Source organism: Cucurbitaria berberidis (genome assembly GCF_010015615.1).
Source record: "Cucurbitaria berberidis CBS 394.84 unplaced genomic scaffold K460scaffold_2, whole genome shotgun sequence".
Taxonomy (NCBI): domain Eukaryota; kingdom Fungi; phylum Ascomycota; class Dothideomycetes; order Pleosporales; family Cucurbitariaceae; genus Cucurbitaria; species Cucurbitaria berberidis.
The window spans coordinates 3196-256038 of record NW_024468936.1 but is presented as its reverse complement, the minus strand read 5'-3'; the positions used below and the strand labels follow the sequence as shown (position 1 = coordinate 256038).

At 48.9% G+C, this 252843-nt stretch overlaps 100 protein-coding genes across 100 annotated transcripts in view; 52 read left to right on the top strand and 48 right to left on the bottom strand.

The window, feature by feature from the left end:
* K460DRAFT_276176 (uncharacterized protein) overlaps positions 1-346 on the bottom strand; it is a gene marked incomplete at both ends in the record, with an annotated part of 438 nt that extends 92 nt beyond the window's left edge. Inside the window, 2 exons of the mRNA XM_040928093.1 lie at positions 1-70; positions 143-346. The exon at positions 1-70 is cut by the window's left edge and continues 92 nt beyond it. Of these exons, the coding sequence (XP_040789515.1) occupies positions 1-70; positions 143-346 (274 nt within the window). The remainder of the gene's footprint in view (positions 71-142) is intronic.
* Positions 347-1368: 1022 nt separating this feature from the next.
* Positions 1369-2630, top strand: K460DRAFT_275762 (porphobilinogen deaminase; the record flags this gene model as incomplete). The annotated part of the gene is made up of 2 exons (XM_040928066.1): positions 1369-1705; positions 1771-2630. The coding sequence occupies 2 exons, from the start codon at positions 1369-1371 to the stop codon at positions 2628-2630; spliced, it is 1197 nt and encodes a 398-aa protein (XP_040789514.1).
* A 4373-nt stretch (positions 2631-7003) lies between these two features.
* K460DRAFT_363071 (uncharacterized protein) lies at positions 7004-7689 on the bottom strand. Its single transcript, XM_040932752.1, has 2 exons — positions 7409-7689; positions 7004-7348 (listed from the first exon to the last, which is right to left on the bottom strand). Exons 1-2 carry the CDS (start codon positions 7635-7637, stop codon positions 7110-7112), a joined length of 468 nt encoding a protein of 155 aa, XP_040789513.1. The 5' UTR covers positions 7638-7689; the 3' UTR covers positions 7004-7109.
* Positions 7690-10305: 2616 nt separating this feature from the next.
* K460DRAFT_329789 (uncharacterized protein) lies at positions 10306-11155 on the bottom strand. Its single transcript, XM_040930755.1, has 2 exons — positions 11071-11155; positions 10306-11022 (listed from the first exon to the last, which is right to left on the bottom strand). The coding sequence occupies exon 2, from the start codon at positions 10960-10962 to the stop codon at positions 10603-10605; it is 360 nt and encodes a 119-aa protein (XP_040789512.1). The 5' UTR covers positions 10963-11022; positions 11071-11155; the 3' UTR covers positions 10306-10602.
* Positions 11156-13217: 2062 nt separating this feature from the next.
* K460DRAFT_50669 (acetoacetate-CoA ligase) lies at positions 13218-15702 on the top strand. Its single transcript, XM_040938471.1, has 3 exons — positions 13218-13615; positions 13666-15398; positions 15448-15702. The coding sequence occupies exons 1-3, from the start codon at positions 13391-13393 to the stop codon at positions 15557-15559; spliced, it is 2070 nt and encodes a 689-aa protein (XP_040789511.1). The 5' UTR covers positions 13218-13390; the 3' UTR covers positions 15560-15702.
* Positions 15703-15845: 143 nt separating this feature from the next.
* On the bottom strand, positions 15846-16496 carry K460DRAFT_402312 (uncharacterized protein; the record flags this gene model as incomplete). Its single annotated transcript, XM_040936516.1, has 1 exon — positions 15846-16496. The coding sequence occupies one exon, from the start codon at positions 16494-16496 to the stop codon at positions 15846-15848; it is 651 nt and encodes a 216-aa protein (XP_040789510.1).
* A 208-nt stretch (positions 16497-16704) lies between these two features.
* On the top strand, positions 16705-20460 carry K460DRAFT_413762 (uncharacterized protein). The gene is made up of 2 exons (XM_040937625.1): positions 16705-16924; positions 16985-20460. Exon 2 carries the CDS (start codon positions 17029-17031, stop codon positions 20236-20238), a length of 3210 nt encoding a protein of 1069 aa, XP_040789509.1. The 5' UTR covers positions 16705-16924; positions 16985-17028; the 3' UTR covers positions 20239-20460.
* A 363-nt stretch (positions 20461-20823) lies between these two features.
* K460DRAFT_392412 (uncharacterized protein) lies at positions 20824-22493 on the top strand (the record flags this gene model as incomplete). The annotated part of the gene is made up of 3 exons (XM_040935887.1): positions 20824-20975; positions 21132-21159; positions 21210-22493. 3 exons carry the CDS (start codon positions 20824-20826, stop codon positions 22491-22493), a joined length of 1464 nt encoding a protein of 487 aa, XP_040789508.1.
* A 681-nt stretch (positions 22494-23174) lies between these two features.
* K460DRAFT_276085 (trafficking protein particle complex subunit 5) lies at positions 23175-23924 on the top strand (the record flags this gene model as incomplete). The annotated part of the gene is made up of 2 exons (XM_040928088.1): positions 23175-23359; positions 23453-23924. 2 exons carry the CDS (start codon positions 23175-23177, stop codon positions 23922-23924), a joined length of 657 nt encoding a protein of 218 aa, XP_040789507.1.
* Positions 23925-24410: 486 nt separating this feature from the next.
* On the top strand, positions 24411-25287 carry K460DRAFT_50612 (thioredoxin-domain-containing protein). The gene has a single exon (XM_040938470.1). It carries the CDS (start codon positions 24549-24551, stop codon positions 25023-25025), a length of 477 nt encoding a protein of 158 aa, XP_040789506.1. The 5' UTR covers positions 24411-24548; the 3' UTR covers positions 25026-25287.
* A 99-nt stretch (positions 25288-25386) lies between these two features.
* On the top strand, positions 25387-26528 carry K460DRAFT_278290 (disulfide isomerase; the record flags this gene model as incomplete). Its single annotated transcript, XM_040928240.1, has 2 exons — positions 25387-25903; positions 25960-26528. The coding sequence occupies 2 exons, from the start codon at positions 25387-25389 to the stop codon at positions 26526-26528; spliced, it is 1086 nt and encodes a 361-aa protein (XP_040789505.1).
* A 347-nt stretch (positions 26529-26875) lies between these two features.
* K460DRAFT_374116 (uncharacterized protein) lies at positions 26876-27218 on the bottom strand (the record flags this gene model as incomplete). The annotated part of the gene is made up of 3 exons (XM_040934642.1): positions 26876-26961; positions 27009-27123; positions 27171-27218. The coding sequence occupies 3 exons, from the start codon at positions 27216-27218 to the stop codon at positions 26876-26878; spliced, it is 249 nt and encodes an 82-aa protein (XP_040789504.1).
* A 313-nt stretch (positions 27219-27531) lies between these two features.
* On the top strand, positions 27532-28824 carry K460DRAFT_276995 (Ebp2-domain-containing protein; the record flags this gene model as incomplete). The annotated part of the gene is made up of 2 exons (XM_040928157.1): positions 27532-28474; positions 28526-28824. The coding sequence occupies 2 exons, from the start codon at positions 27532-27534 to the stop codon at positions 28822-28824; spliced, it is 1242 nt and encodes a 413-aa protein (XP_040789503.1).
* A 528-nt stretch (positions 28825-29352) lies between these two features.
* Positions 29353-30132, top strand: K460DRAFT_352135 (uncharacterized protein; the record flags this gene model as incomplete). Its single annotated transcript, XM_040931622.1, has 1 exon — positions 29353-30132. One exon carries the CDS (start codon positions 29353-29355, stop codon positions 30130-30132), a length of 780 nt encoding a protein of 259 aa, XP_040789502.1.
* A 288-nt stretch (positions 30133-30420) lies between these two features.
* Positions 30421-31840, bottom strand: K460DRAFT_352134 (MFS general substrate transporter; the record flags this gene model as incomplete). The annotated part of the gene is made up of 2 exons (XM_040931621.1): positions 30421-31583; positions 31642-31840. 2 exons carry the CDS (start codon positions 31838-31840, stop codon positions 30421-30423), a joined length of 1362 nt encoding a protein of 453 aa, XP_040789501.1.
* Positions 31841-33531: 1691 nt separating this feature from the next.
* K460DRAFT_425545 (uncharacterized protein) lies at positions 33532-34796 on the bottom strand (the record flags this gene model as incomplete). Its single annotated transcript, XM_040938233.1, has 2 exons — positions 33532-33603; positions 33666-34796. 2 exons carry the CDS (start codon positions 34794-34796, stop codon positions 33532-33534), a joined length of 1203 nt encoding a protein of 400 aa, XP_040789500.1.
* Positions 34797-36055: 1259 nt separating this feature from the next.
* Positions 36056-37196, top strand: K460DRAFT_402301 (oxidoreductase; the record flags this gene model as incomplete). Its single annotated transcript, XM_040936515.1, has 3 exons — positions 36056-36220; positions 36272-36448; positions 36501-37196. The coding sequence occupies 3 exons, from the start codon at positions 36056-36058 to the stop codon at positions 37194-37196; spliced, it is 1038 nt and encodes a 345-aa protein (XP_040789499.1).
* Positions 37197-37518: 322 nt separating this feature from the next.
* Positions 37519-45784, bottom strand: K460DRAFT_50558 (nonribosomal peptide synthetase 7). The gene is made up of 2 exons (XM_040938469.1): positions 45411-45784; positions 37519-45345 (listed from the first exon to the last, which is right to left on the bottom strand). Exon 2 carries the CDS (start codon positions 45304-45306, stop codon positions 37702-37704), a length of 7605 nt encoding a protein of 2534 aa, XP_040789498.1. The 5' UTR covers positions 45307-45345; positions 45411-45784; the 3' UTR covers positions 37519-37701.
* A 208-nt stretch (positions 45785-45992) lies between these two features.
* K460DRAFT_363059 (l-allo-threonine aldolase) lies at positions 45993-47831 on the top strand. Its single transcript, XM_040932751.1, has one exon. It carries the CDS (start codon positions 46260-46262, stop codon positions 47529-47531), a length of 1272 nt encoding a protein of 423 aa, XP_040789497.1. The 5' UTR covers positions 45993-46259; the 3' UTR covers positions 47532-47831.
* Positions 47832-48103: 272 nt separating this feature from the next.
* Positions 48104-51473, top strand: K460DRAFT_50530 (uncharacterized protein). The gene is made up of 3 exons (XM_040938466.1): positions 48104-48314; positions 48391-50193; positions 50263-51473. Exons 1-3 carry the CDS (start codon positions 48206-48208, stop codon positions 51324-51326), a joined length of 2976 nt encoding a protein of 991 aa, XP_040789496.1. The 5' UTR covers positions 48104-48205; the 3' UTR covers positions 51327-51473.
* Positions 51474-51606: 133 nt separating this feature from the next.
* Positions 51607-52384, bottom strand: K460DRAFT_50539 (uncharacterized protein). Its single transcript, XM_040938468.1, has 2 exons — positions 51758-52384; positions 51607-51706 (listed from the first exon to the last, which is right to left on the bottom strand). Exons 1-2 carry the CDS (start codon positions 52256-52258, stop codon positions 51674-51676), a joined length of 534 nt encoding a protein of 177 aa, XP_040789495.1. The 5' UTR covers positions 52259-52384; the 3' UTR covers positions 51607-51673.
* K460DRAFT_50538 (uncharacterized protein) lies at positions 52385-53188 on the bottom strand. The gene is made up of 2 exons (XM_040938467.1): positions 52953-53188; positions 52385-52899 (listed from the first exon to the last, which is right to left on the bottom strand). The coding sequence occupies exon 2, from the start codon at positions 52896-52898 to the stop codon at positions 52512-52514; it is 387 nt and encodes a 128-aa protein (XP_040789494.1). The 5' UTR covers position 52899; positions 52953-53188; the 3' UTR covers positions 52385-52511.
* Positions 53189-54491: 1303 nt separating this feature from the next.
* K460DRAFT_352127 (uncharacterized protein) lies at positions 54492-54923 on the bottom strand (the record flags this gene model as incomplete). The annotated part of the gene is made up of 3 exons (XM_040931620.1): positions 54492-54724; positions 54774-54854; positions 54902-54923. The coding sequence occupies 3 exons, from the start codon at positions 54921-54923 to the stop codon at positions 54492-54494; spliced, it is 336 nt and encodes a 111-aa protein (XP_040789493.1).
* A 2806-nt stretch (positions 54924-57729) lies between these two features.
* On the top strand, positions 57730-59452 carry K460DRAFT_374109 (general substrate transporter; the record flags this gene model as incomplete). The annotated part of the gene is made up of 3 exons (XM_040934641.1): positions 57730-57917; positions 57971-59192; positions 59246-59452. The coding sequence occupies 3 exons, from the start codon at positions 57730-57732 to the stop codon at positions 59450-59452; spliced, it is 1617 nt and encodes a 538-aa protein (XP_040789492.1).
* Positions 59453-59771: 319 nt separating this feature from the next.
* K460DRAFT_303901 (GMC oxidoreductase) lies at positions 59772-62365 on the bottom strand. Its single transcript, XM_040929963.1, has 3 exons — positions 61943-62365; positions 61526-61886; positions 59772-61473 (listed from the first exon to the last, which is right to left on the bottom strand). Exons 1-3 carry the CDS (start codon positions 62106-62108, stop codon positions 60147-60149), a joined length of 1854 nt encoding a protein of 617 aa, XP_040789491.1. The 5' UTR covers positions 62109-62365; the 3' UTR covers positions 59772-60146.
* Positions 62366-64259: 1894 nt separating this feature from the next.
* Positions 64260-65085, top strand: K460DRAFT_329752 (uncharacterized protein; the record flags this gene model as incomplete). The annotated part of the gene is made up of 3 exons (XM_040930754.1): positions 64260-64449; positions 64514-64888; positions 64960-65085. Exons 1-3 carry the CDS (start codon positions 64279-64281, stop codon positions 65083-65085), a joined length of 672 nt encoding a protein of 223 aa, XP_040789490.1. The 5' UTR covers positions 64260-64278.
* A 632-nt stretch (positions 65086-65717) lies between these two features.
* On the bottom strand, positions 65718-67015 carry K460DRAFT_303898 (uncharacterized protein). The gene is made up of 2 exons (XM_040929962.1): positions 66709-67015; positions 65718-66631 (listed from the first exon to the last, which is right to left on the bottom strand). Exons 1-2 carry the CDS (start codon positions 66899-66901, stop codon positions 66033-66035), a joined length of 792 nt encoding a protein of 263 aa, XP_040789489.1. The 5' UTR covers positions 66902-67015; the 3' UTR covers positions 65718-66032.
* A 1369-nt stretch (positions 67016-68384) lies between these two features.
* Positions 68385-69473, top strand: K460DRAFT_402291 (uncharacterized protein; the record flags this gene model as incomplete). The annotated part of the gene is made up of 1 exon (XM_040936514.1): positions 68385-69473. One exon carries the CDS (start codon positions 68385-68387, stop codon positions 69471-69473), a length of 1089 nt encoding a protein of 362 aa, XP_040789488.1.
* A 454-nt stretch (positions 69474-69927) lies between these two features.
* On the bottom strand, positions 69928-71159 carry K460DRAFT_275386 (uncharacterized protein; the record flags this gene model as incomplete). The annotated part of the gene is made up of 2 exons (XM_040928039.1): positions 69928-70846; positions 70942-71159. The coding sequence occupies 2 exons, from the start codon at positions 71157-71159 to the stop codon at positions 69928-69930; spliced, it is 1137 nt and encodes a 378-aa protein (XP_040789487.1).
* Positions 71160-71626: 467 nt separating this feature from the next.
* Positions 71627-72647, top strand: K460DRAFT_413745 (uncharacterized protein; the record flags this gene model as incomplete). Its single annotated transcript, XM_040937624.1, has 2 exons — positions 71627-71764; positions 71817-72647. The coding sequence occupies 2 exons, from the start codon at positions 71627-71629 to the stop codon at positions 72645-72647; spliced, it is 969 nt and encodes a 322-aa protein (XP_040789486.1).
* Positions 72648-72757: 110 nt separating this feature from the next.
* K460DRAFT_363051 (terpenoid synthase) lies at positions 72758-74997 on the bottom strand. Its single transcript, XM_040932750.1, has 3 exons — positions 74025-74997; positions 73648-73974; positions 72758-73588 (listed from the first exon to the last, which is right to left on the bottom strand). The coding sequence occupies exons 1-3, from the start codon at positions 74618-74620 to the stop codon at positions 73186-73188; spliced, it is 1326 nt and encodes a 441-aa protein (XP_040789485.1). The 5' UTR covers positions 74621-74997; the 3' UTR covers positions 72758-73185.
* A 575-nt stretch (positions 74998-75572) lies between these two features.
* K460DRAFT_329736 (uncharacterized protein) lies at positions 75573-79819 on the bottom strand. Its single transcript, XM_040930753.1, has 5 exons — positions 79291-79819; positions 79047-79234; positions 76156-78995; positions 75871-76105; positions 75573-75821 (listed from the first exon to the last, which is right to left on the bottom strand). The coding sequence occupies exons 1-5, from the start codon at positions 79362-79364 to the stop codon at positions 75772-75774; spliced, it is 3387 nt and encodes a 1128-aa protein (XP_040789484.1). The 5' UTR covers positions 79365-79819; the 3' UTR covers positions 75573-75771.
* Positions 79820-80664: 845 nt separating this feature from the next.
* Positions 80665-81414, top strand: K460DRAFT_281105 (uncharacterized protein; the record flags this gene model as incomplete). Its single annotated transcript, XM_040928464.1, has 3 exons — positions 80665-81050; positions 81171-81270; positions 81364-81414. The coding sequence occupies 3 exons, from the start codon at positions 80665-80667 to the stop codon at positions 81412-81414; spliced, it is 537 nt and encodes a 178-aa protein (XP_040789483.1).
* A 1187-nt stretch (positions 81415-82601) lies between these two features.
* K460DRAFT_239852 (uncharacterized protein) lies at positions 82602-83612 on the bottom strand (the record flags this gene model as incomplete). The annotated part of the gene is made up of 1 exon (XM_040927308.1): positions 82602-83612. A coding segment is annotated over one exon (1011 nt), but the record flags the coding sequence as incomplete, so codon positions are not given.
* Positions 83613-85903: 2291 nt separating this feature from the next.
* On the bottom strand, positions 85904-87477 carry K460DRAFT_303875 (WD repeat-containing protein-like protein). The gene is made up of 2 exons (XM_040929961.1): positions 87269-87477; positions 85904-87215 (listed from the first exon to the last, which is right to left on the bottom strand). The coding sequence occupies exons 1-2, from the start codon at positions 87365-87367 to the stop codon at positions 86202-86204; spliced, it is 1113 nt and encodes a 370-aa protein (XP_040789481.1). The 5' UTR covers positions 87368-87477; the 3' UTR covers positions 85904-86201.
* A 47-nt stretch (positions 87478-87524) lies between these two features.
* On the top strand, positions 87525-89330 carry K460DRAFT_363044 (mitochondrial carrier). Its single transcript, XM_040932749.1, has 5 exons — positions 87525-87799; positions 87862-87936; positions 87988-88117; positions 88171-88788; positions 88839-89330. Exons 1-5 carry the CDS (start codon positions 87783-87785, stop codon positions 88929-88931), a joined length of 933 nt encoding a protein of 310 aa, XP_040789480.1. The 5' UTR covers positions 87525-87782; the 3' UTR covers positions 88932-89330.
* K460DRAFT_50375 (Las1-domain-containing protein) lies at positions 89186-91568 on the bottom strand. Its single transcript, XM_040938465.1, has 3 exons — positions 91012-91568; positions 90768-90913; positions 89186-90585 (listed from the first exon to the last, which is right to left on the bottom strand). The coding sequence occupies exons 1-3, from the start codon at positions 91126-91128 to the stop codon at positions 89538-89540; spliced, it is 1311 nt and encodes a 436-aa protein (XP_040789479.1). The 5' UTR covers positions 91129-91568; the 3' UTR covers positions 89186-89537.
* Positions 91569-92355: 787 nt separating this feature from the next.
* Positions 92356-93396, bottom strand: K460DRAFT_277728 (uncharacterized protein; the record flags this gene model as incomplete). Its single annotated transcript, XM_040928199.1, has 1 exon — positions 92356-93396. One exon carries the CDS (start codon positions 93394-93396, stop codon positions 92356-92358), a length of 1041 nt encoding a protein of 346 aa, XP_040789478.1.
* A 4340-nt stretch (positions 93397-97736) lies between these two features.
* K460DRAFT_352111 (uncharacterized protein) lies at positions 97737-98039 on the bottom strand (the record flags this gene model as incomplete). The annotated part of the gene is made up of 1 exon (XM_040931619.1): positions 97737-98039. One exon carries the CDS (start codon positions 98037-98039, stop codon positions 97737-97739), a length of 303 nt encoding a protein of 100 aa, XP_040789477.1.
* A 6055-nt stretch (positions 98040-104094) lies between these two features.
* Positions 104095-106355, bottom strand: K460DRAFT_402279 (kinase-like protein; the record flags this gene model as incomplete). The annotated part of the gene is made up of 3 exons (XM_040936513.1): positions 104095-105163; positions 105213-105284; positions 105574-106355. The coding sequence occupies 3 exons, from the start codon at positions 106353-106355 to the stop codon at positions 104095-104097; spliced, it is 1923 nt and encodes a 640-aa protein (XP_040789476.1).
* Positions 106356-106767: 412 nt separating this feature from the next.
* K460DRAFT_281112 (acyl-CoA N-acyltransferase) lies at positions 106768-107583 on the top strand (the record flags this gene model as incomplete). The annotated part of the gene is made up of 2 exons (XM_040928466.1): positions 106768-106884; positions 106936-107583. 2 exons carry the CDS (start codon positions 106768-106770, stop codon positions 107581-107583), a joined length of 765 nt encoding a protein of 254 aa, XP_040789475.1.
* Positions 107584-107661: 78 nt separating this feature from the next.
* Positions 107662-109160, bottom strand: K460DRAFT_352109 (uncharacterized protein; the record flags this gene model as incomplete). The annotated part of the gene is made up of 2 exons (XM_040931618.1): positions 107662-109020; positions 109071-109160. 2 exons carry the CDS (start codon positions 109158-109160, stop codon positions 107662-107664), a joined length of 1449 nt encoding a protein of 482 aa, XP_040789474.1.
* Positions 109161-109434: 274 nt separating this feature from the next.
* Positions 109435-110627, bottom strand: K460DRAFT_363035 (RTA1 like protein). The gene is made up of 3 exons (XM_040932748.1): positions 110496-110627; positions 110201-110443; positions 109435-110059 (listed from the first exon to the last, which is right to left on the bottom strand). Exons 1-3 carry the CDS (start codon positions 110569-110571, stop codon positions 109605-109607), a joined length of 774 nt encoding a protein of 257 aa, XP_040789473.1. The 5' UTR covers positions 110572-110627; the 3' UTR covers positions 109435-109604.
* A 106-nt stretch (positions 110628-110733) lies between these two features.
* Positions 110734-113448, top strand: K460DRAFT_383460 (SecY protein; the record flags this gene model as incomplete). The annotated part of the gene is made up of 3 exons (XM_040935453.1): positions 110734-111172; positions 112001-113001; positions 113049-113448. Exons 1-3 carry the CDS (start codon positions 111101-111103, stop codon positions 113446-113448), a joined length of 1473 nt encoding a protein of 490 aa, XP_040789472.1. The 5' UTR covers positions 110734-111100.
* A 323-nt stretch (positions 113449-113771) lies between these two features.
* Positions 113772-115403, top strand: K460DRAFT_363032 (kinase-like protein). Its single transcript, XM_040932747.1, has 4 exons — positions 113772-113908; positions 113939-113941; positions 113962-114736; positions 114788-115403. The coding sequence occupies exons 3-4, from the start codon at positions 113974-113976 to the stop codon at positions 114907-114909; spliced, it is 885 nt and encodes a 294-aa protein (XP_040789471.1). The 5' UTR covers positions 113772-113908; positions 113939-113941; positions 113962-113973; the 3' UTR covers positions 114910-115403.
* Positions 115404-116782: 1379 nt separating this feature from the next.
* On the top strand, positions 116783-117334 carry K460DRAFT_248635 (uncharacterized protein; the record flags this gene model as incomplete). Its single annotated transcript, XM_040927367.1, has 1 exon — positions 116783-117334. A coding segment is annotated over one exon (552 nt), but the record flags the coding sequence as incomplete, so codon positions are not given.
* A 306-nt stretch (positions 117335-117640) lies between these two features.
* K460DRAFT_50128 (uncharacterized protein) lies at positions 117641-118954 on the bottom strand. Its single transcript, XM_040938464.1, has 8 exons — positions 118856-118954; positions 118704-118802; positions 118555-118650; positions 118406-118501; positions 118226-118348; positions 118013-118171; positions 117852-117962; positions 117641-117793 (listed from the first exon to the last, which is right to left on the bottom strand). The coding sequence occupies exons 1-8, from the start codon at positions 118916-118918 to the stop codon at positions 117734-117736; spliced, it is 807 nt and encodes a 268-aa protein (XP_040789469.1). The 5' UTR covers positions 118919-118954; the 3' UTR covers positions 117641-117733.
* Positions 118955-119651: 697 nt separating this feature from the next.
* Positions 119652-122461, bottom strand: K460DRAFT_50029 (uncharacterized protein). Its single transcript, XM_040938463.1, has 3 exons — positions 122201-122461; positions 122000-122143; positions 119652-121950 (listed from the first exon to the last, which is right to left on the bottom strand). The coding sequence occupies exons 1-3, from the start codon at positions 122304-122306 to the stop codon at positions 120065-120067; spliced, it is 2136 nt and encodes a 711-aa protein (XP_040789468.1). The 5' UTR covers positions 122307-122461; the 3' UTR covers positions 119652-120064.
* Positions 122462-125282: 2821 nt separating this feature from the next.
* Positions 125283-126827, top strand: K460DRAFT_279078 (protein kinase; the record flags this gene model as incomplete). Its single annotated transcript, XM_040928303.1, has 5 exons — positions 125283-125593; positions 125664-125995; positions 126045-126337; positions 126384-126543; positions 126589-126827. The coding sequence occupies 5 exons, from the start codon at positions 125283-125285 to the stop codon at positions 126825-126827; spliced, it is 1335 nt and encodes a 444-aa protein (XP_040789467.1).
* A 918-nt stretch (positions 126828-127745) lies between these two features.
* On the top strand, positions 127746-129406 carry K460DRAFT_278163 (Myo-inositol-1-phosphate synthase; the record flags this gene model as incomplete). Its single annotated transcript, XM_040928229.1, has 2 exons — positions 127746-128446; positions 128497-129406. 2 exons carry the CDS (start codon positions 127746-127748, stop codon positions 129404-129406), a joined length of 1611 nt encoding a protein of 536 aa, XP_040789466.1.
* Positions 129407-129649: 243 nt separating this feature from the next.
* On the top strand, positions 129650-131765 carry K460DRAFT_49741 (uncharacterized protein). The gene is made up of 4 exons (XM_040938462.1): positions 129650-130020; positions 130068-130578; positions 130646-131205; positions 131295-131765. Exons 1-4 carry the CDS (start codon positions 129892-129894, stop codon positions 131523-131525), a joined length of 1431 nt encoding a protein of 476 aa, XP_040789465.1. The 5' UTR covers positions 129650-129891; the 3' UTR covers positions 131526-131765.
* Positions 131766-132019: 254 nt separating this feature from the next.
* K460DRAFT_277742 (kinetochore protein Mis13) lies at positions 132020-133800 on the bottom strand (the record flags this gene model as incomplete). Its single annotated transcript, XM_040928202.1, has 4 exons — positions 132020-132524; positions 132575-132669; positions 132722-132954; positions 133053-133800. 4 exons carry the CDS (start codon positions 133798-133800, stop codon positions 132020-132022), a joined length of 1581 nt encoding a protein of 526 aa, XP_040789464.1.
* A 400-nt stretch (positions 133801-134200) lies between these two features.
* On the bottom strand, positions 134201-138379 carry K460DRAFT_392378 (uncharacterized protein). Its single transcript, XM_040935886.1, has 6 exons — positions 137778-138379; positions 137677-137721; positions 136929-137577; positions 135427-136875; positions 134624-135375; positions 134201-134572 (listed from the first exon to the last, which is right to left on the bottom strand). The coding sequence occupies exons 1-6, from the start codon at positions 137967-137969 to the stop codon at positions 134405-134407; spliced, it is 3255 nt and encodes a 1084-aa protein (XP_040789463.1). The 5' UTR covers positions 137970-138379; the 3' UTR covers positions 134201-134404.
* Positions 138380-140612: 2233 nt separating this feature from the next.
* On the bottom strand, positions 140613-141829 carry K460DRAFT_374084 (G protein alpha subunit; the record flags this gene model as incomplete). The annotated part of the gene is made up of 4 exons (XM_040934640.1): positions 140613-140656; positions 140709-141265; positions 141316-141658; positions 141712-141829. The coding sequence occupies 4 exons, from the start codon at positions 141827-141829 to the stop codon at positions 140613-140615; spliced, it is 1062 nt and encodes a 353-aa protein (XP_040789462.1).
* Positions 141704-142524, bottom strand: K460DRAFT_49718 (uncharacterized protein). The gene has a single exon (XM_040938461.1). It carries the CDS (start codon positions 142478-142480, stop codon positions 141863-141865), a length of 618 nt encoding a protein of 205 aa, XP_040789461.1. The 5' UTR covers positions 142481-142524; the 3' UTR covers positions 141704-141862.
* A 925-nt stretch (positions 142525-143449) lies between these two features.
* Positions 143450-144215, bottom strand: K460DRAFT_49714 (uncharacterized protein). Its single transcript, XM_040938460.1, has one exon. The coding sequence runs from the start codon at positions 144050-144052 to the stop codon at positions 143537-143539; it is 516 nt and encodes a 171-aa protein (XP_040789460.1). The 5' UTR covers positions 144053-144215; the 3' UTR covers positions 143450-143536.
* Positions 144216-145041: 826 nt separating this feature from the next.
* Positions 145042-147367, top strand: K460DRAFT_352097 (uncharacterized protein; the record flags this gene model as incomplete). The annotated part of the gene is made up of 2 exons (XM_040931617.1): positions 145042-145057; positions 145167-147367. 2 exons carry the CDS (start codon positions 145042-145044, stop codon positions 147365-147367), a joined length of 2217 nt encoding a protein of 738 aa, XP_040789459.1.
* A 1073-nt stretch (positions 147368-148440) lies between these two features.
* On the top strand, positions 148441-151070 carry K460DRAFT_303827 (transketolase). Its single transcript, XM_040929960.1, has 5 exons — positions 148441-148502; positions 148646-148788; positions 148968-149052; positions 149114-150769; positions 150822-151070. The coding sequence occupies exons 1-5, from the start codon at positions 148449-148451 to the stop codon at positions 150936-150938; spliced, it is 2055 nt and encodes a 684-aa protein (XP_040789458.1). The 5' UTR covers positions 148441-148448; the 3' UTR covers positions 150939-151070.
* Positions 151071-151280: 210 nt separating this feature from the next.
* Positions 151281-152268, top strand: K460DRAFT_280264 (uncharacterized protein; the record flags this gene model as incomplete). The annotated part of the gene is made up of 2 exons (XM_040928393.1): positions 151281-151790; positions 151864-152268. The coding sequence occupies 2 exons, from the start codon at positions 151281-151283 to the stop codon at positions 152266-152268; spliced, it is 915 nt and encodes a 304-aa protein (XP_040789457.1).
* A 519-nt stretch (positions 152269-152787) lies between these two features.
* Positions 152788-153867, top strand: K460DRAFT_352094 (S-adenosyl-L-methionine-dependent methyltransferase; the record flags this gene model as incomplete). The annotated part of the gene is made up of 1 exon (XM_040931616.1): positions 152788-153867. One exon carries the CDS (start codon positions 152788-152790, stop codon positions 153865-153867), a length of 1080 nt encoding a protein of 359 aa, XP_040789456.1.
* A 398-nt stretch (positions 153868-154265) lies between these two features.
* On the top strand, positions 154266-157819 carry K460DRAFT_392372 (uncharacterized protein). Its single transcript, XM_040935885.1, has 2 exons — positions 154266-156988; positions 157035-157819. The coding sequence occupies exons 1-2, from the start codon at positions 154646-154648 to the stop codon at positions 157680-157682; spliced, it is 2991 nt and encodes a 996-aa protein (XP_040789455.1). The 5' UTR covers positions 154266-154645; the 3' UTR covers positions 157683-157819.
* Positions 157820-158071: 252 nt separating this feature from the next.
* K460DRAFT_329668 (uncharacterized protein) lies at positions 158072-158740 on the top strand (the record flags this gene model as incomplete). Its single annotated transcript, XM_040930752.1, has 1 exon — positions 158072-158740. One exon carries the CDS (start codon positions 158072-158074, stop codon positions 158738-158740), a length of 669 nt encoding a protein of 222 aa, XP_040789454.1.
* K460DRAFT_329666 (uncharacterized protein) lies at positions 158675-159715 on the bottom strand (the record flags this gene model as incomplete). The annotated part of the gene is made up of 1 exon (XM_040930751.1): positions 158675-159715. The coding sequence occupies one exon, from the start codon at positions 159713-159715 to the stop codon at positions 158675-158677; it is 1041 nt and encodes a 346-aa protein (XP_040789453.1).
* Positions 159716-160057: 342 nt separating this feature from the next.
* Positions 160058-160477, bottom strand: K460DRAFT_402258 (uncharacterized protein; the record flags this gene model as incomplete). The annotated part of the gene is made up of 1 exon (XM_040936512.1): positions 160058-160477. One exon carries the CDS (start codon positions 160475-160477, stop codon positions 160058-160060), a length of 420 nt encoding a protein of 139 aa, XP_040789452.1.
* Positions 160478-160976: 499 nt separating this feature from the next.
* K460DRAFT_303807 (putative serine/threonine protein kinase) lies at positions 160977-162612 on the bottom strand. Its single transcript, XM_040929959.1, has 4 exons — positions 162451-162612; positions 162110-162399; positions 161847-162058; positions 160977-161764 (listed from the first exon to the last, which is right to left on the bottom strand). Exons 1-4 carry the CDS (start codon positions 162540-162542, stop codon positions 161417-161419), a joined length of 942 nt encoding a protein of 313 aa, XP_040789451.1. The 5' UTR covers positions 162543-162612; the 3' UTR covers positions 160977-161416.
* A 1000-nt stretch (positions 162613-163612) lies between these two features.
* Positions 163613-164055, top strand: K460DRAFT_303804 (uncharacterized protein). The gene is made up of 2 exons (XM_040929958.1): positions 163613-163806; positions 163860-164055. Exons 1-2 carry the CDS (start codon positions 163625-163627, stop codon positions 163966-163968), a joined length of 291 nt encoding a protein of 96 aa, XP_040789450.1. The 5' UTR covers positions 163613-163624; the 3' UTR covers positions 163969-164055.
* An 800-nt stretch (positions 164056-164855) lies between these two features.
* Positions 164856-165920, bottom strand: K460DRAFT_49567 (uncharacterized protein). Its single transcript, XM_040938459.1, has 2 exons — positions 165144-165920; positions 164856-165085 (listed from the first exon to the last, which is right to left on the bottom strand). Exons 1-2 carry the CDS (start codon positions 165483-165485, stop codon positions 164957-164959), a joined length of 471 nt encoding a protein of 156 aa, XP_040789449.1. The 5' UTR covers positions 165486-165920; the 3' UTR covers positions 164856-164956.
* A 1139-nt stretch (positions 165921-167059) lies between these two features.
* K460DRAFT_278146 (uncharacterized protein) lies at positions 167060-169714 on the bottom strand (the record flags this gene model as incomplete). The annotated part of the gene is made up of 5 exons (XM_040928227.1): positions 167060-167591; positions 167639-168359; positions 168465-168677; positions 168739-169328; positions 169380-169714. 5 exons carry the CDS (start codon positions 169712-169714, stop codon positions 167060-167062), a joined length of 2391 nt encoding a protein of 796 aa, XP_040789448.1.
* A 1351-nt stretch (positions 169715-171065) lies between these two features.
* K460DRAFT_329648 (protein elicitor peat 2) lies at positions 171066-172270 on the bottom strand. The gene is made up of 2 exons (XM_040930750.1): positions 171912-172270; positions 171066-171795 (listed from the first exon to the last, which is right to left on the bottom strand). Exons 1-2 carry the CDS (start codon positions 172230-172232, stop codon positions 171274-171276), a joined length of 843 nt encoding a protein of 280 aa, XP_040789447.1. The 5' UTR covers positions 172233-172270; the 3' UTR covers positions 171066-171273.
* Positions 172271-172676: 406 nt separating this feature from the next.
* K460DRAFT_374074 (eukaryotic translation initiation factor 4E type 3-A) lies at positions 172677-173911 on the bottom strand (the record flags this gene model as incomplete). Its single annotated transcript, XM_040934639.1, has 2 exons — positions 172677-172891; positions 172981-173911. 2 exons carry the CDS (start codon positions 173909-173911, stop codon positions 172677-172679), a joined length of 1146 nt encoding a protein of 381 aa, XP_040789446.1.
* Positions 173912-174011: 100 nt separating this feature from the next.
* K460DRAFT_49535 (uncharacterized protein) lies at positions 174012-174585 on the bottom strand. Its single transcript, XM_040938458.1, has one exon. The coding sequence runs from the start codon at positions 174451-174453 to the stop codon at positions 174112-174114; it is 342 nt and encodes a 113-aa protein (XP_040789445.1). The 5' UTR covers positions 174454-174585; the 3' UTR covers positions 174012-174111.
* A 542-nt stretch (positions 174586-175127) lies between these two features.
* On the top strand, positions 175128-175831 carry K460DRAFT_278184 (uncharacterized protein; the record flags this gene model as incomplete). Its single annotated transcript, XM_040928232.1, has 2 exons — positions 175128-175604; positions 175655-175831. The coding sequence occupies 2 exons, from the start codon at positions 175128-175130 to the stop codon at positions 175829-175831; spliced, it is 654 nt and encodes a 217-aa protein (XP_040789444.1).
* Positions 175832-176028: 197 nt separating this feature from the next.
* Positions 176029-176820, bottom strand: K460DRAFT_413709 (DUF1264-domain-containing protein; the record flags this gene model as incomplete). The annotated part of the gene is made up of 3 exons (XM_040937623.1): positions 176029-176453; positions 176506-176680; positions 176731-176820. 3 exons carry the CDS (start codon positions 176818-176820, stop codon positions 176029-176031), a joined length of 690 nt encoding a protein of 229 aa, XP_040789443.1.
* A 466-nt stretch (positions 176821-177286) lies between these two features.
* K460DRAFT_425495 (uncharacterized protein) lies at positions 177287-178688 on the top strand. Its single transcript, XM_040938232.1, has 3 exons — positions 177287-177617; positions 177676-178036; positions 178066-178688. The coding sequence occupies exons 1-3, from the start codon at positions 177345-177347 to the stop codon at positions 178239-178241; spliced, it is 810 nt and encodes a 269-aa protein (XP_040789442.1). The 5' UTR covers positions 177287-177344; the 3' UTR covers positions 178242-178688.
* Position 178689: 1 nt separating this feature from the next.
* K460DRAFT_49520 (uncharacterized protein) lies at positions 178690-179973 on the top strand. Its single transcript, XM_040938457.1, has one exon. The coding sequence runs from the start codon at positions 179089-179091 to the stop codon at positions 179731-179733; it is 645 nt and encodes a 214-aa protein (XP_040789441.1). The 5' UTR covers positions 178690-179088; the 3' UTR covers positions 179734-179973.
* Positions 179974-181431: 1458 nt separating this feature from the next.
* On the top strand, positions 181432-183598 carry K460DRAFT_392362 (cytochrome P450; the record flags this gene model as incomplete). Its single annotated transcript, XM_040935884.1, has 8 exons — positions 181432-181768; positions 181822-181913; positions 181966-182198; positions 182250-182633; positions 182689-183100; positions 183169-183204; positions 183254-183403; positions 183563-183598. Exons 1-8 carry the CDS (start codon positions 181480-181482, stop codon positions 183596-183598), a joined length of 1632 nt encoding a protein of 543 aa, XP_040789440.1. The 5' UTR covers positions 181432-181479.
* A 373-nt stretch (positions 183599-183971) lies between these two features.
* On the top strand, positions 183972-185876 carry K460DRAFT_402246 (cytochrome P450; the record flags this gene model as incomplete). Its single annotated transcript, XM_040936511.1, has 8 exons — positions 183972-184182; positions 184238-184422; positions 184472-184593; positions 184639-184870; positions 184919-184995; positions 185064-185141; positions 185194-185707; positions 185760-185876. The coding sequence occupies 8 exons, from the start codon at positions 183972-183974 to the stop codon at positions 185874-185876; spliced, it is 1536 nt and encodes a 511-aa protein (XP_040789439.1).
* Positions 185550-187508, bottom strand: K460DRAFT_383438 (putative FAD-binding oxidoreductase). The gene is made up of 2 exons (XM_040935452.1): positions 187279-187508; positions 185550-187229 (listed from the first exon to the last, which is right to left on the bottom strand). The coding sequence occupies exons 1-2, from the start codon at positions 187431-187433 to the stop codon at positions 185924-185926; spliced, it is 1461 nt and encodes a 486-aa protein (XP_040789438.1). The 5' UTR covers positions 187434-187508; the 3' UTR covers positions 185550-185923.
* Positions 187509-187812: 304 nt separating this feature from the next.
* On the top strand, positions 187813-189362 carry K460DRAFT_303780 (short chain dehydrogenase/reductase SDR). The gene is made up of 2 exons (XM_040929957.1): positions 187813-188668; positions 188717-189362. The coding sequence occupies exons 1-2, from the start codon at positions 188036-188038 to the stop codon at positions 189068-189070; spliced, it is 987 nt and encodes a 328-aa protein (XP_040789437.1). The 5' UTR covers positions 187813-188035; the 3' UTR covers positions 189071-189362.
* K460DRAFT_425483 (prenyltransferase) lies at positions 189236-190494 on the top strand (the record flags this gene model as incomplete). The annotated part of the gene is given in 4 exon segments (XM_040938231.1): positions 189236-189341; positions 189392-189515; positions 189529-189583; positions 189625-190494. 4 exon segments carry the CDS (start codon positions 189236-189238, stop codon positions 190306-190308), a joined length of 969 nt encoding a protein of 322 aa, XP_040789436.1. The 3' UTR covers positions 190309-190494.
* Positions 190495-190581: 87 nt separating this feature from the next.
* On the bottom strand, positions 190582-192098 carry K460DRAFT_277609 (FAD-binding domain-containing protein; the record flags this gene model as incomplete). The annotated part of the gene is made up of 5 exons (XM_040928188.1): positions 190582-190862; positions 190908-191113; positions 191171-191501; positions 191557-191647; positions 191703-192098. Coding segments are annotated over 5 exons (1305 nt in total), but the record flags the coding sequence as incomplete, so codon positions are not given.
* A 1216-nt stretch (positions 192099-193314) lies between these two features.
* Positions 193315-194620, top strand: K460DRAFT_402241 (uncharacterized protein; the record flags this gene model as incomplete). Its single annotated transcript, XM_040936510.1, has 5 exons — positions 193315-193503; positions 193557-193664; positions 193722-194116; positions 194168-194244; positions 194295-194620. The coding sequence occupies 5 exons, from the start codon at positions 193315-193317 to the stop codon at positions 194618-194620; spliced, it is 1095 nt and encodes a 364-aa protein (XP_040789434.1).
* Positions 194621-197410: 2790 nt separating this feature from the next.
* On the top strand, positions 197411-201107 carry K460DRAFT_49388 (uncharacterized protein). The gene is made up of 4 exons (XM_040938456.1): positions 197411-197530; positions 197592-197996; positions 198633-198785; positions 198834-201107. Exons 1-4 carry the CDS (start codon positions 197503-197505, stop codon positions 200798-200800), a joined length of 2553 nt encoding a protein of 850 aa, XP_040789433.1. The 5' UTR covers positions 197411-197502; the 3' UTR covers positions 200801-201107.
* Positions 201108-201389: 282 nt separating this feature from the next.
* K460DRAFT_392356 (kinase-like protein) lies at positions 201390-204165 on the bottom strand (the record flags this gene model as incomplete). Its single annotated transcript, XM_040935883.1, has 6 exons — positions 201390-201854; positions 201908-202366; positions 202423-202611; positions 202667-203506; positions 203569-203898; positions 204055-204165. 6 exons carry the CDS (start codon positions 204163-204165, stop codon positions 201414-201416), a joined length of 2370 nt encoding a protein of 789 aa, XP_040789432.1. The 3' UTR covers positions 201390-201413.
* Positions 204166-205054: 889 nt separating this feature from the next.
* K460DRAFT_280504 (uncharacterized protein) lies at positions 205055-206458 on the top strand (the record flags this gene model as incomplete). The annotated part of the gene is made up of 7 exons (XM_040928408.1): positions 205055-205204; positions 205254-205397; positions 205447-205602; positions 205652-205762; positions 205812-205988; positions 206035-206189; positions 206239-206458. 7 exons carry the CDS (start codon positions 205055-205057, stop codon positions 206456-206458), a joined length of 1113 nt encoding a protein of 370 aa, XP_040789431.1.
* A 248-nt stretch (positions 206459-206706) lies between these two features.
* Positions 206707-208450, top strand: K460DRAFT_362997 (ATP-NAD kinase). Its single transcript, XM_040932746.1, has 4 exons — positions 206707-206806; positions 206863-206928; positions 206979-207569; positions 207617-208450. The coding sequence occupies exons 1-4, from the start codon at positions 206753-206755 to the stop codon at positions 208397-208399; spliced, it is 1494 nt and encodes a 497-aa protein (XP_040789430.1). The 5' UTR covers positions 206707-206752; the 3' UTR covers positions 208400-208450.
* A 598-nt stretch (positions 208451-209048) lies between these two features.
* K460DRAFT_303759 (kinase-like protein) lies at positions 209049-212601 on the top strand. The gene is made up of 6 exons (XM_040929956.1): positions 209049-209530; positions 209583-209747; positions 209793-211601; positions 211653-211798; positions 211856-212048; positions 212097-212601. The coding sequence occupies exons 1-6, from the start codon at positions 209126-209128 to the stop codon at positions 212532-212534; spliced, it is 3156 nt and encodes a 1051-aa protein (XP_040789429.1). The 5' UTR covers positions 209049-209125; the 3' UTR covers positions 212535-212601.
* A 13-nt stretch (positions 212602-212614) lies between these two features.
* On the bottom strand, positions 212615-214470 carry K460DRAFT_49333 (uncharacterized protein). Its single transcript, XM_040938455.1, has 5 exons — positions 214161-214470; positions 214021-214111; positions 213214-213970; positions 212992-213165; positions 212615-212932 (listed from the first exon to the last, which is right to left on the bottom strand). The coding sequence occupies exons 1-5, from the start codon at positions 214276-214278 to the stop codon at positions 212696-212698; spliced, it is 1377 nt and encodes a 458-aa protein (XP_040789428.1). The 5' UTR covers positions 214279-214470; the 3' UTR covers positions 212615-212695.
* A 153-nt stretch (positions 214471-214623) lies between these two features.
* On the bottom strand, positions 214624-215006 carry K460DRAFT_402234 (uncharacterized protein; the record flags this gene model as incomplete). The annotated part of the gene is made up of 4 exons (XM_040936509.1): positions 214624-214675; positions 214729-214739; positions 214787-214834; positions 214887-215006. The coding sequence occupies 4 exons, from the start codon at positions 215004-215006 to the stop codon at positions 214624-214626; spliced, it is 231 nt and encodes a 76-aa protein (XP_040789427.1).
* A 412-nt stretch (positions 215007-215418) lies between these two features.
* K460DRAFT_254644 (uncharacterized protein) lies at positions 215419-215687 on the top strand (the record flags this gene model as incomplete). The annotated part of the gene is made up of 2 exons (XM_040927409.1): positions 215419-215496; positions 215577-215687. Coding segments are annotated over 2 exons (189 nt in total), but the record flags the coding sequence as incomplete, so codon positions are not given.
* On the top strand, positions 215476-217869 carry K460DRAFT_362993 (uncharacterized protein). The gene is made up of 9 exons (XM_040932745.1): positions 215476-215496; positions 215577-215682; positions 215744-215876; positions 215930-216168; positions 216220-216245; positions 216296-216354; positions 216416-216968; positions 217020-217108; positions 217167-217869. The coding sequence occupies exons 2-9, from the start codon at positions 215679-215681 to the stop codon at positions 217621-217623; spliced, it is 1560 nt and encodes a 519-aa protein (XP_040789425.1). The 5' UTR covers positions 215476-215496; positions 215577-215678; the 3' UTR covers positions 217624-217869.
* Positions 217870-218157: 288 nt separating this feature from the next.
* K460DRAFT_362992 (alpha/beta-hydrolase) lies at positions 218158-219694 on the top strand. Its single transcript, XM_040932744.1, has 2 exons — positions 218158-218702; positions 218885-219694. Exons 1-2 carry the CDS (start codon positions 218216-218218, stop codon positions 219637-219639), a joined length of 1242 nt encoding a protein of 413 aa, XP_040789424.1. The 5' UTR covers positions 218158-218215; the 3' UTR covers positions 219640-219694.
* Positions 219695-220385: 691 nt separating this feature from the next.
* Positions 220386-220982, bottom strand: K460DRAFT_392349 (uncharacterized protein; the record flags this gene model as incomplete). The annotated part of the gene is made up of 2 exons (XM_040935882.1): positions 220386-220805; positions 220863-220982. The coding sequence occupies 2 exons, from the start codon at positions 220980-220982 to the stop codon at positions 220386-220388; spliced, it is 540 nt and encodes a 179-aa protein (XP_040789423.1).
* A 970-nt stretch (positions 220983-221952) lies between these two features.
* Positions 221953-223402, top strand: K460DRAFT_425448 (S-adenosyl-L-methionine-dependent methyltransferase; the record flags this gene model as incomplete). The annotated part of the gene is made up of 5 exons (XM_040938230.1): positions 221953-222017; positions 222084-222194; positions 222266-222513; positions 222596-222734; positions 222793-223402. The coding sequence occupies 5 exons, from the start codon at positions 221953-221955 to the stop codon at positions 223034-223036; spliced, it is 807 nt and encodes a 268-aa protein (XP_040789422.1). The 3' UTR covers positions 223037-223402.
* Positions 223232-224236, top strand: K460DRAFT_329598 (phosphatases II; the record flags this gene model as incomplete). Its single annotated transcript, XM_040930749.1, has 2 exons — positions 223232-223296; positions 223358-224236. The coding sequence occupies 2 exons, from the start codon at positions 223232-223234 to the stop codon at positions 223962-223964; spliced, it is 672 nt and encodes a 223-aa protein (XP_040789421.1). The 3' UTR covers positions 223965-224236.
* Positions 224237-224528: 292 nt separating this feature from the next.
* On the top strand, positions 224529-225489 carry K460DRAFT_402229 (uncharacterized protein; the record flags this gene model as incomplete). The annotated part of the gene is made up of 7 exons (XM_040936508.1): positions 224529-224558; positions 224608-224661; positions 224744-224839; positions 224888-225067; positions 225116-225160; positions 225214-225316; positions 225377-225489. The coding sequence occupies 7 exons, from the start codon at positions 224529-224531 to the stop codon at positions 225487-225489; spliced, it is 621 nt and encodes a 206-aa protein (XP_040789420.1).
* A 3866-nt stretch (positions 225490-229355) lies between these two features.
* K460DRAFT_303737 (uncharacterized protein) lies at positions 229356-231353 on the top strand. Its single transcript, XM_040929955.1, has 2 exons — positions 229356-229910; positions 230019-231353. The coding sequence occupies exons 1-2, from the start codon at positions 229650-229652 to the stop codon at positions 231201-231203; spliced, it is 1446 nt and encodes a 481-aa protein (XP_040789419.1). The 5' UTR covers positions 229356-229649; the 3' UTR covers positions 231204-231353.
* Positions 231343-232978, bottom strand: K460DRAFT_362988 (pseudouridine synthase). Its single transcript, XM_040932743.1, has one exon. The coding sequence runs from the start codon at positions 232743-232745 to the stop codon at positions 231411-231413; it is 1335 nt and encodes a 444-aa protein (XP_040789418.1). The 5' UTR covers positions 232746-232978; the 3' UTR covers positions 231343-231410.
* A 299-nt stretch (positions 232979-233277) lies between these two features.
* Positions 233278-234384, top strand: K460DRAFT_277811 (DnaJ-domain-containing protein; the record flags this gene model as incomplete). The annotated part of the gene is made up of 1 exon (XM_040928206.1): positions 233278-234384. One exon carries the CDS (start codon positions 233278-233280, stop codon positions 234382-234384), a length of 1107 nt encoding a protein of 368 aa, XP_040789417.1.
* A 114-nt stretch (positions 234385-234498) lies between these two features.
* K460DRAFT_425442 (uncharacterized protein) lies at positions 234499-236781 on the bottom strand (the record flags this gene model as incomplete). Its single annotated transcript, XM_040938229.1, has 7 exons — positions 234499-235194; positions 235236-235513; positions 235568-235652; positions 235705-235832; positions 235943-236404; positions 236471-236544; positions 236595-236781. The coding sequence occupies 7 exons, from the start codon at positions 236779-236781 to the stop codon at positions 234510-234512; spliced, it is 1899 nt and encodes a 632-aa protein (XP_040789416.1). The 3' UTR covers positions 234499-234509.
* Positions 236782-252843: the final 16062 nt, after the last annotated feature.

Sequence of the window (252843 nt, the reverse complement as noted above, 5' to 3'; positions counted from 1 at the left end):
CGTCGCCGCCATCCTTTGCGTGAGACTTGTTGGTGGACTGGTTGTTGGGGTTGCTACCAGTGGGATGGACCTAAGACAGGCTTATCAGTACACGGCTCGTCGTACACATAGCTCACAACATGGGTAGATAGACATCACTTACACCTTCGGGCAGAGCCTCTTCGAGGCCCTTGGGCGCAGCGTCCTGGACCTTGTTGGGGACCGCAGACTCCCCCGTGGCATGGGACTTGCCCTGTCCGTACTCGTTGGATGAGGCCATTCTGATGGATGTAGTAGTCGACTGGAAGATTCGCGTCTGTTGGATGAGGGGGCGTGTGATGGTTCGTAGTTTGAGAGCAACAGGCATGTTGAGTTTAGTTATAGACTTTTGTCAGTAGGCTGAGAGAGGTGAATTTATGTACGCGTCTGTGACTCGTAGATAGTTTGCTGACGCCTTCGATACTACCATGTATCAGAGCGCGTCATTGCCACGTCGTTGACGGCTGCCTTGTGAGAGCATGTACTCCGGATTGCGCGGTATGGTAATGCGCGTGAAATGGGGTCTGTCTCTACTCGTCGTCTTGTGAGTGGTCAGACTACTATCGTGTCGTCACGTTCGTTGCCAAGCATGACCACTCGATATCCCCGCGGCGATCATCAAGCCACCTTACACAAACATAGCGTGGATGGCGAAACTAGCTGGCCTGGCGTTAGGCCTCCAGACGAGCGGGATGCGGGTTGGTTGCGTAGTCGTTGGCGGAAAGTTCATCCGAGTCGGTCTTCGATGACACCGAATGTCCGCCATGTCCGTTTGCATTAGAGTTGAAGTCTGGCATCTGGTCTCAGTTGGACTTCATCCACCAAGAAGCTTGCTGCAGTTTGGATGGTACGACTATCAGCAGTGTTTCAATCACGGCATATCGAACATGCGTACAGGATCAACCGTCTGTCACAAACCGGAACGCTCACACGATGACTTTCCCCGTCTCATAATAGTTGCTCAAGCAACATAAAATATAGGATCAAGATCTGTCGGCGTATCGAGTAGCGACTAGAAAAGGATGTCATGCCGACGTGATTCCCTGACGAGTTGAAGATGTCAACAACGCGAGCGAGACAGGGCCTTGCGATTAGAACACGGGGATTTCCAAGGTTCTTTGTTTGAAAGTAGATTCAACGCTAGAGCGGATCCTGCTGTTCTATAATCTGCTGGTGAAGGAGCGAAGGTATTGAGAGAAACTGTGGAAAATGGCATTCGGGAGAGATGAAGTTGGTGGCACGTGTTCGTACCTGACGCTAGTGAAGTTCCTCGGCGTGACGCCATGCCCCGCGAACAACCCACCAAAGCCCTCCAGAACTTGCACCAAACTAGTGTACACTATACATAACATGGCTTCAGCAACGGCAACCGACCTTCAAGCGCCGCCTGGTCCTTCGCCTCAAGCCGCAAATACCTCGACGAGCACGCAATTTCCTCCTGTCAACATCGGCACTCGCAACTCGGTACTCGCTCAGATCCAAGCTCGGGCAGTCGAGAAAGCTTTGAAGGATGCATACCCAGACCGAACGTACAACATATGTCCCGTCGTAGTGCAGGGGGATAGGGACAAGATCACGCCATTGCAGCAATTGAGCCAGGGCGAGAATGCGAAGAGCTTGTGGACGGGTGAATTGGAGAGCATGCTCGAGGCCGGAGACTTGGACATTATTGTACACTGTCTGAAAGGTACTTGTCCCTCATATGCCTATTATTTGGCAATCCTCATCAGCAGCGGTTAATCAATGGTATAGACATGCCCACCCAACTCCCAGAACATCTCGAACTCGGCGCCATCCTCGAACGCGAAGACCCCCGCGACGCCCTGCTTATTTCGCCCCGTCTCCCAAAAGACACGACACTAGCGTCACTACCGCAAGGTGCTACGATAGGTACCTCGTCGGTTCGTCGCGCCGCTACCTTGCGGAAGTTTTTCCCCCACCTGAAATTTGCCGACCTGAGGGGCAATGTTGGCACAAGGCTAGCAAAGCTCGATGCTGAAGACTCACAATACTCCGCAATTATACTGGCGGCTGCTGGTCTGAAGAGGATGGGTCTCGAAAGCAGAATCAGTCAGTATTTGAGCAGCACAAATGGTGGCATGCTGCACGCAGTCGGCCAGGGCGCCCTTGCAATTGAGATTAGGAAGAATGACCCAGTCATGAAGGAGATTCTTGAAAAGGTCCGGTGCGAGCGAACAACAAGAGCATGCTCAGCCGAGCGAGCGCTGCTACGCACACTCGAGGGTGGCTGCAGTGTACCCATCGGTGTCGAGACATCGTGGCGAGGTGGCAAGGGCCTAGCAATCGGCGCACAGCCAGCAAGAGACTACGACAAGCATGGCAACGCCATCGAAGAATCAGAACCTGACATCGACGATCAAGAGCTAGTGCTAAGGGCTCTAGTTGTGAGTGTTGATGGCACAGAATCAGTCGAGTACGAGGCTGCACGCAAGGTTCGATCAGCAGAAGAGGCAGAAACCATGGGCCGAGAAATAGCCAAGATTCTGATCGAGAAAGGTGCGGACAAAATATTGGAGAAGATCACCGTGGAGAAGCAGTGGGCTGCGAAGAAGCAATTGGAAGCGATTCAAGCCGCTGCAAGTGCCTCATAGCGCTTGAGGTTGGATAGCACCTCTTAGTTGTATAGGGATCGTGTTTTCCCACGCTACCCCTGACACATCGCAATGTCATAGCCGCATGCAAGGTTAGGTGACGATGTCTACTCGCTGTATCAGTGCTACGGTGAGTAGGCGTTAGCTGTCAGCTGTGAAGGATGCATACTCATTATACTTTGGAGATAGCAAAATCCAACTTTGACGCTAGAAAAACCTATTTGCCTTTTCAAAACTAAGTCTCAGGAGGTCCCTATACTACAACAAGTCAAGCTTCAAGCCTCCAAAATGTGCCGTATCCGTATCCGCATATACACGCAATGCAGCTGCGTCGCTAGTACGCGAGATTTCCCTTGCAGACACTGGCAGACAGGAACGCCTTTACAGATGTGCCCGCATTTCACATGGACCAGGGCCGAAACAAGAGCACCGGGGATGTGTGGGCTGCATAGGCTGAGCGGGTTGAGTCGCGATGAAGGGTACTGGTCAGGACACTGAAAGCTGCGCTGTCGAGTGGAATTGGAAGATGGGGGCGCTGACTCTAGTATCTGGGGAGGAGATGGGGTGAAAGCGGTGGGAACTGGAATACTCAGTGTGGGGCAATATTGAAGTGTCATGTTGGTGAGTGGTATGTGTGACTGTGTTCGTATCACCACGCTACCTGAGGAAGTGAGGAGATTCACTTGAACGCGCTGTATAGCCTCTATGCTCTACATAACAGCTGTCGGTGTATGCCAACAGTCGATTCCATTTCAGTCTAATTTCGTGAAGGGAGGAATTGAGGCAATACTGAAGAGAAAAGATCTTGATGCTACGTACGAGGTGTACTCCCCGCTATGACTAGTGGTGGTCAACCGCTTCCATGTCACGATGACTGTTGGCAAAGGGTGAATATACTCCAGCTCCCCATGTCACGATGACTGTTGGCAAAAAGTGAATATAAACCAACTCTCCATGTCTTTCACGTTTAGAATGTCCCACATCCTTCCTCTCTTCCTCCTCTTAAACACATATACAAGCTCCATACCAGCAAAGCCTCATACAAAGCATAAAACATTTCCTCTTCCACACCAAGCAACCTCGTACCACCGACAAAAAACCACAATCTCCCGATAACGGCGATTCCTACAATGTGCCTAGTCGTATGGATGCAATACCGTGATTGCAACTGCGAGGTTCCAAGGACGAGGCAAGAGCGTCGCTGCCGCCGTATCGACGCCGATGTTCCCGTGTCACAATGTCCATTTCGCGCCGAACAAAAGCGCCATGTGAGACACCCTGATATATGCGGTACTTGTAGGGAAGCAGGCGGACACGGTGATGAAGGGTATGGGCCAGGACGGAGAGAATGAATAGTGGCAGCGTATGAAGCGAGGAAGGGAAATGATGGGTAAAGGAGGTTGGCGATGATTGAAATTTCGTATGACCAACTCAACGGTTTTTCCATGGTGTGGCAATAAGTACACTTTCACAGGTTAAAATCTTCTAATCGAAGAACTATATCCTATCTACTCTGATGTGACCTACAGCAACTTCCACTCCCGCGACTGAGACACTAGCTTGCGTTCGCCTGTCGAAAGCCAGGCCAGCAACGAGAGCGAGTACAGCTTATGGGCGTCCGCATGTTTGGCTTGTGGTACATCCGCGTGCGAGAAGAAAGTTTAATCCAAATTTTACTAAAATTAACTAACGAGGCGGTTCATGGGGGTGTGTGACTTCAAGAATGACAGATCAGCAGAGACGTAGAATTGAATTGACTAGTAGTGTAATATTCGAGCTACGGCGACCATGATCTTCAATAGGTCGGACAGCATCGCAAGAGGGCGCCATAAAAACGGGATATACGTCTCAATCGTGTTGGGCTGACGAGTTGAAAGCTTCAGGGCGTTGAAATTACACGTGCCGCAAGAGTTGGTCGATATAACTTCAATGCTAACATCATTCAAGTAGTCGTTTGGGTTCTGGTAGATCATCTGAGTTGGAACCTAGATTGGAGTCAAGGTAGTAGCCTCTTCTTGAAGTCACTGCTCCTCATTATGATAGCCCATACCATCCAACACATTCTCTAAATCGCGCTATGCTTTATTCTTCGGCCTTTTAGACTCAACCCCACTACCAAGAAGTTTGAATTGTATCAAAAGTAACACCGCAACAAGAGGGTTAAAGAAGTATATTAGTACTAAAGCAGGACGTCTCAACAACCTTATCTAGAGCCTTTTTTTTATTCTCTTGTACGCAGCTTTCACAACGACTTCAAGCAGTTTCATAATGCCTATCGCAATTCATCCATTACTTCATGCACATATATCAGCCGAAGGACAGATAGAAAACCTCGCCACCAAGCAAGTAGGCAAGAACAATGCCACCAAGGATTTGTGTCCCTATACTAACAACATTCACATAAGAGGCGAGAATATTCCAATAGGCTTCGAAGACTAACCCGAGACTGGAATTCCTCCTTTCTCCTCTTATAAGTGGACACTATCTCGAGCTGAACTCACTCCATGAAGTCGTCGAACTAGATCCGGGGTATATCACTGGTTTCTAGAAACAGGACGTCGCATCTGTTGATACAAAGGCCTGCTACGGAAGGTGAGGTGTATGCTAGACTAAAAGTCTATTGTTCGCAAGAAACCTTCGCGATGAGTAGCTCAGGTAAAACGACTGAGTACTGCCCTGTCCTCATCCTTTATGCATATCGAGGTCACTAGGGGACACTCCACGCTGGAGGTACTCGAAGGTGGTGGGACGACGTCGCTCGAGCAGCTTCGCTACAGCATTACAGCTTGACGTGATAGATTTCAGAAGCCGTAGGCACTACGTTCGTACGAAGGATATTCCGTACCCCTTTCCCAGGATACGACCAAGGCCCTAGCTAAGAGTAGCGATTACGTGGAGTTGTTGTACGACGTACGGCCAGGAGAGGAGTAGTCTCGTCAGCTACATGCTTCGTGAAGTCGGTGACCATTTTATTCTCCTGGTATTGACGAGTTATGACCACCGAGCAGCAACTTTGGGTTGACCAGGTAGAATTGCTTGACTTTCAACTCCGACATCGAGCTGTGGTCATTACAGCACCGTCATCTAGGACTCGCAATATGTGTCCGGTGGCCTATTACGCGTTTCACCGGCCTAGAAGAGCCACAAGATTAGCAAAAGGTGTCTTGGGAATAGTCTATTGTTCTCTTACTCAAGATCGCACATCGTACTGTGTTACTGGTGCTAAACACACCGACGACGTCAACTCGCCACGCGATTTGGTCGCTTTCTCCGCGCCCTACAACTGTTCGATGGGGACGATGGTCGATTATTGGCTTGTTGATGTCTCATGTGCCGTACTGAGACATGAGAGAACGACCATGGCACGGTTAACGCGACGCTTTCCATTTAGAGGCCGACGAGACCGAGCGAGGTGTCAAGAGGGCTCAGGTAGCCCGTTCTTCGTCGACATTCGAGGTGCGCACTCTCAGGGCGTTGTTGCGCAGTGAGCGACTCGTCGGGCTATAATCGTTGGTTAGCATTCCACCTTGAAGCTAGTACCGTGGTACTGGAGTGTTATACCAAGTGCCCAGTGTGTACACGGTCCCTTACAAACACTGGCCTCTTCTCCTCTTGCATATTTGCATGGTGACATCCCTGGTGTGTTCGAAGACACGGCTAGAAGATGTACGTAGTGTCTTGTTATTTGACGAGATGCGATACGAAGATGCCTCGGTCGTAGGGCTCGAAGCGATCGTGTAGTCTTCAACGTCGGCGTGCGCTTGTGCGATGAGGCGAGGCAATGCTCTGGGTCGAGGAGCAGTTCATGGTTGAGATCCAGCAGATGTTCTACGTCAGCCTTTTGTGGCAACTGAATGGGTGTGTTGCAGAGCAGTAGTCTCTAACTATTGCTCTGCGAAGGAGCGGAGGGTGCGTAGCAGCTCCTGACATTTGACGAGCTGTTGTCTGAGGGATAGCAAAGATGAAGTCTCATGACATCGACTGTAGGGAGAGAGAAGACAGCTTTGCCTGTCAGGGCTTCGCTGAGTTGAGTCCTGGGCCAAGGACTCGATTTGCGAGGAATGTAGGAGCGACACGCGTGCCAGATTTGCACAAACATAATTCAGCATGCGCTGAGAATGGTCCTAAGACAGTACAGAGAGAAAAGAGCGCGCAGATTCTCTCAGTGTGAGGAGGCTAAGGGGCTGTTGCCTGGGGGTAGCGCGAGAACTATGTGGCACGGTCGAGTGAAGGGGGCAGTCCTGCCTTTCAGCCTCGTACAAGCACAAACTGAGGGACCAAGCACGCGGTATTAAGCAATTTCCGGGTCATGCAAGGCTAAATTGTAGCACAGCACGCGAAAAAGTCCAATGTAACGTTGATAGCAATAAATTGTTCCTACATATGAAATACAGCCCCCGTCTGCATTCCTCACACTGATAGCGATAAACGCCTTTTCCTACACCTATACCTCAAAAACACACTTGGTTATTATCGAAATCAGTTTTCGACGTTCGCGGCCCCCTCTGTCGTCGCGTTGCTCGCGTTTTCCTGCGCTTCCACGACCGCTTCGCATGTGTACTCAGTGGCAAACAGAGCACGCGCTCCATCGTTCTCGCAAATACAAAGAATGAGTAAGGATAACCTGATAACTATGGTGCTTTCCAAACTATGCGCTTCTTCGGTAGAGGCAGGTGGCGTATTGTTAAGCTCTCGCACGGTGTAGTCGTACGGGTAAGCTGGGGACGATAAAAGTAAACAATCTACACTCAAGGTCAAAAGGCGTAGGAGATAGTCACCTTCTAGGTCGTATTCATCCACATTAAATGTATCGGTTGGTATCCACGCTCCCATCGAAACGACCTCGAGGTCTTGGAGGTCAATTTTCAAGTCGCTACCCTCGGCGTTATCCCCCATGTAGTCAGGTGTCAGACAGGATAGGAAGTGGCCACCATGGCTGACGTGCTCAGCTAATGCTGTGATTACAATCCCCCCCTGTTCGGGTGTAGATGAGGATTTCGAGGCCATGAAGGAACAAGTGATGGAAAATTTGCCCGAAATGTGTGAGACTGAACCAACTACAGAGTACATGGACCTATTCGTTACTTATAATCTTAGACTTTCTGTCGCACAAGAAGCATGCGTCCATCTGCTCATCCCATGGCGACGACAGATCAACGCGAGAGCAACTGTGATGGGAAGCTGGGGTATCGCGCAGCATTCGCAAACGATCGGGCCTTTTGCTTGGACCGTCACAGACAGCTAAGCGACCATGTAGAGCGTGAATTGCAAGCTGTACACAGCCCACACTGGTAAGCCATCGAAAGTGGTGTGGCCTATAACGGCCCGCTTGGATGTGGAACATATCCACGAGCCGTATGCCGAATCGACCATGACTCATCGAAGTTTCAGGGCCGATGATGGGGAAGATCGGCCTACATCGGTAGGGGATGAGTTCCCGGCCTGCCATACGCTCCGTTGGGAGATGCAGATGCACCAACATGACCATGGATGGAATCCAGTGCATCCATGCCCAGGCCCCATGGTCCAGACTCCGATCCCACTTTCACGCACATCTTGTTGACCGGCTTAGGACCCAGCACAGGGTTTGGTAGACCTATCACGCGTATGTGAGACTGCGGCCACGATCCGGTTGGAACCTCACGGACCGGGCTGAGCAAGGCAGCCAGGTCCCCTCCTGATAGGGAAGGAGCTGGGAGTGTGCCCGCATCCCCGGCGGAAGCTTGTGTCCGTCCCAGCTGTCAGGAGATGTAACCGCGAGGTTCGCCACGCTGTATTGTGTCTAGCCCTCGTAACCCCATGTGTCTCTTTTGTGACTATAATGCCGTTTCACAGGCTAGACTACCGGGTACCGCCAAGTATCCCGAACCACATGTCAGGGGCGAAGCCGCGAGACATTTCGGCTGCTCAAGATCCGCACTGCCTGTACTGGAAGCGGTGAAGGTCGTCCTGGCTCGTTACGTCCATCTACAGCCTCCCGCCCCCCCGCTTCTGTGTTCCGATGTCAGTTTAGTTGACAAAGTCACACCGCCCTAATGTAGGCGAGGTTCGATACCACTGGGATATGGGGGTGGGGTCCAAGGCCAGCCAAGACTGACCTAGCAGTATTGACGGTCGTTAGATATTCAATACCAGTTATCGGGCCTTTGGCAAGGGCATGCGGGTAGGACCCGAGGAGCAAGATCGACACGAAGGCGCGGCCCATTAACCAAATCCCATGCACCCGCTTGCCGCGCCATGGTGGTCGCCGCTACCAGATCGTGGTGGCTTCTTTGGCGAGCAGTCAATCCCACAAAAGCGTGTCGGTTCAGGTGCCCTATGCTTTATCGCTCTTTTGGAGCGCTTTGGAGGTGATAGCTAGCACTATGGCTCGACTGCCTCTGCCTGGGATGTCGTATAACCCCTATGCTTGTAGCTTCCTCTCATAGCGAAGTGGTGTCGTGAGAATTTAAGATTGCGCAGCTTGAAGATGGTGCGAAACGGGTCAGCCAGGTGAGGGTGGAATTTCCCCAAGACCAAGAAGAGTGGATTACCCGGACCCCCTGTTGGCGTGGTGGTGGGATCCTGGTGGTAGTCTCCCTGGGAGTGCACTTCGCGTAGAGACCGCTAAATTCGGGAAATGAGTGGCCTTTGGGCTCGGGTTTGCGCGTCGTGTTTGATATCTACTCGGCACGACAGACTAACTTACCCTGGATCTGTTTGACGGGCTTATTTGTAGCGAAGCGCTCCACCTGCGTTGTTGTTGCTGGTTCAGCAGCTTTGTCAGCTCATTGGCTAGCGGTGGGACAGCGAAGAACGATTCAGCCCTATCACTCCGCGAACTATATACATGTCTGAAACGACACATTCGCTCACCCTAGCAAAATCAGCGGCCTCGTTTTCTCGATGTGTTTTCGTCATTGTTTTACTGTGACAGAGATGTTCCGTGCATCATTACTCGAGAATTGTTGACGTGATAGGAGGCGCGCTACCAACGGCGCAGCCCGGAGATTGTGGGTATTCAGATCCTGATCCCTGCAACCACGGAAGACTCCAAGACCGAGCTGTCAGGCAATAGGATGAGCTGAAGCCTGCTCCCCACTTGGGCCCAGGTTTCCCTGTTGAAGGACGAAGTAGCGTCTAGTTACAGTATCGAGTCGTCCCTTGCATCTAATATGTAGCATAGCGGATGTAAACCCGGAGCCGTCACGACCACCAACGCCTCCACATGCAGTTGTAATTAAACAACGCATTTTGGGTCGTGGAGGGTGGTGGTTGAGAGGACGCTCGCAATAGCTTACCCCTGCATATTTCGACGACGCTTCGACGACGCTAAAGCCTGCATACTGGAAGAAACAGTTGTGGGTCGCAGAACAGGCATGGATATTCCCGTGGACCTGGCTCTCATGGGTTCATAGAAACGATCTGCGGTGGGTTCGAACTTCGCCCCCCTTGGTACTCTGCCATTTGCTTGAAGTAGCCAGGTGCAGTTCCACGTAGGCACATCGACGATCCGGCCGTATGGGACGCGGATACGGGAGAATTTCCACTTCTACAACCGTGGTGAGTACATTATTCGCCTACGATTTATCTGCAAGCCATCACTAGAGGAGGCCGCAAGTCGCGCCGAAGCGAGAGCCCAGCAGAGGGGTAAGACGACGGGGAGGGCGCAAAGGAACCACGATGCTGGAACGAAGGAGACGGTCTGGCTCGGAGGAGCAGACAGGAAGGATTGTATTGGTTTCGAGAAGCGAATGGCGAACGATCGTCATTAGAAGTTTGCAAATTAGTAACAAAAGTAACAGTAGGAAGTAATATACAGGTTTAGCGTTGAAATGCACCGTGCCGAGTACCTAACAGGGACATGATTGGAGAGACGAAGAAATTATTGAAATCGACCTGCAAGCGGTGAAGCTATGTAGCGATCTGCACTTGCTTTTCTCGGAGTGAAGGAAATGCTAGGTCAGGACGCCTTACTGCAAGGCCCACACACTTATCGCCGATTCGGGGTTGTCACTGTCGCTTTGTTGGCTGATTGTTCTACAATAGCTTCGAGCTCGCGAGAGATATCCACCATATCGGCCCGTATCATGTGTCCGCAAGTGCAGCCGCCAGAGGCGGATGTACCAACGCGGAAGTCCTGCGAAAAGCCCGCCGGTGGCATACACTCGAGTCGCTGTAAAGGCTTTGAACCTTCAGGTTTGGGGTGGGTTGGGGCCAGTTGGAGGATGGCAGAGTGGTAAGGACAGTTGACATTGAGAGGGGTTGAATGGATCGTGTTTGTTGGTGAAACGACCAGCCCTTGATTGAGGTACTTGATGGAAAGACTGTCGTGCGGATTTTGATGATTCATGGTACCAGATAAAGGGTATAGTGATGCTAAGTGTGAGCACTTCTGTTCCGCTTCTGAAATCTAAGCCTTAGTCCACGAAGTGCCGATCAAAAGAATATGCCCACTTACATCGTAAAATACAACTTATATTGGAAGTATCGGTTTCGGAGAGTTTATGAGCAATACTCTAAGCTAGTGAATGGAAGAAGCAGTGTATAGAGGATGGAATAACATTCAAGTGTCAGCAGAAGGTGTACCTTTATAGAGCTCTCTAAGTTAGAAGACAAGAGTCCTTCCTAGTAAGAACGTCGCTTTTGCTGCAAGCTGGTCGATTTCCAGTCTAGTATTCCCCCAAGGCAGCGCCTGAGGCGGCGGGCCGGACGGAAACGAACGTTTGGCGTAGCTAGCGTGATAATTGAAGCGCCGATTCCACTTTTTGGTGCTGAAATTTGTTCTAAGATGGGATCGGCTCCCAAGTAGAGGCATAGGTGCATAGTGCTCAGCTCCATTGTGTGGATCTGACGTATCGCGGGCTTTGACGGCTTCGCGGGTGTCGGATGCTGCCGTGTACATCAGATGCCATAAGGAGAAATTTCTACAGTACCCTAAGCAATCAAAGTTTAATGATGTGAAAGATTGCCGGCACGGTTCTTGTTGTATGTACTGTCCAAGCCACATGCAGGGCCCTACGTCGACTGATGCCAGTCAGCAGTAGTGTGGAGAATCTGAGAGCGATTCACTGGTTGGAATACCGTTCGCCGATTTTCAGGCTTGTTTATTGTTACACAAGGTCGAAACACAAGTTCGAGACTCTAATACCGATTCGGTACTCGATGTCAGGATTTACTCTAGTTTGAAATGAACCATTATCAGATGAGAAGACGCACGCGCTAGGAAGCATGCTACACAGAAGCGAGGGTGTCAGCTTCCATACTACTGGAAACCTGGAGTAGGTGCCTGCTGGGGTTCGGGCCCACATGTCCTAGTTGATATTCTCATATCTGTACACCGCTTCATCCGACTGTCGATCGGACCCCCTTTTGCAAGCTGATCATGCGAATCGCGCAGGCTCACTGAAGCCCAGTACGTCTTTGAGTATCTCAACGCCTCGACAAGTCGTCAATGTCTGAGCACTGACTTACTCAGAGACTCGTTAGTCTGGGTCCATATTGGCGAAATGGCCGGGCAACAGTGCACTCGGAGTCGTAGAGCTAGCCAATAGAGCTTTGACTTCAATCGTTGAGGCGCGTACATGTAGACCAGCACGAACCAGTACCTGAAACATGATGGCTCAGTCGTAGAGCCATGTTGGAGATGATAAGACCATCAATGATGAGACGGCTACAGAGCGGAGACCAGGGGAACCAGGCCGGGGCACGAGAACTCAGAAACCGGTTTGTGCAAGGCCCGTGTCTTTACGAATTTGGTGATGGAGCGGGGATGGTCGTAGGCGACCACCAACTGTCGCGGCACCACCAACACCGTTGGCGGGATGAAACGGCGCAGAGCTCCCCTTGTCCGTGCAAGGTTAAGCCTGCGTCGCTTGGAAATGTCCTTTAGACCGTGCGAGCGAGATGAATTCGATGGGGGCGGATGAGCGATGGTGATGAAAGGCATGGTCCGCAAGCAGGCAAAAGGCAAAAGGGCAACGGCCGTGCTGGATGCATGTTAGGGGCTCTACAGCCCCTGGCGTCCTTCTATCTGTCAGCCAAGCCGTCTATGTCCCCCCGAGCGCGTTCGTTGAACGGTCGTGGCACTATGGCAAGGCGTCGGAGGCGGTAAAACCCTGTCGCCATGTGGGCAACCTTGCAAGGGCGCCACACCGATCTGTGTCGCAAGCGCAGCAGGGTCCTACGGATTTAGATTACGTTCTTTCCAAGGGTCAAATCATTTGACGTGGAATTCTGAACTCGTCCAAGTTGGTGCTCGTGACTGTATCCTATTCCATCCACCGGTCCCAGTCCCAACGTACCCTGCTACAGCACGGCGAGGAAGCAAAGGGGTTGACGAGATGGAGAAAACGATCGACAATCCTTTACCTAAACAGCTCGGGAAGAGACCTTGACGAGAAGGGTAAAGTCTGTTTCGCTGTAGAAGTTTCATCGTCTCCTCGTTATTGCAGACTGAGTCAGCGTCTGTTGCCGACTATCACGACAAGCGAAGGCTGTCATGGCCGAAGTGTGAACAAGAACAAGTTTGGATACACCTTTCGTCGTTCGAACGATGACTTTCAACGATATGTCGTCGGAGCGGGGACCCGAGCCGTTTTCGAGGGGCGGAAGAGCCCGCGTGGATCGAACCGAGGAAGCGATCATTACAGGGATGCCAAAAAAACAGTTGACGCCTGCGATAGCCGTCGTAACTCAACAACACGACTGTTCCAGCCTGTAGAACCTCATCTGCTCTTTTGCGCATTGTGAATAAACGCGGATTGTTCACGCTAGACGACATGAATGGGATCAATGACGCGTCGACGAGCTCCAAGCTCCTTTGGAGACATTCCTCTCCACAGTCTACGCCGATGTACCAGTTCCTCCAATTGATAAACCAGACTTATGGACAGCAGCTCTCGACCTACCAAGACTTGCACAAATGGAGTATCGATAATATTGACGACTTCTGGCTAAGAACTTGGGACTTTGTCGGCATCAGGCACCAAGGGGTTCCATTGTCGGTCAATAGTACCGCTCCAGGCACTCGATGATGTGTGCTGACGAGGCGTAGGCTGTCGACGCTGATGCGCCCATGTTCCCTCGTCCCGCCTTCTTCCCTGGAGCAACATTGAACTTTGCGGAGAACCTACTCTTCCCTACTCAACAAGTCGATGCCGATTCTCCCGCCGTCATCGCCGTAACCGAAACCACACGCGAAACAGTGACATGGAGAGAGCTGCGGGAAAGAGTCAGGCTGTGCCAGACAGGAATGATAGCGTTGGGGTTCAAAGAGGGCGATCGAGTCGCAGGATATGTCGCCAACCATACAAACGCACTGGTAGCCATGTTGGCGGCTACTTCGTTGGGAGGAATATGGACTGCTGTCAGTCCAGATACTGGTGTACATGCGGTACTGGAACGTCTGCGACAGATTGAGCCCATAATCCTTTTCGCGGACAATGCAGCGTACTACAACGGCCGAAGTCATCCCGTTTTGCCCAAGGTCAATGACATCGCTAGTGAACTCCCATCCCTACAAGCAGTTGTAGTCTTGCCTACTGTAGCTTCAGTAGAGTTTGATGTCAATTCCTTGACAGTACCCTCCGGGAAGGCTTTCCACTATGCTACTTTTACGTCTTTGAGCCCGGGATCCGAGCTTATCTTCAAGCAACTTGAGCCAGATCATCCAGTCTATATCCTCTACTCGAGCGGGACCACTGGCGCACCAAAATGCATCGTCCACGGCGCCATTGGCACCTTGCTTCAGCACAAGAAGGAACATATCATTCACTCCTCAATCACGCCCCGCTCAAGACTTTTCTACTTCACTACGTGCTCCTGGATGATGTGGCATTGGCTCGTATCAGGCCTGGCCTCGGGCGCAACTCTAGTGCTCTACGACGGTTCGCCCTTCCGCTACATCGATAAGACCGATCCCTCAACATCAGTTCCAGACGATCTTGCTATGCATCGTCTAATTGAAGAGTTCGGTGTAACCCATTTCGGCACTTCCGCAAAGTATCTCTCCATACTAGAGCAAAAGTCTGTCGACCCTAAAGCTGCGGGACTGAAACTGGATGGGCTAGAAGCGATTTACTCCACGGGCTCACCGCTCGCTCCGTCAACCTTCTCCTACGTCTACTCCGTCTTTCCATCAAGAATCAACCTCGCCAGCATTACAGGTGGCACCGATATAATTTCTCTTTTCGGTGCCTCAAATCCCCTTCTTCCTGTCTATGAAGGCGAGATTCAGGGACCTGGTCTCGGCATGGCCATCGCAGCTTACGACTACACGGGTACCGACATCTCGTCCACGGGTGAGCCCGGTGATCTGGTGTGTACAAAACCGTTTATATGTCAGCCAGTAGCATTCTGGGGCTTACAGGGCGAGACAAAATACCAAAAGTCTTACTTCGACAAGTTTGTGAATGCAAAGAACCAACCCATATGGCATCATGGCGATTTTGTGCGCTTCAACCCAGAGACTGGTGGGCTGTGGATGCTTGGGCGCAGTGATGGCATCCTCAAGCCTGCTGGTGTTCGCTTTGGGTCTGCGGAGATCTACAATGTGGTCCTCGAGCACTTCCCAGAGGATGTCGCTGACGCGTTGTGTATTGGCCGAAGACAAGAAACGGACACAGATGAAACAGTCATTCTTTTCTTGAAGATGGAAAATGGCCATAAATTCACATCTGAGCTCGTTGATAAGATCAAGGTGACGATCAAGACGGCGCTCAGTGCACGGCATGTACCAAGCGTGATAGATGAGTGCCCTGAGATTCCAGTCACTACGAATGGAAAGAAGTGAGTTGTACTATTTCGGCAAGGTGGCCTTCAAACTAACAGTACACAGGATAGAAGGAGCAGTCAAGCAAATATTATGTGGTATGAATGTCAAAACGAGCGCCAGCGTCGCAAATGCGGAATGTCTGGACTGGTATCGAGCATGGGCGAGGACGCATTGAGCTGTACAATCTAATCACCACCGAGTTGATGGAAGGCCTGTGAGGCTGATCGAAAATCTTAAGCGCCCCTTTCACTTGCACTTGAGTTCAAGTCAAAACTTGACTCACCCGGAGACCTCAAGCAGATGGGTATCCGACGGTCGACTTCTTTCAGTATCACTGAGATGTACCAGAACAACGATATCGCTTGATCTTGAAGACCTCAGAGGCTGGAGATATATCAGATCATAACCAATGTCTGAAGGTATACAAGCAAATCTTCCTCAGTGGGAAATACGAACTCGCGCTACTTCTTCTTCCCCTTCTTCGCCTCCTTGATAGTGAACGCCGGTGCTGGCAGCAACTTTTTCAACTCCGCCTCCAGTTTCTTCAGTTTCTTCTCTCGTTCTTTCATCTCAGACTTCAAGTCTTCGTCTTCCTTCTTCACTTTGTGCACCTCTTCCTTAAGATGTTCGATTTTTGCGTTCTTCTCAGCGCAGAGCCTCTCGTACTTTTCCTCTGGGGTCTCTCCTTCGAGTTGTGTTACCTTCTGACGTAGGGTGTCGATCTCCATTTTGTGTTTCTCGTTCTCCTGAGCAAAAACCCGGCTGATATCCATGCAGTGGGGACAGTTGGACGACGGATTCTGCTCGCAACATCCGAGTGAGCGGCCAAGGGTGGCGCACAATGCGCACTGCCCTTTGGTCTCGCCATCGTGGGCTTCGCTGGGCGGGATGACGAGCGGATTGTGGTCGTCGCTGACCGTGTCTGCTAAAGTATTTTCATTTGACGAATGGGGATGCTCTTGGTTGTTCTCAGAAGATGTGTGGCTCGAGATCACATCTTCTCGAAATGTGTTTGTGAAGACGACCCTCGCGTTCTGCGGCATGAAGGTTGCGGCAGTAGCGCGAAGACGCGAGTCTGCGTCACCGATTGAAGTCTTTGATTTGTGCGACATCTTTTGCAATCGGAAGACTTCGTTGTGATTGGGACTTGAATTTTGCATGATAGAGGCAGAATGATTGAGTGGGTGTCACTTTGCCAAGGTGAAAGCGCTTGTTTGCTTTGGCGGCACCCTGCATGAAGCTCGGCCCATCAAATGGCTCACCGTGTATACACAGCAAATCTCTCACCTCATCATACGAAAACAACGATAACCTAATTTAGCCCCAGGTCTACAGGGCGTTGGAACCCGCGTTATTACAGGCGCTGTAGAGCTTTGGCATGCTCCCATAGCAACGCCCACGTCAGAGCTACACCGGAACATCATATGAACATCAAATACGTTCTCCTCCACTTTCCTACCACCACTACCACCAGGAAAGCGCGCTCAACAATACACGGTTCAGCCTCAACGATCAAGTCGCTATTGTGTATAGGATATCTGTAAGTCCTAACAGTCTATCGACTGTCACACTATGGGTATTGACCTCTCCTCTACTATAGTATCGAGCTCGACACTCCCCGATATACGCGCATATCTGTTCCCCATGAGCGGACACACCAACTCCGCGATGAGTGAAGATAATTCTAACGAGAATCCACCCGGCGCTCTTCAGGATGATCAAGAAAATTCAGATCATGTTGAAAAATACAACACTAGCTCCATTGTACAAGAGTATGATGACTGGGGCGGACCCATCGACAATACAGGCACGGCCTATACGGAAATGGGCGACAGGGAATATATAAACAAAGTTAAGCAGTTGCTGCAGGGCCAAATTGCCCGGGCCACTTCCCAGGGCAAATCCACAGTCCTATCTGAACTGAACGAACTCTCCGACTCCATAAAATTAGATTCGATGGAGAGTGTGATGACTACTTTTCTCATTTACTTCGCGCGAAAGCTTCGAAGCCCAGAGGATGATATTCAAGATCACGACATAGTCATGTTTTTACTTGACCTGTTCGACGATATGCTAGTGAACCTAGGGGTGCTCAAGATGACGAAGGCTTTGTCCGTAATGGAGAACGCACTTTATCACCCAGCCGGGGGTGTAAGGACGAAAGCCGCTGTGGTACTTGAGAAGTGGCGCGACTTGATAAACGGCCAACTTGCGAGCGATGAGGCTACTGAATATTCCAACGGCAACGTTGTCACTGACAATCCAGATGTCTCTCCATACTCAGAAGACTCCAATCTTTCGAAGACCGCGGAATCCCACTCACCAAGGCCAACCAAGATAGTCGATATCAATGATTTCCGAGACCAAATTTGTCGGGCGTTACCTCGATTGGATGTGATTAAAGCAGAACCAATCTTACCCCAACTGATGCTCCTCCTAGAAACCGCCATTTTCAATCCTCCAGAAGCTGTTATGTTTGGATTTCTACATATACTTCGGCGAGCAATCGAGCTTGGCAGGGATATCACTGGAAGTTTGCCTCGAGGTGCTGTATGGATTCTCAATGTGCTCGATCAGATGCCGATAAATGAAGAAGTGCTCAAGGCGACCTGCATCCTGACTGCTCTCGAGAGTGTACAAAATCATTCACACGCCGATGTACAAACAAGCGTAAATCAACTCGTCAACAAATGGCGCATGTTGATGAACTGTCAGGAAGTGGGTCATGAAACTGAGCTATCCCCAGTGCTACGAGCATTCTCACTCAAATTCACGGACAGTATACAGTCACTCACTGTGAAAAAGATAGCTTCGATCAAGACCCACCCGGAACCACCTACATTGCGTCCAAGACTGCTCACAGATCATACTGATTTTGAAGATACAACTGTAGATTTTAGAACAATCCCAGGAGATGCTCACACATTCAGTGCTGCTGGAGCAAGAAAACCAAACAAGCTCAATAAGAAGGCTGCTAAGGGGCGCTCAACTGCAGACACGTCGGCGGAATTACCGCGTGCTTCAGCCCAAAACCGTTACACCGAAGACCCAGTCGCTTCTCGTGGAATTCAGGCGAAGCATACCTCAGCTACCAGATCTTTTACGGCGACTCGTCCTCTTGCCAAACATCCTTCGACTTGTCAAGTGCCGGCTGCGGAACGAAGTCCTCCGTCAGACTCCACAACTTTCACTCTGCCAATATTCGTCCCCGAGTTTCCATGTTGCGCCGAGGCAATAGCAGCAGGCCCCATTGCCAAGTCTACCCGCAACGCTTTGAAGAGTAGTCATGAAACAAGTGGCTTTGATGGTTTTCTTGTTTATGTACAGGATACTATCAACTTAGGCCAGCCAGCCACGCAGAAGCTTGAAGAAGAACTGAAGGCTTTTCATTCCTTGGTCGGTTCTGCGGCTGATGAGCTCATCAGGGTCGCTCAAAGCACGCTGAAGACTAAGACCTTGAAGCTTACCATGGGAAACGAAATCGACCGCCTTGAGCAAGAGGGTGTGAATTTGAGTATTGATATGGAATACGTCAACGAAGCTCAGACAGAGACAAATCGAAAACTTTCCAAACTCCGACGAAAGTTCGCAGGAATAGGCGAACAGTTACAGAAGGAGGAAATTGATCTCCAGCATCGCCGAGGCGCGATTGCTGTTGATTTGTTTCTAGCGTTGAAAACCTTATGGAAGAGCAGCTGTGTCAACCTCGAGGAAACGATGAAATTGAGATCAATGCTGCTTGAGAAGAATGCCCGGATCAGCAACCTGCTTTCTACAGAAATGGCTATGGCTGCAAGTGGTGATGGCTTGAAGAAAGAGATGAAAGCCCTCCAATCCCATGTCCTCGAGATAGAGATCGGGAATAAGAAGGCTTTAGAAAAAATCGAGACCCAGAAACGCGATCTAGACAAAGGATACTATGACAACGTGCAGAAGTTGGTCGATGCTCGAGTGGGCGACGAGAAAACGAGGCTATCGGAGCGGCTCGCTGAGGCACATGTCGCAGTGAAGCAGCGTGATAAGTTGACCCTGAAGATTGAAGAGCTCCAACCAAAGATCGCTGATTTAGAACGGGAGATGGAACGCTCGAGCGTGGCAAAGGCAGGATTGGAAACCAAGTACACGCACCTAAAATTTGAGGCCGACGTAGTCAAAGAGGGCTACGACCAGCTCACAAAACACAACGCAGAACTTCAGATGGAAATATCCGATCTTCGAGGAGACGTTGTACGATTGACAGAAGAGCGGGACAACCTGCTCGCCGAACGCGCATCGGCGCAGAACACACGCAACACCTCACAGGCCATGGTCCATCCGCCAGCTGCACTTGCTATCACTTCTACACCAACGAGTAGGTATCAGAACGAGCACGAACATCTGAGTGGCTTGATCGGAGTCTGGCAGAATACATTAGATACCGTAATCTCCGACTTATCCAAGACGCATGCGGAGAAGGATGCGCTTGATTCCAAGATTCAAGACATTGAGCGCCAGCTCCAGGAGGTCAAGCCTACACGGAAGTCAGCCCCCCCTACCGGTGCAAAGGTCAAGTCCAACTCTCTGGATGTAGGCCTGGGGTCTTCAACTAAGAAAGGCCGCCCTTTAGTCTCCAAGGAGGTTCTGCCATCAACTGCTCAGTCTGGAATATTCGCAGCCCGAATGAGTCGTGTTAGCGCCGGGCCTTTCCCCGCTCTCGGTGCCCCAGCTGCACCTACTTTGAAGAGCTTTGCTGAGGCGGCTGCCGGGAAGGTTCTCCGCGTTGTCGAAGTACCGAAGGCTGACAAGGGAAAACGACCGCGCCCTTCAGCGATCGAGGCTTTGGCCAGCGAAAATTCTGAGCACACTGAGGGTTAAGGAGAGGAATGACAGGTCGTGGGCTGTGGAAATGAGAGAAGGGCAATACAAATAGGAGCTAGGTTGTGTGGGTGTAGTGTGTGCCCCTTATGCGCAAGATACCCCTCAAAATTGTACTGGGTGGTGGCGTTGGATCTCGGATTTTAACCTTGCAATTTTCTACTTCTTCACATTCTAGCCTGTCTCTCGCAGCACCCATGTTAATAGTTAGGTAGTGACCCCAATCCTCTTTATCGTCACCTTCAGCTGACACTAATAAACGGTTAGCCTCCATCTCAGCTTTTCTCTCAGCTCCTGTGGACTCTCATCCCACTACCTCGCTCTTGACACTGGTCATCTTGATCCCCTTGGAAGGTGCCGTCCCTTCATATCTTGCACCTAAAGAAGCTGAACTACGCAACATCTCGGGGTCCTGATTGAGTGTTCGGAGGTACTGATGTTGATAGGGCGTCAGGTGAGAGAAGCGGCCGCCTTAAGTGTTCTCTATGAGCTGCCCAATGGATGTATATCGCTGTAGCGAGGCTGGGATTCATTTGAGTAAGGTATATATGATCAAGCGGTATGAGAGGTCTCGGGTGAGTTCGAATGGTAACCAACGCTTCAATGAGCCCTACAGACTGGGAGATTGGCTGGTTTATTCAAGAGCCATGGTTAGACTTCTTATACGCACCAACGTCTTTGACAGAATTAGACCGATATAAGATGAAAAAGAGAAACAAAATTAAGGAGCGACAACTGTAGGTAACGGAAGCCCGTGCGTCGCGTCATCCGCCAAAAGTGGAAGGAACGCGAAGGTATGATGTTTAGGTCTCGTGCGGCTTCACTTCACCAACGTCCGATGAGTAGCAAACACCTCGTCTGTCCCCGCTTTCACATCTGGATGACGACAATAGCAACAACGACCTCGTCCCTACGGTCAAGGTACACTAAGTTAGGGCTGAAATGGACGAGCTTGTACTGATCAGAAGTAGATGAGTATCGACATTGACGCCGCTTTGGCGCGTCTAAGCGACGAGTTCCAGGACCGGCTGAATGACATTCAGAAGGAGTATCTTACTAAGCTCAATGAAGTTGCCAGCGAAGCTCGGGCAGCACAGTCGAATATTCAAGAAGCCACAACGAGGGACAAGCTAGAAGCGACCATTACGACCTTGACACAAGAGCGAGACGAATGGAAAGCCAATGCTGAGATCCAAGAAGGACACATCATCGAGCTTACATTGCGTCACAACGAGAGTCTTGCAGCCCAGAAGAAACATTTGGAGGGGTATGTACACAGACTGGAGGAACTAGAGCAGAAGAAGGACCGCTTGTTGTCTAGGGTCGTCGAGACGGGCAAAACCGCATACACCACGGAGCAAGCGAGTCTTGCACTTGAAAAGAAGAATGACTGCCTGAATGCGCGTATCGAGAAGGTGGAAGCAGCACTGAGTAGGGAGAGACAGCTGAAAGTAAAGTATTGGGAATCATTGATGAATGCTACACACACGTCAAAATTGACCATTGCATCCCTGGAAGAGGAGGTTAGGCGTTTACTTAAAACTGTGGAGGTTACTGAAGAGACATGCATGAGGACAGTGATGGTTGAGAGGGCAACCAAACAGCCCTGGCTCGAAGCGTGGAAGACAGAGCGAGAGACCTCGGAAAGCCTGCGCTGTTTCCTGCGTACAGAGGTGTCTGGCAAGGCACATATGCGGGACCACGCAACCAACGCAAAGTTCGGCATATTCGTTGTCCCTATCACCCTGCTAATTCGCAAGGAGGATTTCGAACACGTCCACCGCGAGTCAGGGTGGATGGATTGGCAGGATCGTCAGAATGCCGAGTTTCGCGATTGGTATGACGAAGAGAAGGGGGCCGTCATCGAAGAAGAGGAGGACTCTGACTGGGGAGATTGGGACAATGAGCATCGCATGAAGGACTACCGGGCTGAGCCTGGAGAATGTGAAGAGGCAGCTGAAGAAAATGAAAAAGAAGCCGGAGCTTACGAAGACGAATACTGCGGACAATCGGAAGAGGAACAAGACGGGTCTGATTATGAGCGGGGTAATTCAGAATCGAACGACTGGGATGTTACAGAAGCTCGAAGGCCACCCCCAAAGGAGCAACAAAAGGCAACCATTATCGGTCGCAGGTGGGCGGTGGGTGATGCTGTACTCCTTTCGACAGGAGTAGCGAGTACCGGACAGTGCTCTATGGGAGGCTTAAAGAAGTTTGCTCGTGGAGCACAAGAGAGCTACAACGCCTACTGTTGAGAAGATCATACCTCTCCTTCTGCTGTTTCATGGGAAATGACATTGCGGGGAGACCCACCTTCAATAATGACGATATACAATGTACCGCGCATTGAGAGCATCTCAACGGTGGACGAAACGTATCTGAGTTGCTCCTAGATAGATAGTGAAAAAACTCGAACTGAACGGTGCAATGAATTTCCTTCTAATGACGCGTCTTCCTTGGGATGATCTGATATTCAATCAGATCTAGAGTGTCGCATCTTGCGTGATCAAAAGAGCACGCTGGAAGCTTCAGACAGCCCCATACTGGAGCCGCTCAGGTTCAGTGAGTCTGGTGAAATTGTTTAGGTCCGATTGTAACCATATATTCATGGAAATGTCCGAAGAAGTAAGAGAGGCACGCGTCAACAGTCTGTCATTTGGCGGCGTCGTGATGCATGACATGTCGTCCCTTTTCTTGGCGGCCATCAACTCCGACGCACGCACCGAGGACCCACCAGACGAGGCCGTAGAGCCCCAACCATGTCGAACATTCTGCCCCTACACTCCTCTTCCTACTATCCGACGCGCCAGTCATCCCTCTCGTCGTCTGTAAATTCCCAGAACACGACATCTACGGCTTCATCCACGTCTACAATTCGGCCGCAATCGCAAGCGCAACAATCGCAACTCCAGGTAGCACGAGGGCAGCGCATAACGATGAGCGGGAACTCAAGTCAAGGTCCCGGCCTGCGGTATCCATCGAACAAGAAGACCATATACGATAGAAACTTGAACCGGAGTAAGAATGCGGAGCTCAGTAGAGCGGCATTTGCGTACTTGTTCATCGAGATGATTGCGTATGCGCAAAAGGGAGCAAAGGATGTGGGAGATTTGGAGCAGAGGTATGCCATTCTTCGCAGCAATTGGCGCTTAGCTATACAATGCGCAGTTCTGCAAATATGGAGTGGTAAAATAGTGCTAACGAAGCTACACAGACTGAACACCCAAGGCTACCCTATCGGTCTCCGCCTCCTCGACCTTCTCCTCTCGCGCTCCTCCAACCCCCTCGCCAGCATCCGCCCCACGCGCATCCTCCCGCTCCTACAATGGATCGCGCAAACCCTCTACCGGCACCTGTTCGGGCGGCCCGCTGACGCCCTGGAACGCTCGGGCTCCGACCCCGGCCAGTACATGCTGTTCGACAACGAGCCCATGGTCAATCAGTATATAAGCTTACCGAAGGAGCTGAGCAGTTTGAATTGTGCCGCGTTTGTGGCAGGCGTCATTGAAGGCACATGTGATGGTGCAGGGTTTCCGACCGAGGGGGTTACTGCGCATAATGTTGGGGAGCAGGACGAGGGGAAGGATGACAAGGGCATGTGGCCTGGGAAGACGGTGTTCTTGATCAAGTTTAAGCCTGAGGTGCTGGAGAGAGAGGAGCTGCTTTCAAGGGGTGGTGGATCTTAGCGGTCAACAGGCGTTAAGATTTCACAGGAAGGCAGTACGAGTTGACACAATGGGTACATGCATAGCGAGGCGTCTAGGACTCAGTTGCATTTGCAGGTGTTCAGTATGAGAGCATGAATACGAGTTGCTTAATGAATTCCAAATCAAGATCGCCGGCTCCGTCCGAAACTCTCCTCATCTCTTTGTTCCGAACGCTCGACGGACTTTAAGATGTAGAACACATGCGGGCCCCGCGGCTTGCTGAGTACTGAAGCATACCTTTGGCCTCCTATCACCGACCACCGCATGTAGCAAGCGCGCTCCCACGTGACCACGCCACAGATTACAAATGCAGGCTGGCGAGATCATTCCGAGCCTCGCGCTGAGGCATCATGGGTAGATTCCACAATATGGCACCAGATGGAAGCAAGATATAAGATTACGCTCTCGCCATACACATTGGCCGCCATTGGAATTCTGAACGGCATCACCTACTCACCCGAACGCACAGCCTCCCCGCCGTATCACAGCTGCAAACGCTAGCCTTCCAACGCAACCTCAAATTTATACGGAGCATATCCTATCCTAAGATCACTAGAAGACACGCAGTTGTTCCCACGATCGATCGACAAATCAGCTACAATCATGCCGACAGAAATCTCTGCCCCGCTGCACTTTCGCACCCTCCTCAACGCCCACACATATCTCATCGCAGACTTCTACGCGACATGGTGTCCACCATGCAAACAAATCGCGCCAATATACGACCAACTCTCCACCTCGTACTCTGCTGCTGGGAAATTCGCGTTCGTAAAAGTCAACGTGGATGAGCAAAGAGAAATCGCCGCACAGCATGGCGTTACTGCCATGCCAACCTTCCTAGTCTTTAAGGATGGAAAGAAGGTTGAGGAGATTAGAGGCGCAGATCCGAGGAAGCTGAAGGCTGCCGTGGAGAAGGCTTCGGAGGCGCTGAAAAGCGCACAGACTACGCTACCTGCGAAGCCAAAGCAGGCTGATGAGCCCAAGGTAGCGGACGAGAAGAAGCAGGATTGGGATGAGAAGACTGTTAGTGGGGGTTATGGGATGACTGGAGGGAATGAATGGAAGATGTCGCTGCATTAGAGATGTCGGGTTGTGTATTGCTCGTTTATGGCGCGGATTGATGGAGTTAACGGGATTTCGATACCCTGAATTCATGTCTTTTTCAAATACGCGTTCTGCCACATTCATTGATGTTACTCTTACATGTTACTTCGATTTGTGATCAACATTTTCGTCCTTTATTGGTCCTGCAGTAATGCTAATTTTGCGCTGATGGAAGCAACAATCCTGAGCGCTACGTCATTGGTCTGTTGTGGACACGTTCACGACTAGCGCTAAGTCTGTTCGCCGCCGTGTCGAAGCTCATCCTCCAACCCTCTATTTCTCTAAAATTCTTACCAGAGGCTTCATTCGTTTTTGAACGCTCCAAAACATCACCAATATGCTGTTCAGCCGCTTAATACCCGCAGCAGTAGCGCTACTTCCCGCCCTTACGTCCGCTTCCTCCGTCCTCGACCTCGAGCCCGCCAACTTCGACGATGTAGTCCTCAAGTCTGGCAAGCCCGCCCTCGTAGAATTCTTCGCCCCCTGGTGTGGCCACTGCAAGAACCTTGCACCCGTCTGGGAAGAGCTTGCCACCGTCTTCCAACACGCTTCAGACAAGGTCTCAGTCGCGAAGGTCGATGCGGATAACCACAAGTCATTGGGCCAGAGATATGGAGTCTCAGGCTTCCCAACGTTGAAGTGGTTCGATGGCAAGAGTGATAAGCCGGTTGATTATAATGGAGGACGGGACCTAGAGAGCTTGACCAAGTTCATCACTGAGAAGACGAGCTTAAAGCCGAAGGTCAAGGGCAAGTTGCCGAGTCAAGTAGTGTATTTGACCGATTCGAGCTTCAAGGAGAAGGTTGGAAAGGATCAGGATGTACTTGTTGCGTTTACCGCGCCGTGGTGTGGACGTGTGTTCCCCCCGCATCCCAATCGTGGAATAACTTGGATTGCTAATTATACGTAGACTGCAAGACTCTCGCCCCCATCTGGGAAGCCCTCGCCAACGACTTCGCCACCGAGCCCTCAGTCCTCATCGCCAAAGTCGATGCCGAAGCCGAGAACTCCAAAGCCCTAGCTCAAGAGCAAGGCGTTTCATCTTACCCCACCATCAAGTACTTCAAGAAAGGTTCTTCTGAGCCCCTTCCTTACAAGGGCGCCCGCGATGAGAAGGACTTTGTTGAATTTTTGAACACGAATGCTGGTACACACCGCGCCGTTGGCGGCGGTCTCGACGCCACTGGTGGCACCATCGAAGCCTTCAACACCGTCATCGAGAAGTTCCAGGGTGCATATGGAGATGGCGTGGAGGAGGCCCAGAAAATCGCTGCGGGATTGCAGGACAAGTACGCTCAGTACTACGTCAAGGTGTTCCAGAAGATTGGCGCGAACAAGGGATATGCGGAGAAAGAGCTCAAGCGCCTACAGGGACTGATTAGCAAGGGCAACTTGGCACAAGAAAAGCTAGATGATCTGGCCAGCAGGAGTAACATCCTCAGGAAGTTCTTGGGCATCGAGGAGAAGACCGAGTTGTAGGCAACTCGACTTCCCGGGACTGAAACAGCAATTAGAGGAGGATGCCATTACGACTATTACTTGGTATACTATGGCTATTAGGATGAAAAGCATGGCACTTGCGGGTAGCTCATGTAAATTCATGAAAATGACACGGTCGGCGTTAGCGTTATGATCAATTCTAGTCATTCCCCACAGCTTTCAATGCCTTCTATAACAATAACATCATGAACGCCAGTACTGAAAATCGCTGGAAATCGCCTATGACGCGCCGCATTAACTATGTGAGTTTCAGAGGTAGATATAAAACGTAAACGACAAGTCCTCTGCATGATTCCTCAAGTAGGTAGACATCTCGTGACTGCTCTTTACTTCTCTGACCCCGAGCCTTTGGTGCCGTCTCCAGTTTGCATCGCCGCTTCAAGATTATCCAACCGCCGTGACATATCGTCCACTATAATCATTAGCACCCCACTTCCAGGCAGCAAACTTCATACTCACTCTTGGCGAGCAGATCGCCGCTGATAGTTGAGAACTTGGTGTTCAATTGGTTGAGCAAGTCGTCAACAACGGCTGCAAGCTCTCCCGAGCTGTCAGCATTGTTTGAATGCAGAGACTGTTATTGCTTTAGTGGTGCTTGAAGAAAGCATCGAGGAAGCGTACGTTGGTGTCGCTCGATGCGCGATCTGCAGATTGCTGCGGAGTCGCCATGTTTGGCAGGTTGCGAGACGGTCGATGTTCCAAAGTGTCAGAGCTGAGGGGGGCTTGACAGATCTACCGCGTCTCTGTACAGTACCAAGGTACGCGGTGTTCGAAAGTGAATGCTAAGATACCTAGCATGCACGTGTTGGTGGGCCGCGGCTTGTTGCCCATTTCGCGGGCGGTCAGCCACTAGCGTCGACGCTAAATGTTTTCTCGGCCAAGATTTCGACCTTCGCGATAATTTTTGGGTAGCTCCGACGTCCTATCCTTTGCATTACAGCAACACCTTTGCCCTGATTTTTGTTTTCCGAATCAAGCAAATATGGCTAAAACCAAGCTCAAGACTGCGCTGGACAGCGAAAAAGGCCGAAACATCAAGCTTGAGAAGCAGCGCAAGAAGGAGAAAGAGGCCAGGAAACGGAAAGAGAATCGACAGGCAGAGAACTCGCAGACAGCTGGAAGTGACGCTGAAGAGGACGGAGGCGTCCCAGTTCCCTTGGACGAGGTAGAGGTGAAGCTCAACGGCAAGACGAAGAAGTCGAAGAAGAACAGTCCGATCAAACCTGCGCCGGCCGTAGACCCAGAGTGGGAGACGGACGGAAGTGAGGGCGAGGGTGACAGCGATGACGATGACGACGCGCCGGAGAGGCCTGTGCTAAACCTTTCGCACCTCGAGGATAGCGAAAGCGATATCAGTGGTGATGACGACGAAGACGAGGATGCAGAGGACGGCGAGGGAGAAGACGAGGACGACATCCCGCTCTCAGACCTCGAGTCAGTAGCCTCACAAGACAAGGGCGACATAATTCCCCACCAGCGCTTAACCATCAACAACACCGCCGCCCTTACTGCCGCGCTACACCGCATACAACTCCCCTACTCCAAGCTCGCCTTCTCAGAATACCAGTCCGTCACCTCCCATGAGCTCGTTGAAATCGAAGACGTCGAAGACGACCTCAGCCGCGAGCTCGCGTTCTACAAGCAATGTCTATCCGCGGTCAAGGATGCACGAGGCAGGTTAAAGAAGGAGGGCGTGTCGTTCTCGCGACCGGCAGATTATTTCGCGGAGATGGTGAAGAGCGATGAGCACATGGGCAAGATCAAACAGAAGTTGATTGATACGGCGGCAGGAAAGAAGGCCGCCGCAGAGGCGAGGAAGCAGAGAGACTTGAAGAAATTTGGAAAGCAGGTCCAGGTTGCGAAGCTGCAGGAGCGCGCGAAGGAGAAGAAGGACACCATTGAGAAGATCAACACGTTGAAGAGGAGTATGTATCCCGTGTCTCATATTTGGGTAATGCTTGCTAACCGATTTTCAGAGCGACAGGGCGCAGACATCACCGCCACCAACGAGGAAGATATCTTCGACGTCGCCGTCAACAACGATGACTCTAAGCCCTCTGACCGCGGACGTGGCGCTGACGGCAAGGCCTTCAACAACAAGCGCTCGAAGAAGGACGAAAAGTATGGCTTTGGTGGCAAGAAACGGCACGCAAAGAGCAACGATGCGCAGTCTAGCGCTGATGGCAGAGGCTACTCAGCCAAGAGGATGAAGGGCAAGGCTACCGGCGGTGCTAGCAAACGGCCAGGAAAAGCTAGGCGGGCGAAGACGCACTAAACGCGTGATAGTGCACGGTGACTCAGGAACGTGGTGCTTTCGCGTGGTGCTTTGGCGTTCTATAGGAGGATAAAAGCATGAATGTATATCGCAGGAAGTGGGATTTGATGTGGCCTTCAGAGATACCAATGTACATTTGTATAAAAGACGCTGAAGTCCTCCAGTACCCTTCTCCTGACTACGCTTCGCCAATCCTTCGGTCTGCCGGGTCGTGCAACCACTCAGATATAACAGCGTCACATGTTATCGAGCCTTCAGGAGGCCTTTACTCCATGTGCAACGGTAAACTAACGGATGAACTAGTAGCGTGGGGGCATTCGCGTCAACCCGACATTCACTTCGAAGAGAGCGAAATCGAGCCCGACGTCACCGTGCAAACGCTCCTAGGCTGCAGTGCCCTCCGTATACTTAAACTCCCCCTTCCCACGTCTATAACCGCTCCACCAACCGACCTGAGTATCCTCAAGCACATCCAAACCACACGCTATCGACCACCTCTCAACTCACCGACGATCTCCAGCCCCCACAATGGGCGAGCGAATCCACTTCGAAGAGCTCGCGTTGTCGCCCACGGGCAAAGTAAACGCAGGACCTCTCACTACCTATCTCAAGCCCAAAGACGCCTTCACGCCCCCTCCCTGCACTCCAGACACAATCTTCTACCTCGCCACGATCGCGCCACACACAGACTCATACCTCCTGCAAGGCCCGGTGAAGAAATTCGCTCACCTGCTCCCTCAAATACAGGACATAGTCTCCAATTCCCCCTCCGCAATCGACAAGTTGGCCTCGCTCCAGGAAATGGAGGAAGACATCTGGGGGGAAGTGGAGAAAAATGCGCAATTCGAACAAGATGGGTTTGAGCGCTTCGTTGTCGAGGGGCAGAGGGGCGTATATACAGTGCTCGAAGTCTTGAGAGAGAGGAACGAGGAAGTGAAGAATGTGCTCCCTGCCGCTATATACACGGTTATCGCAGCTGGGCCTCTGACCACTCCCTCGTCTTACACTTCCGCAGCAGTGGCTGGGACGCCATCTGGGTATGCGGCTATGACGCGCTTGGTTGGCAGTTTTGTGGACCGTGGGGCGGCACAAACGGCTGCGAGGCACATCATGCTGCAGTTGGTTGATGGCGTGGCGGGTGTGACGCGCACTGAGACGTGGGGGGCAGGCGGTAAGGGCGGGGGACTGTTGATGGCGATGTGTCCGGGAAAGATGTGGGAGGTCAAGGTTGTGTATGAGGATCAGGCGCTGAGGAGGGCGAGGGAGGGCTTGGATATGGAGGGTGAGAAGGTGGGATGGAGGGTCTGAAGGGCGGTTGTGTGCTTGGGGAGGAGGAAGAGATGCAATTGAGACCCTAACCTCCAAGTGTAGGACCATGCAAGATTCATAGAAGGCTTGCAGGAAAGACATTGAGGGGTCATCCCAAAGAATTCTGGTATGTAGAATTGATTGATTGATTGGCATATCAGAATTGTTGACAAATTTTAGAGGACCTCTGGAGTCGGGGCTTTCTCGTATCAAAGTCTATCTATTTACAATTGCTTTCCAGTTTGACATAACTTTTGTTTTGACTCCAAGAAAAGTACTCCCAGATCCTCACAACAAGTGATACCACAAGGTGTTCATCCCGCTCACCAGGGACGTCAGACCAGAGAAGACGATGAGTGCGCCAAACCCGCTTCCATAGCCCCCAATAGCCTCTCCTTTCCATGGCATCCCGTCAATGAGCGCCTCACTTAGAGGACCGGAGATGATGTTCCCAATACCTCTACCAACACAGAGTAGAGAGTAACACATCAAGGTATCGACATAGCCGAATCCTCTTTCTTCACCTCTCCTAGCAGTTTCTCTCATGACTGCTGGCCACACAGCTGGGAAGCAGCCAGAGAACAGACCGAAGAAGATACAAAAGAGGTACAAGACGGAAAGGTGGACTGCCAAGCCCCAAAAGAGGAAGACAGCAATGGTTGCGCCAAAGGCAGAGATGAAGATACAAGTTCGAGAATTCCACCGGTCCGTGAAGTGGCCCATGATGATAAGGCCCATCATCGCGCTGAGATTCAACAGCATAAGCGATAGAGTCGCTAACCAGGTGGATGCGCCAAAGACTTCGCGGGTGAAGGTGGGCAGGTAGATACCAGGGAGATAGTAGCCTGCGCCCTGGAAGAGGTTCGCAATCGAATTGAGGATGAAGAAGCGTGAACGGACAGCTCGCAGGTTCCAGAACGGCTTCTTCTCAGTGGCAGACGGCGGCAGTCTAGGCCTCACAAAGTACGCTAACGGAATGCCGATGACGAAGAGTATGCCCGCCCAGATGCGCATGGTGGTTCGGAATCCAACATTGTAAAGGAGCGCGTTGAAGATGAGAGGAAGAAACAGGCCCCCTAGACCAGCTCCGCTCCCAATGATCCCAAAGGCCAAGCCCTTGCGTTTGTCGAACCACTGGTCAGCAAACACAAGGAGCGGACAGAAGGCAAAGCTCCCACAAACTCCTAGTAGGACACCTTGTGTTCCAATGAGCTGTGTTATGGTCGTGCAGAAGGAGCTCGCGATGTTGGATACAAAAGCACCCAGAAGTCCTCCAGTTGCAAACCATCGAGCCCACTCAGGCTTCCGCCTGGCAAGATGAACGGTGACCGGCAAACAGATGAAGATGAGGCCCTGGTTCAGGACGCCAATGACTGCGATATTTGAGGAACCCGCAAACGGCTCATTGGTGCTGTAGAAGTCTTGAAAACGGCCGAATGAGAAACTGAATCCTGCATGTTTTCATGAGTATGAGAAGCTATTGACTAAGAATGTTCAGGTGGAACTTACCGATGGTTAAGACCTCAACAACGAAGGCGGCGGCTAGATACAGCCATGCAGCCCTTCCTCTATCGACCGGTGGCAGACCAGGATAAAGATCGATAATATTTGGGAGCGGCTTGACCGATTGCTCTTTGGATTCGGATAGAGTAGACACGTCTTGAGGCTGTAATTTTTCGACGTCTGTCGCAGATGTGCTCGCAGTCATCTTGAAGCTCGCTGTAGTAGATACCTAATTCAAGTTGAGCAGATGAAGACTGACCGGTATCTAGTTTTCAGATAGTTCCTTTGTATGGGTGGTACGCCCTACCGAGCTTGGCGGTCATTCGTGCGTGATCTGGTTGTCTTGCACGCCCTGTCGGGCTTGGCAACAATCGCTACGCGGTTTAAGTTGGACCTACACGCCTCACGTCAGACCTATCTGCAAACGACCGAGCTTGGCAATAATTCCGGTCAGAGTTCACGCTAGAAAGGAGCGAAATGGCGTGCCTATGGAATACAGGGTCTTCAAACGCTAAGTCGCTTTGTTGCTGAAGTTGCGCCAATTATTCCTCACGATGCAGTCCTACGGTTGCTTACATGCGACGGGGCGTATGGAGGCTCTGGACAAATGCATCTAGTGCAATGTCTCGAGCATAAAGAACTCGGACCGATTCCAGTGAAGAAGCCTAGAGAACGCCATGTCACGCCCGCATACCGATCTTCAGTCTAAATGCTTACTCTGCGTACAACTCCTTGTTCGACTGCGTAGCACCGCATGAAACGTCGTCATACCTACCATGGTTAGTAATTGCTGCCTTGTCACCGCCTATTGCTCTCTCCGAATGGTGATACGCGTGACGTGCAGATATGTAAGAGGATGACAGGCGCCTGGAGCAACGATGATGGTGCAGAGATATTAGTAGAAGAGAATGTTGATGATACTGATAATAATGATGTCTATCTTGTAGGCGCGCCAAGACGGGAACTGTGGATCGACCCGTAGGCATCGTCTTCGGGGAAGCCAGGAAAAGGCAGGTACTAAGGATGCCGCAGCCAGCGCTACTTAGCTTGATGTGCGGAGCAGACTCCGATAGCGCCAAGACGGGAAGTGTGGATAGACCCGTAGCATCACCGTCGGGGACGCCGGGAAGAGGCAAGTGCGCTGGCTGAAACGGTTGGTCGAGCACAAGGCTGACGCTCCTTCGCTCGATGTTGAAGACAATGCTGATAGCGCCAAGACGGAAACTGTAGATAGACCTATAGCATCGCCCTTATTAACGCCGAGAAGAGGCGGGTGAACGGGCTATAAACCCAGCAGTTGTGCATAAGGCTGCCGCAGCTAACGCAACTAAGTTATAAAGTTAATGAGAAAATAAGAGCGGCTCACGCTACACAGACCACCATTGTATAGAAAACAGTCGAGGGTTCGGCCGCGCACTTTACGCCAGCCCATGGTCCCCCCTTGTACATTGCTACGTCCCAATGTAATGTTATGAACGCCACGGATGATCAAGAGCGGTCAACTTTGCTGTACGGATGAGATGTCACCACTTAGGCAGTGGCGGCTTATGGTCATCTGCCCATTTGTTTCAATGCGTGATAGGGAGTAAGTTTCCCGTGCTCGACACTTCATCAGATTGCAAGGTATCGTAGACTTTCTAGTTGCTATGCTTCTTTTGACTCTGGGAATGTAATTATCTATAAATATAATTGCTGCTATAGAGCCTCCATCACGGAATTGAAAGTAAATACGTAATACGGTTAAACTTTTGTATTGTTAGAGGTTGGAAACTCTAATTTTTAATGTTACATGGGCTGCGCGGAATTATTCGCATCTAAAGCTATACTCTTTTTCTAAGAATTTCTATGACTTGCTTGACTTCCTTACGAAGTTCCTTCGTCTGTAACCCAACTGTCTCATCCAAAACACCGCTTTTTATCATTGGCGAAGATTCTTGCGCAGACAGAGATCTCCCTTCTCCACTGAGCCTGCACAGAGATGAGCTTTGATTTCTCTGCGAGTTTGTTCGCTGAATATTTGTGACCCTCACGTCCGGTGGGAGGTCCAGCAAATCTTCGGCACTTCCCAGTGATTCGAGAAGCATGGAAACAGCGTTCTTTACAAGTTCCCCTTGGGAACACAGGGAAACCTGGTGTAGTTGATTTAGGCGCAGACCACGATACGAGCGAAACTCTGCAGATCCATTCAATGATTTATGCGTAGTAGTGGGACCTCGCGAAAGTGACTCTGCCAGGTGTCTGAAAATAACCGAGTAGATCCGGTTTAGCGTCATGAAGCAAGAGAGGACAAGTAACACCGTTGGCGTCCCTAGCGCGGAGATAGTGCTTCCCTGCCGCGATTTATTGCTGGGTGAGAGGATTGTGCGAAATGAATGGGAGAAGAACAGAGCATCTCCGATTGGATAATCAGAGATCGCTTCATCTGATAGCCTGGACAGTTGCTGCTCGTAGGGAGACATCTCAGCAAGGAGGTTGGTGAGATCTACCAGGGGATCCGAGCGCTCTTTGGCCAGAATATCGTCGAGCCGTACACCGCGATCCCCGGGGAGCATATCCACCGCCCACGTACTTGGAGGTGAAGAAGACGTTTCTCGTGCTTCTGTCCGCGTACTGCCGTCGGGAGTATGAGTGGAATGCGGGTTGATCGTAAGGGTGTGTCTAGGCGCTGGGGGATCGATGCCATCCATGAATAATGACTCATTCCAGGGGTACTGTTGGAAAACCGCTTCTTGAGAACAATCTTCCCAAGTGTCTGGCACGATCCCCGTGGACACTGATTGGCTGCTCTGTGGTCTGCACTCGTCCAGGCTGAAGACATGCGATGCGTCCTGAATCGATGCTGATAGGAAAGATGGATCAGCGTCCGAGGTCTCCGCGCCTGAGCTGGAGGAGAAAGGGGAGCAGAGAGCAAAAAGATTCGTCCCGGGGATCGTCAGCTCCATATTCAGGTCCTTTCCCTGGAGTACTCCGTCAGGCGACGCTTTTGCGGTTGTGGGCCGTTGCGTTCGGGATCGAGTACGGAAGACACAGGATTCTGCGACCTTCGCCTTCACACATCGTTGACAAGGTGCGGTCGGCTCAGGGTCAAATGACGGGAGGCATCGTAGCTTCTGGCCCCTGCAGCGTTCGCACGAGGCACGCAGTCGATTAGTGCTGGACATGCTTACCTTCGGACAAATGTCTTTCAAGACCTGGCTGGGTTCTTTCTATATTATCGCCAGGATTAAGCTAGATCTTGTACGTATTAGCGGAGTTTTACAACTCTGGAAGACCCCTCGTGTTCGCCTAGAGGTTAAAGGTCAATGCGTATGGTGCCAATAGGCGTCCCCTGCATTTTGGACGCCTTACGATGCTTAAACTGGAAACTTACTGTGTAGTACCATTTCCCTTAAATGGAAAGCCGGCGGTTCTTCACTTTCACGCCCAGTTCTTATTAGTGATCTGCTTATAGAGTAATTTTGGGTATCATTTCATTGTCAGTGTTAACAAAGGAAGATGCCTTTTCTAAGTAGTACAGTCTATGCTTATATGTGAAAAATTGCTGTGTGGAACAAATGATGAGTGCAGTCGTTTTAGGAAGCTATACCTACTTCGGTTAGGTAGTTTAGAGACATGCATGTCCATATCCTTGCTATTCTTGGCTCCGCTGCCTCTTACCAGCCCTGCTTCTCATCTAGATACCACGCAGGAGGATTCACTAACTATATCATGCGGCTTACGCACATGTGCATATCTAGGATGCTGCCTTGTAGCCGACTTGGCTGCTGTCTGAGCCCCTCCACTTAGCCCTATAGGATCACGGGTTAATTGTCGATTGTCTTAAAGGCGGCTGGTTCCGAGGTTGTTTCTTGAGAAAATCCTCTCCCGAGGAGAAGTGTCAGACGGCAGAATGTACCCGCAGAGTTGCGTAGTATCCGGCTTACTTTGATAGAGAGGTTTTGCGGGTAGAGTCAAGTCTGATAGGTGCACGAAGTAAGCACGCAAGATCAAGCTTCCAGAGGCAAATACTAACACTTCTCGTAGGTCGAATATATCTACTAAAGTAAATCTACTAGGTTATATCTAGCGGATCCGGCACCGGAATTCCGAACGTCGTACATATCGGAAGTCCACATTGCCTAACCAGTCATCTACCACCGAATTTTCCTTGCTGATGACCTTTGAATCGGGAGGCCGAAGTCTCACTTCAGCATGATTGTACCAATGCAACTAGTTCGGCTTTTTGCTGTTAGCGACGATTCCAATCAGATGCGCTGAGAGTTCAATCCCGGGGGGATTTTTCCAGAGTATCCCGTTTGTGATGATGCGCTCGGATATTCCTATAAAATTCTCCAAGAGTTCAATAGAGCTATTAATACCTTTAGTTATTGCTTTAAAGCTGTACACTCTAGCAGCCGTCTTCGAACTCCAGCTTTTTACTATGTCGCTTGTCAAAACCCTCGACTTCGATCTGTTCACCAACGGCACGGAGACCCAACGGAAACAATTGGGCACCGACCTCGCCGACGGTTTTGTTTCCGCAGGCTTTGTGAAACTCATCAATCACGGTATTCCAGAAGAGGTTGTTGATAATGCCTTCCGATTAGTAAGCACATGAGCCGATGACCACAATGACACGCGTTGACGGAAGAACAAGTCCAAGCAGTTCTTCGAACTCCCAAAGGCTGCAAAGGCCGCAGTTGGGCACGTTCCGGGACCAAAGCCTCAGCGGGGTTGGAGTGCCGTTTACGCTGAGAGAGTAGGAGGCAGCCGTTTGGATAATTTGGAAAGGAGCGGCGGCGAAACCGCTATAGATGAGTTGTTGGACGAGAAGGTATTACGAACACTTTCTTGATTCTTTGATGTAGATACTGAGTTACGCGCAGGAACATTTCGACTGGGGTCCTCGCGAAGACCAAGAGTTTCCAAACCCTTGGCCCGACAAGGACTTCCCCGAGTTTCGCCCTTTCATGGAAGAGTATTTTGAGACCTGCCACGATATAAGCATCAAAATCATGGAAGCCCTCGAGGTTGGTCTGAAGATACCACCGGGTTCTCTTGTCAACCGATGCCTCCCCGCGCATAGTGAAGCTCGTGTACTCCACTACCCACCCGTAGATGTCGAGGTACTCAGGGGTGGCAAGACAAGGCGCATTTGGCCCCACACTGACTTTGGAATCATTACTCTCCTCTTCCAAGATACAGTTGGAGGTCTTGAGCTGGAAGACCGCTCAGTCCCGGGCACTTTCGCACCGGTCGTGGCGCAGCCGAAGGGAATGCCTTCCGAACTGGTCGTCAATACTAGCGAGACCTTGCAGCGTCTGACAAACGATTACATCAGAGCAGGACTGCACCAGGTCAACATTCCAGCTCCTTCGAAAGAGTCCAAAAAGACGACTTTGGATCCTCGCTACTCGATCGCGTTCTTCTTCAAGGCGAGCCGCGAGGTGAACGTTGGCCCATTGAAGCACTTCGTGACAGAGGAGCGCCCTACCACTTACAAGGATATGACTGCTCTCGATTTCAACAGAGAGAGGAACGCGACTGTGTTCAAAAGCGCAAAAGCTGGGAAAGTCTATTGAGTGTGTGAGACCGGCTGAAATCGCCGTGGGGAAATCCTACATAGTAGATAGTGTTATCCACATCTTTCAGGTAGCAAATGAAAGTAGTGCACGGCGTTTGTGCTTTAATTGAAGCACTTGTCACCCTGACACGCTCCATTCCACCATCGCCATTTGATACCTACTTTCATCCAGAGTGATAGCCATGGATTTGATTGTTCTCGACTCCCAGTTCCCTATTACACCGCCTCTCCTTCCTCCGCCGGCAGTGCATGCGCCGCCAGGGTTGAAAACATGACGTTGCAGCACGGCAATATTTGTCTGCTTCAGTTATTAGCAGACCCCTCCACGCTTCTGGGATATTTCAGTCATGGTCCTTAAGCGCGCTTATATAATTTCACCACGATCTGATCACTATCTAGAAGCACACCAAAGCAGGAACATTTAAAGAACTACCCCAGTTCATATAAGATAACCTAGATAAAGTTGCTGAGATCTACTGAAGCCAAGGAAACCAAAAGTAAAACTAAGGAAAACTACCGGATTCCCGTACAGTATTAATGCGGGCCACATACTTCTGTGCTGCCTGCTCGTCAATCACCGGCACAGGGTAATCCTCACCACCAAGAACATCCCTACCAACCATTGGCCCCGTAACGAATGCAGCAGCACTCTTTGCATCGTTGACGCCATCTATCAATGCTATAATGCGCGCCAGTGAGCTTTTCGGATGAGTCGCAACATATACAAATGCGCGTTCACGCCATGTAACAAAATCCACAATCTGCTGCTGAGTACTAGCGGCACCCATCAGCCCCCAGAAGTCGTTGAAACTCAGTGGACGCGAGTTAGCAAAGTCGTAGTCCTTGCCGATGCGGGCCAAGTCGCGTGTCATGAGAGTAACAATCGTGTTAGCGAGATAATCCACTGGCAGGACGGCTGCGAGATCGGCGTCCAGCGAAGGGAAAGAACCCATTTCAAGACACCCGGAGATGAAATTGTGCATGAAGTCGCCGCGTTCAAGCCTGAAACAGCCACTGCTAGTCGAGGCTGTGACAAATGGTAAGCGGTAGACAGATGCCTTCGCGCCGCGCCAACGTGCCGCTGCTACCATGCGTTCCGCCGTGTACTTTGAGGTTGCGTAGCCATACTCGCCATCCCCCTCTATAAGCTCGATACCCATATACTTGGGTAACGTGGACATGGTAGAGATGACATGAATGGTTTTGTCTCGGCCTTGAGAGGCTAAACGCAGAACCTCGTGGGTACTCACGATGTTGGGACCAAGATAATCGTTCAGCGGACGAACCCAGTCGACAAGACCACCCGAGTGACAAATGCTGTCCACGCTGTCTGCCAAGTCCTCGAACTTTTCTTCTGATAAGCCGAGGAGTGGCTGGGTCAAGTCGCCAACGACAGCGTGGAGTAGCGGTTCGTATTCCGGCTTCCAAAGGTGTTGGCCAATAAAGGTATCCAATAGACGTTGTCTGGCCATCTGGGTAGACTCAGCGCGTACTAAACAATGTACAGATACGCCCAATTCTAGTAATCTTCCTGCAATGAATGCACCAACGAAGCCAGTAGCACCTGTGACAAAAGCTGTCCCGGGGGTCTCAGTGTTCTGCGTGGATCGGAAGTGGATGGCGGGATCCAAGTAGCCCTTTTTGATCGCAGCTACGTCAATCATGCTTGCCGCCGATTCGGATTCCACGGAGGTTAGAGACGTTGAGGGTTCACTACCACTTACGTCTTCTGAATCTGCCATGTCCTCTTGGAGGCTGGCCACGAGAAACTGGCTGAGCGCCCTGAGGTTCGGGTACTGGAACGCAAATCTTGCACTCAGCTTCAGATCTGTCAACTTCGCTAGCTGGTTTCGCACCAGGACTGCTGTTAAAGAGTCAATGCCAATGTCTTGTAATGCTTGGTCTGGATCCACATCGTCCGGTTTCGCAAAAGCCAATGCCTTTGCAACTGTTGCCCGTACCATTCGCAGCACTATTACAGGGTGTTCTCGGACTACAGAATGCCTTAGCATTTCACGGAGATCCTGCTCATTGGACTCGGGCTCGCTAAGTTGTACTTTGACGCCGCTCTGGCCTAGGAGCGAGCTACAAAGGGTTGGAACTTGCTGGTCGTTATTGGAGAGGAAAGTGTGTAATCGATTCGGGTCCAGCACAGCAGCCACCGTAAGTGCCCGACCGCTGCGTACAGCATTTTCTGTAAGCTCTAGGCCCTCGTCCGGATCAAGCAAGCCAAAGCCCATTCGTGTCCAACGCGCAAGATTTGCTCCACTCAATCTTCCTGCCATTCCTCCACCGCCCCAGGGACCATAAGCGATTGAGGATGCCGGCAGGCCTTGTGCGTGACGTAAATGTGCAAGTGCGTCGAGAAACGTGTTGGCAGCTGCATAATTTGCTTGGCCTGGTGTGCCAATGATACCTGATACAGATGAGAACATGAGGAATATGTCCAAGTCCATCCCTTGCGTGAGCCGGTGTAGATTCCAAGCACCATGTACCTTGGGTGCAAGAACTCGGGCGAACCGTTCCGTTGTCAAAACTTGGAGAGCTCCATCATCCAGCAAGCCAGCGGTATGAATCACTCCTCGGAGAGGTCGTTCCTTTGAAAACATAGACATGACTTCCTTGAGGCTGCTGAAGTCGGCTATGTCACAAGCAATCACATCGACCCTGAAACCGACTCTAGCAAGCTCTTCCACGAATGTGTCCGCACCTGGCGTATTCATCCCCTGACGAGAAAGTAGTATCAACTCACGCACGTTGTGTGTGATGGCAAGCCACATGGCAACACGCCGTCCTAGATCCCCAAGACCTCCAGTGATTACGACTGCTCCATCTGAACGGAGCAACTGTTCTTTTTCGAACAATTTTGTATGCAGTGCAGGTGCATACTGTAAACGAGGCACTAGGATAATTCCTTGGCGAACCGCGCATTCCGGCTCTTGGTGCAGTGATAAAGCTGAGATGAGGCCGGGCTGGCTCATATCCAGATTGTCCAAGTCAATCAAGCGTAGGTCTAACTCCGGATGCTCGTTCCGAGCGGTTCGTATAAGACCCCATAGAGGAGCTGACTGCAGTCCCACAAGCTGGGCATCGTCAGAGCCTGTACCGATTGCGTTATGTGTGATCCACACTAGAGAGGGGGCAGAGTGTGAATTGGTGGCCAGTTGCAAATGTGAGACAGCTTCCATCGTCAGTTCATGTACTTGGTCGGCTTCACCGTCAGTCTCCCAGAAACACAGGAGACCATCCAAGTCATGACAACTGTCAGGATACTCGGATTTTTCAACCCAACGCACTCGAATACCGGCCTGCAAGAGAATCGTCATTATTTGGTTTGATGATACCGTGCTTTCGGCTTGACGAAGGAGCCCCCATGTGCCGGTCGAGGCAGAAGCCGTAGTACTATTGGTATTGTACTGTTGCCAACATATTTCGAGCTCGGAAGCCTCTGTCGTGGATTTATGACTGGCAGTTGTATCGGCTCTGTCACGCTGCTCGCGATGCTGCTCTCCCTGGTCGAGGTTGTTCTTGCGTAGTGGCGGGAATCGCTCCCTCTGGAAGGCATACGTAGGCAATTCCACACGCTGGCAGCGGCCAAAGGAGTTCAGATAACCAGCCCAATCGACATGTATGTGGCGCACATGCAGATCAGTCAGGCTACGCTGTATCTTTGATACATCATTTTTGCCATGGATGAGCGACGGGATCCAGCTGACGGACGCTTCGCTTTCAAGGCATGCTGCTCCCATGCCAGACAATACGGGCCGGGGACCGAGCTCGAGGAAAACGGATACGCCCTGCTGATGTAGCGTTTGAATACCATCAGTAAAGCGAACTGCTTGGCGTGCTTGATGGATCCAGTACTCTGGTGTTTCTAGCTGGCCTGACTCGGAAAGTTTACCGGTTAGGGTGCTGACTATGGGCAGTAGTGGATTGTTGAATGTCATCGTCTGCGCCACCGATTGAAAAGCAGACAAGATAGTGTCCATATGATGCGAGTGGAACGCATGCGATACGTCGAGCATCTTCGTCTTTCGACCATGGGTGGCGAAATCCGAAGCCAGCTTCATGATAGCATCAGCATCGCCCGATGCTATGGTTTGCATGGGCGTATTTCGACCCGCGATGTCGACCTGGCCTGCTAGGCCTACTGATTCTATTGCCTCTTCCACCTCTTCGGCGCTAGCCTCTAATGAAACCATCCTGCCATGAACCGGCACGGCCTGCATCAACCGGCCACGGGCTGCAACCAAGCGACAGGCATCTGAGAGACTCAAAATGCCAGCAATGTGTGCTACCACCAGCTCACCAACGCTATGACCCAAAAGTATATCCGGATGTACTCCCCAGCTCGTCCATAGCTGGTATAGAGCTACCTCGAGAGAGAACAGAGCTGGCTGCGCATAGTCAGTGCGTTGCAATAGTGCACCAGCATCACTACCAGGTGCAGAATGCATGACATCGATCAGTGGCGTCTCAAGCTCTGAGAAATTTGCAGCAATCTCGTCAAGCGCAGTGCGGAAGACTGGGTACACTTCGTAAAGGTCTTTACCCATGCCGCAGGCTTGGCTACCCTGGCCGGTGAAAAGCATGGCTAGGCGCGGCTTTGGACTACCAAGAGTGCTTGCCGGCAACACTCGCGATGTTGAGTGCAGTTCCTCGATCAGCGCGTCCTCGTTCTTTGCCCATATGACATGACGTTTTGCAAACATGGTCCGAGTTGTAGCCAGCGAGAATGCGATGTCACTTAGACGATTGCCATAAGGCCTTCCCATGCCCTGGATATAGCATTTGAGTCTCTCAGCCTGCTGGATTAAGGCGACATGAGTGCGGCCCGACAAGAGGAAAGGGAGCTCGACGTCAAGAGACGAAAGAGACGACTGCGACGTCGCCGTGGCTTCGATATTGCTTTCGTTGATTTCCGGGATTGGCGTTGGAGGTTCCTCCAGAATGACATGGCTGTTCGTTCCCGAGATCCCAAATGCAGATACGCCTGCTCGCCTCGGTCGGTCGACTCTGGAAGTCCAAGGCTGAGATTTTTGCACAAGCGCCATTTGAGCACCTTTCCAGTTTACAGCTGGAGTTGGCTCTTTGGCATGCAGCGTTCGTGGTAGTTTGTTATTCTCCATGGCCAAGGCGACTTTGATTACTCCAGCAAGACCAGCCGCCGCTTGCGTATGCCCAAGATTCGATTTCGAGGAACCGACCCAGAGTGGATCCGCGTCGTCTGAACGGCTGCCGCCAAAGACACCTGCCAGGGCTACACCTTCGATAGGGTCGCCTAGCCTTGTGCCGGTGCCGTGGGCCTCCACATAGTCGATTTGGTTCGTTGTGAGTTGTGATGCAGCAAGCGCAGTTTGAATAAGCCGCTGTTGGGCCTTTCCACTTGGCACTGTCAGTCCGGCAGCCCTTCGACCTCCATGATTGACGGCTGTTCCGCGTAGAACCGCATGGATTCGATCTTCATCACGGATCGCGTCGCTAAGCCGCTTCAGCACAACCACGGTACATCCTTCGGCCCAACCAGTGCCAGTGTTATCCGCTGCAAATGCCCGACACCTCCCATCCGTAGACATGCCGTTGAGCCGACTGAACTCAACATGCATGGCTGGGCTAAGCAGTAGACTGATACCTCCGCTAACGGCTAGATCACACTCCCCCTGACGCAAAGCATTACATGCCAGATGTGTCGTGACCAGCGACGAGGAGCATGCAGTATCTACTGTCATGTTCGGTCCTTCGAGTCCAAATGCATACGAAACGCGGCCTGACAAGGTGCTTCCAGCGGATCCCGTAATAGCATACCCGTCGAGTTCTCCTAAGCTTGGTGTAGAGGAAGAATGCGCCGAGATGGTGCAGACACCCATGTACACACCTGTGTTACTGCCGAGAAGCTTTTCGGTGGTGTAGCCAGCCCGCTCCAGTCCCTCCCAACAGGTCTCAAGTCCGATGCGCTGCGACGGATCCATGGCTCGTGCCTCCCGTGGCGATATGCCAAAGAACGAGGCGTCGAAGTCGTCCACAGAGTCGAGAAATCCACCTCGTCGACAATATGACTTGCCTTTTGCGTTCGAGTCGGCATCGTATATGGCTTCAGTATCCCACCGATCTTTTGGAACGTTCGTAATAACATCAGCACCACGTTCAAGCAAATCCCAGTATTCGCTCGGATTGGTAACGCCACCCGGCAGGCGGCACGCCATAGACACTATAGCTATGCCCTCATTGTCTGATACACGACCCTTGAAGGGAATGGGCTCTGGACCAATCACCTGGGCGCCATGTAGAAATTTTGTCAGTGCTTTGATGGTGTAGTGCTCAAAAAAGATGGCTGGGGTCAACGGGCGACCAAGAAGTTGCTCCAACTCTGTCTGCACTTTAATCACTCGTATCGAGTCGCCACCAATCTCGAAGAAGTTATCGTCCGTTCCAATGCGATTGTGGCCTAGGATCTTTGACCAAATGAGGCGAATACTGCTTTCTAAAACCGTCTCTGGCTCTGGCTTCGGCTCTGCCGAGGTCGGCTCCATCACTGCTGTTGGATTTGGCAAGGCTTTGCGGTCGATCTTTCTATTTGGTGTCATCGGAAACGCGTCTAGCTCAACGAAGAAAGCGGGCATCATGTAGTGCGGTAGCCGTGACTTTAGCCATGGGCGTAACGCGCCGTCAATCGTCAGTAAACTCGTCGCTTGCCCGTTTGTTGGCACGCTTTGATTTCGCACGCAGAAAGCGACAAGCCTACCGTCTCGGGCGACTACAACGGCCTCTGCGATGTCGTCGTGGTCGGTGATGGCAGCTTCAATGTCGCCCACCTCGATCCTGAATCCTCGAATCTTCACTTGGCCATCTGTGCGGCCTAGCACGCGGAGGCTTTCTGGCGTATCAAAACACGCAAGATCACCTGTGCGATACATCAGGCCCTCGTGGAATAGGTTGTCGATGAAGCGAGACTGGGTGGTATCAGGCTTCTTGTAATAGCCCCTAGCCAGGCTGGCGCCACCTATGTATAATTCGCCCTCTGCTCCGATGGGCACTGGTGATAGACCATCGTCCAGCACATACATCCGATAGTTGTTGATGGGCCTTCCTATCACGATAGCCTGGTCTGGGCACACCTGCCACACAGTCGCCCATACGGTCGCCTCTGTCGGCCCGTAAACATTCCAAACCGAATCTGCGCACGGAAGCAACCGCTCGGCGAGCCGCCGGGGTAGTGCCTCTCCACCACATATAATCTTGGATAAGTGGGCTTCATCCTCCCAACCCACATCAAGCAGCATTTGCCACGTGGCCGGAGTGGCTTGCATGATGGTAATCCTGTAGCGCTGGAGTAGGCGCAGCAACGCGCGTGGATCCCTCGTTTCTTCCACCTGGGCCACAACCGTTGTTGCCCCACATATCAGTGGTAAGAAGAGTTCCAGCATGGCGATATCGAAAGAGACTGTAGTAACCGCTAGTAGTCGATCGGTTTCGCTACATCCCGGCTCGCGCTTCATTCCGAATAGCAAGTTGCACAGCGCTCCGTGGCTGATCTCTACCCCTTTCGGTAGTCCAGTCGAACCGGATGTGTATATTACATAGGCGAGATCTCCTGGCCTTGTATCGACGTTAAGATCGTATGAATCGGCGGGGGAGTCCGAAAAGTTTTGTCCAACAGCCTCGACGTTTAGAGAAAAGCCATTCCAGAATGACATGGCGGCCTGTGTCGTGTTGTCTACAACAATGATCTTTGGCTCCGCGTCCTCCAGCATATGGTGGATACGATCCTGGGGAAATGATGGGTCGATAGGAACATATGCCGCGCCCACTTTCAATACAGCTAGTAGCATGACGACGAGTTGGACAGATCGTTCCAGGACAACCGCAACGAGATCACCATGCTCGATACCACGCTGTCTAAGTACGCAGGCATAACGATTCGCAAGGATGTTAAGCTCTCTATAGGTCAACTCTTGATCGGCGCAGATAACGGCCAGTTTATCCGCATGTGTTGCTGTAGCTTGCTGTATGAGATTATGTAGGCAATGGCCCAGAGTTGTGGTGTCGTCGGTGGCATTGTACGGCCCGGTAACATCCTGCTGAATCGCGGTCTCGAGACTTGTGCTCATTTTGTGATTCGCTGAACTCCTGATTCTTTTTGCCTTTTTCTTTTCTAAGGTATTAGTAGTGACTCGCCTGGATATAACAACACTAGCAACCAGGATGCACTCACAATGTTCACGCTCTAAAAACACGGATCAACGCGCGTTGATCTATCTGAGTGCTTGCTTGAACGCTAGCTATTTCAAAGTAAATGCAAAAGCGTCTTGATCTTTGGTACCTGGGATTTCACAAGGGATGATGACTACTCATCAAGGAGATCCGAATATAGAAACAGACTTTCCTTTCGGAAATACACTGCACAATCAGCAACGTTTCTTCGAAATCTCACAAAGCAATGTCAAATTCCGAGTCGGGCTAAGCTTAGCACAAGAATATGCTCCGATACCTAATGATGATTGGGAACGAAGACTGCTGTTCCGATGGATCACCATGGTGCAATTCTGCTGAACGAAACGCAATTCAGGTGGTCCAGCATTACCTGAAGCTCACAGGTCAGACTCTGTGATCCGAGGACAAAAGTTTAATGATGAATGATACTGTCAGCTTATTTTCAACACAGCTTCCGTGCAAGCTAGTGCTGTCTTACGAATTGCATTTCTGTACGAAGCCGCGTTAGCAAGAGAGTAACGTGCCTGTCTCAGCAACAGGCAGCAGCTTACAGTTCACTCATCCGTCTACCTTGCAGAGATGACTGTAGTCGAATGACAGCAGCCGATGACGTTTGGGCGTCTCGGAAGCCGACTCCCCGTAAAGGAAACGCATTTTCCGATATCCGAGTTTAGAGCTCTAGACTTCTCCGAATAACAGAATTCCAGTCTCTATTCACCGTTAGCTTCATCCCCAAAAGTTGCAGGCGTTTGAACACAGATGATAAATCAATATGATCCCGTGAATGTTGTAAACCTCATCCCAGAATTTTCAACTGGTTTACATCATATCTTTCATCAAGCATCCCATCATGGCGCCAGGAGTCACATATGCCAGTCTTCCGGCTAACGGTTCGTTCGATACGACGGCTGACACTGAGAAACCTCAATTTGTTGCAACTGCAACCCCTGTCGATGCTATTGAGAGCATCAAGCTTGGGCTCCAGATTCAACGTCATGAGCAGAATGGAACAACTGCCAAATCTCTGGATGTTACCAATAGTGCTTGGACACATAGTCGCGAGAGTTCCAACAATTTCATCTCGGATTTCTACACCAAGCCAACACTGCCTATGCTCGAAGCCATTGTCCGGACCACACTCGGCGATGGCGACAACGACGAAGATGCGGCGACCAATGCTCTTCAAGAGTACGTCGCTGATCTCATGGGTCACGAAAGCGCTCTGCTTGTGCCCACCGGTACCATGGGCAACCAAGTCTCTTTGCGCACCGCGTTAGGCAATCCACCGCACTCGATCCTCGTCGACTATCGAGGGCATATCATTCACTTCGAAGGCGGCGGTCCATCCGCCATCTGTGGTACTCTGATCCGCACTGTCGTCCCCGCCAACGGGCACCACCTTACCCTGTCAGATGTCCAAAAGTTCAGCACCGTACGCAATACTATGTACGACTGCCCGACTCGGGTCATTGCCCTGGAGAACCCTATGGAGGGCCGCATCCTGCCATTGGCTGATATCCAGGCGATTTCGACATGGGCGCGAGCGCAGAACCCGCCAATCCACATGCACCTTGATGGTGCGCGACTCTGGGAGGCAGTGGCCGCAGGAGCATGCACACTGCGGGAAATCGGCGCGTGCTTTGACAGCATTCAAATGTGCTTCACCAAGGGCCTCGGGGCACCGCTTGGTAGCATTGTTGTTGGGAGCAGCGTCTTCATCCAGCGGGCGAAATGGAGTCGTAAGATGCTTGGAGGTGGTACGCGCTCTTCGGGAGTGATTGCTGGTCCGGCACGACTAGCGATTGACGACGTGCTTTTTGGTGGGAAGATGAAGAGGGCACAGGAGAAGGCGCGGCGGGCGTCCGAGTTATGGGTCGAGCTGGGCGGTAAGCTGTTGGAGCGTACCGAGACCAACATGGTTTGGGTGGACTTGGAGGGATCAGGTATCGACGCGAAATGGTTCTACCCCATGGCGAAGAATGATTTTGGTCTGAATATAGGAGGCGTCATACCCCAGCGGATAGTCTTTCATTACCAGATCTCGGATGAGGCGTTTGCGAGGCTTTGCGATTTCTTCCGCAAGGCTCTGGGTACAGAAGCTCAGGATACTAATTCTTATTAATAAGAGTTACTATACGTGTTCCACAAGCCGCAACTGGGACAAGTCGTGAACGATAGGGCCTCTTGGTCAAGAACAGCTCGTCAGCGTCCACAGCATAATTATACATACTCTCGCTGATAAGCTTTCTGTCTCCCCTACGAAGGTGCAGCTGCACAACCTAACACGACGCTGAGACACACACATGGAGCAGGATGATGAGTGAAGTTGATGACGTCTGCTGTGCTTACGGCAGTCGAGGTCTCTGCTGGCGAGCCATTGGTTGGATTGCCTCTGCTGGGCCACGCGCTGGGTGCACGAGCTGATGACACGCGCGGGTACATGGCTTTTCCTCGCCTCTCGGGTAATAAGCAGCGAATCGTGTGTGATAGAAGACGTTGGGTGGAGGCAGGTCGGTGGAGTCGGTGTGGTGAACGGGAACCCCCGCAAGCAAGCTCGTGACCCGCGGCTTCGTCGAGCGAGCGAGCCTCATCAGCAGTAGCAGAATCCGCGACTAGCGAATACCACAATCGCCGAGTCATACTCAAACGCAAACTACCTTCCTCTAGCCGTTACTGCGCTCGGCCCCGTTACGTATAGTACATGCAGGTACTCCAAGCGCGCAGAGTCGAGGAACTGTTCCGAATCGTGGTTTAAGAAAGCAGCGTCCCGGCTTGCGACGGCTCTATTCACTCACCATGTCGACGAACGGCAGCAATGCTTCTCCACAACCGCGGTCCCAAGCCGGCCAGCACACGCGCACATACCAGGCGTGCATCCCATGTCGCAGGCGCAAAGTGCGATGCGGTACGTAGCCGCCAATGTCTACAACACGTATAGTGTGCATGGGACACCTTCACTGACTTGATACCTCGCCCTCTAGACCTAGGCCCCGTCGATCATCCACACGAGCCCCCCTGCGTTCGTTGCCGTCGTGAGAGCAAAGAATGCTTCTTCTCAGCCACGCGCCGCAAGAGAAAGGCAGACGGCGAAGACGAGTTTGACGAAGTCGACGAGTTCGAAGTCCGCAATGGCAGGAAGCGACAGCGCTCAGACGACCCTCGTCCAGAACCCCTCAACATCACCACGGCCAACAGCGCAGCAGCAGCACCAGCCTACATATCCCAGCCGTTGACACCAGGCGGCTCCATTGGCCGCTACGAGCCTCTGCGACGACCAAACACGTCGAGTGACCGCCAGCCTCGACCCAACGATGAAGAGGACGAGAAGGTGAACAATGAGACGGTAGCAACGCTGCAGACGGGCGAGGTGTACAGTGGACACGATGCTTTGAACCTGCTATTCGAGGCCGCGGGCATGAATGGCCACGTCAGGACGGGCAGCACCTCGAGCATGCAGCGCCCGACCCTAGGCAGCACACCCGGCTCGCAGACCAACTTCGCCAGTCCCCAGCTGAACGCGACACACGTACGAAGCGCTTCGCGCACTGCAGCTGAGCCGTCGGTCGATCCAGCGATTCAGCAGCCCATGATACCAGACCCGCCAAACGAGGCAGCCTTCGCTGATGCCGTCAGGGCCTGGTCCAAGTTCCGCTTTGTGCGCGCAGGATGGCTGACTGCCAAAGAGGCCATTGCCTATATCGACTATTTCTACGCCTTCCTGTCTCCCCTGACGCCAATCGTTGTGCCAGACTACCGCGACCATGCATTCCACGCGAAGCTATTGAAGGAGGAGCCAATGCTGGTGATAACATTGCTTACCATCTCCGCCAGGTATTCGCAGCCCAGCGGATCAAGTGGCATCGGTGCGACATCCCGTGCCTACCTGATCCACGAGAAGCTATGGAAGTATCTCCAGGGGATGATAGAGCGCATGATATTCGGACAAGAGCAATTTGGCGGAGGCTTCTGTGGTGCGGGGCAGCAGCCAGGATCCGACGTCAATCCACTTTCTCGCAAAGGTTTGCGCACGCTCGGTACCGTCGAGAGTCTCATGTTGCTCACTGAGTGGCATCCACGTGCGCTGCACTTTCCGCCTGGCGACGATGACGACGAACTGGTTCTGCCTGACGACCCATATGAGACCGGACCAAAGGCCGACATGTACAAGGGTGTAGGCGACAAGCGCATCGATAGCTGGCTGGAGCCGTGTTGGCGAAGCGATCGCATGTGCTGGATGCTGCTTGGAAACGCAATGACGCTTGCCTTTGAAATCGGTGTCTTCGATGAGACGAGCGAGACTGAATTTGAAGAAGCCAACCAACACCTTTCCCATGCCACCGTCAAGGCGTACTACCGACGAAAGAACCACCTAAGAGATCTTCTCATCATCTACGTCACGCAAACAAGCGGTAGACTTGGACTGACATCCATGCTGCCCAAGATTGAACGCGACGAGAGCGTTCTTGGAGGGCCCACGCCTCTGGAGCTATACCAAGAGCGAATCAGCCGCATCAAGGCCCCTCCGCCACAGTTTGGCATGCGCTCAGATGGACAGCGCCTACCCCTCGAGTCTATTGCCACGCAAGAGCGGCATGCTGTGCAGGATCTGGTGCTAGACTTTTGGCAACGCATTGCCAAGGTCATGGAGATAGGTAACCTGAAGTTGTTCTCGAATCGGCGGAAGACGAGGGAGTTGCTGAAGAGTGGGACCTATGAGGCCATGTTGAAGTCCTTCCAAGGGCCGTTGACCGAGTGGAAGGCTTGCTTTGAGCGCGCTCCGCAAGGTATGATCACTCTCCCCACCCTGCTACTTGTTTTTTGCGTGTTGTCTCTAACATGTTGACGCGGGACAGTCCCAACACAACTTCGCCACGTGCTTATCATCGAATTCGAATACACACGCGTATACCTCAACAGCCTCGCCCTCCAGGCCGTCGTAGAACGCTGCACACACAACACGCCGCTGCAGACACATGCCCAACCTAACGGCCTCAACGGGCGCGCCGCCAACGGAAACGACGACGGTGGTGCCATTCCCTTTAGCACGCTGGTAAAGTGGTATGCCAACGACAGACACTACATCAACGAGGTCATCGACGCATCGCGCACTGTTCTAAAAGTAGCCGTCGACGGTCTCCACCCTGGCGGGTATCTACGACATGCGCCTGTACGGACCTTCTTCCGAATCGTCTCCGTCGCCATCATTCTCTTGAAAACGTTTGCGCTGGGTGCAACGGAGGAAGATGTAGCCGTCAGCCTAGGTCTGCTGAGCGATTCCGTCGATGCCCTACGAACCAGTATCGTCGACGACGTGCACGTCGGCAACCGGTTCGCAGATCTCGTTGAAACGCTTACACATCGGATTCGCAGCCGCTTCGTGCGTCTCGCCGCCAACGGGTCATCCGGTATCTCACGCGCGGGTAGTAGGAGTCCGATCCCCGCGCCTCATATGCCTCCTCCCGCGCCCCTAGGTCAGGCAAGCGCGCACCTAGCCCCACCGTTCATGGGCGCTGGCGCCCCGTTCCAAGGTACGGGCAACAGTGTGCCTGGGAGCCCTAGTCTAGGCCTCACAACAAGCGGGCGCGCCACTCCGCTTTGGGGCATATCGGCAGAACCATACGATCCGAATTCAAACAGCATCTCCATCATGCCGCCGCCGGGCAATTACGCCAACTTCCCCACTGGTAATAATTCTACTTCGAACAGCAATAACGGTACCAATTGGAGTCAATGGGCAAATAGCGGTGCTACCTGGGGCGCAGGCCAAGATCAAGATTGGCTTGCCTTGCCGTTAGATCCGCTGCTTGATCAGTGGGGTGCGGAAATCAATCAAACGGCCATGGGGCCGGATATTGGCGGGATGGACATGTTGGATATCTTACTGAATATGGGTGGACCGCCGGGAAACACGTCGTAATGAAACGGGGGGAAAAGTTCTTGTTAGTCTGGATGTGAAGTTGAATTTTCGATACCCAGTCACCTTGGCTTCGGCTTGACTTTGTTGATATATGACGCTTGGTTAGTATGCATTGCGAAAGGGAAAAAAGTACGGCGTTGCTTTTGCATTTTTAGTTCGCTCGATGTATTCGACATACGTCTACTATGGAGAATGAACTGTGTTCAGTAAAGGCTATGAGCCAGTGCATGATATCGCGCCGACTCTTAGCTGTGAGATTCACATGGTGAGTAGTTCTGTATCATGTACCATATTGTTCTGCTGACGATCTCCATCTAGCGCATCGCAGTTCCTACTCTTCCGACCATCTAGCATTTGAAGATACAAGTCATATCGGAAAGCTGAATTATTGTTAGTGTCAGAGCTAATAGCGAGCAACAAGGCAGACTTACGCGGTAGTGTACGCCGTGCTCCGGAATGCAGACCAAGTCAGGCTTCGTCCAGGGGTTCCAACTGCACAGACCGAACGCATGACCATCATCCTTGGTGTTTGTGGCCCACCAGCCGCCATTGAAGGCAAAGTAGACCTGCTTGTCGTCATTGCTGTAAGCCAGGCGAAAGTCTCCCATGCCCAATAGCCTGATGGCTCCTTGATCGATACGGCCGACGCCGTTGGGGTACATTACCGCGGTCTTGCGGTCATTGTCTTCAATGCTGTAGAGCATCCCAAGCATCTGGCTGTGCCATCCCTGTTCGGGAGTGTGGATGCATTGATTGCTAAGCTGCATTTTGAAGCTGCAATAGCCATGCGCGTAGGGAACAGCTGAAGTGTCACCGCCGACTGGAGAGACCTGCCCGACTGGGACGAGGTCAAGTGCACTAGAGATTGTGCGGGCTTGGACGTGCTTGCTGTTCTCTGTCGTGTGCGGACCACATTGGAGGGTGCAGTCCATCTCCTGAGACTAGCTTTCGTTAGCTAAGTTGAAAGAGAGCGACATTGATCGATCACTTACCCGAGACTGAGAATGGCCAGGCGAACCACATGCCAACGTATCCGACGACCAGCGACCGGCCGTGCAGGTAAATGCGTTCTTCTTGTCAGGCGACTGCTCACCAGTCCATGTAACATCACCATAGACGTCTGTGTTCTGTCAGTACATCGCACATGAGGTTGTCGAGTTTATCCACGCTCCGGTACCACCACGTTCACTTACAGCTCACAGCACCGTTCTGGAAGCTTGCCCAAAGGTCCTTGCCCAGTCCAGTAATACGCCACCTACCATGGTCCACGGTGACAGGAAGACCGTCTGCAGGTTCGAATATGACCTTGCCAGCATTGTCGAGGAAGGAGGGAATCGAGATTGATGTGGTAGTCTCCGATTCGACACACTGCTGATAGACACGAGCGTGAAACTGGCAACGACCAGTTGCGAAGTCGGCAGTCTTCGTGGTAGAGGTCAAGGACTCAGCTACAAGAGGCGAGATACCTTGAGCGGGTGCTTGGTGGTTGGAAGGAGCGCCTGGGGCGGGAATTGCAAGAGTCGCTGGTAGGAGGCTGGCGGTAGCCAGAGTGACGAGCTTGGTGAGCATCATGCTACTGATGTCAGTGTTGTTCGTGGAATATTTGTGCAGCAATGGTTGACCTACGTCCTACTGCGGTACACGGTTGCACTTCTAGGTCGTTGAGATGGAGTGAGAGTTTGAAGAGAGGAGGCAATGGAGGGGGCAGCTTTAATTTGAGAGGCACAGCGAGGAGAAGAAAAGTGACGGAGTCTCAAGGTGGGAGAAGTAAGAAGTGGGGAAATAACAGCGCTTTGCACTGGTGGAGGAAGTCACGACCAAAAGGGAAGTCGCAGCTCACCCCACATGCTGAAACCCGAAGCGCCACCTTTATGCTCACAGAGCCAAAGTATGTTGCTACTCAACGTCCATCTATCAAGACTAGTTCCGTGGCAGTTCACCTGCTCGAACTGTCTTTCCGAAAGGTCCAAACAACCTGGCCACTTTCATCTGGACTTCCGCATGTAGCTCATCTAGCATACCAGCGCCACGGACATAGGCCGGTGAGATGACCTCCCAATCCAAGCCATCTAGCCGGAGAACTACGATGAAGTTGTACGATGCCAGTTTGTCCTGCTACTCTATCTCCTGCGGTGGATCCACCTGTTCGGGAAAGCCAGTTCCCATGTCGATGGCTTGACCTACATTACCTTGATAACTTTGCCCAGGATTGGGGAAATAAGGCCCTGGCTGAAATAGTGCATTTAACAGGACGGGGTCTGTTTCCAGGCATGCTGTTTGACCTGATCAATTTCATCAGCAGCAAAGGTGATGGCGTGGACAGTGAACAAGTCGAGCGGTCGATCAGAGTTTTGGCTGTGGTGAATGAGGAAAGCAATATTCGCTACAACCCTGTGGTAAATCTCTGCCTATGCGTCAGATATTATAAGGGAGATTCCATTACAGATTGTGCGGTAGAGCCAGGGATCTTGTTGAAGCTCTGGGAATGCTGAAGCTAAGAAGTAACGAATACGCTTGTGGAGGGCTTCTAGGTTGGCCATCGTTGAAAGTAGTGCAATAGTCGTTTGAGACAGAATGGTAGAGGTTTCTTCAAAGTAGCCGTGCACTTTATAAACCCTAACAGAGACCACAGAAACGTCAAGTTCACATGGAAAAAGCCGCTGATACACACGTCTAACGGGAGCAATTGCGATAAAGCGTGTGACAAGCTCATTCCAACGGTGGTGAATATGTTTGTTCTCATCATCATATCTGGATGTTAAAGAAATTAGAGACGTAGAACCACCTCTCTTGTCTAGCCAGCAATTCCTGGTCCCTGCCGTAACGAAGCTCCATGTTTATCGCGATGAACGGAGACACCTTTTCCCCATGATAGTTTGTTTAATGCTGACGACGTGCAGATAGGACGTGTCATCATCACTGTTAGTATTGATACTCATGACTATGACAAGGTAAATTTTCTTTTCAATAGCCTCGTGGTTCTATGGGACTCAGGGCCTGATGCCAAACCCATCAGCTGTTACTGAAACCCCATATTCTGACCAAAGTTCCCTTCTCGCACATAGACAACCACCCACCTCCATTTGTCAATCGACACACCTGCCTCAACGTTTTTGAGCATTCTGGGTCTTGGTCACTTTCCAACGAAACGCCGAGATGTGTTGCTCATTTGAGCCCAGGGACTTTGCCGCGGATCGCGTCTGCTGATGCTTTTAGCAACAAGTCTAGGACATTTTTCCGCTCTCCCTGTAGTCCTTCTACCACAATCCCGTTGGCGTACAGTAGGACTAGCTTCCAGCCACGGTAGTGAACATCGGGAGTTCTGGAAAGAACAAGGTGGAGGTGATTGCTGTTGATCGAGCTGCCGTATTGATGAATGATCAGAAAGGTGAGATTGGCTAAGCGTAGTCAGATAGAAGGGTATGGAATACTGTAACGGTGTCCTACCTGCGAGTTGATTTTGATCGCCATAGAGCTTTCCAAGCAAACTTATCATCAAAGTTCTCAGCGATTCGGCATCCGTGATCACTGTTGATAGTGAGTGTATGTTTTGCTTAAACCATTATGAGACTTACTGAGATCAACCTTCGGTGCCATCTTAGAGACTCTTTGTTGAACGAGTTGGTTGTCAAGTGTTGTGGAAAGATTGTAAGGTGGTTGTTGTTGCGGGGTTAAGTATCGAAAATGGACGAGTGGCTTGGGAAGTGAAGGTGAAGGTGACCTCCCTAAAGCCGACAACCGGAATCACTCGCGCTGTGGGATCTCATTTTCACTCCTTCCTTCGGGTTCCTAACTTGCCCCTCGCGCTCTTAGTGTGAGCGGGAATTTTGCACCTAGAGTGCAGCCAAAAGCAATTCAGTACCGCCTGCTGTAACAACCCACACCAACACACAGATCTTGAGGAGTAGCTGTTGAAGAAAGAAAGGCGGCCCTTGTTGCAGTGTTGCTACTTGTGACACCAGATTCAGTGAACAGGCACAGGTTCCGTATCAACTCACATATGATATGCGATCGTCGAGGTTGTAGGTGACCCTGCGCAGATATACTAACCATTCTTCATGCTTGAAGTCAACGATCCTCGTCTGTGGTGAGCACCTCACCTGCTTCATATAGAAAGCTAAAGCCCAGATGGACACTGCAAGTCAAGTTCGTACAACATATGGTGCAATCAAGTAGTCGTTCCTGGCAGTCATTATATTGGAAGGGAAAGCCGTAGGGCATATCCTAGTAAAGATCGAATCCCTGAAGGCGCAGTTGGACTAATAGGATGTGCTTCTAGCCACTTCACGCGACGAGGGTATCAGGAAATGCCCAATGATAGTTACATCCGATGAGTTCCGTACGTCCACGACGACTATGACCCGATACTGAGCTATCCTGAGTCCTCTCATCATCGATGTAGTCATGTGACATCGCGAGCGGAGTGATTTAGCCTAATTGGATGTGGCAAAGATCGCTAGTTCAATAATACCATGTGGCGTAGCACTAGACGGCGGCTTGGTCGATGTTGGAGTTATCGCTCCAAAGATTCCCCCTAGATAGCGGAGAACATGCTCGGGGTGGCGGCGCGACGGGCCATCGTGTGGGGATATCGCGGGGTGCTACGCATGATGGAAGTTGAAGACCAGAGCCAACACAGGCACACTACTGTGGTCGCCGCTGGCATACGTTTCTGATTCGGGACACTTCTCGCTGGTCAGCCAAAGCGAGTTGTTTATGAATAGTTTGTAAGACTGACGGATTTGCGAGATCATCATGAGAGCGGATCGCGCAATGTATTCAGGCATACTCGATAGGCAGCCCAAAGTATTGAGATCATTACTGGCCACGACAATCTCTATGCGTCCCAATCATTATTGCGCGATGAGTGAGCGTGCCAGGACAAGCGAAAAACCGGGATACCGAAGATACAAGGTATGCGATAGGGCGCTGAGTAGCCGGGGAATAGCCCGAGGCTGCCACCCTTCGTGTTGAACGCTGATGAAGCAATTGCTGCATCAGTCTTCCATCATAGCTCTTCCGTATCCAATCTTGAGAATGATCGTCAAAGGCTCCAGAGCTCGCCCGTGAAGATATTTTGCGAGATAATGCTGATCCAACGCATATGTCCAACAGCTGCAATTATTTAACCGGTCTGAATTGAGACAAGGCTGCAGCATCCATAGTTGCTCGAGTGATCCAGAACTGAGGCGGGATGTTGGAATTGGCACAAAGGAATGGAACAGCCACCCGGCCAAGCGAGGCTGCCAACTCGTAAACTGCCTGGTCAACGCCCCGGTGGCGCTGACAAGAGATGCATCGTGCATAACGCATCATTCTGGAAGATGACAGTGGGCTAGGATGAGTCGGCCAATGGCATTTGCGGAGTCCCCATGGGCAGCCATTGCATCGCGAACGAGTCTGGGGAACAGCGCGTCAACAGCTCGAGGGAATATCGTACTGCCGGCGGTCAACGCAACAAGCGGCATAAGGCATTCAAGTAGGGCGTGGGACAGCAGAGGCAAAGCTGGAGGGCCGTCTGATGGGGTAGCAAGCAAGTGTGAGGGTCGTCTAGGCAGTAATAGGCTAGTGCCGGGGAGTGCTAAGCTTTAGATCCTCCACGTGATGCGGCTAACCGGAAGTCCACCAACCACCTCTTAGGTACACCATGGGGACCATGGAGAAGCGCTTGTCAATTCCGCACCGTCGGTTGCTGGGCATATGAGCTTTAGAGTAAGGGGTTAGACGCTGGTTAATCTATTCAGCCGTAGCTCAACGTCTCTTTTCCCCATGATCAACGCCTTCCAGAACGTCCAACGGAAAGGTCATTTATGCGATTCAGCCGGACGGCCACCAGTTGGATGCTTGCCTGTACGATGCGAAACCCGGGTGACGGGTCTGGTGCGTTATCTGTACGCGCCTATTTCATCAATCCTGAAAGTACAGATTAGCACCAGAAGGACATGTTAAGAGACTCGGTGCTTTGAGCATAGGCTGCCGCTGGCTGCTCCAATTCCACATGCCGAGCCCGACCAACGCGTAGTAAAGCTTTGATATGGCCAGCCAAGAGATCGATCATACAACGGTTTAAGCTATTTTGCCGTACAATATACCCCATACGGCGTTTCATCCGCGCAAAGTGCCTCCGAGGACACGACTTGACGGGCATTTAGCCGGTCCGCTGGACCGCTGATCTGGGACCAAGGATCATTCGCACACAGTAGACGACTCAGGATGCATATATATGAAGCACCAACATGATCAATCTATCCCAGCTCAGCTGCAATTAACGCAACCCAGCACGACTCCAGCTTATATACCCTGCGGCTCCGGACCGTGGTTTGGTTTTACTTTTCGAAACCAATCCACACTCCTTTCTCCCTTCCATCTGACAAGGGTCTACGGCCGTCAACTGTTGGACACCATGGGTCTCTACCAAAAGTTCACGCCCAAGATAGGCGCCGTTGCGAAGAACAAGGCGGATGTGGAGGTCGCTCAGGCTGAGGCTCCTCACCTGCAGTATGTCAATTGGCGATCCGACCCCGGGCTAAGGAAGTTGTACTTCTGGGCCTTCATCATCTGTATCGCCTCTGCCACTACGGGTTACGATGGGTATGTAAAACAATTCTGAAATGCTCGATCGGGCAAACACTAACAAATCATAGTTCCATGCTGAATAATCTCCGTATTCTCGACCGTTGGACGCACTATTTTCACGACCCCAAGGAGTCCACTCTTGGTCTCTTGACTGCCCTTTACTCGATTGGTTCTATTGCTTCGCTTCCTGTCACTCCCTTCATCGCCGATCACTTTGGACGTAAATCCGCCATTGCGCTTGGGTGTGTTATCATGATTGTCGGTGCCGCCATTCAGGGTGCTGCGAAGAATCTCGGCTACTTCATGGGCGGTCGCTTCTTGATGGGTTTCGGAAACTCGCTCGCCCAGCTTTCATCGCCTCTCCTACTTACTGAGCTTTGCCATCCCCAGCATCGTGCTCGTGTTACCGCCGTCTACAACTGTCTTTGGAACGTCGGTGCCATTATCTGTACGTGGTTGACCTTCGGTACCAAGCGCATCGAAAGCGACTGGTGCTGGCGCATTCCCGCCCTCACCCAGGCTGCTCCTTCAATCATCCAGTTGACCTTCATCTGGTTCATCCCTGAGTCGCCTCGTTGGTTGATCTCAAAGGAGCGAAACGAGGAGGCACTCAATATCCTCGGAAAGTATCACGCCAATGGTGACATCAACAACGCCACCGTACAGTTCGAATACGCTGAAATCAAGGAGACTCTCCGTCTCGAGTTTCAGTACCAGAAGAATTCCTCCTACCTCGACTTCTTCAAGACCAAGGGCAACAGGTACAGGCTTATGCTCCTCGCCTCTCTAGGTCTCTTTTCCCAATGGTCTGGCAACGGTCTTGTCTCCTACTATGCTACCGATGTCTACAAGAGCATTGGCATCACCGATGGCGATACCCAGCTCGGTCTCAACGGAGGTCTTACCATTCTCTCGCTCATCGTCTCCGTATCCTGTGCTCTGCTCGTTGATCGTGTCGGTCGTCGCCCACTCTTTATCCTAGCCACAGCCTCCATGTGCGTTACGTTCATCGTCTGGACAATCGCCTCATCGCAGCAAGAGGCGAAGCAGAGCAAATCCGCAGGCCAGGCCGTCATTGCTATGATTTGGATCTTCTCCGTCGCTTACGCGTTGGCTTGGTCTGGTCTGCTTGTCGCCTATACTGTCGAGATCTTACCCTTCAAGATTCGTGCCAAGGGTCTCATGATCATGAACTTCTTCATTCAGGTTGCCTTGACCATCAACCAATACGTCAACCCCTACGGCTTCCAGTACTTGCATCCCGCCTGGAAGTTTTATACCATCTACGCTGTAAGTCACACTGTGCTGTTTTCTTCCGATGGCTATATACTAACGTCAACTAGTGCTGGATCTTCCTCGAACTTATCTTTGTCACCGTATTCTACGTCGAGACTCGCGGCCCCACCCTTGAAGAAGTTGCTAAGATCTTCGATGGCGATGAGGCTGAAGTTGCTCATGTCGACCTCGAAACTGTTGAAGCGTCCGTCATGAGCTCTGGTTACGAAAAGAATGAAAATGTCCGAGTGGAGCAGATCAGCAGGTCTTCTTAGACCTGACTGATTAGTCTTGTATGTATCAGGATTCATCATAGATGGGGGTATACCGATGGTGGATTTTGCATGTCTCGGAGTCGATCAATCGTTTGTTTGCGATTTCAAGCATGCACATGTCAATTCTACGTCCTAGCGAAATAATATTTGATACCCACTTCAACTCTCATGTATGTGTGTCCACCATGGTAATTGATCATGTTCACCAATCCACTTCAAAGATACCCTGGCGTAGATCTCAGTTCAGAAACACAAAAGGACTGAATTGAGACTGCAAGTGGAAAGGGAGATTCGAGCACTCCATATAGTAACTTCGATTGCAGAGTTATCGACGCTGATATTGGATGTATCTATAAAGGGCCTAAACGATTCCTAATCCGGTATGCGCTAAAATAGCGTGTCGTTCATCTCGTAACTGACACCTTCTCTGACCTCAAGCCTTTCTCGATATCTTCAGATTTCCCTCTTCATCGCGATCGAAACGCATAGTCCCATTTGTATACTATAATGCGCATATCTCCCCTTTATGCTTCAACGCGAAAGTGAATGAATTATAGCCATCGTCAGCATGCGATTTCACGAAGCCTCAAAGGCTCACGAACGAATCGATATAATTATTGGATTACCACTATATATCGGCTGAGGATTGAAGTATGTACTGTAATGTATGGAGAACAGCAATGTCGTGTACGCTCTACCATCTATTCTTGATGATGTGAGCGGCCTTCTCACCCACGGCATACATAGTCGACTGAATATGCTGGGCTGGGATGAGGGGCAAGATGGAGGCGTCGACGATAGATAATCGGTTGACACCGTAAAACAAGAGCTCATTAGACACACAGCCGCCTAGGTCTTCCGGCATCATGGCACAGGAGCCACTGGGATGAGCAAGAGTTGGCCAAACGCTTCCTAACTCAACGGACTTCTTGATAATATCCTCGTCGCTCGTGTACTGGGGTCCAGGAGTCCTCTCAACGAGCGAGTACTTCTTGAGCTCTGGACGCGCCCAGACTGTTCGGATGTATCGGACGCATGATGCCAGGACAGATTTGTCAATTGGGTTGCTTAGGGCGTTGTAGAAAATCCTTGGTGGGCCTTGAGGGTTAGTGGGGTTGATCGTGATGCTGCCGCGCGAAAGCGGCTTCTGGTGGGCAACGAGAACAAACGAGCCTGCTGCTGGAACTGGGTATTCGACAACACCAGCTTCGTCATTTTGATATAGATCGGCGAGGACTTTCCGCTGCGCTCGGACACCCTTGAGCAGCGTCTTGCTGTTCTTATAGATGGCTGGCAGATAAGCATCCTTCTTGAGGTCAAGAACTTGTTTGGCAAGGCCGCGGTAATTCTTGGGGTCGACCTGGGGCAGCGGGATGAAGGCTAAGCTATTTCCTCGGGCCTGCGTCAGCGGGCCGGTCTTAGATGTGCGGTGTTGCTCCCAGGCCGATGCATTGAACGTCGCGTTGGAGCTCAGAGTGCCTGGGTTCGGAAAGCTCATGTTAGAGATATTGAACGCAATAGTCGTGTACGGGTGGTCCTGGAAGTTCGCTCCTACACCGTCATTTTCAAGCTTGACCTTGATACCAGCAGCTTGGAGGACAGATTTGGGTCCGATACCGCTGAGTTGAAGGAGCTTGGGTGTGTTCACAGCACCGGCTGCCAGAACTACCTCTTTCCTTGCATACACCGTCGTGGACTTGCCAGTTTTCTTGTCAGTCACCTTGACACCCTTGGCAGTGAGTTCCCGGCCACTTTCGAAGACTAGCTCAGTAGCCACCGTTTCTGTCCAGAGCTTGAGATTCGATCGCGTAGAGACAGGGTCGTAGTAGGAGTTTCGTGCATGGGACCTTTCGCCTGTCTTGGGATTCATCGTATTCGGGAACCACGACGCACCGTAGGCCTCTCCATTGTTACCGTCGCGGGGCATATGCGCACCTGCGCCCTTGAAAGCCTTGAAGTAGTCCTTCACGTCCGGGAACTGGAAGTCTGAGATGCCAACCTTCAATGGACCTTTTCCATAACTAGTGGCGGTGAGTCAGCAACTTGTGTTAGCATACAGGACGATCAACATACGCTTCAGGATCCCAGGTAATACCAAACTCTTCAGCAGTTTCTTTTGGAGGCGGGATAAACTCTGTGCCCTTCTTGAAGAACGGGTACATTCCTTCCCACCCCCATCCGTCGTTACCGAGAGCTTCCCAGGCGTTATAGTCTGCAGCAGAGCCACGATCATACACCATGCCGTTTACGACAGAGCCACCGCCCAGTACCTGAGCTACACGAGTGTTCCATGTTTTATTTCCGAGCTCAGGCTCGGGATCTGAGACATAGTTGGGCCAAAGGAGAGAGGTATTCAGCGGATATGTTGCGCCGAATGGGAGACGAATGTTGGGATTATCATCCGCGCGACCAGCTTCGATGACAAGAACAGTCTCTACAACAACTTTCTTAGTATGTGTAAACGAAAGCAGGGCTCTAGTGTTTGCTTACTGTTCTTGTCCTCTGTCAGTCTGTTTGCGACAATAAGACCCGTGACACCACCTCCAACAATCACGTAGTCATATGTGTCTACCTCACCACTCGACTGGTTGCCATTGGGGAGAGCTGCAGTCAACCCCAACAAAGTAGCAACGGCTAGACTCCTGCATGAATGCATCCTGGCGCCACGACTTCGAAAATAGAACAGTGCAAAGGAGCGACAATGTCAACGAGCGTGATGCCCACCTGTAGAACAGGATTTCACGGACTTTTAAGCAGGTTCAATGAGCGTTCGCCGTTCTCCAAAAGGGATGCCTGAGTCGTGTATACATGCAGAATCGCCTCACCGTTGCTGGCAAGCCTCGGCGATAAAGCCCCGGTGCTTGCAATTCTGGCAACGCCCGCGAGACATAGTAGGGCCGGACCTGCAGTAAGTGGCAAAGCGTTGCGAGCCGTCTGGGTGGAGTTGCGATATTGGACGACATGGGGTGGCTCCACATTACGGCTCGGCGCTCCGTCGATAGCGTGCTGTGCCACCCCGTTGGTCTGTTCTAGTTGCCGTCCCGCATCCTTTCGATACAAACGACATGACGCGTTTGAGGGCACACTTCCTATGCGCGGAATTGCGAGGCCATAGCACATCGACTAGCTGTTGCAGGTAGCGCAAACTTTTCGGATCCTTTGCATCGGCAGCATGTGTCGACAGGTAACCAAGTCACGTTTCACCACTTTCCGGGCTTCCGGGACTTTGCGAGCTCTACCGTAGCGTCTAACCCCGGCTTCTGAAATTGAATCTCAACGGCCGGGAAATTGACACGGTTCCTTCATCCCACTTGCTCATCAAGCGAGATGCATCTACAAAATTGCGCGTGATTAGCTGTCTGCAGAGATATTGCGGCGTAGTCGCTGGATAGGGAATGGTGAGGCATTTTGTACAAAGGACTCATTATTCTCCCTAAAACTTCGAAAAAGACGAATCCCTTGTTAAATCTCTAACAGATGACAAAGTCTTGACAGCAGGCTTTCTTACTACGCCCATCTATGCGGCGAGCCATTTCACCTTCTCCAAAGCTCGCACGGTTGGATCTTCACCGTCAGTGTGGGACGATTCGTCATTCGTCATTCGTTAGTCGTCAGGCTCGCTACCCGGCCCCGCGTGCTATCTGCCCAAGATTCTCGTATCGGCAAGAAAATGCTGGTCGTTCACAATCTCGTTTTAGGTACGGGGGCGCGGGAGAGCTTCCAGACGCCGCTTGGGTATGGGGCAGGTCCCCGAGGCTTGAGTATACAGAAAACTGTCGTCAGTGACTCAAGTCAAACTCGTGGGTATCTCGATGGTGTGCAGTTGCTAAAGCTGCTCCTCAACTAGTGGAAGCATTACTCAATATTTCGACCCGCCTTCCTACCAAAAGTCGAGTTCACGGGCACTCGAGGCAATTAGTTCCGAGTGAAGGACTGGAGCAATGCAATCGATCGATGCTCACATTTTCCCTTGATTGGCTATTATCTAGATATGCAATCCTTCCCCGATTTCGACAGTCTGACGGCATGCCAAACACGTGCATCTAAAGCCCTAGGAACTTGGGAACGTGGTCCTGACAAACGCGCGTTTGTCAAAACTCGCTTGGGAGGATCTTGTGGAATATGTGTTCGAATCGGACCGACAAGGGGCGAAATATCTGCGTTTGGCGCACCGTACAATGTCAACTTACTCAACATGTGATTCATACTTTTGCCAAACAAATCAGCCAAGCATTAAGATAGTTCTTGTACTTCCGCCTCATCTTGAGCATAGGGGGGTGCCAGTGAGACCTATGAGCTTCACACCTTCATTTTTCTAGCTCTCTTTCTAAGCAGTTGAGTCTCAAATTGTCCAGTTTTTCCAAAGTCAGCAGTTGTGGCACAGTAAGGCGTACCTCGTATGATGCAACTATCCGTAAGGGGACGCACTGCCGCGGTAATTTCTACCCTAATGTTACGTACCGCCTGCCAAGTAACTCCCACCCGCCGGCACAACCGTTCTGTACTTGTAATCGGAAGCGGGATATACAAAGCTCCTTGGAATACATAGCACAGCATGCTAAACGTAAAACAACTAGCTACTAACACTAACGCAGGTGTTCGAAACAGAAATCCTCCTCCCCTGCTTGGATGCCGTCTTGGCTCACCAGTCTTCTTTGTCGACCGTGAGAAAGGGCAGGAAAAGTTGGACAATGCTCCGGCCTGACGGGAAGGAGCGTATAGAGGATATGAGTGGGAGAGAGATGTACAATGCGTCCGACTCCGTCTGAACTGTCTTGAATATTGTCGATTTTACATCTACATTTTGTCTGCCATAGTGGGTTCCCATGATGGTGGATACACAGCAGCAAGAATGGCCTAATCGCAGATTGGAGATATTGGTTCCCACGACCATACTTTGCGTACTCAGTACCCTGGTCTTAGTATGGAGAGTAGTGTATGGGTTGAAGAACAAGCGGAAGTTGCTGGTGTGCGATTATCTTTTGATCATCGCAGCTGTAAGTTCTCATCTGGGAAGTTACGAATTTTGGGGGCCAGATACTGACAGTTGACTCCTTGCAGATGATGAACATCACGACCAACGGCCTCCGCTTCAAAACCACACACCACGGTCAAGGCCGTCACATCAAGGATCCATCCATCTCCAAACCTCACGACCTCCTACAGTACAGCTACTATCTCTGGATTGGCCAAGTCATCAATCTGATGGCAGTCGCAGTGCTGAAGTTCTCCGTCTGCGCATACCTTCTTGCCCTAAAATTCTCTCGCCTTTACTTGGGAATAATATGGACATCGATACTCATGGTCACTGTATTCAATCTCACCATACCGATCATGAGCGTGTTTTGCCGCGTCCCATTCGAGGCGAATTGGAACAAGGGCATCAAAGGGAAATGCTTTATGAAAGTGCCAGGGCTCGGTATTGCTTACTCACAGGTTCGTACCAATGCAATCTCTGCCTTTCCACTTCGAAGGTGCATCTTGCTAACACAAATCTGAAACTGCAGGGAATATCCAACATCCTCACAGACGTAGTCTACGTCGTAGCACCCCTCATCTACCTAAACACTATTCGGCTAGCACGACGCACACAATGGGGTCTACGAGTCGTATTCTGCCTGGGTTTAGTGTAAGTTTGAGTGCACGCTTCCCAGATGCTTAACCCCTTACGAAACTCCGGATGTGACGCTAACTATTTTTCACCAGAGTCACAGTATGCTCCATCGTCAAGACGATTGAAACGAGCGCGCTACTGAAAACCCGCGATCCCACCTGGGACGGCAACAAACTCACCATCTGGTCCGCAACCGAACTCTCCGTCGGTGTGCTAATCGCCTCCTTACCCCCTCTGCGCAAGCAATTCGACGACCTCTTCAGAAAGATCCTGCCCTCAACAATCATGGGCTCCAAGTCGAGAACGAAAGGTGGTAGCAGGGGTGGGATACCAATGTACAATATCAGCAAGCAGTTTACGATTGGAACTAAACCGAATGGTGGGCGGACGAGGGATGATGATGAAGATAGCGAGCGACATATTCTCGGAGCCGGAGAGCCGGAGAGGAAGAGCGCACGGTAGTGCATACTGTGAGCAGCGAAGATAGGGATAGTACAGTGCAGATACCGAGTCCAACGTACAGAGCGTATGGAAGTCCCCATTAGCTTTCTAGCTTTGTATATTGACTGTACTTCTGAAAAGATCCTCAAAAAAGTTGAAAGATGAATATAATTCGAATAGATGAAAGATTCAGAAAGAATTTAACTCAATGCCAAGGTGTTAATTAACAGTCATGTCTTGATATTTGATCCATATGTATCAATGACTGCAAGGTGAGATGTTGCTAACTGTTGCAGAGCAGGATTTCCATGTGTACACAAACGCCACTCCGCAAATGCAAGTGGAATGTTTCAGAGCAGCCCCATTCGCCTATAACAATGCTGAAACGCCCAAGTACCGCCAGAGTGCCGAAGAGGAAAAGGTAGGGTATCTCAAGAAGCAATAAAGATGAAAAGAGAGAGAGCGAGAGAGAGAGAGAGAGCTGCGGGGTATTCCAAAGCGGCGTCACACATTTGCCACAGTCATTCACTTCCTCGCGGGCGGTGCCAGCGTGGCAACATTAGAGCTCACGGGGTCGTCCTTGAGCATCGCCTTCACACGGTCAATCCGGCTGACCGCCTTCTCTAACCTGTCCAACCTCCCCATCTTTTCCCTATCCCGTCTCTCCAGCAGTTCTACCCTCTCCTCCAACTTCGCCCTCGCCCTACGCTCGTCCGCCACCATCTCGTTCGCCTGCGAGAAGAGTTGGACGGAGAGCTCTTCAATCTCTGAGTCTACGTTTTGGATGCGAGCTTCGGCTTTGACGCGACGGGCGCGCTCGCGCTCGAGTTCGTTGAGGAGCGCCGTGTCGGCGGGTGCAGGTGGGAGAATGGATGGGTCTTTGGATAGTTGCGGTGGAGGGGGCGGGGAAGAGGTGGAGTTGTTAGGGGAACCACGGCGCGCGGTTAGGAAGGAGAAGCGTGAATGTTTTGCGACTGTAGCGCCTGCGGTTGCTGGGCGAGGTTGCTCGTCGGAGTGTTGTAACGGGTCGAGGGAGTCGGAGGTATTGGAGCGAGGAAGCCGGTCTCTGCTCTGGGCCACCCGTAGACTGCGAAGCTGGTCCTCGTAATCGGCGCATTTGTCCACTACGCTCGGTCAGCATGCTTTGTCTCTTTGAACCGCGTCGAGACATGTGTCGCGTGCATGGCGCCGGGGTCCTTACCAGCAGCGGTCGCCTTCTCCTTTAGCCACTCCATCTGCGCCTCCAACTCTGCTATTCTCCTCCTCGCGCCCTCAATCTGCTCTATATCCACCTGCACGCTGGTACCGCATGAGGGGCAGTTTGTGGTGGTGTTCGCCACATGTTTGGTGGGTATCGAGGGCGCGGGCGGTGGAAGCTCGACGATGGCGGCCATATTCTCGATGTTATCGCGCTTCTCTGGTGTTTTCGCGGTTTACTTGTCGTGTCAGGGCCCTCACCCATACGTTGAAGAATAAGGACAGTTTGTGGGGTCCACGTTCGAGGTCTGGACAGGGAGTTGTCGGGCGCTTGCCAGGGTTTCAGGATGTCGATCAGATCCCTGCGCCAGGGTCCAGGTAGCGCTAACTCTATTTCAGCCGCAAACACGCTCACGTGCCGTAGCCTTCACTCAGAGAGTTTGCCCTACTCAGGAGATATAACATCACGCCGTATGAACTCATGCTCGGGCTGAAATGCCGATGGTATCGTCTGCTTTATCAGATCGAAAGGTCACCTAGCCCTATCATGCTTACGCTTACGCTTACGCTATCGAGAGCACGTTTTCCATACGGCGCCTCCAATCAAGCGCGGCGAATATTATAAGCAAATCATGCGCACCAACCAAGCTGAGCATATACACGGTTAGTAATCATTGAGGACTTGCGCTATAGTCTCTTGCAAAATCCTATGGCTCGTTGGTATGATCACATGCTGAAGACCAAATATCGAATGTGGGAATTTAGATGTATTTTCGAACGAGCGCCCCACTCAACAGCTAGCGATAGTCAGTAATGAAGAGCATCACATAGCACATTCCTACGTCGATGCCACACATGATCGGAAATATCGCGGCCCTTGAACGGCCGGGTACCTGCATTAGTGGCCGGCGCTAACCAAACCCTGGTTGGCATAGGCAATGCTGTCCTTCATCCCAGGCCTAGTGAAGCTGTAGGATCAAATAGGGCATAATTTCTGAGTCAAAGATATACCGAGTGCATAGGATCAAGGCTCTCTACTATGTGCTGAGGTGTACCTCATCGTAGAAAAGTGCGATTTCCAGGGGGGGATTTTTTTTTTTTTGCAGAAGCAGTAGAACACGACGATGAGTATTCTCCCATGTAATTGGGGCAGGATCGTGGTATAGTGGCCGTCTGAAACCCATCTCTGCTGTTGTCGGCGAAGAGACTATTTGTCGTGGTTATTCTTTCCAACCTCGAACCATTTTACACCAATGGGCCTCGCGGGAGCCTTTGCTGAATCCAATGAGGCCAGTGTTTTGACTGTTGTCCCAAGCTTCAAAAACCTGCAATATCGTAATGTGCTCCAAACAAAGTCTTGCTTGCCAGTAATGGTTACTAATACTTGAACATGTGACCCAACTCTGACAGCGAATAGAATGCCATTAGATACATACCTGCCTATGTGATGTTTGTATAAAACTTCCCATCCTACAAGACCAGTACAGCGTACATACCCACCCATACCCTACGTCTACACCTTACACCGCGATGACCCTTTGAGCACCTCCCGCCCTCATCATCAGATGTAAACCTCTTGACAGCTTAACAACACATGTAAATACTCCAAATCCCACCAACATAAAGTAAGCTACCACTGGATAACCACCGCGTTGTAAACCGTTGCTAACGAGTACTAGAATGGTCAATAAATGGTGTAGTCAGAAGGGCTGGGTAGAGTGGCAGGGGAGGCAGTACCAGGAGGAGATGAGAAAAGCTGCAAGTGTCGCAGCCGAGCAAGCAGAGTACCAACGCTTCTGTGATTTCGCCGGTAACAACTGCCCAGCCGGCCAGTACCGGAACCTTTCCGGTAGCCATTTCGAGGTGACATACAACGCCAACTCCGAGGTGAAGTTTGCTTGCCTCACGCGTTCCGAGGCAAGGTCCCCGGGTTGGGAGTGGCTACCAATGTTTCCTGTCGGCAACGATGGGGACTTTTACGCCTGGCAGGGCCGCCCGGAAGAGGAAGCCGATTACGTGTTGGTGGTAAAGGTAGATGTGGGCTACGACGAGGTGCGATACGTGCACAGCGCCAGCCTCGGCCAGTGGATGTGGACGGTCCAGAACAGGCCGGCTTGGCTCGTCAAAATCAATAACACGGTTATGTATGGTGCTCCTATCCCGGGGCCATGCTGGTACGATCGTAGTCGTGCTACCTTCGTGCACCGTAATGGTGCCTGGGAGCACGTGACTCTCAAGCTGGTGGAAGAACTGGGCCTCGATTATCGCCCGTCTTTCGCTCCTGGGCAACCCCCAGTTGTTGCACCTCAGCCCCTGGCGCTAGACTTGGGCGTCCAGGCCCCCGCCCAGAATGAGGATATCGCTCCTCCACCCTCTTTGCCCAGCTCCGTCAACCAAGACGGGGAATTCTTGCAGGATCGACCTCCTGCGGTTGGTGACGAGCAGCAACTCTTTGGAGATTTCTGGCCTGGGTCTAGCACCGCCCAGGAGCCCACCGAGTGGTTGCCGGAATTTGTGCCTGAATCTCCCTCTATGTTTCCAGCGGAGACCGCTGGCCCTCCGCCGCAGGCCAATGCGGAATTACAGCTGCAGCCCAGTGAATATATGCAGCTGAATGCGCAAGAGCAATGGTTTGGCGGCCCCGAGGCCCCTACTACGGGGGACCCAGATATTGGCTCGGAGGAGTGGATAGATGAGATTTTCCGGCAGATGGAAATTGACAATCAGGACCCCAACGAGCGCTCCGCAGACGTGTCTGGGAGCTTGTAGGCCTGTCCTCTAGTTACTGTACATCCAATCGTCTTACATATTTTTGTTGACTTTCTTCCGCTCATGGCTGGTTTTGGGATCGGCGTTCGGCGTTCTGATTTCACGGTTCACGGCATAGCTGCCTATGTTGCGGTGGCTGAGAACTACTCCTGTTTCTAATTCAGGTCTTGCTGATGAGTCGAGGGGGTCTGTGGCATCTTACAGGATCGTAATTTCTCAATAAGATGAAGATCTTCCTGAAACCATGCACATGTATATAGGACAGCGACAAAAATGTTACATGCATCCCGTCAACTCGCTTCCAGGAAAGTGGGGATGCTTCCCTATCTCATGTTAGAAATTATGCGTACCCTTTGACCTTAAGCATCAGCTGTCATAGTAAGGATCGACACGACATTTTGGAAGAAGAATTTGATTGAGGATATGTCTGCCTCCTCGGGATCGATCGTATTACTCAGTATCTCCAAAAACACAGCAATCGATCGTAGAAGCTCGTAGTGAGAAACGTCCGCTGGCCCTTGGCGTTCAGGTCCGGTTGGCAATCGCTGCCATAGTTCATGCTGGTGTGTTCTTCAAACTTTGCCAGCACTTCGATTTTCCAATCTGTCGTGGCGGTTCGGAATAGCCTAACAATGCGAGCCCCAGCATGCATACAGCTGACTAGAACAAGTATGTCCTCTGGTGGTGGCTCAGATCTCCATTTCTCCACGCCGTGGTGAGCTGGTAGCGCCGGTTTCCTCTCTAGCAACTTCAATCGCCACACGCCGCCACCGAGGTTGGTCTCTGCGTGAACTTGCCGACGGCCCGAGGTAGACACATAAATGAGCCGAAGATGATCGTCGTAGCTGCCTGTAAGCATCAAGACGCCTTCGGGACTCAGATGTATCGGTAGGATGGCAGTCACGCCTGCGCCATGAATCTTCGTATCGGCCCAGGACACGCTATTTGCAGACCCTTCAGCCAATTCAGTGAACCGAAGCGCACTGTCATCACCCCCAGACAACAGCCCTGACCCGTCTGGAAGGAACGCGACAGTCCAGGCCTCAAGGTCATGGCGAACAACGTCCATATGGGACGGTGCATCCGTCTTCTCTTCGGAGTCTATTATGCCAAGACATACTTGCCCACTCGAGAGCGACATCGCAACCATGAAGGATTCCGGATGCCATGTAAATGCGGTGATAAGGACGTCCTCTGGAAAATACTGGAGGGTCTTGAGATGACTAATTTTGGGATCGCGCTGCCAAGGTTCGAGTGCATAGATGCCAATCGAACCTGTTGACGTGGCGACGGCGAAGTTGGAGCTCGGGACTTGGGTCAAGAAATGGATGTCTAGAATGGCAGAAGGTGTCGAAAGATTCTGGATGATATCGCTGTGTGGCGTCAGCTTCGCCGACTTGACTTGTGCCAGATTTGTTGCCATTCAATTCCTGGTGTTTGTACCGATAAGCCATCACTAACGACTTACACATTGTCACCAACAATCCTCACCAAGATCAAGCTGCCATTGCGCTGTTGGCTTTGGTTCTGCACAGCATGAGCGCCGTCAGAAGGCTCCTGTTCGTCGCCCTGCTTCTGCAGATTGTAGGTGCCGATGACGGCATACTGCGGGTTGAGAGGGAAAAACTCGATGCAGCTAGGAGGTAGGTCGAGCTTAAAAGACACGAGAGACTGTATCGATGCCATATTGGAGATGGTGCACGGGCATGGGCGTGGTGTTTGGAGAATTGCGTTCGCTTAGTTTGGTTAGTGTTTCCATGACTAAGCTGCTCCCGACCAAGCTGCTCCTTCTCCAACAACACTCTTCACTTCCACACTCCTAACTTGATGAACGCATGCTTTTGACATGCGATCGCTTTGTATGCAATTATCCAATCGTGCCCTGATTGCCTTGGCCTAGTGCTGGCCCGTCGAGTTGATGCCTTACTAACCCCTGCATCGCCACTCTGCTGCCTACGCTAACTCCCAAAACGGTCAACAGCTGACAGCGCGACATTCACGTTCGATTCCTATTAAAGCTGCCCAAGACGCGTTCTTTTCGTGTATCTTCCTCACCAAACGCGTCTAGACCTTTCTGTCATTCACACCAGATTTCTGTTTCGTTCACACAAAACATCACTCGGCTCCAATTGACCACAGACGATCAGACGACAATGTCAGACATGGCAGTCGACCAGGAGACGTTCGCGTCTGGACGCTACTCGAAGCGCAAGAGGACGCAAGTGACGTATTCTCTCGCCGAACTTGACGTCTCAGACTCTGAATCCGACTACGATGCTCCACAGTCCAAGGTTCGATGAATTGTTGTGCTACTAAATGTACGCACGCACTGACCGACTGTAGAAACACAAGGCCCAGATCAATTCCAGGCCTCTCCCGAAGCGCAAGATCTTCCCGTTCATGCAACTCCCCGCCGAAATTCGCAACATGATCTATTCCTACGCCCTCACCGACCCCTCGGGCATCAACTTCGTCGCAACAACCAAGCACAAGCGCCGCACCGTCGAACGTGTCTCTGAAGAAACGCAGTCCGGATTGTCGAGGGGCTGGTACCGCAGGGGCCGTATAAACGACCAAGTGCGAGCCCAGTACAAAGAGCCCGTCTCCCTGGTACCATCGTTGTTGGCGGTGAGCGCGCAAGTCTACTTTGAAGCCCAGGACGTTCTGTATGGAAACGAGTTTGTGTTTGCCGACACAAGCGCGCTGTACTCCTTCCTCATCAACCTTGGCCCCAGTGGCGCAAAGCGCCTCAAGACGCTGCGCTTGCTCGGCTGGTCGTACGGTCGCGCTTCAAAAGCGTACAACAATGCGTGTTTCGCCGTTCTCGTGTGGGCTACAAACATCACTGCTTTTCACGTTGACGCTTTCCATGGATGGTTCCGTAGTATCCAAACCGGCGCCGATCGAATCTACCGTGACGCGTTCCCGTGGTTAGAGGCCATGGGTAGGGAAGCAGGAAAGGCGGATGCTGCTGTCGACGTGTTGAGAATCAACGCCAGGATATTGAGGACGTGGCAGTGCAACGGTACGAGCCAGCTCGTGACGGATGAGCAGAGGTACGCCGAGTTCAAAGCCATGTTGAGTAAGCTGCTAGCTGGGCACCAGAAGAGAGTCATGGCAAAACCGTCTAAGAAGCGGAAGGTGTCGAAGGATGTGGAGGCGAATGAGGAGTGAGTTGGACGACAAACGATTGTGGTAGACGGGGCCTGACGATAATGAGGGATGATGATGACGCTCGTACAACGACTGGGATGACATTTCTGGCACCGCCCGCCATTACGCCTCCATTTCCCTTTTTTGGTGCACTTCGCAACTACATGGACTAGCTTGCGAGGTATATACAATAATCTTCTTTCTTCGACTTGTCCGCGTCCTTTTTCTATAGCATTCGGCGTTGTATTGTCCGCAGAAAGCGAAGGGACATAAATACATGAATTTGGATAACCCAGCTTTGAGCTTCTGGCTTGACTTGAGCGTAGGCTCATTTCCTCGAGGAAGAGAGGTAAAGAAGTGTACAATCAATCAAATCAATCAGATCATAAATCGTCAGCCATCCTGCACATGACATGTAAACAATCCATAACGGGCCCCTGAGAAGAGGCATGCACCGATACACCTAGCAGAAAACCCACGCTATGCGAAGCCCAGCAAATCAATCCTCTAAAATTTGTTGAAAATTCATCCATCCATTCATTCATTCACCCTCCTCCTGTCACCTCAACACCAACCTCCCAAGCATAGCCCTCAACGCCTCAGCCCCCTCGCGCCCATCGTCCCCCAACCCCAGCGCAACACTCTGAATATGCTCGCCCGTCTTGCCCCTCAGCTCCTCAATAACGCGCGCACTATACTCGAAGCTGCCCTTGCTCTCCATGTACCTCAGGGCATACTTTTTCACTTCTTCATCGGTGGTCTTCTGCTTGAGGATGTTGATGAGGATTTGATTCGAGGGGTCGGCGCGGATGGCGTGGATGACGGGGAAGCTGAATTTGCCCTCTGTCAGGTCTTCGCAGAGGCCTTTGAGGGTTTGGAGTTCCGAGGTCGGGGAGAGGTTGAGGTGGTCGTCGAGGATCTGGAAGAGGAGGCCTATTGTGGAGACGAGCGGGGTGCAGTCTCTGTTTGTTCCGTGTTAGAGGGTTGAGGTGGGCATGTGTGGGTTGGAGGAGGGACGTACACATCTACTGCGCTCTCAGCCTGCATGAGTTTGATTGCCAGCCTGAATAAGCCGCCCGTCTTGTTTCCCACCATTTCTAGATAATCCGCCTCACTGGGACACGTCAGGCTATCCCGCCAATATAAATCCATGCCCTGCCCGCGATGCAAGTTGAGCAGCTCCTCGGTAAAGATGGTGATCAACGTAGGATTGTTCATGCGTAGGAGGTCTTGCAGCGCTTTAAAGTATACGTAATTCGCAGAGTTTATCGTTTGTGGAGTGCCGAAGATGGAGTGTGCGACTGGGATGCCGCGCCGGAGTAGGGACGAGTCTTCTACGTCGTCGACACTATCACATGTTAGCACATGCACGTCAGAGATGGAGAGATGGATACGTACAGCAAACTCGCCGTATGCAGCATCCCCACCACGCCTGTAATAACGTCTAACCGTCCCGGTGGTACCTTTAACCACAGATTAAACGCGGCAATACACTGACTGCGTATATCTTTCCCCGGGTGTCCCCACAGATAATCGTAGGGCCCCAGTAATATCCGCTCCTTCTCTTGTGTCCACGCCACGCCATTCCCATAGATAAGATCTTCGCCTACGCCTTTTGTGGGGTCCGAGGGCGGGGAGAGGGGCGTCGGGTAGGACGTCGAGACGTCGAGATTCGCCCGGGCTCCAGGGGATGGAGCAGTGTTCGTTTGCGTGTCCATGGCCCGGGGACTGCTCAGGGGTTGCGCAGTCATGGATTGCGTTCGGTCGAGGCTGTTCTGCGGCGTGTGGTGTGGTTGAATATGCGCATTCAGCGGTTCCGCAGAATGGCTCGTCTTGCTCTTCTTGCTCTGGCCCAGCCAATCGATCTCGCTCAGCGGTCGGAGCACGCTGCTCTGGTGTTTGACGCTATTCCCGTTGAGATTCAGTATGCCGCTCGAGCTGGTGCGGGGTGGTATGGCGTTGGGCGAGGCGAAGGGGTGGTGCGTAGAAGGCATCGAGACAGCTGCACAGCCCTACTCTGCTGCCTGGAGGGCGCAAGACCGAAGCTCGTGACAATAGTGGCGGAGGCTGCGGGGAACTAGGTATGGGACGCGTTTCAGTGCGGGATGCGATGCGAGGATGTGCTCGGCCGTGTGGAGGAGCTTGGTGTTGGGGTCTGGAGGATTGTGGAGCTTCTTCGGGAGGCGCGTATCTTGCCGGCGACAAGGTGGGTAGTTAAGGTAGAGGTCAGGAGAGGAAAAGACACAGGCTAAAACACAAACGGGTCGAGGCAATGCTGGCTACAGTGTTAGAGGTTATGTAGACTGTACGTACACAAGTAGCGCATAGCGACTACGTGCCACTACAGACAGCTCCATCGCCAGAGCTCTGCCCGATAGCATCCGTGTATGACGCCAGGCGTCGCTTAATTTCTAGCATCCACCTGCAAGCTCCATGTCGCTAGCCTCTTCCAACCCACTATTGCACAGGTCACGACGCGACCCAAGGCCAGCCATCTTGTCCAACATTGGGGATAAACGTGGGCTGATGTGCATAACTCGCCCGCTTCGGGACTACCCGACCAGCCTCGTCTTCCCCCTCTTCTCCCAATCCATCCTATACGAAGGACAATTAATGACTCGACCAGGGTGGCATGGACAGGTCGACTATACCAAAGACAGCCGCAACCAACGTCATCATTATCCGCCGTATCATTCGACGACGTGTGCAAGCATGCCATTTCATATTAATAAAATCACAATTCAGGGAATCTCAGACGGGGCTTGGCCATGTGTGCGATCGATTTTCCCTATTGCACTGCACGCCTCTCCAACTGGCACGTCTCCTGCCCAGCATTAGACTAGATTATTATACAGTTTGAATATACCAGAGCCACCAGCTCAGTTTCTTTCCTTCCAAAGGGGGTATGAGAAGTAGCAAACGCCGCCACAAGAAAAGAAGATCAGAAAAAAAAAGAGGGTAAAGTATGCCAAAGAGTGGTAGCAAGCCTGCTCTTCAAAGCCAGTTTGTATCCAACGCAAGGAAAGGTAATGCAGTAGTAGTCGTACATCATCAGAAGGGAAGCTGCCCACGGTTGGGTGTGTGGAAGACGCAATGAAAATGGCTGTTGCGATCGCAAAGTGAAATCAAGTCTTGTACGGGTAGATTACAACGCTTGGTTGTACGCAAGCCAGGCATCGTGAGCTTCTCGGAGAACTGCTTGCCAATTAGTAAGGCAAACGTGTGGGGGGTACGTGAGACTGACTCTGCAGAACCTGAGCTTGCGCTATATACGTCTCACAAGCGCACTGCAATGTGCGTCCATCAATGAAATCGAGCACCACACTGTTGGGTAGTTCCTGGCGATCCTGATCAGGAGGGTACGGTGTCCGGAAGTCGCTGAGATGAAAGCGCTTAACGATGCCCTTCTCGTTGGACTTTGAAGGACTGAGGACGAGGTTGCCCAGCGTGTCGATTTCGACCCATCTGCGTTTCCAGAGCTGCGATATCGTCAGTAAAAACAACGGCACTGTCAGCGACATAGACTCACTAAGGTATCCGGGAACTGGATATTCAAGTCCCCAACATGAACAGGTGAGGGAGGCTCCCTTAGAGATGCGAGCGAGGTAGAGCGGCCATCATGCTCAGGTAGGTTCAGGTTGCTGCTCGAGTTCTTCCACGGCATCGACGACATGGACGAAGACATGCGCTTAAACATCTTGCTCGTTCGGGATTCCTTCTTCTCCTTCTTGTCCTCTCGCTTATCATCACCCTCCTGGCTGTGGATAGACTTTGATTCGCTCATCCGGCGGCTGAAAGCTTTCCAGGTGCTATCAGAAGATGTCCGCGAGTTGCTCTGGTCGCGCGAGTGTGATGAAGAGGGCGCCTTCGGAGAAACTGGCTCCGGCCTGCCACGAGTAGGGCTTTTTGGTGTCCAAGTCGGCTTCTGATGGTCGATGATCAAGGGGCTTGCGTGAAGGTCTAATGGTGTGTTCTCAGTCGGCATGGCTAGCGCAGGCTGCTTTGTACGCTCATCGCGAACAATGCGAGCAGTAACCTGCACAGACTCAGGCTTCTCGGCGTCTCGCTGTACGTTGTACAAGTTCGCCTTGACTGGCTGTGGCTTTGCGTCGGGCGTTGTCACAGGAGATGTATTCAAAAATGAGGGGCTTCCAAGACGACTGATCGGCCGTCCAGTTGGCGACGTCTCTACTGGCGTTGTTGCGAAGAAGGAAGACTTGCGTTGGGCAACGGTAGATCTTGGAGTATCCAGAGTAGCACCAGCAGGACTCCCAGCTGACGCCGACTCCCGATTGGACTTTTCGGCGAGGGCTTTGATCCTCTGTGAAATACCAGACGAGACATTGATCTTCTTAGCCGCGGGGGCTGTATCGTTGGTGGAACGGGGCGGCCACACTCCGGACGCTTTGCGTGGTAACTGTTTAGGCGACAGCCGGTCAACTCCTTCGTACGTCTGCGAAGCTGACCGGGCAGGGGAAGGCATCTCGTTGGTAGACGGCTTCCGTGAGAATAGAGGCGTAATCGGTGATTTGGATACCATCATAGGCTTAGCTTCTTGTACCGTAGCGCTTTGCAACTCTTCCATGAATGAATCATCCGATAGATACTCCGTCTCCGAATTCTCTGCACTGACGTGAAGATGGTCAAGCATCACCCTGCGCTTGTCTTTGGACTCGTACCAGCTCTGTCTTTTGGACTCGGGCATGAGAACTGACTCTCGATTGCGCCGCTTCACTTGCGCCTCCTCTGGCTGAGAAGCGTCGATGGAGGGCATGAAAATCATAGACTCTCGTTTCGAGCGTCGCCGAGAGGGTGCGTGATCCTCTTTAACTGGTATGGCAAGGCTCGTTGGCTCATTCTCTTGAAACGGATCAGCTAGGGATAGTTGGTCTACAGGTCTCGGTTCTTGGCCGGGCACTTCTATTGAAGGAACAGGAGTCCTGCATTCGGGGACAACGGTAGGAGTACTATCGACTGATTGCTCCTCGTCGACAAGGTCTGGGTTTTGGGTGTCCTGGAGCTCTCCAGGTTTCGGTGGGTCTTCGACAACAGAGTTTTCAGCGTCCGACATGGACGATGCTCGAGTGGAAGGCGCACCAGAAGATCCTTGCGTTTGTGCGGATATAGGAGAAGACACCGAGGCAGTCGAGTTAAGATCGTCCGTGTCGGTCTGGCTACCGGCAAACACAAGGCCAGCACTGTTGGGGCCCAACGAAGAAGAAAACGAAGCCTCTTCGTCTGCGTTGAAGTCCTCTTTGTCTTCAGTGGTGGACAGGCCTTCTCCAGACTCTGTGGCCACCTCCGAAGCTGAAGCTTCAGCTGGTGCACTAATGGTCTCTTTAGCATCGGTCTCTGCCAGTGGTGTTTCGGCCAAAACCGCAGCTTCTTCTTCCTTCTTCACCTGTCGATCAATTTGCGCCTTCTGTTGCTTCTTGCGCAATTCCAACGCCTTCATTAGCCTCGTCTTCTCCTGTGGCATGCCCATCGATCTGTAGTGGCTACTAGAAGATACCGGCATCGACCTCACGCTAGCAGGGCTTCTCGAGTGGAATCCGGGTGAAATGGGAGAACGTGGCATTTCGGGCGTTGTTGGAATGGGAGGTGGAGGTGGGATCGCAATGGTGGGGACGGCGCTCGAACTCCTCGCCTTTGGCACTTTCTGCTCCATGGCCTTTCGCGTGGCAGAACGAAGGCCAGCCGGCAAAGATGACTTCGGTCTGGCCACGTCTTGCGAGCTGTTCCCTGAGGTTGAAGGTCTTCGACCATCCAGCGACGGGCGTGGTCTCGGTCCTAGCTTGACTTTTGGTTTTGTAAACTCGGCGTAGTAGTGTTCGTATAGTTCGTCGTAGTTGGGTCGCGCCGTCTGTGACGAGAGTCGCGGTTCTGGGCCACCTTCGAACAGCTTGTCGTAACTCTTCAGGGTTTCCTGGAGCTCCATTAGATCAGGCTCGGGCGATGTTGGCGCCTCAGTCACCGTTTCTACAGTAACATGAGAGATCTCTGGCGCAGTTTTGGATTCGATGACCTTCTCCAGTATGACGGGAACCGATTCCGACGTGTGAGATGCCACCGAGGCTTGTCTCAGCGGCTCCTCCTCATTGCTCGTGGCGGGCTCCTGTATAGTTGGTATGGCGGACGTCTTTTCTTCTCCATTAGGCTGGCTTCCCTCTTCGGCCGCCTCCTGGATCCAACTGAGCTTCTGCTGTCGCGAGGACCCGCTGGAGGAGGAGCTGGAGGGCGCAGCGGTGTGCAGTGTGCAGGCGGAGGTAAGGGCGGGATCGCTAAGCTCCTCGGGCGTGGAGATGGAAAGGACGACGTCGCAGGGCGCGAACTTTTCGGTCACGGTGATGAAGTGGACGGCAACACGGGCTAGAAGATGTGTCAGCAGTGTCGTGTCTTGCAGGTGGCTGTCGAGCATACCTTGGAGGAGCCGCGAGGTTCCCTCTGGAACATATTTGACCAAGACCTTGCGCCGCCTGTACAGCAAGAGCCCGTATAGCGGCGAGGTTTCTTCATACGAGGCCACGGCGGCGCGCGCCTCTCCTGCTCCACCCGTTCCCCGGGTGAGCACCTCGACCGAATCCCTAGACGTGTACCGAAGTAGGAACCTGTAGGCAGTATATGAGCATGGTTGTCCAAAATTGCGGAGAGATTGGAAGCGTACCATCCACCCGCCTCGGCCAGGGCACCCTGGTAGGCCTGTGTTACCTCGACATTATCGAGCCCGTTGAGAGACATTCTCGTACGTCCGGCGTCAGTCGAGGGCAGCCGGATGTGTGCAGACTCTCAGAGCCGTGCGTGTCTGCGGAAGAGACTGGTCGTCGTCGCGGACGGCGGATCGAATAGTAGGAGGTCAATGCTGAGCCAGGGGTTGGCTGAAGGCCAGGGATCCGGGGGATGAATTCGTGGCGGCGCGTCAAACGTGGATAGTGTGGGCCATTGGCTCTGCGCTGGGCAGTGAGGCAGAGGTCGACTTCACCGCGACATGTATCGTACAGGGCAATGCACCAGCACCTAGTATGCGACGGAAGGGAGGGGAGGATTGCACAATGGTGGTGGAGGCGTTGGAGGAGGTGTTTCAGATCACGAAGCGACGACAGGGGAGCCGAGCCCTAGGCGGCTTCTCCACTCTATGCCTGCTGCGACGATGAGCCAGCATGAAGCCCTGGAGGCATCTCGAGGTTATATGTCTATGAAGCTGTGAAGCTGTGAAGCTGGGTTGCACCTAAGCACGCCCGCTACTACTTCAGTACCATGGTCGGGATAGTGACATGGACCTCTCGCACGCTTCGACGACGCGCCCCACAGTAGACGCAGGAACACTGCACGAGGTAGATCCTGCGGCATGCAGAGTAATGGCGAAGCTAGAACATGGGAATGGATGCTCGCGCATGATTATCTGGTGGTCTGCATTCCAGTCTCTTTGTCGCTAACTAGACAAACAAACAAACAAATAATCACATGGAGTGACGAGCCAAGTCGATTGCTTTCCTGGTACACTACCTGCTCGACAACGTCACTCCCGTCAACCATACCAAACCAAACAGCAGCCCTGTTAGCTGATTACACATCCCATCCCACTTCCAAACAGCTCAGCTCAGCCATTACGAAGTAAATAAAATATGACGTCGAAGCGTTGAAGCGTTGAAACCCAAACACCGCCAGAGGTACGGGTAAAGGCCCATCGCAACTCGCATGCATACTGCCCCGCCCTCGTCGAGATAACCCCAGGAAACTTCTCCTCCCCTTGCAGCATGCATTGGACGACCCGCAACGTCTCCCAACACCGAGCCAGACAGACGCTCTCACGGCATGCAAGTCCCAAATCAGCGTAGTCGGTCGGTAGCGGCCGCTCTCACGTCTGTCCAGCACACAGTCTAATGACGTCTCCACTCTCTCACACGAGGGAAACTACTCAGCACTCGACATCCCCACTCCGCACTCAAACTCGCATTGAACAAGACACGAAATTCAATCCAGTCTCGCAATTCAAAAGACATCTCCAGAAGGTCGAAAATTAATAGACAACTTCACAATCATGACATCACTCCCCGCTATCAGCAGTCTACCACACTCTCCAGACTCTGAACTCACACACGCCCTGGACCTTCTCTTCGAGCCATCACCGCAATTAAATGCCCTCACTCTCCCCGTGCTACGTTCAACCACGTTTCCCGACTATGAAACACTCATAGTCGCCATCAATGCTCTGTTGAGTTCCTTGGCCATGTCTGAAGATCCAGATGATGTGGAGAAGCTCTCAGAGATTTTATGCTCTCATCCAAGACTAGGAGAGAAGAAGGTGGAGAGCGAGCAGAGTCGGAAAGAGCAGGCGCAGCTGCAATCTGGTGGCGAGGAGGAGAAGGAGAAGTTGGCGAAGCTGAACAAGGAGTACGAGGAGGCGTTTCCCGGCTTGAGATATGTGTGAGTGCTCTCTTCTGTCTAGCGTGAATAGGATGTCCGATGCCTTTATCTTCATTTGCGTTTAAGGACATTTTTCTTCCGATGGCCAGACCGATTTGGTGATTATACTAACAACTGCAGTGTCTTTGTAAACGGTCGTCCGCGACCCGCCATCATGGAGAACCTACGCGCTCGTATTGACCGCGGCGACATCAAAGCCGAGCGTCAAGAGGCCATCCAGGTACGTTACGCTCAGCAACTTCGTCTCCCATGTAGTGCTCCAAACTTCTCAAGCAAGACTGGTCCGCAGAAGCTACACCACTAACGCTTACAGGCCATGTGCGACATCGCAGTAGACAGAGCATCCAAGCTCCAATCAAGATGATCATATCTTACACCGTTTACGCAATGTTCACTTTATCAGCCCTGTCAAAACGCACATCAAATCACCTCCAAGCTCACCTCTACCGCTGCGAGTCATCAAGTTTAGCGCTCCAAGTCGCCTGGTTGTACATGGAATGGTAATCCCTCACACTCGCTTCGTTCAGCCCCTTCCCACTCTAAAGCATACTCGCCCACCTCAATATATACCATAAATAAAGTAGATAAGGGACAAGAACATGCTTCCGAATACTAAACTTCATCACTACACAGTTTACTACGTCGTAGCCGTCGGAAAAGCAAACCGCAGCAAGTAGTGACTTAGAGTCTGTCTTGATGGAATCGTTCTTGAATGTGGAATTGCTACCTTTCCCTATAAAATTTTGCCCTCGAGTTAGATTTTGGTATTGTACACATCATCTTCAACCAAACACAGGTATATTCCTTATGCGTCGAGCCAGTCAGATGGCCCACATAACAGCTAGCTCCAGTGCCATGCATGCAAGTATTCAGACCACCCCACCCCAATGCCACAAGCTTTTCCCAAGAAGACTTTTCAGAGGGATAAAAGAAGACACCAGCCCACCGCCCCAGATGACAAAAATGCTACTAATTTTACACTACAGCAACGAGATAAAACCTGCCTTTTTTGTTTTTTTCCAACCCTAACACCTGACCAAAGGTACTCAAGTAGTAAAGCATCTACTCTCCAAACCGCACAAATATAATCTCCCTCTATCTACGCTTTTCCCGCTGGGTAGTTGCTTCGTCCTCAAACTCATTTAGACTAGAATTCGAATTGGAATGTTTACGTAGTGTGGGAGCGTCTACCGCTGTGAAGTTCGGCGACGTAGATGGTAATGTTGATGTTGTTGATGAGATAGAGGGCGCAGAAGTGAAGCTTGGTGATGTTTTTGTTGATGCTGATAATGCTGATGCTGATGCTAGGGCCGTAGAAGAAGTAAAGTTCGGCGATAATGACGAGGATGATGTGAAGTTTGGCGATGGTGATGAAGATGTGGCTAAGATAAAGTTCGAATTCGGTGATATAAATTGCGTCGGTATTTGAGGCCGGAAATTGGGCGACGTGGCGAACGAGTCTGTCCGTTTCGATGTGGTGGGAGCTGCGGTTGCTAACAAGGTCGCCAAGTCTGGTGATGCTGATGATGCCGGCTCTTGTGCGAATGTACTGGGCCAAACGGCGTCAACGCCTTCGCTACCTTGGTCGTAGTCGCCAAACACTGCCTCCTCTGGGTCAAGGGCGTTCAGGTCTGAATACGCGCTTTGTGGCGGTGTCTCGACGGCCTGTGTGGTGCCAGTCTGCACTGTCGTCGAAGAGGTGACTGTGACTGTAGAGGGGGAGAAGGGGTTGGCATTTACTTCTTCGTCGAATGGATACGACGGCACTTCATCCTCTTCGTCGTCGTCGAGATGTGCATACGGATCCGGAATCTCGTCGTCGACATCAAAGGCGTCGTAGTTGGATAGACCAAGTGGAGACGGTGGTAAAGGAAGGTAGTCCCTCCTCGGTAGTTGAGCACGCGGCGGTGAGTGTGCGTAGGCTTCGTTTGGCGAGCGATACTCCGAGGCCTCTTCGTCGGCAATACCTCGTGGTGGCGAAGGTGCAGTGGGTGATGGACTCCTAGATGTAGACGGAGAGCTGGTTGGGGATCCAGAGATGACGAAATGACCTCCTGTCCGAATGGCAGCAGCTGGGGGAACGGAATGCGTCTGTGACAAGACAGGTCGCGTGTACGTGTCTACGCTACCATGCTCGAACTCCAACCTCGCCAACTCAAGCTCCTCTTGCTCCCGCTCTTGCTCGACGAGTACCCGTCCATGCCCGTCCTCGACTTCTCTAGCCGAGACGGCTCGTCTCCGTATACGGTTCAAAATGGCAGCTTTCCTTAGGAGGTTACGTCCAAGGGCTTTCTGCTTGGCCCATACTGCAATCTTGGAGCTCCCTCGGTCGACAATGTTGGTAGCTGGGTGGGAGAACTGTGGTGACAAGCGAGAAGTGATGAGGAACAGTCTTAGTCTGCGCTTCTTCTTCTGTAGGCAAGAGTGCTCGCCATCTATGTCTGCTGCTGCCCGACTGCGCTTTTTTGGCCTGGATGGAGGCGGTTGGGGCAGGAAGGTAAGCCCCATTTCGGGCTGTGGTGGTATACTGAATGCCAGGGTAGTCTGTGCCGGGCTTGGAATCGCGAATGGAAAAGTCCAGACTGCTGCTGATGATGCGTGCTCGAGGTCGGCTTGCATCATCCTCCGTTGCCCAGCTTCATGTGTTGCATTCGAGAAATGGAGCTGACACGATTCGGCATTTCTAATCTAACACCTGTTCGCAGTGGTGCTCGACGACGTTGTTCGACTGGTGGATGTTCCAAGAAGCCAGAAATCTCGCGGATTGGGCCAAGTTGTACTACTATACACTACTAGATTCGACCGATTTTAGCTTGGGTGCTTTTCATCCAATGTCGCCGTCCCTGAGGCATCACGAGACCATTTCCGAGGGCCCGAAAGCGGATGCGTGCCGGATTGATTTCTCCCAGTTATCGTGATCGGAACTCCAGCGCTTCACCGATGAAACGACCGTACGCAGTCGAAGAAAACAAGCTGTCAGAGCACAGAATCGAGTGAAGGAGAGGGGCCTAATAATATCGCCAGACTGCACCAGCCGTACAGATGACCCGACGCTTTGGGCACGATGCGGAGAAGAATCCTTGTCGCCCCAGACTGCGCCCACCCACACCGCGCCCAATGCCTCGTTAGTCTAGAAGACCGTCTCGACAACATTACTGGACAACGTGTGAACAGCCCGCAAGCCACCGCGTCCAGACACTCATCGTTGCTGAAGTGAGCACTGAAAACTCTGACATGCTCAAGGGGGTGGGGTGGGTTTGTGAGGCTACAGGACAGCGACATGACGGAGGAGGAGGCAATGCAACGACGTTTTCGTCGATGAGCAGGGGACGAAAAAGGAGCACGAGTCGCAGAAAGTCTCCTGCAAATCATCTTCAATCGTGAGGCTCGAGGCTCCCGCCCGCGAAACCCGGCTTGCGATCAGCCAATATCTTGCCCATCTCGTCCAACGACCGTCCTGGAATTTCATGCCATCTTGTCATTTCAAATACAGACTTTTCAGCCAAAAGGGTCATGGGCTTCAACAGTTTGCCTTGGAATGTCATTACTCGCTCCTCTGCCGCCTGACACGATGGAGACAACGCGCGTGCGAGGTGTATAGCGAACAGGAACAGCAGGAACGAGACCCAGTTTTGATCCTCGAGCACTATCCAGGGCCTAGCCGCCGACGATCCGACAGTCCTGGGTTGGGATGCATGTCGTGATCGGTCTTCCCCTCAGCTCTAGATGCGAAGACTGAAATCGACGCTTCATTTTGCTCTCAAAAGGCCCATTCTAGGCGAATGTATTCAGGGGCACGGAGCTGTGACTAAACCCCTCTTCTAGTTTTGCCACACCATCGATACGAGGCCCTGCCAGCTGTCCCTCACTCAGTAAAGTGATCAAGCTTCATGAAATATGCATCTCAGACGCATTCCATCTAGTCCGTTTCCCAACGTCTCGTCCCGCCACGCCGGCAATTGTCAAAACGCGCCTTGACGAATCAGCCCTGCCTACAAGCGAAGGAATACGATGCTGGGCAGCATTGCCAGACTGACAACTAACTAACCATCAATGTCAAAACTTTCTTTCACAGTGTACGACGACGAGTAGCAATCCTTTACGTTTCTGCGCACCCGAAGGCTGCAAACTCCACCTCACACTGCATGTCCACTGCGTTATGCACTCTGCACTCCGCACTTTGAACCCAACACCACGCTTCGTCACGTCAATGGCTGGCGTAACGCGTATCCTCTCCTCCGCATTCTGCGTTCTGCAACCGGTCACGAGTCAGAGGTAGTCAGTCACAGTCAGCGTCCAGGTCGCATGTCGGCGACCTCCATCGCCTTCCCTGGGCTCACTTATCACAAACGCCCATGTTGATGGGGGGCCAAGTTCAACCCCTAAGCGGCTTCGCAGGACGGCGACAACGCTACATCCATAGCGCCATGCATGCAATCGTGAGGCTCAGTCTCACGCCCCATGAAAATTCCCTCGTCTCCCCTGCCGCGCGAGAAAAAGCAAACTGGCGGAGCAAAACGCCCCCTTCCTGCAGGGAGGAAAAAGTACCGCAGTGAGTCTCCAGTGACGTTGCTGGTAAACGTAATGGGTATTTATACAAGAAAGCTCATTCGATCGAATGGATGGATATGCGTGAAAATGGGCTGCTTTGAGGATGCATGCGATTCTGGCCCCGTTGCGAGAGGTTTATTGTAGTAGCAAGCTTGCGAAATGGCCAAGTCGAAATGCGCGCCAGAAGAGGAAGGTAGATCCAATCCCCGCAGCAGTGGCGGAAAACTTTACAGTATCTCAAAGTGGAAGTCTTGCACAAACGAGATTCTCATGTCACACTTGGCATCACGGAACGGTTACTAGTTGTCTGATTCAAATTGAATTCTCATCTATTTGTGATAAATGTTGAAATGCGCCCATTGGCGTAGGCTGACTTTGCGTCCTGATATGTGAGGCATTTCGCACTAAAACCAACATGTTTCTGCATGCATGCCCCCCCTTATCCTGGCGAGCCAGGTCCCTAGAGTCTACAGTATGGGAGGGCGTCGTTGATCCAGATAGAGATGTTGACAGCCGCTACCTGCTCTTTTCTGGAACGCTTCTGCTACAGAAAAACGTAAAATTTGCTCTCATTCGGTCATCGTTGTCCTTCACGCTTTCTCACATCATCAAGTCCGGATCCGGCTGCCACAGCAAAAGATCCTTATCCGCGGTCGCTATCAGATTCGTCCTAGGATTCACCCCCACAATCGCGCTCTTCCCTTGTCCAGGTAATTTCTCCATGGGCTCGAGAATGTTGTTCGGCGCTGGTGCCTTTGCAATGTGCCACACCAAAAGACCGTCGTCGCCGCTACCGCCGAGGAGGTACTGGCCATCCTGCGTGACGCACACGTCTCCCTGCCCATTTGCGGGTGTATTGCCATTGGCCGTGCCATTGCTGTGATTAGAAGATGCGCCGGGTGCGAGACGACCAGAGGATCCGGCTTTACGGTAGCAGAAATGCTGGATATCGCCCGAGAAGGCGTCGAGCACAAAGTGGCCGGCACCGTTTGTGGCGATGATCAAGTTCTTGCCGTCATTGGTAAACTCAATCTTTGTCCAATCGCCCTTCTGTGACCCGAGGAAGCGTTGCTCCAGCTCGAGCAGGTCGAAGTGGGCAAACGGCGGCTTGTCGTAGTTTCGTATGTCGTAAAGTAAAACGGAGTGTGTTTGTGGTGAAGCGATTGCTATGACGGTCGCCGAAGGATCATAGGCTGCGAGATACGGCGCGTGCAGATTAAGCAGGCCATGGTAACTCGGACTGGACAGATTCCACAGCTTCACGGTGTTGTCTTTGGAGCAGCTCATGAAGGTATCTGAGCTCGGACACAGCTGTATGCTCGTCACGGTATCGGTATGCCCCTTGAAATACCGTATGTAGCTGTTGTCATGCGTACTGAGGAAGCGAATCGTGTCGTCGACCTTGGTGGAGGCGTAGATGATGCTCTGCGCATGGTGGCTAAAGCGGGCGAGATGCACGCCGTACTTTTGCGATTTGAGCTCTTTGGCATGCTTGCCTTCTTTGCAGTTGTAGATTTGGAGAGTGTCGTCGTCGCGGGCTACAATGGCGAGCTCGCCCGTGTCGTCAAAGTCAAGCGAGGTCACCGAGGTGCCTTGGGAGCTGGGCTTGAAGCGCTGTACAATGTGTGAGCCTTGTCTATCGAGGCCAACGGCGCAGGGCGTCTCACTCTTTGAGGCCGGAAGCTGGTGATGACGTCGCTAACTTTCTGCGTCGGAGGCCCTGCGGGCGGAGGAGGAGCCCCAGGCGTCGCTGACCCAGGCGCCATGGCAGATGTGAACTCTACGTCTCTTCGGCAGTGTTCGGCTGCATCTCCACTTCGCTTAGACCGCCTCCAATTGCAGTTGAGGTGATTCCACGCGCAGTTGTCAAAACATATAAGCCGGTGGAATGCGCGAAAAGCTCCTTTGAGACAGCTCGAACCCTGCAGCTTTCGGGCTTGGCGGCCATCTCCGTTCTCGGAACCGACACCGGATAATCAGCTCCAGCATCATCATCACCGACTTTTTTCTAGAAAAGGAGTAGAACGTCAGCATCGCCGCCTCGGTCTCGTCTCCTTTGGGGCAACTTTCTCTTCTTGGTCCATGACAGCGCGGTAGCAACACTACACAGCCAAGAGTGAAGAGCCAGGATTCCCCAGCTTTCTTCCACTCCGGGCGGCTGTCGCAAAAAAAAAAGTGAACATGTCCACAACAATTGGGTAGGTGCTTTTTAGGTCAGTCGAGCGTCTTTGACACGTGTACTAACAGGCGACGCGATTAGATCTTTCATTGCTGGCGGCATAGCAGCATGCGGTGCTGTGACGGTTACCCACGGATTCGAAACGGTCAAGATCCGGTGCGCGAGTCTCCAAGGCATGCGTAAAACAGCTCGTTGACGAATGCTCAGATTACAGTTGCAGGGAGAGCTTCAGTCAAGGAAGGACGCTCCGCGGTTATACAGAGGCGTCTTCCATGGCGTAGGCGTCATCTTGAAGAATGAAGGACCAAAGGGTTTACTGCGTGGTCTGGGATGCGCCGTACGACTTCCAATTCCCCTCTGCCTTGTCACTTGGAATACTAACGCGCCCAGTACATCTACCAAATGACGCTCAACGGTTGCCGTCTCGGCTTCTACGAGCCTCTTCGCAAGACCCTCACCAACGCCATATACAAAGACGCCGCAGTTCAATCCTTTGGCATAAACCTATTCTCCGGCGCAGCATCAGGCATCCTCGGAGCCGCAGCTGGCTCGCCCTTTTTCCTCGTGAAAACGCGCCTACAATCCTTTTCCCCCTTTCTCCCCGTGGGAACCCAACACCACTACAAAAATGCTGTGGACGGCATGCGGCAAATATATACGTCAGAAGGAATCAAAGGCCTATACAGGGGCGTAGGCCCAGCCATGGTACGAACGGGCTTCGGTAGCTCAGTGCAGCTCCCAACGTATTTCTTTGCGAAAAGGCGACTAGTCAAGCACTTTGGTATGGAGGAGGGCATGCCATTACACATTGCCAGTAGTACGGCAAGCGGCTTTGTGGTATGCTGCGTTATGCATCCTCCCGACACGGTCATGTCGCGCATGTACAACCAAACGGGCAATCTCTACACGTCCGCCTTTGACTGCTTATACCGGACGGTCAAGACAGAGGGCATTTTGGCTGTGTACAAGGGTTATTTCGCGCATCTTGCGAGGATCCTGCCGCATACGGTAAGTTCTGCATTCGTCATCAAGAGAGGACGTTTGCTGATTTGACTTAGATTCTCACCCTTACTCTCGCCGAGCAAACGATTAAGATGATGCGCAAAGTAGAAGACCGGATACTGTCCCCAGAGACCAAGGCGAAGATATGACAAGAATGATCTGGTTTGAACGTAACATTTCCACACTGTACAATTTCCTCCATATTGGCTAGCATAGCGCACGACGTTCGGCGAAGACGGCTCGGATTCTTGCTTCCTTTAGGGTCATTGGAGCTTGGGGGCTTAGAAAAGATGGTCTATCTGTGGGTCGGGTGTTTTGGACAAAAAGCTTGGGATCATGGTCCGCTTGGGATTGGTTTACCTACTACGCCTGCTAGAGCTATTTTCCACGGCGTCTGTACGAAGGTCTCATAAGGCTAGTCCGTCAGAACGCTGTACTGTATGATTAGTGTAGGAACTTGGTTCTCGGCTTCAGGACGCTTCACTACCTACAGCACGCAAATGATTTGAATAACATATGTAATCAACTGCGTAGAAGTTTACTCGCGATATGTCTCGTGATAATAAGCTGGAATGACGGGAAAACTTACTACCACCAGTGCAGCGCGCACCTCATGTCCCTCGAGTAGAGATAAGATGATTGGGAGAAACTGCAAACGTGTATAACATGGCATTCACAACAGATGAATCCGTAGCGAAAGGATAAAGCACCGCAATTTAAGTCCCTGATATAATTCTCCTCTAAGCTGAGAGCCATTATTCATCCTCTTCCCACCCCTCCGGCACCCACCCAATCGGTCTCGGCCTCCACATACCCAGCGCTTTCCTCGGTCCCTTGATCTTTTCTCTAGGGGCCGCTCCTACTCCTTCTATCCCCACATTCTTCACCGCCAAGTCCTCTCCACTTACCACCACCTTGCCATCAACATCCATCTCGTCCCCGCCCTCATTCGCAGCAGCGTGCAAGATAGCGCGCCACTGCTGCGCATGCGGGACATGCCCGCTTTCCAGCAATTTCTCCGCAGTCCTGACGTTCCAGTACGTTGGCGCTGAAAAAAGGTGCGTGAGCGTGTCTTCGAGGCCGCTGCCGCTACGGCGAGATGCCCAGTCAGGTGAAGTGAGGATCTGCACGGTCCACGCGGAGAGCCCTTCTCTCACGGGATCGAGGTCCGGATGCACTGTATTGCGTGCGGCGGAGGGGGCGTTCATTGCGCTCATTAGGTGGTCGAGGAGCGTGGGCAGGGGTAGGTTGGCTGAGGCGCAGAACGTGAGGAGGAAGGGCGACCAGATGAGGAATGCGCCGGACATGCTGGACCCGAGCTTCTTGTCTGTAGGGAGCATCATTTTGTCTTCTACTAGCAGGTGCAGTAAGAGGCGTTGTGTCTGAGTCGACGGGGTGGATGTGCTGCTTGGTGCGAAGCGGAGGTTATACGTCGATAAAGCGTTAGATGCTGCGTTTGCATCCTTCTTTCGGGTTTTGATTTCGTTCTTCCGCTCTTTCACATAGGTTTTTAATATGGTGTTGAGTTTTTCCTTGACTAGCTCTTGAGGCTCTGCTTCGTCGGCGTCCGCTTTAGCAAGAGAGAAGGCATGGTCGAGCTGGCTCCAGTACCATTCCCACAGCCACTCTAGGCTGTCTTTGGCTGCGCGTTTTAGCTCGGCGAGCGAGGGCATGTGACGATGGACGATGCGATGCCGTGTTTCCAGAAGGCCGAGGGGGAGTTGGAGGGACTTTCCGGGTGGGAACCACGCGGGGCGGTCGCGGGTCAGTTCGATTTGGGTGTCTGCTAGCCCGGTGACAAATCTGGGAGAGGTTAATTGAGGACTTCTACACGGTTCTGGGGATGAATTGAGAAATCGATTTTGTGGAGGACACAGAGAAGAAGAGAATAACGATGATTAAAACGAAACAAGATGCAGAGAAGAGAAGCAAGATATCAATGTGAAGTTGGAGATGAGACCACGAGAATGGGAAAAGCAGCCTACCTTGAGATGGCAGTAGCATACAGCAACCGCAAAGCATTATGCTTCAACTCTGCCCTCTCATCTTGAAGAAGAACATCGACAATATCGGCCGTGGACTCGAGCAGCAGCGGCAGGCCATCTGGTTTGCGTAGCCGCCATGCAAACACCTAACCTGATATCAGCGTACAGAGCCCATGCGTCATCTACCCCCGAGACACACAACAACTCCCAGACCACCAACACGAAGGGATGTATATCAGCTTACCTTGTTCGCCGCGCTCTCCCGTTTACTTGTCTCGGGACTGTACAAGTCCTGCCGCAACTGCAGCAGCTCTAGCCTGTTGCGCCATGCGGTGACGACGAAGTGAGTATGAGACTCCATACTCAGTACTCCGTTAAGCTATCGATATGTGCACCAATGTACTACTCAATTAAGCTATCGATATGTGTGAACCAATATAATTCAGCCTGCGATTGGCCAAAGGCGCGATGCGTTCCTCCGAAGCGTGAGAGGACCGTAAGCACGTGTCTACGCGCCTCCAAAGAAAATTATTCTCGAATTTCCCGATAAGGTCCTTATCGATAGGTACGCTCGATACGCGCGCGCCCCGAAATTCACTGTCTCCACCTCAGACCTCAGGCGGCCGGCCAGTACTAGTGACGTACACCATCCATACCACACCACGCCTAACCGACCCCGCTTGCTCAGCTAGGTCCTCAATTCACCCGCCGTCTTTCCCGTACCCTTCTCATCTCGCCCTTTTAAAAGCCTTGTTATGCGCTAGGGCTGAGTCCCGTCGTTGTAGCGTGGCAGCCATCCCTAGCCCATCCAGCCCAGCCCAGAGCCCAGCTAGCCAGCTAGCTAGTAGCCCAGCTTATTAGCCAGCCTCGGTAATAAGCAAAGCAAGCCATTCTGCCCGTCGTCTTGCACTAAAAGGACATTGTACCACAATTCATTTCATGGAAGGTGCCGCGAGCTGGGAGGGGGGAGGGGACCTGTGCAGGTGCCGCTGCTTGTTTGCCGGTGCGAGCGTTCGGCCGGACTATCTTTGGACGAGCGAGGCGGCGAGAAGATGGGGCAAGGGGTGGGGTGGGGTGGTAAGGCCGGTGAACGGACTGCTGCTGCCTCGACTTACCTACGTGGACTGCGCTGCGCAATGACGCCGAGGGAATAGAGTTTTGCGGTTAGGTGGTGTTTCGGGTCTTTTGTTGGTACGCTATTTACCTTGCTACGGCGATGCGATGCGCCGAGGCTGGCGAGCATGGTTCATCCCATATTAGTCAGAAAGAGGGTAAGATGGTTGCGGATGCATGTTGGTGAGACGGCTGATTTGTATGGTAGTTGGGATGTGGTGCAGGTGAGACGTGTCACGGCTTTGGGAAGGAGAGAAAGTAAAGATCACATAGTTATGATGTATTATTATCATGTATGACTCATGCCCTGTTGACGCTGTAGCTAGCCAGCATCTGTCCTCTTCTGCCATCGAAGGCTGGGTATACGCAAATCTTTCCGCAATCGAAACGCCACGCTATGCAAAAAATAATGAAAAATCGAACAAGAGAACACATGGCGTTTTCAAAACACATGCTTGAAACGAGCTCCACACTTTCATAGCCACCCGTATCCCAACCCAGTTTCCCGCACTGGCATGGCAGGCTGCTTTAGCTGATGAAACCACCACTCCTTCGACACCGCCTCGTCGTCGTCGAAGAAGAAGCTCTGACCCTCCATACTGCCGGGTGTTTGCGTCTTGACACGAACGGGCATCTGGAGTTGCTGAGCCTGTTGATTGGCTAGCGGAAGAGGCGGTGAGGGTTCCTCGACGCTCGCCTCTGAGCTTGCGTCGTCTGCTTCATCTTCCCCCTCTTCGTCTTCAGGTGGTTGCCAGGTCTCTTCCAGTTTCAGACCCTTGCCCGTAGCTTCACCGAGACCGCCCCAGAACAATGATGGTTCGGGTGTGTCGTAGAGACCTAGTGCTACAAGCTTCTCGCCGTCGTCGTCCTCCATCTCTTCGTCTTGTCCAGTGGGGTGTTGAATAGGCAGGAAATCTGTGGATCCATTTTGTGAGTCCATGTGCGCTTGTGCTTGAATTTTTTGAGCCCATTGTTGTAGATACCAAGGTAGTGGCTCGGTGGTAGGAGTGTTAAGAACTGAGTAGACATCGCCTGGTGTCTGCTGAGAAACGCTCTGCCAGCTGTAGTCGGACTCATCAGAGTCTCTGTGCATTCCATACGCATTTGGGTAGGCTGGTGTCGTCTCGAACATGGAGTTGCGTGTAGAATGCAAGTGGTGTTCAGAGTCATGGACAGAATTCCGTGGAGAGGCTGAGTATTGTTGTGACCAATCGAAGTAACTTGTTGATTGGGGAGCCTGGAACCGTGTTGACGAGGGATGCCAACTCATGGGCCTGCTCGGCTGTGGACGCTCTTCAATCACCTCCTCAGGTGCGACGCCGAACATCATCTTGAAGTGGTCGTCCAAGGTAGCATATAGCTTGGTTTCAGTTGTCGTCTTTCTCCGCTCCATGGTTCGTGGACTGTTTTGATGGCTCCGGGGCTTTTCAACGCGGGATGGACGGCCTGCTGGCTGACTGCCTGAGCTGCGAGAGGTGCGTCGTTGGAGCTGTGAGGGATGCATGAGGCTGGACATGTTGGTGAGATCGTATGGTTGTGAAGTGCGTGTCATGAGCAGTGGAGGTGAGGGACTATATGTCCAAACGGTTTGTGTGAGTAAAGTACCAGGCGGCTATATCGATCACAAACGGCCTTGTCTGACTTGGAGGGGGGGCATGTGCTTAGGTATATGGAGCGCCAAGAAATATAGACATATTAGGAAGGGTGGATGGGGAAATTGAGAAAGACGAGCTCGCGGCAAGAGTCATGGTACAAGGAATGCCAGGGTAGGCTAACGAAACTCGAAAAGAGCTAATTGCGGAATAGAAGCAACAAGGAACGGAAAGGTTCTAATACGGGGCCCACCAAGGGATGGCGCGGTAGGGAGCGCTGTGACTAGGGCGAGTGGCACAGCTGGAACGATCAACGACAGCATGGGATGCAGAATGTGAAAAGGACGCCAGGAATGACCTAATCACAGGACCAGCAGGCAGACAGTCGAGGCGGGTACCGATGTATCATGGCGCAACGGAGCACATCCGTTGCAGGAGACGTCGAGACAGCAGCCAGGCAAGGGAATGTAGCATGCCCGCAGCGATGATGGGAGAATGCGTAGTGCGACTAGGCTCCGGGCACGACTAAACAACTTTGCCAGTGCGACTCAGCTGGGCTCGGTGCCAGGGGTTGGAGCATCGTGTGCATGGGGCGGTGGCCCTCCAGGCGGTCAACTAGCCCTGACGATGGGATGGATGTTGGACGAAGGAAGAAGGACGGTGCATAGCGGACGCCAGCACTTTTGGCGGCGTCATGTTTTAGGGCCTGTTCGGTGCCCTCCATTTTAAATAGTAAGTTCAAGCCTATTTTAAGCATAGTATTAAGCTAAAAGCGGCTAATAGTGCATATAATAGTTTAGCCTAAATAAAATTAAAATTAAAAAGCTTATTTAGCGCTTAAAAATATTAATTTTATTTTATAGTACTTTATACTTTTTTATAGTACGCATTATTAACTTTATTATTATTAATATAAAACTATTAATATTTATTTTAAATTTTATTTTGCAGTATATTGCATTAAAAATATTATTTATATTATTATTACTAAGCCTGCAATTTTCTTATAAGCCTGTTTTTTTTATAATGCTGCAATTGCTACAGTTATTATTATTATTATTATTATTATTATTATTATTATAATATTATAGTCTAGCGACGCTGCAATTATATTAAATAAAAATAATAAAATTAGCTTTTATAAATATTTTAATTAATAAAATTGTATACAGCTATTACGCAGACTTTAAGTATAAAAAAAAAATATAAAAATATACTAAATATAAAGTATTTTATATTATTTTAGCAATTATTATTATTATTGTTTTAAACTATAAATTAAAGCATAATACTATTAAAAAAAATTAAAAAGTCTAGTTTAAACTTACAGATTAATCTAGCTTTAGTATTAATAAAAATAGTATTATTATTAGCAATTTAATTGCTTTAAAAATATATTTTAATACTTATTTAAAAGCGCGTAAATTTAAGCACTAATTTATAAAAAATATTAAATAATTCTGCTAGTTGTTTAATAAAATGCTTGCTACTAAATAAAATATTATAATAATTAAAAAAGCGTTTTAAAATTTAAATAAAAATAAAGCAATATTATTAATTAAGCGCAATTTAATTTTTTAATTAAAATTTTAATTATTAATAATAAATAAAAGTAATAGCTCTATATTTTCGCAAAAAAAACCTGCAATTTAATTAGTATTTAAAATAATTAAAAAAGCAAAAAAATTTATATTAACTAACTATTTTAGTTATTATATTTTTGCAATTATATTTTAACTTAAAGCCTTTATTAATACTATAAAATAAAATTATTAATAAAAAGCAATTTAAATATTTTTATAGTATTTTTTAGTACTTAATATAAAGCTGCAGAACGCCTTAATAAATATATTTTTAAATAAATTTTTTATTAAAACGTTTATAATTTAAATACTAAAAATAAAAAAATAATAAGTATAAAAGCAGCTGCTTAAATAGCTAGGCAAGTTAAATAATATAGTTAATTTTAACGCTATAATAAAGCATTATATATAAAAAGGTAATAGCAATTTAGTTAAAAAAGTTTAAATAGTTAATAATAAAAAAATTAATTAAAATATTAATTTTTTAAAGTATAAAGTATACTAAAATATTTAATAAATAGTAGTACTAAAACTATACTAATTAGCAAATATTAAGCTGTAATTAGCTTTATAATTAGCTATAAATAGCTGTAAAAGGCGTAACTAATATAATAGTACTATTTAGTAATTATTTAAAATAGCTATATTTTAAATATAAAATAGCTTTAATATAAATATAAGCTAAATTTGCAGTTTGCAATAGTTAATTTTATAAAGCAGCTAGTATAGCAGGTAATTATAAGCAATTGCTATATAAAACTATATATTTAAATATAGCGCTAGGCCTAAACAAGTAATATATAATATTTTAATTTTAATATTTTAAATTTTAACTTTTTTAAATACTGCATTTTTTCTACTATAATACTATATTTAATTTTATAAATTGTGCCTTATTGCCTTGCAATATTTTTTTTATAGTAAATTTATAATTTTTTTTTTTTAGCTACTTATACTATTATTAATAATACTTATATTAAAGCAATTTTTTATTTTATACTACTTTAAATTAATATTTTTATGCGTATACTATTTTAGCTACTTAAAATTTTTATTAACTAAATAATACTTATTAATAAAATTATAAATAGTAGTAAAACTGTATACAAATTTAACCTGCGTTTTAATAAAAAATTTATATAAGTAATTAAAAATATACTAGCAATATTTAAAAATACTAAAAAATTTTTTTACTATATTTTAAAAGCTTAAATAACAGTAATTAAATAATTTAAACTTAGTTTTAGGCTAGCAATTAATTTTTTTAATTTTTTATAAATAATAATAAATTTTATAGTATAGCAAAAGCATTAGGTTGCTATTAGCATAGCTTATATTTACTAAAAAATATTATCCTTTTAATACTTTAAATTTTTAAAATTTTATATTTTAAAAAATTCTATTATTATATATAGAGCCTTCCTACTTTACTAATAAGTAAGTAAAATTTATATTAAAGTTAATAATAGCAAGTATATTTTAAATTAAATTACTATAATAATTATAAAAGTGCTGCTGCTTTATTACTAAAATATATAAGTAAAAATAAGTACTATTTAAAGCTTTAATATAATTTTTAAAAGCTAGCTAATATTTTAAATTATTATATATTATAGTTAAAATTTTATTTAACGCTAGTAATATAAGCTTAAAATATAGTTTAAGCAGCACTTAAAAAATTTTATAAAATTTTTTATTTATTATAAGTAAAACTGTACTATATAGCAAAATTAATAAATAATTTATTTTAATATAGTATTAAGCAATTGCTTGCACTTATATTTAGTATTTTACTATTTAATTTTATAGCCGCAAATATAAAAAAAAGTAAAAAATTTTTTTTTAATTAATATATTACTATTGCGTACTAACTATAGTTTACGTAAATTATAAATAAAATTATTAAATATTTATTAATGCAGTTAATTTTTAGTATATAATTATAGTAAATTACTTAAATAATTAGTAACTTATTAATTACTGCAATAGTAATTAAAAAACTAAAAATTAATACTAAATAGTTAATAATAATTTTTGTTGTAAAAAGCAATAACTGCAATAATAATAATAATTATACTAGTAAAAGTAATAATAATAATATTATTAATAATAGTTATTATTGCAATTATATAAAATTTAATAATAATAATTTAAATTTAGTAGTTAAGAGCAAAATATTAAAAAAAAACTTTTAAAAAAGCTTAAAAAAGTAAAAAATAAATTTTATAAATACTAGTAAAAATATAAAATTATATAATATTACTAGCAAATTTCTACTTTTATTTATGCTTATTAAAACTAATAAAATACTAAATAAAACGCTATTTTTAACTCCATTTCACCCCACCTGCCAAATCCGGCCAATCTGGTTAGGTCAGCCCAGGTCACCGAACAGGCCCTTAGCCGCGTCAGCGAGAGGCATAATTAGTGGAAGAAGGCCGGCAAGGCCGTAGGCTGGAGAGTGGGCCAAGCCAGTTGTATGGCACCCAGCGTGATACAGGAGGGGATTGGCCGGTGGGTGGTGGTAGTGGTGCAGGTGCATATCGAGGCAGAGATGCGTGTTCGGCGCCGTCATCCATGGACATGGACAGACGACAGACAGATCAGGGGCGGATGGGGGTCAGGCTTGGGGGTGGTGCAGTAGTTTCGGAAAGACGAGAGTGAAGGAGTGGAGAGACGAGCTAAGGCTGCTGCGCTACGACATTCCCTTCACCACTCTCGACGCCAGCGCCAGCCAACCAGCGGCCCCAACGCGAGTGAATTGCTCCACCGCGCCCACCACCACCACTACCCAGCACCTCCTCCTTGGTTGCGCGTGCCGCCGCCGGCAAACCAAGCTGCTGGCCCATGGGCACCCAAGCGCGATCTGGGGTGGGCGCTGCTCCACAGCCTTCATTGGCCTCTCCTACGCGACCGTCTTCCAGAAACCGACATGCGGCCAGCTGCCCCCTGCCAGCTGCCCGTCTGCAGCGGGGACAGCCCATGACATGGGACTTTGCATCAGACATCTGCATCGCTAGCTGAGGTCACACAGCCAACGGCGGGACAGCTCACGCACCGAGATTGCAGCAGCAAGCAGTCAGCGCATAGCCTTCACCCGGCACACGCATCCCCATCAGCCTCGCACCTCACACACACACACACTCTCTCAAGCCAGCCCAACAAAGCCTGAGAAACTGTCTGAGCCCACCGGACGCGAGCAGCCGCCTGCCTATCGGTCGCCCCCTTGGCGTGGGAGCGTGTGCCATCACTATGGATTGCGCCTAACAAGTGGGTTTATAGGAATCCGGCCAGTCGAGCAGGCATCCTTGTCTTAGTTAGGCACCGCTGAGGGAAAAGCAAGCACACACAGTAGTAGCCTTTAACCACCGCCGCAGTCGACCGAGGCATGCCTTGAAACCGCCTACTATGCAAGCAAGCAAGCAAAGCTGCTAACGTTGAACGTCGGGCTTAGACAACCGAGCCACCGACCTAGGGATACGGGAACGCCTCGGACCAAGTCAGAACTCAAAACAAGCCCCGAATCACCAAGTAATATTGTCAAGCATACGCTGTGGCAGACCTACGCGCGTCCCTTGTGTGGCACGTCATTCCGGCCGTGAGATCGTCCCTCACTCTTGGCCACGCACCCGTGGTTGTAAATGCACACTCTGTGAAAGTGCTGCGCATTGACTGGGTTATACTGATGATAGGATATCATGTCTGTGCACTCTTCAACTTGCTAGGCAGTGGATCCGATCATCACGAAGAAAGTGTTGGATGCAACCAAGGCTATGGGCAGGTCTGGCTGCGCCTTTGACAAAGCGGCTTGCCTGTTGAGGGCCTCATAATCAATCAGGCCTGCCGCTACCATCGCCCGATATTCGCAGGAAGGCTGTCCCAACCGTGATGATGACGGTTGAGAAATAGTCCAGCTACACAAGCCGCCTACCATGGCTTCCCTGTCGTCGACCCCACGGTGACCAGACCCAAGCGGCAATACCGTTCGATAACGAGAAATCCCCGTGGCGTGGCTGATGAGGTGCAGCCGAAGCGCCGAGAACCCTGGCTTCGTCCCGCTTTAAAGATCGACATCAGTCCAACGCGGGCGCAAGGATGCTTTTGGTGCTTCAAACGAGCTGGCCCATGTCAGGGGGCTGGTGTCTTGTCGCCAAAACGGGTGTCTGAAAACTACAATGGTGGCGCCTTACATGGGTAGCCTTCATGAATGCACCCAAAAATGCATCCTTAACGTCCACTTGGCTTGCAGCAGAACGCCATGCACTACTTTTCTTGTGTGCCGGTTTCCCTCTTCCTGCTGCTGCTGACGCATCCCAATCACGGATCAGAATACTGCATCTGGATACGGAGGCGGGACTTGGTTCTCCATCAAACGAGCCTTTGCAATATCGTATATCAGTCACCAACCAAGTGTGGTGTCTATAGGGCGCTCTAGCGGTGGGCGTGGGTGGACTGAAATTGTGACTAGTTCAAGTCGTCTGGGACGAATGAATACTCTGTATCCGTAATTCAGCGCACGGCATGACTGCAGCAGCCACCTCGGTTGCTTCACGGAAAATTGCATCGCAGCCCGTACGACTTTTGTGCATCACGAGACGAAAAATGTACAAAGTAAGCGCCAACCTGTCAACCTTGTCGAAACCATCCTGCACACTTTTCGCTCGATCATCTCCACACATCCTGCGAACGGCATTAGATCGCGGTGATGGATGCTGACCCGCAACTTGTTGCAGGCCGTCAGCTGGGAACAACAAACTCTCATCACCTGGGCACAATAACATTACATACAACCATTGCACCTTTGGAAACCCGTGCCTGCTAGCCGGGTGCTGTGCTTTGGTCATTCGTCTCATCAATCGAGATTGTGAAGCCGTGGTTTCCAGCAGCCTATTTCAGAATTCGTTGATTACGCCGCTCGGACTCGCTCCGTAGGACGAGACGCGGGGCTTGCTTGCACTTTCAAGCGCCTCCATCCTGGCCAAGCGCTGTCCACCTCTAACAGCCTCAACCGGCAATCTGCGACACGGGAAAGAAACCCTTGAATGACGTATGCTTCGACGGCCCACGAGAGGTGTGGGTCTCAAACGTGGCGATGCATCGTGGACAGACTGTTGGCAAAACAAACGTCGGGATAAGCGGCACCGTCCACGCTAGCTAGGAAACGAGAATGGTTCCGGTTCGCTATCCCTTGAGGTTGATTCGGTCATCTCCACACCTGGCCTGGCGAGCAAATATTCTTTCACCAGGAGAGGACGCTGATCATCCAATCCTCGGTCAAATATTTCTATGCCTTCGTCAATCACAGTCTCTGCAAGGGTGGTAAAAGGTCGGAAGCGATGCAAAGCTATTGACTATTGATGCCGCCCACCTCCGTACTTTGCCCGGTAGCACAACCCTGACCAAACACGAAGCGCGAGTGAACAAGTCGCATGAAAGGGATTTGGTGGGCTAGCTGCATTATTTGTGGGTGACGACGATCTCTAGCAAGGAGTTGACGAGCCTGCTCGTGATGCATGTTCTAGACTTTCCTTGGGCGACGTAAAACACACCTAAATTTCTTGCGGGCACCGCGGCATTTACCCTTGATGCGAGTACTAGCCTCGCAGGGACTCACCCGTTCAACGTGAGTCGCCCTTGGCCAATCGCAAGTACCTCCTGAACGCCTCGATCAGCACCTATACTGGACCATCGGTGAGCCTCTTCACCACTACGAGACGACGATTTTGTGCGTATGCAACCATGTATATTTCCCGGTCGCAAGTGCTTTTTTTGTACGCCGAAGACAGGAGTCTTGCCTGTCTGAGACCTCATTTCGGCGCGTGCTAGTAATCTCGACGGAGAAATCATCAACCACATGTCTTTACCCATCCCTGATATAACCCATGGACATGGTGCAGGATAGCAATCCCACAAAACTGATTGCGAACAGTGGAGGCTAGGGTGTGACCATCCGTCCAGTCAAACTACACCTTGCTAACCACAGCGGCATCTCGCTCGCTTCGGCGTGTATCCTGCATCTTGCAGAGCCTTACGCATAGCATGTCTCAATAGTCCTGCTTTCATATTGGACCTCCCGCCACCCGTCTCGATACTGACATGGTAGCCATGGGTACACAGTACACGTAGTGATTTTCGCTTCACGTGGAGTCTCGAGATGGTGGAGCTTTCTCTTCCGTGCTGCAAGGCCAACCTCCCGAGTAGAGCAGCTGAGGCAATTTTGCATCCTTCGCGGCCGCCTCCATTCGACTAGGAGCAGGCCGTGACTCAGTCTCACGCGCAGCGCAGAGCAAGTTGTTTGTTTTCCCTCCTGCCGCTTCGCGGTGATCTGTCTACTTGTCGCACCTGTTTCGATACCTGCCTGCGTCCGCCTTCAACGCCGCCTAAGCTCGCCATCCTGGATGCGACACGAGGTCACCAGGGCGAACGATGGTTTTAGGCAGGTCATCGCGATTCACGGCAGGATGGAGGCGCTTCCTGATGCAAATTTGGTCGGCATCGCAGCTAATATAGGTACAGTAGAGCGGGTTCCTCGATCAGCACCCTGATTATCCGAGGCCCACCACCTCAGCTACATTGTGCTTACCTGTTACAGTTACAGCACCGGTCTGACGCTTGTAATACTAGATGCCAATGCGGAAATCGTACTCCGCTTTGGGCCTTTTAATGTCAAACTTTGCCTTGGCCCTAGTCAAGATCCTATACGGCAGTCACCTTTTGACTGTAAGACAAGCCTTGGTGCCCGCTGGTCATGCAACCTACGCCGTTACATTAGACGATGTGTCATGTCAAAAAGCAATCCTAGGCTCGGTGCTACTAAGCGACGGCGGCTGACATGGGCAGGTCTTTCGTATTGCCGACTACGCCCCTTGACCAACAAATGGGGCGCTTACGGACGGCAACGTCCTTCGGCTCATCAAATGTATGACGGTCGGAGTCTATCCGGCATGCACTTCTAAACCTTCCCGCTCACAGATTACTAAATCGCGAATCGTCTCACTCTCGACAGCCTCTAGGCTAAATCATCACCGACCACGGGCTGACGCGGCGATCCCGTCTCGTCCACCACTCAGCGACAACCCGAAGTACCTTCTTTATTCGCCTGCGTTTATGCGCAGAAGCAGTCACACGTGCATGGTGCTGAAATGCGGGACCCCAGCATATTATTGAACGCCTATTTTTGGCTGAGACAAGATCTGATCTCTGCGTAAAGTGCATGCACGACTCTCCCGTTGTATGTTATTGCCCGGCCAGCCGCTGTTACACCTCTCAGCCTGTCCGATGACCATGGGCAGCTCTCTGTCGTCAACATGCCGAAGCACCACGTCGACGCGGATATATGCTCCGCCAAACGCTTCGCATTGTTACCCCTCCTTTGACCAAGCAGCTCACCGGGATCAACGGCACCCATCAGGACCTGGATCCCGTCTCAAAACAGACCGCCAGCGACGACAGACAGGACATGCACGACACGACAAGGTTGCTGGCTTGCTTCCTTAGAACCGTTTCACTCTGGATCTACCTTTCCTTTTTCTTCCGCTTTTCCCGCTCGCATGCTTGCACTCAACACGCATGCTTGCTGCCCGATCCCCTCGCGCCTAGTCACCGTCTGGCGCGTCGCCTTGTATGCATCCCAAGTGATTAGCGCCAAGTTTAATCACAGTGCATCTGGGTAAGTTCAGATGGTTCTGAGCAAAAGGCTGCAGGCGCCGCCATCATACCAGGAGCCTAGACCATACCGACCATATCCGAACCTCTTTCGCTTTTCGTCGATGGATCAGCAGCGTCTTCGCATCAACACATCCCCGTAAGGTTTTCGGTCGCATTCGCTTCAGTTTCTTCCGAAGGAAAACGCCGTATGACATGGGACTTCCGGGGTACAGCTTACCGTTGATCGTCGCTTTAGCCTGCGTCCACCATACGCGCACTTGCACCAACAAATTCTTTTGATGTAACTTCCTGCTTGTCTCGGAGATGATTTCATTATTCCGTCCCAGTTCTATAACCTCGCTCATCAACTTGATTTACCCGCAGGCCATCGATGCAGGCTAAGACGATCACCGCTCGATCGAAAGGCTGAGGAGACTTGTCCAAGCAAGTCGCTTGCTTGCCCAGCTCCGAACGGTCAACGCCGAGCACACAGCCGCGACAGTAGCCCGTTGGCAAGATCGGATGTAAACCCTCCCAACCACTACACGCGTCTTCTCGTCGGGCTAGATGTATGCGGCTTGGTGATCGAGGTAGTCACATAGATGGCGAACAGATACTGCCTTGTCATTACGATCCGCTGATATAGTCCTAGTGGCGATAGAACACCCGACATGGCATTACAAGATGCAAACGCCTTTAGTCTAGTCGCACATGGACAGATCATCATGTAGACATTTCTCATCCATCCACTCGAAAACACACGTCTACCATTTTGCCTGAAACCAAGCTCGCCGATCATCGTTCTTTCAATCCTAACGGTGGTCGTGGAAAATTACAAAATGTGAGATATACGTAGACATCACACCACGGCAGCAGTTTGTTCCGCTTAGCTACCGCGGACGATACGATACGATGCATGCGATGCAATGCATGAAGATGTCATCGAACGGAATAGGTAAACGCAGGACTGTCGATCATGACGAAAGGCACGCCGCGGGGCGAGCGGGACGTTCTGCGATCTCGGCTCACAAATGACGCTGTTGGGTGGCCTCGTAAATGCTTACTTGGGGGCAAATTTTTGCACGAGTGGGGTGTGTGCTTTCGCTTGCAAGTTCTGTGTTGGGTATGGTTGTGCGTGCATGGATAGTGAGTCGGTTGGTACGGCGAAGCGCGAGGGAAGTTGTCATGTGAAAGATATATTCATAGACTATCTTGCTCGTGGAAAGCCGCGGGTGGATATGCCATGGAACGTGGACGTGTATACATGTATCTAATGGCATGACTGCTTGCGAACCCAATCATGTCGTCTTATATACGTGTTCCCAGTGCAAATATTAGAACAAGGAAAGAAACAATGGCGTAAGCTCTATCAGTTGTCCCTTGCTTTCAATCTTATATGGTCAAATCCACGAATCCCTTGCCCTCTCTCGGTAGTATATGCCACCGAGACCCCGTTTCGCAGATCGGGAATGAAATCATGTAAAAGAAGGCCCCGTAAGATGATGATCGCGGCAGACATACTGGCAACAAAGAGATTTGTATGGTTCGTAAATGCAATCTAGATGTCCGTGTGGGTTCGTTTGATGGCTCGGGAATACTGACATAAGTTTCCAGAACTGTGAATACTACATTTTTCAGGGATACCAGTTTTATGCTTGTCTCTACATCATCCACGGCCGCGGCTAGATTGTCATGGTTCTCTTTCCATTGTGTATGGGCAGCCCAGAAGTCTTTGGTCGCTCCGTTCCTGCTGGCTCCTTTGTAAAGCGTCTCGCATTCCGCCTTGACCTCATCAAAGCTGATGAATAGAGTGCTAAGAGGCTCTTTCATCCCAGAGTAGCCACTGTGTTTCGCAGAAATCAAGTTCAAGTTCAAATCAAGCAGTATATAAGTCCAATCATGGTGATATGCTGGATGAAAGCGATGTGCTTCAACCCAAGGGTCCCAGAGATATGGAGATTGTCTGAGGATTTCCTGTTCGAACCAGAGGAGTCCGCTAATGAGCGGCTGGCCCACACAGCAAATAAGCTGCTTTTCACGAGGCTCGCGAAGAAAAACGCTGCAGTCGGAAAGTCGATCTACAACTTGCTGTGCTGAGGGACGGCGAAGTCGATTCGGATCCAGCATTGATGGGATGTATTCACGCAAGAACATAAGTTTGCTGTGGAATAATTGCAGCAACGGTTTGAGTGGCAACGGCTCGAGCCAAGACGCTGCTGCTTCTGGGTTCCGAGCAAAACTGGACTGACCGGTTCCGGTCTGTCTCCAGTGCTCCTTTACTTCAGAGAGACTGTGACCGTGGATACCAGATAACATTTCATAAAGGACGCATCCAAGGGAGAAGATGTCGCTGGCTCTATTGCGAGGCTCGAATGCCAGCACTTCTGGAGGAGAATAACGAACAGTCCAAGCACTCGGGCGGCCCGTGGTGGTCGAGATCGAGTCATCAGAGAAGTCGAGGCTAAGCCTGTTAGTTATTGTGTGCTTAGTCACCCGTGCATTGTGTTCACCTGAACCCGAAGTCGGTAAGTAGGATATTGTCTCCATGTATGAGGACATTTTGTGGTTTGAGATCTTCGTGTCTGGAGTATGTTAGCACGGAAAAAAAGGTGTTTTTACTCCAATCGTAGGTACGGGTTGATAGTGGCTTTGATGAATGCCGGTTCAATGTAATAATGTGGAGCACTCACCGGATTTTCTTCTGATGCAAATAATTCCTGACAATATGAGTGGTCAGCTGCTGGCACTTGAAGAAGCGATAATAGATTCCCACATGATCCTTGAATCCCCTTGAAGGCGATTGTTACTGTCTATGGGATTACGAGTGTATAAAAGTGCGACATGAGAAAAGCTGTACTCTTTCTCACTTACAAGGCGTTGCACAAACAATGAATCCCTCTGTATAGCATGTTTCTTTGCTCGGCTCCGAGTTCGCTATCCAAGAATGTCGCCAGATCCATATCTGCGACGGGAGTAGAGAGTATGTTTACGGAGTCCAAGTCTGTATAACTCCCAAGTAAACGGACACAATGCCAATGGTCTACTTGGCGCATGACTTTGACCTCACGAGCAAATGCGGCCATTATCTGCTTCTGAACGTGGAGCGGTTTGGGTCTTGCGATCCTCTTCCGCACGCATGTGGTTGGTATTGGCTTGGTTGGTACCGTAACCAATTCCACAAACCCAAAAGCGCCCTCGCCTAGAATACGCCCCCCCGGAATAAGATCATCGCCGTCATCGAGAGCAGCGTGAAATGGGATTGGTGTTGGACTAGGGTCTTCTGTGCCAAATCTCGTTGCAACTGCATCAATGAACTCCTGCTGTAGCCGTAGAAATTCTTTCTCTTCTAGAGGCTTACTGAAAAGCCTGCGAACTGTGTGCTTTGGTAGTGGAAGCCATAGGTCTGTAATTCCATGTCTCTTCATTTCTGCTCGTACGCTTTCTTCTCCATTGCCCATCTTTGCGAAGATGCGGTCCATCTCTTTCTCCAACATTGAGTTCCATCGATCTTCGAAGGATGTTTGCTGATCATGCTCAAGGGATGTGAAAGCTGAAGCCGAAGTTGCAGCTCGGAAACTCTCATCGGCGACACCTGGCACCTCTGGTCGTTGAGGATATCTCGAGTCTTCCTGATTCCCTTCCGGACGTGACATCGTTTGAAGAGCCAGGGGTACCCACGTAGAAGGGTTCTGCAATGGCGAGACGGAGATGCTGGTAGATGAGCTGGAGGCAACAACATCGTGATCAGGCTGAGGCTGAGCATGCGGGCAGGCCAAGCTACGTTCATGGGATTGGTGAAGGTCAATCAATGGTCGCTTGGGCTTACCGCTTTCGGTCACACCTACACCTGCCCCACTTAGTCATCTTATCTTCACCCAGAAAGCCGACCGGCCTCACAAGAGCCATGATCCTCCCCGCGTGCACAATGGCGGAAACTAGATGCTCTCGTGCTTCAATCCTATCCCCACGACCCTCAAGATTCTTCCCGCCGTGAACGTGCATCGAACGGACGAGCATCTTCAAACAACCTACACTCCATCTCAACACTATCACAACGGACTCAACATGGCGATCCAAGTAACCCGCATGGCAGAAGCCGACATTGACGGCGCAATCGACACCATACAACAAGCCTTCGCAAATGACCCATACAACAATTGGGTGTACCCCGACCGGTCAAAAGTAAACTACACTCCACACCCCCATCTCCATCAGATCCTAACACCACCACAGGTCTCTCTGACACGAAACCGGGTGTCTCTCACGCTCCGCTGCCGCTGGGGCATCCAACATGGCCTCTTCCACGTCGCGCGCGACCCCTCCAGCCCCTCCAAGATCCTCGGCTGCGCAATGTGGCTCCCGCCTCACGCTCCCCGCGAGCCCGAATCCTGGTCCCTATACCTCTCCTACTGGTGGCTGTGGGCGAATCAAATTCGCATGAACCTGTGGTACGGGCGCGGCGGACTCAGCACACAGAGATACTGGATATGGAAAGCGCGACAAGCAGAAGCGCAGGAGGAGTTGTGGGTCGAGGAGAAGGGGTATTACTTTTGTAATATTGTTACAGTGTTGCCCGAGGCGCAAGGGGAGGGTGTGGGGAGAGCGCTGATGGAGGAGGTGTTGCGTATGGCGGATAGGGATGGTGTGGCGTGTTATTTGGAGAGCAGCAGGGATGTGCCAAATGTTGCGATATATGAGAAATTTGGGTTTAGGCTGGTGAAGGAGATGGAGTGTCGAGATGGGGAGGGGGAGAAGGATGCTGTGATGCTCTATTGTATGACAAGAGAGCCTGGAAGGACTCAAGATAGTGGGATAGGGAAGGCGGGAGGGAAGACAAGCGCAACGGAAACAGCTGGAACGACGCCCGAGATTGGGCAGTGAGTTGGCACGAAGAGCACTCCGAATGCATACAAATGAGGATGTATAGTGAGGCCAAAGGCCTTGAATTTCAAACTGGTATCATACGCTCAGGTCCAGGAGTTGCTCAAACTCCCACTCCCCAGCTCTCCTCGGCCCATCATCCCAATCCATACCGTCCCAATCCTCAAATACACTTCTCGCCGCCTCTTCCCGCCCCACACTCTCCAACGTCTCAACAATCTTCTCCGCCCCCTTAATCGCCTCCACCGTCTGCGCATCGCCCTTCGACCTTACCACCCGCCCAATAGCCTCTACCACTCTTGTAACACGACTTCCAATCCACCACCCCCTCGGAAACAAGCCCGCAAGCGCAAACCACCACGCCGTTAGCGTCAGCGCTCTCGGCTCCCTTGTCTTCACTAGGTCCAAAAAGTCTGGCATGAGGAAGGATGTCAATACGAAGATGCGGACGCGGAAGTCTTGATTTAGATGGTAATAGTATAAGCTGAGGAAGATTGGGGAGAGGGCTTGGAAAACGGGGACGAGGGCGTTACGGTGCATATCTATGGGTCCTGTGGTAGTGGGGCTGACGAGGCTTTCGAGTACTACCATCAAGCGCGGTGGTAGGAAAAGAGGGGTTGAAGGTGTAGAACGTCGTTGGTATGTTGGAGGTGGGTTTGGATGGTCTGGCGTCGTGCCTATGCGTCCGACGAGCGTGCAAAGGTTTGGATCCTCTACGCTACTATGGACGGTTGGTGGTGGTGGCGGCGGTAGTGTACGCAGCTCGCGGCAGAAGAGCGGGTATACGGAGAGTTTTTCGATGCCCTGTCCCCAGCGGAGAGAAGCGAGGAAGGTCAGGCCTTCGTTAGTCTTCAACACGCTGTACAGCCACTGCAAATGCTCCTCGTCACTGTCCTCGAGCCCAGGTGGCGGAATCAGGGCAGAGAGAAACATGCCAGTCACCAAGATCGACTCATAGTTCTCCGCCGTGATATTTTGTAGTGCTTTAGTGTATCCTTGAAAGGTCTTCTGGCGGTACACTAATGTCTGCCTCTCCATCTGCTTTGATGGGCGAAGCATGTTGCTGTGCGAGGCTGCGATACTTAGGATTGCATGGAGGAGATACGGGTGCGAAAGTGAGGCTTGTGGGACGAAGTCGCGGTGGATTGTATGTACAGCCGCATCTTCGCGGATGGCAAAAATCTCCCACGATGATGATCTGTAATGGTGAAGTAAATCATGGTCCAGGGGGGACAACTGGCCCGATGAAGCAAATGCTGGTGGTACAAGCCAGGTAGGTATTTGCATCAATGCGTCGTTGAAGTTAACTTCCTCAGAGTCCTGGTTGGGCGATGAAGTCGATGAGGGTGACCTTGAAGCTGAAGATGAATTCTGAGGGTATTCGCAGCTCAACTTCCTCGTTGAGCAGTACCCGCAAGTAGGCTGTATCTCATCGCACTGTCATCATGTCACTATAAACCCTCAAGTATTTTTCAGGCGACAGATACCTTGACCTTCTTCGTCTTGCACCTCAGGCAGCCACCCCTCGATTTTCTGTGGGCTTTCTTCGGTACGAAACCAGAGCTGAGGCGCGGCATATCGACTCGTTTATAGCACTTCCTGGAGTCCTTCGCATCAATACCAGGAGAAGGTGGGGAACTGTGGTAAGGCGTCCACGGTTCCAAAAGGAAATGCTTGGCGGGCTGACACTATGGTGACCCTAGATAACAATAGATGATGTCACCATCTAATTGCGCTATCGCGTACTTTTTGTGCCTTTACGAGTGCGCAATGTTGGGTTTAAGAAGCAGATCCTCTTAAATAAATGGTCAACTTTAGTCTCGCAAGGTTTGCCGATTGTGGTATGCTTACGCGTTGGTTTTTACAGAACCGATACGGCCCACGAACGTATCGTTGCAATATTGGTGGTTCTTCCGGACGTAAACCCTTTATATAAGTTGGTAAAATCTAAAGTCGTACATGAAGCCCAGCGCTAACTCCTCCGAGATGCCTAACAATATGCAAGGCGGAATATAGATCCATCATTTGGTCTGTACAAAGCCCGTCTCTCCATCAGACGACGCTTCCTGCGTGCCCTTCCCCTCGACCACGTACTTGCTGGGCTGCAATACCAACAGAAGCACTAGAACCAGGAACATCGGCACTGAATCGAAGACATACAGAGTCCACTCATGGCTTATCAGATAGCTCGCATTACCCATGGCGTACTCGATAAGCCGAAAGGTACAGCGCAATAATATGAGTGCGCTAACGCTATACAGTGTGTAGAGCATCTTCCTCCAGTTGCCAGTAGAAGAGGACTCTGAGCTTGTTGTGTAGGGGGCGTTTCTGGCACTGTGATTCATGCGGATATGGAAGTCGACGGCAGCGATGAGGAAGATGATGAACGTAGCGACTTGTAGTGCTAGACCGGCAATCACGATTTTCTCGCCAGCGAGGGCGAGGGCAAGTTGCATTGTGCCCATGATGCTTGCGCCTATCACGTTATTAGCACATGTCCAAACTTGGGTCGGGTATTCCCGAAGTATTTCGCGTCACTTTCGAACGCCAACTGCACTCCGAAAGCTTCGCGAAGTCCTCCAGAAATAGCCGTTCTCCTGGATTATTGAGCACGTACCTAGGCCTTGGAGGATCAAAGTAGCAACATCCGCAGCCACGAATATCCTTGTATACCACCTCGACGGAATGAGGCTCACACCTTCACCGCCAGAAGCTCTGATAGTTCGACCGAGTATCATGTATATGGTAGCAGCCAAAAATAGTGGGCCAACCAGCAGCTGGACTCCTTGGACGATGAACGGGGCCCATGATTCATTGTTGAAATGCGAACCGATGCGCGCGCCAAAGCCGCCTACTTCGCCTGAGATCGCGTATTAGCTCACTTTCAAAGCTTGCCTTGACGAACAACGTACACAAAGCCCCTATAACTACGAAAATGATGATGCGGTCTTTGAGCCGAAGGAACTGATACAGGTGGAGGTTCGCCATGATGAGGAAGAGGATAAGGGCGATGATGGCACCGACGAGAGAAGGCACGTAGCGGTACATCTTCCAGTCGAACTGCGGAGAGCTGGGTGGATTGGCCATGGTGATGGATGAAAAGTGGTGTGAACTGGTCTATGTTGTTCTCAGGGTATATATGCTGACGGTAGCAAGGACTCTAGTGAAATTCAAATGGACAGAAAAGAAATTTGTGGTTTGATGGGATGACAAGATGGATGGAGGCCATGCTAAATACTTGTATGCTGTGAGACATTCTAGTTTCGCATTCGGTAGAGGCCTTCAACGCTTCAGTGGCTTCAAAGGGCTGTGTATATGCGAGCTTGTTAGCCTAGCCCTACCTAAAGCATCGCATCGTGAATACTGTGGACCCCTGCATCGACGCTAATTATCGCATTCGCGAATATTGTGGGCCTTCGCATTCGTGTAGCTGACCAATGAAACCATCGCACCCCTAGCCACTGGTGTAACAAGTCCATAGATGACGTTCTATACTATATTATAAGACCGCGAGTGAATGAGACGGGTGCTGAGCCATGGGCAAGGCTCTATACTGTATCGAATTGGTGTTGAGGCGGTGCCCGGCGAAGTAAGAGATTGTAAGACGTGTTACTAGACCTCAAGTGAGCTCGACGTATAGGGCTGTGAAGAGGCGGAGAATCATTCAGACTCCCCGGAAGAACAAGTCGCGGACTGCAGCTACTGTATATACCCTTTTACCGAAGAGGTGGGGTGTGTAGCTATACAAAAGGCCGGATATCTTGACATCAGGTTTTGGGGCTGATCGCGCAGTAACCGTATAGTGAAGCTGGAATACTTTCGAGAGTTCATTTGTCATTCTCTGCCGACAGCTGAAAGGCCCATAAACATATCCAGCTATAGCTTTGCAGGCCAACAGTCGCGTCTTCAGTTTTCGAAAGTTGCTGAGTAGCCGTAGCTGTAGACCTCCGCGGGCAACGACGTGGCTCGCGCTCGAGCTTCGGATGATGCAGTGAAGAGTATATGAACGCGTTCAGGAAGGCAGCAGCGAGAGCGAACATATACGTCGTCCCCAAGGCGTCGATTCGGTCAATACAGCGTGGCCACAGTGAGTTTTGGAAGCAGAGAGATAGCTCAGGGATGAAGCTACCGTCGCTTGGCGCGCACGGACAAAATCTGCCTCGTCGACACGTTGCGAGAAAGTGAAAGCTGCCCCCTCTCCATCTCCCATCATCATCAGGTTCGCCAACGACCACTCCTTCTTCACTTCTCTTTGTCCTTTTCTTCTCTGCGGACCATAGATCGCAATCATGAGCGGCCGTAAGTCATCTGTCGCGCGCAATTGCGCCGCAACACCCAGTCGCGAATTATTGAGACACCAGCAGCGCAACACAGCTAACATGAATTGCTGGTAGTACGGTTCCTTGACCTCGTCAAGCCCTTCGTCCCTCTCGTCCCCGAGATCCAGCTCCCAGAAAGCAAGGTCCCCTTCAACAACCGGCTAGTATGGACGGGCCTCACGCTCCTCGTCTTTCTGGTGATGAGCCAGATGCCTCTATACGGCATTGTGTCGTCTGATACTTCGGATCCGCTCTACTGGCTGCGAATGATGATGGCGAGTAACAGGGGAACGCTGATGGAACTGGGTATTACGCCCATCATTTCCTCCGGCATGGTCTTCCAGCTCCTTGCTGGTACCCACCTGATCGACGTCAACTTGGACCTCAAGTCGGATCGCGAGCTCTACCAGACTGCCCAGAAGCTTCTTGCCATTCTCCTGTCCTTCGGCCAGGCTGTCGTCTATGTCATCTCCGGCCTCTACGGACAGCCATCGGACCTAGGCGCCGGTATCTGCGTCCTCCTCGTCATCCAGCTCATCATTGCCGGTTTGATCGTCATTCTCCTCGATGAGCTCCTCCAGAAGGGCTATGGTCTTGGCAGCGGTATCTCTCTCTTCATTGCTACCAACATCTGCGAGTCCATCATGTGGAAGGCTTTCTCTCCTACTACTATCAACACTGGCCGTGGTCCCGAATTCGAGGGTGCCATCATTGCCCTTGTCCACCTCCTCTTCACCTGGGACAACAAGACTGTCGCGCTCAAGGAGGCTTTCTACCGCCAGAACCTCCCCAACGTCATGAACTTGATCTCCACTGTCATCGTCTTCGGCGCTGTCATCTACCTCCAGGGGTTCCGTGTCGAGATCCCGGTCAAGTCCGCCCGCCAGCGTGGTGTCCGCGGCTCGTACCCCGTCCGTCTGTTCTATACGTCTAATATGCCTATCATGCTGCAGTCGGCCCTGTCGTCCAACGTCTTCTTGATCAGCCAGATGCTCTATAGCCGCTTCTCTGACAACCTTCTTGTCAAGCTTCTCGGTGTCTGGGAGCCCAAGGAGGGATCTGCTCAGCTTTTCGCTACTTCCGGTGTTGCTTACTACATGTACGTTTGAACCGTAAATACAACCCTGCAATTACTAACATTCCTAGGTCCCCCCCTCTCAGCATCACTGAGGCCCTCTCCGACCCTCTCAAGACCGCCGTCTTCATCGTATACATGCTCGTCGCTTGCGCCGTTTTCTCCAAGACTTGGATCGAAGTCTCTGGTTCTTCTCCTCGTGACGTTGCCAAGCAGCTCAAGGAACAAGGTCTCGTAATGGCTGGTCACCGTGAGGAGTCCATGTACAAGGAGCTCAAGCGCGTCATCCCCACGGCGGCTGCTTTCGGTGGTGCTTGCATTGGTGCTCTCTCTGTTGGTAGTGATCTCCTCGGCGCTTTGGGCAGTGGAACTGGTATTCTCTTGGCTGTGACGATCATTTACGGTTACTTTGAAATCGCCGCTAAGGAGGGCGATATGGCGGGTCTCAAGGGAATGGTCATGGGAGGATAAATGACTAGAGACTTGGCGGGACCACGTTTAGGTGTGTAGTTGTGTTATTTTTTATCAGTAAGGGTAGTATGATGGTTCTGGCCGTTGGTTCTGGCCAGAGTGCCTCACAGCACTTGTAAAATATGAATCGAGAATGAAAAGTACGCGAATGTGTTCTAACAGTATCTACTGGGTGACCCACATAGGGCTTTGCATTGCCACCACGAATGCTAGGTCGTGATGAGTTTCGTTCTATCGATGCGTGAGTGTGGGTGCCGCCGCCAAGAATAAGGTGCACGGTCTCTAGTAACCGGAGATGCCACCCAACTGATTGTTAGGTAGAACCCGCCCTATGTTCACTGCTGCGCGCACCCGCCTGACCAATCTGCCCCCACAACGCGCCCTGAGCTTCCAGCGGGCGCACAGCTTCGAGGGGGGAAAGCAGGACGAGCTAGTCCCTTTGCCGCAAGGTGCTTTCTGCCGTAAGTATGCCTCGACAACGCAAGATGTGTCCAACAAAGTCACACAGCTCAGGACCAGCCCTCAATGGCCACTTCTCTCCCACCTGGCATCAACTCAACCAATATTGTAGGCTTCGGAACAACCGGTGTCGTTGCCGTCATTCCTTGTACTCGAAGAGTTATCAAGTTTCCACACTGCGAGCCCGATGCCCGCGCCCGATGTGAAGTCGAAGTTAAGGTCTACGAACGACTTGAACAGACGCGTAGGGAATCATGCTCAACAATATTACGATACCACGGCCATTGTGAGCAAGGAATAGTTTTGGAATACGCTGAGAATGGGCCATTGAGAGAGCACCTGCGCACTGCGAATACACCAAGCAAGACACTACTTCTACGCTGGGCTCGGCAAGCAGCAGAAGCATTAGTATTCTGCCATGCTAATGCTATTCTTCATGGGGACATCAACTGCAGCAATTTCTTCCTTGACGGAGAGCAGAACCTCAAGCTGGGGGATTTTGCTGGATCATCGATTGATGACTCTCCTGCAACTATCTGCTACAGCACGACCCATCAGCTTCCTACCTTGGATTTCTCATCTGAATCAGAAGCCGTCATCATTACAAAAGAGACTGAGATATTCGCCTTCGGCTCCGCCCTATATGAAATGATGACAGGCCGCCCACCATATGAAGACAAGTCCGATTCTGAAGTGGAGCGTTTATTCTTTTTAAAGGACTTCCCAAAAATCTGCGATGCTACCATGTTGGGACCTGTAATAACGAGGTGCTGGAATCTGGAATTCAGTTCTATGGACGAGGTATTAGCAAGCATTAAACAACACGAAGGTATGCGAGCCTCATCACTTGCCATGAGTGCAGATTGATTAACAGAACTAGATCAATTGCGCGGACCACACAATAGGCTACAAACTCTCCTTCTTTTTATTCAGAAATGGGGCCATGTCCTACTCTTAATAGTAGTTAAGCGCCTTAAGCAGTTGAAGTATCGGCTGTCTTGAGTTAGGGTACATTTGCTTCTTCTTTGTAAGTTGTGCTTACCGCATCTTGGTCATGCTCCTGGAACCTTTGAAGACCCAAATTGCCATGGGATTCGGTTGACTGGAGCACACATAGGGTCTCCGTCCTGGGCCTTTTTGCATGGTATATCCTTCTCTTTGCGGATGTGGTGCTTTGGATCCTGCTTACATCCTCTGTAAGTGACGGAATATTCGTAGTAATCACACATTGTCTTCTTTAACCGTTTTGTTAGAGAGCATTCTCGGAGAGGAGTTGAGTTAACGCGCCTAGCAATAGATGCAGCACGGACGCGAAGACAGTGAAGGACCAAGATGAGAAGGGATAGGACAAGTGTATCAGCAACTTGAGTGTGGTGTGTAGACGGCGATACGGTCCGTCGATGGGCTGCAGAAGAGGGCAGATAGAGGTGTTAGAGAGGCGTCAGTGAATGTTCGAAATTGGCACGGTCGTATTGTGTTCTCTAGTGCTGAGGGTCACTTCAATTTTATATTTGTTCCCCTCGTATTACAGCCTGTTACGCTGGAAACATGCCGCAGCTGATGCTCAGTATGCAGCAGGGATAGATGCAGCACCGGCCGGTGAACAGGGAGTAGGAGCGGAGTGACGTCTAGGCAACCATCTCCAACATACGCCAGTGTTCAGGCATTCATTGCGGTTGTATTTAGAACACCTAGCTGCATATCACGCGGGCCGGGATCGACGTGATACCATGCGATAGGTTCGGGAGGGACGAATTTGGGGAGGCTGGTTAGTCGGCAAGCCATCTGCAGATTACAACGGAGTTTGACAATGGCATCCACGACTTCCTCACCTACATGGCGCCGTCGACGCTCACCACCCCGGCAAACGCCCTGTCCCTACGACTCTCCGCGTCCACTTCTCGCAGCCGACTACGACGGCAATGACAAGGCTTGGCTGCGGGGCCAGCCAACGACACTGCACGACTCCAATGCAAGCGGCCAGCAACGGAAGCTTTTTAACTTTCTACCTGCCCAACCTCATCTCCTGCAAACAGCCTCTACTCGACAAACGTGTCGAGCCTCGAGGGTTGCGGCGTTTGCATCAGGTCTTCATGCATCCTGGGCTCTGAGGGCCGTATCAGCAAGCCTTAAGAGGACCCAAACCACGAAAACTGTATACAGCTCCACTCTTCTGTAAATGCTAGTCTACTTTGGCTATACACCGACTCTAGCGTAGTAGATGGGGTCAAGATCGCACAAGAAAGAAAGTTGCATCGTACACAGCCCCCGCGTTCCACACCCCACTTCAGGCATCCCAGCAACTGAACAGATTTGCGCGCCTCGGCCTATGGAAGAGCTATCTTCACTGGCAATACTTTCCGATGATGCACGTCTTTTCTCAAATGCAAAACGATATCTACAAAGGGGATTCATCTTCTAAGACCAGAGAAAGGAAGCCCCGCAGAAACCTGTTGCCACATCTTCGACATCTTGGAATCTGACAGTCCAGTTTGTGTCTTTTTACGCCCGGCATGGAACCGTGTAGGCGAACCTCACAGGAACCCGCGATTATCGATCGCGGAAAATCCTAGTGCCGAATCCACACGACGTAGTCTTGCCCTCTATGCAATGCTGTTGATATTCGAGGCATGAGGTAAGCGCTACTGCTGAGTGTAAGCCTGTGGCGTTGAAGTTTATGATATAAAGCGTGAGGCGCGGGATTCAGCCCTGAAAAGCTGCTCACACCCAGAGGTCTTCATTTCCGACTAAATCAATATCTAATAGATAACCACCACGGTCCATTATGGCTTTCAACCCATTGGCGAATGCACCGAAGCAAGCCATAGCCCTTCTTCAAGGACAAGGCAAAGTCTCCATCTACGAAGAAACGGGCGGGAAGGTCACATCTGAGTTTGCAGCACACAATCTCACCCTGCTATCACCAATCCCCTCAGGCTCCATTATCCACGATAATGCCTGTGGCTCCGGGACTGTATCACGGCACATCCTGTCTGCCAGCCCGCCACCAGAAGTAAAAATCCACGCCACGGATATGGACCAAGTATTCATCGACGTGCTCCAATCCGACGTACTCAAAAACGGCTGGCCCATTGAAGTCTTGAACGAGAGATCCGAAAGCCTGTTATCCTTTTACGACGACTACTTCACGCACTCGATAACGAACATCGCCATCTTCTTCACCAGCTCCGGCGGCCTTGACGGCACAAGAGAAATCTACCGCACGCTCCAGCCCGGTGGCACCGCAGTCGTAAATTGCTGGGAAGCCGTCACATGGCTTCTCCCCATTAAACTCGTGCACGACGCTACACGCCCGGGGAAACCGTTTTTCGCACCCCCGTTGCAGTGGAGCGACGGGAAGCAGATCCAAAAGATCATGGCGGATGCTGGATTCAAGAAGGAGAATACGCGGGTAGAGCGGAGTGAGGCGTGGGCCAAAACGACGGATTTGCGGGATTGGGCAGAGAAGACGTGGGCTTTTCTGGCTGGGATGGGGGGCTGGCATGCGGGGGATGAGGACAAGTGGGATGAAGCGGTCGATCTGCTGGTTCAGCATTTGCTGGCCCATCCAGATACTAAGATTGTGGGTGAGGAGGTTTGGATGAGGGCTAGTCAGTGGATAGTAATTGCTACGAAGTAGTGCACAGAGCAGAAAGTGCACTCAGCAGTTATCGACGCCTGTTGTCTTCATTGAAAGCCACTACGTTCTTTCAAGTTCTGTAAAGCTTCCAGGCTCATCAGTAATTAGATTAATCGGATCGTTTCCGCATCTTACAACCATACACACGTTCCATTCCATCTCGCCCTCATTTTCTCAGAATCCCACTTAAGCGCAGGTGACAGCGTGCAGACTCGGCGATGGAGGAGGCGGACTGGGTGAAGGTGTCTGTACAAGAGTTAAGCAGGCGTAGAAGAACATTCAAGTGCATATTAAATAAACTTACAGGCGTACGCGCTCCGTCACCCTCTCCAAATCGAACTAGGAATTCGTTCCACTCATGCTCGAGCGTAGAATGCCTACTTGGCGACGAAGGGGGTGGACTAGGGGGAGGCTGCTACAATATCTCTATTAGCACAATACGAATGGGGTTATGAATACACGTACGGGAGTTCCAGCACCACCTCCCTCGCCCAACCGCACGATATCCTCTAGATCGGGCATAGTAGGCTGTGGAATCTTGACAGGAGGGATTGCAGGCGACGGAATGGGTTCGGATTGCTGCGTCGTTGCGAACCTACGTGGTGATGGAGGCGGTGGTGAAGGCTAGAAGTAATACATCAGCTTTCTGACCCCTGAGTAGGTGTAAGGCTGACATACAGGAGGACTAGGGGTGCCGCCACCACTGATCCGCGTGGCCAGGTTGTTGTACAGATCAGTAGAAATAGCTCTCAGACTCGACTCAGCATTGAACCTCTTTGGGGACGGAGTTGGTGGCGAGGGCTAGAAGGAGTATATCAGCTTTTTGACTCTGTTGGAGAGGGACGTGGAGAGGCGTACAGGAGGGCTGGGAGAACCACCACCACTAATCCGCATGGTCGGGTTGTTCAGTCTCGTGACATTGAATCTGCGTGGGGATGGAGGTGGTGGTGAAGGCTAGAAGCAGCAAATTAACATCTTGAGTATAGAGGATAAACGGAGAGACGTACAGGAGGACTGGGGGAGCCACCGCTAAGCTGCGTAGACAAGTTGTTCAGTCTCGACTCCGTGTTAAACCTACGCGGAGACGGCGGAGGTGGGGACGGCTAGAAATCGCCTATTAGCTCTTCATCCGAAGAGAAAATATAGGCAGACGTACAGGGGGACTGGGACTTCCACCACCACGGATCCGCGTGGTCTCGTTGTTTAGTCTCGACTCCACGTTGCACCTTCTCGGGGATGGAGGAGGCGGTGAGGGCTGGCAGTCGCGTATTAGTATTACAATCTCGCGGGACTTTTAGACAGGCATACAGGAGGACTGGGACTTCCACCACCACTAATCCGTGCAGACGGCTCATCCAGCCTCAACTCCATATCAAACCTTCTAGGCGACGGCGGAGGCGGCGAAGGCTAAAACCACTCCATCAGCTTTGTTAATCCACCGGAACGAAAGAGCTAAGGAGACGTACAGGAGGACTAGGACTCCCACCACCACTGATCCGCGCAGTCAGGTTGTTGTTATAGGTAGTAAGCGTCATGATGTATGTTAAGTTGCAAAAGTTGCGTGGAATAAGTGCGTTTTTGTTGCGTGTGCGTGTGTATTGCGGTCCGTTGAGGTTGTTTCTGAAAGGCAGTGCTTTTGTAGATGGTATTGTTATTGTTACTGTGGTGGATGTTGATGTTGATGTTGGTTGATGGAGAAGTAATGGGGCGCGGAGACGGCGGTTTATATACTCTCCATCGACAGTGAATTTCGAGACGGACTTAGGAGTGAAGATTTAGACTATTTCTTGCATTGAAGGAGAGTTCGGGTCTTTGGTGTGATATTTTGGAGATAGAGCATTAAGAAGTGGGGCTGGTGTGATGTCCAAACGTCTGTCCTTGACGAAAAGCTCCGAGAGCGTGATTAGTGAATGTGTCGGCAACACGCGGTTGGTGTTGTCAACGAGTGTTCTTCACGACAGGCTGAGAATGGCACTGTCCAACGCCCGTTTCTGAATTCAAGATGCCATTTCACATGGCGAGACCAAGAATGAACAATTGAGTAAAAGAGTCAAAGCGTTGGGTTAAACTACTGATCAACTTCGCTCGATACGCACCCACAACCGTGTGGAGTAAACATTAATATATTAGAGAGTAGTGTAGACATCAAGTCGGAACGCGTTATAGACAAACTAGACCACATCTCCCAAGAGACCAAAACTATGGGAACAAAAAAAGGGGTAAGAATGGGTATATCCAACAGAAGCTGCCTGTTCCAGAGGCTAGTTCAACGCGGTTTGCATCGATGTGGAAGGTAAGTACAAGACCATCGCAAATGCGCGATGGACGGGTATATAAAGAAAGTAAAGGAGTTTGAAGGATAAGGCCCGGGCTGGCCGGGTATCAGAACGAACGGTATCGAAGAATGTTCATGCGAATGCAGCAAAACCGACTCGCTAGATGACGACGTAACGAAAGAAAACGTCAGTAAAAAGAAGGAAGAAGAAAAGCGATTAGTGGAAGTGTGACGGAAGTTGCTCACGCCATCATCATGAGTCTCGTTCGGCGCTTTTGCACGTTTCGCGGTCTGTAGCCTCCAGGTCCCAGGGAGCTTTGTTGGGGAGCTGCGGCGCGCTGCCCATGGCGGTCACAGTATTTCCGCCCGCCAACTTCGAAATAGTCGTCGCGCAGGACGATGCGGCACGTCGCGCAGGTCAAGCATCTGGGGTGGAACTTCTGACGCATATCGGTCTCGAGGTATTGGCCTTCGATACCGCGGTCGCATGACATGCACAACGATCCATTGAGCCTGTGATAGTGGTGTTCGCAGTAGGGAGCATTTTCGAAAACATAGAACTCTGCGGTGGGGAAGGAGTCGCCGCAGGTTCGGCAAACAAAGCACTGCTTGTGGTAGCGTCCGGTTAGGCGACCTGATGAGTCCTTGACAGACTTTCCAATGATGGGCTCGGAGCATCCACGGCATTCTCCCTTGCTTGCGGGTTTGGGGCGCCGAGTCTCTGGCTGCTGTTGTAGCTGGGAATCGGGTATGCGCGGTGAGGGGCTCCTCTCAATGTTCGGGGCACGGTCTCGTGACGGGCGCCTGTCGAATGAAGCACCCCTTTGAACCGCAGGGTCCATAGGGGACTCTGGCATGTTGTGGAAATCTGGCGTTAATGCTCGAATCGGCGGAGGCATATTTGGACCTGTATGACTTCCAGGCCCTCTCGTTGGCCGCGAATCTGCGTATGATTCAGGACTAGCGGTCCTTGTGGAGGTCTCTTCAGCAATGTAGTCGGAGCGGCTAATCTTGGACAGTTCCCGAGAGTGTCCCACCACTGATCCTGGTGGACTTGATCGAGAGCTTGCTGCACTGCGGAGACTGGAGCTCGCATATGAGTCATCTGACAGACCCGAGTCTGAAGGTGTATGTAGTGGATGTAGTGTGTTATCGTGCCCGAATATGGGCGCAATCGAAAGTGGTGGTTGAACAGGCCGGAAAGGCGCAGAACTCTGTGGAACATCGACTTCTGAGCCACTGCGACTAGGATTACGCAAAGGAGAATTGTTGCTCGAGCGAGGTGGGTAGGTGGAGGAATTCATGTCCGCTGCGAGGGGCAAGTCTCGTTCCGATGGCCTCCTTGGCCGCGGCGGTGGTTGTCTTTTCTCTCCACTCGCCTGTCGCACTACATTTGCCCTGGGTCCACTGTCTGAGCCAGCCTGTGGAGGCTGCATGGTCTCTTTCTGTAAGCGATCCAGGAAAGCGTCGATGCTTTCGGGCTCTTCGGAGGCGGGTGGGAGTGGTGGAGGAGGGGGCCCACTGATTCCATTTGGGCGAGAAGGAAGACCCCTACTGCGACTCGAGTATGAGGAACTGCGCGACGCGATCGAGGCTGGGGAGGTGTGCTGCTTCTGTATACTCTCGTTACTTCTTGTGCTGTCCTGTGTTTGCGTTCTCCTGTGTCCTTGTGACGATCCACCTCGTGCAGGTGATCTGGATGTACTCGCTGTACCAGGCCTGCTCGCTGTACTAGGCCTACGCTCTGCTCTTCCATCGAATGGCCCAGGCGCAATTGTATCCATCCGTTTTGTGATATTGTGTCCACCATTTGTTCGAGGACTCAGTGGCGCAAACAGAGGGCTTGGTTCGGCGTATCCTTGTTGGTTCGGCAGTTCTAATCGATCTCGCGTTTGTGGTTTTGCACTCCGGGGGGTCGCACTTTTGCTAGGGAAAGGCGGGAAGGCACAGTCCATATTCACAGAGACGTCGGGTGAAGGAGGTGCCTTGGGTCGCGGTAATGGAGTCGTTACGCTTCGGTTCATCTTGAATGGAGACTTTGGTGGTGCTACAGCTGACCGTGGGGTACGGCCCCTTGGATCACTGTGCTTACTCATAGGTGATGGCTCTAACGGACGAAATGGGTGATCTATAGGAATCAGCATTCGATTCTGAGACGGTTGGATACTGTCTCTTACTGGCTGCAATTGAGTCGATTCGAGGAGGAGGAGGCATGCGTCCAGATGGCGCCGGACCGGCCGACCTGTTGCTGAATGACGGCCCTCCAAAAGTCGCAGCGCGCTTGAGCTTCGGCGAAGTTGGCGACGTGGGCTCAGCATCTGCTGTCGCTGGTATCAATGAGCTTGGTACTGGTACTGGCCGTGTCTTGGGGTACTCACCTGAAGGCGACGCTGTGACACAGACATGGTCTGCTAGTTGTAGAATGTCGATATCTACTCCACAAGATGAACATTTGATGGTGGGGAGGGTGCTCATTCGATCCATGTTGCCCAGAGGTGTTCGCGTCCAGCGGTTGATGGTAAGGCGGCCTCGACGTTGGTGACATAGGGTGAGGGTGAGGTTCCCGCGGTTGGCCGTCGAAGACGAATGTGCATGCCGCGGGACAAATGGACGTCCTACAGCGGTTTGATCTTCAGAAAACGCTGGGACCTGCTGGATCAGGGGGGGTGATGCGGCAATAGTGCCCGAATTGGCGTTGGTGGTGAGAATGGGAGCGGGATCAGAGTTAGCGTCTCTGGATCAACTCCACCATCCCGTTTGAGAGGGCTATTTAGCCCCACAAGCGACACTCGCAATGTTGGATATTTTGCTGCTAATGAAGTGTAATGAGGAAATAGATGGTCATAAAGTCGAACTGCCGACCATTCAAAGGGCTGCACACGCGACAGCGCTGCGATGTGCAATCAAATGCAAGGATTCTCGTAGCCAAAGAGAAGCGCGCAATTCGGGTCTTTCGGCTGGCCTGCACGTAACCCGCGCGTCCCTGAATCGTGGCGTTGATGGTGGTGCTGGGCGACCTGGCTGATTCGATGGGCAAATACTTGGGCGCGCACGGAGCGGCAGCTTGCAGGGTCGTCCGCTCTCTGCCGTTCCAGCCAGTCGCAGGCCAAAAGTGCCCTGAAACCGCTATCCGCCGATGGAACTGTCTCGTGGTTGTCGCAAGCGCTAATGACGATGTAGGTGCGAATATAGGAGTGAGTGAGTGAGTGAGGGTGTCGTCTCGTCAGGTGAGGCGGTCGCGGTGAGGTGGTCGCAGAGGCCGGCTGGAGATGACACTGGAACCGTAGGCCAAGGCCTGCAGCAGCCGATTGGGAGGCTTGGAGGCTCTGTTCGCATATTGGCCCTGCGCAGGAGAACCATCAAGCCCGGACATTAATTTGCCGCTTGATTGGCACGGTCGAGTACCGCTGGTGTTGTGCGATCTGGCTGTCAGTTGAACTATCGGTGGTGGCTAAGCGCCCCTTTCGCTACGTGAGTTGTTTCCTCGTCATAGACTCTTCGTCATCTGCGTGGACCTTGAAACGCCATGTTCGACGGATTGTGAGGGCGAATGTGTCTTCTTCGCGTTTTGAACAGTATGATGCGCATCGTTTCGAAGCGCACCCTCCCCTGCATGGGTTAGCATGGTTCCCATGGCGAACTACGAGGCCCATGGAGCATCCCCAGTCTTCATATGCAGGTGTCCGCAAGCTTCGAGCACGCTTGTGAACTACAATGTGCTGTTAGATAAGTCTTACAGGTTAAATTAGCCAAGAAGAGAGATACTGATAAGCAGGCGGCGGTGCGAACTGCATTCGGCCATGCACCTCTCTATGGTTGGCGCTCCTCTCCACTTCTGTAAACGTGTCTGACGCTGGCACAGTCTCAGGAGCTCCACGTGCCGCGATGAAAATGACTGACATGTGTCGAAACTACTTGTCAGTTGAAACGCTTGGCTTGCTCTCTGTCTATTGTTGGTCGGGTGTTCAAAGTGGCATTAGTATGGTCGAGGGCTCGAACCGAAAGGCGCTGTATGGTTATCGGGGCAACTTTCATCAAGTCAAGTATCATAACCTATTAAAACGGGACAAACTTTTAATGATTGTAATGCTAGTTATGTTGAATAACCAACCCTGCCCGTGTAGCGATCTGCAGGTCTACTGGGCCGCAATAGCGTAGAGGCTTACATCCTTGCGGAGAAGAGGCGACTAAAAACCCCTCGTCACTTCCTCCAAATACCGTTAGGAACACTGGGCCGGCTGATCGTTATTCGGTCTGAATTCGCATGCTTTGCCTGCTTGAGAGCACTAAATGTAAACGCTCACGAATTAGAAGACAGCGTTTCAATAGCTACTTGGCTGGTGCAATAACACCAGACTGCGGACTTACAAACGAAGTGTCGCCGCAACAACGAGATGCACTCTCGCCTATACACTCTCCTCTGTCGTTCCCAGCAGGCCCCAAACACACTCCAGTGAAGTTGCAGTTCTAGTACATATGGTCAATAGTAGGTCCTCTCATCCAAGTTGCCTACTTACGCCGCCGGACTGTCGACCAACTAGCACCTTATCGAAGGCTTCAGGGCCGTCGGGGTTATTCGGGAGGGCATAACAACCAGCAAGAAAAGCAGCAAAGTATAAAGTAACTTGCTGAAGACGCATATTGATGTGTTTAAGTGTTTGATTTTGGCAGTGGATTAAACCAGATAATTCGAAGGTTGCATGACTACCTGAAGGGAAACTGCTCGGACATTTATACACAATTTGATCAAGTACATTAGAACCATAAACTGTCAGCAAGAGAATGATTCGTAGGTCCGGGCCAACAGAGTTCAGAGTATAGGTAGGTGCGACAAAAGTGCACGCCTCTTGATAGCTTCAAGAACCCGAGAGAAGATGACCTCGCGGAATGGCTCCATCCTAGGCCATATACCGCCGTACACATTGTGATCTGTTGATCGTCTCTATTGAATGATAGAACGATGATCTGCACATCTTTGCTATGGTAGGCCTAGGTCTGACACGACGCGTTGATTTTAACTTTGCACAAGACAAGACAATCCTATGACGAGAACTAGCGGTTAACAATAAGGTGAAATCTACTCTCACAAAAAGTCTATTTTGTATTTGGCGCATGGAGTTAGCAGATTGCGTTCACTTCAACCCGATGCACCGCTTGCGTGCAGTCTCGGCCTCTGTATCCGCGGCTTCGTGCGTGCCTTTTAGCTTGCGGGCGATTAGCATAACCCGTATCTGCGACATTGTGATTGTGTAGTAGTGGGAAGGGATAGAGAGCAAGGAAAGTCTGCGTGTGACAGTCAATGTTGTTGTTGTAAGGAACACAATCCTCTGAAGACGGCTCTCTTCCTCGGGCGCCCAGACCTTTCGCAATCCGTTCTACGATGCGCTCCCCCAGCCACCTTTTGCACCCCAATCTTACGCCCAACGTCCAAGGCCCTATACTGCATTATAATTCAGTGTCATGACCTGCTGGGTTCCGCTGTTTCTGAACCTTGTCAGATCTAGAAGGCCGTCGTTTTTGCCTCGCCAGATCCCGCAATATTTCTGCCGATACTCGACAACGTCCGATCGCAACCTCATTCACTCCTTTCCGACCAATGGGTTTGGACATGTTTCATTGGAAGACAAATTCGAAGAAGAGAACTTACCCAAATATCATGCCGAGAGATTCTACCCTGTACGAATAGGCGATGTGTACAATGACTGTTACCAAATCCTGGCGAAGCTTGGATTTGGGACCACTTCAACTATCTGGCTTTGCCGAGACGTTAGGTGTGTATTTCATCTCTAGACAACGCTATTTTTTATTGTTTATTATTGAGCTGATGGGCTTATTTCAAAGGCAGGATGCCTTTTTGACTATGAAGGTGTGCGCCACGGAAGTGAATTCGGATTCAAGTGTAGACAATGAACTGTCCGTCTCGCAATATCTTGAGTCCATTGAAGCCGAACATCCAGGAAAGAACTTCCTTCGTTTAATCGTCGACCACTTCTTGCTTCAAGGCGCTGTCGGAAACCATCAATGTCTGCTCTTTACTCCGCTTGGCCTCAATTTTACCCAGTTGCGCAACCGGTTCCCCGAAAAAGCTGTACCTAAACTATTGGTCCAGCACACTATGCAGATTCTGCTCATAGGCTTCGACTTTCTCCATCAAGTCGGTGTCGTACATACAGGTGAACTCTGCAAACAATCTAATCTCGGAATTCGGTTGACTGAAGCCAGACATATCGCCAAACAATCTCCTTCTCGGCCTGACAGATACGGCTGTGCTTTCAGAGATAGAGCAATCAGAACTGGAAAATCCATCCTATCGAAAAACATTACCAGACCGGACGATACACATGTCGCACAAAATGCCAGTCACCGGCGGGATGCCCAAGATCTGCGACTTTGGAGCGGCGAGGATCGGTGCAGAGCACTCTGGTGATGTCATGCCTGGGCAGTATCGGGCCCCCGAAGTTATTCTAGGCATGAAGTGGGACTCGAAGATTGATATCTGGGCAATCGCACTCACAGTAAGTTTACCTAATAACAACATGTGATGATGCTCACATCGTTCAGACCTGGGACCTTCTTCAAGGCAATTATCTATTCAACGCTTCCAAGGATGGGCTGTTGCATGACGAGCGACATCTCGCAGAGATGGTTTCGCTCATGGGTCCGCCCCCAAAAGCATTCCTAGAAAGGAGTGAAGACTGCCGCAAATACTGGGATGACGAAGGTATTGCCTCTACCGCTGCGTATTGACCCAGCCAGGCTAACAAAGCAGGCAACTGGATTGCCGAAACGCCAATTCCCGACCAGTCCCTCGAAACTCGTAACAAGCATTTCAGCGGCGAGGACGGACGACTGTTGCTTGAATTCATGAGAAAAATCGTTCGCTGGCTTCCAGAAGAGAGACCAACGGCCGAGGATCTCTACAAGGACGCATTCATATATCAAACTCCTATTGGTTCCAGCGCGAGAGACGGAAGCGACTCTACCGACCCGATGCGTTATAAATGAATCACAAGCAATCCTTTATACAGACTCACTCAGCGTGTTTGTTCACCGATTCAGGGTCCTCGTACTTGGCTTGGCGCTCTAGCTTCTTATGCTCGTTCCTGAGGTGTTTTCTGGTGCCCCGCGATGTGGACACGGCACGTGATGGCGGGGCGGACGTCGCATTTGGACGACTCCTTCGGACATTGTAGCGAAGAAAAGTCCAAACCCCCATCCCACAGAGTCTCTTATCGTGCCCGTCTTGACAACTGTCCATTTAATGCAATGGCCCTCTTCCTTCGCTCCCTGGGCGTCTTCTCGGCCGTGTGACCTGCGTCTTTACCATGCCAACTGCGGTTGACCCGTCCTGCGTGCTGAAATTGGGCGAGCGATAGCGGGGACGTTAAGAGCCCACGTCCCTCGCCCATTGGCTTCTCCCACAATGTAGACGGGCTGCGGCGACCTGTGTTAGTACAATAAGTGGAGCGCAAAGAGAAAGAAGCGGTGGGCGTCGGAAACGCTGTCCGTCCGGAGCAGGCGGGCAAGCGCGGTTTGTTGTTAGTGCAGTCGTGGATAAGTCAGCCAGTGACCCCCGGGGCATTTATATCGCTCCTGCTCTCTCACCTCTCCACTCCACCCCACCACCAGAAACACCCGATTGTCGTGACTACCAGCCAGCCAGCCAGCTCTGCAATCTCTCCCCGTCTCATCAACCACACCCATCACTCTCGGGCCATTGCCCAGATTCAAGACGTTTTCCAATCTCCTCAGCTCGTATGTACCTTCCACGCACAGCGGTGGCTTCCTTCACTGACACGACGTAGCGTTCACAACCCATTCGCCGGCCGACGTTCTTCTCCTTCTGGGGCAGCGTCGGATTTAGACTTCCGCAACTAAGTTCAATTCGCTGTCAAGCCAATAACAACTCCGCAAGCAACCACCATGGCACCTCACGCAGAAGACAGCGCCGGCCACGCGAATGGGTATGGTGTGACGACGCCCCCCAAGGATCTCTTTATTGTCAACTCCCCCAATGTCGAGTACACCGAAGACACTATCAAGTCAAAGTACACTTACCGCACTACCGACGTTACCCAGAACGCCGACGGCAAGTATGTGGCCATCCCCAAGGAGACTCTCTACGACTTCAAGGTAGACCGCAAGATTCCCAAAGTCGGTGTCATGCTCGTTGGCTGGGGCGGTAACAACGGAACTACCGTCACCGCTGGTATCATCGCCAACAAGCGCAACCTCGTCTGGGAGACCAAGCAGGGCAAGCGCGGCGCCAATTACTATGGCTCTGTCATCATGAGCTCTACCACCAAGCTCGGCGTCGACAGCAAGACCGGCAAGGAGATCTACATTCCTTTCCACGACCTCCTGCCCATGGTCCACCCCAACGATCTCGTGGTTGGCGGTTGGGACATTAGCGGCATGAACCTCGCCGATGCCATGGACCGCGCCAAGGTCCTCTCACCCTCTTTGAAGTCTCTGGTCCGCAAAGAGATGGGCACTATGAAGCCTCTGCCCAGCATCTACTATCCCGACTTCATCGCTGCCAACCAGGAGGAGCGCGCCGACAACATCCTCGAGGGTACCAAGGCTTCCACGGCCCATGTTGAGCAGATTCGCAAAGATATCCGGTAGGTTCACAGTTCCAGTTTGAAATCCATACATGCTGACACGTTGATAGTGACTTCAAGGCCGCCAACAACCTCGACAAGGTCATCGTGCAGTGGACCGCCAACACAGAGCGTTATGCCGACATCCTTGAGGGCGTCAACGACACTGCCGACAACCTGTTGAAGGCTATCGAGAATGGCCATGAAGAAGTCTCCCCCTCGACTGTCTTCGCGGTTGCCTCCATCCTTGAGGGCGTCCCATTCATCAACGGCTCTCCCCAGAACACCTTCGTCCCTGGCGCCATCCAGCTTGCCGAGAAGCACAATGCCTTCATCGGTGGTGATGACTTCAAGTCGGGCCAGACCAAGATGAAGTCTGCTCTCGTTGACTTTATGATCAACGCCGGTATCAAGCTCACCTCCATTGCCAGCTACAACCACCTCGGCAACAACGACGGCATGAACCTCAGCTCTCAGAAGCAGTTCCGCTCCAAGGAGATTTCCAAGTCCAACGTAGTCGACGACATGGTCGCTGCCAACAACGTCTTGTACAAGGAGGGCGAGCACCCTGATCACTGTGTCGTCATCAAGTACATGCCCGCTGTCGGAGACGACAAGCGTGCTCTTGATGAGTACTATGCTGAGATCTTCCTGGACGGTCATCAAACGATCAGCTTGTTCAACGTTTGCGAGGACTCTCTGCTGGCTTCACCTCTGATCATCGACTTGGTCCTTGTCGCCGAGATCATGACACGTGTTCAGTGGAAGGCTAGCAGTGCTGAGGCCAGCGATGCCAAGTACTCTGGCTTCCACAGCGTTCTCAGTGTGCTCAGCTACATGCTCAAGGCACCTCTCACGCCTGCCGGCACCCCTGTTGTGAATGCACTCGCCAAGCAGCGTGCTGCTCTCACCAACATCTTCCGCGCTTGCGTCGGTCTTGAGCCAGAAAACGACATGACGCTGGAGCACAAACTGTTTTAGACTCTTGCCGGTCTGAAAGGGTGGTATCTCTTTGTGAGATGCAAACTGGTAGCGATACACGAAGAGGATAACATCTAGATGGTATTCATGAGGATCGAGCTTTGATTTGGCCAACTCTATACACTCTCTTACAGCAATATAAAACACAGATTGACGACTGTCAAGCTCTAACTCCATCATCAGTGCTATCTCGTGAAGTGTCTGCCCCTCGGCTACATGCTGTTTCCACCTTACCCTCCCATCAACATCGCACTCCAACTTATCCAACTCATGATGGAAACAAATAAGGCTGACGTGCAGTGACAGGTGAGCTAAACGGGCCGATTCCCAGGCTGTATCTTCTGAGCGGTCCAAATCATAACCTTCGGTCGTGTCTATGGGGTAGGTGCAGCTCATGCTACGGGAAGGAGCGTTCCTTCCTCTCGGATCTGACCATACCAATACCTCCATCACTCACCATCCCACACCAGAAAACAGACCAAAAAATGCCATCGTCGTCATCAATTCAGTCTTATTTCTCTCCCTCGCCGACCAAGAACAGCGATGGCTTCACTGCCGAAGAAGTGCAGTCAACACTCTTTCCTGTAAATGCCTCACCGCCGAATGCGTGGACTGTAAGTCAACATCCTCAACCTCTTCTCCAAATCGTGACATTCTCCAGCCTACACTCGACTACGATGAAGCCGACTTGGGTTCCCTTGAGCCTGGGCCCCGCAACCTCACGCTCATGGGCCGAGTAGTAAACTTGTACGACACGGCGAGGCCTAGCAAATCCCACAAAGCAGCCCAAGGATGCCTCAAGATCATGCTCGCCGACGACACGGGCGTGCTCACAGTTCGGCTCTGGTACGCGAATACACAGTATACGGTGAGACTGGGACAGCTGGTGACGCTGTGGACGGTGCACATCTCCAACTCATCGGACCACAATTCGTTGGCGCCTAGCTCTGCATCGCTGTTTACGAGTATCTTCCCAGAGGGAGAAAGGAACTGTCACTTCATGGTGCATGAGCATAGTGATGATGGGACGCAGTTCAAGAGGCCGTTTAACTGTCGGGACTCGAAAACACTGCCTGGATTGATGACGCTGAAGAGTTTCGCCGATGGAGGCTACGATGTCGAAGAGCCAAAGCTGCTCGTCTGTGTGAAGAGCATTGGGGCGAGGAAGAGGTGTGAGTTGCTCCTTTTTTCTTGTCCTACATCCACGGAACCATATGTTGACCTGAGATGTAACGATAGATATAAACCGCAACGACACAACCTCCGAACTCATCTACATTGGCATCTTTGACGACACAGCCGACGCCTCACTGACTCTCTACGGCGGCCTGTGCGACTCGGCATCTTCCTTCCAGCCCTCCAAAACGGTGCTACTCATCTCCAGTCCTGGCTGGCGTATCGAAAAGACAGCGAAACTCACCCTGAATGGCAATTCGCGCGTCGATATCGACCCGGACATGGGCGATGCGCGACGTCTCCGCGCGTTAGCACTGCGTCTCACGAAGAAAGAGCACGTCAACCCCCCGTTCCCGGACGTCGATGTATCTGGATACGAAGAAGCGGCAGTGAGAGCGCTGTATACGCTGGCGGATGTAGATGACTTTGCGCGCTCGAATCCGCAGGAGAAGCTCATCGGCTATCTCTCTGTGATCATGACTGGACTCAACGTCGTCACGCCGTTCAAGCGCAACATGCTCATGAGCAACGAGTGCTGCGGGATTCCCATTTTCGCTAATGCAGTGACGGCACCATGTAAGCAGTGTGGACGGCCTGTGGCGCTGCGTGTTAATCCACGGATTGTAAGTCATCTCAAATATATATCAAGATTTCTTGTCATCACACTCTCACAATAGAACCCATATCTTTTACTGACACCAACGATAAACAGCTCAACTCCATCATCGACGAAACGGGCCAAATCGGCAGCGGCAAACTCATCTTCTCCGATGCCGCCTGGGAGCAACTCCTCGGCCGCTCAGCCGCGCAACTCGTCGTGACTGACGTGGAGAAACTGCGCTATCTAGAGCAGCGCCTCCTTTTCCTGCGCGTGACGCTGGGTTTTGCGCTGAGTCTGGACGATGGGTTGGGGAGGCTGGCGGTGTGGAGTGTTGGGAACTGAAGTGAACTCTAACCTAACGAAGGGGGGTAGAATATGGAATACGAATTCTAAGAGGAAGTTTGTTCGGAGCGATGAGATTATGACGAGAGCGGACAAGGCATCTGAGTGCAAGTCTGTCAGTCCGATGTATGATGTTATGTAGATGGAACGACACTAGTACTATCTATCAAACATGACACAGAAATACGCCACACGTACTCTTCATCTCGCATACAGTTAAATCGGTTTAGTTATTTACATCCCACTGTGAAGATGCACGAGGAACACCACCAAACAGAAAAACAAGTGTGGAAGGAAAAAACCCCTCACAGTCATGAATGTCATTTAGCCTCGTAGAACTCGACTCCCCATTCCATTGCAAGTCACAACGGCAACAAGGGAATGGCAAATTCAAGCGCAAATCTATCCACATGGGGCACATCATTAATAAAAACACCAAGCTACCAGCCTGACAGGTGACCGCATTAATCGCTATTCCTAATGCCCAACCCATCTCACCGATCCGCCAAAACACCCGCTAACCCCCTCAGTACATCGCCCACGCCAATTCCCTCGGCCCCTACTCTCTCCCTCGTCTCCTTCTCCCGCTCGTCCAGCGTGCGCGCCGCAGAACCCAGGATGCGATCTGCGACGCGCTCTGCTGTGCGTTGGTACTGTTCAATCTTGTGCACGCCGTCGGCGAAGAGATCGATGTTGGGCTCGAGCGAGGAGGCGAGGTGGGTAAGGTGCGTTTGGAGGGCGGCGGGCGATGTGAAGGTAAAAGTAAAGGATGTTTGTGGTAGTGGTGGTTGGGGATCTGATGCTGTGTGCGGTTGTGGTTGTTGGGGTGGTGGTGGTAATTGGAGCGAGGAGAGTATGGCGGCTTGTGCAGGGTCGAGGAGGGAGGCGTCGATGTCGGTTAGTGTGGGTGTTTGTGTAGGTATTGAGGGCGCGGGTGGTGGAGCCATGGACGTTGGTGTCGATGCGAGGGCTTCCCAGGCTGCCATCTCGTCTTCGAGGCTGTTTCAATGTTAGTATTACATACCTACGCGGGTCGTTCACGAGCATACCGTTTGACTTCATCCTCCAGTTCCTGTAGCGTAGCTTGATTCTTCTCGTTCTGTGGATTCGGTTTCTTGACCACAGGTGGCCGCACTGTTTCTTCCTGTAGAATTGTTAGATCCAAGCCTGTAATAATTGATCAACGCCTAACGTACCCGACTGAACCAATCCGAAAGCTCTGGTTTGCTTGCAAAATCGTCAATGAGCTCCTGCTGTATTGCTCGCGCCGCCATAATCGCATTCGCGTTCTTAACATCTCCCGATGGTTTTGCTGGTAGCGCTCGTGTTCCGCACCATGTGAGAAGCTGCTTCATCCGCCGCGGTTCGGGGAGACTTTGCTCGATGTATTTGTAAAAATCGCGGGCTTCGATTTCGGTATGTGGTAGGGCTGCAGGACTGTTAGCATGCTCATGTACCACACGCACATTCTCGGCACTTTGAAATACAGCTGAAAGCGCTCTATAACGCCGTTTCCAATTCACTCACCATTCGACATGCCGCTATCAATCAGCGAACTCGCTCTTCTGCCTCGCAAGCCTGTGCTGCTTCTCCGATGCCCATCTTTGCTGCCCTTCCGCATTTCTTTATTCCGCGTAATGACTGGCGTGTCCGCAAAAGGCAGCATGATCCTCTGCGCGTTCGGGTCGCGCGTCTTCACAACCTGCAGCTCATTTTGTGTCGGGGTCTGCACGCCTTTGAAGGTGCCTTTCGCGTCTGACTGCGCTTCCGGAGCTGGGGTGATCTGCTTCTTCCTTTCCTTCTCGGCCGACACGCTTTTCTTCGTGCGCTTCGCTGCGACAGGCTCTGTGGGTTGCGGTCGTGCATCCAATTGCTTCTTGTCGCCGGATAAACGTGTTGACCGCCGCCGCTTCTGCGAGTCTGAGGACTCTTCGTCAATTGTTGCAATGGACGTCTTCTTCCGCCGCGAGGTAGATTTGGCAGGTTGCGCGTCTACAGTCCGCGCGGGTTTCGCTACGTCGTGCTCCGGTATTGGCTCTGATACCGGCGCTTTCGTAACCCTCCGAGATGTGCGACGCGAGAACTGGAAGCCATCGTCGTCCTCGTCATATGCTGCCTTCGCAGCCTTCTTCGCTGGTCTGGTAGCCCCTGCGCCATTCGCCCTTTTGCTCGCCCCGTTTACTTCCGTCTTTGAGCGCTTCGGCGCGGGGGCCTCGTCGTCGTCGAACGCTTGTTTTACACTTCTTCGTCGCGTCGTAGGTCGATTTGTGGCCATGGGGAGCGATTGGAGAGGAGAGCGCGCGAATATGGAGGTCATGAGTCCGGTTGCTTGCGTGGTTCGCGGTTGGGGCGATCGGTCAAAGCGCGTGCATGGGCGCGACAAGCGGGCGACTGCGACAGCCGAGTTGGGGCGGCGGGGGGCGCGCAATCGAAGGGAGGTCTGGCTGGTATTTGTAGGTCGGCTCGTGTTGATTTGGGGGTAATGCGAATATTCTGGGGCGTTGTGGAGGGGAGGCCTTCTTGCACGGGAACAGGGCAGAGCCGGTGCGTTGCTCCTGCTGAACAACAACAAAGCTAAGCCCAAACAGGGTTACATGCCGTTGACTAAGCGACCCACATGACCTCACCTTCTACCAACACACTTGCAAGATACTTTTGAACATGTACTAACGAGAGTGCTCTTCTACGTGTATATGTATATACAGCCGCCCCACGCCCAACTCAGACCAAACCGCTCAAAACGCCTAGAAAAAGGCAGCACCCACGCCGCCATTCCATATGCTCTCATACTATCATCAAGTCGTTATCTCAGCCTCCAAACATATGCCTAGCCTTTTTTGTTATCTACTTTTCCTGCACGTACGCTCTACGATTCAAGCCTAGAACCCGGCTCCGGGCACAGGTCCTACCTCACCCTGTGGCGCAAGACTGCCCTCGATGCGGCGTTTCGCCTCCTGCTTCTCTTCCATGGTAGGATTGTCTTTGGGCAGGTCGGGGGTGTGGGCTGCTCTGTTGGGGCTGTGGCCTATGGACATGCCAACGCGGACCTGTACGGCCATTAGCTTTGGTTATTTGTGAATAGAAAGGACTACACTCACCAGAGTTTCCAAAGCCGACTTGGAGTTGTCAACAAGATCATCATCGTATCTCATTTGGCCGGGCTCAAACAGAACCAGCAGCGTACTGCCACCGAACTTGAAGTAGCCTAATTCTTCAGCACGCTTCACCTGATCGCCCTTCTTGCGTGTAATGACAGTGCTGCCCACCATCATCGCACCAACGCAGATGACCATGACTCGTCCATGGGTGACCGAGTCAATGGGGCACAAAACGCGGATGTTCTCGCCATAGACATCAAGGGATGACCGAATAGCCATTGGGTTGACGGTGTAGTACTCTCCTTCGATCAGCTTGGGCTCGTCCAGAACACCGTCAACCGGGATATGGAAGCGATGGTAGTCCTGCGGTGCGAGTCGGAAGATACCAAGAGAACCGCCATGATAGCGCTTCGCGTCTTCAGGGTACGCATCACCCAACAGACGCTCGACAGTGAACTCGCGGCCCTTGACCCAGATAGTCTGCGCCGAGTCGATCGAATTGAAGACAACAGACCGGCAGTCGGCAGGAGAAACAATAACTCTTGGGTCTTCGGGCGCAGAGCATGGACGAGCGTCTGGTTTCAGAGCACGATAGAAGAACTCGTTGAAGCTCTTGAACTGCTCAGTCGGCAGTAGCACCTCGTTCATGTTAAGCTGATGGAAAGCGATAAAGGGTGCGATTTCCGCAACAGACGCGGGATCATCGTACTTCTTTCCCTGTTTGATACTGAGGGATTTGAGCAGCTTGCGGACTGGTACGCATTAGAATGACAGGGTACAAAATGCTCACTGGAGCCACTTACTTCGCTTCTTCTCCATGTTGTTGGCTTTCAACCCCTTGTACAGCAATCGAATACCCAGACGAACGTACACGCTCATACGCTCCTCGTTGATCTGGCCAGTGAGGCGGTCCTGGACAAGGATATTGGCGGAATTGGCTCCAAGCTTGTACCCGCCATACGAAATCTTGGTGATGACCTTTGAATACCACTTTCGCTGGGCTTGGCTAGAAGTGACGAAACCGGCCATGACAATGTTATTGACTTGCCTCCAATCCTGACTAGCACACGTAGCAATGTGGGTGATGATGTTGGCATCGGATCGCTTGTTCAGCTTGGGCTGGTGGCAAATGGGGCATTCGCGGATCTCGATAACGTGCTCCTCTCCTTTTTCGTCTCCCAGGTCGTCACTCTGTTGAATATGCTCGCCCTCCTCGCCCTCCTTGCCCAAGACATTGGTCTCAAGCGCTGGGATGGAGACGGTAGAGGGATTCTGGTTGATCGGTGTTAGACTCCCAGATGCCAACGAAGGGGTCTCGGTGCCCGGCGTAAAGAAGCCCGAGCCGGACGGTCCGAACCTCTTTGCGTCTCGTTGCTCGGTCGATTGCAACTGGTCTTCGAGGCAAATGACAGTTTCGTCAAAGGTAAGCAGCTCGTCGCCGTTGTGCTGAGCAGAAAATCGTGCAAAGAAACTGTCAATCGTCGACCCGTGCAGTGTAGAACCAAGCGTGTCCAGCATGGTGGTGAGCTCGACCTTGTCGAGTAGGCCGCTGTCGTCGGCATCGTACTGCTTGAGCATAGCCCTCCAGAACTGTTGTCGAAGAGCCTTGTACGGGAGGTATTTGGCCCGAATATGGATTGTTGGGTTGTGCTTGTCCTCCCAACGGTCCTTGTTCTTCATCTCCAAAGGAAGGGTATACATCTTGAGATCTTCGTCGTCAACGGCAGTTGGATTGATGTTGACTGCACCACCAGGCGCGAGGTTGCCCTGGGCGTCTTGCGGCGCGCTCGTCGGCGCGAGAGGTAGCGAACCAGTAGAGTCCTTCACAGACAGCGAGCCGGACGAGTTCTCTTTCTTCAAAGACGGCCGACCGAGACGAGAAAGACTGTGGGCAGAGGAAGAACGAGACATTGGAAGGCGGAAGCGGGATCTCCTCGTCTCAGACGGAAGACCTGGGGAGTCTGAGGGCTCAGGGAGCTTGTACAGACCAGTTTCAGCGTCTGCTTGGGGAGAAACTGAGACGGGCTTGTCAAGCGGGAAGTTGACAGTACCGACGTAGTCATTCCCAGAGAATTTGTCCTTGTCAACGACGGTGAAGCTGACCGAGTAGTTCACCTCGTGGCGCAAGACTTGGAAGACAAGTTTCTCTTCAAAGACGGGATTGAGGTTATGGCTGATTGTTCGCGTGCGGTACGTCTTCTTTCCGAGCGAGGTCACGACGAAGGGGTCCATGTCGAACGAAGTCCTCGTTACTAAAGGAAATGGGTCAGCGCGTGCGTAGAGAGAATGACTGAAAGGAGCTCACCATTGCGCTCTGGGGGCAGATCTGTAATCTTCTGGATCTCCAGGAAGAGGACGCCTGCAATGTCGCCGTTGCTTGAGTACTCGTAGCCGCTCATCTGCTTGGCCTTTTTCTTCAATCTAGCCATCCTGAGCTTCTTGCGCCGCTTCTCCCTCTTTTCAGCCTTCTTCGACTCGTCCTGGGCCTCGTCGGAGCTGTCTTCTTCGTCCTCGTTGTCTGTAACATTGCTGTCGCCACGCAGTAGCAACATCTCCTCTTCCTCATTTGGGCTTGGCGTCTGTCCCGCGATGGCGAGGAGCTTTTGCAGGATCTGATGCGGTTCAGCGGCCGGGTTGCTCGCGTCGAGAAGGGAGAACTGGATCTGGATCTCGCCAGAGACTACCGACTTCTTCTTCCCCGAGCGTCGTGACTGGAGGGGAAACCATTGCGGCTCCTGCAGTGTTTGGCCGTTCAAGAACTGGTCCTCGAGTATGACGTCAAACTCGCCCATGTAGTCCTTGCCAAAACGGTCCTTGTCCCAGCAGCAGACTTCGAGCAAGAGGCTCTGCTCGCCCACAACGGGCAAGTCAAGCGTCGTGTTCCATTCTGGGTTCAGTGTCTTGTTGATAGTGGGGGTGGCTTCCTTTGCATCGCCGAGAGAGAGGACGAGGTACTAGCCGCCACGGTCAGCTTCTTCTATGCAGCCAACACAATATATAGCTCTTAGAAGAGGCCAAATATGGTGGTATTTGGATTTGCAGGGCGCACTCACAGGGTCAGATGTGCCACTACGGTCCTTTGCAGCGAGATTCCTGCCCTGCAGCCCATGGTTAGCTGGAGCTCTCCTCCGCGGGGGAGCTCGGCCAGTCGCACCTTGATTACATTCGCCCTCAGCACCAGGCCTGGCTTTGTTGCTTGTTCTGCTGCCATTGCTCGCTTGGGACTGCCGGTGCGACTTGGGGGGATGTTGGTAGGGGACAGTTTGGCTCCGCTGGTGGTGTTGGAGTTTGAGTACTTGAAGCGGCTGGGGAGGGACAGCTTGCTGGTAAACGTGGGTCGCGGCATGATGGGCTACGCGTCCGACCGCTTCGACCGGAACCTGCTTCTGGGCCGCGGTAGCCAAGATTGCTTGAACGGGCGCCGCGGAGTGCCAGGCCTGCGTGCTCAATGCATGCAGCTGTGAAGCGTGAAGATGCGACGAAACGTCTGGGAAGCGTCGAGATGCGTTGCGAGGGCGAACAAGGTGAATGGAGGAGAGACTTGGGGGCGGGCGTCTCAGCCTAGCCTACGTACCTAGCTGGGGATATATGTATGTGCACGCGCGTAGCTGAAGGAGAAAGGCCCGCAGTCGTCTTTGCGGCGCAGATGGGAGGAGCCCCTGCCGGAACTTGCGGCTGACTTTGTGGTCTGTCTGGCTGTCGTCGTGGTGTGGTGTGGTGTGGGTGTGGGTGCGGGCTTGAGGACATGGACGACCAGTGCGCAATCCAAGCCCAACATGTACAAAAGCAGCCGCCACTCGGTGTCAGAGCTCCTCAGGCAGAAGAAGAAGAAGAGACGCTGCTCCAGGCGCTTATATTTAGAGCTGACCTTTCCAACATGTCGACATGAAACGGGCGAGCCGGCCGTCACTTCTGCTGTGCTCCCGCCATTAAAGCAGCCACAACTTCAAGGCACCAACAGGGCAATCGGAATGTGTATCACCCTCTTCACCAATTCAATTCGATTCCATTCACTCTCTGTACCCTCTTCATGGTGGGTGCAATCAAGCGTGGCCCGCAAATGCCGCAATGCCACAGTGCCGCATTCACCATGTGGATATGCTTATCCCACCAAGGCCTAAGGCTGACATCTGGACTTGTGTGGTTCCAGGGGGCGCCTACTGAACTACCGCAGTGACATGCTGCGTCGTGGAGGGGGGCACTTTGTTTGTTATCTGCGAGTCTAGAGCTCTACACGAGTCCACTCCACGGGTGGTAACAACGACGTCTAGCCGCATGTACCGTACCGTACCGTACTGGCACTCTACTCCTCCAACGTCACCTTCCACCTTTAGTCCGGCGTAGTCTAGAAGCATTCCTCGCCCCGCCTGAGTCTCTCGCATCTCTCAGACGGCTGATTGCCGAGTCTTAGTGTGCAGCGTGTAAACAGCTTGGGCTGCTGGTTACAGCCCATAATGCCTCTGTCCCAATTCGTCGCGTTCCTGAGTGGCACCATGCACCATCCTTGACCCTTTTCTGACAGCCCTTTACATCATCCTGTCCACCCAAATTGAGCCCTGGGGCATCGTCATGGTGGGGGCTAGTCTACCGAGAGGTCCGATAGCAAATCGGAAGCACCATTCATGAGGACCATCACGTCATTGCACCCCCTCTCCACAACACTGGCCCGTCGTCAGTCCGTCTATCAGGCTACTTGTAGCTCGTACGTGACCCAAGACTGACACCGAACCAAAGCGGACGAACCAGATCATCCACTTGTCCATTCTTAGCATGGAACGACGCCACGTGCATTCACTTTGAACCCCAGTCTTGCATCTATACAACTCACTCACCATGCAGCACCGCTCCCGTCGAGGCATTTGTTGACAGTATTCTTCAAGTTTTATATTTTTATAGAGTTTTATATGGACAACAAGATGGGGTATCACAAAATAGACACAAGAAAATACAAACCGGTAAATCCCCTCTATCAGTTAATAGAAAAACGAAAAGCGCGACAAAATATAGGTATGCACAGAAATATGTTGAAAGTATAAGATGATATCCCATACAGTATAGCACGGGATAATGTTAGCATAGGACAATAGATAAGTACTGCATGAGAAGAAACGATATAGTCGAGAGGCCTATTCTACAGATACTAAATGTAGCCTACCCCCCTCTAAACCTTACTTACCTGTACCACAAACCTAGAGTGGTGCCCCCTATCAGCCATACACATGTTGTACCCTTTGCCAACCCCTAGAATAGCCGCATACCCAGATGAATTCTCTACCTAGCATGTAAACGATATTTACTTAGCTTAGCTGAACAACCTCACGCCTTGTCAATCAACACCCAACTAATCAACGGACATGTTGCGAGGCAAGTAACTGCATACGGACTGTGACTGCACACTGCATCCGGCTGCTAACCCCGGAGATGGTGGCTGATATACAAGGCGTGCGGGAAGAGAGTAAGGTGGCAATCACTATTGACGAACAGGGCCAACACTTTTACATGTCAAAATTCTACACGCACAGTGCACAGGAATCATTCAGACTAATCAATCATTTCACTACCTATCGCACAGAAAGCTGCAATTCAGCTCGAGTTTACACACAATGTTCGCAAGATAAAGGGAAATTCGCCACACCCAAGTAGACATGTTCAATAGGTAGATACGAGAAAGGAACGATATTAGGAAAATAAAGCTCTTTTAGCAACGTTGCTCCTCTCAGTTCGCTTTCGCCGTCAAGAAAATCTCTTTGCTGTGAGGAACAGGGATAATAAAAAAAAGGCAAAGAAATAGTATGAGACCACTTCGCAGGTGTCAGGACCACTAAGCCCGCCCGCAGGGTATCAAAGAAGAACGACACGGGCATGGAAGCAGGCCACTTGACAGAAGAAGCGCAATGCCCACAACGCCTGTGGATGACATGGTGTGTTCATGCAACCCGTGACTCAAGATCAAGTTTGAAAGATTTTCGTTTACTCCTCCATGTCTTGATTATATTAGACCGCACAACCGAAGGTTCTCTTGGATAATAATGTCTGTCAAGCGTTAGTGCTGCCCTAGTGATGCTTTGCTTCAAGTGTAACATACCATTTACTGCTGCCATGACGAACCGAATTTGCATCGTGTCGGTTGCGCAGGTAAAGTGAGTGTAAATCTGCTTGGTCTCGTGTTGGTTGAGCGAGACAAATCGGTTGAGGATGTAATCGCATGCCGCAGCGTAGTCTGGGCCACCCTCGTAGTCGGGGAAGTAGTTCTTCATGGGGCTGACGGGCAGCTTCTCCTTGAACCTATCGATCTTGTTCAAGAAGAGAATGATCGATGTCTTGACGAACCACCGCGAGTTGCAAATGGAGTCGAATAGGGTGAGAGCTTCCTGCATACGGTTGACAGTCTCGTCCTCAAAGAGCAGCTGGTCATATTCTGAGATGGCAACCAGGAAAAGGATCGTAGTGACGTTCTCGAAGCAATGTATCCACTTCTTCCTTTCTGATCGCTGACCACCGACATCGAACATACGGTAGGTGAGGTCACCAATGATGAAGGTGGTTTCGGTAATACCCGTCGTCTTTACACGCGACCGTAGTACGTCCTGGTCGTTGGGGATGTAGTCGGGAGCGGCAATACGGTCGATCGAGTCGAAGTAGCTGTGCTCGTTAGTATGACACCCCTTAGTGCCGGGTGCACGACTACTCACTATTTGGCAGAGTCGTTGAGCTGGTACTCGCGCGAGCGTTGGAAGCACTGTTGCACACCGGCATCCTTCCAGAGCACCGAGATGGCGTTTCCAACCTCCGGTGGCAGGCTGTCGCCCTCGATTTGTGCGGGTTGCATGAAGATGGTCTGGACGTGGTACTCGGCACGCTGGTCATCGAGAGGCAGCTCGAGCGACTCCATGGCCTCAAGAATGACGCGCATTGATTGCACTGTGTTGCTAAAGATGATCTCCTTGAACGACTCCCGCTCGTCGCGTGAGTAGCCGCCCTCGTGAATGAGCTTCATCTGCTTGAGAATCGTCGACTTGCCGGATTCACCAGCACCTGTGCGGGGAGTTAGACCCTTGTTTCATCACGACCATGGTACGAGTACTGACCGAGCAGCAGCATCTTGATTTCGTTGCGCTGCATCATCTTGTCGCGCTTGAGCTGGTTCTCAATCTCCTCATTTCTCTGCTTGCCCTCCTTCTCCTCTGTGCTCATTCCGCAACCCATGATGGCGGCTGTGGATAGGATTCGATTCGATTACTAGGGTGGAGGTAGGTAGGGGATGCTTCGTGAAGCGGACCTTGGCACAATGTCAATAACCGACTCAATGGCAAGCGACAAGTCGCGGGAAGTGCAGATGCTCGGTGGTTTTGGCCGGGGGCAAGACGCAAAGGGACGCCGGGTGTTTGTTTGCTTGCGACAGCGTCGCTTGGGCGGCCAGAGCCAAAGCGAGCAAAGTGCGACTGACGGAAAGGCGCTCACCTGTTGGTGCAAAGGCTGCAGAGCACTGTGTCTGCTGCCAGATGTGGAAGGGATGAATGGCGGAGAGAGGATGGAGGTGAAGGGATGGCTGGCTGGCTGGCGAGTGAAGACGAGGCTCGCTTCGCTCCGACGGGTCTCAGGGAAAGCTGCAAGGTCGGTCGGGGGTTTGAGCGGCTGGGGGCTGTCAATTCGCGGCGGCTCAGCGTCACGGGCAGGAAACAGAGACGCAGTGCAATGGGCCGAAGGTTGCACAGCAGGCGATTGACAAAAGATGGGCCGGTAGAGCAGCAGAGGCGGCGAGATGTTGAAGCAAGCAGAGTAAGAGAGACAAGCCGACTTTTGGGGGAGAGGCTGCGAAAGGAGAGTCGCGCTTGCCCTAAAAGTGATGCACGGCATCCATGAAAGGAAGCAACGCCAGAGCTTAGCTCTGCGCTCGGGCCCCCTGCTGTACCACGACCATCACCCATCCGACATCTGTCTGCCTGTCCGCTGCTGCGACCACGGCTGTGGCCTCGGGTGTCTATTATCGACGATACTGCTGCTGCTTGACGAGCTCGAGCATTCCGAACGCATCGTCGCCATCATTTCATCAGTAATTAGGGGTGATCTACACATCTAATAATCATGTCATTGTCACTGTCACTGTCACTGTCCCTGTCACGGTTACGGTTACGGTCCCTGCCCGCCTGTTCGTCCGCTACGCTGGGAGACAGACTTGACTTGATATGACAGTACAGCACAGTTTGCTCACCATAAGTCGCCATTAGCAATCGGCTCTGGCCACCGCAGGACCCGTCGCTGCGAGTCTCCAGCCTCTCTCTGCACGTCGCAAGGTCTTTCCCGTCGCCCCCGAGAGCCTTTGTTGCACCTGTTCGACCTGAGGTGGCCCTGACAGCCCTGTGCTCTACGCACTGCTAGATGGCAGTTCAGCTTCCGCCTGAGGTCGACTAGCAGCTCTTCTAGAAGGCCTGTAGAAATTTAGGGGCCCATTTTTGACCCATCAAAGGAACAGGCCCGACGCTTGGGGCCGCGGCCAACGGACCCCAGGCGAGATTTGAAACGCTATTGCGTTTGGCTGCGTACGCCGTCGATATCATGTCCCTCCGTGTCTTGCATCTGCAGGCAAGAACCTGGCCTCAGACGCACTCGCTGTTGCTGCTGCTGCTGTTGTTCTACCTTCGCCAGCATCTCGTGGCGCTCAATGTCTCAGTCTTGCAAAGCATCACCAATCCGCCAGCCACCCGTTCACCACCATGCCCCAGCCAACCCTGCCCATGACCGGGGTATCTTCTCATCGATACCCTCCTGGGCCTAGCGGGCCCATTGATGAACACTCGCCAAACCTCCGTCGCATCGCTCCTCATCTCCCCGACTCGCGTCCTTCCCGAGCCAATCACAACGCCGTCAGGGGCTACAATTCTCCTTATTATCCTCGCTTTTCCATTTTCCAAATCATGTTAGAGCGTGAGCAGGAACATCTGATGCTGTGTCTGAACATGAATGGACATTTCTTGTACCTAATGTAGCGCTGTCGATCACACCCCCTGGAACCTTCTTCCCGTCCATATGGCACTTCTCATCGGGAAACCTTCCACATCGAATTTGCTGAGAATTCGATTGTGAACCGTTGCGACATCTTTGCAATTTCTCCCAGACCATTAAGGTTCTATACGAGAGATGCGAGTCAGAAGAACGGGAAGATCTACCACAACACGTGGAAGCAATGGCCAGATGTGAATGTGGGTGAAAAGGGGCCCACGTCCATGGGTGACTAGGTGACGCCATGTGTGCCTTGTGCTCTGGTGGATACTTTTGTTGAAGTCGGACTGACCGATATATAACTCCCCTCCACGACGCTTCACATTCGAGGAGCAGATGAGGGATACCAACCAAGAAGCTAGCAAAATGCCAAGCCAGTATTGTAGACCCCGAATACCGCTGTTCTGGGCTTGTGCCTAGTTCTGTCATCCACTGAAAAGCTTCTTTCTCGTCCTCGATCTCGAATTGTCGAAGTGCAGTCTGTTTGCCATCACTGTGTTCAATACAGCACAATTTCTAGAGGATGCTGGCCTGATCCCTGGCCAGATGTGCTAGAGTGAATTCCTGCTGCGTGCTTTGCCTTATTTAGCGCTACGATTTTTGCAATAGTCACCCGAATGCGCAGCGAACACTGCTTCTTGTGCGCGAAAACGAATTTTCTTGCTATCTGTCGAGTGCGTTGGGTATTGTGTCATTTTATTTTTTGCGGCATCTCAACACCACGGGAGTAGCCGCTGCTTGGCCTCGACTGACGTCTACATTCATTCTCAACATCAAGTAAAGCGATACGAATTATTATTATTCGAGCAAATCAAGAAGCCGAATCTGGCAGCGGCTCAGATGCCGTCACCTCGTCGAACGATCCATCGTAGCGTCACCCCATTCACGAACCACTGCGGTGCACCAGTCACCGATCACTGAAAACTACATCATTCGAGCCCGCAGGTTAACTGAAGCGCAGTCTGGAGTGCGTTGCACACGTAGGCCAAGACTCGCTTTTGGTGTTCTGCACGAGAAGTACACAAAGGTCGACCATCTACTGGTCGTTGTGGTAGGCGAGCATTAATCCCAGCGCTTAGCCCACCATGTCAGCGCCTAAGAATAGCGCTTTGCATCACAACAAGATGCAACCGACGACTTTTCGGTCAATCATTCTCTAGGAATGTTCCGAGCGCTAACTATGGGTAGCAACGACGTCGAGAATCCACTAACATGACGCCTCAGCGGCTGTAGGCACATCTCTTACACGGCGGCTGGCAAAGGTGCCGGTACATATTGACAACCTACCATCCCCCCGTCGACCATGCTTCAACAAAACTTCATGAGACGGAGCATGCTTGACGAATTTCCTTGATCTCTCTCCTTCAATTTCTTTGCTCCTTTCGCTGCCGGCTCAGCGCTTCTTTTGCATTTTCCTCATGTCTAGATCTCTTCGTGAGTTCACTTGGCCCATGATTGCCCCACGAAAAATGCAGCTTACACTGGTACAGATATTGTACAACTATGCTTTTGAGCCATTTCAAAAGGCTATGCATTACTTCAGCTTCTCTAATCGCAGCTTCGCCACTCGAGGCAGCTCCTACCGTCGCTTCCATACCAAGTTCGCTTCCAGGCGCGCTTCAAAAAGACGTCCCTCTTTGCGCACAGGCATGTCTACAAGCTTCGCTGGTCGAACGCTTCCCGGTAGCATGCACTGTTCAAGAGAATATCGAATGTCTTTGCTCGCGTTATAGTAATATGGGAGAGTCACTGGGTGAAGTGGCTCTGGGTTGTATATATTCATCCTGCTCTACGGTTGATCGAAGCGCCACGTCCGCGTACAACGTCTGCCTTGGACAAGAGCACGCCGTCATGCCAACCAAGACAGCCCTTACAGTCGTTACTAGCAGTACGCCTCGCGCCATGTCGACATCGTTTTCTAGTTCACTCGCAACAATCACTTCGATAGCTACATCAACTCTGCGAACTCAAGTACGGTCAACGCAATCCATCTTCGTGGACTCTATATCAGTCACTCCATCTGCTACTTCTTCGGCATCTCCGACTGCAGCTGCAGCGGCAATTGCCAAGGAAGCCCCACCGAGGATGACACCAGCTCAAATCGCTGGCTTGTCGGTGGCTGCTGTGGCTACTTTCGTCATGGCTATCGGCCTCATGTGTCTCAGTGTGTGCTTACGGAGACGAAAAGAAAAAAAGTTTGTCATGGACCCAAACGAGAAGGGACAATACCTCCGACAGCAGGTCGGACGATTCTCAGACTACGATTCGGTGGAGGATATTCGAGAACCACCTAGACAGTTCCCAATGGCACCGCCAAAGAGTCATCTGGCCGGCCTGAAACCTGCTCGTCCCGTACAACGTCTTGGTGTCGGAACCTCGAACAAATCGTCAGAGTCAATACTACCACTCGATCAGATTGGCCTGGCTATAAGTGCTGAGTTGGATGGAAAGCCTGCAGGGCCTGATAACGCTGCCCTTGCCGTGGCGAAGCAACAGACAACTGTTGCCAGCCAGCCAGATTCCTATATTCCCTTCCGGCCTGTCAGTACGCTCACGCAAAACACTGTCTTTGAAGAGGATGATGCTCCGGCGCGTCGAAGGTCATCAATGTTGCTGCCAACGCCACCCGTTCCGATCCCGCCAATTCGAAATTTCCGGCCCTCAAGACCGCCGCCTACACTCATTTCAGACAGTCGTCAAACATCACGAAGGTCAGAGCTTTTCCTAGATATCCCCGTTCGTCACGATAGGCCCCAGCCCAAGCGCATCATCACCGCGGAGATGCCTGCGAATCGTACGCCAAAACATCGACCATTGCCGCACACGCATCGTTTAGCACCGCCAATCCAGATGGCTTCGTCCTCATCCTTGGAGTCCACAGCGACTACCGCGAGCTCACGTGATGCTGGAAACACTGGAGACATACTAGATTACTACCTTACGACGCGTGAATCGCCCGCACCGCGAGCTACTCCTGCGCATTCTATCCGTCCTAAAGATGCATCCAAAACCGTCCAAGTCAGGCCGAAGAAGTCTCTGAGCACAGTCTCGCGCACGACATCCCGATCGACAAACATTCGCGATTCGCTATCCTCACAGACCTCTTTCGAAACGACGGACGGAAGCGATCCCACTCCCGAAGATGAGGATGACGACAAACAGCTGTCGGACGACAACAAGCAGTTATCTCCTGTGGCCGAATCACCAATCTCCCACCTTCGATATCCCAAGGTGCCCAGGGCATCGAACCAGCTCGTCCCGCGCAGCCCTCGGAGCCCGCCAAACCACAAAAGCCCGAATCGACCCCAGAAGAGTCCTCGACGAGTGCCAGAGCCCGCAACACGGCATCACGACCTCCCGCCCCTCCTCCTGGAAACGCGTCCCCGCCTCAACAGCCCACATCGAGACCCATTCACCAGCCCGCCGCGAAAAGCCAATCCTCGAAGCCATACGCGGAGTAACAGCACGGAGAGCTGGGAGGCCACTCCCGCCTCCAAGATCGATCGCAAAAGCAAAGTGCAAAGCGGCGTGTGGGCGAAGAGCCCGATGATGTACGAGCCAGCCGCGGTAAAGCCGCTCAAGGTACGGCGACGACGGGACGAGATGATGGAGGTCAATGTAGGGAGAGACGTCGACGTGGATGCCGAGGGGATGAAGAGTCCAGTTTGGGTTCCAAGATTGACGCCTACGCGCAAGGGCGAGGATCTGTTCATCTCGGTTGGATGGGGAGCGAGCGCGCGATGAGACTTCCTTCACCTTCTTTGAACATGTCTTTTTTCATTTGGTACTATTTATTGTAATTACGCGCAACGGGGGCTTGTATAGACGGACGCCCTCAAGACTGGCTGGCGGTCTTTTTTCTTTTTCTTAGCGTTCACCTCCTGTACAGTACGAGATACCCACGAGTAAGCACTCATTTCTTTTCGTTTTGGCTTAGAGTAGCATCAGCATGGTGGTCGGTCGAGGTCGTTCGTCGTCATTGCTAGAATCAGATTGTCGATAGGATGGTGGATCCATAGCTGCAAAATCTTCTACCATATTTTCTCATGTTTGGCCGCTGCCTCAAGGCTCATCGACGTCATCGCATCAGTCTTGGCACGATACGAAGAACGTCCAAGTGTCAGATGTTGAAGAAACACTTTCTCAACGGCGCGCGTTATACATCAAATACACCCAACCAACGACACGTGACCACATCGACTCCGACTTTTCCAAGGGTTTCCCTCGGAGAATAAGGGTAAATGGCCGGCTTTTTGGCATCTGGCGACTAACTCCGAGCCTCATGTAGATTTCTCCGTTTCGGCCGCGGCGCCGATTCCGGTGGAACGCGATCAAGCGCCGCCCCGGAAGAATTTCATCTCGTCTGCCTTTTTGCCAGACACGCGTAGGATAAGTCTTTGTAAGTTTTACAGTATAGTAAAAGTAATTGGGGGTTGGTGGTTGCACAGTAGTGATAGACAGGGCAGGCTATACTTGGTACAAAGGTCAAACGTTGTCGCCGCCGGCAATGGATGGACCCCCCCTCGGGCAGTGGACGGCAAAGGGTAAGAGGTTACTAAGGGACGGTCAGGAATTTATGGACGAGATTAGGCCCCGAGAATGGCTTACTCAGAGACGCGACGAGACACAGGAGGGCGGCGGAGTGGTTGAGAGGGCTGCGGCGATTGGGTGGGTAGTGGACACCCCACCAGCGTTAATCAGTCGTCACTTTTGCGGGCATAGCCAAAACCCACCCCACCCTACCCGTACAAAATCTTAGACCCTCCCCAACCCACCACCGCTCTCTCTCCTCCCTATTCTCCAATCGACATTCTACCTGCCCATCATGCCGTACGGAAAGGTCGACGAGCTCGCCATCAACACCATCCGAACCCTCGCGGTACGTCTTCTCCCCCTCCATCAACACATATAGACACCAAGCTGCTACCCCGCTATCGGACCGTCTGCCCAACAACTGCGCGCCCGCACAACGCAACAGCGTGTATATAAGCATTCAATGGCTGACGAAGAGATGCATTACAGGTCGATGCCACATTCACTGCCAATTCGGGCCATCCTGGCGCCCCTATGGGCATGGCCCCGGTGGCCCACGTCCTGTTCAACAAGTTCATGACGTTCAACCCAAAGAACCCCGACTGGGTCAACCGCGATCGTTTCGTCCTCTCGTACGTAAACTCTGCGCATTTCTGATACATTTCGGGTTTTGGCTGGTGTGGATAGGGCAGCCGTGCAATGCGGAGCGCACCGGAGGTTCCAATGTTTGCGGCCTATCTCGGCCATGAGACGTTTACTGCAAACCATCTGCACGCGAAATACTATGCCATGATACTGACTAAGCGCACAGCAACGGTCACGGATGCATGCTTCAGTATGCTCTGATCCACCTCTTCGGCTACAAGGTCACCATTGATGACTTGAAGAACTTCCGTGTAAGTAACCCCTAGCACTATCGAGCTGTTCCAGTAGAACGACTACTGACCCAGCCTACAGCAAGTCGACAGCATCACCCCCGGCCATCCCGAAGCTCATGACACTCCCGGTATCGAGGTCACAACTGGCCCTCTTGGCCAGGGTTTCGCCAATGCCGTCGGTCTCGCAATGGCGCAGGCGCATACTGCGGCCGTCTTCAACAAGCCTGGCTTCGACCTGATCAACAACCACACCTTCACCTTCTTCGGCGACGGCTGCGCCATGGAGGGTATTGCTAGTGAGGCTGCTTCAATGGCTGGCCACTTGAAGCTCGGAAACCTCATTGCTATCTACGACGACAACCACATCTCCATTGACGGTGACACCAAGTGCGCCTTCACCGAGGACGTCTTGGCGCGATTCGAGGCCTACGGCTGGCACACTCTGCACGTCAAGGACGGCGACTCTGACCTCGAGGGCATTGAGAAGGCCATTGCCGAGGCCAAGAAGGTCACCGACAAGCCCACCGTCATCAAGCTCACCACCACCATTGGTTTCGGCTCCAAGCTCCAGGGCACCGGCGGAGTCCACGGCAACCCCCTGAAGGAGGACGACATCAAGCAGGTCAAGGAGAAGTTTGGCTTCGACCCCGAGAAGATGTTCGCCGTTCCCCAGGAGGTCTACGACCAGTACCACAAGCACGCTGCTGAGGGTGCCGCTGCTGAGGCCGAGTGGAACAAGCTCTTCGAGAAGTACGGCCAGGAGCACAAGGACCTCCACAAGGACCTTGCCCGCCGACTGACCCGCGATCTCCCCGAGGGCTGGGAGAAGTCTCTCCCCACATACAAGCCCACCGACGCCGCCATCGCCTCAAGAAAGCTCTCCGAGAGCGTTCTGGAGGCCATTCACGAAGTCGTCCCCGAGCTTATCTCTGGATCTGCTGATCTGACTGGCTCAAACAACACCCGATGGAAGAAGGCCATTGACTTCCAGCCTCCGGATCTTGGTATCGGTGAGTGGGCTGGCCGCTACATCAGGTACGGTGTCCGCGAGCACGCCATGGCAGCCGTCATGAACGGTCTCTCCGCGTACGGAACCATCATCCCCGCTGGGGGTACTTTCCTCAACTTCGTCTCCTACGCCGCTGGTGCCGTCCGTCTGTCCTCCCTCTCCCACCAGCGCGTCATCTACGTCGCCACCCACGACTCCATCGGTCTTGGTGAGGATGGCCCGACCCATCAGCCTATCGAGACCCTCGCCCATTTCCGCGCCCTACCCAACATGATGGTCTGGCGCCCAGCTGACGGAAATGAGACGTCCGCTGCCTACTACATGGCTCTCACATCCAAGGGCACTCCTTCCATTCTTGCTCTTACCCGTCAGAACCTGCCCCAGCTTGAGGGCTCAACGCTCGAGAGGGGTATCAAGGGTGGATATGTTGCTCTTGAGAACGAAGGTGCTGACATCACCCTCGTTTCCACTGGTTCCGAAGTCTCCCTCTGTCTTGAGACCGTCAAGACGCTCAAGGACCAGGGCATCACTGCCCGTGTCGTCTCGATGCCCTGCATGGAGGTCTTCGATGCGCAAGATAAGAAGTACCAGCTCTCCGTCATCCCTGATGGCATTCCCTCTCTTAGTGTTGAGGTCATGTCGACGCTTGGCTGGGCGAAGTACTCGCACGAGCAGTTTGGTCTTAACCGATTCGGTGCCTCTGGCCCGTACAAGGAGGTCTACAAGGTAAGCTTTAGCCCAAAATGTAGGAAGCGGAGAAGACGCTAACGAGTTGCAGAAATTCGAGTTCACCCCCGAGGGCATCGCCAAGCGTGCTAAGCTTACCATTGACTTCTACAAGGACGTCAAGCCTCTCCGCTCTCCTGTCAACCGTGCGTTCCAGCAGCTTATTTAAATGTTTGCGCAAGCAGATTTGTTTGTTTGAGCTGGGATAGGGGACTTGAGCTTTGATGAGATATGAAAGGCTATAGTTGCCTCGTTAAGGAAAATGACGACTCAGATGTATAGAAATTGATTCCCCATGACCATATTCGCCTCTTAATCGTATATGCTATGTATCTTTTTTGTGATGAATATATCTAACTTGGTAGATGTACATTCGTTTGAACGATTGACGTACTTTGGGAGAGGGGGAGTTGACACCTCAGATCGGCAGGTTTAGGCGAGCACATCTCTCCTCCGAGACATGTATCGCGAACTTTTTGCCGCCCACCTCACATCCCACACAGAAGCCATGATGTCACAACCCAACGAAGGCGATGCCACCCCTAATCCGAGCAGCCAGCGATCCACACCGTCGTCACGAAGCAGCCTCTTCTCCGTCCCCACGCCGATAAAGCAGCTTTTCGACCGCTTTCCCTTGCACACCTATCCCGTCAACGAACTTCCTCAACGCGCACCACGGCACCGCAATGAGCATATTCTATACGTTTTTGCGAGCGAACAGGGCGCATCATCAGGCGCGCCATCGTGGAACCCAGCCTGTCTGAAATGGCAAGCCTACCTCAAATTCAGCCATATTCCGTTCCGCATCGCACCAGCGAACAACCACGCTTCGCCCAGCGGCGCTCTGCCTTTTCTCCTCCCCTCGTCGCCCGACCCGTACAAACAGACACAGCCCGTTCCGTCGGCGAAACTGCAGCGCTGGGCGATGAATACGCGTGGAGACAAGCGCATAGAAGAGCCGGGCGACGCGCGATACGAGGCGTATTTGAGCTTGTTGGATCATAGGATACGGAGGGCTTGGGTACGTTATAATCTAGAAACGAGGGAGCGAAGTTCTGTTGAGATAAGTTGCTAACAAATGCATTAAATAATAGCTTTATACAATCTACCTCTCGCCCAACGCCCCCGCAATCGCCGAACCCTTGTACATACTCCCTTCGTCCCGCAACGCTTTTGTCCGCCTCACGCTCGCCCGCGCCCTGCGCCTCGCTGCCGAACAGGAACTGCGCAAGTTTTCCCCGGTTGTCAACGCTGAGACGCTGTACAGCCAGGCGGAAGAAGCTTTCCGTGCCCTGGATATGCTACTTGGTGATGACAAGTGGTTCTTCGGCGCAAAGGGGCCCGGCTTGTTCGATGCGAGTGTTTTCGCCTACACGCATTTGTTGCTGGATGAGGGGTTGGGGAGGGGGTGGGTGGATACAAGGTTACGGGATGCGTTGGTCGGGCGGGAGAGGTTGGTTAAGCATCGGGAGAGGGTTGTTGGGAAGTACTTTTCTTAGCTTGGAGGGATATATTGTGGAAAGGCGTGTAGCTTGTAAAGATGGCGGAAGGCGTGTAAGTGTAAGATTTGGTTGTTACGAAAGATGTGTAACCTCACAAGCATTAGAGAGCATCGCACACGATAAGCATGTCATATCCGGCATCTAATATGCGACACGATTTGGTTCATGTTATGGACCTTTTAGATCACCAGTTTGTGGTGCCGTTTGTTCGTTCGCATTGGCACGAACTAGTAGCCGGACCGAGGCATGCAGCTGTGAGTCATCTACGGGAAGTAGTAGCTGCACGACATGATGGATCTACCTAAATAGGCAATTATGATTCCGTTAGGGGAGAAGAAAAGGGCGTGGCGTGGCGTGGACAAGAGTCATCGGGCTATATATATTCCGCTTTCAGGCTCCCGTGAGGTACGATCTGTATTCCTCAGGTTTTTGGATTTGTTGTTTGGTATTGGGTTTGACGGCAACCATCCACTCTGAGACTATACGAACAAACGAACAAACACTCAACTTTCCAAAATGGCAATTCCGACAGACGTTAATCGGACCTTTGATACGTCGCTTGTTGATTTCAACGTAAACGCCTCTTTTTCTACGACCGAGTCAGATCCCTCGGATTATGGGGCTGTGAATCATGCCACTACGACTAAGACGCCGGATGTCCAGCCAACATCGCTCTTTGAAGAGCAAAATCAAGAGATGCCAGCGCAATCACAGACCTCCGTCTCACCTGTCGATATAGGCAGCGCACCGAAACCCCCAACATCCGTCCAGCACCTCCCCACACAAGATACATACGACCAATGGGCTTCGATATACGACACAGATGGCAACATGCTGCAGTCAATCGACGACGCGGAACTTGAAACGCTGCTACCAGACTTCCTTGCCCCCGCACTTAGCAGCAGCAAGAGTAGTAGTACCAAGAGTGCGCAAGACACGCCTACCCTTTCCCTCCTCGATCTCGGCTGCGGCACAGGTCGCAACACAGCGAAACTGCTTTCCTACGCCTGGCCTGCAAACCTCCTCGTCGAAGTAATGGGTCTGGACTTCTCGCGGGGAATGCTGGATGTAGCTCGTACAAAACTGCGTCCACTCATGCACAACAGCAAAGACAAGTCCAAGGAAGAGCAAAACATATCTCTACGCCTAGAATGCACAGACTGCTTTCCTACCATCTCACACCCATCTGCCTCACCTCTACCTTCTGTTCCCGATGGTATTGGCCTTCGTCCAGTAGACGCAGTCATCAGCACTCTCGTCCTCGAGCATATCCCCCTCCTCCCCTTCTTCGCCACGCTCGCCGCGCTCCTTGTACCTAACGGTTTAGCGCTCGTCACGAATATGCATGCGCAAATGGGCGCTGTGTCGCAGGCGGGGTTTGTCAATGCACGGGGTGTTAAGGTCAGGGGGAGTAGTTTCGCGCACACGGTTGAGGAGACTGTTCAAGCGGCGGGGGAGTGTGGGTTTGAGGTTGTTGAGGTGAGGGAGAGGGCGATGAGTAGGGAGGATGTAGAGTGTGGGCGCGTAGGGAGTAGAGGGGGCAAGTGGGTTGGTGTTAAAGTTTGGTTTGGGGTTGTGGTTAGGAAGGTTGGGTGAGTGATAAAAGTGCAAGTAGAATGATATGGCAGAAGTATTGAGAGCCACTTGTCGCAAAGGAGTTATGGCCTACATATCAACTGAGAAATTATTAATGAAGTTATCATACACTTTTAGACGTTGGCTGTTCTTCCTCATACTTCTACTAGCAGCAAGTACGTAACTCTTGCTGTAAGACTTCGACTATTTCCCCGCCTTTCCGCAATAATTCAAGGAGCTATTGACCCAACTGTACGTTTGTGTAGTCTAGAAACTATTGATCTTGCCTGTGTGCACTTGCACTGGCTGCGTCTTGGGTGCAAAGTCGCGCTAGCCTAACCGTAACTAGTTGAAATGCCAGCAGCTGATCCCCTCTCGCGAGTACCACCTCTTACCATTGCTACGCTTTAGTTACACTTACTACCTCAACACTATATCTTTGCTACACTGAATAGATACATGTCGCATACATATGTCTCTGTTATAGAGTTACGGGAGCTAGCGCTCACCGCGCTCGCCGTTTTGGTTGGAAAAGCGTCGGACTAAGGTGGTATCTTCGTCTCGACCAAGCACGAACGACCGATGTACACCAAAGACATCTTTACCCAATCCCTCAGGATGCAACGTCACAGCCATGGTAACAAGGCAGCAGATACGGCTGGGTGGGGTAATGGGTTCTATATGATCGATGCAGCATCAGGCGGAAAGCATGCTGATATCTAGCAATTCCCAGATTACTACACTATTTTGACTCCTACCACTCTGCTGATTTGGGTCTCTGACAGGTTTGGTTGATCAAATGGCCGTGGGTAGAATCCAAGGTTCACTAGCCTCTGCATACTGCGACGTTACTGTAGCAGCGGCGAACGCCAACTTCGACTTCACGTTGATAAAATTGGAAGCAGCCAAAGAGTTTGACCCATTGGCATCCGCATTGACGGCGATACGCAAGCATAATGCAGAAAACGGCGCGATTCACATTCTGGCAAGACAGCTTGGAGCGCTATTCCAGGGCAGTTGCCCTGCAGCCCCTGGACTTCTGGAAGCGTACGGCAAACGCGTGTCGGAAATCGCCCAAGGTTCGAAAAGTATCGCGGAGCCGTACATTAACACATTCTTTGGCGAATACGTGGGTGTTGATGGGACTGCCATTTGGGCAGCGGCTACTTCGGCTGATTCGTCAAACTCTGCCATACATGTGCACCTTCTGGCCTGTATGCTTGCTCGTATGTGGAAGCCAGAGGAAGCCGTTTCAATATGGGCAGAGTTGGTGGACGGGCGCAAGAGAGAAATAGCACAAGAGCTTGAAAGGGGAGCGCCAGTCAATGGCTCGCTGGTAATGGCTGCAGCACAGCCCATTTCCCACTACGAGCTCACCGCATGGGATAACAGCGTACGGGCGTGGCTTTGCACCGCCAACGATTTCTGTCATCGCAAACAGAAACAGCTCGAGCTGATAGTCGATAACCTCGGCCTTCCCGTGAGCAGAGACCCCAAAGTGTATCCAGGCGTCATCGACACTTGGAAAACAGCTGTTGAGACGATGGACAAGCTCATTGCAGGCGTGCCGCAAGCTGTTCAGAACGGGGCTACGCACGTGGCCTTTGCTGCATGGCATCTCTATCCCAACATGCTCGTCTATAGTCCTGAGGCTGCCGAAGTCAAAATGAACGACCCGCTAGTGAGAGAAGGAGGTGTCATGTCACTAGGCTTGTCAGCCAACCCTCGCACTTCACTCGAAAACAACGGGGTATATTGGTCTCTATCTCTAGCGCAGCTCCGATATTATGGACCACCAGTTCCTACGGAGCGAGTCTTGGGAGCCGAGTCTAGGATTACCTTGCCACAGCTCAGCCTTGTTATATTTTCTGCTGTGCTTACAGAGTGGGGACTAAGCGGAGCAGAATACAACTTGGTTGCGGAAGTCATCATCTCCTTGGTAGACTACCTGGATGGTGTTCGGCAGGATTCCAAGAGTGACAGAAGGTTTCTAAAGTTGCTTAGAGACGGCGCCTCCGCTTACGCACAACGGGCGATCAGTGATCATAATTTACATCATAAATTGATACAGTTGGGTCGAAGGAGGTCTGAAAACCTGATCCGCGCGGACACGAAGGCGAGCAAAAATCAGCAGAGCGCCTTCTTTTTCAACCTTCTCGAACCGGCGAGCTTTATGCACGCATTCAAGGATGTGGAGTCTCAGGTCATGTTCTTCCGACACGTAGCAGCTCGGGTATCTCCGCCTGAAACTCCCGCCGACACTTTCCTTATTCGATATGTGCAGGTACCGGTAAGATCAGATGGCAAGCGTGCGCGTAAGGCGAACGGTGGAGGCAGTTACCAGACCAATGTTGGCTTGAACAACGGGCACCTTAACGGATCTATTGATGTAGATATGGATGGCCTTAGGCTCGACCAATGTGGCGAAAGCCGCCACTTCCCGGAATCCTCACAATCCCATCACGGCGGTTCCTCAAGAAGCAAGGCCCCGTTCATTTATTCGGTCGCAACGGCTCTTCCTCACAGCGATGACGGAACGCCTGGTGTCGCAACCCACCATCGGTGGTTCCCTGAGAATCTCCACAACGCCGTGCTCCCAGCAGGAGAGATTGGTACCATGGACGCCGGAGAGCGGTTTAGATGTTGGGACAGTCAGATGCAGGTCATCACAGCGGATGATCCCGATGCCAACACGTATCATGTCGTCTTAGGCGATCCAACCACGGCAGCACTATATACAAAAGAAAGGTTGCGCTCCGTGTGTCTTATAAGCAGATTTATCGAACTTCAAGACTTCCTCTGGTGCTTGCAGCACAACCTCCTGGATCCAGCTGTTCTCTTTGGCGTAATGCGGTATCATCCTCGTGCGAAAGTAGACAGACTTCGAAAGACCATGCAAGCCCTTGCAACCGCTGCTATAGTGTACGATGATCTCCCAGGCGTAACCATCGATGTAGGTATTCTCAACAGAACCGTACTTGAGAGGCCATGGGTTCAATTCTCGGACGACGGCTTGGACAACTTGAGTATGAAGTTCTCGTTGATTTCGTACTTTGAGTCCGGCGTCTACGATGTACCCCCCAGCGAATTACAAGATGTCATTGCTCTTTCTTCCACCAACTCACTGTTTGTTGCTGGTCCAGTAAGTGAACCTACTTCATACATAGACTGTCAGCTAAGAGACCCAGTTGATTCGCGATCCATATGAGTCGCTAGCGGAGAAAACAACCGTCCGAAGAATTCTCGGAAACATTGGTAAACCAGGCATCACCTTCCTGCTACCTCCAAAGGAACCAATGATACGAGAAATCAACGCTAATAGCTGGAGAGTGGATTCTTACCGCCCGTTCGACGGCACGACTTCATGCTCTTTCCAAAACACCTCGGTTCATCTCTCTTTCACGGAATTTAACATCCCCCTATATGACGGCTCACGCAGCGCACGCGATAACCAAGTCTTTTTACAGGAATCTGTCATCTCGGTGCGAGACAAAGGCGAATGGGTTGCCGACGTAGACCCTCTGCCTCTCCTCCAATACGGGCCTGATGCACGGCTTCGCGCGCTACCCACCCAAGTTCCATGTCAGCATTCCAAAGTGGCCAATCCAAACCAAGAAATCATCGCCGTCGACAGCTGGAATGAGCTCCTTGACAGACCAGAGGGCTTGTTCGTCGTTCGGACTGGCAGCAATTGGATTGCAAGGCTTGCTTCGACTCTCGTGGCTTATCAGCGGATGCGGGAGACTTCCACTACATTCGCTATTACAGTTTGTCCCCCTGAGGTTTGCTGGATTTGCACAAAACAAGCTGTTCGGAATCATGCGTTTATCTTCTGAAACTGGCCGGAGTAGAGACACGCGTTCGTAGCCTTGACATTGCCGGGATGGCAAAATATGGCGGACGTGAGACTGAGGCAGAAAAAAAAATAGACATTCCATAGTACACTCGAATTTACAGATCTTCTCCTTTGCTGCAATGCCTGGCTTGAGTCTTGTTTCTTACTCACCTATGCTCCTTCCTTTAAATTTTCTAAACCTTTTGAGAAGTGGCGGGATTGTGTGGGAAGGAAGTGGTAAGAGGCTACCTTCCCTTAGTTGAAGATAAATCGACTGAGTCTGAAACAACATCACTGTGCACCTTGAATTTCTACCTTGCGATTCCGGACGAAAGCATCAAACATTTTCGTATGCACAAAATCATGAACTACCGCGAACCAGAAATTTCGATGCGCGGTGGCGGTAATTGCTGCACCAAAGAAAGCGAACCGGCCGTTGAAATCCGTCCTCCCGTTGCTCCTCGTTCCGCGTCTCGCGTTATACCCCTCGACGTAATCATTCAAAAAGCAAATATGTCCGAGGATACATTGAGTCAGGGGTTAGAAAAGATACATGCAGCTTTGGAGAATCAGGGGGCAATGGGCATGGGAAATCGAAGCACAGCAGACTTCGACATATTGGTCGAAGATGGAGAAGCCAGAAAGGCTCGAAGAACCCTTCTTCGACATGAAGAATTTGGAAAAACATCTCTTAATTCCCTCTACGTAAAAATCGGCAACAAATTCTATAATGTCGACATAGTCACGCCCTCGCGTACTCATCTCTCTTCCTTCCCGACTAGTGTATATACTCAACACACTACTTTCGCCGTAATCGCACCACTCGATAGTATGATAGAAACCAAGATTGGCGCATATCGGGATCTAGAGCGAAAGAGCTCCAAGCGCTCTACAGACGAGAGTGATATAGCATTTCTTTTGGAGTTGGCTGCTTCAAAAGGAATGACCTTCGGGTTTGATGGAGTCCCTGGGCTAGACAAGGACTTCAGCGCATCATTTCGTCGGACCAGGCGCGAGTCTGAGAAAAGCCTGGACTCGCTTGGTTGCTCGTTGGAATAGAGGTTTCCTTGTTTGTTGATCGCGCCGGGGTTGTTTTTCTTTACGTATACTTTCTTGTATGCCGGGGGATTGGGTTGTAGGCAGAGTTCCCGTCTTGCGCTTAGTTGAATGAGCGGTCTCAATAATCTGCCATTGGTGCTCCTTTTCCCCCACAATCTTCACGCTTAGGCTTTGAGGATTTCGTTTCGCTTGTCCCATACCCATATAACCTTGCTGATTTGACACAACTAATTTCCCTGTTTCCTCATCTCGGAAGTTGCAACTGTAATGCGTGTGTCCGAATGCCCATAGCTTCACTGCTGGAGATACCCAACAAGTCTCTTTGGAAAGATCTGAGATGAATGCGGATCCTACTGAGCTATCTCGATGGGCTGGATTTGCTGCACGAGGGTCTGTCGTTGGACAATGATGTGTTGCGATGATTATTTGCCGGTGCGGTGCTCCATTTTGAATTGAGAGTACTTGAGTATTAAGCCATTTCAAGTCTTTGTCATGCTCTTCTACAGATCTCCTTAAAGACCACCCTCGAATACCTCGCTCTTCATTGAAGTCGGTTAGCCTTGACAAGACTTCGGTAGACTGATGCGGCTGAATAGCACTCCAAAGTGTGCACCCTAGGATTGTAACCTTCTCATCTAGATCGTATCGGTCTCGAAATAGGAATTTGAATCGACCTCCGTATTCCGACTTAGCTTCATTTTCGAAAGCTCTTAACTTTTGTACCGCGGATTCCAATGTAATCTGATATGCCTCATGATTACCAAGAATGTAAATTATCTGGAGTCCACGTGTCTGTTCTAGAGATCGCCTCAAGAATACGAAAAGGCCTTCATCTTTGACAAGGCCTATATCCCCCAGAAGTAGAATGCTATTGCCCCGAGCGTCAAGATTGAAAGAAGTGTACCGCGGCCGCACCAGAGGAGTCTCCAGGTGGAGGTCAGAAAGGATATCGAAATGAAGAGAGAAGAGCGACATGATTCTCTCGGAAGTGAACTGTCGAAAGGCGGAGATGAAATCGAACATGCGAAGTGTGGAGTGACATTCGACGGTTTGTTAGACTTTATACTAGTTCTGATCATTACTCAGCAGTCATGAGCCATGGTTCACGCGCGTTCTACACAAAATGTGAGCCAATAGAACACAGAGATCTCAAGGGGCCTTGTTACCCTTCTGGTTTGGCAGCGACCACTCCAAAGCCTTCACCCAGCCCTCTCTGTTTGTGAACCGTGGCCTATATCCCAACCTCTCCTTGATTTTATCGATACAGATGGTTCGCTCATTGGTCATGAGTCGAATAACCCACGTGTTTATCTTCGGCTATTTCCGACCCAACGAGAAGATCCAGTACGTCCATTCGGCGAATGACACGATGGTCATTACGAGCCAAATTGGAATGCATCTGACATCCTCGTCTTTGATAGGGAGTCCTGCTACTTCGGCAACAAGCCTATGCAGGTCCCAGAACGGAATATGCTCATCGTTGGTAACGAAGAACGCCTCGCCTTCCACTTTGGTATCGGCTGAGAGCGGAGCTGATGCGGCGGCCTTCACAAGCGCTCGAGCTAGTAGCATCTGCGCATGCGTACCGTTCTCCACATATGTACTGTCGTATAAATACGGACCAGTACCAAGTCTATACTTTGCGCGACCATTGAGGGCTTGGCTGGTAAGGTACATTGTCATCATACCGTCACCTGCTCCGTATATCGTAGCAGGGCGAATAGATGCGGTCAACATTCCTTTCTCTCGGTTGGCTAAGAGCACTATCCTTTCTGCGAGTGCTTTGGTGTGCGAATAGAATTCTGGTTGAGCTGGATAGAAAAGAACGGGAGATCTTCTGTGGCTTCGACCATTGCTTGGTGCTGATCATGGACAATTGAAGAGCTGGAGGTGTACACAAAGGCACAGACAGTACCGACAGCTTTGGCACACTCAATGAGAATTTGTGTTCCAACGACATTTACACGCTCCAACAACGAGTGGTCAACTTCGAAAGGATAGGGGAAGGCCGTATGCAAGATCACCTGCGGTTTTACGTCCTCGAACACCCTGGCGACCTCGTCGCGCCGTGTAATGTCGGCTGTGCAATACGTGGCGGAAGGAGAGAGAAGAATAGGTTGTAAAGCTCGGAAGCTCGACTCATCTGATACAACTGTTGGTATCGAACGATACAAACGACCGTTCGTTACAGTGAGGAACCATGAATGAGTCCCTCAGAAGTGTACTCGATTGAGGACTGCGGTGAATAAATATAGAGATGCAGCTGCTTTACATAGAAGCACTTCTAGTGTTCTAGAAGACTAAAGAAAGCTGAGATGGTAGGGCCTAATGGTTTACCATTCACAAAGCCGACTAATTAAGATTCCTCATCTATTCGATGCAACTCGACTTCAGTCGAACGACTGGGATTAATAGGCTAGCTAACAATTTGGAAGTTGGCCCCCAGTATGCACCCAAAATGAGAATCTTAGCCCAAGCCCACCATGTGCAGACGTCCCTGCAAGTTATGCAGTTGGGATTGGTATCCAGATAACATGTAAACCACATGTTCTGGGTCATAAGTGTCGAAAACCACCCCGATCGCGATAGCCGTCGAGAGGATGCGAGTTGTTGAAGAACTTATTGCAACAGTCGACATAGATGTTCGTGTTCTGATGTTGCAACGCATCAACATGCCTAATCCTCACCCTCCTTCCACCACTCATCTCTTAGCAGCTCCTTTGCTGTTGGTCGATCCCTCCAATCAAGCTTCATCATCTTCCCAATGAAGTCTTTGTCCTTTTTGATAACTTCTTTTTCAGTTATCCGAGAAAAGGGCGTTGTCTTATCCTTAGGGATCTCTTGCATCAAATATAGGATTGAATCAATCGTTTCTCGGCTAGCGATTTCCTCAAACTTTGCAGGAAACGGGCCAAAAAAACGAAATTGTTCCTTAACAACCTCCAGTAAGTAGTCCTCGTGGTCTCGGTCAACTCCTTTAGGTCGGAAGATGTTGAAGTTCCCGCCGTAGATCAAAGTTATCATCTAGAGTTGGGCTGTATCAGCACGAAGGTCACGCATGGAATGCCCGCAGGAGTAAATCACGAAGACAAGGATGAAAACTTACTACAGCACCGAATGACCAGATATCGGACGCCGTGTTCCATGGCATTTCCATGATAACCTCTGGGCTTGACCATATAGGCGCTCCGACTAAAGTTCCAGATGTGGCCCATTCCGAATCAACATGATAACAGCCACCTAGATCTCCAAGCTGGACATCGGAAAATCGAATGTCCCCTTCCTGAAGGTTGACAAAAACATTGTCAGGTTTGACATCTCCAGTCTCAATCAGCCCGGTCCCAAACAGAATATTGAATAAGATCATACCGGTGTGCACATAGCCATCCTCGTGGAGAACTTGTAATGCTTCTAGGATGCACCGAGAAACATGCTTGATTTCCTTTCGGTCCAAAGTCCTCTTAATCGATGCATCTAAAAGGTCACTCTCAAGGTACCTTAGCGCAATGGTTATGGGAGTAGCAGGGTCCTCGATTTCATCGACCAATGGCCGAAGGTAGCGAGTACGATCTTGGAATCGTTTGAGGACGTTTCGTTCGTTTTCTACTCTTGGATGGTCTTGAACGCTTTTGATGACCACAGTACGTTGCGCTTGGTTTCTAGTGACAGTAAGCCTTCATCGAACGAAGCTCGCTTCCAATTTGGCTCACTTCGCAAACCAAACAGTCTCTTGAATCTCTTTGGTTATCGTGTACGTCCCTATTTTACCCTTGAGAACTCGTCCGATCGGAAAGAGAGACATGATCCCATATGATTATGTTGTATCACTCCAGGTTTGAAGTTATCCGGTTCGAGTAGCGTGTAGTGGGGTGGTTAGGGTCGCAGGGTAAATAGGAAGGGAAGTATATGATGGAAAGCAGGGTGCGCCGAGACGCTAAAAGCTATGGCCACAAGAAGGTCTTATCCACACCTCACTACCCAATGTTTCGACGTCTATAGTGAAGTTAAAACTCCAGGAGCTCTAGTACACCGTATCTTTTTTAAACCCGGCAAGTTTTATTCTAGAATCCCCGGTAAACGGTTGTAAACTTTCCATGTCTATCAAGGAACTAGCTACGCGATTTCACGTACGTCGCGACATCGACCACGCTTAACTAACATGCCGCCTACAAACGAGGATTTTTGAAGCGCCTACGCCCTCGTGGAGCTTTCGAAAGCTCATTGAAGGTAGTTTATGGGCGGGGATAAATGTTGAATCTTCCAGGATAGCTGCATTCGAGACGGTCGTCAACCATGGCGCCCACAAACGCCGATACTCAAAGTACCTTCACAGAACCAGCGATAGCTCAGCTAGGGCGTAGGCACTCCGGAAATTCTTTATACACTCCAATGAATGTCCTAGTAGATCATCACTGCACAGAGGCCTCCGGGTGCTGCATCGGCTCTCCATCACGCCAGGTGTTTCTAAAGAAGGGCTCGATGTCTAGGTGCCGAAGTGAAGGTCGCAGTAAAGTTGCAGTAAAAGTCGCAGTAAAAATTGCAGTAAAAGTCGCAGTAAAAATTGTAGTAAAAGTTGCAGTAAAAGTTGCAGTAAAAGTTGCAGTAAAAGTTGCAGTAAAGGTCGCAGTAAAAGTTGCAGTAAAGGTTGCAGTAAAAGTTGCAGTAAAAGTTGCAGTAAAGGTCGCAGTAAAGGTCGCAGTAAGGTGGGTGGTAAAGGTAGATAAAATGACTTCTACTTCCTTAAAACTCACCCAGTTCAGCTTTACTATAATCTGCCGGCCTTTACCTGAGCAGTATTCATGTCTATCTCATATAAAGAGCAATGATCCACCCCGAGCTCTCGATAAATCATCGTCCACCATGGCTGCCTTCAACAGGATCATTATGAGGAAGGTTGTCAACACCATCGTCAAAGACGGGAAATCAGTGGTGGTCTCCGCCGCAACCGAAACCACCTACTGGAAGCGCCCCGACTCTATAGCTGAAAAAGTCGGCAGTGTTCTCATAGATTCAATCGGAAGCTGGGATGGTAAACTACCTGATGGCACAGTGGAGGTCTGCTGCAGGTAAGAACACGACTAATAGATCACATGTAACTATTGCTAATATTAGTACTCAGGGAGTCTGAGCATAAGAGTGACGCAGATCAGCGCCAACACATCACGGCTGTGTGCTTTGGCGCAAAAGAAGGCAAGGTGACTATTCATGTGCCTGTCAAGAAGACTTAGAGAGGCATATCCTGATACGCCGAGATGTGCAGATACACGGAGGAGTCTTTGAAGACTTGATATTCGTCTTATCGGTATTAATGTATATGTATCATTGGATGAATGAAATCAAACTTTGTAGCGTTCAGTAAGTCGATGTTCTCCACCTACTGACATAATACTACCACTTGAGTTATCTAATACTAAGCCAATAATCTTCGCTATCAATGGCAAGCTCCGGTAATCTGGACCTCTAGGAACACAACTACTAGCGGCGTTGTAAATGGTAGCTGAGATGGGGCTATAGAGGCAGTGTCGTGCCAGTCTCCGAAATCAATGCACAAAATTGCCTGTCTTAGGATAGCTAAGATATTTAGATGTCGCCGACGGCTATACGCAATAAGCGACTTGTTGTATTAAATTAGAGTACTGCGCGTTACTGGGGTATTGTACGTTACTGGGTTGAGAGTAGAAACTCTTTATCGGATTACGGGTTAAAATCGACACCTTTTCATACGTAGCTATGATGGTACTCTAAGCTCGGCATTAGTAATTGTAGGATGAAAGAGGTATTTCTCTTACGTTGTACTACTTTCCGTGTTTTGCGTTGAATTCCGGGAAGAGATTTATGAGTCGGGGAACAAGTGTTGTAGGCTTTGTGACGGGCATCCTCGCTGAGATGTTGAGGAGCTATAGTTGGTTTGTAGAGGCGCAATTTAAGTGCAGAGATGTTAAGATTCCCGGGCAAGACCTTGTAAAATTCCTGAAGCAGAGGGCTATTCAACTTGAAATAATGGCCGTATCGTAGCACCTACACAGGCAATATGTTTTCAAATACAGATTTATTGGAAATGGATACCTTATTGTAGAATTTTTTAGGGTTGGTGTATCAGTAGGAATCACCCGGAGGCAGGATGCCAGGGCCTGCAGGTCTAGAACTCTTCTAACCCTAGCTCGTCACGCCCGGACATGTCACAACAAACCCCGACGGATTCCCTTTACCCTTCTCTCAGTTCTTAGGTGCGCTGTCGACAGCCTGTAGAGCTGCTTGGTCTATGACCCCATTCTGTACGAGTGCGGCCACCACTGCTCGTAACCATGTTTGGCAATTCTGAATTTCCACTCTTTGCTTTGGTCCCTATAACAATGAGGTTTCAACACTGATTCACCAAAAAACTGCAAGATGTGTAACGAACCTGAGCAGTAGCCGAGACTAAGCTTTTACTTGGTGCCGGAACACTGAGCGCAACTTGCTCAAGATAGTCATGTACAGTCTGGTCTGTGGATTGCGATCCATCTCCTTTGACATCAACCACCAAGTGATCTTGCATTTCTGCCAGCCGCAAGACTTGATGAATACGGCCAGTAGCTTCCAGATTGTAATTCCGCTCAAAGGCAATGTTGAACCCCTCTGCGGCATCTCCAGAGGCCTCAAGAAACTTTCCAACACCTGGGTCGTCTGTGTGTGGAATCCATAACCCCCAGTGAGCGGGGAAAAGCCGAGAGTTGAATACCACAAGATAAATTGTGCGAGGCATAATTATAGAGTTTTATATCGTAGAACTGCTAGGAGAGGATATACGTCGTAGCCTCCGGAGCGAGAAAACGAGGCGCGCAGGATGTAGTTCGCGGGTGAGAAGGCTGCTCCAACAGCGACAGGCAAGTTACTAGAACATGCGAGCCCAATCACGTCGCGCAGCGTGGCCCCTGCATCCATAGGCGACTAGCATGTTCATGCAATCCAACTGAAAACACTTTTGGCCACCATCAGGCATCAACGCGTCATACTGCACCGCCACATTTCTAATCCAACGTCGCCATCTCGCTACCATCACTCCATCCATCGCCCCCTTTTCACACCACCCCTTTCCTCCACCCAGCGGCAAGACACGGCACACCAAACAATCTCACGACAGGCAACGAACTGAAACGACACGTACCATCGTCTGGCCACAACGCGCTAACACGTAGTCACATGCCCTTCGTCCAGCCAATCAGATCGACCAGTGGAAAGGACGGCAACTATCAGTATGACTCCCATCCGCTCGTTCACCAGGAGGCGACAACATTTCAGCGAAACATTGTTCTCATCTGCCTTGTTCCAGTTTGTTGAGCAGGCAGAATAATTGCGCCAGGGCGAGGTGGAGGACGCTTGCTTACGCTAGCTGGCCTGCGGGACCAGGCGGAAGGCAAGGCAATCGACGGGTCACTGATTATGTCTCTCAAGGCGAAGAGAATCTTCAGAATAAGCCGGAGTTTGCGTATTCTCCGATTCATAATATCTAGACAGGCAGACAGACAGGCATCTTGCGAGCCACATTCGGATCCGATGCTTATCGACGCTTTGGTAGCGCTACCTCTGCCTTTTGTTAATATGAGCGTAGCGCGAGAGAAGTGATCACCTCGGAATGTATTTCAAATATCTTTTCATCTATGTCGTGACTGCGCGCCATCTCGCTTCATCCTACTCGATGCGGTGTTTCGTTTCTTTAGCCGCTTTAGGCATCCAGTGTGTGCGCCCTTCGATTAGGGTGAAGGGTCCAAAGTCAGGCGTCCACTCCACACAGACGGGTAAGGCAATCCTACTAGGCATCAAGAGGGCGCGAGATACGAGGTACACCGATAGATATGGGGGCCGAAAGCCAAATTCAACCTCATACCACGAACGCAGTGTGAAGAGCTGGAATTTTCATCGTCAACAACGTAGTGATTCAGGAATATACAGTACATTATTTCCATTTTAAATAGCGAGCGATCAGTACAAATTAAGAATACAGTTGCAAGTAAGGTGATATCTAAACAATCGTAGCTCGCTGATATGAGTGAGCGTGGTATCTACCGCTTCTGTCCCTATCCGAATCTTGGTATATCTTTCGTGAGCGGGCATGTTCCAGACATGCTGATAATAAGTACAAAAGCATTATGGTATAAAAAAAAGACAGGAAAGGCGCTCGGTAGTATGTACAACGAGCGACTTTTCTGCTGAATATCGACAATGTATGAGGTATGGGGTATGAGGTGCAGTTTGATCCAACCGTGATGAAGCAATATCCCCCAACTCCTGAATTCTCATGATGCATTAAGAATGACGCGAAAGGAAAGTGACTCATGGTTACCTGTTATTCTGTTGAAGCGCAGTGACAGCTTGCTCAAGCACGCGCAACCGTGTATCTTTCTCCTCGTTCTCTTGCCTCAGCCTCTTGATCTCCGCACGCATTTCCTCGTTCCCGCGATCCAAAAGGCCAGAGTCAGACTCACGTTTGCGCTTCAGAGTCAGCTCATCATCCTCGCGGAAGTCAATGGCGCGCGTATACGGGGACTGGGAAGCGACGCGGGATTCTGGAATAGGGCTGCGCTCCATAATGTCTCGTCGAATAATCAAGCCGTGCATATCTGCTGACATGCTCGTCCGGCGATGTACGCGGCGCATATGCTCGGCAAGATTCTCTTTCCGCGTGAAGCCGGCGCCGGAGCTCCGCTTGCAGTCCGCGAAAGGACAGAATAGCGACTTCTTGGTTCCGCCATGCATCTTGTGCACCTCGCGCTCGTGACGTAGAAGGCCGCCACTGTAGGTGAAGCCTTGAAGCTTCTCGCAGCCTTTGACGAGACACTTGTAGGGTCTATCGTGCTTGTCCATGTGTTTGCTATTGCCAAATTAGTAAAGTTCAGTATGAATGTCGGAGTTACGCACCTCCATTCGCATTTGCGATCAAAGAATAGATCCGCACATTCCCGATGCCTGCACATCATCTTGCCATCTTTATTGCGCGGTGGCTCTTCAGCGCGCTTGTAGCTGTGGTTCTTACGTAGCGATCCGTCATCGTCGCCATCTTGCTCGTAAGAGTCAACAGAGTCGCGCCGATCGTGATTATGGGGGCTTGTCGCCAGATGCATTTGCTCGCCGGACGTTGGAGATAGCATAGGAGAGTGAGGGCCTGATATGCTGACCGGAGTTGGCATACTATTTGAGTTGATTGAAGAGGTTCGCTCGTGCTTGATAGTAATCTGTGGCGCTTGCACCGTCGTACTATCGGAAGGTAGTGTGGGCCCCATCATGTATGGTGGATGTGTGAATTCAAAGGGAGGATTGAGGTTCAGTGGCGAGGCCTGAGGCTGGCGAGGGAGTTGATATATACCACCAAAGGACGCGAATTCCGAGTGTGGCTGAGTAAACCGTTGGCTTTCCGCCGCCCCGGTGACTTGAATACTCGGAGTTTGTGGAGAAGAAAACTGATGACGCGGACTTCGCTGTGGCAAGGAAGAGTACGGATGCCAAGAGTTATGAAGGCTGTCGGGACCAAGATGCGGGTACACCGTGAGTGGCTGATTGCCTTGGAAGTGAGGCAAATAATTATTCTCGTACGGAACTACGGGGAGCTGTTGCTGGGCAGCGCCGTAATAAGTACTTTGGCCTGGGCCGATGTTAGCTGCGAGGTACTGTAGGCTGCCCATGTGAAACCACGTTGTGTAGAGTGAGTCAAAGATGCACTAACCCATATTTGGCTGGGGCGCAGCACATGCCGCCCTAGCGGGAGGCCGATTCACACCAGCCTGACTAACCGCTAGGTTCGGGAGCCTAAAGTCCATGGGACTCAGATCGGATTCCCAGGTTTCCGTGTTTCGTGCCTGGAATAGATCGCTGTCAAGGCCCACACTCTCGCTGCCCGCAGTTTGCTGTTGCGCAGTGTGTTGCGGCTGCGTACCAATCAGCGCGCGGCCGAGGTCAAGGTCTACCCAATTTAGCAACTGAAACCCCAGTGAGCATGGGAAGCAACAACATGCGAAACTTACAGTCGGACGATGCTGGAGCATTCCATTGGAAGTCAAGGTGCCGGAGTACTCGAGCCTGCCGAACGCGGTCATTACCACATTTGGCCGCTTGTTCTCCAGGAGGGCTATCGTAAAACATCCAGCACACACCCCATAACACTGCGAGCGAGGGTTTAATGGTCCATGGAAAGGACGTACTGAGAGGCTGCGGCTTCTCGGCAAACTCAGTAAACCAGCTCAGCATTTTGCGCTGCTTCTTGTCGTGCCCACCACGGAGTAGCTCTTCAAGGGCCTTGCGTGCGAGAGCCTCGATCAACTCCGCCCGGAGTCGTAGCAGCATATGCTCGTAGTTGGCAATGAAGTTCTCGTCCATGTTTAGTCCGACATCGTGGCCTTGGGCCAGTAGCCAGCCATCGCCGTACTGTAAGCGGCAGTCGGACAGGACATCGATGGCATCCTGCACTGTTACCAAGAGTTGAACCGTCTGGTTCAAGGAGCAGCCCTCAAAGATCGGCGAGCCGCTATGTTTGAGAAAGAGCTTGTTACTACCCGCAATGGAAGAGAATGCGTTTCCTACAGGGCTGAGCTTGCCGTCGACGGAACTAAGCATACTACGGCAAACCTTAGTAGACGAAACCAAACGAGAAGCTTCCTCAACGTACTGTTGCACCTCATCGCTAGTTACGTTTGGGATTGCGGAAACATCCGAGCCCGGTGTCTGCAGTCTTAGTGATGGCCTGCATGTCTTCGGCCCGGTTTTGCGTGTCTTGCAGACGCGGTGGGCGTCACGACGCGACTGCTTCGCATCCTTGATGCTGATCCGTGACAAGCCATTGGAGATGCTATTGAGGCCAAGAGATGTGTCGGTGCCAAGATGGACTGGATCGATTGAGGCTTCGAGTCTTCGCGGCTTGACACGACGCCGAAGCTGGTTAACAAACTGAAGCACCTTGAAAGTAAGGATGATGCTCGATTGCTTGCGTTGCTGGATCGCCATCGCTGAGTGGGGCGTGAGTGTCTGAGGACGTAAGGAAAGACGTATGCGACAGACGCGCCCCCTCGCGGTCATCACCACATTGTATATACTCGTATGCCATGATGATGGCTGGGCGGAGTAAGGCTAAGAAAGCCTGGCGGTGAGCGCACCCATGATGAGATACGGACGTGTTCAGCCACGCTCATGCCACATCGCAGGTGATTGGTTCGAATCAAAGCTCAGCCACGCCCATGCCACATTGGTCGTGCCTCAGGACTCAACACCGTCTTCTCGTCGCCGGAGCCTAGCTAAAGACCGGTCACGGTCATACCAAAATTGAGGCGCAGTAATCTCACCTGGTCTTCATAGGTAGCTGAGATTGCCGTGTTGCCGTTGCTGCCTTGAGATGAAGCCTCCAGCGTCCCACATCTGGCGACCTTCTCATGCAACCATCTTTCAGACGATCGTGAAATATGTTCTTAGGCTCCGCGGCATTGTTGATCCGCTTCCAGGATGTGACAGGGCCGCTCTACCGGTACTGTCGTGGTGCCTCAGCATACAGCATTGCAGCTTGCACAGTAGCGAAACGATAGCTGGAACACTAAACGTGAATGGCGCCTCGACGCCGCCTTGCACTAGTCGCCTGAATCTTTATCCTGTACCGGAGGACATTCCAAGAATGACCTGTATGCAGAATATCCGTATAGAGAGTGGCCTGCATGGAGAAGCGTGAAGGCGCCTTTTCATCACACACCGCGACCATAGCAGGCGAGAAAGATGATCAACGAGCTTCTTGCCAAGACCCTCCCATAAACCTTCAACGATCACACGAAACACCCCCGCGATCAACCCCCCCTGTCGATCAAATGAGGTCAACACCAAATGCGGACACCAGTGCGAACCTATTTCTGTAAACAAACTTTCCAAAAGCGCATGAATACAGTTTCTAAATCCCGATCGGGACCATGCGATACTGAAACCTTGCGGTTCTGGGGCCGAGGCATGGGGTGAAACGTTATTTGCCTGGAACCTGGGAATCCTATGGCTTCATGATTTCAAGATTTGTTTTGGTGAGGAGATAGGCTGATGTATCTCGGACTGTCGGGTGGGGATATGCTTTGAGAGGAGTGGGTGGCCGAGTAGAATGGAAGGTTTGGTGCGTTATGTGTTAGGTTGCCTATAGATTATGACCCCCTTCGTTCTGAATAAGAAGTAAAAGGGAGCGGTGAAGTGTATAGACGGGTAATACCAAGGAGAATAATATATCTTGTAAGTTGAGTGAATCGCAAGGCCATTATCAGGTTAGGTGGGCGATTTGCTTACTAGGAAGATAAGATGTTAAAAGGCTGATCGACGGATTAGAAAACATTGCGACCTGGAGGGATATCACAGAAGAAGGAAGCGACAATAAGAGGAGACTAGTTCCCTACGTTTACAGAGAAGTATTTCATGCCCGCAGGTTGAGTATATAGTACAGCAATCATGCGCCAGTAACCGCGGACCATGCATTTTCCCTTGCAATAATCATTCCTTCAAGCTCTCTCGTCTTTCCGTCTTTTTTGCCACATTTTCGTCACCACCTAGCTCCTCAGGCCAAGCAAGAAGTTACCTCCGCTCTTTCCACCCTCGCCGCCCGACCCGCCAGGCAGGTAACTCACATTCGGATTCCGGCTGAGCATCTGCGCGATATCCTTCTGCGTCTCGATCCGCCTGATCAACACAAGTCCATCACCACTCTTTGCTACTGCCTTGGAGATGGTATCCGCAGCCTCCGCCTCTCCCTCGGCGCGGATGACGTTCGCTTGTCGCTCCTGCTCCGCCTTCTCGACGATGAATCTCGCGCGCTCGGCTTCCTGCTGCGCAATCTGCTTCTCCTCGACGGCCTTGGTGAACTCCTTGCCAAAGGTCATGTGTGTGATTGAGACATCTTCGAGGGCAATGTTGAATTCATTGGCGCGCTTGAGCAGGTCGTTGCGGATGCGATTCGACACAGCTTCACGCTGGGTGATGAGTTCCGCAGCGTCGAACTGTGCGACGATGGCTTTGAGTACTTCGTTACCGATGGAGGGGAGGACGCGCTCGTCGTAGTCGAGGCCGAGGTTCTGGGGTAGTGTTAGTTTGCTATTCGTGCTCTCCTGGTCGAACCACCAATTCCAGTTCTATGCACGCTCCACGGACTTCCGTAAGAGTATTGTGCTCTGGATCAAGGGGAGCATACCTGGTAAATCTTAGGCAACTGCTTGACCTCCGGCCGATGCAACACTCTCAACGTAAGCGTGACCATCTGCAAATCCTTGCTGCCCGTCGTTGTGCTGATGTTCCTGGGTCTTGTCCGCACATCGAAGACAATGGCCTTCTGTAGCCATGGGACAAGGAAATGTGTGCCCTCGTTCACAACCTGCTCCTTCACTCCGGAGAGTCGGTCGAAGATGACGGCCCGCGTTCCTCCCTTGACATCGTAGAGGGAGGACTGGACAACCGAAGCGCCAATGGCGGCGGGGACGACCCAACGGAAGAGCGACGTGGGTATGGCGGCCATGGTGCGTGTGGGGTGCGGATGGGGCGATGAATGTGGTGATGGGATGTGGAAATGTGAGAAGCTGTCATGGATCGACAGTGGTCCGTGCTCATGCGGCGATACTTCCTTGTGATTGGTGCATACACCAACCCAATACTTCGATATCAGACACCTCTCAGGACCCCGGGATATACTTAGAGAGGTATTGTAAGATCATGCGAGCCTATTGTAGCTGGGGCTGGAGGTTTCTAGCTCACGCTGTAGCTACAATCAGATGTCTCATAGCAGAGCAGTGTAGAGCTCAGCACACGATAGGAACTCTAGGTTCAACCCGCATGTGTTCCTATAAAGATCCAAACCCCAAGGGCTGAAAAGTCTATTCTACAAAACCCGAAATTCCCAGAAAGTATCTTTGCGCAAACCGCTACTCTCTCCTAGCACCCAAGACCAGCTACCGGCACAAGCTCACTGTTGCTCAACAAACCCCTTGTGCTCCTTGTGAGGCTTGTACCAGTAGCTGTCTTCCTTCTTCGGCTGCAGCTCGGGAGATAGCTTGTCGAGAATGATAGCCAACAGCTTCTCGCGCCCAGCCACATTCTCTGCGTCGCGGTTCCAGACGGCGATCTGGACTGCGTTCCAGCGGACGCTGTAGGTGATGCCGCAGATGTCGTCGTTGAAGGCTAATCATACCAGTCAGCCGCATTTCTGAAAAAGGAGGCGAGAAGAAGGAAGGAACCTCGCAAGAAGGGGGACATAATGATCAACTTACAGTCTCGCTTTGTCTCAACGGCAGACTGGAGAATGTCTCCCACGGCGAGAAGACACATCTCATGCCAGAATTGCGCGGCAAGCTCCTTGCTGACCTTGAAGTACCAAGCGCCACCGCGCGCATTTCTTGGATCCTCCCAAACTGGCTTGATGCCCAAATGAAAGAGGTGTATCGAGTCGCGCAGCTTCAAGCTCTCAACAGGGATGTTGTTGAAGTGCTGGTAGAATTCCCGCACACTGATGATCTGCTCACCCAATGGCTTGGGTCGCGACGAGTATTCCTCCGAGTTTGCAGCTTTGTCTTTGGGAGTGGACTGCTGACCCTTCTCGGCCCAGAACAGCCATTTGAAGCGGAACTCGGGGACGCGCACGGATTTGAAGATGGAGTTGAGCATCGCGGTGCCGCGGGCGGGCGAAGCAGTGGCGGCCTGCTCTTCAGCAGAGGCTCGGGGGAGGTCAGAGGTGCTGAGCACCGGGAATCGGCCGGCCATTGTTGGAGAGAGTAATGCGATACCGAGATTGTTAGCAATATTCTCGAGCTGAGTGGTGCTTGAGCGAACAACGAAGATGCGCTTGCAGTTCTCGATGGCGAGATCGTTGACAAGGTCGTGTGCGGTCTCCTTGCTAGGAACGACGACGGAGGCGTCGCGCGAGAAGGTGGTGTTGAGGGTGTTTAGAATTTGATCAAGGCCTACTTTGAAGTCGACGCTCAGGGGTTGGTTCGGACGAGGCACACCGTGCTTACTGGCGTGTATGAGGCCTTCGAGGAGGGATACTGGAATAACCTTAAGACGGATAGGTGCAGTTTCGACTTGAGGGACTTGGGAGGTAGTCGCGCAGGGTGAGTAGCCGTAATCGAGGGGCTTGTCGCAGTTAGCTTTGTGAACAGCAGATGCCCTGAGCATGCTAATGAGGCGAGCGGACTCGGTCATGGTAACGGTGGTATATAGACAAGAAGGAAGAAAGAAGTTGAACGTTTCGATATTGACAAAGAGAATGAATGAAGTATCGAAAGTAGAGAAGTCGTTGGTGGGATAGGGAAGATTCAAATACGGCGTAAAAGAAAAGTTTTACGACTGCTAGCCTTGTTGTGAAGAAGGACACATGGGACACAGCTATTGTTCGCGGCGCTTCAATAGCTGCAAAACTCGACATTGGTGAACGTGAATGTTGGCCACGGTTGGTGAAGACGGTCGCATAGCGAACAGCGGAGATGTCGAAAATAGGAAATAAGGGAAGATACACTTGATGCAGAATAAATAGGCTCGAATCCACTCATGAGTGAGGGGCTCAAGAAACGCATACTGGGGCTTTGGAAGATGATATATTGAATGTTGTAAGAGTCACACCATGGAGAACAGCGAGCTGGCTGGGCATAGGCATCGAAGACAAGAGGAAATGGGACCAAGCTTAGGGGATACGATGTTGAAGACACCGGGAATCGAAGAGGTGAAGGGAGCGACATTTTGTACATACCAATACTGTTCCTACAGATGTTCAATCTTCTACTCGACACCGCACTTCACAAGGTGGGGCAGGGGCAACAACAACAGGGAGGTCCACTGAGGAAAATCGACGACTCGAACAGGCGAGGAACAAAGATGGATAGCACGCCGAAGAAGAGGTGAGGTTGAGTTCGGTGCGGCCAGCTGTGGTCTTAAAGGAGGATGGTCTGTAGACGACAGGTCAGCATCGCGCGACCTGCAGCCGCCCGTTGTTGCGTTTCAACGCGCCGTTTCATGACGCCTGCTGACACCAACAAGAGCCTCCCGTCGGGGGCCCGCAAGCCAACCACTTGACGGACGGCGGCGTCTTGGCGGAGACTAAGTGCACTATACCACGGCTGGGGTCAGGCATGGGGGCTATCAGAATTCTCCGGTCTCTTAAATAGATCGATTGCTAAAAAAGAATACACTTGAGTGGGATAGGCTCTAGAAACGATTTGCGACGGCCAAGAGATCTGACGTCGTGACGATTCCATCCAAGTTGGGTAGGCGCGGAACTACCCGCGCCCGCATCTTTAATAAATTTTGACCTGTTCCGCAACTTTTCCCTGACCACCTCGAGACCCAATCGAAGCCACGAAATATCCGACATACCACACTAGACACTCTACATCTCTCAGCAGCCTCGAAAGGAATCTTAATCATGTCCTCGTCCGCCCACGAGCCGTCCACCCATTCGCGCAAGCGTGTCAGGGTCTCTGGCGACGACAGCTCCGAGCCTTCTGTGTCCGACGAATCCGCCCTCGTAGCGACAAGCGTTGGCGAGTACTCCACGGAAGCCAGCGATCACGAGTCAGATACGGAGAGCGAGTTATCCGAGTCTAGCGAAGAGCCTAGTTCCGAAGAGTCGAGCGACGATGAGAACGACAATGACGACGTTGATACCGAAATGGAGGACCAGACACAGGACGGCGTGGTGAATCTGCGGGCGAACAGGGGAAAGAAGCCTGTCATGAAGCTAGACAAGGAGGAAATGGGCCCAGATATACGCGATTTTCTGAAGGAGTTCCTGCCACAACTGAAGGCTGCGAATGAGGAGCTGGAGGCGCAGAAGAAGGCCGGTACTCTGAAGAGCCTCGAGGCAACCGAGGATGAGAATGAGGAGCAATATATCGAGATGGTAGGCTGCATCCTGAGAACATGGACTGACTGTCGCTAACCTTGGCCCAGGATCTTGGACTCGGTGTCCTGGAAGCGAAAGACCCGAACGCAGCCGATAGCACCGATAGCGAGAGCGACACCGAAGACGGCGAGAAAGAAAAGGACATACTCGGCAAGCTTATGGGCCGCGAAAAGGCCATGGAGTCGTTGAAGATCCAAGAAGTACACAATACACAGGGCTCTTGAAGAATGAGAGGCGATGGACTATCTCATATCTGCCATGCCAACGCTATTCAGGCTCGCATTTTCCAGATGGGAGGCAGTAGATTCTATTACGACTCCAAGTTCCATAGATACTCGACTATTGAAGGCCACAAAACCGGAGATCCCACCCTGCTCATCGCTCCTGGTACCCACAACGTCTCGATACATCGACCAAACGTTCAGTCATGGCCATGGCCACCTTTCGCCCATGTTGCATCGGCGTTTTCATGGACCCTCGGCTCCTCAATGTACTCCCTAACCTGCTTCTTCCGCCTGAAGTCGCTGCCAAACCTCTTGTCTCTATCCTCGACCACCTTCTCAAAATCTGGCATCTGGTCCGCAGTCGTATAGCTCGTCATCAACTGCGGCGGTCCTAGTGGCAGCTTATCTCCCCGATCAGTCTGCCAGAGATGGTACACCTTTCCGTAAAGATGGACGACTTGTTCCATCTCCTTATTCTCTGCAATCTCCCATGCGGCTTCTGGGATGCCGGACGGTCTGGGCATGATCAGCATCCCGGATTTGACCTCGAAGACGTGTGAGTGCCAAAGCTTCTGCTCCTCGGCGTCCAAAGTATCGTAGAGTTTGGGCGTGATCATATACTCTGCAATGTATTTAGCACACGCTCTCGTACCAGAAGATGGTTGCAAACTTACCAATACCGATGATTCGTGCCGGCTGGTTGGGCGAGTCGTACAGGATGCACTGTCTCACGTCATCGTTCAGGTGAGCGCAGTAATGGTTCGCTTCCACAGCACCGCGCTTGGGCTCATGGGCATACGCATGAAACGCATTGAGATGGGCGCATATTCTTTTGACCGGAGCGAAATCCTGACAGATGTTACTACACACAAACAACAAAGCAGCACGACACGATGTACCTGAGAGACAGCAGCACCTGTTTCCAAGACCTTGTTCTGAAAACTCTCGGGCTCCCCAACCGCCTTGTTTGTCACAGGAAGCGCGTCCATGGTTTGCTATCTGTTGTCGTCAATGTCGGACACTGAGGTAGAGCACCTTCAGGTATATGTCAAGCCGCAATTAGAAAGCTCGGAGATCGTAAATTGACTTGCGGATTATTGGCGTGATTGATTGAACGAAACATTTAATCAAGAGCAACGTCTCTTTGTCAGACAGCAATGAAGGAAGATTGACGTCATCATGACTTTTCATTGGACCTCCACTCCACTAGAACCCTGCCCAAGGGGAACCGCGAATGGTCGGTTTGCTGCATACACATCGATCTTGTTTTCAATTGCCTTTGTATGCGTATACACAATGCAGGGAGAGTGTTTGCTGTCTAATAGCTTCTATGTTATGTACAATCAATTTGTCTCTAGCTAGCTTGCCATCTTCCACGTAGCAATCTCCCATCTCTACCTAACTATATTAGAATAGCTAGGCAACTGGTTCGAAGAAGGATCATCAGTTCATCGTATATATTCTCACAAGTTACTGCCCTAACACTATTCTTCTTCTTATATAGCGTCGAGCAATGCTTACCTACTTAAGTTATATAACCCCTCTCCAATTACTTCCCAATATGGCGGAGAGTCCAGTTCCAGACCAGAAAAGGATTTCCAAAGGTGGACTTCCGACGACAACCTTGACAGATATGCCCAATCCACCGTCTCAGGTGGCGGTCGGATGCTGCCTCCACCGCTACTTCAACTTCCCTCCGAGTACTACTCAGCAGACACTCGGCAACCTACCCTCTCAGCGACTTGTCTTCTACCTATCCTCTCATGGCAACCATATCATCAACAGAGTAGAGAAACGTAACATTCCTTGCTTAACATTCCTTGCTTAACATTCCCGTGGAGCAGAGGTGCGAAGTCTTAGAGTCCAAGTGTCGAAAGCGAAGAACCAAGATGAAGAGTGGCTCCGAAGCCAACGAAATCGCCGAAAAGGACGCGAAAGAGAATGGGGGTCTGCTAGCAAGACAAGTTTGGCGAAGGAGGGATTACACGGGGATCTTGGAGATCTTGGGAACCACCAGCATGAAAACGAAAACGGCAATGAGATTTGCCCTCAACGGCAAACATGAAGCCATGATTGTGCCACCCATTAGGAGATCCAGGATGAGCATCGGAGTCGAATGGATACGAGAAACTCGCCCCGACAGCTCAGCTGACTCGCTACCAGGTGCACCATACATACCACTAGACATTTCTACGATACGATATCGTTTGTTTTACATGAATATACATTTTTAGCCCTCAAATCGATGTGCAAGAACCGAGGTCTGAAGGTGGGGACATCCTTGGAATTCACCCGAAGAGAGAGAAGAGTTGAAAGAATTCAAGAAGTCACGACTGTTCTGAGGGTGGTGACTGGGACGGAGGACAGGATATTGCGAGCTAAACAGCAAGAGTTGCCGACCGAGGCCTAGGCGCTATTGCCCAAAATGGTAGGTAAGGGTGAATGCTTAACTGGAGCCCCACCGATATATAAACCACCACAGTCCCCAACTTCGTGTACAACGACTCCAACTCCGATTCCGGATAGTCACTCTTTCCCCCCACGCCATTATTATCACCTCCGCAAGACATCTAGCGAACGCCAAGTCGCCGCTCTTCAGTCTACCACAAGCCTGACTGCCCCGACACTCGCTCGGTTTAACAGGCTCAAATCAACCATCGCCATTCAACTGCCCTCTTCCAACCAAAGTCGACTAACCTTTACCTCGACAACATGAATCGACGCCATGCGAGTAAAAGACGCGACAAGCAAGGCTTTGCGCTTCGTGACGCCATCGAAGATCTCACGCTTAAACCAAAGCACCTGCCCTCGAGACTTCCGGAGACGTGGGTGGAGGATGAGGACGGCGACTTGCAACCAGTTTATGGGATCGAGTACGCCTACATTTATAAAGACCTGGAGCCGTATAACAGGTTTCCTCGGCTGCATCAGGAGCGAGTACACATTCGAAAGCGTGTAAGGTCTTCCCTGCTTGCGCTATGTTATAAGGCAAGATGCAATGCTGACAGCGCTCATGGCAGATCGGTCCTCCATTTCCATTTCTCGGATTGCCCGCGGAACTTCGAGTACATGTCTACCGTTATTGTCTCATCTCTTTCGAACCCATCGACTGCGAAAATACACTCCGGTCAGACTCCCAAAGGAAGCTAGGCGTCGGCCTGCTTCGGTTAAACAAACAGGTACATGCCGAGGCCGCTCAAGTGCTTTATAGGGAAAACACCTTTCGATTCTGGCGAGAATACGACTTTCTCAAGGTCATGCAACTTTTGCCCAAACACAGCTTCAACTGGCTAAAGCAGTTGACGATAGGCGCTCCATTCATGGGATTCGCGCTGTACCTTGACGAAGACGAGCTTTCTGATCTTGGCGACGGATTTGACCCACCGGGAACCATCTTGGGCTATAAATATAACGCCGAGGATTTCATACAGCATCGGTTGGTGTACGGCTTGGTGGACGTAATAGCAACTGCTCCAAACCTTCGAACCCTCAATATCGTGGTCCCACCCGATTGGAACTACCATCAGTGCTGCACCTTCTATTTCGATGGCGACAACGATGACGACAACAATCACGTCCATATCGACAATATCGGCATTTGGGATGCCATGGCCGCCTTGCTACGTCTCAAACCCTTCCTTTTGGTAACTGTCATCGATGTTTATCGACCAAATAATCTGGACCGTCACCTCCTTCGCCACGAACGCTTCATCAATCAATTGAAACGGCGACTTGGAATTTGGGATATTAGGGAGGCCGAATGTAGGTTGGATCGCGACACGATTCCGGATGGAATGTCAACACGGAACCGCGGAGAATGGGCGATGCCTACCCAGAGCTCGAGGGAGCACCCGGATGAGTACTTACGTTACCTTGCGGAGTTATTTTCGGGAAAACTGTAGCGGTGGATAACATGAACCGAGGCGGACTGGATGTGGAGACTTGAAGGTTTAACGGTTTATGATTATGAAGATGAAGATGAACATGGCAAACGGAGAAGTTGAGCCATGCCCCCAAGCGCCCAACGTGCTCATTGAATGTGAAGTTGTTAAAGAACCGCCCGTGCAACCTAATCGTTTGAATTTCAGATGGAGCCACTGCGGATGACGTCCAGCAGAGCACGGACTATATGCATTCTAAACTCTTCATAAATTTGTGTATGTGCTGTGCACGGTGACGTCGACCGCAATCTCCGCACGTGCCAGGCTCCCTCGCGCCTGCCTAACCTAAGCGAACACGTGAACGACGCTCGGGCCGCGCCTGCCTCGCGTATATAAACAGCCCGTCGCACCTTTCCCAAAAAATCATACTTGTTCGTACCTTCCCTCCCCGATCATTGGTCTCCAGCTAACAGTCCTTTTAGACCTTCTTGCGATCACCCAGCTCAATGATTGGGTTGATCTAATAGTCTCGTCTCCATTGCACAGCGGGGTACAGGATTATTACGAGCTTCGTTCGCGAATCTCGGTGGGGCAATTTTTGCTGGACTGCTTTTTAAGCACTTTTTCATTGATGCTATCGCCTTGTGCGGTGGTTCGAGGAAGGAGCGATCTCGGTGGCTGCGATTTGACCTGGTCAGACGTTGAGTTGAGTACCGCACGCTTCACTCTGTCGCAGGCTGCTGCGCTGAGCCTTGCTCCGGTGAGTGAGGCTGAAGATGTCGCACCCAGTCCACCGACTCACCACACAAACGCGGTCATTACCTAACTTCCCGGCAGTTACGCGCCTAGTCTTCCAAAAGAGCTTGAGGTTGTCGCGCAGTGCTGCCATCCGTACGCATTGTTATTCGCACACAACTGTGCGCGTGCTCCGCCAGCATCGTTCTCTCACCTTGTATTACATATATTGACGATCTGAATGCTGGATCGTATAGTGAGAATCTGTAGGACGAAAAGCGCAGCATATTTGAAAGGAAACATGGCGCAGCAGGCAACGTTGCGAGAGGTCGAGCTAGCTTTCGACGTGGCAACGCTTCTTATTCCCGATACTTTGAGCAACACAGATTTTCATTCAAATCCCTTAATGTTCTCTTTTTCTACGCTCTACGAGATCCAAGGTCTTCTATCCTGCCAACTAGTGCTGATGTTCGCAGCTTCGCAGCATAGTGCTGCGCCATTTACTTGAGCTGCCACCTACTTCATCCACACCACGCCACAGGGAACTTCCGATACTCTTCCAATAAACGCGTTCTCTTTCAATCTTCGCATTCTCATCTCGACGGATATGGCGGTCGTGGTGCCTTGGTAGACAATGCCCTAAACTTCACAGCAAACCAGCGTCGCGCGCCATTTCGCCCAACAGGGTGCAGAGCCCTAATACTGAGCCGACTGGCGCTCTGTCGGAAGCGCTCTTGTTTACTTTTCCTGCGATAGCCGCCTGAACAGCGCAACTCAAAAGCAAGTAACTCGTCAGCAGTACACTGCGAATCTTGAGCAAGGAGATCGCCCCTTGCTGTTAAGAAAAACAAAATCGCCGCACATACCCACATCAACCCAGCATATAGTACCGAGGGTCATGTAATTGACTCAATTGAGCGTTCCTAATTTCAAGTACTGGATAGGAGCCGTCAGCCATTGGGCACAGAACCACACATCATGGACCCCGTCACTTGGCTCTGCAGACGTGTATTGGAGAGCATTTTTGACTATATGTACCTAACCCTCTACCCTAACCCCCCTACTTGGCGGGTGCTTTCTCAGCAGTTCACCAAGATGTCGTGGGTCACTTTGTCTCTCACACCTCCAGCCCCGTTGCCAGTTGTTCTCCCATCCCTCGCCATTACCTATTGGCTCGTATGGATTGTTTACACCAGACGTTTCCACCCGCTGGCCAACTATCCAGGGCCCTTCTTTGCCTCAATCACCCGATGGTGGCTTATCCTTGACGTTGCAAGAGGCAGTGCGGAGAAGACACAACGACAATTGCATGCAACATTCGGTGAGTTACGTAGAAACGCTCAGTGTAGCATTGGACTGGCTGACGGGTGGTAGGCCCCATTGTCCGGATTGCGCCGAATGAGGTTGCTATAGCCGATCCCGAAGCTCTCAAGGTCATATACGCTGCTCATTCGGGCTTTACCAAGGTGAACACGCTGTGGTCAAGGAGTTCTAGAGAGCCAGGTTGACAGCTATCAGACTGACTTCTACCTTCCCTTCCGAGCCACATGGGGCAGATATCCCGATGCATTCACGAATCTGAATGAGCGCCAGCACGCCGAGCGACGCAGGATCGTCAACCGCGTTTACTCTATGTCGAATATTATACAATTAGAAGAGAGCATTGACAAGTGCAATGAAATGCTCGTCGAGAAGCTTAGCGAGTGCGCGGCAACAGGTAGAACAGTCGATCTGGCTGATTGGGTTCAATGGTGCGTTATTGGAATCACCTCTTGGGAACTGACACTGACTAGGTCAAATAGGTACGCGTTCGATGTCATTGGGGAACTTTTCTTTAGCCGTATGTTTGGCTTCATGCAGGGCGCCCACGATCATGGCGGCTATATCCGCTCATTAGACCTGCTCCTCCCCTTCATCTCTGTGGCTTGCGTCATGCCAACTTACATGCGATGGTTATTTCTTGTCAGCGGAGCCATGATACCCCGGGTTTTCAGGGCGTTGAAGGCTCTCCAGCATATCAAGAAGGCGTCCGATGCATGCGTCGCTGAGCGGCGAAGCCTCCATGGTAGCAACGGACCTGTTGAACGCACAGATATGCTAGAAGGCTTCTTCGACATTATGCGTGATAAAGGAGAGAAGAAGGACTTTGGTGAGATAGAGGTCAAGATGGAGGTTTACGGCGCCTTGTAAGCCGTTATGTTCCATCTACAACAACAGCCCACAATAACTAATAAATGATAGCATCGCCGGCTCCGACACAACCGCAGCAGCGATAACCTCCATTCTCTACCACCTCATGCGCACACCCTCAGCCTACGCTAAGCTCACTACTGAAATCGATGAAGCCATCCGATCTGGATATCTAAGTTCTCCAACTATCCAATACCATGAAGCTATCGGACTCTCATATCTCGGTGCCTGCTGCAAAGAGGGCATGCGACTGCACCCAAGTGTGGGCTTGACGCTGCCACGCCATGTCCCACAGGGAGGTCGCGTTATCGCCGGAGAATGGTTTTCTGAAGGGACTCGGGTAGGCGTTAACGCGGCGATTGTGCAGCGCGACAAGAAGGTTTTTGGAGAAGACGCAGATGAGTTTGTGCCGGAGAGATGGTTCCGCAAAGATGCGGTGAGAATGGAAAGGTACATGTTTCAGGCATGTGACCTCCTCCTTTGCCATATCACCACGGGTTTTATGCACTTGAACGCTAACACACTGTGAAGTTTGGTGGCGGAGCGAGGACGTGTATCGGGAAGAATGTAAGTGATACACAGCTGAGTACTATAGCGTAAATTGACATTGCCATAGATCTCTTTATGCGAGATATATAAGGTACTACCCCAGCTTTTACGCTCATTCCACCTCGAGCTTGCGGAGCCTGACAAGGAGTGGGAAACATACAACTACTGGTTTAACAAGCCAACCAAGGTGTACACAAAGCTGCAATGTAGAGAAAAGGTGAGTTGAAGGACTCGGAATGATTGAAGTAGATGCCTTCTCAAATAGGGCACGCGACGATACAATTGCGATACTGAAAATCCGTGAGGTACCGCATACAGTTAGATGTGCGGGGAAAGCCTAGCAAAGAGAAGAGTTCTTTAAGCTCACCTTTCTAAGTTGTTTGGCTATGCTATCTTTGAACATCTTAATTAAGGGCATATAGGCTAGCAATATGCCCCTCGTTTTGCAGATCTGCAATAGAAAGAGCTGGACAATGATGAGACTGATTTATGGAAGGAAATGCTTTGAGGCGGGGCAAATAAAAAGCCTTACGTGCCGCGGAATTTAACAAAAGGCTACGTAGGTTTAGACAGTGTACAAGGATTGTAAAGATACATGTCAGCGCTAGTACGCGCGGACTTTTGCCTACATTCGGTAGCACTACTATATAGCTCGCATACTTCGTCGCGGGAGGTGGTCTCCATTACGACGCCAGGTCGGGACTATCAAGTTCTGCGCTCGTGGTCGCAGCATGTCATTGAACCGCAATCGTAGCTAAGCTTTTCGACAAGAGAAACCCGCAAGTATGACATCGAACGTACAACCCACGCAACTTCCTCTGACCTGGATTGTAATTGCATCGTGTTTCATACTTGTCGTTGGTTTTATCCGCTTATACGATCCTCTTCGCAAATTCCCCGGACCACTCGCGGCAGCGACCACGAGACTTTACTCTGTGAAAGCTTTGTGGAGCGGACGAGAGCATGAGTTACTGCTCGGTGCCCACAAGCGATATGGTAAAAACTCCCCGGCCATCTCAGTCGAGGATCAATCGCATCTAATGACCGCCAGGCTCTGTCGTGAGATGGCAGCCAAACTTGCTTTTACTCAATGACCCCACGTTATTACCTATCATTTACAATCATCGGTCGGACAAAACGCCGCATTACAATAGCTCACTCAAAAGTGTCGAGTCTATTGTAGAAGCCAAATCGTGGAAAGTTCACCGCAATGCTAGGAAGCGCATCTCAAAACCTGTAAGTCTAAATTTGGGTAACCTTGGGATCAAATGATAACGATCTCTAGTTTTTGTTGGAGTCTATCCTGCAGGATGAAGATCTGATCGACTCTAACATCGTGTCCTGGATCGACAAGCTGGGTCAGATCTCTGCAAGCGACAAAACATTTGACTTCTCGCGATGGCCACAGTAGGTTTTCTTCCCACAAATGATCTCCAAGACCTGATAATCTAGTCTTCTGGGCCATGATCTCAACATGATTCGGCTTGTCGGCCGCCCGCTCAGCGATATGGATCCGATATCCGCTCATCTCAATAATCTTGTGCACGCTGCTCAAGACGGAGCGATAGCAGTACACACCCTGGCGAGACTTCCATGGCTGAAGAAAGCACTTTTCAACGGGCCTTTGGGACGATTCTTGACTCCGAACAGCGGCGACGGCAGCCAATTGGGGGAAGTACTCGAAGTATGGCATGCTGGAACGGCTTAGGAATACCGTTGACGACGTTTGCAGTTTCGTGATGGCCTTGTAAGAAGCGAACGTGTGGCCCCAGACGAGAATAGCAAAGCTCGCAAGCGATTGCTGGATCAGTACGTTTACATCTACTATGCAACTGCGGAAACCTTCGTGGAAAGATGCTAACACCAACTCCTTGAAGCTACATGCACGAAGCAAGAAACGAGGACGGAACACTGATCGGATCCGACGAGATCGAGGATGACATAACAAACCTACTGTACGTCCTCACCTGGAACCATATCCCGCAGAGTTCACTGACACCTGAACAGCTTCGCTGGCACCGAGACAGTAGCACACACCATCCTATCAACTGTACTACACATCTCACAAAACGCACCATGTCTCGCGAAACTCCAAAGCGAAATCAAAGATGCTGTTACCTCGTCTCTCAAAGCCGGCGAGATAGACCACCCGAACTCTCCTCTGCCATACACAACAGTGACCAAATTACCCTACCTCAACGCTTGCATTCGCGAAATCCTTCGCTTGGACCCTCCAGTCGTCAGCTACCTTCCTCGGGCGATCAAGAGCGGCGGAATCCAGTTACCCAACGGCCAGGGCTTTATCCCCGAAGGTACCGAGGTCGCCATGTCACCGTATGTAATCGGTCGGAACGAAGAGTTGTATGGACCTGATGCAGAGGGTTTTCGGCCGAGCCGGTTCCTTGAAGACTCAGACTGGGCGGGTAAGGTTTTGCCTTACGATTTCGCTTGGGGCTATGGTAATCGCAGATGTTTGGGGAAAGTCCTGGCTATGCTGATTTTGCGCAAGTCGTTGTTTGAGGTGAGTTAAGTTCTTCAAAGTAGTAGCATGATGCATGCGCTAAGACAGGCAGTTATTCCGACACTTTGAGCCGGAGGTGGTGTCTGAAGGGACTTCGAAAGCATATCTGCTATGGAGTCACAAGAACGTGGTTCTTAGATTGAGGCGCGTTGAAGTGGACTTAATGTGAGTCATATCTGTTTCTAGTGGCGCATGTTAATCATCTACTATCTCCCTCTATGGAAGCTTGAACCCTCCGCGCACCAGTTCCTGAAACGCCTTGGTTGAATCGTATTTTTCTTGTACCTTCTTCATTGAGATGACATTGTCCCGACCGTAGCTTGAAATGACGTTCTGATCTTGACTTGCATCGTTCATGAACACATAATCAAGGGAGTCGTTGGCTTTGTTTGCAGCTTGATTGACACGATCCATGATTGCTTTGCTCAAACTGTAAGCTTTGTGGTCGTCTTCTTCATGCCACCACGCCATCAGGTACTGCACCCATACTTGCGGCTCTTCACTCAGGCCAAGAGAGTTTCCGCCAAGTGCCTTTGCCGCCTTTACCGTCTGGACAGGTATCGGCTGCATGTTGAAGACGAATGTGCCAGACTGTAGTTGACTGAGAGACTGGAGTTCAGGCGCCTTGGTCGTGATGTTGTACACCTCAGTATAGAGCGTCGCGTTTGCGGCCAGGGTGGCGGTGCGCCAGTCCCATCGGGGAAGCTGGGTAATGTCAGGATTGGAGGCACCTGAAATCAAGCTCGAGTAACTGCGGATGGAGGTGGTGTCAAGGGCGATTGGGATGCTCTTGAAGACATCAAACGCTGGTGGATCCGCAAAGGGCCGAGAATAGGCGATGTTGAGAAGTACGCCGAACGAAGAGTTTGTAAGTGGTGCCTGAATCATGATGCTTGCGTCTGGATCTTGCGGGCCAAGTTGGTACTGAGAAAACGCGGAGATGAGTGCGGGAAATTGTTCGGGTGCGTAATATCGAATGCCGCCCCAGACCGCTCCGATGGCATACGTACTAATCGTAAAGTGTGTAACGACTCCAAAGTTGTTTCCCCCGCCTTTTAGTGCTTTGTAGAGATCGGTCGAGCTGGTCGCATTGGCATTAATCAGTGTACCGTTGGCAAGAATGACTTCAAAATTGACTACATTGTCGCAGGCAAGTCCGTGTCTTGATGAAAGCCAGGAGAGTCCACCTCCGAGAATGAGACCGCCGACGCCGATGTCGTCTAGTCGACCGCCAACAACGGTGACGTTGTGTGGCTCGAGTGCTTTGTAGACGTCGCCCCAGCGTGCTCCGCCGCCAACTCTAGCCACTTGTCCGATGGCATTATACTCGATTTCATTCAGCCGTGACAAGTCGATCAACACGCCATTGTCTATGTTGGAACCCCCAGGTTTGATCATGTGGCCTCCGCTTCGGATGGCAAACTGGATACTGTTGCGCGTGAGATTCTTGACCGCCTCTTGTAGACTTCTGGTGTTGTTTGCTACCACAATGCAGCTCGGAGCCCGGCGCGCATTCGTCGCCCTGAAATTTTGTTAGCAATCTCGTGGCATCTGGCCGTATATCGTTTTACCAATTCTTGTTTGCCACCTCTGTGTACCGAGTTTCATTTCGCAATATGATCTCCGACGGGAGCAGTCGCTTTAGCAACTCACAGGGTGACTCAACGATGTGCGTCGTTGCAGAGACCAGAGCAGCCACAAAGCCCAATAGCACAATCGGCAACATGGCTCCTGAATGATTGCTGCAAAAGATGAGTTAGATGGTCGATTGAAAATCTTTTCGCCCAAGACGCGTCGTCATCTTGCTTCAGGCCTACTTTCGTCGATTTGAAGACATTATGATTTGCACACAGCCTCATGCGGCTTACACTAGCGGGTGAGCGCCTCGGGGAACTAAATATCCCCTGTTAAAGGGTCTACCTTACGAAGGTCTCAATACCACTAATGGAATGCCGAGTGAGGATTCCGATACAGATTTGGGCACGGGTACGTGACAACGGTGTGGAGACATACCTAAGCCTCACCAGACTAGGGCCACAATGGGCTAGCGCAAACGGGGCGGTTAGATTAACTCACTGCAACAAGCCATTCTGGCTGAAGATATCACCTGCATCTTCCCCAGTTCTCGGGATCCTACAGTGCTGCTTGCGTGCTTATGCAGCACAACGAACAGTGCAGCCATGGGGGCTGCTAGGCAGCAGCAACGACTGGCCACATCATATCGCTTTCTGACAGCCCCCACAGAGCTCAACCGCGCAATCAATCATCCTCGATATTTATACCTGCTTGATGTAGTCACTCGAAAGCCAATTCAACCAGAACAACGGAATGGAAGGTACCGTCATCATCACCGGCGCCAATGGCTCGCTCGCTATACCAGCTGTCGCCTACCTCCTTTCCGAATTCAAGCCCCGCAACGTCATTCTCACAGTGCGCAATGATACCACCAACGACAAGAACACAGAGCAGCTACGAGCAACAATTGCCCAGGCCCCAAGCGGTGTCAATGTCACAGTTCGCAAGCTCGATCTCGCATCCCTTGCCGAGGTCCACGCGTTCGCAAAAGCGGTTGCCGCCCAGATTACCGCCAGAGAAATTCCACCACTAGCAGCGGTTATTTGGAACGCAATGAGTTGGTCCCTGCAAGGCGGACTTCAGCTCACAGGAGATGGCTACGAGCGGTCGATGGCGATCAATCACATTGCACACTTTGCCCTGACGCTGGAGCTACTGTCATCATTTGACCAAGAGCATGGCCGCATCATCTTCCTAGGCAGCGACAGTCACGAGAAATCAGCAATGCAGAAATATGCATCTGTTTTGCCCGCTGATCTTGACAAACTTGTATATCCGGAGCCAGATCGGGAAGAGGAGGTCGCTGACCGAGGGTTCCAACGTTATGGTTTATCCAAATTAGTGTCGATCATGACCATGTACGAACTGAACAGGCGGCTTGTGAAGGTAAGCATCACGTATCTTTACAGACTGCATAACTGACGCTCATGCAAGGACGGTAAAGGCCTATCTGCACTTGCGGTGGATCCTGGTGGTCTCGTTGACTCGCGCGCCTTCAGCGGTCCAGATATCCCATCGCAATGGTCGCGAAAGATTAGTGTCGTAAACTGGCTGCAGCCTCTACTGAGCTTCCTCAATCCCACCATTCGCCGCTGCACCCATGCAGCCAAGGATGTCGTCGACCTGGCCATGGGTCCGCATGGTGAGCGCCAGACAGGTTACTTCATCATGAGTAACAAGGCAGAAAGCTCCAAAGCGAGCCAAGATGAAGAGATGCAAGCCGAGCTATGGAATAGAAGCGTTGAATGGGCGGGGATTACGCAGAAGAGCACTAGTCTGACTCTATAATTGGGACGAGCTAAAGACCTTCGGAGTACGAAGATGTCTTGGCAAGATACATGGTAATCCTCATGTCTTACACAAAGGCGCGTGGCATCTTAAGAACATATATTCAATGCTTTTGTATAGACGATCGGATAGTCATACTGCTGCTGACTCGTCCACTTTTGCATCATGCGTACTACGTCATCAAACAACAAATTCGCGGCTGCGATCCTGCCGTTATGGCAGTTGTCAAGGTTCGATACACGAGAATCATGGCTTGCTTGTTACCCTGCCAGTTGGTCTACATGAGATGTACAACAAAGATCAAATCACTGACAAGTATAGTGTGGGGTCTTTCCCTTGCAACCAAGCACTATGATCTCAATATCGGTGGCACTGGTCTCGCTGCGCTCGTGGCTTCGAATTGGCTGTGCATGACGCTGATACACTCCGCATTCTGCACCTGGAAGTAAGTGTGCGAGTACCCATATGCTCAAGTCTTTCGTTCAACCCCACCATACCTCCACGGTCCGACTTGTATGCTAATTTGCTCCCGCAGTGACATCCTCGACGCTGAGATCGACAAATGTGCCGCACGTACCGCAACGCGCCCGCTTCCCTCGGGACGTTGCTCGCCCGCCAAAGCACACACGTGGTTCTATGTGCAGTTGTTCCTTGCCAACACCGCCATGTACACGCTACTTGGTCCGGCAACACATCTAACCATGTTACCATGCCTGGCTTTGTCGTTCTTTTATCCACTGTCGAAACGGTACATCCAATGGCCGCAATTTGTTCTTGCTCCGACTGTTGGCTGGCCTGTTTTTGCTGGATGGCTATCGGCGCAAGCACATGCTGGGCTTCGTGAGAAGATGGAACCATCTATATGTGGTCCGCTGTTTGCTTCGTATGCCGTGTGGACCATCTACTACGACACGTGCTACGGACTTCAAGATATCGCAGGCGACAAAGAGTCAGGCGTTGGATCGTTGGCACAGTTCCTCGGAGTAAAGTACATCAAGTCTTTCTTGCTGGGCTTGAATGTGATCGCTCTCTCGTTCTTAGGGCTTGCGGCAGAAAGGGCGCGCTGTTCACTGTTGCTGTGGACCTTGGGCATCGGGTTCTGGGCATTGAGCGTGCCGTTTCAATTCCGTGGCCTTGATCCGACAGTACCTGGCTCTGGTGGGAAGATCTTCAAGTTCAATATCACGTTGGGTATGTATGTCACCGTGGTGATATTGGCTGAGGCATGGATAGGATGAGTTTGGAAGGATACAGAGCGCGCGATCTGGAGCCGTCGAGTTTGCCAGTAAGAGAGAGCCACGCTGTTCTGCGTGAACCACGGAAAGAAGGCGATGCATACTTGATCCACAGCATACTCTAGGGCAAAACAATGCTGGCTATGGGAGAATCATATGCCCTTATCATTTGTTGCAATAGACCTATTTCTTACGAGCGCCACCTTCATCACTCGACAACTGTACCTTTTTAGAGAAGCGGAAGACCATATTCCAGGCAAGCAAAATATGGCCGCTTCATTGCTTGACTTTCGACAAGAGGAAACCGTCATTCTGTAGCGTCTGGAAAACACGAAGCGGGTCATACTTCGCTGCGATCGTCTTCATTCGCTGAATGTTCGTGGCCGGATACGTATCCAGTGGGCTCTGGTCCCGGGATGCATCGTTCATGTACAGGAACGGAATCTGCAGGTTACGAGCGGTGCTGAGTTCCTTCCACTTCTTAGTCGTCGCGATTCCTACGCTTCTTGCAACGTCGTCGTTTTTCGCATCAGTCCAGTCGACTAGGGTCGTCCACCCTATAGAATTTAGAGCGGTTTGATAACAAGCAGTGATAAACTTACATTGCTGAGATATAGGCTCCAGACCAAGAGTGTTTCCGCCGTTGGAATTACCTTGATCGACAACGTTCTTTGGGATGTGTTGTAGCACAAAGGTCATGTTAGCACCAGTTGCGGCGTGTGCAGCGGTGGCTTCGCCTTTCCAAACATTGTAGACGGACTTGTAGAGGTCTGCATCTATCTTACTGCTGGCGCCCCGGTAGTCGTGCCTGCACACCATCAGTCAGTTAGGAGCTCATATATGTTCTTCTTGATGACTGATTTACCTTGGAGCAGGTGCCGCGCTGGAACTGGATCCGCCCAATAAGTTCAACTTCTGGACCGTACCGATAGTAGATGGCACAACAGTTGCAAGAGGAGTAATTTTGTAGAATGCCTCGAAGGTTTCTGGCTTCTCAACTGGCCTTGAATATATCAGGCCCACGACGATGGATGTCAAGCTGATGACCATGGCCACAGAACCTTTGTTGTCCGGCGACTTTTGCCATTCCGCAAATGCTTCCAGTAAAGCCGGGGCTTGGTCCACGCTATGGACGTTGAGCTGATACCAGATGTTCTTGATCGGGATTGTGTGCAGATCAAACTTGGTGACGATACCTTGATTGCACACCTTTAGCCACAACACGAGGAGATAGTGGAGTTATCCACATACCAAAGTTCGGACCGCCACCTTTGAGCGCCCAGAAGAGATCACTCCTTTGCTGCGCATTGGCATTCACAATTGAACCATCTGCAAGCACCACCTATAAAAAGTTACCATCTTGCAAGCCAATCTCGGCAACACAGCACAGCACTCACTTCAAAGTTCGCGACTTTGTCAGTTGCTAGGCCAAACTCGCCAGTCCAGTAAGAGATGCCACCTCCAAGTAGCAAACCTCCAACTCCGACCTGAGCCACTCGGCCACCCACAGCGGTCACATTGTATGGGTCCAGGTATTCGTACACTTTACCCCACCGAGCACCTGGTCCAACTGTGAACGTCTTGGCATCTTTGCTAATGCTCATACTATTCATCCGAGAGAGGTCGATCAAAATGCCAGAGTCAATGCCAGCCCATCCAGGGTTCGGTGAATGTCCGCCGCTTCGAACTGCGAAAGGTATCCGGAGGAAGCTTATTATTTTCATTGCCTGCGACACTTGCAATGCCTTGGTAGGTTGAATTACGCATCGTGGACGCTCCCAGCACGTTTGCGACCTGTAATTAAGTCCTTAGCTGCGCACTCTTGCCTTGGTGCTACACTTACCAGCTCTGAGCAACCGCCTGCTGAATAGGTGCGTCCTCAAGTAATGTATTCGAGCCAAAAGCCAGGCGAGAGATCTCACAGCCTGCATAGACTAGCAATGGCAAAGCTCGCTTCTCAACATTTGCATTTTGGGTGGTCGAATCCGCCTTGGGCAGCGTCGCCAGAATTTCCAGGACGCGGGCTTCATTGTCAGGAGAAAGCTCCAACGAGGCGGTGAAAGCCTGTATATTTCCGGGCGCAAGTTCGGTCCCATTCGAGGGCAGACTTGCGGCCATGGCCCCTAGAGCGCATGGTAGCAGGACAGCAAAACGAGTGAACAACATGACTTACCCTAAAAATAAAAGACCAGCAACTCGATTCCTGAACACGTTCTTCAAGTAGTACAGCGCGCTCTAATCTCAAGCTGCCGAAGCGATTCAATATGTCAGCGGTCGGACATGCGAACGCCACGAAGGAGCCACGATACCACATACAGGTGAAGGACGGCTCGGCAAATACGCCAAACGCGTTCGCGCGCAGACGCGACGTCGTGGATTCGACGACAGAGAGAACCTCGGGAGGCTCGTGAAGTTCAAGATATCTTCTACGTGCGCCTGTCAGGTTTCGAAAGTCGTCTTCGAGGCCAAGACGCGATGTCAACCATATGTGTGTGACTTCGAACCCGACGACCACATCTGAGGGTCGTCAATGTCTCCAAAACAAGGAAATCTGAACACGGAAGGTGCTACATAGCCAGGGCCCTGTACGGTCGCACCCGCATAATTATGCGTGTCAGCTATTAGCTTTGCGTGGAGCATGTTGGTGGCAATAGATAGGTTGAGTTGAGCCAAACTGTTGGGTGACATTTGACATTTGACATGTGGGTCTGTGGCGCGGTCGCTCCCGCAACTTTATCCGGATAGCACCACCCACCAGCCAAGCACTTTCGACGGCTGCGGACTTATGACCTGGCCTGTCCAAGCACCTTCGTACTCATTTCGAATCCCGATGCATGTAATCTTGCTTGTCCCATGGCGACTATGGGTCGTCAGAGGCCAGAACGTCGTGGCGGCTTACTTCAAGGACGGCAGCCATGTGTCGTCGCTGACTTTTACTCCGCTGGGACCTAGGTGTAAGCCCTCGAGGACGTTTTCAGTAACAAAAGGTACCTGCTTGACTCATTCGTCATGGCTTTGCCGGACATTCCACTCTCACCCCCGCCTACGGTAATTGACGATACACACAAGCACTACGATGTCGCGACCGCGGTGCTTGTTTTGATGATAGTTGCGACGGGCTTCACCGTTGCGCGCTTCTATTTGCGATGGAAATCACATACGTTTGGCTGGGATGACTGGATCATGATACCGGCAGTGGTGAGCATAACAGTGTTCGAAGAGAAAGTGGACCTCGTGCTGAGATCAAACAGCTATTGTACATTGGCCATAGCATCATGATAGCGTACTGCAACCTTCATGGGGGCACAGGCAAGCCGCTATGGGAGATTACGTTGGGAGAGTACTCGATCTGGTTTCAGGTGTGTTGCGCTCTGTCCAGAAGCAGTAGACATTTGCTAATCAGCTCTCCACTAAAGGGCGTAGTTGGGACTGCATTTCTCTACCCAGCCATGACTGCGTGCATCCGTATCTCGATTCTCCTTTTCTACCGACGTATATTTGGCCAAGCAGAGGCCGTAGTACGCCTGTCCATTTGGGCTATGATCGTGTTGAACTGCGCATTCATCGTAACATTCGAGATCATGCCGGCCTTTATCTGTACACCAATGTCGGCTGGCTGGCGCAATCCGTTGACTCGGAAGTTACACTGTAGGCAAGACGAGTTCTACTACCTGTACAACATTGGCCTCTACAGCAGCGGACTTGGGATGGATATCATACTGCTACTCATGCCCGTCTATCCGGTCATGAGGCTACAGATGTCGCTCAAGCGCAAACTGGGCGCTCTGATCATGTTCATGCTTGGTGCTTCGTATGAGTCCCCGGCCTAATCATATAATTTTCAATCACTGACTGGGAACAGAGCTTGTATTGCCGCTTCGTATAAACTCGCGATTTACGTAACGCAATGGGGGCGAACAGGTACGATCGATCCAAAGTGTAAGTTCAATCCGACCTAGTGCGCAACCAAATCAAGCTGACAGACCCAGGGTGGCACACTCAAATGAGTCGCGCCATACCTCCCCAGTGGGACAAGTACGGCTACACTTTCTGGATACCCACACACGTCGAGCCCACGGTTGCTATTATCGGCTCATCGCTCCCCGCACTGCGAAATTGTCTCCAGATACCGTTCCAGAAATTGTCGTCGGCTATCTCGGAAAGCAAGGCGTCGGGTTACAGTTCGCGCGCCAGGAGAGATGATACAGATGGCAAATCGTCGCAGAGCAAATACACAAAGATGCGAGGCGGATCGGCAGCTCCATCACAGAAGCATGTCGAGCTTACACCCGTACGCTCGGTGAAACCGGCGTGAGTATCTCGCATGTAGCAATATTTTTCGCAAAAGAAATCCATTTTCTACCAGACCGCCCAAGCAACATGCGGACTCGAGAATTTTCTGTGGACTTCTCATCTGCACCGGCTCGCGGAATGCCTCCATTCTAACTTCAGCATCAAGGATCGACGGGAGAATCTCGACAACGCGGTAACTAATCACTGATACGCGATGACACCACAAATGCTTCGACCTGGTACAAAGCCTCGTGGATAGGTTCATGTTCGCGTCTCGCTGGTCGAGGATACTATCAAACTCAATTGGTAATGAGATTGTCGATAGGTGAAGTGAGGAGGTAGTCGCAACAATTCAAGAATAAATTTAGGACCAATCAGCATACCAAGCCACTATAAGTAGTTATAGCTTGCCAGTCCGCGAACTCGTGTCTCTTCGCACAGTCACCTGCCTAGCTAAACGACTGTAGATCTAGACTCAGTAAATTGCGGATTATAGCGCCGGCATTGACTTGTGAGCTACCCTTCACAAGACAAGTTCTTAACATATATTTTCAGGGCAAAATGCAATACTGTATATTATTAACTGAAATGAGCTACTTTGGAGACGGTGCTTTGAGCCCCTGCAGATCGACTTCGTCTTTCTCTAGAGATTGTTCTCTCATCAGCAACGAGAGCAGCGTTTCCAACCCCGCAAAGGCAGCCAATACCATCCAGATAGTCTAAAAAGCATCCTCGTATGCCCCTATAACGACATGCATGATATCCCCTGACACGTGAATCTCCCTTGGTCGTGGTATGAAACGTACAGCTTGGCTTGCATGCTCTAGTATGGCAAGTTGTTCAGGTAGGTCCGTGAATGAGGAGAGACTTTTTTTGGAACAGAGAGCTGAAGACAGACGAACAGAGAGTTTGAAATACTAGTGCACTTCAATGAAGGTTGCCTAGGATTCTGCATCCTCGCTCTGTCATTCAGTAGCGATGATCCATGGATCATGTTAGACAACCCTAGCAGCGCATCATACATTTCGAACTTGGTTCGACGAACTGACAGTACCGAAAACTGGCTTTGCGCTCTTAGCCAAGTCTTTGTCCGGCATGTACCCTTCGATCTTCAGACTTTGATGCCGGCTGGCAACGCTGTCTCAATTTTGCCCCTTGCCCTGCAAATGTGCTAAACATGGTTTATGGTTCTAGCTTCATCGACTTGGACGCAAGAGATAGCAGTCAGGACTTTGCCAGTGTGAAACAGGTCAGGTTTGCTCTTGTACCTTTACGGGTCTCGGCGAGAAGCAGCGTCTAGGCTTTGATGTATCTGAGAGAGTTACGCTAGTAAAGAAGCTAAATTCTGTTGATTTGTTAAATTTGAGCGAAAGCGCAGCTAGCAAATAGCTTGGGCTACTTATAATCCTGCAGGCTTAGCCGTTGCTTAGCCTGGTCGGTTTTCGAGGACCATTTCATGGATAGCTGAGGTCTACCCGGCGCTGACGAGGATGTACATAGGATAACTAGGTCGGTCAGCTTACTCATCTGCGGTTGGTCGTAGATGCCGAGAAACAATTAGAGACGTGATTCAGCCTCTGATCGAAGATGGTGGGTCGATGATAATGATGAAGAGCTAGCTGTTCCGAGAGACAAAGCGTTCTCTTGCCACAATGGCTGTGAGTCTTACAACATCAAGTGTGGAAAGATTCACAGACTCTGAAGCGAAGCCAACTGCGTTGACTGCCTAGAACGTTGCCCTTGCATGCTAGTAGATGTGAGTTTTGTGGGTCCTCAAGGCTCCCGCGGAGCAGCGTGTCTTGTGCTTGGAGATGCAGACATGGCGTCTGGTCTAGTATAGCGATATTGATGGTCCAGAGCTGGTCTTGATGCGTACAACGTCTTCTTTGGAAGGATTTACCATAACCTATTGTAGAAGAAGGAGACTTTGTATGCCCCTATCAAGAAAATAAATCTGGCTGAATGAAAGGCATAGATAGTAGCAGATGTAAAGACGCCAACACGTTTGCGCGTGAACAACTTTTTTTCGCGTAAATAAGGACAAGAAAGGGCGCTCGCCAGTGAGACAGCAGGTAGAGCGAGGCGTCTGTCCGCCTTGTTGGGCGCTGTTCAAGTCAATGACGTTTGGCCATGTTCCAAGGTTGTGTTTCATCGCTTGCGGAGAAACCGGCGGCGAACACACCAAGGAGTAGCGCAGCGTAGCGACTGCCGAAGCCCGTCACCAAGCTGCAATGCAACCAAGAAGGCGATGCTGGATGGACGAAGGATTGAAGGTGAATATGTAGCAGTGGAGGGGGTGGCTTCAAAGGGCCGAGCCGCATGCACTGGGGGATGAGGAGGTCGATTGTGATCGCTGAGAGGGGCCAGGAACAGGCTAGCGCGAGAATCAGACGCGCCAATCCCGTGTCTTGTCAGCTGTTTCAGGATCACAGGGGGAAAAGCCGCCGGGGGTGGGCAGGGAGAGAGAGTGACCAAGATACTGTAGCCCAAAATAATTCACACAGCACCCTTTAGCACCACCACGACCGCCGATTCCACGCCTCTGTTCCCCCTCCTCTCGACCTTCTCGCCGCTCGCACACCCTTCTCTCCCCCCTCATTCCTAGTGCGACAGCGACCCATAGACTTGCATGACGTTGAACCGACCGCGCACCTTCTCCGCACCACCGCCGCTCCTCCCTCGAGAAACGAACGCCCACCGCATGCGACGCTGATAACATTCCCTTGCTGGACCACCGACGCTCTTTACCGTATCCATTCTTCCTTCACCGCGCGCGCTCCACACTGCACCCACGGACACTGCGCTCGTCGTCCCTCCCACCGACTGCGCCGCAGCCTCATTGGCGACCGCTCGACGGCCAAACGCGTGTGGGGGTATTGAATGAACAGCTGGATATGAGCTAGGATGACGCGCCCAGAGATAATCAGAGCAGGTGCGACTCCGCCTGTTGAAATGCCTACCTAGACCTTGCTGATGCTGACGTTTGCGGGCAGACACGCACGACCTCCAAAACAAATCATCGCCCACCGCCCAAGACCACTCCCTCCAACCCGAGCGGCCCGCGCCACTGGGAATCGGCCCCGCCGCACCCCACCAACAGGCCGCTATCCGAAACGTAGAGGAGGAGCGGTCTACGGAAGAGGCACGCCTGCAGAATGCCTGGAGCGATGCGGGAACTGCGCTGCGAGAAGACCCGGGCTCAGACGATGACCGCACCGTGGTCAACCACGCCAATGGCCACAAGGGCACACAGCAGGATGAGCAGGCCATCAAGCTGAACGGTGGCGTATCTGGCGACGGCGATGGCGACGACGCAGACCTGCAGGACGCCGATGAGGACGACGAGTCCGAGGACGACATGATGGACAAGATCTCGAGCTCGCCCTCGATAGACGATGGTGGGTGTTCCTTGCCTTCTTTTACTGCGACCTGGCCGGCAAGACGAGAGTCGTTGACTCCACAATCTTCGCCGTTCCACTCGACAGTCGCCTCTTCTTCCCCTTTCACGAACACGCCTATTCATTTTCCTATTTCCTTTCGATCTTCTCCACAACTCAAATTCCAGTCAACGGAGCATCATTCTGGTGAGTATGCCTGGACAAGGACCACCACCGGATCAAACGGCGCCAAACCAAGCAGGGAGGTGGGTATGAGCCCGAGGACGAAGCAGCTGAAGCTGGTCGAGCGCAGACTACAGATAGTACGGGAAGACTCGGAGGGATCACTAATATCGGAATATGACGACGACCAGGTAAACCGCATGCTAGCGCCGCTCCACAGCGCTCCTAGCAGCCCCCCAGACGACCCCTTTGTGGAAGCCACCTCCAGCCCACCCCGGACTCTAAACGGTACCCCTCCACCCAGGTCCAAGTATCCTGAAGACGAGACCGATTCCTGGACCACCGACAGTGACGCCGATTCTTGGGACGAAGATCTGGACCGAAACAACAATGATGCATCCAATGACGTCTCTTTCTCTGATGATCCCCGATTTGTCGACTCAGGCTGGGGAGGCGAATGCTTACGAGAAACAGAGGACATCGACTTCGAATTCGTTTACGCACTACACACCTTCGTCGCGACCGTGGAAGGTCAAGCCAATGCAACAAAAGGCGATACAATGGTGCTACTTGATGACAGTAACAGCTACTGGTGGCTTGTACGGGTTGTCAAAGACAGTAGTATCGGTAAGTCACACGAGTCTGGCTGCAGCACTTTTCTGACTTAAAGTCCAGGCTATCTACCCGCTGAACACATTGAAACCCCCACAGAACGATTGGCGCGACTTAACAAGCACAGAAACATTGACTTATCGGCAACGATGCTCGGGGACACCGCGGAAAAGTCGAAGAACCCACTCAAGAAGGCGATGCGCCGAAGGAACGCCAAGACCGTGCAATTCGCACCTCCGACCTATGTCGAAGCCTCGGATTATGACTACTCATCTGACGAAGGCGATGACGAATTGTTTGGCGGCCCGGAGCCGGCACAAGTGCAACAGCAACAACAACAAGATCAGCAACAGCAGAGCGCAGAGGCCGAAACCGAGCAAGAGGAGGGCTTGAAAGTGCAGCCGCTAAAGGTCAACGGCGCCAAGAAGGACGCCAACGGCCAGCCTGAAACCGATGCAAGGAGCTCAAGTGAAGACCCTACGAAGAGGGATGAAGACCCACAGAGAGGAAGCGAGGACATGTCTGATCAACCATTGGATCCTAAAATCTCACGGAATGGCACACTACGCAATACCGACTCGTTCTTCAAGGACGAGAACACCGAAACTCGGAAGATTTCCCTCACGCCTAATCTGCTTCGCGACGATTCGAGTACATCTACAACTGGCTCCCGTGAGCGCGGCCCTAGTCTTGAGAGTTTGGAGAAGAACGGCTTTGCAGACAAGGTCAAGGACAAGAAGGACAAGAAAGAGAAGAAGCCCGGCATGCTCAGCGGCCTGTTCAAGCGAAAGGACAAGAAAGCGAGGCTTGATTCCATTGACAGTGACATTGAGAAGCCAGAGGAAGTAGACCGCAGTTCGCCCCAATCCAAGCCCTCAGAAGAGTCAACGGAGCGCCCGTCAGCTGAGCAGACTGTCGCGACAGCAGCGCCGCAGCGACAACCAAGCAAGGGAAAACTACAGAAGGCCCAACGCACGCGTGATGATTCTCCACAGAAGACGAAAGGTATACTCAAGACCGATAGTCCAACAGAAACCATGATGCAGCCAGAGACCACGCCAGATGCGCCGAGCACCAAACCAGCTGTACAGGAAACGGCATCGACCATGCGTTTGGTAGCCCCGGAACAAGAAGGCGAGGGAACACAGTCCGTGGAAGAACGAACTGTGGCTCCTGTCAACCGCTCAGCCTCGACCTCTAGGAACCCTTTCAAGTCGAAGCCTCAACAAAACGGCGAGGCGAAGCTTGAAAAGGTCAAACAAGCGAAGCAGCGCGTCCAGCTGGATGATTTCGACACCGACTCCGATGAAAGCAATGATCCCTTCGCCGATCCCGACGCTCAAACGAGGTCTGCTCAGCCTGAGCCCTCCCAGAATACGGGTCGTCTTTCTGAATCGCCAGTACATGTTTCTGCTGCGGACGCACAACCGTCAAGCAAATCCATGGCCCAGGAACGGGAAAAGGAGCCCGACCCTCGTCAACCTCCAGGTCTCACGACGGACAATTCGAGCCAAGAAACAAGTTCGCCCATCTCAACACCAACCCCCGACGATAGCCCCATGAAGACCATCCCTGAAAACAGGACGGTCTCTACCTTGCGCTCTGGGAAGACTCCTTCACCAACGAACCTGGCACCAAACTCAAATCCGATACCGGCGCCCTCGCGACCCGCTCCCGTACCAGGCAAGGAACACGAACCCTCACCGCCCATCTCTTCCGACAGTACCATGCTTCCCGCATGGTCAGACGCTAGCCTTCGAGCATATCTCGACGATGGCAGTGACATCAGAGACACCCTCTTACTAGTAAACGACACAACAGGCGTTGTGCCTGTTGGAAGGGATCACCCGCTGATGAGAAACCTCTTCGTCGAGGAGACCAAGGCGGTGCAGGGCCTTAGCGGCCAACTCGATAGGTTGTTGAATGGCCTGATGGAGAAGAGGATGAAGCGAGCTGGTAGTGCATCTAGCAAGATGAGCACTGCAAGTGGCAAGAGCGCGAATGCGAGTTTGCATTCGTCGGGACGATAGTGACACCAGTCTGGTTTGGGAGGAAGTGGACCACTGACAAAGTTTTTGATGTACGAAATCCTTTTCGCGCCATGTTTGTATACCCTAGGGGATTTTCTACCGCTGGCGTTTTCCCCTTTCTTTCTTCTTTCCTTGGCGATGGGAGGCATGGTTTTATTACGTGGCAAATGATACTGGGACATACACAACTTTTTCCGATTTTTTTGTTGAGCCGCGCGCGGCAAGAGCCTGGGTTTCCTGCCTTACTCTTTCAGTTTTGGTTTTTTGTCTAGTTTTTTTTATCTCTCGCTCACTGCGTGTGTGTCAGACTAGAGTAGAGTAGCTCATTCCTCGTAGTCTTTTTCTTCTTTCTTCGGGCTCATCTTGAGCGCGAGCCAAGTATCCTTGTTCGTATTATTCGGATTCGGATGGGGGGCTTTTTCTCTAACTTCTAAATACCACTAGTCGTCGATTTTCTTGCGTAGTGTAGGATAGCATAGGATTGGAATACCAATGTTCTTGTTCTATATGTTTATGCTGCTTCATCGCTATCTTTCAATAGAGGATGGACATAGGAGTTGTTGAACGACCTGCCTCAAAAGTTATGTTTCGCTATTCCATTTTACGCTAGCCATCAAGCCCTGCCTCTCATCTGGGGAATGCCCAATGCGATCATGACCATGGCTGTAATATACATGGCAGGGACGAAAGCATTCTGCAAGTCAGTTTTGCTGATAAAGACCAGCCAGAATACAATGAAGCCCAAACCCAGGGTAGTCAACGCGCCGAACCATATAAGAAATTTCCATAATGCCCAATCTGGGACGGCATACATCCCCCACGCCTGAGTACCCCCTTCCCAATTGTCAATATGCTTTACATGCTTCGGAAGCATCAATACTGTAAAGTCGCCTCGTATATTTTCCGCGTTCGCCATGCCGTCACATATCTGGCGCGCCGCCATCTTTCGATGTATAGCCTCGTCATGGACTATCTTATACTCATAGTCTGTGGGCTTTGGAAGGCCGTGTTCTATCACCTCCACTATGTCCTGATGAGGCACGTGGTTGAAAAACTTTAGGCGAATTAGCTTTTCGATGCATGCGCAGCACAAGAATGCAGTCATACCTTGACAAATTCCACATTCTGACATGTTTTCCATGAGAATATTCGACCTTTCCACCCTCGAATCCGGTCATACTCTCGGCGCAAGTTTTGAATGAGTGACTGGTCGTTGTGGAGGCAGTTTTCATGCGTGACTGACCGCCGAATCGTCTTCAGAGTTAACCATGGTTGTTCAACGCACCAATAAAGCTCTCTCAATCCGTTGGAAGGATTCGGGGGTTTCGTTGTGATTGTTATCAGCGGATAAGAGCCTGGTGGTTGAAGTGAAGACGTTCCACTAGATGAACCAGGAGGAGACGGTTTAGGGCTCATGGCCTGAGATTGACCAGCAGAGTGGGAACCGGGAGTATAAGCTCTGCTGGGGACCGTGGGAGTTGATGGATCTTTCAGAGGAACACAGGACTTCATGTACTCTCGTGCCTTTGCTTCCCCAATATCTAGAGAGAGTTCTCTTCCGGACCACTGCGTATAAATCAGTAGCGTTGATAAAGTATAAGCACGTAGATGCTGCCACTTACTGTCCACATAATGCGTACGGTTTGGGGTAAACATAGTCTTGTTCCATGCCTCAATGGCCACCAATCGATGCGAGATTGAAGCCTGTTCTCAAGTCTCGCTTTCCAATTGTCGACTATGCTGGGTTGAGGCGTATCGGCAGATTGGATGAATCGCACCGCTCTCGCACCATCCCAAAAGACACAGTTTGACTACAAGTCTTTGTTAACGCAGCAACCCAACACGATTCATTCGTCATATGCTCACCCGACGAAGGGTTTCCGCCACTGTTTTCATATCGGGTCTTGAAGAAGCCCCGCCCAACATGGTCTCCAAAAGAGGTGCAATCTCGACGGCTCTCGGGGAGTCCCGTCCCAACCAATGAAGCCACGTGAGTACTTCAGGCTTTACCTTCTCGCCATCATCTAACCGAGTCGCTGCAATCTCGTCCGATGTAAGATTTCCATCTACAGTCGTGATAAACTGTCGAAACTCCTTTACGCCTGGACTTCCATGGATGAGAAAGGTCATGAGTTCAACCATCACCGAACCAAATTTCCAAACATCTCCTTGGACAAGACCTGTGGGATCAACAACCAAGGACGGGTCTGCTTGAGCCTTCTTGACCTCTTGACGCACTTCTGGGGCATCGTATTCCCAAGCCGAAATGGCTTCTAGTGTGCCTAGCGTGTGAGTTGTTGTGCCTTCCAGATTGAGAGCAAGTCCAAAATCAGCGATCTTGGCCTGGATATACGGACAGGTGCTGTCGCTATATAGCAGAATATTGGATGGTTTGATGTCTCTATGCACCGTCTTGCAGCCGTCGTGCAGAAACTCAAGTGCACTTGCTAAACCTTCCATTTGACCCCACAGTGTTTGAGAATTGCGTAGCACATGTGGCTCTTCCCATGGACCTGTGCCCCTGAGAAGATATTTGAGATTGCCGAGGGCTAGTGGGAACAAGAAATTCATTATCCGTCCTGTAGTACAGGCCCCTAACAGTTGGACGATGTTCGGGTGCTGAAATGGCTGGGTTTTGCAAAAAGCCTCGTATTCAGCAACGAACTGCTTTTTAGTCGCCTTGGGGGAAAGCCTCTTCACGGCTACCTTGAATAGCGGTCATTAAACACTCATGCGGAAAATGATAAATCTTGGATACTTGGTCTTACTTTCTGTGTGGGCGGCGTACGTTCTGCGAGTATTGTGGATCTCAAGTAAATCCTCGCATCGACAGAGTATACCTCGGATGACATACCTAGTCCCACTAAGTCTTTCTGTGAGAAAAGGCCGTATGCGCCTAATTCCTCGTTTGCGAGTAGATCGATATGCTCAATGATTTTTCCACCTGGAAAGGGAAGTGAAGGAGACCCTAGTATTTTTAGAATCTTATGCCCAGAGAGCATGCTTTCGGTTGCCGATGGAACTTCTGCAAGGATTTCAGGTACCACATTGTTACCAAATCCATCATCCTCATGGGAACGCAGTGCATCAATCTCTTCCTGTCGATCATTCAGTACGGCTCACGGCAACGGAAAGCTGTCAGGGCCGGGGTTACCCACCTCGTCTAGACGGCGGGGAAGATTGTATATTATCCATGACCCCTCTCGTAGCTAAATTATCAGCGAAGGACGCTGAGTTTCAGTGCCTAGTCATACTTCGATCTTGAAGTCCTTCTTCTCGAAGAGTTCCCAAAGGAGATCCGCAATATCGGCATATCTTATGTGATATGAGGCAAACGTTTGTGCATAAAAAGACTGAGAATTCATGGTAGGAGTCAATTCGGCGATTCCCTCTATAGTATTCAAGTGTTATTTATACAACGTGAGCCATTTTTCAGGCCCTGACGACGTGGGCACCGGTCAATGATTTCGTCTAGTGGGTGGGTGACAGGCCAATCGCAAATCACGATGCCTCTGACGGCCCCGCCAGTTGAGCCTCATTGGTATGCAATAGGAGGCCAACGCCAATGCTGATGGCTGTCTAGTCGCCGACTTGACGATGATGCATGGGGGCGTAGTAGACGTGTACGCGGATTGGCCCAAGATATGCGGGCAACCCGAACGAGACTTACACAGCAGCAAAGTTGGCTAAATGCAGGCTTCAGCTCAAAGGCTTCCTGATGTGAGAGTGGTGAATGTTCAATGAGTGTCCGACCGCCCTTACGGGGTGGTAATAGAACATATCTGAAATGTAAAGCATTACGGAAAAGAGATAGATTCAGCTAAAGTTCCCCCCGCTGCGTCACTACGTAGCGGGGATAATTTGAGTCAGGGGCCTTGCGATACTTCTTAGGAAGTAAGCAAGATCTGTGATGTCATGGCCAGGCTGGGGTTTCATAGGTACCTTAGAAGGCCTTGTTCGATCTCGCAGGAGCCGCTGTGATAACGATAGTGAACAAAAAGGATTCATATGTCTGATTTGACCCCTCGAGTTGATGACGCGCATCTAAAAGTGACGCTTAAGGAACCTCTTGATGATGTGGCTCGGCACGTGAGCCATGTTAGTGTTGATCAGGCCTAGTGTAGATCAAGAGGCCTGTGCACCCAAGGGCTTACCTAGGTAAGCTATTCACCGAGTCGATCAACATCTCCTTCAAATCGCATCCAGCCTAGACACTAGGATGAGGAGTATTTCGCAAATCGCTTGATCGAAGCCATGGAGGAGGCAAACGACCGCCTAGCAGAGAAAGTGCAGGCCCTGAGCGACATTGAGCTTGCCGTGCTGGTCTGCCTTGTCGCCGAGCAACATTGCATTATCGAGGCTGGGAAGGAGAGTATCAATGATGTGCAAGCAGAGCTGAAGCTGGTATGTTAATCTGGCCGACTGGTTGTGGGCTGCATGCTAATGGCGATAGGTTGCGTCTAATGTTTTTGGACTCACGTGCGCGGTGCTGGACTGCGATGAGAATACGACGCTTGATGACTTCGGTAGTGGTATCTTGGTGAAGGACGACGGCGAAGACTACTTTGGCAAAAATAACGGGAGACTTCAAGGCGAGGTAATCGTTTCCCACAATCTGCGATACTAGCAATTGACATTGCAAACAGTTTTCGTCTAAATCAGGCTCACCCAGAATGCCCGACCGCCGGATATCAAAGTCGCCCAGGCCGTTCAGTCCGCTGGACAGTCGGAGGATTGCGAACATTGTTGTCGCCAAAGATGTGAACCAAGCAAGTTTGCAGGTCCAGATCCAAGCACTAGAAGTTAGAAGCGCATTTCCATCACGCTTCTGCCCAACTGACGCCTCCACAGCTCATACGAGGAAAGCGAAACTTCACGAGGACTGCGGTACATGCTGCACCGAAACCATTTCTGTTCATCGCCCTGAACAGTACTGGTACTCCGCGCTTGACGATGCACCTAGTATGAAAAGTTAAAGTCACTTTGTTGTACAATGCTAACACGGCACCAGAACGATCAGTTTTCTATTTCACACCATCATTTAGTTAATGATGGGCTGCCGAATCTTGAAGACCTGCAAGAGCAGGCGCTAGCATCAGAGGACGGTGCATCGACCTCGTCGGTGGTGCATACTCCTCCGTATGCCCCTGTGAGGGATAAAGCACAGGCTATTATGCTTCCACCTGAGGTACGTCCGAAAATACTAAGTGGTGTGAGTACGCTGACTGGTCTAGGATCTCACCCACTTGACCACACTCATGTCACAAGTCAAAATTAGCCCCGAAGTGCGGGCTTATCTTTACAATATCGTAGTCTTTATGAGGTTGCATCGAGCTGTTGCCGGTGGTATATCCGCAATGGCTACGAGACATTTCGATACAATAGCCCGGTATGTCACCATCTTTGCAGGAGTTCACCATGTACTCACACTTTCGCAGCGCGCTTGCTCCCCTCCACGGCCTTGATTACATGTCTCCATCGCTAGTCGCCCTCGCTGCCCGCAAAGTCTATCCACATCGAATCGTCATCACAGCACCGGAAAACGAGCGGAGCATGCAATGGGGCAGCTCGCTCGAAGCTGTGAAAGCTGTCCTGGAAGGCGTCACTGTTGAGGACGTAATTGAAGAGGTACTTCAGTCAGTAGAAGCTCCATTGTAAACATCTTTATCCGGAACACGATCAAACAACCGTCAAACGTTGCTGACTGAGAGAATTAATCCTTGGGAAGTAAGGGATGAGTAAGAATGCAGCAGGCTGATCGATCTTCGGCGATGGATAGCGATTGGCACGAAGCGGGGCATCGCCTGCCCCACTACAGGGGCGGCAAGAAACGCGCCCAATAAGGCTTGGACCTCGATTTCGAGACGGCGCACACAATCGAAGTACTTATATCAACGCCGTCCTGCCCTTGATACGCATTAATTGTGATATATATTATCGTCTGGCGTCGCAATGCCTCCCAGCTACTTTGACCACCTGGTCCCGGAGGCGAGAAACGGGAAAGAGGTACTGCCCGGTAGCCAACGTCACTCCGACGCGACTCCGCTAACTTCCTCTCTGAGAGCGAGCCTGGGGATCAAGACGCAAAGAGCATCAATAGTTCCAATAGCAACGAGGATGCCCTAGAGGTAGCTACTCCGCTGTACTCGCTTCAATCTCTCTAACAAGCTATTCGTAGGTAACTTTCGAAGGTGGCACCGCGCATCGTCGCAAAGCTTCCCTCGCGCCTCCTCCCACTACTTTTGCGAACATACCTTCCCGTCCTACAAGTGGACGTCGGTCCACGGGCTGCATTGTACACACACTGCTTGAGAAGCACGATGGGAAGCCGATCGATGACACGGAACAGACGGCATCGCATGAGGGACTCGTCGCAGAACACCGAATTGACAAAGACCCGCTCTCGCATGCCGGCCAGACACACCACTCGCGGCTGTTGACCAAGAACCAGATATCGGAAATGGCTCTTGGTATTAGGGAGCTCTCAAAGAAGCTGGCGCAAATCAGGCTCAAGCTCAATGTCCGGAATATCTTCATCCTGGCCAAGGCACACGACGAGACACTCATCAAGTACACGCGGGAAACGGCCGACTGGGTCTTGGCCAAAAACTCGAGGTACAACGTCTACGTGGAGGACAAATTGGAGAAGAACCGCATCTTCGATGCTGAGGGTCTCCTTGGGAAAAATCAATCATATCAAAGCCGTCTAAAGTACTGGACGAATGAGTTGTGCGCCAAAAGGCCGCAGACGTTTGACATAGTTTTAGCTGTAAGACATGCGAGAGCTGAATGTAGCATAATAACTGACAGTTGCAGCTTGGTGGCGATGGCACCGTTCTCTACGCATCCTGGTTGTTCCAGCGCATTGTGCCACCTGTCCTCTCCTTCTCACTTGGATCCCTTGGCTTTCTAACGAAGTTTGACTTCGATCAGTACCCATCAACTCTCAGTCGCGCATTCGAGGAGGGCATCACAGTCAGTTTGCGCCTCCGCTTTGAAGCGACGGTTATGCGATCACAGGAAAGGGAAGGACCACCCCGCGATCTAGTCGAAGAGCTCATAGGAGAAGAAGCCGAGGACGACCATACGCATAAGCCCGACGGAACGCGCAATATTCTCAACGAGGTGGTCGTAGATCGGGGGCCTAACCCAACCATGTCGAGCATTGAACTTTTCGGCGATGATGAGCACTTCACAACAATACAGGCTGATGGCATATGTGTCTCCACGCCCACGGGAAGCACAGCATACAATCTCGCAGCAGGCGGCTCGCTCTGCCATCCAGACAACCCAGTCGTGCTGTTGACCGCGATATGTGCGCACACGCTCTCTTTCCGCCCAATTATTCTGCCAGACACGATTGTGCTTCGCGCTGGCGTACCTTATGATGCGAGGACCAGCTCTTGGGCGAGCTTCGATGGGAAAGAACGGGTTGAGCTAAAGCCAGGTGATTACGTCACCATTAGCGCGAGTAGGTTTCCATTTCCGAATGTCTTGCCCTTTGAACGGAGACGGACGGATTGGATCGATAGTATAAGCAGGACGTTGCAGTGGAATTCGAGGCAGAAGCAGAAGGCGTTCAAAGAGTGGAGCTCTTAGATTAGACATGAAATCACATCTTGCGAGAAGTAAGATGAAACAGTCTGCGTACGTTGCGCTTAATTTAGTTCCTACTCTCGCCAGCAAGGTGCTTCTTTGGACGTCTGTTAACCACCCCACGAACCAAGGCTTTCAAATAGACGCTTTCAGTCAAGAAGGCAATTTATCATACGAGCCAATATCGCCAGCGCGTCATCGGGACAGTCAGCCAGCCTCAGCCTCGTTCAGCCCTTCATCGCCAAGGTCGACCAGCCGGACTGTGAACGCGAAAGGCTGATCGTACCCTCGTATTGTTGTCAGAAGGCTAGTATCTGCTTAGGACGGGTTTCAAGCTGTGGAGACTCTGGGCCCAGGTACCGCGCGGCCTCAAAGCGCGCAGGTGTTGGAAATCAACTGTAGACAATACGCTCGAGCCCGCCCAAGAAGGGGCAAAGCTGTATTTGACATAGGCTATTTGCTGGGCACTAGGCTGGGTGCATACCTAGGTATATCGTGTACGCTAATTTCAAGGTGGGACACCTCCAGGGCTATAAGTTTGGTGGCGATTAACTATACCCAGTTAGTATTAGCCCCCTCTCTCACCAATGATGCCTCCCCGAGCTGGGCGGCCCTCCTGCACGCGCTTCAGCTCATCAGCCGGGCCCTCATGGGAGCCTGGTCGCTGCTAGCCTTCTATCATTACCTTACCGCCGACTTAGCTTCTTGTCGTTCAAAGTATGACCGGGGATGCTGCCCAACGCTGCCTCTACAAAGACTCTCCGAGCTCAGATACAAGATGAACTCGCCCGTAAAATCCAAAACTCGGACAGCATCGCTGACGCCTATATTCGATACCAGGACATTCGGCAAGCCTGGTCTGGTCACGACACGATTCAGCATGCCTTGCATCCAGTCCGTCTATCGCCTGCGGACATTGATAGTATTCGTGACCGTCTTCTGGAGTACTTATCGATCCTCGTGTACATCGGCGCCGACGAATTTCTTGACAACTGCCGTGATTACTTCTTCGACGTACAAGGGAACGTTCTTCATGACGATTCGAAGTTACCGGTCAAAGAACAACAAGTACCGCCCGTTGGAAGTTTCCACCTCCGGCAACGATTCTTCAGCGACCAATTCCTCTTTAAGCCGGTAGGACCTCCACTCGCTTATTGTTAGTTTTCCAAACTTACTAGATTCGCAGGAGACACTTGTTGAATCATCAATAATAAAGAATATTGATAGCCAGCGTCGACTTCCATTTGAGTTCATCTCAAGAGATGTGTTTGCGGGCGCATACGGCAAAGTAGACAAGATGGGAATATCGCCTTTCTACCTTAATACAGTGGATGGCAACCAAAACCCTCATGTAAGTCCATTGTCCGGAATCTTAAGTACTTGCTAACAACCCTAGGTGAAATTTGTCGCATGCAAAAGGTTTCATGCCTCGAGCTCGTCCCATATCGACTCGAAACGAGAACTAGATAATCTACAGGTCTTGAAAGAAAGCATCACGTCTCACGGACATATTCGGATACATTTAGCAATCCTTTTCCATAAGGGCGAACATTTGATCCTGCTGCCATGGGCTGACCACCTTGATCTTGACATTTTCCTCCTTGGAGGCCACACTTTCATGGGCACAAAGCTTTACGATTTTAAACTGCGATTTCATCAGATTCAGCCAGCAACCATGATCAACGACATCTGTACCCAGATGTCTCACATTGCTGATGCTTTAGAGTGGCTTCATAAAGGCATTCTTGGGGGGGCGCAGCGAAATCGAGTTTATTTTGCGCATATGGACCTGAAGCCGAATAACATACTAATTGACACAGATCAAGCGTCGACTGTGGGAAAGTGGGTCCTTACGGACTTCGGTATTTCAGCCTTCAAAGAAGATGACTATTCAGCTCCCACCAATCTTCTGTCAATCCGAGATTTGTACGAAAACTTGACCATCAAGACGACTCCGCGCCGTGACCCTGGCGCTTACCAACCTCCCGAAATTGAACATATCATCAACAGGTCCTTGGGACCTGGTAGCAACGCTCATCCAGGACGTGCGGGGCGAAAAGGTGATATTTGGTCCTTCGGATGTATCTTCGCCGAGGTCCTTGCCTTTGCCCTTGGCCAGACCCCTGCCGTCGAAGATTTCCGGAAGTATCGCAAGGGGTTGCATAAAAATGATTATTTCTACGAAAAAGTCCCGAATCAGACACTTGTCCTACACAACCAGGGAACATCATATCAGGTACGCTCTGAAGTGAGAGCCTGGTTGGGCAGGCTACCAGAAACATATTCGTTTCCAAACAAAGCCATCGACTGCTGTGTGCAAACAATCCTGGACATTCTTGTGGCGGACGGTTCGAATAGGCCCAGAGCGCATGATTTAGTTAGAAAGATGGAGCATGTTGCAAACCATGTAATCACTGCCCGACGTCCCGGGCCCCTTCGAAACTGTCCATTGGTAAGGCATTCACCGCAGCTACAGGTTCCACCACTGCCAAATGAAAATCCCGTCGACTCATACACATCGTTACAACACGAAATCTCGCGGCTTCCGTCAATCAAGAGGACCAAGACTGGATTTGAAGAGACCCTCCTCAGTAACGGTACACCTTCATTCGGAGGAGAGAGTCACGTATCTAGGTTTGCAATGCAAGGTCCGGCGTCTGAGCCCACTTCTACACAACTACAACCTACACTGAGTCCTGTAGCGGATAGTACACAACGCTTCGAAACCAACCAAGATAACACTCAGTTCTCACAAAATACTACTCCTGACCGAATCAATTCACCCAGAGGATTAGCAATCAATCTAGGAAAAGACGACCCAAGTGACTCGTCTTATGAAGACAAATCATCGGGGTTCAGGCCATCCTTCGCCAGAGAATCCAGATTAGACCTCCATGGAGTTATACTCAATCAAGACAAGCTGCGTGAGACTAGGGATCCGGTAGAAGTCAGTATAGCTGACTTATCCAAATCTGAGGTTCTTTCAGTCTCGCTTTGTCCATCAGGACATCGCATAGCCTTTCTCGTCACACGACCGAAAGACATGCATCGATTAATCTACCTCTGCAAGATCTCCTTAAACACGCTAAAACTACAACCCGATGGATTACCCATCAAATTGCCTCTAGGCCCAGAGTGGAGTCACATAGTACAATCTGGATGCAATCACGTCGTATGGGGCAATAGCCGCGGAGGAATCAAACATGTAAAGAGACGAGGGCTCGATAGCTTCGACATAGCTGACGATCAGATGTAGGTTTACATGGGTAGCGGAGTGATCGAGCGCGCAAAGTGGGATTCGACGCAGCACTCGTGGCTAGCGGCGCTGGTCGCGGTCGCAGTCTCCAAACATGGCTCGGTTGCGTTTGTTGGAACTAAGAATATCTGCTATGTCAACTTAGCGTCAGTAATATTCATCAACTAGACTATCTCTGTAAACATCAACCTAACTTATAGTAGAGACATTGCAAACTTCCGGTCTCTTGACGTCGAGCAGGAACACACATTTACTCATGGTGCCTTCAACGACGACGGCACTCTTCTATACGCATGGGCATTCGGTCGACCGGACGATCGCCTGTATGTTTGGCGCATTGATGAAGCTACGAGAGATTTGGTCCTTCCTACAGACTCGGAAGGAAGCTATGAGTCGGTATGGCAACGCCCCCCTCATCTGACGCAAGTACTGACGTTTTGAAAGAAACAACAAGGAAAATCGAACACAACTCTCATTCCTTATAACAGCTATTTAGGTTGCATCATACGTGCGCCAGGAGATGTTTTCTTCCCAGCTCAAATCCGCAGCACGCACCGTGGAAGTAGTACCACTCTTCCAAAGATGACTACAATAATTCCCAAGACCGTTGCAGCTTGCGTGTATGGCGATCACTCGTTGCTTGTAGTTGAGAAAGGCATTTTACATACGCGCATCCGAGAACATCGTATCGTCGGCGGCGCTAATCACATCATCGAAGCTGCAGCGAAACGGCCTATGGTTGAATGGAATTTTTCCGCGGGGAAGATTACGCAAATGAGAGTGGTCCATGTACCAGACACCGATGATCTGATGATTATACTTTGTACTCTGGAGAACAAGGTGGTCTTGATCCCAATCATCGCGAGAGAGACAAGAAGCTGAGAGAACCGCTGGCCAGATCTCACTAAGTTGTAGAGTTCCATCTATGCAATAATCTTAGACTATCCACATCGAATCACCCTCATCCACAACCATCGAGCAATTTTAGAATCTGGAAGATGCATGTAATTGATCCAAAGCAACAGAATTCTCGCAAACTCCGGTCATTGATCCGCCTTTTTCGAAAAGACTACAGCTGAGCGACTACGTGCTTTCATCTGCCACGGCCAACGAAACGTTTTCCGCTTCAATTTAGAATCAAGATACAAGATTAGCACGTACACGGCACCTGTAATAAAAATGAGAGGAAGCCAGGTTGCAATGAAGATCCAGAAGTCGGGCGAGATCTCGAGCTGTTTTGAGATTGGATTGAAGAGGAAGAAGTTCATGCCGAAGAGTGTCTGGCCAGAAAGTCAGCAGTCCTTCTTACAACAGGTGACAATAAATGGAATTCACTCACAGCAATAAAGCTCCCTGGAAGATATACTGCAGACACGAAGGTTATGATCTTCACGGTCGCGCTATCGTCAACGGTGTCTTCGGTAAGCCTCTTTAGGCCTTCGGTCAAGTCACGCAACTCCGTGTCAATCTTCGCCGCCTCGAGCTGGTTATGTAAAGTCAAAGTGTAGCCGACCTGCACTGGTTAGCATCGTGATCATACAAGCTGGATAGCCAAACTCACAAGGTCAATCAAATTTTGCACCCTACCCTTGAGCACATCCGCACTTTCGATATATCCTCCCATCTTCGACTCATGTGCGCTCAGTTCATCCAGATTACTGAGTAGCCGAATCGACGATCGAGATAGTTGGCCAAGAAGAGCTAAGTTCCCTGAACAACAAGCGCGTGCGAAGAGGATGAAGTCGTTCGTATTACGCAACCGTTGAACCCTTAAAAAGCTCGACTTCGGTTCTGTGCGCTCTGGCTGTATGACCATGGCAAGGTTGTTCTCCTCAGCGAAACGTTCACCAATATAGCGGAAGTACCAGCGCCAATTGTCAAAGTATTGAGAGAAGAGCAAAGTATGCAACAGGAACGGGTTGTCACAAAATCCCGCCCGTGTGGTCGGATCATTCTGCAGCGACTTTATCGCAGTTTCGGCCAGGGGCATACGAATGGGATGCAACAGGATGATTACATCGATTCCACCTGTAGAGCTATGGTGGTGGAACACACCCGTGTGCCGTAGGGACCAAGGATCTTGACCCCCACGTTGATTTTTCTCGACATAGCGAATTTGGTACGAGAGGTCGCAATCACCAGATAGCTTTCTAGTGATGATAGCGTTATTACTGCTCCCCTCAGCCAGGTTTGGATTCTGACCAAATGACGCGACGACATTTGAGAACTCATGGTGGACGTGGTGCACTTCAAAAACGTGTTCTAGTAGCGCCTGGGTAACTTCCAACGGTGATATAGTCCTCCGCGAGTACACAGAACTGGGTTATTGTTACTAGCGAGAATTAGTATTACGATAGGGACCACTTACATAATGCGGACTCTTGTTCTTTCGAGAGGGGGACTGTCGAACGCGTTGAGGAAGACTTCGGGCGAAGTATACGGCGTTGAGATGTAATGGTCTAGAAATTGTCAGCCACTGTTTATTTGCTATATCAGATGCATTTTTGCCTTTCGCAACATCTGTTATTCTGATATTTACTGCATTGCTACCGTCTTTCGCGAGCACATTTGAATTCGGAAAAGACCATGGCCAGACACGAGGCTGGATATTGTGTGACGACATCATGCGCAATGCTGGGTAAACTAGAGACGGTGATTCCAGACGACGACGTGTATTATCTACTCATATGATACCAAAGCACAAACCGGTCAAGATAGATGTCACTGAATGCTGCGGTCGAAAATGAAGCCTGGCAGGCTGTTTTCATTCACGATTATCCCGGTTCTGAAGGTGGCCACACGGCGAAGTCCGTGTCATACGACGCGGGCGCAGACTCAGCCGCACCTCATTTCATTCATCGGTGACCTAACTACCCTCTGATAGGCTCGCAGCACACCCAACTCGTATAATGCGACTCTATTAGGAGGACCCCTACGACTCTGCGGAGCCTCATCATCCTGAGCTGCCTAGCTATTCTGTATTAATTGCTTTCACATTTTCCTCAATCTCTTCAATGAGACGACTGAAAATTCAGTTAGCTGGGGGGCGAATGGCTTCGTTTCAAGAACTACTAACGTAATCTCCTCCTAAATTTAAATTAGCGGAATCAAATTATGGCTTTGAATGCACATACCTCTTCAATTTTCTCTGGTGCCTCAAAGGTCCATCGGTCGCAGACATGCTACGCGTAAACTCATTAGAAACGCCCCTTTCATTAGGTCTTTATCCTGTACCTCGACGTTGAACTCATAACTAGGGTATTCCTGCTCATACTTGGCCCTGAGAAACTTCTCCAGATCTTCAGCCAGGGGGATGTACCGCGTCTGAACGGGTTCGATGACGTTGAGGACCATTGTAGTGCGAGGATCGGAACAGCGCCTTGAATACTGATAGTTAAGGGGGTGATAGCCATGAGCAGTTTTCCGCTCATATTATATCTGTCTGCCTTTCCGTAATTTCAGCCGCCACCCTCGTCCTTCACACCAGGGCTGCAAAAGCAGAGGCCTGTTATTGGATAGGCCACGCATCACACGCGAATCAATATCGCCATCGCAGCCCCCAAAATCCTCAGCCTGCCTCAGCCTGCCTCAGCCTGGTCGAGTCTTTCAATGCCATGAAAAGACGAGCCTGCTAATAAACGACCAGCATATCCTGCCAGCTTATGCCCGTGATATATACTATCCTGTATTTTTCTTTGCATTTGAAGCCTGAAATTGAGAAGGGATTCGACACCATGTCTGAGCACAGCCAGCCGAGGCTTAAGTGAGTGCAAGCGTGCGGTTCGGGTGGCGGGTGCTAGTGCTGATTGGTATTAGGCAAAATCTCCAAGGGTGGATGATCTTCGTACGACTCAAACCCATCTTCCTCTCACGCCCCGAAACATTCGCATTGCTTATGAACATAGCTGATAGTGTGCATCACAGTTTATCGTCATCAGTGCCGTGATAGGCACCGGCATATTTAGCAATGGCGGCTCTTCTGTTGAGATTGCTGGCCCGGGGGGAGCACTGTTTGCACTTGTCATTATGGGTGAGTGTTCTTGTACTCAAAATCATACCTCAAGCCTAAATTCATTGCTAAATTGGAGCAGGGGTGATCGCCATCTGTGTGGCAGAGAGCCTGAGCGAGCTAACCCAGCTGTTTCCTGCACCAAATGCCATTGTCGAGTATGTACGAGCCTTTATCGACGAAGATTTCGGATGGGTGATTGGTATCGCCTACTGGTACGTCTCTCAACCCGATTTGAACAGAATAAATCCTGATATATTGCCACTAGGTTCACATACTCCTCTATCTTCGCAGCGCAAAATTTAATGGCAGCAAATTTGGCCGTTTACTGGGGTCTTAAACCAGTGTGGCAAATTATAATCTTTTATTTCGTCACCCCCGGGATGATAGTCGGGATCAACCTAGTTGGAGTCGGCACCTTCGGGTGGGTTGAGGCTGTTGGTGGAATTCTCAAGATTGTTCTTGTAGTGGGGATAACCATTGTGCTATATGTCATGGCCGGGCAAGGTGAGGCGAGCTCCTCTAACATGTATAAAACTTGATACTGATCAAAGTTAGAGCACCATTGGTCCGAGGGCCGTAAGTTCCTTTCCCTCCATTTCTAGTTCTAGAGGTGGTATTGATTCTTCAAGCAATCCAGGCCGGATTTGTATATAACGAAAAGTTCACGACGAACAAATACAGAGCTCTAGCGTAAGCGATAAGAAACCTTCGTGGATCGAGGATTGAACAATCAAAACTGACAGTGTGCTAGGTACGTTATTCCAATGGTCGCATTTGGCTTCCTAGGTATCGAGACCGTTGCGGTCACAGCATTCGAAGCCCGCACATCTAGATCCTTGCGGCTGCCTTCTCAATCTATCGCCTACGTCACCCTCTTATTATACTTTCTATGCCTGCTTGGCCAGTGCCTAAATGTCCCCTGGACTGACAGCCACCTACCGCTTATCTACGGTGGCATTGGCGACGGGGCCACTGATACTAAGGATCTCAGAAATCCCGCATCCAGCAGTCTTACAATTCTAGCGCTTTGGGCCTGGGGAAAGAAACACCTGGCCGGCTTCCTCAACGGCGCGATGATATTTAGCGTGCTTTCCGCTAGTAACACCTCGCTGTATGTGGCGTCGCGTACCTTGTACGGCGTTGCGCGAGATGTCCCAACCAGCAACCTACTAGGTCGACTAATTCACGGTCTATCGGTCGTTGTACCCAAAACGGGTGTGCCAGCTCGTGCCCTGGTCTTCTCGGCTTTATCGTTCATCTGGCTACCATTCGTCACTCTTAAAGGTGGCTACGCTGTACAATATGTAAGTCGCCTGTAGCAAGTTAGCTGCTATTGGGCTAACTGATGAACCAAGCTCATCGAGATAATCCAAATCTCCTCTAGTGTAAGCTGTCTTATAGTCTGGGCGTCAGTGTCTTTTGCGTATTTACGCTATTACATATGGTTCGTCTCCTTTTTCCCCTATTATCGCCCTCCGCCTATGTGTCATTGACCTCGCTAGGCTCAAACACTGCAAAAAACATCTAGTTGGCGACTACGAGCAATTCAGGCGCAGTACCGGCACCTACAAGCCATTCACCCTCCTCGCCTTTGCTCAACCCCTCCCGGCCATTATATCTATCGTTGGCTGCCTTATCGTCTTCGCATTCTGCAGTGCGACTTGGTGGGACAAGGAAGTTACTTTCTCGAAAGTCGCGATCGGCTATGCAGCTCCACTTATTTTGCTCGTTCTATTCATTATCTTCAAGATCATCAATCGCCGACTTTGGATTCGCACTAGCGACGACTTTTCAAGTCTTTCGCAGACGCTGGATAGGTTGAAGTGGTACAAGCTAGATGAAGTAGACATGTCACCACAGCGGCATCACGAGGAGGCAACGAGGGTGTTGTCACCGCCGCAAGTGGCGTCACCACCAGAGGGGTCGACACTGGAACTGGTGGAGATTGGGCCAAATTGATAGTGTGAAGCTAGCTATTTCTCTCTCAGTCATGTCAGTATTCAAGCTCAAGTGGTCATCACTTACTATGAGACTAGTTTCATTTTTCTTGATTGGATTTTGGAATAATATAATAACGGATCTCGTCTTGTTGATGTGTCTCAAAAGCTAGAAATTTACCCACCTATGTATGATAGTCCTTAAATCAGAGAAGAAGAAGATGTGAAGCTCAAAGAGGTCTGCAAATTATAAATGCAGCATTACAATATAATGCATAGTATGATACCACGACTGTCGGTTGCAGCAACTATAGAACTAAGTCCATCTACGTAACAGCGATGCTGCATGCATTCGCGACACCATGACCTTCTCCACTGTGCTCCAGTCGATCATGCCATCAGCCCCACCCAACGCTGCGGGGTCGTGAATTGTTGTGTTGTGGCACAGTGACCTCTCGTGTTCCCACTCTACTTCGTATCGGCCAGAAACGCGCTAAGACGCCTGCGCACAGGCCGCGAACGCCGAAGAAGTTTTCTCCTGTATCGATCTTTGCACTGCACACCCACGCTATTGGTTACCCCACCGTGTCGCCGAAGTCCGCTTTCCGTGCACAATGCCTTTGTTCGACTCCTTGTTCTCTAAAAGCCCTCCCCCGACGAGCTCCATTGGCGCCGTGGGAGCTTCGGTTGGAGCAGCTGTAGGCGCTGCTACACAGCGCGTGAAGCTTCCTGGGTTCGGCAGACATCTGCTCCGTGGCATGCAAGCACATCAATTCTATATCATCGTTGGGGCTGCATCTATTAGCAGTCTACTTCTCTTGCGATCTGTCGCCGGATCTTCGCACTCGAGGACTCTCAAGCCTATTCCATCGCCTCGCGAAGTTCTCCCCCCGGAAGTCTTGAGGGCATCGCCGTATCCCCCCGATGCATTGGATGGTGCACGGGATGTAGAAACACCGTATGGCAGCATTCGTGTCTATGAGTGGGGGCCAAAGGATGGAAAACGTGTGCTGCTCATCCATGGGATGTCGACACCAAGCGTTGCACTAAGCGATCTGGCACATAAGCTCGTCAAGAAAGGTTGTCGCGTCATGGTGTTCGGTACGTAAAGAATCCTCCCAGACACGTATCCAATACGCGCTGTTTCATGTCACGTGTGGATTTATATTCTTCTGGTGTTGAATCATCCTCTAGCAGAATCGCCTGTCCATTTCCTTATTTCCCTTGTTTAAACAGTATCGCATCACTTCGCTTTGCAGCTGTAATTCTTCTGACAATATTAGATCTATTCGGTCGTGGGTACTCTTCTGCTCCAGACCCAAGGGTTTATCGCTATGACTCCGCCCTTTACATAGCCCAGATCTCGATGGCTCTACAATCTTCTCCAATAGGCTGGTCTTCCTTTGCGATCGTAGGCTATTCACTTGGCGGTGCTATTGCCGCTGATTTTGCCTCTTACTTCCCTAACCTGGTCCGTGGACTCGTTCTCGTCGCACCGGGAGGACTGATCCGCACGAACCATATTGGATGGCTAAGCAAATTCATCTACTCCCCGGGCGGTATTCTTCCCGAGTTTTTCGTCAACAGACTTGTGTCAAGCAAACTGCACAAGAACCCTGAGCTCGCAAGCACTATCGAGCCAGACGCGCAGGCCGTCGAAACTGGAGTAAGGTTCAATGGAGTGAGCCTTTCCGAGAGTCACGGCTCGGTTGCTGAGGTCTTGGACTGGCAGCTACAATACCACAAGGGATTCATACCTGCTTTCATTTCAACCATGCGGTATGCTCCACTCCACAATCAGCATGATCGGTGGGGCGTCATTAGAGAGAACATCGAAAGAAAACAAGGACGTCTCAAGGAAGTTTGGTTTGTGCTAGGTGAGATGGACCCAGTTGTTGTCGCAGAAGAGCTTATGGAAGACGCGAAGAACGTATTAGGTGAAGAGCTTGCGAGATTCAGGTTGGTCAAAGGTGTTGGCCACGAGGTCGCGACCGAGCGCGCGGATGAAATCGTCAGAGTCGTCAGCAGGGTCCTTTGAATAAGTAGTAAGTAAATTGCGAACGTATATCTACAATAGACCATCGATTTCAACTACATTCGTTGCTCATGTTGGCATGTTTGAGTAAATGTGCCAGCACGAAGGCGCAAGTTTAGTTTCTCTGCGCAAGAATCGCAGCTCCACATCGTCTTCAGCTGTCAACGGGGAGTCAATCATCCAGACACCTTTGTCTACGGGACATGAAGGGGTAAGTAGATATCGACCGCACAGAGGGGTTATCGCTCACTAATCCATGCGCTGCACTCTCTGTAAGTATGGTAATTCGAAGAAAGTGATCGGCAGGAAACCGAATGGCCTTAGCAGAAAGTGCAGAGTTCACCTTACGTACCGTCCGATCTGCTAGCTGCTTAATATGTGCGCTCCACGCTTTCTGTCCAGAGCCCATGGTCTAGGCAGTGGCCACTCGGTCAGGACCTATCGCTCCCAGAAGCTAGTTTCTGTCCCATACTAGCGAACTCAAGAAAGCATGGCTTGGTCAATTAACCTGCAGCGCATCCTGGATTAACACATCAGTTGGCTTTCTGTGCTCATATACCTGCATTGATTCTAGCAATCCTTCGTGATGTATGTGCCCCAATCCAACCCAGCTCACTAGCACGATAGACTATATGTATAAAACTTGTACATTCCAAGGTAGAGACAGGACTATACTATACTAACACAAGCTATTAGAGTATATAAAAAATACTACGTAGTGTAGTGTACGTGTACTACTCGACAGCAGTCTACTCTGCCTTCTCAAACTTCTTGAATCCCTCTGGGATATCCGCCGCAACGGTTCCATTCATTGCAAGCTGAACCAATTCATCAAGTAGGCTTTCCTCCATCCCTGAAAGTAGGTATTTCTTTCCATCCTCGAGGACAATTACGTCCGCCTTCTGAAACTCCGTACACGTTTGTCCAGAGGTCTCAGCATCGCACACCTCCGAACTGCGCTTCTTTCCACGGAAACCGTAGCCAGCACCCGTAAACCCTCCTCCTCTAAGGCACTTGAAGGTGCCACCGGACAAGTTTTCTGTCACCTTTTGTACCCCACAGCGATTGTCGCCTGATCGTGAGTGGCCCCTACATTCGATATTCCAGTTGGTTGGCACGCCATAGAAGCCAATGCTACCGTAAAGGCCGCTTTCCACATAGCAGCACCGCTATTGAGTTATGTCAGAGTTTTATGTACTAGAATTGCGAGGATGGGTTCTTCTGACATTGGGTGTAAGGTTCAGGCATTCGTAGGCTCCACGGTCACAATTGCTTCCAGCGTGAATGCGGACATCTATTGCAGAAGCTGCGGCGGCAAGGCCAAGGACAATGCTTAGATATTGCATATTGAGCGGATGGGATAATTGATTGCTGGAGTAGATAGGGTTTTCGTAGTAGTTGAGAGGCTGATGCGATGCAGAAGCAGTATTGGGGGAAACTTCCTGCCTTTTATACACAATTGGTCGTCTGACCTCAAGATTTTTCTGGCGTTTCCTATGGAATTAGATCATACGCCTGTTGCAGATGACTAGCGAATAACGACTTCAGTTTCGCTCGTTGTTCTCGTAAATGTAAGTAAGATCTCGCCTTGCCTATCAGCACTGTAGGAGAGCTGGAGCATGGGGCGATATGTATTGGATAGGGCAGGGTAGATACTTGCGCGTAGGCCCGATTGATTTTGAGCCCTAATACAGACAAATTCCTCCGTGAAAACGCGGAGAGTCCTTTTCCCGTGAAACTCTACCTCGATGCATGCTGTTACAAGCTCATTCCACAGGGACCAAGCGTAAACATTCTCTTACAAGCACACTGCAAACCCACAGTACTCATGGTCGATTGCTGATTTCTGCATACCTCAATTCTACCGCTGTCCCCAAAAGTAGACCGGGCGTAAAGGGGAGCTAGCAGAGCTGTTTATGCCCATTTCAAGGCTAACAAGAGACTCCAAAGATTAGCGTTGACCGTGTTTTGCAACTTTCGTCAGTTGGCCTATATGTACTTGCCAAGGACCATCCCGGGGCACAGTGCTTATGCCCTTCACGCGGAACGCCTTACATTAGTCCTATACGTTAGCTTCAAACCAGGATGACCTTTTGCAAACTCTTTAGAGATTGTGCGTCATGGAAGTCTAGCATTGCCCCGCTCTATCACTGGTGGCCTTGTCTGACAGTCTGAGCCGCTTTCAAATACGCTGCAGTTGCAATTAGCCGGACAAGCCAATACAACAAACCAAAACGCCCCGTTGCTTGTGTGAAGATGCCTTTAGATCTGTAGGTCACATTAACCCCGACGTCTAGGGCATTTAACTTTTACATTATGTCTTCAACACAATCCAACGAGAGGCAATATCCTCTGAAGCGAGACACTCTCGCATCAGCTCGGTAGGTTGCATTGAGTCCAGCCTCGATTCCTCATCCCAAAACGGGTAAGCTGACATTGTATGCTAGTCTGAACTTGAATCATTTCTGGATGAAGAACCTGGCGGGCTACCTATTGCATCCAAAGATTCCGACCAATGTGGACAACTTCCGCCTTGCAGACCTCGGAGCAGGCACAGGGTAGGCACTGCACTCATCATCCAAAATCTCCTTCTATCATTGAGCTGGCATCGTTGTTCTAATACGAGCAGACTCTGGGCATGCGACGTCGCAGCGGCCTTGCCAAACGCGTCTGTGGATGTCGTCGACATCTCCGATGCACAATTCCCACCCGACGCATTCCGCCCACGAAACACGCGTTTTTGGACGCATGATTGCTTTCAGCCCTTTCCCCCAGAGTATCTGGGCCAGTTTGACGCTGTCAACATCAAGTTCATGTTGTGCATCGTCAACGATGATGTAGCAGATAAGTTGATTGAAAACGTGCTCATGCTATTAAGTATGTCGTCAAACACTTTGCGCAATCAGTTCTAGCTGTCTCGGGGGAGATGAGGTTGCAGTATCATGCTAACTTTTCCTAGAGCCTGGAGGCCACCTGCAATGGTTCGAGCCACTGCCAAACACAGTGCGACATCGTGGACGAACGGACAAATTGTCTACGCCGGCATGCGATAAACTGATGGCGATGTGGAAAAAGCCTGCACCGCAAAGTTCGTACAAGTTAGCGCCTTCCCAGTGATTCCTTGGTCTAGTTAATATCGGTGCTAACTATGTGCAGTTGGGTCCACGCACTGCCTAAGCTCTTTGAAAGCTACAAGCTGCAGGTCATTGCTGAGGACAGGCATGAAAACCCTGATTACTACATGCAGGTTGTTGCGCAGTCGATGTTCCTAGGTCAACTTGAACATTTTGGTAGTGCCCCGGGCGTTGAAGAACAGGCCGAGCAGCTGCAAGACGAGTTCAGGTCTGGCGCAATGGTTGATGTAGTCTGGACGTGTGTAGTTGGTAGAAAAGCACTGTAACGGCAATACGAGCAAACACTACTAGAAAATATAATTGCGCGTACCTATGACCGGGATTACATGCCTGAATCTGACAGTTGGGGGGCTGTGTACTGGCACAGCCTCCCTACCGTTGAATAAATACATTGATAAAGGTTGTTGCCAAATCGTGGATTCGAAAACCTGATAACTTCGATAGTCAGATTTACTCTAGAGATGGAGCTCTGCAAGGCTGAACCGATCAGCGCGATCCGGGCACTTCCTGGACTATACATCTCAGAGTAAGGGAACCGGGTCTCCTTCAACGCAATTGCGCCCGGAGCCTAGCTAATGAAGGCGAAGTGTCACCATTCCACGCTCGAAAGAACTTCTTTGCGAGCACAAAATCACTCACGTACTGAGCTTGACAGATCAGAAATATCTACCAAGGATAGACGAAGTGCTAAGCATCAAACACTTGCATTTAGCCATCGATGACAATCCGTTCGAAGACTTGTTGATGTCGCTGGAGGGTCTTTGTGTTTGGATTGATAATGCGATCGCAACTGCGCACGAGCCGAGGGTGCTTGTGCATTGTGTAGAAGGCAGATCTCGCAGTGGGGCTATCGTCGTCGCTTTGCTGATGCGCAGCCACTCACTCGAGTACGAAGAAGCTCTCGCCCTTGCGCAACTGTCTCGCAGAGTCATTACACCTAATAGTGGGTTTGCGGATCAGCTCCGCCTCTGGAAAATTATGGAGTACTCCATTCTTGAGATGGATCATGTTGGGAAATGGACGACGAAGTTGCAGTACGAGGAATGGAAGGCGAGTCGAGGTGTCCTGTATACAAAGGATGAAGAGATGAAGCAAGAAGCAACGAGAAAACGCATGGCGGATATGGTTATCGAGCTTAGGCAACGCGTGCTGGAAAGAGACCATGACAACGGAGAGGGAGGATTGTCGAAATGATGTGTTGATGTACCTGGCCTTCACCAATGCGTAACTTGCATGCATCTACGCATCCCCGTATGGCAGTGAGTTAGGGTTAGGCGGGGATAATGGCGGGACTATGCGTGCGACATACTGGCAAGCTGAGCAATCTCATGAATATGGAGTACGGCGTCCTGACAAGAACATACTGCTAAAAGGGAACAAGGCTGGGAGTAAACGGCTTTGACACATTCAACATTAGGAAAGTGACTGGAGTCTGTAGGCCTATTTCCGCTTCGATGTAACAGGTGACTAGCGTCTCGGCGACGCTAGCACGGTCCATGCATGGGCACTGACATCAACCGTCATGGATCATGGAGCTGGAACCTCGAATCTACACATCTCCTCACTGTTGCTTCAGTAAACGTCACACTGGGCGTGTACCTACTTCGATTGGACTTTTCGCCTCGCTGTGGTTATTCTCCAGCAAATTTGCTGCCTGGAACGCTACCTGCGCCGCCGCCAGCCACCCGATCTTCGCATCTCCGTGCCTACATCAACCGCACCGCACCTTACCCCACACGCACATAGCGACTGCACGCCATGGCATCTAGGAAGAAGGTTCTTCTCAAGGTACTGCAGCTTCGTGAAAGAGAGCCAGGCTGGTGCTAACTCCACGTAGGTCATTATCCTGGGAGACAGCGGGGTAGGCAAGACGAGCTTGATGAACCAATATGTATGGCCCGCTCTGCGATGGAGCGTCTTTTGACGACTTGCGCGAACCCTCCAGTGGGTGCAGAGCTTACACAGGACTGCAGGTCAACAAGAAGTTCAGCGCAAGCTACAAAGCGACAATAGGCGCCGACTTTCTGACCAAGGAGGTGCTAGTCGATGACAGGCTGGTGACGATGCAGGTGGGTACTCAGCATACGAGCGGGTATATTTCGACTCACATGTTATAGCTTTGGGACACGGCTGGTCAAGAACGCTTCCAATCCTTAGGCGTTGCCTTTTACCGCGGCGCCGACTGCTGCGTGCTCGTCTACGACGTCAACAACTCGAAGAGTTTCGATACACTCGATAGCTGGAAGGATGAGTTCTTGGTGCAGGCTAGCCCAATGGACCCAGATACCTTTCCATTCGTACGGGCCACTATGTGATATACAGGGCATGGTTACTGACTGGAACAGGTCGTCATCGGAAACAAAATCGATGTGGAGGACAGCAAAAGAATGGTGAGCTTGAGCGCTTCTCGGTTTGCATGTACAACACTAACAGCTCCGTATAGATCTCTTCCAAGCGCGCCCAGGCCTTCTGCCAATCGAAGGGCCATATCCCATACTTCGAGACGAGCGCGAAGGAAGCAATCAATGTCGAGCAGGCTTTTGAGGGTATGCGCGATATACGACTGCCACCACATAGTTGTCTATGATAGCTAACACCGTGCACAGTGATCGCACGGCAGGCACTGGCGCAAGAAGATGTCGGCGGCGAGTTCGGCGGAGACTTCCCTGAGACGATCCCTATCGACCTCAAGGGCAGTGATGGCGGCTGCGCATGCTAGTGGAAGCCTCCGCGCAGTGATCTCCGCCCACAATAGTCTCTTATCGTGTTTTATATTGTCATCAACCCGGAGTTTGCATGGAGTTTGGTGTGTCGCATGCCTTCGTTGTCGGGAAGTTCCTTTTCTTGCCTGTACACTACACCACTATCCTGGCATCCAGGGCTTCATTTTTGCCTAGCTTATATAGTTACCTACAATCAATATAACGTACACGTCAGCCAAGCTGGTGAGATAAAGCCCTTGATGATACCTCTGAAGCCTAATGACGTGCAGTGGCTGAGCCGGACCCTGGACGCCACGGATGGGAGACGTTAAGCACTACCCCAATAGTAAAGTATTTACTACCCTTTTAAAGCTCGCTTATTATTAGTTTTATGCTATTATTGCGCTATTAAAATAATAATAATTTTAGTAGCAAATTAATAAACTAAAAGTACTTAAAAATTATAATAAAACTTATATTATATATTAAATAATTAATAATTTAGTATTAATAATAAAATTGTAGTTTTAAAGCCTGCGCGCAGTTAATATAATTTATTATTTATAATTTATTTTTTATATTATTTAGTAAGCTATATACTTGTTTTTAATAATAATTTTATTATTAATAATATTATTATTTTTATTATTATTATTATTACTATTTTTATTACTATTATTACTGCGCAGCGTAGTATTGTACAATTTAATTTAAATTTTATTATTATTTTTAAGCAATAATTTTAAAATTAATAATTTACTATAGTAAATTATAGTATTTTTATTTAATATAAAATTATTGCTTAAAAAGCTTAATAAAAGTTTATTAAGTAATAATAATACTAATACTAGTAGTAAAGTTATTATTAAAAAAAGTAAATAGCTAGCTTAATATTATAATTATAATTATATATTATATTACTATTACTATAGCAAGCTGCGTAATAAATTTATTAATAATATAAATTATAATTTTACTTATTTATAAAATAAATTTAATTATAATTATAATTATTTATTACTACTAAAGCGCCTTTACGCTAGCTTTAATAATATTATTAATATTATTAAATAATAAATAAAAAACTATAAATTATTATATAATAAACAGAAATAAGCGTATAGTTAATAAAATTAGCTATTAATAGTATACAATAAATAAAGCAAATACTATAATTATTATTATATTAGTAAAAAGCAAAAGCGCTTTAAAGCAGTATTATTAAAAAATAATTATTAAATATAGTTTTATTTTTTTGCAGAAAATAATCGCAGCTTAAAAAATTAATAAAAAGTTAAATAATATAAAAATAAAACTAGTATTATTTATAATTATTTTTTAAAAAAAAATATAATAGTAATTGCATTATATTAGCAGGCAACTTAGACTAATAAAATAAAATAGTATTTTTAAAAGCTATAGCTGCGCATTTATAGTATAAAATAAATATTATTATTAATTTAAAATATTTTTTTAAGTACTAAATTTACTTGCTAAAATATTATTAATAAATATTATTTATAGTAGCATTAAGAAATAGGCGCGCAAACAAAAGTAGAAGTATTAGTAAAAAAATTAAAAGCTAAAAAATACTAGTATTAGTAAATTAATTTTATAATAAATTTATAATATTAAAGTTTAAAATTTTGTATATAAGCTTATTTTAGATTTATACTAATATTATAGCTTGGGCTTTAGCCCAAGCTCTAGTATTTGCGGACTAAAGACTTCGGCAAACCTCAGCAATAAACCCCTATATAAGTAGCTAGAAATCTCTGTACTTTTTTAAAGTATATAATACTATTATTTACGCTTAGAACAGAATAATTCTAAAGCTAGTCTATAACAACTAACAAATTTTGCAATATTAGGCATACAGTTAATAGTAATAATTATTTTAATTTTTTTATATTTATTTATTTTATGTGCTTTTAACTGTTTAAAAGCTTTTTAAATACTTTTATAATTAATTATACTTTTAAAATAAATTAATATAATTACTTACTTTTTAATTTAGTTAGTTTAAATAGTAATAATTAAACTATATACTTTAGTATTATGCTAATAAAGTATAAAAATAAAGCAGTTTTTACTTAAGTATTAATATAATTAAAGGAACTATTTAAAGTTAAAAATATTATAATATAGTTTTAAGTAATAAATAATAATCTAGCATTTATTAATATATTAAAAAAAATATTTAAATATTTTTATATTTTTATATGCTGCTAGTATATAAATAAAAATATTTAATTATACTTAAAAACTATTCTACTAACTAAATTTAGTTAGTAGTAAAAAAGTTAAATTTAAATTAATAATAATAATACAAAAAAATTTATAAATTTTTATATTAAACTAATTAACTTGCTAATAGTTGCTAATTATAAAGCTAATTTAGCAGTAGTTAAAGTATTTTTAAACTAAGCTATAGCTTATTTTTAAAAATATTAGCTAGCTTGCTATGCAAAAAAACTAGTAAATTATTTTATTAATATTAATTTATACTTTAATTTTATTAAAACTAGTAAAGCTAAAAGTGCTTATTGTATTATTAAAAACTAGCTTGCTAATAGCTAGGCTAATATTTTATAATTATTTTACTATTTTTATATATTTTACTATAAGTATACTACTTATATATTACTTTTAAATATATAAAGCAATTTTAAACTCTACTATAATTACTAATATTTAATTTATATAAGTATATTTTATTAAATAACGCAGTATACTTTAGCTTTTACTATTAAATAAATAGTATATACTTATAATAAGCTTTAATAGTATTAATAAAATTTTAATTATAAACTAATTATCTGTAAAAGTTAGTATATATTATTATATAAATTATTTTATTAGTATTAATTATTTAAACTACTAAAAGAGTTAGCTATATTTTAAATAAGCAATTACTATTAATATTAGTAAATTAATTAATTGCAGGTTTTATAGTTTAAATTAAATAAAATACTATTTAAATTATACTTAATTTTAACTTATAAGCAAGCTATAAGCTGTTAGTAAAGTACTAATAAGCACAGTAATTATTATAAGCTTAATTTATTTAAATATTTTAATAATAATAATATTATAATAATACTATTATTATTTTTACTAGCTTAAATAGCGCAGCAAACTATAGTACTAGCTAAAAATTTTATAATATAGCAGCCTAGTATAGCTATAATAATACTATTAATTATACTAATACTATTATTACTATACTACTAACTTTAACTGCAATTATAATAACTACTATTTTAATAACTACTATAGCTGCTATTTTAACTATTACTATAATTATAGTATCTAGCTAACAGTTGCTTTATTTATAGCTAAAATTATATTATATTATAATAATTACTAGTATAATATTATAGTTTATATAAGTTTTACTAATTAGCTTTATAGCTATTATTAATACTAATAATATTTTATTAACTATTACTTTACTTTTATGCAGTACTACTAATTTATAATATATAATTAATTTTAATTATAATAAGTTTTTTACTACTTTAATATACTTTAAATTATTATATAAATAATAATTATAATTAACTTATAAAAAATAATAATTTTAAATTTAATATACTAAATAGGCAATATAGTTAAGCAGGCAAGTTAACTTTATATAATATTAATAATAAATAATAATTAATAATTATAATTAACCGCAAAGTATAAAATTATATATTTTATTATATTTAATATACTGCGCTATACTTATTTTATTTATAATAATATAGTAATTTATATATAAATTAAAATATTAAAAAATTGCGCAGCGTGCTTTAGCTGTATAAATTTATACTAGTTTTAGTAATAGGGGTAGTAAATACTTTACTATTAGGGTAGTGCTTAACGTCTCCCGCTACGGATGCCGACATCTGAGACGCGGAACGAAACTAAACCCTTGGTGATCTCCAACTCACACGACACCTGTATAGTGAGTCGTGTGACGCCGAACCCTTACTTGCATCGTGCCAGCGCTGGTTGCCTCGCCTTCTCCAGGTTGCCATCGACCAGAACTAGTTTCATGGGTGCTCGTCGACTGACCCATGCCTCTCCACGACGCCCGACCGTGAACCCGTGCATCCCCGACCCCAAACGACCCCCTTGACCGACCTGATCGCGTATTCTCCCTTCAACAACAGGTGTATCCTCTCACACTATGATTCCGCGGCGGGAAGAGATGGTGGAGCCGTCACCAACAACGCCGCTCAGTCCTCGCGTTAGCGACGTTTCGGATGAGAGCCAGTACATGCGCGACAACGACTTCCTCGAGAGTCCGATAGGGTCGCCGGCGAGCGTGGTCAGCGTGTGGAGTGAGGGCAAAAGACAGCCTAGGAATGGGAAGCTGAGGCATGCCATTGGGATTGCGTTACTGCTTGCGACAGTCTTTCTTTGGACGGCTAGTAACTTCCTTGCGAGCGTATGTTTACCACCAGTATTTGCTACCGAGTGACTCGACACTTGGGACTGAACATGAATACGAATAACCACAGCATAATCACAGCAATATGTGCTGACATGACTACAGACAATCTTCGCAGACAACTCGTATTCTAAACCCTACTTCGTAACCTACGTGAACACATCGTTCTTCATCCTCATGCTTTTTCCTATGCTCGTACATCACCTCTGGGCCGACCGCGCAAACACCATCTACCAACAACCACTCGCTGCGCAACTGCGTGACCTCCTTCAACGTCGGGCCGGGAAATGGAAGCTACTCCGTGACCACGAGTCTGGCTCCTCGTCCATATCCTCCAAGGCGAGGAATGACGAGGCGGCCGAGGTACTATTGGGAGACAGCACGCACGATTCGGAAGAACTAGGAAGAGACATGAGCGGCGATGGGGATGACGGATTAACCCTAAAAGAGACGGCGACAATAGCCCTTGAGTTCTGCATACTCTGGTTTCTCGCAAACTACTTCTCCGCCGCGTGTCTGCAGTACACTACCGTAGCGTCCTCGACCATCCTATCGTCCACATCCTCCATCTGGACACTACTACTAGGCTCCATATTACGCGTCGAGCGCTTCACAATCCGCAAGTTTATCGGCGTCTGCGCATGCCTCGGCGGCGTGGCCCTCATTTCTACAATCGACATGTCAGGCGATACGGACGAGAACCGCGGTTCGTTTCCCCATAAGACGCCGCGCGAACTGGCTATCGGCGATGTCATGGCCTTCGTCAGCGCTGTGCTGTATGGATTCTACACCGTCTTCATGAAGAAGCGCATCGGCGATGAATCGCGTGTGAACATGCCTCTCTTCTTCGGGCTCGTCGGTCTCGCGAATGTCCTACTGCTATGGCCCGGATTCATCATTCTGCATTTCACGGGCATCGAGACGTTTGAGCTCCCACCCACCAGCCGCATTTTGGTCATCATCCTCGTCAATAGCGCGTCAAGCCTGCTCTCGGACTTCTGCTGGGCATATGCCATGTTGTTGACTAGCCCATTGATAGTTACAGTGGGTTTGACGATGACGATTCCGCTGAGTTTGGTGGGCCAGATGGTGCTGGATGCGCAGTATGCGTCGGCGCTGTACTGGTTGGGTGCTGCGATCATGGTCCTGAGCTTCTTGTTTATTAATCATGAGGATCGCAAGGATGAAGAGGACGGCCTGCAAGGGGCGGACCCTATCCTGGACATGCGGACAAGCTTTCAAAGCGTACGGCAAAGTCTGAGTCGGAGAAACTCGAGGGCAAGTGCTTGAGTTGTGTGCAGTGTTTTTTGATACGGGCGTTTTGCATAGGATACCTTGGGCTTGCATGACATGGAGTTTGAATGGCTCGAGTGCGTTGATACAAGTAGTTTCACATAGATATTATCACATATTCTTCATCATTGAATATAGTCTCTGTATAGCTAGTTGACTCATGCTTGCTATGGGGTATCTTGAATGCTTCTGAAAGTCTTTGACTCAGTCGCCTCGCCTGTCCCGACGCTCGCCATCCCGCCCGCCATTCATCTTCTTGTCATAGTAGTTTCTCCCGCCATTGCCGTTCCATCTTCCCTTTCCCTTGCCACCCCCCTTATAACTCCTATCCCTATCACCCTCTTTCCTCTTCGCCTGGAACGTCTCGTCATCTTCCAACTCCTCGGCCTCCCATCCTTCCTTTTCCATAAACCGCTCCAATTGCCGCTTCACTACTGGCTCCCACGTCTCGGGGCCAGCTTCGAGGTCAGACCATTCTAGAACATTGGATTGGGTGGAAGTGGGGTTCAGGGAGTAGTCACCTTGCCGCGAGCGGATGAGCGAGGACATGAGGCCGAGGGAGGAGCAGGCCAGGCCAAGGTCATGGCAGAGACTTCGGACGTAGAAACCAGATGTTACGGTCATGCGAAGGCGGACTGCTGGAGGTTGGGGGATTGGTGTAGTTGTAGATGTGGATGAGGCGTCGTTTGTTTGATCAGGATTCGACACGTCTGCAGCAGTCTCAGTAGCGGCGATGGGGGCTACTTCTTCGACTGTTTCGGTTGGCCTATCTTCTGTGGAGGGTGTTGGCTTTGTCTCCAGCCCAGTTGTAGTGTTTTCGGCTGGTTGCTCCCCAACAGCAACTTCCGCTGAGTCAGTTGGCGTATCTTTTGAAGGTAACGCGCCCGACATAGCGGGTTCAGTCTCGGTCCTCGGCCTCTTGGGCTGCTCACCCGCACCCTCGACATGATCATCCTCCGGTGTCCGCGACCTCTTCCTGGTCTTCCTCGCCGCAGTCTCCATATGCACATCCACATCCTCTTTCCTAATCCCTAACAACTTCTCTGCGCCTGCCATTTCCGTTCCGTCCAACTCCTCTTTCGGCCACGCAAACTCATGACTACCTGGCTCCAACCATTCGACAAGTTCCAGTTCCTGTACTTCTACGGGCCGCGCGGCTACTTCGGGGATGTTCTTGCCTTCTCGCGCGTACTCGTACATTTTCTTCCCGTCGACTTTCAGCGCGGAGAACACGCTGGGTTTCTGCATGATCTTGCCGCGAAACTGTGCGAGCCTCTCTTCCACGAGTTCGCGGGTAACGTGTTCGTACGGTGCCTTGCTGACCACCTTCCCTACTGCATCATAGCTATCTGTGGCTGCGCCAAACAGGACCACGCACTCATAGCTCTTAGTGCACTCTAAAAACGTGCCCAAGTGTTTTGTGCCCTTGCCCACACCCACGATCAGAACGCCAGTCGCCATTGGGTCGAGGGTGCCGCCGTGACCGAGCTTGACTTTGAGGTTGTTGATGTGCTTGGGTTTCGAGTTGGAGAGGAGCATTGCGCGCTTCTGGGATTCGAGCCATGGTGTGAAGAGGGAGGAGCTGGCAAAGTGGCGTTGAAGGTCGCGGAGGACACCGGCGGACGAAGACCATTTTGGTTTATTTATTGCTGGGCGCGTGTCAGAAGATGCAATTGTGACTCGCTGGTACTAAGAGAGACTGACCAAAGACGCCCTCGAGCACCTTTGGGCTCTCTTTCTGGGGGGAAGTCATGAGAGTGCGTTTGATTGCGGAGGTGACTGACATGGGCTGCTAAGAGGGAAGGTGCAAGCTCCAGCTACCGTGGTTGAAGTAGAGGCAAGTTTTTCCGAGACAGTTCCGAATGCCAAGACGGAAGGCGCGCTAGACGCTGATCCTCGTGAATGTTTGCTGCAACCAACCTAACCCTGGTGTTAGACCTCACACGCGCAACATCTACTTTTGGGGCTTCTCACTCCACCCCCCAACGCTCGGAAGGTGTAATACCACGTATGCCAGTTGTCGCATAGGTCACCACAACGGAACGCGACGCGTGGATTGCCCACCGGCACGATGAGCGACACCAACAAAGATCTCGAGGACCTCGCAAAGAGTGCCACAGAAGACTTCTACGAGCTACTCGGCGTCTCCTTTGATGCATCTGAGCCCACCATCAAGAAGGCCTACCGCAAAGCCTCGATTCGCTACCATCCAGACAAGAATCCCGACAACAAGGACGCCGCCGACCGCTTCATCTACTTGGGATGGGCGCGCGACATCCTCATCGACGCGAAGCTCAAAGGCGAATATGACCGCGCGCGGACAAGACGGAGAGAAAAGACACTGCAGGATGAGCTGTTGGATGGGCGAAGGAGGAAGATGAAGGAGGATTTGGAGAGACGGGAGAAGAACTCTGCCCCGGGCTTGAAGAGGAAGAGGACCGAGGACATGAGCGAAGCTGAGCGGCGAGAGCAGGAGATCCAGAGACTGGCTGAAGATGGAAAGAGGCGGAGAAAGGAGGCGCAGGAGCGGCTAGAGAAGAAGCGCCAGGACGTAGACGAAGCCAGTTTCATGGAAGTCGATAAGAGTCCAGAACCCCAAGCGCAGAGGCCTGGGGATAGCGCGGAAATCGATCGTACGGTCAAGATACGGTTTTCTAGGGAAGGCGACATGGCCGATTGGGATAAGGACAGGATATCCAGCATGTTTGCGAAGTACGGCAAGATCGATAGCGTCGTTATAGGGAAGGACAAGAAGATACGCCCGTCCGGCGGGAAACATAGAAAGGTCATCGCCATAGTCTTCGTCATCTACACGCGCCTCGACCACGCACACGCCGCAGTCATAGACGGCCAATCCGACTACCCGTCCCTCGAATCCGTATCTTGGGCCAACGGCGAGCCAGATATCAAATCGCCAACCAGTTACGTGAATGGCAATGCGCCTTCGGCGCCTTCGACGCCTGTTGTGACGCCGAACAAGTCCTTCAGGGCATCTTTCGGTCCTGGAATTGGCAAGGGTTTTGGTAGCACGACGCCCCTAGGCACACCTAAGTTCTCATTCAGTCCCAAGACGCCGAGCCTAGAGGAAGTCACTATGATGCGGTTGAAGCAGGCGGAGAAGAAGAGATTGGAGGAGCAGATTCGGAAACAGGAGGCTGCCGAGGAAGCAGTCGCCTAATTGAAGTGTACATTTTGCCAACTTTCACGATTCATGATTTAGCTTGCGAGATACCCATCTTTTAGACATAGTCTTGAAATTATTGTTCGCGCCATTGCCTCCCCCCCCCTCAATCACCAGGATCCTTATGACCTGAAATCGTTACCACGCACCGACACCGGGCTTCTCCCGTCCGGTAATTCAGCATTCATCGGACTCTGTATGTTGGGCAACTCTGCGCTCATTGTATATGCACTTCGGGGAGACTGCGTGGGATCAAGCGGTGGCGGATAATAAGTCTGCTGAAAGCCCTGCTGACCTGGTGGGTATGCATAAGCTCCGTGTTGTACCCAGGGTTGCTGATGCTGGGATCGTGACTCTTGGTATTGTTGATAATCCGATGGCGCAGGTGGTGACCCTTGGAGTGACGATGAGGGTTGTGGGGAGTGTAGTGCGCTGCCTTGCGATAAAGAGAAGTTGGCAACAAATTTCTCTGCCGGCGTTCGCTGATCGTTTTGAACAGGCTGCAGGCTCGGCTGAGCGTTGGCTTGCTCTCGCCTTTTGCGCCGGATGCGTAAGCAAAAGACAGCGAGGAGAATAACAGCAACAATGATAACTACTCCTCCGATGACCCCTCCAGTGATAGCACCTATGTTCGTCTTTCCGGAGTTTGGGGGAGATGAAGGTAGAGAACTGCTCGAAGATGAGGTTGTGGGTATGGGCCTGGTCGCGGACCTAGACGCGGCAGAGAAAGTTGTTTTAAAGTAGACAGAGAGGTCCGGCGTTGCCCAACCAGCGACTGGTGCCGTCAACGTTGCACCGCCATCTACGCTTTGTAAAGAGTCAGCACTGTTGTGGCAGATTAGGTTCACGCAGAGACGTACTCGCCGCCGATCACATCTGTAATGTTCTTAGGCACTCGGTACTTTGTGACGTTGGACATAAGACCGAGCCATGTCTGCCCTCGTTCGACCGCTTCTTGTCCAAGCGGAAGGCCATGTTGCCCTCCAATTTTAGGAATATCGCACATCGGTTGAGTGGCGTTGGTGTAGTATCCACCCATGACAATCATCTGTGATCGGTTGATGATATCGCAGGACGTCCAAGCCTTGCCTCCAGCGAATGTGGTTGCTTTGGGCTTCGGATACCACTACACATATCAGATTGTCCCCCTTGGGAAAATATATAACTTGGATATACTCACGTAAATCCATGTAAAAGATGGCAGAGAGAGTACCCAGACATCTTCTAGCGCAGTCTCGTTGGTACCAATGCCACCAAAGAGGTATCTTCGACCGTCAGCACAAACGAGCATGTATGCACAACGAAGACAGCTTTTACATGTTGTATGAGGAGTGGTCCGCTGCCCACACCACCCCTGCACAAAACCCACGTCTAGGTTGAGGTATATCCCCCGTAGTAGTTTGAGTATACCACCTCTCGTTGGCGAGGTCAAAAAGATGGATTTGCTGGAACGGAAGTGAGTCAACATCGAGTGGCTGAAATATGCGTTACTTACACTCATGTTAGCCTAGGTTGCGTCAGCTATTTGAATCAAAAGTGAGTTTACCATACATACGTAGCTCGTCGCCGAATTTATCCTCTCAACACCCCCAAAGTACACTAACATCCCCCGCTCTCCAGCTGGGATGTATTGCAGTGAGCCCTCAGCACGGGGGGTCAAATCGTAGGTGTGATTTCTCCATGTCCCCTCGCTCATGTTGTACGACACTATACTACCCAGCATCAGCGGGTTACCTTTCCAACGAGAATCGGAGTTTTCATTCAGATAGCCGCCGTAGTAGTATCCGATGCCTTCGTCATTGGTTGTACCTGCTCCGAAGGCTGGCCATGAAACTTGAGCTTGTGATGCACCGGAGCCAGCAGACCGGTTCCACGAGTTGTAGATCGTGTCGTAAAACCAGAGTGTTCCAAAGCTCTGCGCGGTTGTGTTTGTGTATTCACCACCGTACTGATAGAATACTTTGTTGACCAGATCGGGCCACAAAATCCCGCCGCTGACGGAAGGAACGTCTCTACTCTAATTTCATTTAGTCTTCTGTCGGTATTGCAAAGAACTATAGCCGGGTGTTCAAAAGGCACTCACCTTGGTCAAGTTGCTATACTGGGGAGGAAAGTCTGGATAAGAATTGGACAAATCTTTATAAATGAGCCATGTATCTATGCAAATTAGCTGTAGTCCATTTTTTTGCGCTTATTGTATTGCTCACTTGTCTGAGGTGGGCGACTGGGCTGAACATCGTGTCCGTAATACACCAGGCCTCCATCAATGTATAATTTGCTATCAATAATGCAGGTTTGATGCTGGTGTCGACGGCAGAAATCTTTGATTGGGTCCTGGATATGCTCTTGTGCTATTGCCGATGCCAGAACTGTGCCGATAATTAAGAAATTCATTGTTGAAGGAAAGAAGGTATGCTAAAGATAAAAGCAAGGGGGGGAGCCCTTTTGCCCGTAATTTACAACTTCGCCCCCGCATTGTCCGGCAGACAGAACTGGTAAAGGCGACGCCCGGGCAAATGTGGACATATGTATAACCTCAATTTAGGTTCTTGGGGTGTTTTTTTAAATGTGGACGCGAGGCTATTGGCAAGCCATGCATGTAATTGGAACTTATGCGTACTACCTGCAGAAAAAGTTGTAATTAGCGCTTACTCCCTGGTTGAGCTATAGCAAGGCTTTAGTAAGAAGTCTGGGGCTGCAAAACTGTCCAAATCAACTCGAGATACCCGTAAGATAGAGTTTATAGTTATTTCCTAGCTATAAAGGACTCAATTAAGCTAAGGCAGGCTAATGCAGGCTAACGCATACTAAGCAATAGTAGTATTAATTTGCGTGTAATTAGCAGCTTCTTTAATAACAGGCCTAGTAAGTATTATTCTTGCTACTTAGCGTATTAATCTAGTAACTCTTTTGAGGGCTCGACCTAATCTATTTATATATATAGTATTATTCTAATAGCTTATAGAAATAATACAATACTAAAAATACGCGCGATTGTTAGAATACAAGTACCCAAAATTTTTGGCCTAGAAGCACTTACTAAAAGTTAACTCTCTACTTTTTAGTTAACTTTGCTAGATTCTTTCCAAGCGTAGATTTTTTAAGTAAGTTATTTATAGTAACTTATTTTTTTCTCTTTTTCGAGATAGCCTTAGCTAAAATAGAAAACTATATATTTTACTACTTTTTTTTGCTTTGAACTGCGCATACTCTTTATAAGCTTTTTTGCACTTCTATTGCAGCTCTAATAACAAGAGTGCAATACTTGTATATAGTTATATAAAATGCATAACGCTGTACTTTTTTTTAGCTTTTAATACTATAGAAAACTATTTTGTAGCAAAGCCCGAGTCCTAACTATCTACTATTACAGTAATAGTATTGTAAAATATAAGAAATAAAACTGTAATATTTCTGCAGTATTTTAGAAATATAAGTAAGTTGCAAATACCTCTTTTTAAAAGTAGCGTGTTCTAGTTTGGGAATTTACGCTAGATAATAATTAAGTATATAAATTAAATTTAGTAAGGCTATAGTAGTTAAAGCGCAACTTGCAATTTGTTTAGAAAGAAATTGCACTAGAATAAGTTGCGCCCTATTATTTAAACTACTATTAGTATACAGCAAAGTAATTTTCGCAGTATTTCTACAAAATACTAGCTCTTTTAGTTTAACTAACTTAATATAGTTGTACTTAGCTTATAAGGATTTATTGTAGAGTATATAAATTAAGTATATTTGTAAATACTAGAGAGCAATAAATGCACTATTAATATATCTATTTCTACTAAATATTGCAGAAGCTTAGGAAGCCTTATTAGTAGCTTTAGACAAGCTATAGTAGCTTAATTAGGGGCTAATACAAACTATAGTTGCTAAGTTAGTATATTATAAGTAACTTAATTATAGCTAGGCAGTGTATTAATATAAATAGTTTACTATATCTATTAGCCTAATATATATAGGATAGGCAATACTTAGTAAATATTAAGAAAAAACTAGCCTGTGCACCCTAAATAAGCTGCTAATATTAAACTTTATAATCTACTAATATTGTTTAGACTGCTAATATTGTTTAAACTACTAATATTATTTAAACTACTAATATTGTTTAAACTGCTAATATTATTTAAACTGCTAATATTATTAAAGCTGCTAATATTATTAAAGCTGCTAATAGTATTAAAACTGCTAATATTATTAGGACTGCTAATATTATTAAAGCTGCTAATAGCGTTAATACTGCTAATATTACTAAAACTACTAATATTGCTAAAACTGCTAATATTGCTAGGGCAAAAGTAAATTAGTTTAACTTTAAATAAATATTATTTAAGTTTATACTTTCTGCTAAGATTAAAGTAATATAAGCAATATATAGTTAAAAATAAACTTATATTAATATTTTAATATATAGAAGGCAATTTAAAAAAAGTAATAATTTTTATTAGTACTACTTTTATTAAATTACTTTTTATTATATACACCTTATATTTATACAAAACTAACTATACTATAAAATTAATTTTATAATACTATTAAAAACTATAAAGCTTTATAAAGGACAATTTTTTTTAAATTTAGTATTAATTAAATATATATAGTTTAATATTCCCTTGTAGGTAGACGTAAACTAGCACTTTATAATATAATAAAAATTAATAAATAGCTTTTTTTTTACTTTTACCTATTTTTACAACCTACTTTAACTATTATACTTTTTAGTATATAAAAGCTTCTTAAAATACTTTTATAATAATAATAAAATATACTAAATTCTACTTAACGTAGTAAATTTATTATATACTTTATTTATTTTTTTTAATTTTAATTTTTTTAATTTATTATAGGTCTAGTTTATCTACTGCTAAATATAAATAGAATAAAAAAGGAATAAAGGAAATAAAAAATATAAAAAAAAAAAATAATAGAATAGTATTGCTTTTTATAAACTTTTTTTTTTAAAATAATAAAGTAGTATTGCCTTCTGCAAAGCTTTTTCTTTTATATACTATTTTTTTTTGCATATTATAAAATTAAAATATATTTAACTTTTTATAGCGCTTAACTTTAGGGAGTATTACATTATTAGGGACTTCTGCAGGCCCTAATACTAGCAGTATAAACTAACTACAGCTTTAACTTCTGCACGCTATTATATTAAATAACTTTTAATACTAGCAATATAAATTATATACAGTATTAGGCACTGCGCACTACTATACTAAATAGTTTCTAATATTAGTAGTATAAACTACGCATAGTATTAGGCACTGCGCATTATTATATTAAATAATTTTTAATACTAGTAATATAAACTATATATAATATTAAGCACTACGCGCTATTATACTAAATAGTTTTTAATATTAATAATATAAACTACGCGCAGTATTAGGCACTACGCACTATTATACTAAATAGTTTTTAATATTAGTAGTATAAACTATATATAGTATTAGGCACTACGCGCTACTATACTAAATAGTATACTATTATATTAAATAGTTTTTAATACTAGTAGTATAAATTATATATAGTATTAAGCATTGCGCGCTATTATACTAAATAGTATACTACTATACTAAATAATTTTTAATACTAGTAGTATAGACTATGCGCAGTTTTAAGGACTATTAAAATAAACTTTTAAAGTTTTAATATTTTATATAAGCAAGTTAGCTACTTAAACTAATTAAAATTTTTTTTAAAGCGCCTGTGCTTAATTAAACTATTGCTAATTTTTATAAAACTATTTTAAGTGCAGAAATATTTATAATTATATTAATTTTTTTAGAATAAGTTAGGATAGTTGCTAAATATAGTTCTAAATTATATATTATTGTTTTTTTATAGTAATTGCAAGCTTTTTGTTCTGCTACTACTATAAGCAGCAATATTAATATTATATAGCTAAAATTAGTTTTATAATTTTATTTTGTATTGCAGTACTATACTATTTATTTTATTTTAATATTGCTTTTATAATTTGCAAATAGCTTTAAAATTTTACAACTTATTTTTTTTTTTTTTTTATAATACTAAATATTAATTTTTTACTAAGAAGTTACCTGCTTTTAAAGTATATATATAACTACTCTACTTTATAGCTTTAGTTTTCTATTTACTATACTTTTAATATATAATAATAAAATAAATTCTTTTTATTTTTACTGCTTACTAAAATATTAACTTATTAATTTTTTTTTAACTAATTTATAATAGGCTCTAGAATAATAGTATTTATAAAAGCAGGATCCTGCAGCCTAAAAAAATAAAAAAAATAGTAAGCTTTATATAAAGTACTTTTTTCTATTAAAAACTAATACTTAGTAAAAAGCTATTATTTTGTTATAATTATTTACTAACAGCCTATATACTAAAGAGTAAAAAAGCTAATTTTTAGTAATACTAAAAAATATTCTATTTTTAAAGTAAATAACTAAGTTATTTAATAGCTTTTATATTACTTTAAATACTTTAAGCTTATAAATTTTATATAAACTTGTAATAGCGCAAAAGCTTACTAATATTTAAGTAGTAAATAAAACTGCTATATAATAAAAATTGCATAAAAAAAAGTAAGTACAAAAAAAAAAATTTATTACTATTAAAAATAGTTTTTAACTAATAATTTAAAACAAGTTTAAAAAACCTAGTAATAAAATAAAAATAATAAAAAAAGTGTATACTAAAGCAAGTATTTTATATTAATAGTATTATAAATGCTGCGCAAAGATATTCTAAAAAAAAATAAAAATAATTTTTAAATAAATTAGCTTACTATATATTACTTTTATAGTTTTAAATAGTACTATACTACTATATATAGTACAAATTTTAATAAAAGTTTAGTATTATAATATATTTGCCTGTATAATATATTTATATAAAATATAATATAATTTTATATATAATGCTAAGCGCAGTATACTATAGTAAAGTATTATAAAATAAAATAATATATAGCAGATTTAGCACATAGCTATATAGTTAGTAATATATAGTAAACTATAGTAAAGCAAAGTAAAGTTAAATGCTATATAAAATTATAATATAGTAGTATATTATTATAAAATAGCGCTAAATATAGTATAGTATAGTAAAGTAATATAAAATAATACAAAGTAAAATATTAAAATTTAGTATTAAGTATAGTATTTTTAGCGCATAATAGCAACGTAGTAAAAAGTAAAGTATATTATAGTAAATTAATATAACTTATAGTAGTATATTACTGCAGAGTAGCGCTAATTATAATATATTATAATAAAGTAAAATAAAGCACTGCATTATACTATAAAATAGTATAAAATATTATATATATAATATATAATTGCAAAGTAGTATAATATATAGTTTATTACTATAATATAAAATTAAGTGCAGTATACTACCGCAAAGTAGCGTTAAGCTATAAAAAGTAATATAAAAAAAATATATTAGTATATTACTGCATAGTACTATTAAGTACTATATATAATAGTAATATATTATAAAGTAGTATAAAGTACAATAATAAAAGTATATTAATAAATTGTAATATAGTAGTATTAAGTACTATATACTACATTAATATATTAAAGTATAAAGTATACTATAGTATATTGCTGCACTATAGCGCAAAGTGCAGTAAATTAACTTTAAAAGTTATAGTAATTTACATATATTTAAGCTTTTTTTTATTAAAAAAAATAAATATTATAATATAAATGTATAATTAAAAGTAGAAATAAAAGTATACTATTATAAAATAAAACTAAGCTTACTAAATAGCATTTTAGACTTTTACAACTTATTATTTAGCTATATTTTAGTTAAATTGTAGTACTTTTTAGTAGCTTTTAGCTTTAGCTATAAAACTATTATATAGTAGCAAGTTAATAAAATTATAATACTATACTTATAGCTCCTAATACGCTTTTTATAAGTAAATTAAATTAATTATACTGCATTAAATAAGTTATAAAATTTTAAATAAAGCCAGTTTTTTATTTACTATTATTGCTTGCTTTATATTATAATTTAGTTTTTTTACTTTATACAAATTAGCTTTTTGTAGGAAAAGGCTGCTTTTTTTAAATAATTTACTAAACAATTATTTAAAATTTTATATGCTTTGCTTTTTATAAAAAAAAAGTATATACTAAAATTATATTAATATCTGCAATTAGATGCAAGCCTTGCTATTAATATAAATAAATAGTAAATACTAAAACTATTGTATATATTGCACTAAAAAAAGAATTTTTTTAAAGTATAAGTTAAATTTTTACTATAAATAGTATAAAAAAACTAGCTTACTAAACTAGCACTTAGTTTTTTTAAAAAAAAAGTTTAATATTCTACTTTTAGTAAAGCATTTATAAATAGCTTAAAACTTAAATTTTGCACAGCACGCATAAAGCTATTTAGCCTAAATTTTATTATAATTAATTTTTTATTCTATATTAGCACGCTTTTATTTTATAGCTAGTATAGTACTTTACTTTATATATACAAAGCTATACTGCTAGGCTTTGTTAAAATTATAATAATATACTTTTATATATATTTTTATACTTAGGTTTAAGCGCTAAAAGTATAGTAGTAATTTTTAGTAAAAAAAAATTTTTTATTGCAATATTGCGTTATCTTAATTAGTAAAAAAAAGCAAGTTAATAATAAAAATAAAATTATTAAGTATATAAAAAGAACGCAGGAGCAGCTAGCTATAAGTAAAAAGTACTATACTCTACTTTATTTATTATAAATTTTTAAATAGTATAGCTATTTGCAAAAAACTATTAATATAGAAAAAAAGTATTAGTTTGCTGTGCGTAAAGTAGAAAAAGCTAAAAAAAAAAAAATATAAAATTAGTAATAGGCTTTTTTTGCTCTAAAATTTATTAGCTATTTTATTTTAAAGTAAAGTTTTTACTTTATAATTTAAATAAACTTAATAGTAGCAAGGCCAAGCCTACTTATAAGCTAGTCTATATTTTATATAAAAGAGCTTAAAATAGCTTTATTTAATTTATCTACCTGCAATACTTTAAGTAGTATAATATTAAAAATATATTTGCAGCTAAAAATATAAATTAGTTTTAAAATTTTTTTTAAGTAATACTTATTTGCGCTTAGCAGGTTATACTGCAGATATTTTGCATAAAAATAAATAAATTTTTATAAATTTAAAGTATTGCATTGCTTTTGCTTTATAATATTGCCTATTATAAATTATAAAAGTAGGTTTTTATATATTATACAAAAAAAAGGCATAAGTGTATTAGGGCCCTCTTTATTGCTAGAAAAAATAAAATTAATAATTTTAATAAATTTGTAAAAGCCTAGAACAGGTAATATAGTAAATAGTATTATAGTAAAAAAAAAAGGGCGTTTAATTATAGAATAAACAGGCAGAGATATAAAAAAAAGGATATAAAGCTAAATTTATATTTTTTTTTTTTTTTTATATACCCTATTTTGCTGTATTTATATTATATAAGCTAGTTTTGTTTTAGTAAAGTAAATTTTATAGTTTTTAATACTATGCGTACAAATACTTAATAGTATTAAAAATTATATTTTATTATTTTTTATTTTTTTTATTTTTTAATTATGCACTTTATAATAAAGTATAGCTATATTTAATTTTTAAAGCAATAAACAGACTGCAAATGCACAACCTGCAATAATTATTACTATTTATTTTATTTTAAAAATATATGCAAAGTATAGTATAATACAGCAATATAATACACACAAAAAAATAGAAAAACTTAATAATTACTATACTATTTAAAGCTTAACTACTTAGCGTTGCTTTAAATTATAGTTTTTTCTAATAATTTTAGTTTTATAAAACTAGAATGCATAAAAAAGTTTTCTATTATTTGCACTAGTAAATTTACTAAAATTATTAGTTTTATATTTTTTAGCTATACTCCTGCCCTAAGTTTCTTGCTTAAATAATAAAACTAAGTATTTTTATTTTTATTTAGCAATTTATTTTATTATAAATAAAAATAGTACTAAGCTATAAATGTAGGGTGCTGTATATAAACTAACTATTTATTAATAATATAATATATTTACTCTTTTGTACATTATAAGCTTATTTAATAAAAAATTTTAAGCGCCTTATATATATAGCAATAAAAATAAGTATTGCATTTTTACTAAAAACTTATATAAATTACTACGCTCTATTTAATTTAAAAATGCATTTTATTTACCTTTATACAATTATTATTAGTATAGTAAGTATCTTTGCCTAAAAAAATATGCGCTTAATAGTTTTACTTTTAAAATAATAAAATTAACTAAATTTATTTTAATAAGCTTAAGTAGGCACTGCTATTATTACTTTAAATAGTATATTATAATATGCACTTAGCTTGCTAGTTTATACTTATAAAATAAAAAAAAAATTATATTTAAACTGCTAGGGTTTAGCAGCACTGCGCAGAAGGACTGCTAAATATAAAATTAAAATTAAAATTATTTATAAATAAACTTATTATAAAAAAAACTTTTATTTAGCTTTAAAAAATAGCTATTATAGGCATAAAGTAAATTACGCGTATAAAGCTACTAACTAAAAACTTATATATAAGTAAAAATATTGCAGTAATAATACTATTTATATAGCTATAGTTTACTATTATACTTTTATTACTATTTTAATTTGCTAAAGTATACTGCGCAGCTTTACTACTATTATTTAGCTTTTATTTTTTTTAAAAAGCATATATATTGTATAGTTTTTTTTTAGCTTCTAGCCTATAGCTAAGGCGACTATAATTTTTATTTATATAAGTATTAATATATATTTAATAGCAAAATACTTTATATATTAGTATTTTAATTTAAGTATACTAAAATAATATTTTATAATTTTTTTATTTTAATTTGCTTTTAAGTATAAACGCCTGTATACCTAGCTTAATAAAAAAAACTACTATAACTAAATAGCTATTTTAATTAGTATAGCTTAATTTTTACAAATAAGCTAGCAAACTATTAGAAATACTAGTATAAATAATATTATTTATATTGCGCACGTTAATGCTATAGTCTGCAGCTAAAGTGCAAAAAAAAATACTATTATTAGCTTTTTAAAAAGATTAAAATATTTTAGCTTTACTTTTTATACTAGTATAGTACGCTAAGCTATTATAAAAGTAGGCTGCTAGTTTTATTATATTTTGCTTATTATTTAAGTAAACTATAATTTTCTATTAAGTAGTAAAAAAAGCAGCGCAATAAAATTAAATAAAAGTACTTATATTATTTATAGTACATTTTATAGTACTTTTACTAATAGCCTAGCTTAAATATATAATATAATATACTATATTTACGCAAATAGTACTAGAGCGCAATATACAAAAAAATAAGCAGTTTATATTTATACTATTAAATAGTAGCGCTTTTTAGGATATAAGAAAAGTTGCAGTAAATATAATAAGTAAAATTTTAAAAATAGCTAGGAAGTAATAATAGTTTACTATTATATGCTAGCTATGCGTAGTAAGTAGAAAATATATTTTATTTAAAATAATATAGTTTAAGCAACTTGCGCTATTTAGTATATTAAATAGCTTTTTAAAGCTATTTTAAGCAATATATTTTATAGTAACAAAAATTAGGTTAGTATTTTAATACTAGCTAAAATTAAAATTTTAATTTTTATGCTATTCTGCGCAGCGTATTTTAAATTTATAATAATATAAAATATTTTTATATAAAACTATAAAAAGTACTATAACTACTATTACGCCAGCGCCTTTTATTATAGCTAGTAGTATAAAAATAGCATTTTTACTGCTACTAGTAAGTTTTACTAATAGCAGCAAGTTGCTAGTGCGATTTACTATAGCTTTTATAGCTAGCTACTAGTTGCCGCAAAACTTAGCATAATTATTATTAATTAAGTAGTAGAGTACGCGCAGTACTTTTTTTTTTTAAATTAGTATTTATTTTTTATTATAACTATTAGCTATAGTAAATAACTATTGCGCTTACTTTATTTTTTATTTTTTTTATTTAATAAGCAAGCGCGGCTTTTTTTAGGTTAATATTGCCTTTTTTATTAATAAAGCCAACTTTTTTTTTAAGGCAGAAAGAAAGCAAAGCATTTAGTGCTAATAATTACTTATAATACTTTAAAATATAAGTACTAATTTATTTATATTAAAAATAGTTTACGCGTTTTTTTTATACATTAATATGCTTAGCTTAATAAAATAGTTTATTTATATTTTAATAGTGCTATAGCTTTGTATATACGCGCGCAGGCTTTTAAAATAATTATATTTATTTATACTTATTTTAAAATTATTTTTTTACTTGCTTTTATTATTATTATTATTATTATAGTAGTTATTTTTATACTTTTATAGTAGATTTTAGTTTGCGTAGGTAGCTTTAGTGCTAGCTATTTACCCTTGCTTTTAGTCCTGTCCTATTACTATAGTATTAAAATAAAGCTTTAGTACTTTATTTTATAAATTATAAAAAATAAATTTACATATAAGGCTAAAGTATATTTACTAACTTAGTTAAAAAGTAAAACTTAGCTATATAATTTATAATAAAGTATATTTTAATACGTAAAATACTTAAGCAGATATAGGCTATATTAGGAAAATTTAACTTAGGTATAGTAGGCTGGGCAGGCCTTAGTAGCCGGCGATTTGCGCAACTAAAACATTTGCTATATTTACTCTATACTTACTTTTTAGTTTTAGCCTGCTGTCGCGTACCCTGGCTAGCGCTACTTAACTATTTTATATAATTTGCTTGTGCCACTTGTGTCGCCTATATTACTAGTATTGCCTATATTGCTAGTATTGCTAGTATTGCCTATATTGCTAGTGTTGCCTATATTGCTAGTATCGCCCGCTTTAATAGTATTACCTATTTTAATAAAATTGCAGAAATAGGCAAGCTTACTTGTAGTACTTAACTATACTATATATTAGGTAAAAGTTGTATATGCAAGTTTTACTTAATAGCTCTTATAGTAGTACGCGTTCTACTAAGTTTAAGCGCCTATTGCAGACTTTTAAGTAGAATTTAGAGTTTTGCCTTATTTTATTGTTTTTTATAGTCCTGTACTGTATACACTAGCTACAATTATAGTATAATTAATAGGGTATATTAATAGTTATATTACTAAACTACTACTAAAGCAAACTATTATATATTTACGCAGGGCTGTTCTTAGTTGCGTACTTGTTTACTTACGCTTTATATATATTAGCCTGTTTTTAATACTTAGTTAGCTTCTGCTCTTATTTATTTTTTGTAAGTATAATAACTGTTATATACAGTTTAGTATAGTACTTTTCTTAGGCTAGTTTAGTAAAAGTATACTAGTTTATATTTATAATAATATTTTATTTACTATTACTATTTTAAAACTAGGCTTAGGCGTTATTGTTTACTTTATATATTTGCATAAAGCTTGCAGCGCTTATATTATAGTTAAAATTAACTTTAATTATATTACTAGACAAAAAGTATACTCAGACATATATTTATATAAGTAAATTTAGTTAGTATTATTAATAGTAGTTGCGTATATAGTACTGTACTTCTGTATTTTCTGTATAATATATTTTAATTTAGTTAAAGTAAAGTTGCTGCTCTTCTTTATATTATTAAGCTAACTATATATAATACTCCCTTTTTTCTAGATTACATATAGCAATAATGTTGTTAATATTATTATTATATTAATTATCTTTAATAGCTACAGCAAGTTTATTATTATTGTTATTATTTGTGTATATAGCAATTTCTTTGCGCAGTGCCTCTTATATAATAAGCTACTTTAATAAACTTAGCTAGTTCTATTTCTAGCAAATAGCATTATAGTTCGCTATATTTTATTAGTTATGCGCTATATACTATTTTATGTATACTTACTTTTTATTATATAACTATAAAATAGTATAGTTTTCTTAGCACTAGCTTCGGCGTACTTATTAATAGTATAGTATATTATTATACTTACTAGTGCTATAGTGTTTGCGCTTAGTATCTAGAAGTAGTTTTTTAACTAACTTATAATAGCAAGTTCTTATTTTTTATTTGTATAGAAAGCTTTAGCAAGTATAGTAGTAATACTAGAGTATATAAACTGTAGTAAATTAGGCTGCAGGTTTATTATTCTTGCTCTATATACTTAAGGGATATACTTGCATCCTTTAGGTCCTTTAGTAGGTAAGTAAAATTATTTAAGAGCTAACTAACTATTATGCTGTGTTGCTCTAGGTATAGCATTATATATATACTTTTAACTTTATTCCTAGTTTGTTGTATTATGTGCGTCCTTAAGTTGCTAATTATATTTAGCATTTACAATAAAGTACAGTTAACTACTATTTTGCTATAGTAGACTATAGTACTTACTTATTAAGCGGCACTAGAGTATAGTATTAAAAAAACTATTTTTTAAACCTATAGTAGTATTGTTTTCCTTGCTATTATTTACGCATTAAGTACAACCTATACAAACTAGTTATAGTAAAAGTTTATTTATAAAGTAATATATGCTCTATTTGCACTTGTACTATTATTTATTATAATCTAGGTTATTAAAATAATTTTAGCTTTAGCAAAAGTATTCTTATATTTTACTAGTACTTTAACTTTAGCCTAGTGCTTTATATCTTTCTATAGTATATCTTAAAAAGGATTAAATAGGTGCGGTTGTATCTGCGGCGAAAACTAGGCTACTATTTTTACTATGCAATAAAATTAGCTATACTTTTTTTTATAATTATATTGCAAGTACTTAATGTGTATTAATATTGCTATAAAAAAGCTAGTATAAATATATTTTTCTGCGCAGCAGTATTAGATATTTTATATCTACTAACTAGCTTTACTCTATCGCGGTTATAGCTAGTTGCAGGTATAAATATATAATTATTTAGAGTTAACAACTATAAACTAGTTAATATCTAGCTACTTAAAGTAGCCCTTTAAGTGTGCTGTAAAGCTAATAGTATTATAATAGTATCTAATAGTTTTTTAATATTTTTATCTAAACTATTACTATATGCTTAAAATAGCGCTAGAGTATATTTTATTTTTTATAACTGTTTAGTATTCTAGCTACTAAATACTATAACTAGAACTAACTTTACTACTCCTAGATTTACTAATAGCTTGTTTTTTTTTTATTATAATATTTCTGTTGCGTAATAATAAATAGGTTTTAGTCTCTATCTTTATAGTAGTTAGGTACAATAGTATAGGAGGCATAAACTGCAGAATTGCAATAATAAAGTAAACTTCTTAGCATTAGCAGAACTCTAGAAGAAAAAGGGGGTAATAACTTTTAAAAAAACAGCTAGTAGGAGCAAGGGCTAGGGTATATACGTTCCTTATTAGGTATAGCAAGTAAAGCTAATAAATGCTGCAGATTTATTAGTAAAAAAACAGTAGTTTATAGTCTGCTATTAGCATTAATAGTTATTTACTATTAGTATTAGTATTATAGTAATATAGGCTGTTTCTACAAACTTAATTACTTTAGGGCACTAGCACTTATTTGCAATAGTTTGTTAAGTTTGTAAAGTACGCATAAAAATAAATAAATTATATATAGTATTATATAAAGCATAATATAAGAATATTGTAAACTAAGTTAGTATATATAGTAGAAGGGGCAACTACAAGATAAATAGGCAGTTAAATATACAGTATTTAAATTTATACTAAGGGTTTAATTACAAAGCTTGGTCTATTTTTTCCTAAATTAATTACATTTTCTAGTATACTATGCTACTAAAACTTAGTTAATATTTGCATTTATCCCTAATTATCTCTATTTTTTATATAGTAATATATACTGTTATTGTCCTTTTAAAAGCTAACTTCCTTTTTTAGTATTTTTAAAAACAAGACAAAGCTTAGCTTATTAATATCTAGTATGTTTTTTTTAAAGCTAGGTTGCAGTAGCTGTTTTATTTGTATAAGTATTTAATTAGGGTTATTTATTATATAAAGTATTATAGTAGATAGTTTATATATATTATTAGCGCTGCTTAATAGTTTCTTATACTTTAGCACTATAGGTCTACTGTAGTTTGTGTATAATATAGTAGGGTATTTAATATTAAGCAGCGTATATAAACTTTGTGTTTTTTAAATGCAGATACATTGCATAGTATTATAATTATAGTAAATAGTAATTTAGGTAACTGCGCGAAGCTGCTTATAAACAAGTATTTAGTTAAAAATTAAGTTGTAGTTTAATATTATAATACTTATTATTTATTATATTTATTTTTTTACAAATTTTATTTAAAATAACTAGTATAGTATCCCCTGCAACTTTATGTTTTATTTAACTTAGGCGTATAATATATTATATTTTTATTTTATAATACGCAGTTTTTTGCAGAATTAGTTTATTGCTAGGCGTACTATATTCCTGCATTTTTGTACTATAGTGCAGGCTTAAGTATTATTTAGCAGAGTAGAGGGGCTAAAATATTACTATTTATAAATAGTTCCTAGCGTTAAAGTATTGCTTGTAGGTGTAGCAGTGCAAACAATAGCTAGTTTATACTAAAAAGGTTAAGTATACTCCTGGCCCTATTTACGTATAGTTAATATAATAGCAATATAGTAGTATAAAATATTAGTAGTTTAGGGAAACACAAATAGTAGTACTGCACTTATATATATAATTACATAATAGATATATAGCTCTAGTGCCTTAAGTATATATTTTGTATTTTATGCTAGTATTTTGCAGTATATTCTACAATTTAGTTTAATGCTATTTTTAACGCTAGCAAACTGTAGGGCACTGTTAGCTATAGCCTATTTCTTAATTTAGAAAAATTTGTAGGGCAAAGAGCTAGTTATTATAATAGTAAATTTAGAAAGAATATTTATTTTAAAAATTTGCGTAGCCAGTACTAGTAACTGTAGTAATTAGCTATAGCTAGTTGTAAAGTATTAGTAGGGAGTTAAAAGTATATAATTATAAAAAAAGCTGTAGAAGCTTAAATTGCTGTCTAATTACTAAAATACTAGCCTTTTTTACTTTTTAGAAGTAGATAGCTGTAGAAGTAAAATATTATTTGCTAAAACTATATAGCTTTCTATTTATACCTGCGCTATTATAAGGAAATACTCTTTAAATTTAAAAAATAAAGTAGCTTTTTTCTAGAGTTTATAGTTTAAGCTATTGGACAATAAACTACTCTAGATTTTTAATATATTAAGGTTTAATGCAGTTTAGCGTATTAAGCTTTTATTAGTATACTATTTTTTTATAAAGCTACTACAGAAGCGCAAAAGTATTTTTTGCCTAATCTAGTTTTTTAATAACCGCGAAAATACAGAACTTTAACTATATCTATAATACTATTTAATAGCTAATAAAGTTCTTTATTAAGCTTAAGTTTATTTAATTTGCGGGTAAAGAAAATGCTTATAAAGTACTTTTTTTTATTACTTATTTAAATAGTTGCTCTAGATAATACACTACTTGTTTTATTGCTATGTATAAAAATAGTATATATACTTTTTTATTAGTAATAATTAATTACTAATACTACTAGGACTGCAATGTAATAGCGCGCGCGAAAACTTATAAAATGCTATTTTAATTTATATTTATTCTAATATTAACTATATTTTTTAGAGCATATACTAGATTTTTAATAATAATAAAAATACTTATAATACTAAGCTTAAGCTTAAGAAAAATACTAAAGCATACTTTAGTATTTTCCCTAAGCTTAAGTTTAGAGAAAATACTAAGGCATGCCTTAGTATTTTCTTTAAGCTTAAGTTCTACTTATTTAACTTTAAAAGCTAGTACTCTAATACTAAAACCGCTAGTTGTAATAATAGAGATTTTCCTAGAATAGCTAAAAACTTAACTATTTTTGGACGCCCTTTTCTACTACTAAAATAAGTATAAAGTGTCGCGTAATGCCTGCCTGCTAACTACCTGCCTATTACTAGCTATTTATATACTACTATTTGTGTATATATTAGTTTTACTTTTATTAAATATTGCTTTTAGTTTTTTTGCTCTAATCCCTAGACGCAAAGAAACTAGAGGCAATATTTAATAAACTATACTACTACTACTATTTCTACTACTATGCAGACAAAAACTCAACTATCCTTAGATATCCTATTTTACTGCTAAAATAAGTATAAAGTATTGCATAACGCCTACCTGCTAACTGCTTGTTTATTACTAGCTATTTATATGCTACTATTTGTGTGTATATTAGTTTTATTTTTATTAAATATTACTTCTAGTTTTTTTGCTCTAATCCCTAGACGCAAAGAAACTAGAAGTAATATTTAATAAACTATACTACTACTACTATTTCTACTACTATGCAGACGAAAACCTAGATAACAAAAACTGCACTAATAATATTAGTATTACTATTACTAAAATAAGTATAAAGTGTCGCGTAA

Bases quoted from the DNA above. Each gene is read 5' to 3' on its own strand.
- K460DRAFT_49535 (XM_040938458.1), bottom strand. From the start codon at position 174,453: ATGTACAAAATGTCGCTCCCTTCACCTCTTCGATTCCCGGTGTCTTCA.
- K460DRAFT_362993 (XM_040932745.1), top strand. The intron at 215,877-215,929 runs GTACGTCTCTCA...TATTGCCACTAG, and splicing joins GTGATTGGTATCGCCTACTG to GTTCACATACTCCTCTATCT. The intron at 216,246-216,295 runs TTCCTTTCCCTC...ATTCTTCAAGCA, and splicing joins ATTGGTCCGAGGGCCGTAAG to ATCCAGGCCGGATTTGTATA.
- K460DRAFT_50612 (XM_040938470.1), top strand. From the start codon at position 24,549: ATGCCGACAGAAATCTCTGCCCCGCTGCACTTTCGCACCCTCCTCAAC.
- K460DRAFT_303901 (XM_040929963.1), bottom strand. From the start codon at position 62,108: ATGCATTCATGCAGGAGTCTAGCCGTTGCTACTTTGTTGGGGTTGACT. The intron at 61,887-61,942 runs GTAAGCAAACAC...AAGTTGTTGTAG, and splicing joins ACTGACAGAGGACAAGAACA to AGACTGTTCTTGTCATCGAA. The intron at 61,474-61,525 runs GTATGTTGATCG...CACCGCCACTAG, and splicing joins ATTACCTGGGATCCTGAAGC to TTATGGAAAAGGTCCATTGA.
- K460DRAFT_392372 (XM_040935885.1), top strand. From the start codon at position 154,646: ATGGCCGTGGGTAGAATCCAAGGTTCACTAGCCTCTGCATACTGCGAC. The intron at 156,989-157,034 runs GTAAGTGAACCT...TAAGAGACCCAG, and splicing joins CACTGTTTGTTGCTGGTCCA to TTGATTCGCGATCCATATGA.
- K460DRAFT_50538 (XM_040938467.1), bottom strand. From the start codon at position 52,898: ATGATGCTCACCAAGCTCGTCACTCTGGCTACCGCCAGCCTCCTACCA.
- K460DRAFT_363051 (XM_040932750.1), bottom strand. From the start codon at position 74,620: ATGCCTTCTACGCACCACCCCTTCGCCTCGCCCAACGCCATACCACCC. The intron at 73,975-74,024 runs GTACGTATCCAT...AACATGTGATAG, and splicing joins CTGCATACGGCGAGTTTGCT to TGTCGACGACGTAGAAGACT. The intron at 73,589-73,647 runs GTACGTCCCTCC...CGGAACAAACAG, and splicing joins GCTGAGAGCGCAGTAGATGT to AGACTGCACCCCGCTCGTCT.
- K460DRAFT_362988 (XM_040932743.1), bottom strand. From the start codon at position 232,745: ATGCTCCTCTCCAACTCGAAACCCAAGCACATCAACAACCTCAAAGTC.
- K460DRAFT_329789 (XM_040930755.1), bottom strand. From the start codon at position 10,962: ATGAATCATCAAAATCCGCACGACAGTCTTTCCATCAAGTACCTCAAT.
- K460DRAFT_413762 (XM_040937625.1), top strand. From the start codon at position 17,029: ATGAGCGGACACACCAACTCCGCGATGAGTGAAGATAATTCTAACGAG.
- K460DRAFT_363035 (XM_040932748.1), bottom strand. From the start codon at position 110,571: ATGGCGAACCTCCACCTGTATCAGTTCCTTCGGCTCAAAGACCGCATC. The intron at 110,444-110,495 runs GTACGTTGTTCG...ACGCGATCTCAG, and splicing joins CGTAGTTATAGGGGCTTTGT to GCGAAGTAGGCGGCTTTGGC. The intron at 110,060-110,200 runs GTACGTGCTCAA...ATAACGTGATAG, and splicing joins TTTGATCCTCCAAGGCCTAG to GCGCAAGCATCATGGGCACA.
- K460DRAFT_50530 (XM_040938466.1), top strand. From the start codon at position 48,206: ATGTCGACGAACGGCAGCAATGCTTCTCCACAACCGCGGTCCCAAGCC. The intron at 48,315-48,390 runs GTACGTAGCCGC...CTCGCCCTCTAG, and splicing joins CAGGCGCAAAGTGCGATGCG to ACCTAGGCCCCGTCGATCAT. The intron at 50,194-50,262 runs GTATGATCACTC...GACGCGGGACAG, and splicing joins CTTTGAGCGCGCTCCGCAAG to TCCCAACACAACTTCGCCAC.
- K460DRAFT_50669 (XM_040938471.1), top strand. From the start codon at position 13,391: ATGAATGGGATCAATGACGCGTCGACGAGCTCCAAGCTCCTTTGGAGA. The intron at 13,616-13,665 runs GTCAATAGTACC...GACGAGGCGTAG, and splicing joins ACCAAGGGGTTCCATTGTCG to GCTGTCGACGCTGATGCGCC. The intron at 15,399-15,447 runs GTGAGTTGTACT...AACAGTACACAG, and splicing joins GTCACTACGAATGGAAAGAA to GATAGAAGGAGCAGTCAAGC.
- K460DRAFT_50539 (XM_040938468.1), bottom strand. From the start codon at position 52,258: ATGGACTGCACCCTCCAATGTGGTCCGCACACGACAGAGAACAGCAAG. The intron at 51,707-51,757 runs GTAAGTCTGCCT...ACAATAATTCAG, and splicing joins AGCACGGCGTACACTACCGC to CTTTCCGATATGACTTGTAT.
- K460DRAFT_303875 (XM_040929961.1), bottom strand. From the start codon at position 87,367: ATGGCGCCTGGGTCAGCGACGCCTGGGGCTCCTCCTCCGCCCGCAGGG. The intron at 87,216-87,268 runs GTGAGACGCCCT...CACATTGTACAG, and splicing joins CCAGCTTCCGGCCTCAAAGA to CGCTTCAAGCCCAGCTCCCA.
- K460DRAFT_50375 (XM_040938465.1), bottom strand. From the start codon at position 91,128: ATGGAGTCTCATACTCACTTCGTCGTCACCGCATGGCGCAACAGGCTA. The intron at 90,914-91,011 runs GTAAGCTGATAT...ATATCAGGTTAG, and splicing joins GGGAGAGCGCGGCGAACAAG to GTGTTTGCATGGCGGCTACG. The intron at 90,586-90,767 runs GTAGGCTGCTTT...AACCTCTCCCAG, and splicing joins TATGCTACTGCCATCTCAAG to ATTTGTCACCGGGCTAGCAG.
- K460DRAFT_303807 (XM_040929959.1), bottom strand. From the start codon at position 162,542: ATGTCTCTCTTTCCGATCGGACGAGTTCTCAAGGGTAAAATAGGGACG. The intron at 162,400-162,450 runs GTGAGCCAAATT...TACTGTCACTAG, and splicing joins GAGACTGTTTGGTTTGCGAA to AAACCAAGCGCAACGTACTG. The intron at 161,765-161,846 runs GTAAGTTTTCAT...GCCCAACTCTAG, and splicing joins TCTGGTCATTCGGTGCTGTA to ATGATAACTTTGATCTACGG.
- K460DRAFT_363032 (XM_040932747.1), top strand. From the start codon at position 113,974: ATGGCCACTTCTCTCCCACCTGGCATCAACTCAACCAATATTGTAGGC. The intron at 114,737-114,787 runs GTATGCGAGCCT...TAACAGAACTAG, and splicing joins AAGCATTAAACAACACGAAG to ATCAATTGCGCGGACCACAC.
- K460DRAFT_49741 (XM_040938462.1), top strand. From the start codon at position 129,892: ATGCCATCGTCGTCATCAATTCAGTCTTATTTCTCTCCCTCGCCGACC. The intron at 130,579-130,645 runs GTGAGTTGCTCC...ATGTAACGATAG, and splicing joins CATTGGGGCGAGGAAGAGGT to ATATAAACCGCAACGACACA. The intron at 131,206-131,294 runs GTAAGTCATCTC...AACGATAAACAG, and splicing joins TGCGTGTTAATCCACGGATT to CTCAACTCCATCATCGACGA.
- K460DRAFT_363044 (XM_040932749.1), top strand. The intron at 87,937-87,987 runs GTGCGCGAGTCT...ACGAATGCTCAG, and splicing joins TTCGAAACGGTCAAGATCCG to ATTACAGTTGCAGGGAGAGC. The intron at 88,789-88,838 runs GTAAGTTCTGCA...GATTTGACTTAG, and splicing joins CGAGGATCCTGCCGCATACG to ATTCTCACCCTTACTCTCGC.
- K460DRAFT_392378 (XM_040935886.1), bottom strand. From the start codon at position 137,969: ATGCCGCGACCCACGTTTACCAGCAAGCTGTCCCTCCCCAGCCGCTTC. The intron at 135,376-135,426 runs GTAAGTGGCTCC...AATGCGTACCAG, and splicing joins CAACATGGAGAAGAAGCGAA to TCCGCAAGCTGCTCAAATCC. The intron at 134,573-134,623 runs GTGAGTGTAGTC...ATGGCCGTACAG, and splicing joins AGTCGGCTTTGGAAACTCTG to GTCCGCGTTGGCATGTCCAT.
- K460DRAFT_303804 (XM_040929958.1), top strand. From the start codon at position 163,625: ATGAGGAAGGTTGTCAACACCATCGTCAAAGACGGGAAATCAGTGGTG. The intron at 163,807-163,859 runs GTAAGAACACGA...ATTAGTACTCAG, and splicing joins ACAGTGGAGGTCTGCTGCAG to GGAGTCTGAGCATAAGAGTG.
- K460DRAFT_49520 (XM_040938457.1), top strand. From the start codon at position 179,089: ATGCAACTTTTGCCCAAACACAGCTTCAACTGGCTAAAGCAGTTGACG.
- K460DRAFT_363059 (XM_040932751.1), top strand. From the start codon at position 46,260: ATGGCGCCAGGAGTCACATATGCCAGTCTTCCGGCTAACGGTTCGTTC.
- K460DRAFT_50128 (XM_040938464.1), bottom strand. From the start codon at position 118,918: ATGGAGTTGAGGCTGGATGAGCCGTCTGCACGGATTAGTGGTGGTGGA. The intron at 118,349-118,405 runs GTACGCCTCTCC...TACTCCTTCTAG, and splicing joins GTGGTTCTCCCAGCCCTCCT to CCCTCGCCACCAACTCCGTC. The intron at 118,172-118,225 runs GTATGTCAGCCT...TATTACTTCTAG, and splicing joins GCGGCACCCCTAGTCCTCCT to CCTTCACCACCGCCTCCATC.
- K460DRAFT_303827 (XM_040929960.1), top strand. From the start codon at position 148,449: ATGCCGTACGGAAAGGTCGACGAGCTCGCCATCAACACCATCCGAACC. The intron at 148,503-148,645 runs GTACGTCTTCTC...GATGCATTACAG, and splicing joins ACACCATCCGAACCCTCGCG to GTCGATGCCACATTCACTGC. The intron at 150,770-150,821 runs GTAAGCTTTAGC...AACGAGTTGCAG, and splicing joins CGTACAAGGAGGTCTACAAG to AAATTCGAGTTCACCCCCGA.
- K460DRAFT_50558 (XM_040938469.1), bottom strand. From the start codon at position 45,306: ATGAGCACAAGTCTCGAGACCGCGATTCAGCAGGATGTTACCGGGCCG.
- K460DRAFT_362997 (XM_040932746.1), top strand. From the start codon at position 206,753: ATGCCTCCCAGCTACTTTGACCACCTGGTCCCGGAGGCGAGAAACGGG. The intron at 206,807-206,862 runs GTACTGCCCGGT...TTCCTCTCTGAG, and splicing joins AGGCGAGAAACGGGAAAGAG to AGCGAGCCTGGGGATCAAGA. The intron at 206,929-206,978 runs GTAGCTACTCCG...AGCTATTCGTAG, and splicing joins GCAACGAGGATGCCCTAGAG to GTAACTTTCGAAGGTGGCAC.
- K460DRAFT_49333 (XM_040938455.1), bottom strand. From the start codon at position 214,278: ATGATGTCGTCACACAATATCCAGCCTCGTGTCTGGCCATGGTCTTTT. The intron at 213,971-214,020 runs GTAAGTGGTCCC...ACAATAACCCAG, and splicing joins AGAACAAGAGTCCGCATTAT to TTCTGTGTACTCGCGGAGGA. The intron at 213,166-213,213 runs GTGAGTTTGGCT...TAACCAGTGCAG, and splicing joins TGCAAAATTTGATTGACCTT to GTCGGCTACACTTTGACTTT.
- K460DRAFT_303759 (XM_040929956.1), top strand. From the start codon at position 209,126: ATGCTGCCCAACGCTGCCTCTACAAAGACTCTCCGAGCTCAGATACAA. The intron at 209,531-209,582 runs GTAGGACCTCCA...CTAGATTCGCAG, and splicing joins ACCAATTCCTCTTTAAGCCG to GAGACACTTGTTGAATCATC. The intron at 212,049-212,096 runs GTATGGCAACGC...ACGTTTTGAAAG, and splicing joins CGGAAGGAAGCTATGAGTCG to AAACAACAAGGAAAATCGAA.
- K460DRAFT_49388 (XM_040938456.1), top strand. From the start codon at position 197,503: ATGACGCGCCCAGAGATAATCAGAGCAG. The intron at 197,997-198,632 runs GTGGGTGTTCCT...TACGAGAAACAG, and splicing joins CTCGCCCTCGATAGACGATG to AGGACATCGACTTCGAATTC. The intron at 198,786-198,833 runs GTAAGTCACACG...CTTAAAGTCCAG, and splicing joins TGTCAAAGACAGTAGTATCG to GCTATCTACCCGCTGAACAC.
- K460DRAFT_362992 (XM_040932744.1), top strand. From the start codon at position 218,216: ATGCCTTTGTTCGACTCCTTGTTCTCTAAAAGCCCTCCCCCGACGAGC. The intron at 218,703-218,884 runs GTACGTAAAGAA...TGACAATATTAG, and splicing joins TTGTCGCGTCATGGTGTTCG to ATCTATTCGGTCGTGGGTAC.
- K460DRAFT_303898 (XM_040929962.1), bottom strand. From the start codon at position 66,901: ATGGCCGCCATCGTCGAGCTTCCACCGCCCGCGCCCTCGATACCCACC. The intron at 66,632-66,708 runs GTAAGGACCCCG...GACCGAGCGTAG, and splicing joins GGAGAAGGCGACCGCTGCTG to TGGACAAATGCGCCGATTAC.
- K460DRAFT_329736 (XM_040930753.1), bottom strand. From the start codon at position 79,364: ATGTCTCTCAACGGGCTCGATAATGTCGAGGTAACACAGGCCTACCAG. The intron at 76,106-76,155 runs GTGAGTCTATGT...ACGATATCGCAG, and splicing joins TCCAGTTCCCGGATACCTTA to CTCTGGAAACGCAGATGGGT. The intron at 75,822-75,870 runs GTCAGTCTCACG...ATTGGCAAGCAG, and splicing joins GCAAGCTCAGGTTCTGCAGA to TTCTCCGAGAAGCTCACGAT.
- K460DRAFT_49567 (XM_040938459.1), bottom strand. From the start codon at position 165,485: ATGCCTCGCACAATTTATCTTGTGGTATTCAACTCTCGGCTTTTCCCC. The intron at 165,086-165,143 runs GTTCGTTACACA...TCATTGTTATAG, and splicing joins TAGTCTCGGCTACTGCTCAG to GGACCAAAGCAAAGAGTGGA.
- K460DRAFT_329648 (XM_040930750.1), bottom strand. From the start codon at position 172,232: ATGGCCGCCATACCCACGTCGCTCTTCCGTTGGGTCGTCCCCGCCGCC. The intron at 171,796-171,911 runs GTATGCTCCCCT...ACACTACCCCAG, and splicing joins AGTTGCCTAAGATTTACCAG to AACCTCGGCCTCGACTACGA.
- K460DRAFT_303780 (XM_040929957.1), top strand. From the start codon at position 188,036: ATGGAAGGTACCGTCATCATCACCGGCGCCAATGGCTCGCTCGCTATA. The intron at 188,669-188,716 runs GTAAGCATCACG...CGCTCATGCAAG, and splicing joins TGAACAGGCGGCTTGTGAAG to GACGGTAAAGGCCTATCTGC.
- K460DRAFT_49718 (XM_040938461.1), bottom strand. From the start codon at position 142,480: ATGCCGTGCATCACTTTTAGGGCAAGCGCGACTCTCCTTTCGCAGCCT.
- K460DRAFT_383438 (XM_040935452.1), bottom strand. From the start codon at position 187,433: ATGTTGCCGATTGTGCTATTGGGCTTTGTGGCTGCTCTGGTCTCTGCA. The intron at 187,230-187,278 runs GTAAAACGATAT...ACAAAATTTCAG, and splicing joins GAGGTGGCAAACAAGAATTG to GGCGACGAATGCGCGCCGGG.
- K460DRAFT_425495 (XM_040938232.1), top strand. From the start codon at position 177,345: ATGCTTACCTACTTAAGTTATATAACCCCTCTCCAATTACTTCCCAAT. The intron at 177,618-177,675 runs GTAGAGAAACGT...CCCGTGGAGCAG, and splicing joins GCAACCATATCATCAACAGA to AGGTGCGAAGTCTTAGAGTC. The intron at 178,037-178,065 runs GTTTGTTTTACA...ATACATTTTTAG, and splicing joins CATTTCTACGATACGATATC to CCCTCAAATCGATGTGCAAG.
- K460DRAFT_303737 (XM_040929955.1), top strand. From the start codon at position 229,650: ATGATTCCGCGGCGGGAAGAGATGGTGGAGCCGTCACCAACAACGCCG. The intron at 229,911-230,018 runs GTATGTTTACCA...ACATGACTACAG, and splicing joins CTAGTAACTTCCTTGCGAGC to ACAATCTTCGCAGACAACTC.
- K460DRAFT_50029 (XM_040938463.1), bottom strand. From the start codon at position 122,306: ATGGATCGAATGAGCACCCTCCCCACCATCAAATGTTCATCTTGTGGA. The intron at 122,144-122,200 runs GTGAGTACCCCA...TACCAGCGACAG, and splicing joins TGTCACAGCGTCGCCTTCAG to CAGATGCTGAGCCCACGTCG. The intron at 121,951-121,999 runs GTAAGAGACAGT...TGATTCCTATAG, and splicing joins AATCGACTCAATTGCAGCCA to ATCACCCATTTCGTCCGTTA.
- K460DRAFT_363071 (XM_040932752.1), bottom strand. From the start codon at position 7,637: ATGGCCTCGAAATCCTCATCTACACCCGAACAGGGGGGGATTGTAATC. The intron at 7,349-7,408 runs GTGACTATCTCC...TATCGTCCCCAG, and splicing joins GGATGAATACGACCTAGAAG to CTTACCCGTACGACTACACC.
- K460DRAFT_49714 (XM_040938460.1), bottom strand. From the start codon at position 144,052: ATGACAGAACTAGGCACAAGCCCAGAACAGCGGTATTCGGGGTCTACA.